The sequence below is a fragment of the Haliotis rubra genome, unplaced genomic scaffold (assembly GCF_003918875.1).
Source record: "Haliotis rubra isolate DU_JTF1 unplaced genomic scaffold, ASM391887v1 Scf195, whole genome shotgun sequence".
Lineage (NCBI taxonomy): Eukaryota > Metazoa > Mollusca > Gastropoda > Lepetellida > Haliotidae > Haliotis > Haliotis rubra.
This window is the reverse complement of record NW_025765947.1, coordinates 717,421-1,005,778: the sequence shown is the minus strand read 5'-3', so window position 1 is coordinate 1,005,778 and position 288,358 is coordinate 717,421. Positions and strand designations below refer to the sequence as shown.

Here is a 288,358-nt window from a genome sequence, read left to right as displayed (position 1 = left end):
GCAACGGGATCTGAAAAGCGGTCCCTGCAGAAAGAACGGCCGTTGAAATCCAATAAAAAATATACAGGTAATACTATATAGAAGCTTTGCGACAATATTGACCCTTAAACATCTGCCGGAATGTTTCCAGTGATCATATCGTCCACAACATCGCTGCTAGACACGTCGCTCACCTGTGATCAGCGGTCACATCAAAGAAGGGGCGGGGACAGGTGTATGTTACCTGTCATGCTTTTGAGGAGTGAAATATAGCTGTTGGATGCTGTCGTTAACCTCAACTGAAGGCATCGTAAAGGGAAAAGGTGCTTACATCTAGCCTCAGCAACAAATCATCTGACAAAGAGAATGATTCCGGCACGCTTTGAACGCCATCCGTTGAAAGAGAAAAAAGAAACATTATGGACTATCCATTTCAAAGTCTGGCGGCAATACCTGGTGAAGTTATTCCCACACTGCAGCCAGCCTGGGCACCATCCTGGACGTACTGTACGTCGTTGTTCGTGAAGATATCGCATTTCTGATTTCTTTATTCATCCCCACGTCATTGCACTCTGTTCGCCAGTGAATGAACAGTGTTATCAAAGACGATAAATCACCTGAGGTTTTACACCTGATATCTGTCTAAAATAATATCATGGATTAGGTCACCGTTCGTATGATTAAGAATGTGATCGTTTGGCAAAGGTCACCAAGACTGTTCTTTTTCCTTTATATAATTAATTTCTATTTATGATTGAATTGCAATCTTATATCACTACATGTATAGTATCTAACTGAACTAGATGCTATTGGGTTTCAGTAGCTTTGTCGACTTATTTGTCGACGATGCACACACAAGCGCTGAAAAAAGATGCGTTTGTTATATTAACTCTCATAAAATAGGTGTTTTGTTACAGCTAAATGTTAAAGGTGTATGTTACCTCTTTAATTATTTCAAGTATACATTATGGCATTGGGGTGTTTTTGTAAATATAACTAGATTAATGCATCAAAGGTCGGATTGATAATGGTCTGTCGTTATATGAAGTTTCACTGAATACGTTGCATTCTGAATGCTTCAAGACCCGTGAAGATCTGGGTTAGAATTGATCTTCAGTAACCTATGCTTGTCATAAGAGGCAACTAACTGGGTCGGGTGGTCAGGCTCATTGATAATGGTCTGTCGTTATATGAAGTTTCACTGAATATGTTGCATTCTGAATGCTTCAAGATCCGTGAAGATCCGGGTTAGAATTGATCTTCAGTAACCCATGCTTGTCGTAAGAGGTGACTAACGGGATCGGGTTGTCAGGCTCTCTGACTTGGTTGACACATGTCATTTGTTCCCAATTGCGCAGATCGATGCTCATGCTGTTGATCACTGGATTGGCTGGTCCAGACGTTATTTACAGACCGCCGCCATATAGCTGGAAAATTTCTGAGTGCGGCGTAAAACTAAACTCACTCACTCACTGAATGCTTCAAGGTGACCTGATTTGATAGCTCAATCGGGATTTTTGTGTCAAGGATTTATAAGCTCCCACGATACCAGCCTTGGCAAACCCCTTCTCGTCCTCTCTAACTTTCAATCCACACACCCATCCATCATCGTTCATCCTCTATCATCCATGTATCATCAATCCATCCTTCCATCCACCATTTATCCATTCATCCATCATCTACACGTGTGTGTATTAAACGTATGTACCTAAATGTAAATGATGGATGGAAGAATGAATAAATGGTGGGTGGCTCGATGGATGGGTAACCTATGGATGTTGTATGGATGGATGGACTGAGGGACGGATGATAGATGTATATGTATATATGTGTGTATGTATATAGACAAGTGAGTCTGGACCAGACAATCCAGTGATCAACAGCATCAGCATCAAGCTACGACAATTGGGATACGATGACATTGTCAACCAAGTCAGCGAGCCTGACCACCCATTCTCCTTAGTCACCTCTTACAAGAACTGGATGCTGAAGACCAATTTTAACCCGGATCTTCACGGGTACATGTATCCCAGCTATAAATTGTTGATTTGTTGTGTATTCTTTAACGTACATTTCTATAACATGTAATTAAACTGTTAGGGGTATGTACAAGTATAAAACACACCCTTTCTCCTTTCTCTCATTTCCTCTCTGTCCACCACTATTTCCTCTCACCTGTAACATATCCGACATACCAACAAGCACTGTAATGGTTTCTAAGGTCAATCGTGTACCGGGCGACCATGAAACACATAGCTTCAAGAGCAGTGATCGCAAATTATCACTTGGATTGTACTACACATAAATAGCCAAGACCCATGGCATTCACTACAGGCATCATCCGCCCAATTTAACATTGCAGTCTAGTAAATTCACCACTCGAAAGAAATCAGCATTAACTACTCAACCAGTCCTTCCTGAGAAACAACAGTGGACAAATCCCGCACCTAGCGATCTGAGGCAGATCAGTGTCGTGTAGTTCAATGCAATACATGCATGCTCCCTGATCTAATTATACAGGTAATTAAGTCACATTAGACTTGTTGCTATGTGATCCGTGAGTGATTTGTAATGGGTCAGGTATTGAACAATTGAAACAGGTCTACAACAGGTGCGTCCGTCGTGTTGTCCAAGTAGGAGTTCGCCCGAAGGTATATCCCCTAAGGAGCGTTATGTTGGGGATTGGGGATGGGGAGGGATGAAGACTGGGATGAGTAAATTCTAAAGAGAGACTGTACAGCACCTATTTTCAGTCTAGGAAACTAGGTCCGTAAAAAGTGCCATGTTTCAAATCGAGGCAATATTTTGGATTATTAGGTCAAATACTAGATATTCATGATTACACCATGCCATTTAGAAAGTGGTCAAATGCAACATATGTTATATTTGGGATTACACTTTCTTAGTAAAGTACAGATTCTTGTACTTTTGTTGGAAATGAAACGTACAACTTTATGGATGACAACTTCTTATTTATTGTCATCCATGTATGTTTCATTTTTGAGTCACCAACTTCTAGAATGCCCATCAAACAATTACTTTTGTTGGGTTGAGTCCCATCCGGGATTCGAACCCACACCCTCAGAGTCAGGCACCTAATCGCGGTGGCTGAGCGGGTTAGGCGGTTGACTTTGCTTTGCTGGCGATTAGGTACCTGACTCTGAGGGTGTGGGTTCGAATCCCCGATGATACTCAACCCAACAAAAGTACAAGAATCTGTACTTTAGTAAGAAAGTGTAATCCCAAAATATAACATATGTTAGGTATTCATAAAACCATGTGAGTTGGTTGTGTAAATTATTGTTTTTGGCCTCTGTATTTCTGGCAGTGTATTCCCACAAGTGTCAGTAAGCTTTCTATCGGGCACCTGCATTTACACATTTCAAGCTTACTAAATAGTTTGTTATGAAAGATTACTATTGCTGAACGTGGTCGATGAATAGAACCCTTGTTATGACTTATTATATTTCATAGCTGCACTCGAGGTATTTTTATCTAAAAGACAGCTGTTTGTATACAATCGAGTCTTGACCAGACAATCCGGTGATTGTGATAATGAGCATCGAACACGATGACATACATCAGCCAAGTCACCGAGCATTATAACCCGATGAATTTAATGGCCGCTTACGATAACCCTGAGTACATACAATTCTACATGCTTTCCAACCACAAAAATCCTGCTTTATACAAGTATTGCAGAAGAAGGAAACTTGTTTATTTTATGGGTTTTTAAAAAATATTTTAAAGTAACTTTTTATCTAATCCATCATAGATTAAGCAGACGGGCAACCACAAAAATATAAACTTATTTATCACATTTTCTGATTGTTTTTAGACTTCAGCCGTTCGGTTCCGTAAACCCGAGTCGATTTACACATGTACCCCCAGCCCGCGTGGCTCCTGTCAACACGCTCCAGGCTATGTGGTTACTGTTTCTTCACGATGACAAATACTGCACTATCCTTTGATCTGCGAAACAGCGTACCCCACTGACAATTCCCTCAAGGCATTGTCTTTCCATCTATAATATAGATAACACACACATACACAAGCCTACATTCTACAGTAGGACACTAACAGTCTTACGCCACTGCCTCTGGTAGCCTGGTGAATAAGGTCTTCAGGCGGATTACAGACAATGCCATGCCCAACTCGGCACCGTCGTGGATCCACGTTACTTCTAATCCAGTCCACAAACGCTCGGATCAGAAAAGAAATACTACACAAGTCAAGAGGGTATAAATATTTTGATTTTTACTTCCCAATACGTTTGTTCGCGAGCGCTCATTGCGTTTGACCGTGTCTGTTGACCCGCAAGGAAACCACTCGGGTTAAAGATACGAGGATTGGCTTTAATGTCAAATCGGTTTAGTAGAGGGCAGTTATGTATGTGGGGACACTCGGGATTGACTTGGGGCAATTGCATCATGCTTGTAATAACTATTATAACACAATCGTGGTGCTGATCTGTGCATGATGTGGACAGTAAACACTTGCAAGGACACGAGGAAGTACATGTTGTATACTCCTGAAAACTGATTTTGACAAAGACATTAAACCTTTAGACCTTAAAGAACGACATTTTAGCTCAGATTTCGTTTTTCACTAGATTCGACCTTTAGACCTGTTTATAAGAACAACATTTTAGCTCAGATTTCGTTTTTCACTAGATTCGACCTTTTGTAGACACCCAACTGTTTATAGTATGTCAGAATGTACAGAAGAAAACATATCAAAGTAATCTTATTTCTTCAAGGTTAGGTAGGGATCAACAGGGGTCACGGGGTACGTTAATTCTTGTAACCTTCAGTAGTATAACAAACATCCTCCTCCCAGTCTCGGTTTGAAATGAAAACGTCATACTGAAAAAATGTTTCACTGGCTATACCATACAATACGATACACAACTGGACACAAGCGAGTTTAGTTTTTCGCCGCTTTTAGAAATGTTTCAACAACATCACGGTGGGGGGACACCAGAAATGTGTTTCACACATTGCACACATATGGAGATTCGAACCTGGGTCTTCGGCCTGACGAGCGAACGCTTTAACCACTAGGCTACCCCACCGCCGTATATAAACTAGACGCAAATAGACTACTAACAACGTAAGCCAAGAGAATGGAGACGTAATAATCTTTCAAGTCATATATTATACCGCACTTTGATGTACAGGTCCCCTAAGCACTGTTCTTTATGGAATCCTGGAAGGGACATTGTCGCGTTGTCGCATTGTCGCGTTGTCGCCCTCTCAAATACAAGCAAAATGAGGCAAAATTAACCAAAACGCGACACGCGACATCGCGACAATGCGACAAATGGGCGAAATGTCGCGTTGTCGCGATGTCGCGTGTCGCGGTTTGGTTTATTTTGCCCCATTTTACTTGTTTTTGAGAGGGCGACAATGCGACAACGCGACAATGTCCCTTCTCGGATTCCATAGTTCTTAGTTTAATATGTGACGATCCAATATAACAAACTCTACTAGGATGTTCTCAACGAACATTTAACGTATTTACACAAAGCACAGATATTCGACGGAGTCATCCAATCCGAAACAGCCGTCGTTACGTATCTGACGAGTTGTGTAAAGACGTGAAAGTTGGCCTCTATAATACCATGTATGTCAGTTTATGTTCAGATATATTGACACACTCAAAGCCTCTGATTTCTTGCTGCTGAGATTTACGATGTACCGCTCGTGGCGGAGGAGAGCTATGGCGTAAATCTCTCTCTTGATGTTGAAGAACATCGTTCATCTCAAGGCGCCATGTTTTAAGATATGACAAATTTCAATGATCAATAAAAAGACGCTGCACAAAAGATGTCTTTGTGTGTATGTTTTGAAGTGAAACACGCTGTGAAAGTGTGTCATAACCACTTGTAAATCCAATTCATCCCCACGGCGTATTAGAAAGGTAAGAATCGTAACAATTATGCCCAGGCATTGTTTCAGACGCCAGGCAATGTCGACTCCAGATCTTACTGAAAGAATTTACATCGGTTTAAATTGAGTGTAAAATCCTTCTGAAATATTTTACACCAGATAGCAATTCATAACAGATGTAACATATGTTACATTTGGGATTAAACTTTCTTAGTAAAGTACAAATTCTAGTACATTTGTTGGGTTGAGTCCCCTCCGGGATTCGAACCTACACCCTCAGAGTCTAATCGCCAGCACATTGTGTAATCATTGATAATAGAGTGTAAAATTATGCTTTTCCAAATCTACAAACGAGTCTGGCGTCGTCTTGTTATGGAAGGGAGCGGTGAGGTAGCCTAGTGGTTAAAGCCTTCTCTCGTCACGCCGAAGACCCGGGTTCGATTCCGCACGAGGGTACTATGCGTGGTGCCCATTTCTGGTGTCACCCGCCGTGATATTGCTGGAATATTGCTAAAATCGGTGTAAAACAGTACTCACTCACCCATTGCTCCGGAACATGTATGAAAGGTAGAAGGCAGGATGCGTCCGGGAGGAAGCAGCTAGGAGTGGGGGATGCTGGTTGAGGGGGGTGGGTGGATGGGCGTTGGGTTATAAAAAGAGCCACCCCACAAGGTATCTTAGAGGGTGTCCAATTTTATTGGTAGGCGAGGGTCGTGTAAATCCTAATGTTGTCCTGTTATGAATCATGTATTATGAGGTAGTCTTGTTTGAAACATCGTCACGCGTTAGTTCAACACAGACGAGAGTCGGAAGGTACAGGAGACGCCATTCATGTCTTGGTGACGCCAAGAGCAGATGCCATGTGGCTCTTCTCCACAGGTTCCGGTTTTAACATAGCTATGACAATACGGAGATGGGCAGACAGTCCGACCAAGCTATGAAAATACCTATGTATAGTGCGCCATAGGTGCAGTCATAACAGGGTGTCTGACAGTGCGTCTCTTCATTCCTTGACCTGGGGTTGCCTATTACATGTGTTCTTTAAAATGCACACACGCCACACCCCAATTAAGGTAATCTACGAATATGTATGCAAAGAAGTTGTTTAACTTCAAAAGATTGTGGATTTTATCATGCTTACAACTCGGCAGGATAGTTGAGAGTTTGTGACGCTTCACCAACTCCGAAAGAAAGTAATGGTCAATTATACGAGATGGGCGGGACCACGGAATGAATGAGATTCACAATTGAAAGAACTTTAATTGCGAATGTGGGTGTATAATAACCCCAGCTGACATTTACCTCCCTTGATTGGCAATAGAACTTCAATCAAAGAACTTATTAAAGAATAATTCATTTGAAAAAAATTCCGATTTCTATTGAATTTGGAGTCCGTAGTGTGGAAATCTGTATGGATTGTTTCTGTTTAACCGATGGCGACGGATGACGTCTGCTGGGCACGCGAGCGTTAATCACCGCGAGCTTTTGAAGTCTCCGCCCAGTGATGGTCATCAAGAGATGGACAGGTCAACAAATCGCCGTGTTTGATCTCACGGACACATGAGGGTGTGTAATTGGATTCACTTACATTAATAGCTTATCAGCAACACGACCCAACCATTTGGTTTGTCCAGTAGCCATGATGAGACATGCATATCACAATGACCCCTCTCCTCTGCTGTGATGGTTACCCCGACGAGGCTGCTGGCAACGGCGACCCCCTGACAACATCTTCTCCATCCTTTGTCATCAATGATCATATTTGTTTTGTTATAATTTTATCCCCTCTTCCCAAATCCAATCGCCGTTGGCGTGGATAAAAATTGGCTGTGACAACCATGAATATAAATTTCAATGGAATAACCACGCTTGTGTTATAGGCGCATGTCCTTTGACCTTGAGGTCATGACTCGTTGTAAATCCAGCGTTAATCCTAAAGTCACTTAGAGCATGTTCTGCAGGATAATCATATAATAAAGAGATTAAACACCCCGTCTCTCCAGTGATGCTATGCCCCCGAAAACTTTATGGTCATAATAACTTCACTGTTCTATATGGTTGTCGGTAATGGCGGCGGGCAAATACAAAGGCTCCATTAGTATCCTGGGATTAAGGGTCAACTCTCGTCACCTTGACTTCATTGTTAGATAGCCACGCAAATATTTTCTGTTTGGTTATGATGGTTTGCAATTAAAATTGTCTCCAGAGACAATTTATGGATCTGGGCAAGATTGAGAAAGTCAAGCCAACCATGCGATGTTCGACATTATCAGAAACAGAGAGGTGAACGAGGTGGCGCTGCGAGCGCTGATACACGGAGAATTATCATAACGGAATGTAGCATCACAACGCAACTTCAAACAGAAAATTAAGCAGTAGAAGATGAAATAAAAATGAGTTAATAATAAAGGTAAAATACAAAATTCCTTTGTGTGTCTCCCAACCCCAAGATAATAAATAAAACAGGAGTCAAGTCTAAAATAATTTAGCAAATCTAGATTGTCTCAGCTCTGGCCAGACATTACGAATCGTTCTAGGCTCCATTTGGATTTGTTTTGCAGATAACTACGTTTTTATTCTTGGATAGGATAATTGGATTTATGGGAAAGATGGCAGTCTAAGAACTCTTCAAACTGGATGTATATGACAGTGTGTCCTACTGATACTCTAAGGCGATTCTGGGGTAGTATATTTATATTGTATTAATAATAGATATTAAACTATATGTTATATCTCGTGTCCCATGGCCATACCAGCAGTCTGGGTTCGAATCCTAGATCCGTTTGAATTATGTTTCAACGTTCATCAGCACCCTAACTGGAATAATGTGAAGGCGGCATAAGTCACGATTCAGTCGCTCATGGTGAAACACAGATTGTAGCCTCCCGCCTGGCAGTTGCAACCAACAGGAAAATGAGTGAGTGAGTTTGGTTTTACGCTGCACCCATGAGCATGACGGCGGTCTGGAAATAATCGAGTCTGGGACAGATAATTCAGTGATCAATAGCATGAGCACCGATCTACGCAATTGGGATACGATGACATGTGTCAACCAAGTCAGCGAGTCTGACCACCCGATCCCGTCAGTCGCCTCTTACGACAATTATGGGTTACTGAAGTCTGAAGATCAATTCTAACCCGGATCTTCACGGGTACAGGAGCATGAACATATTACTAATGCCATGTATAATAACGATACATTAATTTTGAACATTGAAGAAGAATCAAGCATTATTTTATAACTGAGGATCTCAGCACGCCGACAGTTATCGCCGCGCCGTTCGAGTCTTGCTAAAACTTTGATCACTGTCAGATAATTCAAGATCTAAGAAGAGCCTCAAAACAGACATGCGGAATGCATTTGTAAATCTGACATATTAGTGACAAAAATGACGTCAGGTGCATTTTACTTTGACATGTGTCGTATGTTTGCGTACTTTTAGGTGAGTAATTGACTTGCCTTTGAATGTGTTTGTGACAGGTGCCACCAGTGGGGCAGGAAACGTTTACTTTTCGCGAACACTTTATATCATCACTATTTGACAGTACGTCACAAACATATGCTCATGGTGTTGATCACCCGTGAAGATCCGTGAAGTTAGAATTGATCTTCAGTAACCCATGCTTGTTGTAAGAGGCGACTGACGGGATCGGGTGGTCAGGGTCGCTGACTTGTTTGACACATGTCATCGTATCCCATTTGCGTAGATTGCTGCTCATGCTGTTGATCCCTGGACTGTCTGGTCCAGACTCGATTATTTACAGACCGCCGCCATATAGCTGAGTATTGCTGAGTAGCAGCGTTACACAAAAAACAACAACCAACCAACCATGGTTTTAATCACTGGATTGTCTGGTCCAGACTCGATTATTTACAGACTGCCGCCATATAGCTGAGTATTGCTGAGTAGCAGCGTTAAACAAAAAACAACAACCAACCAACCATGGTTTTAATCACTGGATTGTCTGGTCCAGACTCGATTATTTACAGACTGCAGCAATATAGCTGAGTATTGCTGAGGAGCAGCGTTAAACAAAAAACAACAACCAACCAACCATGGTTTTGATCACTGGATTGTCTGGTCCAGACTCGATTATTTCCAGACTGCAGCCATATAGCTGAGTATTGCTGAGTAGCAGCGTTAAACAAAAAACAACAACCAACCAACCATGGTTTTGATCATTGGATGGTCTGGTCCAGACTCGATTATTTCCAGACTGCAGCCATATAGCTGGAATATTGCCGAGAGTGGAGATCATCAATAAACCAAACAACTAAGTAAACATAAATGTATGCATTCGGCTTTTAGCAGATATTTCTCATAATTATTGAAAGGGTTTATTGGAGTCGCGTGTCAGTCAAATAATTAGAGTTACGAATTTGATTTGTTTATGGATTACATGTCAGTACACCTATGTTCTCTACATAATTGTTGAATGTGGTGTCACAAATATGTATGTCCATATTGACATTTTTAAACGAACATATTTGTCTCTGTACCAGGTGCGTCCAAATCCTCTGTCATAACCACATCGGCTCGAATAATGTAAACCCTAACACCGCTAGATCAACCTAAACCCTTGTATTTATCAACTTAGTCAACTGAGCGCTCCGACCCAGCCCACCCAGTGAAAAGTAGTTGAGTGCATTCAGTACTTCAAAGGCTCCAGGAGGTCGTAGTGCGCATGACCGCCCAGCAATTTACGGGTCACGTGGTATTTGTGTGGTTGAAAAAACACTTAATAAGATTTGGTTCTTATGAAAATATCCCTTTAAATTACAAATGTTGAAAGCTGTAATTTTCTATACCATAGACTAGAAAATTAAAACGTGCTCTTTTTTGCTCATTTCGAAAATTTGCAATTTCATGTGTATTTGTTACGCCCGTAAACAATTGTTACATATTCATGAACAAAATTTGAATGGCGGTATCTACTTAAGGTGATGTGTCAATACACACTTTTACGTTTCTATAAATCGTTTGTTTGATAATCCCTTTACAGTTTCGAAGGTTCATCTTTTGGGGTAAATATGTGCGTCATGTTTCGAATTATTTGAAAAATATCTCTATGTAAATACATACATTACTGTTATTTTATTTGCAAAAGATCAAAAACACTTTACGTTCTATCCGCCACATCTACGACAGACGCCAATACAGACTTAATATAACAGTTAATCTGCGTATGGATAAATACCATGACTCAAAACAGTCTCTCAGGGCGTTGCGTATTTAAGCATAAACTTGCAAATAAAACATTTTGTCTGTGTATGTACACGAAGTCTTCCGACATGGAAGACGGCTCTGCTTGTAAGACTTGTTTCTAAAATTATAAAAAGAAAAGGTAAAACCGCTGATGAAACAAGTACCTGAGTGACCGCTAAAGAAAACAGTAAACAGAATATCTCAGTAGACTAACGCTTAGTCTCTGAATATATATAATTATGATAGAAACAAACATTTCCTTTTAAATGAAAAGGAGTCCTAGATATCTTGTTGATAGATTCACCTGAATTTGAGGAAATCTAGACTTGCTTCATTTCGGGCTTTAGCATTGCAGAAAGGGCTGGGCGGATGGGGAAATAATGTGGTTCAGGGACTGTGTGACAGACCAGAGTGTATCAAGAGAGCAACTTGCTCAGTACATTCTACTTCTCTTTTGATTATAAACTGCCGGGCGAACGAAAGAATACACATGAAAAAACCTTATAAAAACGTTACTGTTCTGAAAACTGTCGGCGAAACGCGGTAAACTAACTACAGTACTCGTATCAAGTATGTAACCATCAAACAACTATTTCTTGTGTCTATTATATCTAGCCTTCATCGAACAAAGGGGGCGGTGGGGGTAGTCTAGTGGTTAAAGCGTTGGCTCGTCACGCCGAAGACCCGGGTTCGAATCCCCACATGGGTACAATGAGTGAAGCCCATATCTGGTGTCCCCCGCCGTGATATTGCTGGAATATTGCTAAAAGCGGCGTAAAACCAAACTCAGTCAGTCAGTCAGTCATCGAACAAAGGTGTACTTTCTTTTGCTTGGTAGTGTATTTTCAGAACTCTTACGCGATGGCGGCCTTGTTTTGTTCTATTTCTGAGTCCAACTTTGTTTCCAGTACGGGAGAGAGTAAGGTAGGGAGAGAGTAAGGTAGGGAGAGAGTAAGGTAGGGAGAGAGGTAGTCAGTCTCGCATTACCCAAGTCACAATATTCTCCCTTCCTCCCTGCCAATGCATCTCAATGGGACTCTTAAAATGGAAATATTTGTTCCTAAGCGTTGGTCTGCGAGAAATGGTAAAACCGCTCACATGAATCTCGTTATAACACAAATAGTATATATAATCATGTTGCTATATTTTGAATGCGTGCGTGCGTGCGTGCGTGAAAACAGTGTCAAGTCTAGACCGTAAAGAGGGTAAAATTACTGAAAACGCTACATTATCACCCCGGTCCATGAATCATCGTACACTCTATTTTCTTTACTCTGCCCTGCGGGAAGAAACACAAGACCGTTTTCAAATTTAATCCCATTCCAATGTGAAACTTTGGGCCGACTGATCCGTATCCCAAATAATTAAAACATGATGGATGACTCCCCAGGCTGTCTAATCACAGGTGTGTTGATCAACGTGCAGCTGAACATGAGTGTATACCGCCGCCAGACAAAACATATGTCAGTATTCCTCGTGTTTATATGTCAAAGGTCAAGTGGAAGATCATCAAATATTCAATGAAATAACCATCCTCCATCCTCGGGGCAAATTGGGGATAATTAATTAATATCTGACTAATCAATATCTGTACTGTCCAGTTTATAAAAGCTGTCAACTATCGCCAGCAATTGACCCTCCAATGCCAGCTCTTGACCACTTCGACACGTACCTCTCAATCTCGAATTTCCCCTTCACCCTCCCCCTCCATATACCGCCCATCTCTTCTACTTCAACCAAATAGAGTTTATAAAACGCCGATTACAATATACGATGTGACGAGATGGTTTTGTGGTTGGAGCATTAACTCGTCACACCTCATACTCAGGTTTGATTCTTCTTCATCGGGGTGGTGTGGTAGCCTAGTGGCTAAAGCGTTCGTTCGTCACGCCGAAGACAAGGGTTCGATTCCCCACACAGGTACAATGTGTGAAGCCCATTTCTGGTGTCCCCCGTCGTGATATTGTTGCTGTAATATTGCTAAAAGCGGCGTAAAATTAAACTCAGTCACCCACTTTTCATCCTCATCCCTTCTACATTCCCCTGCTTTTTAGACAAACATCTACTCTCTGAAATGAACATATTTTACAGAAGAACACATGGTTTAAATTATATTCATAAAATAAAAAGGAGCCAAGAGAATTTGTTCCTCTCCAGACCTGAAACTGTGGTAATTTAGACTTGCCACATACATTCTAGCCTTCCATGGGCTTCATTGGGTATATATTTTTCAGGGTCTGTCTGTATGACAGACTCACAGGCTATCGATGCCTGGGATATGTCCCTATACTACTATAGGAACTATAGTAGTATAGCAGCATATCCTGTGCATCGATAGCCTGTGGACAGACTACCAGTCCTCATCTCTACATCTGTCCCTTTTTCCTGCACCCCATCAGTTGGGTAGTCTTGCAGTGAAATCATCTCGTCGAAAACCCGAGTTCAAATCCCCGCATTCAACAGCAGGTGATAGTGTTTAATGTCTCAAAAACTGAGATACAACACCAGCGATTAATAATATTCCCGCAACGTAATAATTCATAAAAGGAAGCAAGAAGTGTCAAGCTAAAACTACAATAGGGCCTTTTCTATTCACAATGTTCAACGTGTGAAGTCCGGTAACCCCCCGCCGTGTTATTGTTGGAATACCACTAAAACAGCAGCGTAAAGCCATCCTCACACGTTCAAGCTGATGAAGTTACTTTGCAATAATTGTCCAAACCAACATACATGTAATAGTTTATGATAACTTTAAAGCATAAGAAATGAAATATTTATGCAACGAACCACATTGCAGAATAGTGACGTAATATCATAGATATATAAAAATAGAGGTCGTTCAGTTTGAGAAGGAGGATAACTGGGCGGTGGAGCCTCAACACGAGTTATCTCCCCTTGTGAATAAATACCTTTCCCCTTAATCACGTAAGGAATCAGCGACACAAAACTGGAACTGTTTATGTGGAACGTCTAGGTGCCCGTACCATGTTAAATAGAATGCAAAGGCAAGGGGGTAATCCTTAAACGCTGCCCCCCTCGATTCGTTTGATTCCCCTGCAAAGGTAAAGCGTTCAGGGTCACAGATGCAAAGAGTATTTGAGAAATTCTGTCGTCGTACACTGACATAATCAGCTGTGACGTTGTTGACCCCAGGGTGGCATTTGTTATGTTTAGATGAAAAAATGATCCAGCGTTCCATATTAACAATGTACAGATGATACTAGTAATGATGCTCATTTCCAATGGAGGTGGGGTATTCGTTGTCGTAACTGCTAACTTTAACCAGGAATGGTGCCCTCGGATTAAGTTAGGTTGCATTCGGAATCTCGAATCATTATTTAGCCAGTTGCGGTTGCTATCTATGTCCGTGTCAACATCTTCACGCAGAGAGGATGTTAATACCTTTTACCTGCGTTTACCGTGGTTCATTATAATATCTGCTCCACCGTTGATGCAGTGAAGACATATCTATTGGCTGATGTCATTATAAAGTGTCGGACCCCCAACCAGATATCTCAACCTCAGGGTGTACGGTGTTCTGAGTGGGTGGTTAGACTCTCCTCGGGGACTGAAGCAATCTTGTTGAGGACAAAGGACGAGGATCTATAATACGTTGACTTTTAATACACGATCTCCTAGGTGGAGACGTCTGATTTGAATAACAGAAGCTACCTGCCTCCGATGTTGTGAAGACGAGGCGGTAATTGTCGTCGCTGCTGTTCCCATGGGACGACAGGGAACGGAACAGACTAAGTCTGGAAACTAATTCCCAAATTGCATGGAACTCCATTGTGCATTCATTGATTGCCCATTCAGTTTGACCGACATGTAATATGGCCACATTTTGATCCAAAATTTATTTCCATGTTTAAAGAGTGCCCCCTGTGGGTTTCGTAGGTTTAGATCAATCAACCATACGTGCGTCCTTTGTGTTCGATACACCTACGTTATGTTATTTATGAGTTTGATGAAATATTCCCTTAATAGTCCAGCTTTGATGTGAAACCTGCTTCAATAATTGCTCCTAGCAATCAATCATCTAGATCTGAATCTTGCGTTTTTCCTCAATTACATATTAATTACAAGGCTGTAGATTGATTTTACACGAAGCCGTTTTAATTTACAAGTGATGCTTCATACTCATCTATGGACGATTTAACTTTAAGGAGAGTCGTTAAGGAGGCCACAAGGTCACGTAACGCTACAACTGCAAGTCTCGATTGCATCTTTGATACAGTGAGCATGACGGAAGTGGATATGTCAGGGTGGCTGCGGACCTCGTATTGGGGTCAAAGGTGACAGATCATCGCGTGCTAATTGAGAGTAGGGTGGAGCGTATGCCCACATTTCGTAATGCTATCTGGTCGGAGTCATACAGTTGGTTGTTCTTAAAACTGCTTTAAATAAGATTGCTTTCTCATGTCTACTACTGCTGACTTTCGAAAATGAGAAAAAACGACATCGGTTTTGGAAAACAAAGTGGCGTGATAGGTCAACAGCTACCTTCTTTCGATCTTAAACAACTTCCGATGAAATAAAGTATTACCAATTCAATGTACTCGTTAAATTATGTCGATTTCAAATATATATTTTAGGATCAAGTGTGAGTTAATGTAAAAACTCTTCTGACGAGTCTCAGGGCGGTGGGGTAGCCTAGTGGTTAAAGCGTTGGCTCGTCACGCCAAAGACCCGTGTTCGAAGCCCCACATGGGTACAATGTGTGAAGCCCATTTCTGGTGTCCCCCGCCGTGATATTGCTTTGATATTTCTAAAAGCGACGTAAACTAAACTCACTCACTCACTTCTGACGGGTCTCAACTCCAGCTTGTGAAGTAAAGAGTGTTGTTTCGAATGTTCAAGCTATGTGATGGAGGCCTGCGAATAATGGCGTGTCTGCCTGATTAGGCGATTCATTTGGTCGCCTCATTCGAACAGCATAGGATCCTGAAAGTCAGTTCTAACCCAGAATGCCCACAAGGGTTAACAGGTGAAACAACTGTTTGTATGAGACGATATGGTGAAAGGACGTGGTGACTCCCTAGATGATGACCAACCAATCATGATGTTGGTGATGATGATGTTGATGATGAGTGAGTGAGTTTAGGTTTACGCCGCACTCAGCGATGTTCCAGCTATATGGCGGCGGTCTTTAAATTTTCGAGTCTGGATCAGACAATCCTGTGTTCAACAGCATGAGCATCGATCTTCGCAATTGGGAACCGATGACATGTGTCAACCAAGTCAGCGGCCCTGACCACCCGATCCCATTAGTCGCCTCTTACGACAAGCATCAATTCTAACCCGCATCTTCACGGGTTGTGAGAGAGCTTGATGTAATGAGATGGTTAATCTGTAATCATTACTGGCATATGTTCCTGAAACTAACGAATTACTAATTCATTGGTGCAACTTCCATACCGCAATACCACACACAACCTGTGACTGTTCAAGTTCCAGTCCCCACGAGGGGTTTGCACGTGACCACGAGACTCACTGAGCCCGGTCAAGATGCACATCGATCACGTGTCAATGTCTGTCAGCTCTCAGGTACATTTCCTGCAGTAAACCGAACAATCAGTGACTCCAGGAGCCGTCTTCTACTATCACCTCCAGCACACAGCACCCGTAAAGATCCGGTTAAAATTGGTTTTCAGTAACCAATGCCCAACGCAAGATGCGACTGATGGTCATGCTCGATGATCTGGTTGATGCATGTCATCGTTACGTATTTCGATGCTCATAATGTCAATCACTGGATTATTGGTCCAGTCTTGATTATTTACAAATAATATTGCTCAGTATTGCGATAAGCGACAAACAAACAATGCACGGTACCTATAGACCGTGACATTCTTCTCAGAGACTGATTCAAATGGTCCCAGCTTCGTTTAACACTTATTTCCACAAGCCTCCACAAACAATCACTCCCGCCACAGACATCATACCATCAAGGGTGAGCGAGTGAGTGAGTTCAGTTTTACGCCTCACTCAGCAATATTCTAGCTATATGGCGGCGGTCTGTAAATAATCGAGCCTGGACCAGACAATCCAGTGATCAACACCATGAGCATCAATCTACGCAACTGGGATACGATGACATGTGTCAACCAAGTCAGCGAGCCTGACCACCCGATCCCGTTAGTCGCCTCTTACGACAAGCATAGTCGCCTTTTGTGGCAAGCATGGGTTGCTGAAGACCTATTCTACCCCGACATACCATCAAGAAACCTTCAACTCTGCCAGTTAAGCTAACAAACGAAGAAGCGAAAAAGTACATCTCAGTGTGGAGGTGACACTCTGACAGTCTGTGTATGTTGTGGGATGCAACTTCCCACATCTCCCTACGACTCCAAGTGGTCATCCACCCATTGGGATTTCAGGGCAGAAAATATCCGCAGTACCATACTCGCCCCTCCCTTGAAATGCCAGGGTAGGATAGGTCCCCATGCACAAGCCATGCTTGTTCCCCCGTGGAAATTCCTAGACAAAACAGGTCCCCAGTACTTATGCATGGTATTCATAAGTACACATGATTGGTAACCTATCTAAATCCATCTGAACTTTGTTCCACTTTTGCTTCGCGGTATTGCCAAGGAAGACAGGGATAGAGTAACGGTAATGGTGTTTCAGTAGAGTTATCTGCCTTTTTTCAGTATTAAAATCAACGTCGGACAGGTGAGTTAAAAATGACGCGAAACACGAAACGAACTACTTCCTTTCCGAAACAACATCAGCGCATGGAACTGTACTGAATGACGTCAAATGAAAGACCCGGATGTGGCCCAAACCAATGTTTTCCCGATGTTGTTTCATCTTGTTCTGAATCCCACACAATTATAGAGATGATCCATGTATCGGACTGACGTCCAATCCATCATGGTTAGCCATGCTATCCGTCTCGCGCTGTCCGGGGAGGACTCGTGGGGCATGTACTTCTCACTTCTGCCATCACCCAACACCAGCTCTGGTCAGTCTTCTCCCACTCGGACCCAGCAGGACAAGACGCCCCATGTTCCAGCTGTTACCTGTGTCATAGGGTTATCATAACTGATAGTAAGCCACTTGTGGATTCTACTGACTGACCCAGGATACTCTGTTCTGTCAGTGAGATGAATGCCATCAAACAGATCCTGAAACAAATCAGAGACCATATACTGGTATATGGTATCTGAACAAATGTGCACAACCCTTGCAAACCCTTCTATAATATTTGGCATTTCTGGCAACCTTCGGGTACACTCGGCATATTCCTCTCCCGATATATTTCCCCTCGGGCAGGAATATTTCAGACATTCAAAACTGGCATTTTGTTCGTAAAACAAGAAAATCGGGTCTGAAGACTCATTCTTGACAGAAACATGAAATTCACTTGTAATCGCAGAGCACTAGGAAACAATTCGAACATATGTTTTTAACACATGCGCATTTAATAAGCACCTGATTAAAAAGTCCAATAAATAATGACAAAGCTTGATCTGAACCAAACTTGACATCTTTGGGATTACCTTTGTCTTATGTCATCCGTGAGAAGGGCGTATGCTCCAGATACACTTGGTTGGCAATAATTACAATTGACGTGGAGTTGTGTCATGTTATCACGTCCACTAAACGTAAGTGCGTTGATGGATTCTTGACAATGTTCCGGATCCACGAGATCTTTTTTGTAGTGAGACGAACGAAACATCACGTTTGGCAGAACTGGCCCAGGAAGCATATGATTCCAAAACGAGACCATATAGAACCAGAAATGGTCGAGGGAGCGCATAAAACCAGAATTGGCGTTTTTCAGTTGATGGTATTTATGTTTTTTTCACGGGCATTACAGTTATTTCGGTTCATCCAAGGAACCGACGCCACTCTGAGCCTTAAGATTCGGGACTTCATGGTTACTGTTGGAGGCCGGATTTAAGGAAGCTGAAAGGTTGGTACATACCGAACAGATTTGGTTATATAATCTTCTTAATCTAGAAGTTGGATTGGGTGAATCTACTCATGAATATTTCTGGAATTTAATCGGAATTTGGTTTGAGATTCGTAACATCCGATTTCAAGAAAACGGAATGCGACCGCACATACATTATCGGAAGAAGTGGTGGCAGTGAATAGTTGGTAAATTAACCATCTTTTGGGCGTCAACTCTAGGGCGTCAGTATTCATGTAGCGTGAAGACTTCAGGTACATGGAAGAATTTTAATGTGTGTGTTTGCCAAAACTGGGAATATATGGCTTTGTAAAAACAGCTCACGTTCTTGGTGACTTTTGAAAGAAATATTCCTAAACCGGAAAGGGTGTTTCGAATAGTTATTTTTAAAATATTTGACTGCCACAGCAAGAAGTCAGTTTTGATTTGAGAGATAAGGAGGTTAACGCGCGTTCTTCGAAATAAGGTTGGATGGATTGCACACATTGTACCCATTACAAATCGCAATTTAGTTCATTCGCCAAATACAGTTCAACCGTGGTTCAGTTTCAGCTAACATAAAGCAATAAATATTTTTTTAAATAATTATTACATAGTTCAATGATGAAATGTACACTCCAAGGCAGCCGTCACAACAGCAAACTCTTAATACTGTGTCAAGGAATTTAAAAACTGAAAGAATTTTTGTCTGTTCATATTTAAGTTGTCTCAAGCAGAAAACTACACATACAGGTTGGAAAAAAACTCCCCTGAAAAACCCATGTTACGTCTGCCTGTGTTGACATCTGCAGGACAAAATGACTAGATGGCAGTACTTCACAACGGCCGCTGTTTGTTTACATCATCTCGCGCTGTGACGTCATCACTCATGTCGTCTGCTCTGGAACTGTTTGTCTTTACTCTTCGTCGAAAATGATACCCTTCCATTTTCCTCTGGATGAAGTCAACCGCCAAATAAACACCTTTTTGTGTGGAGGACAAGGATTTAAATGACACGAGCGTTTAAAACATTGGTAAACAACGGACCTTTCGGTTGCCAACTGCTTTCAAACTTTCAAACACAAAGTCATCTTGACGCTAAGACCAACCATGAGTTGGATCTGAGTTGACACAGCATTGTTCATATGTTTGAACGCTGCTTGATGTCCCGTACTTTCTTTGCATTTGTAAACTACCATTAAACTTTTTAATTGCTTTGATGTCGAACCTCAGAGTAATGTTACGGAGGTTTTGACTAGAGTCGTGTTCGAATCTTGCGAGACAAACCGTTAAAGCGTTAATTGGGTAATTGCGAGAATTTGAGTGAGATTTGGGCGCTTCCTCTGTTAGGTGGGGTTTGCTGATGGGTGTCTGTTTATAAACAATAAAGATGTACCAAAAGTGAAGAAATCGCATCCTCTCCGGGTTTGGGATTCGACGTGCGCAGCTGTAACCGCTGTGCTATCCTTCAGATCGTAAATGTAGTATAATGGTCTCTTTTATCCAACTGATGGCGCAAATAAACAAATAACTTAGCCATGGCTTTAAACTCAACACTATACAATCAAGGTCGAAACAAAATAACCATGTCAGCATTGGGGTAGGCTAGAGGTTAAAGCGTTCGCTCGTCATGGCGAAAACCCGGGTTCGATTCCCTACATAGGTACAATGTGTGAAGCCCATTTCTGGTGTCCCCCGCCGTGATATTGCTGGAATATTGCTAAAAGCAGGGTAAAACTAAACTTATTCACTCACTCACCCACCAAACCATACATTATAATCTGAGACGGAAAAGAAAGTATACACTTGAAACTGGAACTGAACCAAAACTGATAAACATCATCAGTCCGAAAAACAGTCATGGAAACCATCCAAAATACAACCACGACGTCGTGTTAATTCTTCACCTTCAAATAACTATTCCTTGTTTCAATTGTAGCAACCATCAAAAATTGGCGTAAACTTTCTTTTGTTTGCATTTTAGGTGCGCACACGTGTAGGTACTCGAAGCTGACCAGCTGCGTAAGAAGTAAATGTGTCTCCCTGGTCGGGCAGGTGCACTCCGAGTCAGATGATGTAGCTGTGGTGAAATGCACAATAATTCGCTGGAGTTAGACATGTCGGAGGGATTCACGCAGAAGGTGATGCAGTGTTAAACATCACTGTACACCCCAGACTGCATCAACCATGAGAGCCGTTATTAATAGCCAAGAAATAAGCTCATCATGTGGATCTGTTGAAAGCTAAAACAAATGAGTTAATATAACCGCTTAAAATAGTAAATTCTTTCCAGAAATAATATGATGAAATCACTTAATAATTCGTAGTATTTTCTTGAAACATATAAAAGAAAGGGTTTTTAAAACAATTTTAAGTAAATTTTAACAATCTGAGTCGACGGATACCAGGGATTAAAATGTACTCTACTTACAGGAGCAGGGTGGTAGCCTTGTGGGTAGAGTGTTCGCTCGTCACGTTAAACGCCTGTGATCGATATCAAACACGGGTATAGTGAGTGAACTGTATTTCCCGTTTCACCCGCCAATGTATTAGTGGAATGGTGCCAATAGCGGCATAAGATTTTACTCACTCTCGAAACAAGAGGTTTGGGGGGCATGGCGATAGGCCAGTCCAGTGTTAATTTTTCAACGTTTGTTCAAAGATGATTAATCATGGTCAATAATACCATACGGGTTTATCTTTTATCATATTTGCTTGCATTCGATATGTTGAAATCATATACAGCCAATACGTTTATAACAAACACTCTTGCAACAAAATGACCGATATAACGAACTGGGTTTTCTGGCCTGGCCAATAGCTGTATGTCTTTGTCGAAATGCGCCGAAATACAGATATAACGCACTTGAATTACTGTTCCCTTCCCTTCGTTGTAGCGTAGTTAACTTCGATGTATTGGTAACTCTACACTTTTGCAGCATATACTTCGCAAACAATTTTGGAGAACAATTCCCGATGTTGTTTCCCACTATCACGTAAATGTTAAAGAGTGAGTATGGTTTTACGCCGCTTTTAGCAATATTCCAGCAATATCACAGCGGGGGACACCAGAAATGGGCTACACACATTGCACCCATATGGGGAATAGAACCCGGGCCTTCGGTGTGACGAGCGAACGCTCTAACCACTAGGCTACCTCACCGCCCAAGTGTCCGCCCGCTCAGGATCTGAAAAGTGATCTGGATCTAACTTCTGTGAAAGGAATGCTTGCTCGGCAAGTCCTTAACACCAATTGCGTGATAAAGACATGCAAAAATGCACATGTGCACTTTAAGTGGAGACTCGTATCTAATGTGGACGCGGAAACGTGTTCCTTGCGAGATAATGCACATATTTCTGGGAGACCGATCCCAATGTGAAGGTCACGTTACGTCACGTTACGTGTCTCAGGGCATTTAGTCTTACCTAAACCATATTCCTCTGCGTGTACACTGAAATAAGACCATGGTGACCTCGAAAAAGTAGGTAAGCAACTTGACCCAAAGATAATATCAGATAACTTCAGCGCTCTCCTTTAATTTGACTGGTAATTTTCTTTGAAACTTACCCACCATAAACGTCATCCATGAATACTGAAGCCCCGAACGATGCCGTTTGAACTGAAATAATCCGGACTAACAAATTTCCAAATTAATACAATATAAGTTGATAGCATGATAGTCTCTTGAATTAATGGTCAGTATAACAGAAACTGCTCGAAAGAAGGTGTTCCCGAAAAAAAGGGTTCCGGACAACACAGGTTCCACTGTACAAAGGTCCATGTCGATATCGATGTAGACAGTATCAGCCGGATGTAACACTCAGTGTTTAGATCGGGCAGGTCAATAAGATAGAATTTTCCCCTGGCCTGCTGTCAGATCACAGATATAACCTTTAGCAGGTGCCCGGAGTGAGACCAGCATTTGGACTCGTTGCTACACTGCCAGGATGAGTATGCTTAAAACTTGGATTGGGTCGGAAGCGGAATGTGTTAATAGTTTGGTACATATGTATGTAAACATGTGAGACAGTGATATATACAGACAGACGAAGGTGGAGGAAGTATTGACAACCAAGAAGCCACTGAATGAGGTTTTGGGGACGGTTCTTCCAATACATGTTGTATCACTGCGATCACAGCAGACAGACAGACAGACAGACAGTAGCATATCACCTGACCTTCACATTGAAAAGGTATTGCCGTTGTGTATACAACTTCAAAACCAAGAAAAATAATGAACCTGAAATTATGAATGTTTGAACTTTAAAGTCTATTCAAATGGTCTCAACACAAAGTATAGTTCTATCGTAAACACATTGTATGTATATTATTGAAAAAAGTTAAAATACACACGATTCCGTTTTATTCAGGATACTTAAAGGTCTTATTTCTTGCACGATTCTTCCATATAACTACAGTCAATAGTGCCATGGCAAATCATCCATAGCAGACCAGTGAAGATGTTCGATAATTCCCATGGAATTATTTCAAATTCGAAAGTCTTGTTTGTGCTGTGCTATCATATCGAAACCTGCTCCTGGGCATCATGAGGTTTACTGCATCGTTTCGAACATTCTATTGTTAGTAGTCATTCGTGAGAAAACCAACAATCAATGGCACCTTACCGTGATGTAAAGTTCCGTCAATAAAATGCTACCTCAAAAACAGTTAGGGGGTAATTAAGTAAAGAGGTTAGAATTCAAATAGAACCGTGTACATATATTCCAATTAGCGAAGTTCAAAGTTTACAACTATTGCTTTTCAGCAACCAATGCTTGTCGTTGAGGTGACTAATGTGATCGGATTGTAATGTTTGCTCACTTCGCGTCTGTTATTGTAGCCTAATTACATAGGTCGGGACCGCCTCCGTGGTGTAGTGAGCGTCCGCCCGGAGAGCGGAAGGTCGCGGGTTCGATCCCCGACCGCGTCATACCAAAAGACGTTAAAATATGGTACTTGTTGGTCCCTGCCTGGCGCTCGGCATCAATGGGTACAACAAGGACTGGTCGGCTCGGAGTCAGTATAATGTGTCTGAGTGGGGTATTCATGCTTCAATGCGGCATGGTATCTCAGTGGGCTAGCACTATAAAACCAGCTTAAGTCTGGGCTAGTACCAGCAGCCGCACATACACATACACACACATGCACGTCGTCATATGAGCGAAATATTCTCAAGCACGACGTTAAACCCAATTTCACCTCACCTCACCTAGGTCGATGTTCATAACGTCAATCACTGAGTTGAGTGGTCCAGAATCATCATTTACAAACCGTCGTCATACAGCTGGTCTAACGCGAGGTTGAACAAACAAATATATTTGTTTGTTTGTTTGTTTGTTGTTCAACACTGCACTTAACATTATTCCAGCAATATGGTGGCGGTCTGTAAATAATCGAGCCTGCACCAGACAATTCAGTGATCAACAGCATGAGCATCGATCTACGTAATTGGGATATGGTGACATGTGTCAACCAAGTGAGCTAGCCTGACCACCCAATCCCGTTAGTCGCCTCTTACGACAAGCATGGGTTACTGAAGATCAATTCTAACCCGGATCTTCAGGGGTGTAACAAATATAATGTTCCACATGCCAATCATCATCAAATCGTAGACTGGTATTTTTACATTAAGGAGCACAAACCTTTTCGGGTCAATTCCAGTGACAGACCTTTGTTTGAAATGAAGCAAGCATGCACGCCCAGCATGTGCTTCCTGACCAATCATTCATTACTGTAGATAAGACTGACAGTGGTGATATACTACACCACTCTCTACATGCATCCTCACATCCACCCTGTCTCTGTGTGTCTCGAACTATGCATAACATAGTTAGCCTCTGACCTCCTTTACGTTAATACTTAATGACTACATGTCTTCTTTAGTTGGATACATGAAGGGAAATACCAACATGCCTAAAACATGGAGGACGGGAGTTAACGCTATTAGCAGGATCTCTGCAACATCACGGCGTGCGACAGAGGGACCCACACGTTGTACCCATGTTGGGAACTGAACCTTGGACTTGGATCGAATGAGGGGACGCTTTAACCACTAGGCCACCACGCTATCAATGAAGAGGCGCACAATATTTTGTGGAAGAGGTTGTCGCTTATTTATTGAGAATTAAAACGTTTTAATTAATTTAATTTTGTTAATGAATATACACGAAATAAACTATTGGACAAAAGAGAGTTGGTTGTGTGGTTTGTTTGTTTGTTTGTTTGTTGTTTAACGCAGCACTCCAGCTATATGGCGGTGGTCTGTAAATAATCGAATCTGGACCAGACAATCCAGTGATCAACAGCATGAGCATCGATCTACGCAATTCGAATATACAGATGATAAAGATTAGCTAAGGTGTTTTTTATTTGGTATGCTATATTTTGACAAACTTAACACTAATAATCATAGGCCCGATTATCACTGACACGTGAGATTATTGTCACACTTTAACAAAACCATAGTGACCAAACGGATGCCTGTGTCAGTTGTATTATTGTCGCCTTTCGAAAATCACTTTTGTCAAACTTTCTACATGGTACTTATCAATAAACACGATTAAGTAGTGTCAGAGGCCTAAAGATATACCCTAAAGAAGAGTCGACCGCAGACACCGTAAGCCTGTGTTTATGAGGAACAGAATCGAGTAGTGATTATACCAGGTGTCCGCGAAAAGGTGTTTGTATCCTCGTCGACCGGTGTCGAACATCATAAACACATGCAGAGGCAACTCATTTGTTCAGCTGGACAAAGTTAAGATTAAGACCTCAAGTTTAAAGTGAGTGAGTGAGTTTGGTTTTACGCCGCTTTTAGCAATATTCCAGCAATATCACGGCGGGGGACACCAGAAATGGGCTTAACACATTGTACCCATGTGGGGAATCGAACCCGTTTCTTCGGCGTGACGAGCGAACGCCTTAACCACTAGGCTACCCCACCGCCCCTTAAGTTTAAAGTAGACATAGAGAACTGCATCACTTTTGTCACTGATATGTCATATCTGGATGTCATAGTATCCCAATTGCGCAGATGGATGCTCATGCTGATGATCACTGGATTGTCTGGTCTAGACTCGATTACTTACAGACCGTCGCTATATAGCTGGAATATTGCTGAGTGCGGCGTAAAGCTAAACTCACTCACTCAAATCTGGAAATGTCCTCCACATGTATTCACGAAGAGAGGAAAGTTCAAATAATTCCCGAGCTTTAATTCCTACTTTACAACGTTCTTCAACCAACCGGATTGCAGCTTAACCATGCTCCCGTTCATTACCCATGACCTGGTTACAACTACAGCGCCAAGTCAGCTGTAAAGCATGCCACGAATCGCTCCATATTTCCATGTTCAGGACAAATAACATCACTCAATCAATGGGACATCTTCGCGAGCAGGGATCATAAGGAAACGATACCTCAGCATGCTAACGAAAGCTCAGTATCTATCGCCTTTCATTGAAAGTATGAAAGTCCATCACCTCCACTGTGTCGTGGTTCAAGATGTGACGTTTTCATGGCCCCATACAAAGAAAAATCCTTATGTCCATATTTCGATATTTTTATACCGTCCTGTCCTTTCTTAAAGTTTCACTCTCTTTATTTGAATATTTACTCTTTTCATTTTAAAGCTTGATAGTAAATAACCTTCTTGTTACCTTACACTTTCTTAAACTAAGATTTATTGAAGCCACCGTGATGGAATTATATTATTCAAACACACGCGTTTACAATGGCGTCTAGTGATGCTGTTTCACCTCAGATTGACCCCATCGAGGAGGCCCCTCCCCTCATCCTCCTCCCCCTCCCGCCCACCTGTCCCTACCTGGATCTACCTGACACTCTCACCTGTAATTGTCAATGAAGTCTCATCATGTCTTGTCATAACGCCGCCCCTATCAGCTTCCAGGTCGTGGCGATTCACAAATTGACCACGTTTTTGCACACCTGTTAATTGGATGATATCTTTCAGAGCGCTGCGGGCGGATTGAAACGCCAGTCCGATATTTGACGCATCAAAAATTCTATGGACGTCAATGAATGTCCATAAGATTGGATGTTATTTACGATACACTGAATATAAAATGATATACAAAAGGGCTTTTGGACACTGCAGAAATGTTAGATTAGGACCTCTTTCCGTGCATAAAGTTTATCCGCTCGCAAAACCACATTTGCACGTGAATTGATTTATTTTTTGTTGTTGCAATAATACATGTATTTACAATAAGCATCAGATATTATTGACGATACACTGAACATTAACATGATTTCTAAGAAAACCTTTCGGACACTGCAGGATGGTTAGGTGAAGACCTCTTACACCATGCATAAAGGTGTCCCCGCTCGCAATACATCTTTGCACACGCAAATGTATTTTTGGTTTTTGCAATAATACGTTTATTTACAATAAGGATCACTCAACCTGCGCCTTCTGGGTACTTTCAAAAACAAAATGGTCACATGGTTCTTTAACAATCCAGGATGCTGCAATCGAGGATGCTCTATTTATGAATTTCGAAATGAGGAATGAAAATTATGGTTTTCTTAATATGCATGGAAAAGATTCCTTGTTCGTGGACAAATGGAGTTATAATTCACTCAAATTACTTTTGCTTCAGTTATTTCCATTTCGTATAATCATCATAATTATTGGTGTCATTATTTCGCTCCCAGCACATTTTGAAGAATTTAATCACGATATCCTGGTTCTTTCCTCACTGTCGTTACCAATCACTGAGGCAACGATGCGTTAAGAAACTGAAAAATGATTGTGCGGCATGACTGTTAACAATGAGGAAACATTCCCTTTGGATTGTGTCATTTCGCTAGACCACTGAAAGGTAATAAACTGGACTTTATAGTATATAAAAACTGGACTTTATAGTATATAACAACTGGACTTTAAAGTTTATAAAATCTGGACAATATAGTTAATATTGGCACCATCAAACATATCGCGTTTTTAGGGTCAACCCCACGTTTGAAAAAAGCATACCGATGTTTTTTTGTTTCTTTTTTGTAAAAGCAAATTTATTTATTCCTGGACCAAACATTCATGGTTCGACATAACCAAGCATTCGTTATACCTATGGGTTCGTTATAACGGATTATTTGCTATATCAACGAGTAACAATTCAGTCCTTCACTGACCGCATCCATGAAGCTATTTACCCGTGAAGATTCGGTTAGAATTGGTCTTCAGCAACCCATGCTTGCTTTACGGGTGGACAGGCTAGTTTACTTGATTGACACATCTTATCGTATCCCAGCTGCGTAGATCGGTGTTCATGCTGTTGACCACTGGATTGTACAGACACAATTGTTTACAAATCGCCGCCATATAGCTGGACTAGACCTGAGTGCAGCATTAAACAACAAAGGTAAAGACCGAGAAAGCTTTCTCGATCATATACTCCGTCGTAATACATACATAACATTGACTTAAGAATGTCGTAACGTTACAAAAGTTATCGGGGCGGTGGAGTAGCCTAATGGTTAAAGCGTCGCGCTGAAGACCCGGCTTCGATTCCCCCCATGGGTACAATGTGTGAAGCCCATTCAGGTGTCCCCCGCCGTGATATTGATGGAATATTGCTAAAAGCGGCTTAAAACCATACTCACTCACTCACTCACTCACAAAGTTATCATAAATTGGGCCCAAGGAGTTCCTTTTATTTTGTGCTTTTACGTTTTGCTCTTCGTTTTAATACAACGATCTGGTCATGAGTTACGTTTGAACCGGTTAGAGTGTAAACATTACCCAAGGAAGTGTGATGAATGCTTGTTTTAACAAAACGTAACCAACAACAGTTGCGTACATCTCGAACATTGAGGCGAGTTCAGACTGATGGACATGACCAGCAAGGCATGAACCACAAACAATGGTCAACAAGACAAATGACCACGACTGACCACTCAAGAACGGATGGTGGTGATTATTTGACACAGCAGACACCTTTGTTGGTATTTACATGTTTACCAAACATAAAAGTCCATGTCAGAAGTTGGGAATGTCCAGTTGGTATGCGTGAGGTCAGGTTTCTACATGCTGACAATTGTGTCCATCGTAACTTGGGCCTGGGACAGCCCTGGGACAGCCCTGAGACAATATGAGCCGGTCATGGTCGGGCAAAGGAGTATCTGAGCCACGAGACAATGAGGAAAGGCCATGGTGGCCTTGGAAGTGGTAAACCAATCTCAAGCGGATAGAAGCCTTGAAACAACACCAGCACGTTATGGTGGAAACCTATGTCAAGAGGACATGAGCCTTGACTGGTTGGTTGGTTGGTTCTTTAACTCCACACTCAGCAATATTCCAGCTATATGCGGTCTGTAAATAATCGAGTCTGGTCCAGACAGCATGAACATCGATCTACGCAATTGGGATGACATGTGTCAACCAGCCAGCGAGCCTGACCACCAGATCCCGTTAGCAGCCTCGTACAGCAAGCATGGGTTGCTGAAGACCAACATGAGCCTTGAGACAACGTCAGAACGTCATGGTGAACTTGGAGGTGTGACACATGTTTCAAGCGGACATGGGATCTAAGACGTCAGTAAGTGATGGTAGACTTAGAGAGGTGGCAGCTGTTTCAAGCTGACAAACACAACAGGCCCTGGCCAGGCCACGAGGACAAGGACAATTTGGACCCAGTGCTTAACCACACCATGGAGATGTCGCTGGCGACATACATCAAGAACCATGAAACAACGTCAACACCAACTCCCTCAGACGCGGTTGCGTTTTGTGATACCGTCAACACGATTGACTTGTGTGGGCTAATGCCTTGAAACACCGTCAACACGATTGACTTGTGTGGGCTAATGCCTTGAAACACCGTCAACACGATTGACTTGTATGGGCTAATGCCTTGAAACACCGTCAACACGATTGACTTGTGTGGGCTAATGCCTTGAAACACCGTCAACACGATTGACTTGTGTGGGTTAATGCCTTGAAACACCGTCAACACGATTGACTTGTGTGGGCTAATGCCTTGAAACACCGTCAACACGATTGACTTGTTGGGTCTAATGCCTTGAAACACCGTCAACACGACTGACTTGTGTGGGCTAATGCCTTGAAACACCGTCAACATGAACGAGTTAGTGTGAGTCATCACAACACCAACTGGGTCTAGAGCCTTGGGAAACACGATGAGGACATTGTCGCGGCTTGAAATTTACCTGTAGGTGAGTTCGCGACTTCGTGGACAACAACAACGATCTCAGGTAGATCAGAGTCGCGAGTTTTCTTTGTCAATTAAAGACCACGGTCGTGGAAGTTAAGAACGACTCAGATCAACCCTCTCAGGCCCTCCTGTTTTAATCCCCAAGTGTTCGTCAAGCAACATACCTGGGAACATTAATCTGGGAATACGTTTCTACCTGCGACAATCAAATGCATGAGCGACACGGTCCGTGCACCGGGCGACCTACAGCGGACATTCTTCAACATGGTGGCAGGTTGTGACGACGGACAGAGAATATTATGAGAACCATCGAAAGGATGTTTAGACAGCCAACAGAGACAATGAAAGTGTATCTGGCTTCGTGAAAGATGCCTGGTGATTTACGAGACCATTGTGGGTCACTCTTGTCCACTCGACGAGGACACTTCAGGCACTCGCTGAGCCGGACAATTGCCATGTCCAAATACCCCGCTAATTGATAGACACACGATGTATAGAGGCAAAGAACGATCTCCTAAATCTCCGGCGTTCACCCCTGGCCGGTCCGTGTCCGCTGACAACTAAATCTTCCGGTTTGTTTACAGTTTGAGATTTGAATAGTAAATTACATTGGCAACAATGTCCGGTGATATGCACCTGGATATATAGCGGCCGTAGAACTTATAAACGGACGTCATGTGGAATAACGTATGTTCCTATAGGCATTAGTTGAAAACGTAGGTCCCAATGTATGTGTCACCATTCTGCTTTCAGCCATATAACTGACGCACCGCCATATTATTAAGATGACACTTTATACACATGCTCACTCCCTCATTAGCAGAGATTTTGTGGTGATATATCCTCTTCAAATAATTTTCCATGAGCGATGGTCATCGAATGATATATCCCCTATAAATAGTTTTATTACCAGGAACCGTCAAGTGGTAAACATGTATGCATTTTGAATATATTCATTCGCAGAGACTATCATATGATATATCACCTTCATATGCAGTCGTTAACAAATGCCAATGAAATTTGCCCCGATCCCACCACGTACCCCTTAAAACTGTAAGCAAATAAATAAATAGATATATAGATAAATACATAAATACGTAAATAAATAAATACATACATACATACATACATACATACATACATACATACAAGCATACATACATACATACATACATACATACAGACATACATACATACATACATACATACATACATACATAATCAGATTCGTTTGCAGGTGTTTAGGACAATTGCCAAGGCTCCTACAGTTTCTAGGGCTTCGGTCTTTGCTCCTATCAGCGAATGGGTACCCGGTAGAATGAGATGACAATGTGGATGTGTATTCACTGACCCAATGACGCACGTAATTTTGTTATCACCGTGAGCATTCCTTTTGTGAATGTATTCTAAGGCAATGCTCGAACACAGATCTCATTTTCGTACTGAATTCTTCGAATACTATGCTTGATTCATTATTAATGTAATCCAGAAGTTCAAATGTGTAGACAAGGATATGACAAAGCGCGGATTAACGCTATTTCAGCGTTGATTCATTTTACCAGAGCAAATGGTATACGTCAATATATTAGCAAAGGTGAATGTTTTATTTTCCCTTTAAGACCTGTTAAATCTTTAGTCTTTTGCCATTTGTATCCTCAGTTTCGCCCGCATTTACATAGAGAGACAACTTTGAAATTGAAAATGTATATTTGGGATTAAGCGATGAACGTTTCATGTTGTTATTTCTGACAAGCCATTATTATCGAGTGTTCCAAAACATATGAAATATAACAAACCGCTGGCGACACTATCAGTCTTTAACTTCGGGGGGTTTCTGGATACTTCATTCACGCATAAATAACAAGGAAATATCCATTTAATGGTTAAACATAAAATATTTTAACTCATAAAATGTCTCAGTGTCAGTTTATTCATGTCAACACTTGTTGATGAATTATTTACACTCTTTAAAACCGGACAGTGTCCTTTTCAAGATGGCGGCACCCCCTGGCACGAGCGATGGGGGTAATTATTGAAGCGAGGTAGAAATTTGATCATGGCTTAAAAGATATCAATCATGTGACTAGGGCTCACATTCGAGATAATCAGGCGTTCGTGAGAATTAGGGGATTTTCTTGGGCGTATAATATTTTTATTTACATCCACCAGAAGAAGGTTCCCTACAGACTTGGTATGATCCGAATGCAATAGCCAGTATTTGCTCCACTGCGCAGGACAGGAAATAACAGGGTGTCAAATGGACAACGTTTACACTATTTCTTTGGTCGAAAACGGAATATGAACATGTTATTAACATACTATCTGATGGATGCGTGTATACGTTTCTTAAATTAATGAACTGATAGTAATACGGTCGTATCATATCGTGATACATTAGACTTATGACAGAATGGAGTTGAGCTTATGTTGACAGCCGTTAAATATTTGCGGAGATATGAAAAGCTGATATCGGTGGTAAGACATATCAAAGCCAAATGCGTTGATAGAGATATATTTATAATTTACAGACTCCGGTAAACTTTGATTGTGTCTGAGAGCGAGAGAATTATTCGGAGACATTCGTCACTACTCGCTCCTTTCCGTAAACTGCATGTGCCCCAGAATAACACGAGTTGGTCATGAATGACGTGACAGTAGTGAACAGTAGACAAGGGAGGAATCATTAAACTTGCCGGTGGAAGCTATGGAGCCAAGCTATGGAGCCAAGCTATGGAGCCAAGCTATCGAGCCAAGCTATGGAGCCAAGCTATGCAGCCAAGCTATCGAGCCAAGCTATGGAGCCAAGCTATCGGGCCAAGCTATGCAAGCCAAGCTATCGAGCCAAGCTATGGAACCTGCCCAACCGATCCCGTTAGTCGCCTTTCACGACTAACATGGGTTGCTGAAAACCAATTCTAACACGGTCTTTCATGGGCCAATGAAGAAACTAAGAAATGTGAGTGAGTGAGTTTTCTAAAAGCATTTGTTACATCACTGCGAGTAAGCCTCACGTTGGATGAGAACCCCGAGTTATACAAACTGTTTAGACGTCTACCACTGTGTCCTTTGTCACCATTGTATTGATTCCGAATTTTCACGAGGAGTAAGTCAGAAGGCAAACCTGGTAAACATATTATTTAATATTACACGGTGTAAATAGAACACTATTTATAGTCGAAATTCGGTTTTCAGCAAATACTCATGTTGGCCGGTTGATGTAGGGTTAGAGCGAAGTTCTCCTTGTGAAAATGTCTTGATAAAATGATGAAATGAGCTTGGCTAGAGGGAAGTCTGACTCACAGTCCCTGAACCACATTATTTTCCCTACTGCCAAGTCCTCTCTGCAGTGCTAAAGCCCTAAATGAAGCAAGACTAGATTTCCTCAGGTTCAATCTCTGGTCTCCCTAGGGCTCCTTTTCAATGTAAATGGACTTGTTTGTTACTATCAAAATTATATATATTCAGAGACTAAGCGTTAGTCTACTTAGAGGGATTCGGTTTCTAAATATTCATTTTCACACACAAAAAGAAAGAAATACACCGATCATGATTATGTGATCTGTGAATGCCTTTGTGCAACGTCGCGTGCCGTTACTGACATCCCTGTAACAGATCTGCAACAGGATCTGGCCTGGAATGCTGAAAATCCCTCCTTTTTTCAACACTAAGCATGCTGTCAAAGTGACCTTGACCTAACGGTTCCGTATTTGATCTCCCAAAGATCTGAAGAGATTGGAACGTCATTTCCGTCAACTCCGTTATAATAAGAATGGCATTAAAAGATGCTGTCAGTGATAACATCATCCCTGAACCCAGTCACCGAGGAGGCGGCCTGCAAGTTCCAATTTATCAAAACGTTTTCTAATTTAAAGGCATTCAACATTCTATATTTTTAAACTTAAAAACATAATTTAAAGGTTCAACTAACAGACTGACTGAACGTGGTTTTACGCCGCTTTTTAGGAATATTCCAGCAATATCACGGCGGGGGACACCAGAAATGGGCTTCACACATTGTACCCAAGTGAGGAATCGAACCCGGGCCTTCGGTGTGACGATCGAACGCTTTAACCACTAGGCTACCCCACCGCCCTAAAGGTTCAACCATCCAAGGGACGTTTCATCCAAGTGTGCCATATATAACGTTATGTTTCGTATCCTACAAGAACGGCGACCACTTCAAAACAATAGTCTGTCTCACAGTCCCTGAACCACATTATTTTCCCTACTGCCTAGCCCTCCTAAATGCTAAAGCCCCAAATGAAGCAAGTCTAGATTTCCTCACGTTCTGAATTTCCCATCTCACTTGGGCTCCTATTCATTTCAAATGGGTTTATGTGTTACTATCAAAATTATATATATTCAGAGACTACGTTAGCCTACAAAACCATTTGCCTTTCTGGAAACATTCCAACATTGTAGTGAGTGAGTGAGTGAGTTTAGTTTTACGCCACACTCAGCAATATTCCAGCTATATGGCGGCGGTCTGTAAATAATCGAGTCTGGACCAGACAATCCAGTGATCAACAGCATGAGCATCGATCTGCGCAATTGGGAACCGATGACAGCCGATGTCAACCAAGTCGGCGAGCCTGACCACCCGATCCCGTTAGTCGCCTCTTACGACAAGCATAGTCGCTTTTTGTGGCAGGCATGGGTTGCTGAAGACCTATTCTGCCATTGTAGGACACGATAGTGCCGTGATGCCAGAGGACTCCTTTAATCTGATACAAATTCAGTGAATTAACTGCTGTATTCACAAGCCCTAGTCAGACTCTCATTCAAAATATCAAAATGGTTCCTCTGATTTGACGCGATATGGTGAACATTGAAGCAAGTCGGAGTGTGTCCGGTTAAGTCAGTCTGAATGGTCACGCATGCGTAGAACGCAGGAAGCTGCGAGGTCGGTGGTAAGAGATCTTGTAAGAAGTATAATTGACCGAGGAGGATTGTAATGATTTCATGGATCTCTAGCCAATTATGTTATCTGCAGTGCGCGTCTCACTTCGCATCTGTCCGGACTTGTCTGTGAATTCAAGCCGATCATCTGGCAGGTCCATTTGCGAGGCTGGCCATCTTCTGTCAGTATACCAGACTGTGCACGAGGCAAAACGCCATCGTGCGATTCAACGTGGAGGTCTTACATTGTATTATCAGAGGGAATGAGATAGCTGGACGAAAATTTAATGATTTGTCAGAAACATCTTTTACTGTTGTTACTGAGCGGTATATTTGAATTGCATTTATTATATTTACTGAGTTACAAAAATATAACGGGACACATTGCCGAAGTATAAAGGTATTTTGTCTTTGGTATTGATGCATATATACTAGCCACATAAAGAAACTGTGCATTGTCAAAATATTATCCCAGTTGATAAGTACGATAACAATGTCAAAGGTACATATAAACTTTAATGGAGGGATCATGAGACCATAACAAGTCGTTAGAATTTCAATTGAAAAGTCAATCACAATGACGTCACGAGTCCACAAGCGGGACAGGGGTCAAACGACCATGTCACAAGCTCAAAAACGGCACCATCGGCATTGAGAACAGCAGTGCATCGACGACGCATAGAGCCTATCAAACGTGCAAGGAAGGCTTGTGGGATGTCACGCCAGATTCTCTCAAGTTCTGTTGCAAGGTCAAGGACGTTATCTGGCGGATGAGGAAGACGGCGTAGACGTCGATCCATCCCGTCCCAAACATGCTCTATCGGGGAGAGATCCGGTGAATTTGCAGGCCAAGGCAGTAAGTCAACGTTGTGGTGTTGCAAGAAATCCATAGCAACCCTTGCCGTATGAAGGCGGGCATTGTCCTGTTGGAATGTTAACCCAGGGCCATGACGTTGCAGAATAGGAATTGCCACAGGTCGAAGAATCTGATCCCTGTAGCCCACACCAGTTAAGTTGCCCTGAACACTCACCAAAGGAGTTCTTTGGCGTGCTGTTATTCCACCCCAAATCATCACGGAACCACCACCAAAGCGATTCCTCTCCAAGACACAGGCCTGTGCATAACGTTCTCCCACGCGTCTATAGGAACGTTGACGTCCATCACTACGGGAAATGTTAAACCTGGACTCATCTGTAAAAACAACATTTCTCCACCAAAACAAGGGTCTGCGGACATGATTTCGGCACCACATTCGGCGAGCTTGTCGATGACGTTGTGTCAGGATAGGCCGTATGGCGGGACGTCGTGGTCTGATCCCGTGATGACGTAAACGTTGTCGAACTGTGTTGAGATGGAAACGGCGAAGTCCTGGGATGGTTCGGGCAGTCATCACTGCAGTCTGAAACCTGTGTCGAAGATGGGTCACCCTTATCCATATGTCCTGTCTTGGCGTTGTTACACGTGGACGTCCAGAACGTGGCCGATCGATGACGTCATTTGTGTTCTGGTAGCGGCTCACAAGTGCAGAAATGGTGTTCCGGTGGCAGTGGAAATGTGCAGCCACTTGTCGTTGAGACATCCCCCCACGGACCATCCCAATGGCCTCATGACGTTGTGCAGACGTGAGCCTTGGCATGCTATGCGTTTCACATAGCCGTTTCATTTTTTGAACGATCGCAAGGGCAGGGGTTGAGCTTTCCAAAGTGACAGTATTGTGTTGCATTCATTTGCTCTGTTTCTCTTTCCCGGAATGCACGTGCAACAACGTATTGCACGTCTCAAGGACGAACCCACTGACGTCACGGAACGTGGCACGTGCATGCATGTTGGATACATGTCACTAATCTCTGAGTTTGAATCCTTATGTGTCTACACAGGTTTGATAAATTTAGATTTTAAATTTTTGTATGCGCAGTTTCTTTATGTGCCTTGTATAGATACATGTCGGTTTGTTGGCAGCAGGGTTTTCCTCAAGAATCTCTGGGATGCGTGATTTCTTGTCAAACACGTGTGACATGTTGATTTCCTAACTAAATCAGGTTAAAATGGAATCAGTCTAAACGAACTGGAACCAACAAACAAAGGAATGTATTGTAATTAAACAACTGTTTTGTGAATACGATAATTTTATGGACGAACAGCAGATCGTGGGACTTTAAAGGGACGCAACTGGACATTGCCAGTCATACCCACCCACCCCTTGACCTCACTCCTCCACCATCCGTGAAGATCCGGGTTAGAACCGATCTTCAGTAACCTATACATGCTTGTCGTAAGAGGTGTCTGGTCCAGACTCGATTATTTACAGACCGCCGCCATATAGCTGGAATATTGCTGAGTGCGGCGTTAAACTAAACTCACTCACCCACCCACCCCGCCCGTCCCCACCCTCACCTCACTCCACCCAATTCAATTCCTCTATAAACGATTTTAAATGCACGTTTTGGGGATATCGAGATACGCATACTGGATATTGAGACAAATATGATAGCATGCTATTAAAGTTAGGTCAGTTTTATGTCATGTAATAAAGGGTCAATAGCAAATACAAAGTCACCGGTTAAACTCGTGTGAAACACTCTTTACGACCAAGGTACGACAATAAATCAGAAGGAGATTGTTTCCAATACTCTACAGATAGTAAGCGATACGACAAACATCGATCCCCCACAACGTTATATATATGTCTCCATACCTTCCATTGGTAAGGCAGCGGTGGGGTAGCCTAGTGGTTAAAGCGTTGGCTCGTCACGCCGAAGACCCGGGTTCGAATCCCCACATGGGTACAATGTGTGAAGCCCATTTCTGGTGTCCCCCGCCGTGATGTTGCTGGAATATTGCTAAAAGCGGCGTAAAACCAAACTCAGTCAGTCAGTCAGTCCATTGGTAAGGGGGCGCTGGGATAGCCTTGTGGCCAAAGACGTGGGTGTAATGTGTGAAGCCCATTTCTGGTGTCCCCCGCCGTGATATTACTGGAATATTGCTAAAAGCAACGTAAAACCATACTCACTCACTCACTCCATCAAATCATTTGCTCGTGCGTGAGTATTGTTTTATGCCGCTGTTAGCAATATTCCAGCAATATCTTGGTGGGGACACCAGAAATGGGCTTCACACATTGCACCCATGTGGGGAATCGAACCCGGGTTTATGGCGTGACGATCGAACGCTTTAACCACTAGGCTACCCCACCGCCCCGTTTGAGTTGAGAGCACGCAATTATATTGACACTGGGTGATTCCTATAGAACAATATCTTATATCATCTCAGTTCTCGCTGTTTTCGTCAATATAGCTGAAATATTGCTGAGTGTGTCTTTAAACAACAAACAAGGAACAAAGTGGGTATGCCATAACGTAATTGATTACGTGTGTATATTTACACTGCAGCGTAAAATACCCGAAGGGCCCACATACCCAGTAAATATGTCATCAATAAATCCAGTTGTCTACTGTAATGTGGGGAGGTGGGGTAGGCTAGTGGTTAAAGCGTTCGTTCGTCACGCCGAAGACCCGGTTTCGATTCCCCACATGGGTACAATGTGTGAGCCCATTTCTGGTGTCCCCAGCCGTGATATTTCTGGAATATTGCTAGAAGCGGCGTAAAACCATACTCACTGGAATATTGCTAAAGCAACGTAAAACCATACTCACTCACTCACTCCATCAAATCATTTGCTCGTGCGTGAGTATTGTTTTATGCCGCTGTTAGCAATATTCAACAATATCTCAGTGGGGACACCAGAAATGGAGCTTCACATTACACCCATGTGGGGAATCGAACCCGGGTTTATGGCGTGACGATCGAACGCTTTAACCACTAGGGCTACCCACCGCCCCGTTTGAGTTGAGAGCACGCAATTATATTGACACTGGGTGATTCCTATAGAACAATATCTTATATCATCTCAGTTCTCGCTGTTTGCGTCAATATAGCTGAAATATTGCTGAGTGTGTCTTTAAACAACAAACAAGGAACAAAGTGGGTATGCCATAACGTAATTGATTACGTGTGTATATTTACACTGCAGCGTAAAATACCCGAAGGGCCCACATACCCAGTAAATATGTCATCAATAAATCCAGTTGTCTACTGTAATGTGGGGAGGTGGGGTAGGCTAGTGGTTAAAGCGTTCGTTCGTCACGCCGAAGACCCGGTTTCGATTCCCCACATGGGTACAATGTGTGAGCCCATTTCTGGTGTCCCCAGCCGTGATATTTCTGGAATATTGCTAAAAGCGGCGTAAAACCATACTCACTCACTCGCTCACCACTGTTAATGGACCGTTATATTGTGCTTCATGATTTCTTCAGTGTAACTGTTAAAACCCGACACTGTAACGAATGATGTACGCTTTGTATCGGGCAACTCAATACATTATGTTAACAGGCGATCTTCGAGTATAATCTGATTCTACATGTAATGATCGTAAGTTCAATACCGTTCTTCTCAGATCCATTACAATAAGCACCGTTAATATTTACCACCAGTAAGTTGAGTTTAAAGAATCGTTCTAGCTTCAAATACCGAACTTTTATCCTTCTCAGAGTTCATATTTGGTTTCAAATAAAATCGATGGTCATAAAATCATGACATTTCTCACTAATCAATCATGATTCCACAGAATCGAACCCGATCCGGCGTTGTTTCAGTAAATACGATTAATTAGTGATTTGCAATAAGAAATACCATCGCTAACACGGTTCGGTCAGAAGAGGTTGACGCCCGAAGAAATCCCATATGATCCCATGGGATTTCTAGACAGCTTGTATTCCCGTTTTACGATCAAATTATCCCATTCCAAATATTCTCGGTAAATCAACTAGTCAGGAGTTAGTCCACGTTGAGCCCGACTGTGTGTTGGTATGTCTTCGAGTATTAAGTTTCATAACATAGGGATATATGGTAAGTCGTACACACGGTCTCTCATGGGTTGTGGATGATTGTTTGTGTAGAAACACGGTATGTGGTATGTTCAAGCTCAGATACATATCATGGAGAGCCGTGACATGGTGGACATCGTAGCTGAGTTTAGTTTCAGAATAGTGTCACCTTTAACAGTTGATTATAAAAGTTATTGATAATTTGTATTTTTATATGTATATATTATATTCGGTTTAAATTTGCAGTTGGTTTTGGAAGATATACAAATGTTCGATACGGAACGACTTTGTACATACATATGCTTATTACACAGAAAGTAGAAAATCTTTAATTAAAGATGAATTTCATGTATTGCTTTGCTTGAATGTGAGTGTTACTCAACTCTAAGAAGTATGAATCTAAAACAGTATATCAAGTCTCAAACTGTTATAGCTTTGACCGAAAATATGTCATCTGAAACCTTTGATGTTGTATTTAAGGTAGACCTATATCTATATGATGTCCAGCAGCTGTGAGAACCCTACATGATTAGTTTACTGGTATGTGTGGTTGATGTAACCAAACATTGTACCAGTATTATGGGCCTATGGCTTTTACACGTCTCACTATTAACCCGAAAGTACGTTTCTGGAATTGTTTAATTTCTTGTTTTAACCGTGTCTTGTTTCTTTTCTTTTCCTTACTTTGCTTTGCTTGGGTTTCTTATGTATGTGTGAGGGGCGGTGGGGTAGCCTAATGGTTAAAGCGTTCGCTCATCACGCCGAAGACCCGGGTTTGATTCCCCACATGGGTGCAATGTGTGAAGCCCATTTCTGGTGTCCCCCGCCGTGATATTGCTGGAATATTACTAAAAGAGGCGTAAAACCTCACTCACTATGTATGGGGTAATTAGGAACAGTTTGCTTTCTTTGTTTTTCCAAAGCATCTGAGTATGTCGTATTGAGCAACGTGTAAGGAGCTAAAAAGACCCCTCTGCTGAAACCAACCCAATTCCATCGGAGTTACACGTATCTGAATAGCTGATGTGTCATCCCAGATACTATCATCAATTGAAAAATACATCAAAATCTTTCAATCCCCGAAAAACACTTCTATCACCGACCAAAAACTCTTCAATCTCGTCACATTCGGTAAAAACTTCGGTAATCTGAATGTTAAAAAATGAGAATAATTTGAGCCGGCCAACATCTTCTCTGGGCCTTCCTCTGCGTTGAGATCCTTATCTTAATTTGGATTTCGATTCCCGACAGGCATTTGACAAAATGATGAATGTTCCCGGAATCCAAATAAAATGAAGGCTTGCAGCTTGATTCTTGATATTGATTTCATGAGATGCTCGTATTTGAAACTAAGCAACAAACCTATGCTTCTATTTATTTGGACGAACTTTCTTGTTTCAATTTGGGTGAATGACTGAGCGGGCGAGCGAGTGAGTGAGTGAGTGTATACTGAGCAACATTCAAGCCAGTATAAACCCCGTTCACCCCTTGTTTGTTCAATATGTGCACTCAGCAATATTCTTGCTATATGGTGGCGGTCTGTTAATAATCGAGTCTGGACTAGACAATCCAGTGATCAACAACATGAGCAGCGATCTACGCAATTGGGATACCATGACATGTGTCAAGCAAGTCAGCGAGCCTGACCACCCGATCCCGTTAGTCGCCTTTCACGACACGTATGGGTTACTGAAGATCAATTCTAACCCGGACCAAATTCTAACTCACCCACCCACCTACCCACCCACAACTCACTCATCCAAACTCCCAGTCACTCATTCACTCAAGCAGTCTTTCTCACTCAACCACTCACTCGCTCAGTCAATCACTTACTTATCCACCCCTTCACTCACCTACCAACGCAGTCAATCACTTACTTATCCACCTCTTCACTCACCTACCAACGCAGTCACTCACGCACTCAGCCCCAACCCGTGAAGATCCGGATTACAATTGATCTTCAGCGATCCATGCTTGACGTAAGAGGCGACTAACGGGATCGGGTGGTCAGGCTCGCTGACTTGGTTGACATATGTCATCGTATCACAATTGCGTAGATCGATGCTCATGCTGTTGATCACTGGAAAGTCTGGTCCAGACTCTATCACTTACAGGCCGCCGCCACATAGCTGGAATATTGCTGAGTGCGGCGTTAAACAAGAAACGAACAAACACCCCCACACCAACTACATACAGCACACCAAACTGGGCCCCGTTTCACGAAGCTATCGTAGCGCTACGAGTGTTGTAAGTCAGTACAGGTGGTACGACAGTCGTAGCGCTACGATAGCTTTGTAAAACGGGCCCCTGACCCTCTTCGAAACACTGGACTTGCATAAATCTCAGATATTACAGCAACAACAGTGCCTGCTGCTAGGCTGTGCTTTTTGTATCCACACCTGTTTGAAAAATGGATATTAAATTAATAATTTCAACCTGAGGCCGTATATGTAACCTATCACCACAAACGTAAATTCCGTAACTCTTACAGAACGAATGATAACCATGATAGCAGGACGTTCACTATCAAACATGTAAACATTCAACGTTATCGCACTTTCAAACTTTATTGTAATTTATGTTGCGGCTTTCTTTGATGTCCAGAACGCCAGGTAAATATACCTGCGTTGCACAACTCGTAATGATACGCGCACTTCAGGCACGTATTTATCACGTATAAACTTGACGTTAGGATCTATAACGCGGGTATTGACTCCGTCCAGCCTCTGATTACAGGTAATGACTTCATATACCTGAGACGCCGTGGGCATATATGATGCGGCTCATTAATTACAGGTATCGTATGTGGGAATATTATAAACGAACGTTGATTACAGGTAAAGGTGTTGATAATAAACGATGGTGCAAGTAAGTTGTAGGCTTCTGCAAGAACATGTAATTTTGTCAACTCGGGCGTCATATATTGACGAATACATATAATTATTAGTAATATGGTCTGATTCAGTCGCCTTCAGACATGGTCTGCTTACACTGTACATGAGCTTACAGTGTGCTATCGTTTGTGTGCTAAAGATTGTGTGGTAAACAAAATGAGATGTGTATGGATTGACTTCAATAATTGTTTTTACTCGCGACGGATTTATGCAAAGTTTGTAAACTGGTTGTTTGTGTTTATTCCGTACAAATTGAATATGATACACACTAGGGATTAAGACAGGGTTGGATGTTGGGGTGGTGCTGATTTGTGGGTGTGGCAATGTCGGGTTTTAGGGGCCTTTGGGATTTAGTGAGTTTGATGTCAACAATGGAGGTAGGATTGGGTTTGTGGATGACGATGGTGATGAGTTTGATGTCAACAATGGAGATAGGATTGGGTTTGTGGGTGGGGATGGTGGTGAGTTTGATGTCAACAATATGGAGGTAGGACTGGGTTTGTGGGTGGCGATGGTGGTGAGTTTGATGTCAACAATGGAGGTAGGATTGGGTTTGTGGGTGGCGATGGTGGTGAGTTTGATGTCAACAATGGAGGTAGGATTGGGTTTGTGGGTGGCGATGGTGGTGAGTTTGATGTCAACAATAGAAGAAGGGTTGGGTTTGATGGGTGGGGATGGTGGTGAGTTTGATGTCAACAATGGAGAAGAAGGATTGGGTTTGTGGGTGGTGATGGTGGTGAGTTTGATGTCAACAATGGAGGTAGGATTGGGTTTGTGGGTGGGGATGGTGGTGAGTTTGATGTCAACAATAGAAGAAGGTGGGTGGCGATTGGGTTTGTGGGTGGGGATGGTGGTGAGTTTGATGTCAACAATGGAGGTAGGATTGGGTTTGTGGGTGGGGATGGTGGTGAGTTTGATGTTAACAATGGAAAAAGGGTTGGGTTTGTGGGTGGTGATGGTGGTGAGTTTGATGTCAACAATGGAGTTAGGATTGGTTTGTGGGTGGGGATGGTGATGAGTTTGATGTCAACAATATGGAAGTAGGATTGGGTTTGTGGGTGGGGATGGTGGTGAGTTTGATGTCAACATTGGAGGTAGAATTGGGTTTGTGGGTGGGGATGGTGGTGAGTTTGATGTCATCGATGGTGGTAGGGCTTTATATGTTCGTTGATGTGGTGATGTGTTCGTTGAGATGGAAGTTCATTGAAAAATAATGCATTCAAAAATATTTACAGCACGTGCTTTGATCATGAAGAATCATGACGACATGTCACCCTAAATACTGTTCAGCACACAAATGTTCCATTTCATGCTTGAGTAGTCACCGATTGCCTTAACTAATGGCAAGTATATTTGATATACACAGGTACTGTAATACCAACAAGTTTCATGCCACATTTACATAAGTATCTACTATATATTCCACATCAGCATGAATAAATGTTTTCAGATAGTTTCTCTGTTTTGTTATGCTATCAGTGCGGCATTCAGAGAGATCACCATTACTTATATTTACAGAACTGGCCATTCGCCCTGTCCATCTGTCGAGCAGATCCATATCACGGTATATCTGTCTCTATGCAATCCATTTTCTTATCTTGCGTGCCATGCATTGCCGTCAGTCTAAACATTGAATAAGAGATTAATTCTCCCTGAAAGGTAAGGGGATTAACTGATGTGTCGAATGATAATAGGCCGATCATCGGAAAATCTGAATTGAATTAAAGAGGATTCCCACTGATCCAAGATATCGCGAGATGACGCGAGATTCGTACATAGCTCCCGGCGTGCTTTGCGGCATCCGGTTGTTCTTGAGAGGCTAGGAGAGACAAGCGGGTGGATTGAATGACTCAATGTGGCGACAGATAGCACGGTTGATTATCGTTAGACGCCAGCATGATGACATTGCGTCATACGACACCGCTTCGTTTCTAACTTCAGAAATATGTCTCGAATAGTGTGTAGTAGGTAGTATTACAAGCGAGTCGGCAGCCCCTGTGTCGTCTGCCTGCCCCTTTCACCATTGTTTTCCGCCATTTGGGCACGGTAACCTTAGTTGGGTTTGTTTTGGTTGGGGGTTAGATGAAAAGCGTTTGGATGATATTAAGTCTGAAAAATAGATGTATAACCCTGATAGGTTTACAAAACATATATTCAAAAGGACCTTCTACTGACGAAGTGTCACATATATGGTCTTTGCAATAAGCCCGTGTATCTGAGACATCGTTGTGGAACATTTGAACTTAAGTATTTCATGTTTGTGGAAGGAAACATGAACTAGGAAGTGTCAATGACGTTAACATACCCAAATGACTCATGAGTTCGAGGTGTACGTTGAAACTGTGTGTATGGACTCCAACAGATCTACCAACATAGTGAGTGACAACAATTCGTGGGAAGAAAGACCTGGAAGAGTTTGTTATCATTCAGTTTTCAGTCTTTGGAAGCATATAAACCATAGAGACAGAACACATTTTTTAGGGGGTGCTTCAAGATCTACTTTACCTGTGTGAGAGAAGCAGGCGAACATCTTTACACATAACATTTTTCTGGGGATAAAAAATCATCAATAGGCGTCTCATGAGGAGAGGGTGGCCATAGAACTATCTGTTGTGTTGTTGGGATATTAAGAGGTGGTAAATGAGTTATTTCCTGTGGAACTGTCGCTCACATTGTGTTACACATTTTATGCTGCAGGGATTTAAGGTTTAATTACCCTTGCTTTTTTATTCCTTCCGTTTGAAAGGGACATGTAACTATGAGTATTGTTAAGCGTTAAATATATTTCGTGGAGGGACCAGCAAAGCAGGAAGCCATATATTTAGGGGCGGTAGCCTAGTGCTTAAAACTTTGTCTCGTCACGCCGAAGACCCGGGTTCGATTCCCCACATGGGTACAATGTGTGAAGCCCGTTTATGGTGTCCCCCGCCGTGATATTGCTGGAATATTGCTAAAAGCGGCGTAAAACCACACTCACTCACTCATATATTTGAATTGCCCAGTAAATTTCGTTAACTTGCAACACCTTTAAATCGATATATCGTTTAAGACTAGTTTTCAGAGGATTCTTAGCTATCCTTCGATCAAATATATACTATGTTGTGATGACGATGTGTTCCAAAAACACTAACATGGTCTAATAACGACACTATTGTCTTTTAATGACGCTTTGGTCTGATATTGGTACTGTGATCTGATATCGAGACTTTTTAGTCTAATATCGGCAATATGTACAGTCGCAATCGTCAGCATGAACGTCATCGTAAAACATCAACACTAATAGTCTAATATCGCCACTGTAATCTATGTCCTAATATCGCCACTATGTAATCTTGCCGATGTCCTAAACTCATTATGTCCTAAAGGATTATTATTTGTCTTCAGCACCCAATGCTTGTCGAAACCCTGGTCTAACATCAACGTTAATATCAGTACTATAGTCTAAATTAATATCGGTCTGATATCGACGCGATAGTTTAATACCGATGCCATAGTGCGTTGTCTAATTTCAAAACTACCGTCATATATATATCAGCATTTACATTGTAAAATATAGACTCTAGGTCAAAAATCAGCATTAGATCCTTATAACGGAACTGAGGCCTAATGTCGGAGCCTATGTGGGATACGCCAGACTCCGATTACCCAATGAACCTCATTGTCTTTCAATGATACGTTATTTATAAGGCCTGTTTAATCATATCGGGTTATGCGATCGCTGATGACGTTGCTACATTTAGTACAGCTCACATACATCTTCAAGAACTTCCTTGTTCCCAAAATACAGTGATGTTAAACACAGACTGAGAGTCAATAAACCTTTCCTAATATATTGATTAAATAATTAATGACGAGTATGATCTCCTTTTAAGAGCATTGTATTTCGGGACAGTTTCAGATTTCCATTGATCAACTTGAAATGATGTCTAGACTTGAGAATATTACCTACCAGCGTACAGTAACCTTACACTTAATTGGCAATCAGGATACTTCAAGTGACTTAACAACTGTAATGGGTGAGTGAGGTAATACCTGGTGCAATCCTTTCATAAAATTTTCAGGTTTCTTTTGCCTTACGCTTAAAATCGGCGGATGTTTGTTGTTTTACGCCGCACTTAGCAATATTCCAGCTACATGGCGGCGGTCTGTATATAATCGAGTCTGGACCAGACAATCCAGTGATGAACAGCATTAGCATCGATCTACGCAACTGGGATACGATGACATGTGTCAACCAAGTCAACGATCCTGAACATCGGATCTTGTCAGTCGCCACTTACGACAAGCATGGGTTGCTGAAGACCAATTCTAACGGACTGATGAACACATCGACGTTATATATATAGTATACGCCGCTTATAGCAGCATTCCACCAATACCTGACCATGAATCGTTTACCTTTAGTGGGGATTCGAACCCGGACCTTAAACAGATGTGCTAATGACATGGAGCTGAAACAGCTGTCTATCATAATAGAACATTTTCGAAAATGTCTTAACTTCAACATTCCTTCTGACGTCATCCGTTACTTTCAAAATGACGTCATCCGTTACTTTCATACAGCATGAAGCAAACGTAACATTAAACAGTCCGCCAGGTGGACACAATCCCACGTAACGACGTGTCGTACTCAACAAAATCCACGTAGACGTTAACACCTTCCTTTACCAACCAAACCCATTCAATAAATCCCCATGTCTTAACCCTGACTACGAGCTCTGTGATGAAGTTTTATCACTGCAATCTGTAACAGTGATGAAGCCTTCTTTGTGGAATCTGTAGTTACCGTTCCGACTGAAGGCACCGGGAGTCGCCGAGATGTAACATGCTCTGACAGCTGTTGGCAATACCGTAAGACTTAGTGGAAATCCTAGAATTCTGAAGTTTGCTTCTTTATATAATTCCTGGAACAGTTCAGAGATTTAATTTCAAGAGTATTTAAAACGGACCCAGGTGTTGCAATTCTAACTGACGGCCACCGTCGATGTCCCGTTTTGCTAATAAAGTGAAACCCTGTTAATCCAGACTGATGTTAGTCAAATAGTCTGGAAAAACAAACATCCAGGTCACAGAATGGAAATATAGACGCTTTCCTATGATTGCCAAGAGATGTCCCACGAAGTAATCGCAATAAAGCGGTGTTCGGATTAACGAGTTGCCATTGTATACAACTGTAGATCAACTGACGGACAAAAGAAAGTATACACCTATGAAACAAACAAGAACTAGTTATTCGATGGTGTGTTTTGTAGGAGTATTATGGCTATATGGAATGATGCTCGTGCTGTTGATCACTGGATTGTCTGGTCCAGACTCGATTATTTACAGATATTTATTGCCGACTACAGAGCCGCCATATAGCTAGAATATGTGTGAGTACGGCGTTGAACAACAAACAAAACAAAATCATGGTTGTAGTTTGATCTTCAGTTTGCAGTTTCGTAAACAACTTTTTCAGGCGTATGTTTCTTTCCCCGGCAAGTAACTACGACCAAGATGCTTTAGCTAACAGAATCTTGGTGATGAGTGGAAGTTGTGTTGTTTTATGCCGCAGTCGCAAATATTGACAGTTGCGGTCAGTCTATTGCTGAGCCGTGACCAGACAAACCAGTGGTTATAGCTGGACCAAACATATATACTTCAGGATCAACAAGCATAGCTTCCTACGGATAAATTCTACCCTAAAACGGTGTTGCAGACCATACTACAGTACGATATGCCCTTGAAAGACGTATAAACTATGGGGTCCTGGAAGCGACATTGTCGCATTGGTCAATTTTCACACATTTTACTTGTTTTTGTAAGAGCGACAACGCGACTATGTCCCTTCTAGGATTCCACAGAAATATTCCCGGCGCCATATCAACAGTTAAAAAAAAGGAGTTAAAATTCAATTCGCACAGTTGACGTGAACCCAGTTTTTATGTAGGACAATTGTGAAGGGCAGCCATAGTGATATGGTTCCTATCTCTAAAAAGTGTGAACAATCAATCTTTCAACTGCTCACCATAAAGGTTATGTTTAACCGTCACGCGTCTGCGGTAATCCGCTCTCGGTCTGGTTCGAGGTTATGACGGTTCGCGCTCCGCCGTCTGATTTTGAAACGCCCCCTGGTGAGCGGTTGTGACGTGTTAGATAGAGCGAGTGAGATAATCGGCCGTGTGCCCCTCCGCGGAACTCAACAAATTAGTCATGTACGCATATGCAGACGTTTTTTCCAACCTGTCATTGCCTCTTTTTAAGGTTATTGTAATCTCGACGATCGAGGAGTAACTTTAACGCGGGTCAGGTATAGAGCAGGGCTGTTTACAGATACCGTCACTGATGATGGCTGCTTGTTGAAGGGATATCGTCCCTTTGAAGAACATGCCGTTTAAGAGCTTATGCATGCTCGTTTTTAAATATAGTTTCATGGAGTTAAGAAACTACTTTTGGAAGGCGTTTTGGCAGGAGTACTGCTGGGCGTCGTCAGGAAGAAAAACCTTTTTATGCAGATATTTGAGTGGTGCTACCTGTTGGCATGACATCCTTATCCTGGTTGTGAACACCTGGTGTCATCGGTGGTTATCAGCGATCAGTTCTGTAAGTTTCACGGATAGTTTGCCTGGTACGCTCAGTGGAATCGGTTTCCATGGTTAATCAAGCCTGGTTATTTTCTGGCGCTGTCGTGTTTTATTGAATTGTTACTTTTGTACAAGAATTTCGATTTTTTTGGTTTGGGGATGTAGAAAAGGTAGAGTTTTGTGTTTACGGACACATGTAAACTAGTTGAGTAGAGGAGGACAATCATTTTGTTAGTTAGTGGGTGAGTTTAGTTTTACGCCGCACTGAGCAATATTCCACCTACATGGCGGCGGTCTGTAAATAACCGAGTATTGACCAGACAATCCAGTGATCAACAGCTTCGATCATCGATCTGCGCAACTGGGAACCGATGACATGTGTCAACCAAGCCAGCGAGTCTGACCACCCGATCCCGTTAGTCGCCTCTTACGACAAGCATGGGTTGCTGAAGATCAATTCTAACCCGGATCTTCACGAGTATCATTTTGTTAACAATGCTGATGCATACTAGTATCCACCCAAGGTACCGGGTGTACGATGGTGGAGCTATGTGTCTCTAAGACGCACATTTGAGTATTTTAGTGACTCCATGTGTTTCTACGAGAATACCCGTGAAGATCCGGATTAGAATTGGTCTCCATCAACTCTAGCTTCGGGATAGGGATGGTCAGGCTCGTTGACTTGATTGACAGTCACACGTCATCATATCCCAAATGCGTAGATCGATGCTCATACTGTTGATCACTGGATTGTCTGATCCAGACTAGATTATCTACCGCCTTCATATAGCCGGGATATTGCTGGGTGCGGTGTTAAACAACACAAAAACACATTTTTACGAGAATCATTGCGTGGTAGTTTCTAGTGGCAACCTAATATATGTTTCCAACAATGCCATTGGTAACGTATGAGGCTATACATGTTTCCAAGGAACATAGCATTATTTTGCAGATAATATCAATATGGGTATCAAACTCTGCTACTGATTTCATCAGGCACAACCTTACCCACTGGGCTCCCAGTCACCTTGAGGTCGTGAGATCAATATCATCCCACAAATATACACACGTCTATTAATGTTCAAGGAAGAAATTCAAGGACATGGGTATAAACAGAGAATGCTGTCATGTGGATTCGAGTTGATTTTTTATGTGCTGCTGAATGTGCGTACAAAATAGCCATTGGTGTCTGAGAATATTTTAAGCTGTATCCATTCATAGTCTGTTATCAGTTATTCCCCATGTATTGGAACTACAAGACCAACCGTTTGAAAAGCGTGTTGGTGTGCGTCGTGGCATTACGGTGCTTTTCTGTATCACCGACTCACCTCTAATAATAATAATTATTTAAAACATGCAGTAGAAAGTCTTCCTTAATTACGGACCTACAAGTACACATTCCTTATTTCATTGAATGTGATCTTAGACAAAATGGCTCCCAGATCTATCAAAATGGTAGCGATTCCATGAGGGCAGCCATCTTGTTTTCCCAAACCCGTACCTGTTTCGATCTAGTATCTTACTGCCAATAACTGATCTGAAACGTTGCCTGCGCGCCTAAATGGTTGAATGTTAACCCGCCATTCTAACATTGTTACTGACAGTGGCTATAGTCTAGCATCGGTGCAAACCCAGGCGTCAATCACCAGCTCCAAGCATGGCGGTGAAAGCTGTTGTCGGAGTATCGGTGGAGGTGAGGTTGATGGTGGTTGCCGTAAGACAGATTTAAATCGTGATGACCTTACCCAAAGGTCATCGCCCCAGCTCGTCAAATTCACACCTGCGTTTTGTTTGATGTTTTTGCCACAGTAGCACACACACACATAAATCTCGTCATATCACCCGCGGTGAGCGCGAGACAACGCGGGAAGTCGTATCATTACATCTCCCGCCAATCTCTTCACCTGGTCCGCGATGATTGCTCACATGGAATACATGTATGGCGCGTCGAACTTGGATAACTCTCTTACTGCAGTGAGCAGAGTAGTAGTAGTAGTAGTAGTAGTAGTGACGTAGTAGTCACAGTAGTAGTAGCAGTAGTAGTAGTAGTAGTGACGTAGTAGTCACAGCAGTAGTAGTAGTAGTAATTCGAGCTGTAGTAATAGTAGAAGTAGTCACAGTAGTAGTAGTAGTAGTAGTAGTCACAGTAGTAGTAGTAGTAGCAATTGGAGCTGTAGTAGTAGTAGAAGTAGTCACAGTAGTAGTAGTAGTCACAGCAGTAGCAGTAGCAGTAGTAGTAGTAGTAGTAGTTGGAGCTGTAGTAGTAGTAGAAGTAGTCACAGCAGTAGCAGTAGTAGTAAACAGTGGTAGTAGTAGTAGCAGCAGTAGTAGTAGTAGTAGTAGTAGTGGAGCTGTAGTAGTAGTAAAATTAGTCACAGTAGTAGTAGTAGTCACAGTAGTAGTAGTAGTAGCAATTGGTTGAGCTGTAGTAGTAGTAGAAGTAGTCACAGTAGTAGTAGTAGTAGTAATTCGAGCTGTAGTAGTAGTAGTAGTAGTCACAGTAGTAGTAGTAGAAGTAGTTGGAGCTTTAGTAGTTGTAGTAGTAGTAGCAGTAGTAGTAGCAGCAACAGTAGTAGTAGTAGTAGTAGCAGCAGTAGTAGTAGTAGTAGTAATTGGAGCTGTAGTAGTAGTCACAGTAGTAGTAGTAGTAGTAGTTGGAGCTGTAGTAGTAGTAGAAGTAGTCACAGCAGTAGTAGTAGTAGTAGTAGTCACAGTAGTAGTAGTAGTTGTAAAAGTAGTTGGAGCTTTAGTAGTAGTAGTAGTAGTAGTAGCAGCAGTAGTAGTAGTAGTAGTAGTAGTAGCAGTAGTAGTAGCAGCAACAGTAGTAGTAGTAGTAGCAGCAGTAGTAGTAGTAGTAGCAGCAGCAGCAGTAGTAGTAGTAGTATCGTCCTGTCTCAAATTTGATGTTCATGTCTAAAGTTCTGGAGAAAGTAGTCAAACAACAACTCTCGGATCATCTTTCTCAGCAGAACTTGACTGATTGTTACCAATCTGCCTACAGGCAGGCTCACAGCACAGAAACTGCTCTAAATTATGTCTTGAACTCTGTCAGATCTGCAGTCGACCATGGTGAATCTGCTTTGCTTGTCCTCCTGGATTTATCTGCGGCTTTCGACACAATTAACCATGAAATTCTTCTTGAGCGTTTGGTGAAAGAATTTGGTTTGACTAATACAGTTCTTGACTGGCTAAGATCCTACCTTTCAGACAGAACCCAGTCCATTCACATCGGAACGTCTTCATCATCCAGTCACACCCTAACCTGTGGAGTTCCCCAGGGATCAGTTCTTGGACCAATTCTTTTCTCCCTGTATACTCAACCGCTCGGAAAACTGATGTCTGCTTATCATGTGCCTCATCATTTCTATGCGGACAACAGCCAATGTTTGACAGTTTTAAGTCGTCAGAACAAAGTCAGTTAGAGTGCAAGTCCAACCTTGAAGCATGCCTCTCGAGCACAAGATCCTGGATGTCTGCTAACAAGCTGAAACTTAACGACTATAAAACAGAAACAATGGTCATTCACCACAATCTCAAGACAACGAAACCTTATCATCAAAGATATCTCCATTGGGCAATCTTCGATTCCTTTTCTCCTCTTATTGAAAAACCCTGGCGTTCTTTTGGACTCAAACCTCAGCATGGACAAGCAAATAAATCATCTAGTAGAGACCTGCCACTACCATCTGAAGAACATCGGCAGCATCCGCAAAGTCCTAACAAAAAGAAGCCACTGCCACCCTTGTGCGGACACTGATTTTATCCCGCCTGGATTACTGCAACAGTTTACTGTTTGGCATCTCTTCCTCTCAACTCCATCGTCTTCAGAAAATCCAGAACAAAGCTGCACGCATCATCACTCTCACCAGTCCTCGCTGTCACATCTCTCCCATCCTAAACTCTCTACACTGGCTCCGTATTCGTGAAAGGATTGATTTCAAGATCCTCTGCCTCACCTACCAGTCCTTCTACAACTCAGGACCTTCCTACCTTCAAGACCTTCTGACACATTACTCTCCAGAAAGAACCCTGCGCTCATCACAACAACTGTTACTTGCTGTCCCGAGCTACAATCTCAAATCATTTGGCTCAAGGACCTTTTCATATGCAGCAGCTTCTCTGTGGAACTCTCTCCCTATCGAGTTAAAATCATCTCCTTCCCTAAGTACATTCAAAACACGACTAAAGACTCATCTGTTTCTTCGCTACAAGTGACTTCCAATCATCCGTACCTGCCAACTGTATATAGTTTTAACTTGAGCTCAGGAAGCGCTTTGAGCATATCCCTGTGACGTGGAAAGGGGCTATATAAATGGCCTATTATTATTATTATTATTATTAGAGCAGCAGCAGCAGTAGTAGTAGTAGTTGGAGCTTTAGTAGTAGTAGTAACTGGAGCGGTAGTAGTAGTAACAGCAACAGTAGTAGTAGTAGTAGTAACAGCAACAGTAGTAGTAGTAGTAACAGCAACAGTAGTAGTAGTAGTAGTATTAGATAGTAGTTGAAGCATTAGTACTAGTAGTAGTAGCAGCAGCAACAGTAGTAGTAGTTGGAGCTTTAGTAGTAGTAGTAGTAGTAGTAGTAGTAGTAGTAGTAGCAGCAACAATAGTAGTATTAGTGGTATGAAGCTTTAGCAGTAGTAGTAGTAGTAGTAGCAGTCAACACCAGTAGTAGTGGTGGTAGCAGCAGTAGTAGTAGTAGCAGTAGTCAGCAGTAGTAGTAGTAACAGCAACAGTAGTAGTAGTAGTAGTAGCTGTGGTAGCAGCAGTAGTAGTAGTAGTAGTAGTTGGAGCGGTAGTAGTAGTAACAGCAACAGTAGTAGTAGTAGTAGTAGTAGTAGTAGTAGTAGTAGTAGTAGTAGTAACTAGAGCGGTAGTAGTAGTAGTAGTAGTAGTAGTAGTAGTAGTAGTAGTAGTAGTAGTAGTAGTAGTAGTAGTAGTAGTAGTAGTGTCCAGACCATCGTTTTCTCTTAGTCTGGCAGCTTTGTTGCTTTAAAGACCACAGGTCGTGCAGTCGGTCTCCCAGAACCCTACCTATATATTTGACAGGGAATCCAACTCAAGAGAACAAATGAATTGCTTAAGTCTGCATTGCCAGAGCTGTGAAATTAAGCGGTTTTTTCCTGAATCAAGCAAAAATGTGATTCGATAGTAATGTGTTTGATATCATAGTTGTTTTAACATGACGCTTGCAATGTTTCTCTCGCTGTTCAAGACTAGTAACATTTTGGTATTTTTTAAGCGTTTACATATTTTTGCAAGGCAGTTTCGCTGTGGCGTTAAACACCATTCACTCAATCACTCGGTAATGTGAACCATATATGTAGCACAGTCAAAATACCTTTCAAAGATTAAAAGAAACGAAAGGGTGAAGGACGTTGTATATATGTATTAATGTATACAAATATTCCGTGAAAGAGGCAGCGATATCCAATAGTAACTGTACGACCAGCTGACGACGTTAGGCCGGGTGCCGTCAGGGTAAACACCGCCCCCAGTGACGGATGGGGCTTGTACCCCGACCCATACACTCTGTGTCCCCGTCAATGCCAGGCATGGGACTGACACATGGAAGTGATTTGTTGGCGGTTGAGTATCCTCCTGTCAGCTAGTCAACACTATGTAGTCTTGCCGATGGTTGTGTATATTTACCTGCTGGTTAGAACCGTAATCGATAGGTCCTATAGACGGAATTGCCTTTCTTCTTGGTATACCCTATCAAAATGCGTTAAGATATACATGGGCATTAGGATCCAGTAGTCGTATTGATAGATAAGTAGAATTTCTTTATCTTTTCGTTGTTATAGTAATTTAAATGCAATTCCGAAAGATATACACGACACTGTAGTTTTACTGTTTGTCAAATGGAAGTGACTACAAAATGATGATGTTGATAGAGATTCTGTAACATTCTCTCACATTTATGGCCATTCAAAAATAGATTTCAATTTAAATGTGTGTTCAAGATATTAAGTACATCCCTACGTAATGTTAACTTAATAAGATGATACGCTGGACCTTCAAGATGCTGAATTTTCTGAAGAGTTGAATAAATGCGGTAGAAAGCAACTTGAAAATTCAGATCATTTTCGTGAAATTACAACTTACCACATTCGCCATTCAGCTTCACAGCTTCGTGGGCGATTTTTTCAAACTATTTCATTTCATATTGACTGACAGCGATAGTTAAGGAATTGATTGTTGAGCGCTTCCGTTAAATCGGATGGTATGATTCTGAAAAACCCTGAAAACATTCAGACCGAAATGGGATTCGAACCTACGGCCATAGGTTTAGGGTTCGTCTAAAGGGAGGCAACTCTGCAATCGAGCAAAAGCTGATTAATAGATTATCGACGCCAACAAGCTGGTATATGTGTAAAGTCAGCAAAGCCAAGAATCCCATTCCCTGGTCACGTATTCCCATCCCCCAGACCTGCCCTCACCCCATACCTGTCCTCACCCACACACCTGCCCTCACCCCATACCTGTCCTCACCCACACACCTGCCCTCACCTGGTTGTAATGAGCTTTAACTAACCGATCCAGCATATTTGGTAACAGGTTAGAAAGATGTTAACACTACGGGGTTCACACTGTGCAGGTGACGGGTGCTAGACGGGGGTGTCCCAGCGCATTAGCCAAACTGTAATTACAACCAAGTGCCTGGTAATTGTCATCATCTGTGCAACAAATAACCTTTGATGTAGGCACGTGCAACACGTGCTGCAGAGCCTAGTAACAAGGGTCTTCTTATGAATAAAGAATTATCTGTAAGGTCGGGAAAAAAGTAACTAAGACCACGAACAAATTATTAGACTGTGACATATATCAGTTTTTACCTGGTTACAAGCCAAATATGGATTCCATCAGAGTTAGAATTGGTCTTCAGCAACACAAGCTTGTCTGAAGAGGCGACTAACGGGATGGGATGGTCAGGCTCGGTGGCGTGCTGGTAGACTAAGGCTTAGTCTCTGAATATATATAATTTTGATAGTAACAAACTCGCCCATGAAAAGCGGGAGCTGGATTCTGAACCTGAAAATCTAGACTTGCTTTATTTAGGGCTTTAGCACTGCAGAGAGGGCTTGGCAGTAGGGAAATTAATGTGGTTCAGGGACTGTGAGACAGACTAGCGTGCTGGATTCAAAACATTGAATCTCAATTGCGTAGTTAGTCACTGGATTGTCTGGTCAGACTCGACTATTTACAGACCGCCGTCACATAGCTGGAGTATTAATGGTTTATACAACATACAAACATACAGATTTCTACATGAGCCTTGGACCTGGAGTTTCACGAAGAGGAGAGAGCCCATAGTCAGCTGTTTTAAATTCCAATACAATGTTATACTTTAACGCGTCTCTTATGTTTTCGTCCATTTTTTCAAATTTAGTTCTCTAGGTAAACAGAAGCCTTGAACCTGGGATGGAGCACCCCCGTATCCCCCCTCTGGATTCGCCCCTGTAACAATTGTAAACATATTACTGATTACACTCTTGCTTGACTACGGTATAAGAAGCTATACCGAAACGTTGCATCATATATAATAAAGAAGTTGTTATCCATAAAGAATCTTACTTTCTTATTAGTCACCAACTTCTAAAATGCCAATCAAACAGAATATTACTAATTGTCACGCAACAAAGTTAATTTACATCCACCATCAAAGCAAACTCTATTTGAAATCCGCAAAAGTGGATGTTTTAGTGTCCCCTCTTTTGGTAATTGAAGTCAGATGTTGAACAAAAACCTAGTCAATAATGTAGGTTGATTTAAAGGTTCGGAGGGTGAGCTTATTGTCTGATACAGCTTTAAACAATATGCGCTCCCTCTGTGGACAACGACTTCAGTGGCATCTCAAAGGTGCATCAGTCTCCTCTCATCAGTTCCCGACGTCTGACACCAGTAACATAACTATATATTATCTGACAGCTCCCTACAAAGAATTGAGAAGCTAAGTGGCGTTACATCACCAGACTTCCGGTCAAACATCACGAAGTCCAGTCCTCAAACAGTTGAACAATCTCAATTCATCTTTGACTGTGGCTGTAATCTGTTCTGTCAATTTCAACAAACGTGGTTAAATATTTGGAGTAGAAGCATATGGCGATTTGTCACGTGATCAGACATGCGCGCTGCCATCAAATGACCTCAACAGGTGTTTGATAGAGACGTCTTGATTGAGGCAGATTTGGAACCCCCTTCTTTCAATACGGTCGTCAACCTAAGCCATAACCTTACTGTCAAGTGGTATTAGGTATTGTCCGAGCAAATGATCGCTGCAAGGAGATGACCATGACTACAGTGGACGCCATTGTCCTCGTGGCTTTGTATGGACAGACACCTGAAACCGATGGCCCTGTCCACGGTTCGGACAGTTGCAGCATTGTCCTTGATCCGGTGGTCATTCATTTGTCATGGGGTGCCATGTGACGTTAGCCACGCTCCGGACAGCACTGGGCCATGTCACGGCCCTGAAACTCGACAACAGCGCGAACATCAATTATACTTTACAATTATAAAAAACAGCAGGTAGTATGGTCCAAATAGCCTGACCAAGAGTGATTACTTCCTAATACCTCTTGAGATCAATCGTCACACCCTTTATAAAGTCAGGTAATATATTGGTATCAAATTATTCACTTCAGTCGATAATCCCTCAGCGGTATCATTGTCGTTTATTGAATATTTTCTTAGTCAACAAACCACTTTCTTGCTGGAGGCGCACGTTGTGTTTGAATGCTGCTGTGAGGAGCTTGCAGGCAAAGTGGTCACATGACACCTAGGTGGCGCTGTGAGGGGCAGGTGACAGGCCAAACAACACAAATGGACATGTCCATCACTCGAAAACATCCAACGTCGAGCTCAGCTCGAGGCTAGCCTCCTTTCTCCCCACCACGCTACAAATGACGTTTATTGTTGACTTGGAAGAGGATTAAATGCCGTGAGATGGGATAAGACCTCAAAGTTAGGGCCTAAACGCTCTACTCCTGTGAGTCCCGCGCTTCATCTAGGGGTCGGGTGACCGTCATGCAAGATTATCCCACCAACAAAGCTCCGATTCTTTAGTCCTAGAGGGACAGGGAGTTCCTGGGATGGGTCGCCCTAATGACGGTCGTGTTAAAGTTAAACGCGGTTGTATACCTAATGTTTGACACCCATCCGGGCGCACGTCCGACTTTTAAAAATATCAGATTTAATCCCAGCCCCGGGTTATCTGGTTCACGGAAAGTCAGTTTCTGGATTACATATTTTCCCAGCTATAACATCAACATACTGAATGTGTTAAGAGACACCTATACCATATGGTGAAGGTTACGGAATTGTCTCTTTTTATGAAGTTGCATAGGTGTGAAGGATCGGGTATCCAAATTTGAAAACATAAAAGTGTCATAACTATCTGTCAAGCAACATTCTTTGGTCAAGTTCTTGGTATATGATTCAGTTGAGAAAGTATGCATATTCCATCTGGTATTTGATCAACTAATTCCGATAAATTATTAAGAATAGAAATGAGATATTCAAATGACAACTTCTTGACGACTGTGCATTACTTTGAACTAGAGTTAACCATGCCGAAACTCCGTGGTAATAATAACCATGAAACCAATGGCTCTTTACAAGCGCCTGTTTCCACGCACCTGTGAATGCTCAAAGCCCTAACGCATTATTACCCATTATAACGATAACTCAAACTGCCTGTGTGGCGCTAGAAAGTTAACAGTCATATGACCTATCCCACCGGGTACCCATTTTTTCGAAACCTTTTGTATCACAACAGGTCAAAACCATTAGTCTCATTCCGCCCATCGAAATACAAGATCAGATATTGACGAATATGAACATAACGAAATCACGTCAACTTTATTTTCTATTTAACGTGAAAACAGTAAATATTCGGCATATAAAACCATCTTTTTTCAGTTTTGCTATGTAGTTTACTACAGACGGGGACCGGCCAAAAGCCCCTCGACCAAAAGCCCCTCTGGAAAAAAGTCCCACTATTCATGTATTTCGTAAAAGAATAAACATTTCTCATGGCTCTTATATATTTTATACTGTACTATGTTTTATAGAGTGTAATGAACTTTTCTCATTGCTCTTATATATACTCATGCCAATAATGGTTGTCACCCTTCAATTTTTTAATTGGAGAGGGGTTTTGGGTGGGGTGTGAGTGTGTGGGGGTTGGGGTGGGGAGGTGGTGACAACCATTATTGGCATGAGTATATTTTATAGTATTTTTAAGTATTTTATCATACCAGTGTAAAGGAAATTGAGCTAATTTGCTCAAGTATGAGCGAGGTGTATTATATACTAGCCACATAAAGAAACTGTGCATTGTCAAAATATTATCCCAGTTGATAAGTACGATAACAATGTCAAAGGTACATATAAACTTTAATGGAGGGATCATGAGACCATAACAAGTCGGGAGAATTTCAATTGAAAAGTCAATCACAATGACGTCACGAGTCCACAAGCGGGACAGGGGTCAAACGACCATGTCACAAGCTCAATAACGGGTATGTCCACCATCAGCATTGAGAACAGCAGTGCATCGACGACGCATAGAGCCTATCAAACGTGCAAGGAAGGCTTGTGGGATGTCACGCCAGATTCTCTCAAGTTCTGTTGCAAGGTCAAGGACGTTATCTGGCGGATGAGGAAGACGGCGTAGACGTCGATCCATCTCGTCCCAAACATGCTTTATCGGGGAGAGATCCGGTGAATTTGCAGGCCAAAGCAGTAAGTCAACGTTGTGGTGTTGCAAGAAATCCATAGCAACCCTTGTCGTATGAGGGCGGGCATTGTCCTGCTGGAATGTTAACCTAGGGCCATGACGTTGCAGAAAAAAGGAATTGTCACAGGTCGAAGAATCTGATCCCTGTAGCCCACACCAGTTAAGTTGCCCTGAACAATCACCAAATGAGTTCTTTGGCGTGCTGTTATTCCACCAAAATCATCACGGAATCACCACCAAAGCGATTCCTCTCCAAGACACAGGCCTGTGCATAACGTTCTCCCACGCGTCTATAGGCACGTTGACGTCCATCACTATGGGAAATGTTAAACCTGGACTCATCTATAAAAACAACATTTCTCCACCAAAACAAGGGTCTGCGGACATGATTTCGGCACCACATTCGGCGAGCTTGTCGATGACGTTGTGTCAGGAAAGGCCGTATGGCGGGACGTCGTGGTCTGATCCCGTGATGACGTAAACGTTGTCGAACTGTGTTGGGGTGGATACGGCGAAGTCCTGGGATGGTTCGGGCAGTCATCACTGCAGTCTGAAACCTGTGGCGAAGATGGGTCACCCTTATCCATCTGTCCTGTCTTGGCGTTGTTACACGTGGACGTCCAGAACGTGGCCGATCGATGACGTCATTTTGTGTTCTGGTAGCGTCTCACCAGTGCAGAAATGGTGTTCCGGTGGCAGTGGAAATGTGCAGCCACTTGTCGTTGAGATATTCTCCCACGGACCATCCCAATGGCCTCATGACGTTGCGCAGACGTGAGCCTTTGTTAGCTATGCGTTTCAATAGCCGTTTAATTTTTTGAACGATCGCAAGGGCAGGGGTTGAGCTTTCCAAAGTGACAGTATTGTGTGGCATTCATTTGCTCTGTTTCTCTTTCCCGGAATGCACGTGCAACAACGTATTGCACGTCTCAAGGACGAACCTACTGACGTCACGGAACGTGGCACGTGCATGCATGTTGGATACATGTCATTAATCTCTGAGTTTAAATCCTTATGTGTTTACAAAGGTTTGATAAATTTGGACTTTAAATTTTTGTATGCACAGATTCTTTAAGTGCCTATAGTATATATCGAGAAACTGAGCGTTAGTCTCGTCGACGGTTGACTGAGCGGTTGAGTGAGTGAGTTTAGCTTCACGCCGCTTTTAGCAATATTCCAGCAATATCACGGCGGGGGACACCAGATATGGGCTTCACACATTGTACCCATGTGGGGAATCGAACCCGGGTCTGCGGCGTGACGAGCGAACGCTTTAACCACTAGGCTACCCACTCACAGCGGTTGAAGTGGACAAGTGGTCAAGCTCGGTTACCTTGTTAATTTGCGTGTCACCGTACCCGACGTCGTGAGACGTTGCTCAGTACTTCAGCGACTAGATTGTCTGATCCAGACTCGATTACATACAGGCCGCTGTCACATACCAGAATATTCTTGAAGGCGGCGTCAGTCAACAAACAAACAAACAAACAAACAAACATCAAACAAACAAACAAGAGGTGATAGTGGTAGCTACTAAAAGGTGTTTTAAGGAATACATCTGAAAGAGCCCTTTTATTAATATAACTGAAAAGTAATTGTTTTGTGTTACTGTTTAAACTATGAGCAGGTATACATGATTTATAGCGAAAGGTTTCAAAGTATTCTGAAGTACGAAAAGAAACTATACACTTTAAAATTTGATTTACCTCCTAAATAATAAACGTTGTCAAACGTTACTTGGTTGGAAACAGTCGCTTAAACACTGCCGTCTTCAGGCCCAAAACACAACCACGATACCCCGTCAAATGCACCACCATCGTACAACCTTATCTCGACTGTTTAAAGCTTAGCAGCCTTTTAACAATGTGTTTATTTTCTTTTGCACGACAATATATACTCATGCCAATAATGGTTGTCACCCCCCTCCCTACTCCAACCCCACACACACCTCACCCCACACCCCCTCTCCAATTAAAAAAATTGAAGGGGGTGACAACCATTATTGGCATGAGTATATATCCAGCATAAACGTATCAACATCTTTAAAAACCAGGTGTAATATTATGTTACATTTCATTATTTCTTAAACATTTCAAATGTCGTATTTGTCATATAAACCTACTTTAAGATACCACCGATACAGGGATAGAAAGCCATACAGCGACACATACATTAGGAACTTTCCTGAGAACTCGAACCCGATAAATATAATATTTCAAAATACACGTATATGATCGGCCGGTCCCCGCGAGCAAGTCGGAACTAAACCCTATACCACCTGTCCATTAAATTCCTCCAATGACTAATGGCCAGGTATTGATATCTATTTTGTACGTGAAGGTGATTTATGGCCGCATAACCCCCTATGTCAGCTGCCTGTACCCCCGGCCGGGTTACTCGAGGGACACGCTGCCCATAACTGTCACACGAGGGCGTTATTTCATAGCCCTCAAGTAACTCACCTATACAGGAAACTATTTAAATTGTTTACCACTGTTTCAACGTTCAGTTTACCACGCATGCCATTTCTTAAGGTCACGGTGTATAGATTTTCATCCATATCTTTTAAAAGTGTTAGGCGGGAGGCGTTAATTTTTGGGGTGTTTTTTTTTAAAGAAAAACTATTCAAACTATTCTTATACCGCTCAGACAAATTTAAGAACCCGCCCGATTTTTATAAACTATTTAATCCGGTATGGTTTAGCATCATAGTCGTCCAGGTGTTGATGTTCTTTAATTGTTTAGAGTAGTATGCATAACTGTCAATGGATGTGAGATAGTAAGGTTTTATGCCGCTTGTAACAATATGCCAGCAATATCACAGCGAGGGACACCAGAATTGGATTTCTCACATTTCACCCATGTGGGAATCGAACCCTGATCATCGGTGTGGTGAGCGAACGCTTGAACCACTATGCTACCTAACCGTCCCGTCAACAGATGATCCACCTTCTCATATTTCGCCCGTTTGAGGAATCGAACCCGGATCATCTGTGTGACGAGAGAATGCTTGAACCACTAGGCTACCTCACCGACCCATCAACGGATGATCCACCTTCTCATATTTCACCCATGTGGGGAATCAAACCCGGATCATCGGCGTGACGAGCGAACGCTTGACCCACTAGGCTACCTAATCGCCCCGTCAACGGATGATCCACCTGAAGCGTGAACGTTGAAAAAGGTGTTTGTTGTGTTTCTTCCGGTTCAGAAGGAAAAGAACTCGACATTCCAACTTGAAGTACTTGAAGACGATGCAATGGTAAGAGGTGGTGTTTTTGGTTGTGAACGATCCAGGGATGAGAATGTGATACTTCATTAGTACTAAAACCAAGACATTTTGTTTATTTACGTTCCTTGCTAATCACTGACCTTGCCACCCAGGGATATAGTATTATGTGATTAAGAATAAGCGATGCCTAGGGTTTGTTTACACCTCTCAATCCCGCATCCCGTTCTACATATGGCAGTGGCTGCAGCATTCGTCACCGCTCGTCCCTTTCCGTAACCTGCAAGAAGACCTTTGGCTTCATTCGTAACTACTCGTCCCTTTCCGTAACCTGAAAGTAGACTTTCAGGTTACGGAAAGGGACGAGTAGTTACGAATGCTTCGGCTTATCTCGGCATAACACGAGTGGGGCACATATGTGGCTTTCGAAGAATCAGTACGATGAATTTGGTGATGGGGCAAATGGCTCAAGTGTTGGCTTGGAACGGATAAGGCGCCGTTCGATTCCCCACTTTGGCTTTTTTTTGTGTAAACTATTTCATGTGTGCCCATTGTTGGAATGTTCCTAAAGACAGTGAACAACTGTACTCACAAACTTATGTTTTGTTCAGGATGAGCCTGTAGACGGAGCCCAGTTAACGTTGATCTGACAGACACCCAACCTCACACACGCACCTTTCATGATTAGACTACGACTCTAATACATAAGTTGGAATCATGTAATTTGCTGATACAATACTCTTTTGGGACCTTTTATATAGATTGTTTAGCTTTCTGTACCGTTTAACAAGCACATTTATGATAATTATAGAAATAGGCTTCACATATTGTGGGGAATCGACCTCTTTAAGCACAGGGCTAAAAGTAGAGGGGCGAAGAAATGTTACATAAATGGGAGGGGGTATGTCAGCAAAGTTTGATACTGTACTAAACTCAAATCCACTACAATATGTGAAGCGTTTTCTTTTTGCTTCCTCCCATCGGCATAAAACAGCACTCACTTATGGGGTTCACACAAGATTCCATACGCCAGTGCTATTGAGATTTCCTGTTAAGGAAGTGAAGCCATTATTCTGTGAAAGCGCACATAAATATATATATAAACACGTTGTTCAAAAGGTGAACAAACAACTCGTTTGAAGAGTCAAACTGTACCAAATGTCAGATCAACATATTGATAGTAAGTCATACGATCGTGAATATAAAAGACGAAGTATTTATTATATATCTTTAAATAAACACAAACCTGACTCTAAATATACTCCGAATTCTGCCTACACACGTGTTGGCATGTAGTAATTAAGGTATACTTTACACAAACTAAGCCCATTTCATCCTGGAAGACATTCTCACAGCACATGTAGTAAATAAATTGATGTATTTGCAGTAAGACCTTCCACACAAATCCAGGTTCTCGAGATCCGACTGTAGTGCCTTCCAACAACAACACCTTCTTGTAACAAACAGCCAACTATCTGCGCCAAACTTGCTTTCTTCTAAACAAACTCCTACATCAAAGGAAGATAGGGCATATTTCCCAAACGCGCATTTTTCATGGAGTGTAATTGCCAGCGCTGAGTAGTCAAGGAACCGGTTGAAGGAGGCAGGAATATAGATCCATCTTCCGAAACAAAGTATTTGTAGAAAACTGTTAATAAAATCAACACTTTGGAACTAGTTTAAGGAGGCAGGAATATAGAATCTCTGATCCTTCTTCGCGAAACAAAGTACAGTAAATACGTGCAGTCCCGGTATTGGTAGAAAAGCAGTTAATAAAATTAACACTTCGGAAGCTGTTGTAAATCAAACTGACGAGAAAGAAATGGAAGTACGGTTGTTCGTGTAGTACAGCTGCAGTTTACAGCCTAAAACATAAGTAACAATTGACAGGGACATGTTCCACCTTGATGTGATTAATCATCACCAAAGCTGTGAATGAAGAACCACTTGGGAGGATGAGGAGGTACTTTATAACACGTGGCGGGACGAGGGCCTGTCAGATTGTGCAGACTCGAGGTCAACATCCACCCCTGGACAATAAACCACGGACTTGAAGTTAAAACGTTACGTGAGCAAACATTTTCGTGGTTTTAGGGGACGTCGCAGGTGGACTAGGCCAGTCGTGGCTGTTGTCGTCGGTCGAGAGTGTACACGTGTTTAGGGACACTTGGTTTAAATCATTCTAAAGTCATCAACGTGTTTAGTAGTCGGTTAAGCGGCCATGATACGGTAACCTTCTTGCGGCAACACATCTTCGCAGACTCATTGCGTTTTGACGATCTGTATTTGCCAGGACATGTTCTGTGTGGAATGTTCTGCTTGCTGTAGTCGGGTATTGTCGCCTCATTCAGTTGGATTAACGTCAGCTTTGTTAATTTGTTGGTTAAGCCGTTCTCAGCAATACCCAGGGGTAATATAGAGGTACATGTATTTTAATGGTGGAGGCTGGACCAACCGGTGATTGATATCATAAACATGTTCAAAATATTGTGATCGTTCAATGAAGAAGCTACCGTTCCTCACCATCCGAGTCATTTACTCACCTCTTACGACCTACTAGCCGCGAATAGCTGCCAAATTGCTGATACGGTGTTAAGCGATATTTACTCACTCACTCACATTCTCTTAAGACCTTGGTTGAAAGCGATCTACTCTAACTTGGAATACCCGCCAGGCACGAGAAGCGACGGGTAAATAGAGAACATAGCAGCTAGTGCCGCGGCAGGACTTACACTTTCACCCTTTCTCAACCAACTTATCTCATCAGCATCTTGATTACCGTTCATAAACACATGTCTATGATGTAGACGAAACCATATGATGCACTCTGCTCTTTAAATTTGTATTCCAAGTTAAGACTGTTCTTTGGTTGTTGACTCGTGAAGATCCGGGTTAGAATATTGATCTTCAGCAACCCATGCTTGTCTTAAGAGGCGACTAACGGGATCGGGTGGTCAGGCTCGCTGACTTGGTTGACACATGTCATCGGTTCCCAATTGCGTAGATCGATGTTCATGCTGATGATCACTGGATTGTCTGGTCCAGACTCGATTATATACAACCGCCGCCATATAGCTGGACTATTGCTAAGTTCAGCGTAAAACTAAACTCACTCACTCACTCAGATTATAAGAAGGGTTCAGACGCTTTAGTATATTAGTATATTACGGTTAGTTTGCACTAGTGACACGGGAGCGGTTTCTACACAGTAGTGAGTGAATAAATATTGGATGTATAAAGTACCATATTCTCCATCTTCATCCATTCCGCATAAAGGCTTCATTTGAACGTTATACACAGGCAGGCAGGATATGTCTGAAGGCATTAAAGTTCATCTCTGTTGGCGAGTGAGTAAGGTTAGTTTTACGACGGTTTTAGCAATATTCCAGCAATATCACGGCTGTTGACATTATGGGCTTCACACATTATACTATGATAGAAATCGAACCCGGATATACAGCGCGACGAGTGGACGCTTTACCCATGGGACACCAGAAATGGGTTTCACACGTTGTTCTATGTGGGGAATCGAACCAGAATATACAGCGCGACGAGTGGACGCTTTACCCATGGGACACCAGAAATGGGTTTCACACGTTGTTCTATGTGGGGAATCGAACCCGGATATACAGCGCGACGAGTGGACGCTTTACCCATGGGACACCAGAAATGGGTTTCACACGTTGTTCTATGTGGGGAATCGAACCCGGATATACAGCGCGACGAGTGGACGCTTTACCCATGGGACACCAGAAATGGGTTTCACACGTTGTTCTATGTGGGGAATCGAACCCGGATATACAGCGCGACGAGTGGACGCTTTACCCATGGGACTCAAGAAATGGGCTTCGCACATTGTTCTATGTGGGGAATCGAACCCGGATATACAGCGCGACGAGTGGACGCTTTACCCATGGGACTCAAGAAATGGGCTTCGCACATTGTTCTATGTGGGGAATCGAACCCGGATTCGGGGTGACGAACGAACGCTTTAACCACGGGGTTATCCCCGCCGCCCCTTCTGTTGATGAAACAAGACAAGCCATCCACGTGGACGTGATGTCAGCTTTAAGGGATGATGATCTTTTCTTTGCCAGAGGGAGGGGAGAGAGCCTCGAGTATGATCTGGAATACATTCAACTGCCACGACTGATGCTTGGTAAAATGCATGACATGAATATGCATGATCGACGACTCAACTCTCGTCATACTGCCACACAGCAGATATCTCTCATGGGAGAGTTGAGAACATTCTGATCAGAACAAAGAACTGACGATTTACATCGTCCTGAAGCAGACTCTGTTGAACGCTGTGTAGATCCACCATCGTATGTGCCGTGTGGTTCACCGCTATCATCCAGAGACTAAACATCAATCATATCAGTGGAAACATCTAAAGTCTCGTCCTCAGAAGAGCCAAAGTCAGATGGATTCGGGTTTCTGGGATTCCAGCGGAATCCTTCTGCTGGACAACCTTCCGAAAGTTCAGGCCGTCAATGTCATCTGCAAATGTAACTGTGTGAGAATATCAAGGATAAACGGCGTGATAAACTCACTAAAGGAAAAATGCTATACCAGAAAGAATGCTCATGTGCACAGATCTGTCACTCTTTGAACATCAACAGGCATGGCACCTTCACATTCCCAACGCTCCTCAAACTTGAAGAGACAACAGTTTGACAAGCATTATGCAAATTGTGGAAGTTATCTACATCAGTGGGATCCATCCATGTCGAACTCTCACGACCATATCTTGAAAAATCCACCCGCGCAGTCCATATGAGTTAACCTCAACTACTCACCATATGTGTGTGTACGCATGCGCGTGCGCGCGAGTGTTTGAGTTTGTGCGCAGTGTACGTATGTGCGTAGTCGCGTTTGTGTGTCTATGTATGTGTACCGGTCAGGACTTATGCCAGTTTTGAAGTACTATCCCACCAACATAACATTACAAAGTTATATAAAGACTACCCCACCCAGACACATACTCAGGGCCGATTAGCCCCTCTCTCTCTCTGTGTGTGTGGCCGTGTCAATGTTAATGTGTGAATGTATGCATCTCATATCCTCATCTTTTGTAACAAAAACTGTACAGAAATAAGTTATCATAGATTTACATTTCAAACAGGAATTTTTAAAACTTATAACTTTTAAACAACGACACTTTAGGGGCGGAGACAGCTTTTTGAGAAGGGGATTGGTGGGTGCACAGTTCATTTTCACCCGTTTTCACAAGATTCTTTTCAATATGGTCATTTAATAAACTTTAAAGACCAAAAAAGGGTGCGCGCGCGCACGCACGCACGCACACACACACACACATACACACACACACACCTCTAGTTCCGCCTATGCATTGTCGCACTGACTTCTGAAACATTCAACAGTTTTGTCCTAACACCCGGGCAACTCCTGCCATTCACAGTAGCGTGTTGGCGGGGCCTGGAAAACTTTACCCAGTATTTATCTAGTCTCCACTAGTTGATACAACCCACTGACTGATGTGTGTCGTGCTTGTCGCTACACCGATACCTACAGACAGAAACATTGTCCACATGATTTCATCTCCTTTGGATTCACTGGAATGGAATTTAACTGGATACACTGTTGTGAACAATGCATTATATCCCTGACGTCATTAGAGCACTGGGCTCTGTGTTCAGACATGTGACTAGTAGGTTACCATCCCGACCGGTGTTTGAATGAATGAGTTTGGTTTTACGCCGCTTATAGCAATATTCACCAGGGACACAAGAAATGGGCTTCACACTTTGTATCCATCGAACCCGGGTTTTTGGCGTGACGAGCGAACGCTCCAACCACTAGGGATAATTGAAATGGTATCTGTCATCTTGATTGAAACCATCTCTGAACGTGTTGTGACATGAAAGTTATCATTATCTGGTGAACGTATAACAGAAGCAATGACAAACACATAAAATTTAAGATTACCCAACCCCAAAACGTTGGTCAACTCTCGACGTTTTCGGTAACCTATCACAGGGCTCGTATCGGAACGACACGAAGAAGTAAACAGAGAACCCATTACCATTGGTATTTGCCATCACTTCTTAACCTGTCCGTTCGTTTCATCGCCTAGTCATTGGCATGTTTCCACAACTGAGACATTACTGTAACCAAAATATATAAACTGTCGAATAAAAGCAAGTATACGCCCAGGGCCATGTTTGACGGTAGCTAAACATTAAACAACCCAGAAATGGTTAATCAATGGTTTTACATTTGATTACAGGCAAACTGTAGCGCAAATAGAGTTGCGCAACAGAGAGAAAATTACCAGTCTTCCTATTTGCGAGCGAAGTTAGCAAAGGTTGGCAACGTACTTTCCTCGCTTCGGTTCGAAAAATATTTAATGTCAAAAGAAAATATCGCCACCATCAAAGGTAAACACCCTTTTACTCACGGGGTTGTGCCCTCAGAGTTCCAACCTCATATTTGATAATTACTTTTCAACATTTTAAGTGCCACTCGTGGCATATCAAATCATTCTTCGCCTCCATTACCCCTGCCAGCTTCCGGTTCAACGGAGTGAAGGAACAGGGGAGTTAACTCTATATATACTTCTTGACTTTTACTTTCTTGTACTTCCCGCAAAAATCACTACTAGCGGGGTTACTTCCCTTGTTTTCATTCACCCGCTAAGTCAGACGTGCTTTTTCAAAATAAATGTTACGAAAATTCTAACAATATCGACGGTAGATAAGATAAATGATCTTCAACAGTTTAATGGTAAAATTAGGCAATATGATATTTCTTTTTGATTACTGTTTATTCTTGTTCCTTCACTCCGTTGAACCGGAATCTGGCAGGGGTAATGGAGGCGAAGAACGATTTGACATTAGGCTAGGCTACCCCATCGCCCCTTCTTCGTTATGACTGCAAGTAGGATCATCATAAGTCTGTCGTACATACCCTGAAGCAAATATATCTAAGAAAGCTCACACAAGTCTAGAAAATGTGGCAAGTCTAGATTTCCTCAGCTTCTGAAAATGAAGAAAGTCTCAGGGCTCCTTTTCATTATATTTTTTTTTTTTTACTATTAACTTTTTTCAGTAAAATATGTTCATTTCAGAGACTAGTTGTCCTCGGCCGGGGTGCAAACTGCAAAATAACCCATGGGTTTCCAATTAGTCTCCCAATGGCTACTCCTCAGCAGTGTAGATGTTACCTGCCCACGAGTGACAGGACTGTAACGGCTATGGGTGCCTGGCAAGAGTCTGGCGATGTCAAAGGTTAACATTGGAATTTACGACTGGAATAAACATGTGCCTTATAGTAAATGTCTAACAACCCTTTCACTACATGTTTTGATGACAAAAGAGATTATTTTGATTAGCATATATGAAATTTCAAATTGTACTTATTTTCTGAAAAACAAATCTTCAGCATTCATGTAGTTCAATTCAAATCTGGATTTAAAAATGAGAAATATATTTTCAAAATGCATGTTTTGTAGATTGTCTTTATCCATACATTTTGCTATGCGTCTTTTTAACATATAGTATGACCAGAAATTATTGAGAATTTTAGGAATATGTTTAATTGGATTTCTAGTATAAACAACCTTGACCAGTATCAAGTGCTTGGTTTCATTCAAGAGAGACAACTCCGTTTATCCTTTCTCATCAGTTTGTGAAGAGTTATCCCCCTTTTTTTACTTGCTAGCAGACGACATTTTCAGTGATCCTCAGTATGGATGATTTAGAGAAGAGGAAGTTGATTTTAAAGTATTATAACAAGGACATCAGATCAGTTAAAGTGATTTCAAGTAGAACAGGCATCCCTTTGTCCACTGTTTATCGTGTTTTAAAAAATATTGCAAATGGATATGGCATTGAGCACCAGGGAGGCGCAGGTAGGCCCAGAAAATTGACTGTCGGTGACAGGAGGCGGCTTGGTATTCTTGTTTCTAAAAACAAACGAAAGAGTTTAGAAAACTTAAGTGTTATGATTGATAGAGGAACTGTGGCTGTCTGTAAGGAGACAATTAGAACTGAGCTGCATGCAATGGGTTGGCAGAAAAGTCGAGGAATTCCATCACCGATCATGAAACCTGAACAAAAAAGGAGCGAAGGTATCAGCGCCCAAAGTACAGTCCGAAATTTAACGTGTGGGGTGGCATATCTGTGTTTGGGACAACGCCCCTCTGTGTATTTGAAGGGAATATGAACAGTGAGCGGTACACAGATATTCTCGAGGGACATTTACTTCTATCTGCTCACGTGTTCTATGGAAATCTTTAGATTTTCCAGCAGGACAAAGACCCAAAACATCGTTCAAAGCATTCACAGGCCTGGTTTCGGACCCAAAATATGACATTATTAGATTGGCCAAGCTATAGCCCTGACCTAAATCCAATAGAAAATGTTTGGGGACTTATAAAGGAAAGTGTCAATAAGACAAATCTGACAAATATTGCTGAAATGAAAGAAGAGGTGGTCCGATATTGGGACAGCATGGGCCACGACTTTCTAACTTCTTTGATCGGTAGTATGCCCCGCCGCATTGAAGCCTGCATTGCTGCCTATGGTGACTTGACAAAATACTAACTGTTCACCTGTTTACAATCTTTAAATTCTCAATAATTTCTGGTTGTACTGTACTTCTTCATACTATTACTTAATATCAGCCTGAAGTCAAGTCATTTTTGTGAGTCACTTTTGTGATATGTCATGGAATGTACTTAGATACTGCTTTGATTTGCATCAAAATACACCTTTGACCAGGCAACGTGACCACACGTCATATGTGTATAGGTTTGAACCCCGGCCTTTTACTGACGCATATACCGTTCACCTAACGCTGGTACAGAAGGTGGTGCCGTCAATCCCTGACGAAGGAGATCGTAATGAAAACAAGTACACATCCAATAAGTCAATGTTCCGACAAAACAAGGCGATTTACAAAGATTTATTACACACAAGCAAGTTATCTCCAAATATCCACATACCCGACAAGAACGAAATAACTAAAGTATTCACTGTACACAAAAGACGTATTTATTAAGCGATAACACGATTGTCTTGATCCCCAGGAGAGATGGGGCGCCTCATTTGCTTCTTGGCGAACACTTCAGGTCAGTGAGATGGACAAACCCACTTGTTACAAGGACGAGCTGATCTTACCACGTCTCCCGGTAACTAGAAACATCTCACAAAGGATAGTAAAGAGATTGGTGTAAGCCTGCTTCAACTTTTCAACCTGCCGCCTCGCAAGCCGTAGTCCGTTGTAGTTAATCCTGCCACCAACTGCTCGTTTGTTTCGCTTAAGAATGTGATTCTCGCTTTGTTTCTTCCCTTCTCTGTCTTTACGGATTTAGTGCAAGGTGTTAATTTCGTGAAGCAGGGTAAAGCTGGGTCCTAATAGCGTGTATGAATACATAGATTGTTGTTTTCCTCTTTGATAAAAGTAGTAAAAACTGTTTCGAAGGTTTCTATCATATTCGCTTTATCTTTATACAGAATGGTTTCTTTCGTTTCAATATGTCATCTTAAATCTTTATTTTAAATATACCAATAATTAGAACAGAAAGTACCATTCCAGTGATGCTTCTATGAATTCTTTGTTTCTGTTTATACTTGCATTTGTGAAATTATATTTCTATATGGAAAGCCTCCTCTGTTGGTACCCAGTGCACTGATGAAAAGCTTGCCTTTTTACTTTCTGTGTAATTTTTCAGAAGTATTGCAGTGTATACCGACAGCACTGCATGTTTTGTCGCAATAGCGGCTGCGAATATGTTAAGCTTTCCTGTAATTGTTATCATAAACTATCAGTTTGCTGAAGCAGAGCGATCTATGTACATGTCATCCTGTTATCTGATATACTAAGACCTTGTAAGACATGCATACAGAAATACAGACATACACTCTTCTCTGTCGGTATAGATTATAGCCCACTGGAAACATTCTTAAAGGTTTCCTTTCTGCCAAACATTATGGTGTGTTTTTTACGAACAATATTGAATCGGTACGCTGTAAGGAGAAGATGGGTACGTTGCCCGCTAAGTAACCTTGGCAACAACAAGGGACTGGGAGGCACAGGCCCTCGTGTCTTTGCGAGGATTAAAGTAAAAAAATAAAACATTTGAGATGTCATCTCAAAATTTATATAATTTTTTTTAATCTTTAATCTTCGCAAAGACACGAGGGCCTGTGCTGGGAGACGGGGCACAGTCCCAGGATTGTTCTTGGGGTTTGTGTGAAGCGCAGCGCAGCAGGCACCGGGAACCAGTAAGGTGTCTTACTCAAGAGAGTAGCAAGATAAGCCGTTAATTACGAATCATTGTTTTTTAAAATATAATTTAGGGTTAAAATAATCGTACTAGATGGAAAATATGAGTGATTTATGTTTTCCACCCCATTAAAGGGATGACGATGCTGTAGGGGAGGTGACCCCTGAGATGGGTGTAAATATATTGTTTAGCACTTGTTCCCTTTTCGACCGTCTCCTTCAGAGATTGACGGCACCACGCTTTATGCCATTGTTAGATAAATGATAAATGTGTAAACCACGTGACCCCAGCGGGCAAAGAAACACAACAAACAACATATTTCACAAAGGAGTAACAAACATTAGAGATCTTACTTGCTTAAAGTAGTAATTATACCACCGACAGTGTTGTCAAAAGAGGGCAAGTTCTTGTGCTTGCGTGGCACTCACTCACTCACTCAAAACGTCGAACGATTCCCTGATTTGTTATCTCCCTTTGCAGTGCACCAACCAAGATGCACCGGTTTGAGGTTTATTCTTTCAAGACGAAAGCGACACGTGTCTGATATCGGTGATTATTAATGGCGCTCATCCATCAGTATCAGGCTGCACCAAAGTTGCCTCTTTAGGAGTCGGTACGTATTACAATCATGCACGGTTACCCCTTTCAGAATGTGCCATAACGAGAAACGTTTTGAAATGAGAGCTATCCACACAAGAGGCTATCCGATCCAGGGTGTCATCGCTTTAACTTTAGGGTGATGCGTACCTAGAAACGCTCTTACATCTCTCCGTCGTTTTGTGAGTGAGTGGAGGAGTGATTGAGTGAGTTTGGTTCCACTCCGCGTTTTGCAATATTCCTGTCAAACAAACCCTTGATGATCCGGGTTAGACGCCCATGCACGCTTGTCGTAAGAGTCGACTAACGGGATCGGGTGGTCAGGCTCTCTGACTTAGTTGACACATGTCATCGTATCCGAATTGCGTAGATTGATGCTCATGCTGATTTACAGTATTTACAGACCGCCGCCATATAGCTGGAATATTGCTAATAGCGGCATAAAACCATACTCGCGTCCCAGGTGTATTTTGGTGGGGTAAAGTGTCAGGTTTCAGTGAGTCTGATCTGTAGAAATCTAGAGTACTGAACCTAAGTATAAGACTAATATTATATTTCGAGACCTGTATGACAAGGTATCCGCCGTGATATATTCAGACATCTGGATATTGCTGGGAATATTGCTGATGGCAGCATGAATCACCCACTCACTCGCTTCCTCTTTCAGGATCTATTCTTAACCTGTCGTAACATTAACCTACTCTGTCCACCCAGCTCAAATGACACACATCTCAGTGTTTCTGTAAGTACATGTGACATCATTTACTGTATGTTGTCGGTTTGACGGATCAGACTAGCATCCCCCTGGCAAGATAAGTACCTCGGCACGCTAAGGTGGCTCACGGTCAAGCTCCGGCTCCTTGTGTTTGTCCGACACTGGACACGTTGTTTCATCTCACCCAGCTGTTAATGTTCTCAACCTCCAACTCCCTTGTGCAAGATGTACCAGATGGTTGAAAAAATAATATTTTGTTTCATGGATGAAAACCTCGTTTTAGACAATAAACAAGGATATTGCACATGTCAAATTCGCAGATTTAATACTGGAATGCTAAATCACAAATCTTTGACCAAAATCAAATTTTAAAAAAAAAAAGGGTAAAATGCAATCAAAGTGTTCATCGGATCCAAAACAAACAAAAAATCGCCTTTCAACATTTCCGAAGGCTGATTTCTTGATTTTGAATGTAGGCCAATATATTGATTTAGAGGGGGTGCTATGTTGTCACGTGGTTTCCAAAACTGTCTCCCACTTAAAACTGACACGCCATGCTATAACTGAAATACTGTATAACACGGTGATGAACCAAACTTGGCAAACACACCAAATTTGAACGGAACATGACGTAACGTCACAGAAGGTGAAGTGCTTATGTTATTTTCTGTGTACAGGGTATCGTAACCTCGTAAGGACACACCATGTCCATGCACAACACCATGTAACCTTGTAATCCATGTGGTACCTAGGAAACAGCTTCCATGACCTGATGAACTACCTAATGTCAAACAAACAGCATTCCTGAGCTGAGAAACCATGCGACGTCAAAGAAACAGCATTCCTGAGCTGAAAAAACATGCGATGTCAAGGAAACAGCATTCCTGACCTGAAAGGCATGCGGCGTCTAAGAAACAGCATTCCTGAGCTGAAAAAACATGCGATGTCAAGGAAACAGCATTCCTTAGCTGAAAAACCATGCGACGTCAAGGAAACAGCATTCCTTAGCTGAAAAACCATGCGACGTCAAGGAAACAGCATACTTGAAATGGTATGTCCAAGAAACAACATCCCAGACCGCGAAAGCCATACCCCATATAGTAGGCAACATCCTCTGACCTAGCTAGTCACCACATAACATCAATGAAACCTTGAAATCGTACGGGACCACTCGACGTCGATAGGACACTGTTGTGTATTGGTCGGCTCCACTATTGTGTCTACTAGTGTCCCAACAACTAACACAACAGGACACAAACAGCACACTTACACCACAAACCGACACACATGAAGCAAGTATTGCCTTGTTTCCTGCACTACGTGTTTGAAGTCAACAATGTCACCTAAACACAACACGATCCTCCCACCAAGGAACCTTGGCATTCCACAAGATCTCCCGGGTCCTTGAGAGAAGAAGGACTCTCAGAACAAACACGACTTACCCACCTCCAACCGACCCTTCGAGTATGTCACAAGTGATTCTTTAAAAGGTTCCGATCGGATCCAAAACAAACAATAAATCGCCTTTCAACATTTCCGAAGGCTGATTTCTTGATCTTGAATGTAGGCCAATATATTGATTTAGACGGGGTGCTATGTTGTCACGTGGTTTCCAAAACTGTCTCCCACTTAAAACTGACACGCCATGCTATAACTGAAATACTGTACAACACCGTGATGAACCAAACTTGCCAAACACACCAACTTTGAACGGAACATGACGTAACGTCACAGAAGGTGAAGTGATTATGTTATTTTCTGTGTACAGGGTATCGTAACCTCGTAAGGACACACCATGTCCATGTACAACACCATGTAACCTTGTAATCCACGTGGTACCTAGGAAACAGCTTCCACGACCTGATGAACTACCTAATGTCAAACAAACAACATTCCTGAGCTGAAAAACCATGCGATGTCAAAGAAACAGCATTCCTGACCTGAAAAAACATGCGATGTCAAAGAAACAGCATTCCTGACCTGAAAAACCATGCGATGTCAAAGAAACAGCATCCTGACCTGAAAGGCATGAGATGTCAAAGAAACAGCATTCCTGACCTGAAAAACCATGCGACGTCAAGGAAACAGCATACTTGAAATGGTATGTCTAAGAAACAACATCCCAGACCGCGAAAGCCATACCCCATATAGTAGGCAACATCCTCTGACCTAGCTAGTCACCACATAACATCAATGAAACCTTGAAATCGTACGGGACCACTCGACGTCGATAGGACACTGTTGTGTATTGGTCGGCTCCAATATTGTGTCTACTAGTGTCCCAACAACTAACACAACAGGACACAAACAGCACACTTACACCACAAACCGACACACATGAAGCAAGTATTGCCTTGTTTCCTGCACTACGTGTTTGAAGTCAACAATGTCACCTAAACACAACACGATCCTCCCGCCAAGGAACCTTGGCATTCCACAAGATCTCCCGGGTCCTTGAGAGAAGAAGGACTCTCAGAACAAACACGACTTACCCACCTCCAACCGACCCTTCGAGTATGTCACAAGTGATTCTTTAAAAGGTTCCGATGGGTGTTTCCGATCCGAGATTCAAGGCTATTAAAATACATGGAGCGGTTCAGATGACGGCGTCTGTTTCGTGGACAAACATCTCGCTGATGAATGAGGTGAAGGGGGTAGGTGATCAGGGCTTGATGAATGCTTGAACCGTTGGGTGATACGTTCCAAGTTAAATAGGTATAGTGGTTAGATCTGTGGAGGTTGGTAATCGCTACTGTGTTGACCTTAGCAGGAAATAACACACGTCCACATGCCGAGCATGGTTCTAGTGTTTTTACAGCAACACGGTACTGTCACCCTTGTATGCTTGGCTTGTGTAAAGTACAGATGAATGAGACTGGGTTCGAACCTAGAAAAAGCCGAACATTTGATCTTTTACTTACGGCTGTTATATTGTTTTTGCTCTTTCGGAAAGGAAATAGGTCACAATTCTGGTTCTAAACCACTCATATAAATTTATTATTAAATCCTGGAGAGTGAGCGAGTATGGTTTTACGCCGCTTTTTGCAATATTTCAGCAATATCACGGCGGGGGGACACCAGAATATGCTTCACACTTTGTACGCATGTGGGGAATAGAACCCGGGCCTTCGGCATGACGAGCAAACGCTTTAACCTCTAGGCTACCCCGGCGCTCCAAATTCTAGAGAAACCAAGAAGTGATTGATTATGTTTCTACGCGGCTTTTAGCAATGTTTTAGCAATATCAATACACCAAATATGGGCCTCACACATTGTTCCCAAGAAAAGAAAGAAATGGGCTTCACATATTGAACCCATGTGGGGAATCGAACCCGGGTCTCCGGTGTGACGAGCGAACACTTTCACCATTTTTACCCTACAGCATCTAGACACCAGGAAGATGAGCAATATCATCTATGCATGTAGCCATATCATACATTTGAAATAAGCAGAGGGTCAAGATAGTGAATACTATTCAAAAAGCCTATTTGTAGCCTACAGAACGGGGCGGTGGGGTAGCCTAGTGGTTAAAGTCTTCGCTCGTCATGCCGATGACCCGGGTTCGGTTTCCCACAAGGTTAAAATGTGTGAAGCCCATTTCTGGTGTTCCCCGCAGTGATATTGCTGTAGTATTGTTAGAAGCGGCGTAAAACTAAACTGACTCACTCATTCATAGACAGAGCAGTGATTTAAATGAATCATAAACATTGAAATTGCTATAGCAACGTATGTGCTGTGCGGCAACCAATGATTGAATCCCTAGGCTACTGTAAACAATCATTGCAGGTTTCATCGTTTAAGAGGTTTCGGAATGAGTCATCTTCCAAATGACTGTATCTATAAAAGAGTGACACTTTGTCTAACCTTACTCCCGTCTTATCTACATACAAAGTGCGGAATGGATGCATGTAATGGAATTCAATATGGAAACGACCCGTGAAGGTCCGGGTTAGAATGTACCTTCGGGGCGGTGGGGTAGCCTAGTGGTTAAAGCGTTGGCTCGTCACGCCGAAGACCCGGGTTCGAATCCCCACATGGGTACAATGTGTGAAGCCCATTTCTGGTGTTCCCCGCCGTGATGTTGCTGGAATATGCTAAAAGCGGCGTAAAATCAAACTCAGTCAGTCAGTCAGTAGAATGTACCTTCAGTAACCCATGCTTGTCGTAAGAGGTAACAAACGTGATCGGGGTGTCAGGCTCCCTGGCTTAGTTGACATATGTCATCGGTTCCCAATTGCGCAGATCGATGCTCATGCTGTTGATCACTTGATTGTCTGGTCCAGACTCGATTATTTACAGACCGCCGCCATATAGCTGGAATATTGCTGAGTGCGGCGTAAAACTAAACTCACTCATTCACCATATGAAAACGAATTCCTGGAGCCACATGCACATACTGAACCGGTTGTATTAAATGGGCGTAAACAAAACATAGGTATTACATTTTATATATATTGATCATTCATTGATCCTGTGTGATTGTTTATTGATTTCAGAATTTAGTTCTGAATATTCCGATTTCTGGGCTAATCTTATTATTTATTTATTTATATTATTTGATAATCAATTCGTAATAGTACCCGGATGTTGCGTTGATCGATGTTCATGCTATCAATCATCTAACCATCGGCCTCGAACACTGACTGGCAGTTTTAATATGTTGAATAGAACAGTATAATAAACCTACCCTTCTCTCGTAATGGATTTCTTTATCGCTCTCTCACAGTCGTTCAGTCGATACATACAACGAGATTTAGCCTTGCTCAAAGGCTGTACACAATGCTAAGCACATGGATACTATGCTTTTAAGAGGCAAGTCTTGATGAGCTGACAGTGCCTGCTAGATAGACTAACGCTTAGTCTCTGAATATATATAATTTTGATTGTAAACAAATAAGCCCATTTAAATTGAACCTAAATCTAGACTAGGGGGAAATCTAGACTTGCTACATTTAGAGATTAAGCATTGCAGGGAGGACTAGGCACTAGGGACAATATTATGGTTCAGGGACTGTACGTGAGACAGACTACCGATGGGAATCTAATGGGAATCTACATGCGTGCTGGCAACTCGAGGCCGTTATATTTTTTCGTCATCTGCTTGTTTTTCGTTTCTTCTCGACCGAATAAAGGGTTGAAACTCCAAGTACCACGTCTTCACAACCCCCTCCTCTCTCACGCAGTCTCTAACCCAATGAACATCTTTATAATCCCCAGTAAGATATTGCTGTTTATGATGGCTTGTCACGCATTCAGGCAATTAACGTCGCCAGCAGCCCCAACTTTACCCCCCAATGTGTCCCCACAACTCTATCTTCCCGTCACCGCAGGACACCGCTAACACACGTCAACACCCACACCCTTCACTCGGACCCTCCCTGCGTCCTCACCCCGATCAGCCCCCTCTTCACCCCCACCGACCCCTCTTCACCCCGACCAACCCTCCTCTTCACCCCTTGTTGGATAAAGCACGCAATCTGAACACCAGTAATTACCGTCATCTCAGCAGTTTAACTAATCTTGACCTGCAATGACCCCCTCCGCCATTGACCAACTTTACTATACACAACACTTCTCTATGGTTTCAATACCAGGCCCATGAAACTGTCAGTCACTATTTATTAACCTGAATATTAGTAATGTCTGCCAGGCAACTGGTCATGCATTAAAGTAAGGGTGGCAGTTGTTTCAAACTGGTGTCATGTATCTAAAAGCGCATACGTGGTAGCGCGTACCACCACTCGAACCAGTTCTCAGGGCCAGTTTGCGTTGCCCTTTAAAGGGTCCTTTCATTTTTTTATTTTGAACGGAGAATGTGAACAAATGCGAAAATGTAATGTTATCAGAAGGAGTCGAGGAGAGTCACCGAAATATGCTATGTCTTTAGTCTTAATACATAATGCACATATTTGGGGAGAGTCATATAAAATGGACATTTGACAAGAAGTATGAATTGATTTTGCATTTAATCTCTCCTGAGAGGTTCATGAGAAATAATTCAAGGACATGGGTTGGGTCATTAAAGAAAATGACAAACATTAGAGGACAACATCAGTACATTGTTGCATCAAAAGCATCAGAAGCACACTCTGAAAATGACCTAAGTGGCCATGAATTATTTGCCAAATGATTTGGTTCAGCAATTTGCCAGCTATATATGGCGGCGGTCTGTAAATAATCGAGTCTTGACCAGACAATCCAGTGATCAACATCATGAGCATCGATCAACACAACTGGGAACCGATGACATGTGTCAACCAAGTCAGCGAGCCTGACCACCCGATTCCGTCGGTCGCCTCTCACGACAAGCATGGGTTGTTGAAGACCAATTCTAACCCAGATCTTCACGAGTCTTTCCAAACGAAGGGAAAATGTGTAGTGACTGCAGAAAAGTCTTCTTCCGTCCTTGCAGTATATAAACATTAAATGATTTGTCACTAGGTTCGTGAACTTTCGGCGAATATTCCAAATTTCCAAAAGATACTGGACAACAACTTTGTTCTGAACACATGTTTCTTGATAGTTGGTGAATGTGTATGTTAAGACAAAGAATACCACAACAGTTCTTGAGATACGCTCGAAAAGTAAATACCGCAGCTTTGGGTGTATTCCTGGGCAGAAACAGAATTGGTTTGACTTTTCGAGAATTTATTCTATATCTGTTGCTACTTACAATGCTGCATCCCATTGTGCACACATGCAGTCCGGTCATACAAGGGCAGCCTGACGGAAGCAGGCATGTTTAGAGGAACGGTGGATGGTGAGAGGTTGTGTTTCCCATGAGTGACTTGGGTGGTGTTTGTTTGTAGTGGAGGGGTTTGAGCGTCGCTGTGAAGATTGATTCTTGTGGGTAATGTGATGGTTGTCAATAATGGGGTATGCTGGCCGGGTTTGTACCGGTGATTGTCACCGGTGATTGTCACAGAGGGTTTGTACCGGTGATTAACACAGAGGGTTTGAACCAATGATTGTGAGGGAAGGGTTTGAATCGATTGTAATGGAAGGGTTTGAACCAATGATTGTAATCTAAGGGTTTGAACCAATGATTGTGAGCGCCTGATCTGAACCAGTGATTGGACTGCCTGATCGATTATTCACAGTCCGGCGTCATTTGGCTCGACTATGTCTGAGCGCGGCGTTAAACAATATACAAAACTAACCCCCTAGAACTGTGAAGACGGCCCCTACGGGATGTGATGTTGTGTTGATCAGTTTGGAGGTTACCGATAACCGATAACGGTGTGACAAATAGGTTAAGTACGACATTACGACATTACCTAGACGCACCTAAATGATATTTGCCTGAAGCAAAACAACACTTCACAGATATGTTCTGGCATAACATTTCTGCTAAACTAATGCTTTCATTCTTTCGAAACTCCAAATGAAGAACGCGACGGCCATGTGTTCTGACCTATCAAAATCATCCTGACTTTTACCGACAACACTGCAGCTACTTGTTGCTAACATTTTAAAATCTTCCAATTTCTACACGCTCAGGCGCGAACGGCTGAGGCCCCTTGAAAAGCTAAGACTAGTCGTAAGGAGAACGCAGATGCTTCTTGCCGACACTAGTTTTCACCTTGCCAAAGGACAAGCTGTTTTTCTAAAATGCTTATGATATTAATAGACTTTTTAAATGTTAATATCGTGTGAGAATGCAATGGTGACATTTGCTGTACCGTAAACTTCAAAATAAATTCATGACACCATTCCTGAAAGCGTCCGAGTGGTGGGTGTGTCACTGTCTCTTAGACATAAGGCGTAAGACGTTACACATTTTTTTTTAAAGTTTGTTTACAAAATATCAGGCTTAAATTTCAATGTAGGCGGACACCGGAGAAGGACAAATTATCAAAGTCGTACGGGCAGTCGGGCTTCTAAACCGGCTAGAAAAGGAAAACTGTAATATTGCGAAAAACAGTGCGAAACCAGTTTAAATTTCTTTTAATTCGTTTATATCCTTCATCAGCCTGATTCGCCGTAGTTGGAGAATTATCCAGGAGCGTCTTCGACTTGCACTGTTAAACCTAGTCACGAAGTGAACAACGACGTGGGGTATGGGTATATTTTGACACGTAAGGTCTCTAAGCCCCATTTCTGGATTCCTCAAGCGAGCGTGTTACAATTTGTTCTTAAAAAGTAGGCAGGGGGCCGATCGGTAGCCAAGTGGTTAAAGCCTCCGCTCGTCACGCTGAAGACTTGGGTTCAATTCCCCACATTGGTACAATATGTGAAGCCCATTTCAGGTGTCTCGCCCTGATTGTGCTGGACTATTGCTAAAAGCGGCTTAAAACTAAACTAACTCACGCATTCACTCACTCAAAAAGGTGGCGTTGTAACGCAAGTCGATATGCATGTATTACCGCTCATGTAAGTGCAGTCGAACTGTGTAAGAACTTGCCAAATGTGCACTCCCGCCGCTGCATCTAACCAGGCCGTCATTGCCCCTGCAGCAGCAACATCGACGATAAATAACACTGTATGACACTGCATGACAACGTCTGAGTCTACGCCTGTTTCTAGTACGACTGACCGAACCGGTCCTGCGCGCACACGTCTCTTAAAGAAAAAGCTGTGTTGACGTTCTGGAAACGAGGTCGAGGGACCAGTTATTCTGCATTGTGAGAATACAACGGGATCCTTAACAGACATAGTTCAAAGAAAGAGACAGTTTAATGTCAGTCTATAAATTATGATCTGAAGGTACAGCGCTGAAGAATTCCTCTTTGTACCTCGCGTGTTATGTCTACACCCAATAAAAACCTTTAACATAATATGCACCTGGAAAAATGGTTTCAGCACTGACGAAAATTATTTTTCATATATCCTGAATGTTCGTGCATGTTTTGGAAACATCTACGTATTATATAGATGATATGATACCTCTTGTTCCTGCTTAATTGCGTAGATAGATGCTCATGATGTCAATCATTGGATTGTCTGGTCCAGACTCGATTATTTACAGACGTAGTAGTTACCAACGACCATTTCAATCACTAGACTATCCAACATCTGCCTAAAGAATGCTGCAGTTCAATAATATATTTCTACGTTACCAGCAAAGAGATTAAGTATTAAGCCGTTTCAGATACATAAAGGTTTCGCATCATAATACTGAAGGCTGAAGAGCGGTGCCTGTTCAAGGCGGAGAATCACCATACTCTTTGTTCGGCTAAAAATCCAGTTTTAATATGTTCAGTAGAGTTGGAATTTGTCTGAAGCGTTCTCGCTTGTGCCACAATGATAAGGGACGGACTCAAAGCTTCAGTCAACCACTCGTTTAAAAAACATCCAGATTGTGCACGCCTTCCATCCATCTAGTTAAATGAAGTGAACTTGTCTTTAACAGTATCGTGATAATACAGTTCACCATTCTGACTGAGGGAAGCACTACCTGTATCGTAGACTAACGCTTAGGGATGTGGACAACCATGGAGTTAAAAATGTAACAACTCTAAAGACTTGAACCCAACCTTCGTGTGATGTGTACGATCTTTCAGATGCTGAACGGCTTCAGATGGTGACGGTGAAACAACGTTATCTTTGTTGTTGATACATGCTATATACGCCCAGAAGATTGATCGTGGGTCAAATATGTCACGTGAGCCGATACGTCCTCAACACTTGTGTGGTCAGTACGTCTTTCAACCCTGGAGGTCCGGTATCGAGGCTACAGGACTGGGTGTGACGCTACTACCCCACCGGCGGTCTCAGTCCACCCGTCACCGACCCCTCCAGGTTGATAATCACACGGCTTTCTCGCACAGCACCCGAGACAGCCCTGGCTAACTCCTCGCTGCTCATTCGTTACTTTCACCCCGGAATTTGACCGTGGGTGATTTATCCCCACATCCAGTGACCCCACATGACGGAAACCATCTGGTCACTCACACCCACCCCCGACCTTCGGGGTCAGCTCCGTGGACCGTAGGTCACGTCAACGTTGAAAACTCACGGGCAGGTGGCAGCGGCGTTGATGAAGACGCCGAGGGGATAAACAACGTCATATGAACGCTAAGCCGGGAGCCCACGTGAGAGAATGCCAGGGAATGGACTATGGCCCTTAATGGCGATCTTACACTACTGTTGTGCGTCAGTTTTGATTAATGAGGAGCTCAGCATTCATTTCACAGTTTAGAACCCCAGTGAGATATTCACTGCCGACATCATTATGACGTCTCGGAGAAAGTGTTACGGTTGTCGTCTTTGTTGCCGGAGCTCGCCCGTCCTCATGAAGCTTTTTTGTAATTTGTCAGATTTAATCACAACAGTGTATATCCAATAACATTGTTAACGTCCCGTCCTAGCATGACATTATGATTTAACGTCGGTGGTCCTAGCGAGTACTTATTGATATACCACTGTGGTATATATGCAAGTCGGTTGAAACAACGCCAGTCTTTATGACCAACGCACTCGAGGCCCTGTTTAACAGACACATCTTACATTGTTACCTGTAACCATTCTGACACCGGGGAATCACGGGAGGGGTAGAACCACAGGTGTGTAACGTGTTACCTGACTGACTGATTGGGTGATGTCGAGCCCTGGCGGCGAGCATCGATCAAACACAGGCTACTGTCATACGGTTTCGACGGTGTAAAACAACATTCATTCACTGACCTCTGCGTGATGTCATCAGCATATGGACCAGAGACGCTATGTGCGGGCATCAGCAAACACATTTTGAAATACGTTTGGGAGATCGACTTAGTTTATTACGGTGTAGGTGCGATGGTGTAGCCTAGTGGTTAAACCCTTCGCTCATCACGCCAAAGATCCAGGTTCGATTCCCTACATGGGTACAATATGGGAACCCATTTCTGGTGTTCTGCTTTAAACCAGGTCTTTTCTTTGGTGAAAGGAACCTGCAACTCTAGATCGACTAACATCTAGTCTCTCTGAAATGAATATAATTTACAGAAAATACGGTTCATTAATAATAATTATAAAATATAATAAAAAGGAGCCGAGATACTTTCTTCATTTTCACTGAAACTGTAGAAATCTAGACTTGCCACATATTCTAGACTTGCACAGGCTTTCTTGGATATATTTGAATGCATGTCATCGTGGATTGACGCTCATGATTTCAATCACTGGTTTGCCCAATGTAGCTGGAATATTGCTTATTTCAAATATTCAAAACAACAAGGGTAAGATGTTGGAGTGACGACTTTGTGAGTGAGTGAGTTTAGTTTTACGCCCTTTTAGTAATATTCCAGCAATATCACGGCGGGAGACACCAGAAATGGGCTTCGCACATTGTACCCATGGGAATCGAACCCAAGTCTTCAGCGTGAACGCTTTAACCAGTAGGCTACACCACCGCCCCTTACGACTTCGCGTCTGGACACTTCACGTCACATTTCGCAACTCACCAAACACACACTTCTTCATGGCTCCCTCGTGTGTCTTGAATACTGCTGAGTGCAGCGTTAAATAACAAACTTTAAAATTAGATAAAACAATCCGAAGGGTAGATCCACATTCGGCAACTGTACAGGTCACTGCAGGGTCTTCGTCCTTCACGTGACCCACGAGACACGTCACGTTCAGGGCTGGTTACGTCTTGAGAATGGCCCCGAACATGATTCATATCATTCCTTGACATTGCAAGTGGTTGAGCAATATGTGGAGATTATTTTGAGGACCACTTGCGTTCCACTTTTCTGATGCAATATCATTCTGTGATATTTCCCAGATTTTCGAAGTTTCCTGGAATCATGATCTTGGAAATCTACGCGGCACCAACCATCTGTCTGCAGTTGTCATGGAAACGGTGGCTATAATAACGTCCAAAATGCTTGTTTGTTGTTTTATGCCTCTATCGGCACTATGTCAACCTAGTTCATATGAATAAACTCATATTCCAGCCAAGGATCGAGCACACCTGGGTATAGTGCAAAGTCGTCTAGTTATATGCTGGACTATATTTCAACCATGTGGTGGCGACCTATAAACAGTCACAACCAGACAAACCAGTGATCAGTATCACCGTCATGGTATGATAACGTACAATCACCTCACTCACCAAGTCTCGTCACATGATCCATTGTGCCACCGCGTACTATGATCTTGGGTTGCAGGGGTTCAGTTCAAACCCGGTTTAGACCCGTGAAGGTTCGGGTTAGAATATTGATCTTCAGCAACCCATGCTTGTCGTAAGAGGCGACTAACGGGTTCGGGTGGTCAGACTCGCTGACTTGGTTGACACATGTCATCGGTTCCCAATTGCGCAGATCGATGCTCATGCTGATGATCACTGGATTGTCAGACTCGATTATTTACAGACCGCCGCCATATAGCTGGAATAGTGCTGAGTGCGGCGTAAAACTAAACTCACTCACTCATTCAAACCCGGTTTGGAGACTTTACTGTTTCAAACTTACCACTTGGGGTTCAGATTTCAAGAATTTGAAACCTACAAGGCAAGAAACGCTTAACCGTGTTCATACACCCGTGCCAACGCCAATGAACCTAGCCCTTCGGAACGTGAAGAAAAACCACTAAGCAACAAAAATGAGGATCGGATGGATATAAATGTGGTTAAGTTCTCACCTTTGAGATAGACGGCTCGGTTAGAATCCTATCTCGCACTGCCTCACGGTTTTGTTATTTTCAAACCCAACCCGAGGTGGTGGGGTAGCATAACGGTTCGCTCGTCACGCCGAAGACCTGGGTTCGATTCCCCAGATGGGTACAATGTGTGAAGCCCATTTCTGGTGTCCTCCGCGGTGCTATTACTGGAATATTGCTAAAAGCGGCGTAAAACTGAACTAAACTCACTCAAACCCATTCTTGTAATAAATGTCTAACTATGCTCTCTAAGACAAAACCCTTTCACAGCTGCTTAAAGACGACCTACATCATGCTTGGTGTCAAGCCTAATATATATGAACTGTACTAGCATTGAACTCATTTATGAACAAACTCACCAATACGCGAATCCAGGTACCCCCACACTAAATCTTTCACTCTCTCACTCATTCTATCCGTGTTAGAACTGGTCTTCAGCAACCCATGCTTGTCGTAAGAGGTGACTAACGGGATCAGGTGGTCAGGCGCGCTGACTTGGTTGGCACATGTCATCGTATCCGAATTGCGTAGATCGACTCTCATGCTGTTGATCACTGGATTGTATGGTCCAAACTCGATTATTTACAAGCCGCCGCCATACAGGTGGAATATTACTGAATGTGGCGTTAAACAACAAACAAACCACTCACTCACTTACATCCACCTGCTCACTCACTCATTCTCTCACCCAAGCCATCCATCCACTCATTCACTTCCTCGAGGAACGGAGGTGTGTTCAGGAAACGGTCGGAAGTCTCTGTGAGCACCACTTTCGGGTATCACGCAGAGGAGCAGAGACTTACTTCCGATCGCCCTAATGGCCAGCCAGCGTAAAGTATATTCTTAGTGTCTCGTCAAGATAAGGCTGACATCTTGCTAAAAGCAGTATAAAAAATATTTTTGCCCGCTAGCGAGATTGAGACCCGTCCCCGGATCGACTGACTGCCTTCTCTGAAGGCGCCCCTATCAAGAAGCTGACACAACGTCATGGTCGACTGACGCAATCTGACGCTTTATCCAACACGATTAGGCTAACGAGGAATTCATACCAGCTAATTTGACCCACACGTCTCCCATCAGAGGTATCATGTTGGCTGGTTATTGCTTTCAATGTAAATAGTAAAGATATGGTTATGTTTTGGAGTGAAAAAGAGCCCTCCCACCATATGGCACTGGGGAGAAGTGTTTAGGAAAGTATATTTTAAGTTGCGCCGATGATCCCAGGCCACTGTCATTTGATTGGAGAACGTGGTACTGACATCTGACGGATATACTACTTGTTACACAACAATTCAGCATCACATATGCACATGAAGTGAGCGGAAATTCGGTTTCAATATTTATTTCTTTATATAGAGACGTGAATGCACACGTGTGCTTGGCTGCCAGTACGGTCTAGACTAATACCAGTTTTAAAAACTGGATAAAATTACATAAACTAGCCAGTTTCACTTACATACTGGTAATCCAATTCAAATTGGTATTTTGATCTTTTGAGTTTGATCTTTTTAGAAATCCTGAAACAATATTTTTTCAAGGTGGATTGTCAGGGGATACTGTGTCGCATAATAGGACATCTATCATTTTACCGTCCAGAAATGACGTTTTCTTCACCAGCGATATGCTAAAAAAAGGAAAAATAAGGATCATCCGATTCTATCCTATTATTATAGTTAATTATATAGATCTGTAATGCCGTAACTATAGGAAATATGAAACAGTCAGGTGGTCTTTAACTCACGTGGCGTCCCACTGACAAGTTACTCTATCATCTAAAAGCTGGAGCAAAGTAACTGTTATACCAGATTGAAAAAAAGAAAAGAATTAGAAACAGCTGGGACGTAGGAACAAGAATACGTCTGTTATTTCAGGAAGTCTGTGGATCTAAATATAAATACACTCATCAGGAACGGAACCTGTCAATACAGTTGTAGTATACGTGAACTACGAACAACGTGGACGTCAAAACATTACCCAGCAGCATTGTCGATAGTGTTAATTTCCCTCTTTACACTAATGGTGATATCTGACGGATGTTTGGTAATGATCTGATACCGCCAATAGACTCAACCTTAACAACGCTCCCGACATGAGTACCGTTAGTTAGGTGTATTGCCTACATACACTTGCTTTGCCAGCTACGTATATCTACGTGTCGCTGTTTACCTCATGCCAGCTACACTAATATTTATTTCAGGATTTGGTTGGGGTGTGGATGATATTATTGGCACTAATACACATAAAACAGATAGAGAAAGGAGACCAGAAACTTTCTTTAACTGATTTTTACAATTATTCATTCCACAGTTTTGTAGTATTTCCTGGGCGCTCCTACAGCGCACGAGTGACGCAAATATTTTATGAATCACATCAACAAAAGGGCTTGATGAATCATCTTTTAATAAGATATTTGTTGTTTTACTTGATTAAAAAATGAACAATAGTTATTTCACTCGCTGATTTCAATTAAACTAAGTTGTACGTAAATCATTACTCATACTTTGGAAACACGCACACGCGCGGTTTTGGTATCATGCGAATTGTGAATACGTTTAGATCCTGCTTTGAAGATAACCACCGATTGCACATTCATGTATGTGTGTGTGTGTATCTGTCTTTATATCACAACAATTTCACATATCGTAATTTTTGTATCATCAAATAGAGATTCACAGGTATGTTTCCCTATTTAAGGTGTTTACGAATGTGTGCAAAAGGGGGATTCAATGATGACGATGTCAGACCACGTGATACTTTAGACCGTCAAGTCTTTACGAACAACTTCTTTGAGAGGCATTCAGAAGTTGGAGCAGTAAGGAAGGATAACAATATATGGATGAACAACTTCTTTATTGCTGTGAGAGCGACGTTTCTGTGTAGGTTCTAACACCGTTATCAAGCAAGTGACAGGTTAGAACCTATACCGGAACGTTGCTCTCACAGAAATAAAGAAGTTGTTCATCCATATATTGTTATACTTCTTTACGAACAGCTCGATGGTTTCCAGATACTTGCCCTGGAGTGAACACTGTGAGTGAGTGAGTTTAGTTTTACGCCGCGCTCAGCAATATTCCAGCAATATGGCGGCGGTCTGTAAATAATCGAGTCTGGACCAGACAATCCAGTGATCAACAGCATGAGCATCGATCTGCGCAATTGGGAACCGATGACGTGTGTAAACCAAGCCTGACCACCCGAACCCGTTAGTCGCCTCTTACGTCGCATGGGTTACTGAATATAAATATTCTAACCCGGACCTTCACGCTGTAAGTGGCGGAGCTGGCGCATCATGTTGTCTGCCTCCGAAGCAAGGCGATCCCCCTCTGATCTGAAGAGCCATTATGATGGCGAGGTGTTGACAGTGGTAGATGCTACGCTCACTATCACTCCATCGTTTATGTAATGGAAACTCCGAGCTTGTTGCTTCTCGTCGTTCCTGTGATTATTCTGCAATACGTTGAGACAAAGATTACAAGGGTTAAAGGACATTCCGTGCGAACCATTAGAATGTCTGACATTGCAGACCTACATGAAAACATTTACAGTCAATATTGCGGCAATGTTTGTGTACACTAAATATACACGGCCGGTATGTAGATCAACCGATATCATCGACCGTTTTTAAGCGCCGTGACAAAGACGGCATTATTCAAGGAACGTTTCGCTGGAAAGAAGTGATAATGGCGGTTCTTGCATGGAATTCGCCAGTGTCCAGATATCCTGGTAACAACAGATTAATGTTTTATTAATCCAGGCGGAGTGTATTTTGGTCTAGAGTTTCAGATTTAGGGTTTCTGCCCTTCATGCCGAGGAAGACGTGTTGGCAGTGATAACGTATCTCTCTGGTACTGAGGAAGGTGATGATTGGAATTTCCTGGAGTATAGTTCAGGTTGAAGGAGCTTCTGTCTATCGATATGGGGGAAACGACCGACCATGACTGACATCAAATGTATCATGAGAAGTGGAGCTTTCAGGAAGCGATCGTAATGTTACGAATGCCGTGGGTCTGTATGTTAAACTTTGGGATGATCATGGGGATACTGGTGTCGGGAGTCTGTTAAACTACGGAGTAGTAGCGTTACGACTATTGTAAGTCTGTCTTAAACGTTTGAGGTATCGTACCGCTACGAGAGTCCAAAGTCTATGTTTAAACGTTATCGTCGGGATACGACTGTCGCAAACCTATGTCTTAAACTTTTGAGTTATGGTAAAGCTATGACTATCGTAAGTGAGTCCAAAACGTTTGCGACATCGTAGAGCTACGACTATCGTAAGTATGTCTTAAACGTTTGCGATATCGTAGCGCTACGACAGTCGTAAGTCGGTCTTAAACAACTGATTCTTCATATCAAGTCCGTGTTAAGCTTGTTGCCGCTGAGTAGCGACACATAAATGTTCAACTTGAGGCAGTTTATTCGTGACTTGTACGTTAAACTCTTGGTTCGCCATGTTGTGTAAAACTATGGAGTGTAGTGCTACAACTGCCGTAGGCCCGTTAAACTATTACGTCAGTGTTACCTTTGAGCATGTGTGTTAGACTATTTAGAGAATCGTAACGAAGTGACTGCCAGGGATTTATGTTCAAGAGTGAGTGAATTTTTACCCTGCTTTTAGCAATATTCTAGCAATATCACGGCGGGGGACACCAGAAATGGGCTTCACACATTGCACCCGTGTGGGACATCGAACCTGGGTCTTCGGCGGGACGAACGAACGCTTTAACCACTAGGCTACCCATCCGCCCAAACTGTCGTAAGTAACAGTTGGACTGACTGACTGACTGAGTTTGGTTTTGCGCCGCTTTTAGCAATATTCCAGCAACATCACGGCGGGGACACCAGAAATGGGCTTCACAGTAACAGTTGGATAGTCATATGGCAACAGTTATTGCAGGTCTGAGTTAAACTATTGGGTGATCGTAACGCTGCTAATATCGCAAGCTAGTCTAAATATTTCTAGGTGTTCGTAGCGCCGCTATTCTCGTAAGTCTGTGTAACTACTGCCCAGCTGTGGTGCTACGACGAATCTGGGTAACGGGGCCAGTTGCTTTTTCCACTTTAATCGGTGACCTCTCACGAAGGTTACCTGGGCCGTGTGAAACGGTTGGTTTTATATAGTGTTTTCTTGGTTTTATGCAAGGTTTATCTCAAACCCAATTACATTTCCCAGACATCTTGGAAAAAGGAATAATACTTGAGCGCAATACACCGCGTTACAATCCCACAATCTCAAGGAAACAATACGAGTGTAGGGAGACATTAAACGTGCTCGGGACCTGAAAGCAGAACCAATTGTACAAACAGATCAAAATGTTTGAGATTTGGAGACGGGTAAACTCGATGACTTTTGATATGACAAGATCGAAACCTTTGCACGAAACTCCCTGAGATTTGTCTTAGTTTTTCACATGGCATACGAGTTGCAACAGCCGTAAAACAATGATTACTTTGTGAAATGGGGCTCTCTTGGAAACATTAATTTTTTTACCAAAAATTTTCAAAACATAGCTGTCGTTGTAGATCGTGGGGTCGGCGTTGACTGCACACTGGCCATGGGCACTCTCGGCATCGTCACAAACTGCTCACACCTCGGAGCGTCATGACTCGTATCCCCGGCAACGCAATCCATGTGGTATGGGCTGGTTCATGCTGTCTTTGCGCTGAGATCTTTTAGGAGATATTTGTCGCAAGGTGGCGTTCGCGTTGTACGGATAAAGTGCTGACAAAGGTAGAAATATAATTTCTGGAACTGGACATGGGTACAATGTGTGAAGCCGATTTCTGGTGTCCCCGCCGTGATATTGCTGGGATATTGCTAAAAGCGGCGTAAAACTGAACTCACTCACTCAGTACCCCTTACCGCAGCCTTGGATTGGGCGCTAGTGTATCACATATGTTATTTTCTCAGTGAGATATATGTTATTTTCCCCCAAGCCCTTACTATAATGATATAGCCTAACCATATGTAACATGAAATCCACAGTTTAATTAATTAACCGTAACGGTTTAATTTTCCTGTTCTTTAACATGTAGCATTAGGTTCCAAACAGTCATTGAAGTGTCGGTGAAAAAACATTATATCTACATTCTACACCCTTTAGTCCAGTTACAAATATACATATATATTCGTGCTTGTTGGGTATTAGATGGTTCCGGGCATTGGTTCCAAGTACCGCACTGATGCTAGTCTGTCTCACAATCCCTGAATCACATTATTTCCCTTCTGCCAGACCCTTCCTGCAATACTAAATCTCTAAATGAAGCGGGGCGGTTGGGTAGCCCAGTGGTTAAAGCGTTCGTTCGTCATGCCGAAGACCGGGTTCGATTCCCCACATGGGTACAATGTGTGAAGCCCATTTCTGGTGTCCCCCGCCGTGATATTGCTGGAATATTGCTAAAAGCGGCGTAAAACCAAACTCACTCACTCACTCATTCTAAATGAAGTCTGGATGTCCCCAGATTCTGAATCTCCCATTCCACTGGGGCTCCTTTTCACTTTAAATGGGATTACTTGTTTCTATCAATATTGGATGTATTTAGAGATTAGGCGTTAGTCTACTCTGATGCGTGTCCTAGTATTGGGACTTAAGCTCATTACATACTGTATACCGATTGTATTATTCGTTGTTTGTATCTTCAGTCACTGGTTTGTCTGGTCGATTCTTGAATAGGTACAGGTGGATGTGGTGCAGGTAGAATACTGTCTGATATGCTACACTCACTCACTGACCCGTGAATAATGGAATGATCTTCAGTAACCCATACTTGTCGTAAGAGGCGACTAACGGGATCGGGTGGTCAGGCTTGCTGACTTGGTTGACACATGTCATCGTATCCCAATTGCGTAGATCGATGCTCATGCTGTTGATCACTGGATTGTCTGGTCCAGACTCGATTATTTACAGACCGCCACCATATAGCTGGAATAAAAACTAAACTCACTCACTCACTATTTAGTGTAAAGTTCTTGATCCCGTGGTTCTCCAAGTACGGGTTGCCGTCTGATGGATTTCACGAACGTCCTCTGAGGTGATGGTGTTTTGCATAATGGTAGGTACAGAGTTGGTTCATCGGAAGATCATTGATATTTCCACCTCGTCCACTGTCGCACCTGAGAGTGCTTCTCACACGAACTCATATCATGTTACATCTGCTGATGGTGAGATCCTTGCTTTGATGAGATCAACATGCTGGACTGAGCAGACTTTGATCAAATCAACGAGCTCGTCTGCCCCGTCAACTGCAATACCTCTTAAAGAACCACCCATCTTGCACTACCTGTCGTCTGCGCAGCTTGGTGCAGTGCCAGCCAAAACAAGTTCCGGTTGCGCCCGGTGCGAGATCATTGACCCCCGAAGAACGATCACCACGTTTTCGCGGAACGATGCAACCTGAAGTAGCCATATCCTTGTCCTGGAACATCATATCGACGATGGCAACGTCTTCATTCAAGAACACAACAACCAGAGCAGACGCGGCTTGGAATACCAATCACTGAACATCATCAAAAGGTCAGCGAGTGTTTCAGGCAGATAATTCATTAGAAGAATGAACTTCTCCAGTACATGCAGGAGTACTGTGACAGATTAGGTTATCCAAGATTTCCGGGAATACTTAATTAGCTTGACAGGTGTGATTTACGTACCCGATTCGACAAAACCAGAACCTCACCACCGCGCTGTTGGCGTCCTTATTAAACGCTAAGGGTGTGGACACGGGGATGTCGTCTGCCACGCCTTATCGTGTCATTATTACTATCATGGCTAGCAGACGATTACAAAAAGACCCTTAAACTCTAAATTACGTTAAGGAGTAATATGTATAAGTGGTAAACTTCTATCACCTGCCCCTGACTTATCCCCTAAATCACGTAAAAAGCAAGGATAACTGGAATACAGTTTAACTCAAAGCGTCTTTTGACAGAGATTTATTTCTCCAAGGCGTTGTAATGAAGTCACTTTCGGATCAGACTTTGTGATTTATATGTCCATATTAAAGAGCAATTATGCATCCATTAATAATTTCATTATCTTTATGGAATTGGTGGGTAATGCAGCACTTAACATTATTCCAGCTTTATGAGGTATGGAAGTTGCCAGGTCCGGATCATGCAACCAAGTTACTGATATCATGAGTAACGATAGGGATCGGGAAATCCTATCTCGGGATAGGACGCGGAAACAACCGAGCCTGACCACCCGCCTCTTACAACCAACATACTCTCGGGACCTCTCCTAACCTCGAAGCCCATTAGGTGTCCTTATACCACAGTGGACGATGATGAGACGGTTTCCATTGAAAGTCGACAATGGCGGCAACAGGTGATGAGGTAGTGGAAGGGGGAGGACCCTCACACCTGTACCTCCCCCACCCCCTCCTGATCCCCGAGACCTCAAAGCTGTCTGCGTGTATTTAGAAACATTTCGAAATAACGAAGCAAAGCCGTTAACACGCCAGTCCATCCCAAGCCATACCTACCATTCACAAGACACGCATTACCCCGAATGACACACAGGGTTTGCCTGAAACTGTGAAACAACATTCACGTACATATGCAAAGCTGACAATACGATAAAGGGGGACAACGCATGCGATATTTATATATTTGGATGCAAGCAAATGCTTGCCCTTTAAAATTCTAGTAAGGGTTTGACATGCTTCCCACAAAGCGAACAGAAACACGCCAAGTGCATGGGCAGATACACGGAATGCTGCAAGAAATAAACTACAGTGTTACCTGCATCTCTGTAATTGTTCGCTAAATATGTTGCCCTGTGTCTAACATAGGGAGGCTGCTGCAGGTATTGTTGCATGCACGGCCCTGGTGTCGGAGGTACTGGGGAGGGTGGGTGGTGTTTGCGGAGAGGGCGACACCGCCATGTAGGTAAGAGAACAGTAGGGATTATACCACCTTCATGGCGGGATCACACTCGATGGTAAAGCAGTTTCACTTTGTCAGGCAGAAACACAAAGTGCGAACACCCCCATACAATAGGTTATGTAAAAGTATGTATAACAGGACACGTACAAAGCGATCACAGGGCTAAGGTGACCGAAACTCCCATCCCTTGACATAGACTTAAGGTAGTCTTAGTGAGTGAGTGAGTTTAGTTTTACGCCGCTTTTAGCAATATTCCAGCAATATCACGGCGGGGGACACCAGAAATGGGCTTCACACATTGTACCCATGTGGGGAATCGAACCCGGGTCTCGCGGCGTGACAAACGAACACGTTAAAGGCTACTCCAAGGCTACTGGTTTGTACAACTTCACCCTGGTATCTTTCTTCTTTTACAGATTATCAATGTCAATAATGGAAGAAGCGAACGAAACCATTTAATTAAAGATAATTGTCTCCTTAGTTTATTAATGTATCTAACTTAGATAAAAGATCCTTCAGAAAAGACCACATTAACATAACCATGAGATAGTACTCTGGAAAATTACAATATTAGTGAGTGAGGTTTAGTTTAGTTTGCTTTCAGCAATATTCCAGCAATATCACGACGGGGGACACCAGAAATGGGCTTCACACATTGTACCCATGTGGGGAATCGAACCCGGGTCTTCGGCGTGGCGAGCGAACGCTTTAACCACTAGGCTACGCCACTGCCCCTACAAGATTACGATCTACACATATTTGGCAATATTCAATAGAACTTTTATGTGTATTTTAGATACCGCTATTCGTCAAGGCGGTAATGAAAAGGAAGATGGCGTTAATGCAATTATGTCTAACACCCCTGGTTCGACCATAAGTTAACCCTCACAGAAAATACGTGCATTTCGTCCACCTGTTTACCCACAGAGAAAATACGTGTGCAGCTGTCTCTAGTCGAATATTGTTACAGAGGGCTGTGTTCCGGTAAGTAGACTGCCCTGGCCTTACTCTCTCTTACTCTGTTTTACATAGTTTCATTTTATGAGTGAGTGAGTATGGTTTTACGCCGCTTTTAGCAATATTTCAGCAATATCACGGCGGGGGACACCAGAAATGGGCTTCACACATTGTACCCATGTGGGGAATCGAACCATGGTCTTCGCGTGACGATCGAACGCTTTAACCACTAGGCTACCCCACCGCCCCTCTCATTTTATGAAGTAAATCAACGTAACAGTATAATAGACTAATTTCTTAATGAAACAGAGAGTGTACTGTCTAACACAGGGCACTCATTTCAATATCTCTACTGCTACTGAAAGCGGACAGAATACATTGTGTGTGTGTGTCTTATCCACTCTGGGGCGGTTGGGTGGCCTAGTGGTTCGTAAAATACTGTGGAATATTGTTAAAAGCGACGCGAAAGCTTACTCACTCACTTTCCTAACCAAAACACGAAATATAATTTTAGAATTATATCATATTTTACATTGTAATGCCGAGATGCATTTTAAACATATTTTGAGAGTAATCTCCCCAATAATAAAAGCATAACCCCTTTTACAAGTGAGACACGATAACAAAAACAATCTCCAATCAAAGAAGTCCATTATACAATTAAACTTTCATCATAAGCATGTACTTATGAATCACCATCAAAACAGGTGTTCGCGCAAATAGTGAGAGCAGCTTTCTGTAACCTTTCCAAGGTCCAAAGTAGTCGTGTGGGTGATGTTTTACGCCGATTTGGACATTTTGGGACATAACATGGAGGACTAAAGACATGAATTTAGACGTGTTAGGGTGAGTGAGTTTAGTTTTATGATTTAACACTTTAACCATTAGGCGGGGAATCAGAAATGGGCTTCCCCATGTGGACCGCCCGTGACGAGCTAACACTTTAACAGTGTTAGAGGAATCAAACCCGGCGTGACGCTTGACTACTCACGCTATGCTACTCACATCCCCCTATGTTACGACCATCCTGACCGAGAGAACAGTAATGTACAGGTGTTCTCCCTGACCATATTATTTTCTCTCACCGACAGAATTTTCTCTCAGTCGAACATATGTTTTCTCTCAGTCGAATATTATTTTCTCTCAGTCCCTCTCAGTCCCTGAACCATATTATTTTCTCTCAGTCCCTGAACCATATTATTTTCTCTCAGTCCCTGAACCATATTATTTTCCCTCCCTGCACTGCTAAAGCCCCAAATGAAGCAAGTCTAGATTTCCTCAGGTTTTGAATCTCTGGTCTCCCTGGGGCTCCTTTTCAAGTTACATGGGTTTATTTGTTACAATCAAAATAATATATATTCAGAGACTAAGCGTTAGTCTATGTGTCGAAAGTTACCTTCATGTGTCGCCGACAGTGAATAAACAGCTACCATACGACGTCTGACCGTTATCGTAAACAGAAAAGCGAGTACAGATCCTCGCGTGCTCAGCGTCAGCCAGACGTGAAGTCGACGTCGTTGCGAGCAGGAGAGTCGAAACTGTGGTGTTGTTTTGAATAAACTCTCTTCCACACTCATTCGCGCATCTTAGAGGCGAAGACGGCTTTAAACAAAGCTCCAGTGTATCGAAGCCTTCATCGCAGAATAATTTGATCTCTTAAATGAGAGAAGAGGGTGAATGTTATTTTTTCCGCAGTTCGCAAAATTTCAGCCACAGTACTCCAGTAATTATTCGAGTCTGGACCACATTACCTTGTGTCGTTGTTGATTTAAATATTTCCGAATCAAATTAATATTACGAATGTCAGAAATATACTATTCTGACATTCGAAATATTACGTGATCTGGAAATATTTGAGCAACGACACAAGGGTCTGTGCTCAGGACGAGGTGGACCAGTTGCTCATGTCGTCGAAATTCCCCGTAACACATGTCATCGTATCCCAATTGCGTAGATCGATCCTCATGCTGTTGATCACTGGGTTGTGTGGTCCAGACTCGATTATTTACAGACTGCCGCTATATAGCTGGAATATTGCTGAGTGCGGCATTAAACAACAGAGCCAACCAACCAACCTACCAAGCATAATATATAGAAATCATCAATACGGGAAGTCCTCCGACTACTCACTGACACGACGTGAAATAACTGAAATACAGTTAAAATAACGTTATTCTACACTCATTCAAACACAGAGCTTCATTAACACTTAAATGTTTTTACCAATACGTTATCCGCTACATCTTTGTTACGAGTGAAAAGCTATTACATGTGTAAGCAGGAGCAATATTAATGTCGGAAGTTTATTTTGTTTACAACCAGTTCATGTCAGAAAGGAGTGTTTTTTTCACTTCGTGCCTCTTGCAATTTAGTTTTTGTCAAAGGATGGAGTAACAGACGATGCTGGTTCTTGGATACAAACACAGCATGCTAGTAACTTTTTTTTTGAACAAGTGCTCCTCACAAATATTGTAGCCTACTTTATGGTTCTCGATGTTGAAATACCATTGCAATAATTTCCCAGCATGCACCTGGTGTCAAGTGCATCTCCCACATCTTGTTAATGTTTTCATTTAATTCAGTTCGGAATAAATTAAAAAAACGCTGAGACTTATTCCTGAAACACAATATATAAGCACTCAAGTTACACTTAATAATCAAATTACGAACATATGCAGCCTACATGTTAAAAGCGCCATGATAAAATCTTTATGACGTTCATTCCTATTGCAATCACGGATGATGGTAGGGGAATATTGGTGATTTTATCATTGCAGTCAACGTAAAATTACGGTTGATGAGAACCTCATAAGAGAGCAGAACTAGTTACGTTCTTGAAGGCCTGTCTGCTCGTCCCGAGATATAGTTTCTGACCGGTTTTTGTAAACATTGTGTAATGTATAGAATAGACTGATGGCGATTATGTTAGTGTTTTTAATGCTTTGATATCCGAGAAGCTGCTTAATGGTTTTGTTCCATTATGACCTGCATAAATTACTTGATATTCACGGTGTAAATGAGGTGGCGGATCTTTCTTTCGTATTTGGCCGCTATGATGTCGCTGAGCACGCTAAACTGGCACCATGGGTTGGTTGCGCTTGCGTGTGTTGCTGATTAATGACATCAGGGGAGAATTCATTACAAAGCGGATTCGTTTTTGGTCGAACTATTTCCGAAAACAATTAAGAATAACCGACAATACCGTTGCTTCTTTCAAAATATACCCTCAAAGAAGAGCGCACAATGATCCATCAAAATATACCCTCAAAGAAGAGCGCACAATGATCCATCAAAGTGCCAGAATGGACACACTTGTGTAACGGAGAGAATTCTTCACGAGTTAATTGGTTGTATAATTGAAGACATTCTTTGCATATCGTACTTATAACTACACGTTGACCTGAACTTGTACAGTAAAAGGTTTATTTATTGGGGCGTAAGGTATTGCAAGAAGGGCAACTTGGAGTGACGGTTTTCTGGGAGCATTGATGAATTTGTAGTCATTGACACCTCAGATTATTACAGACAAGACGGCGTTAGGAATTGTAAAATAAATCAAGTGTTTTAGGTTTTACGCAGCGTTTAGCAATATTCCAGCAATGTTACGGCGGGGTACACCAGAAATTGGTCTCACACATTGTACCCATCGAACCCAGATCTTCGGCGTGACGAGCGAACGCTTTAACCACAAGGCTACCCCTAATCTAAAAGGAGTGAGTGATTGACTGAGTTTAGTTTTACGCAGCACTCAGCAATAGTCCAGCTATATGGCGGCGGTCTGTAAATAATCGAGTCTGGACCAGACAGCATGAGCATCGATCTGCGCAATTGGGAACCGATGACATGTGTCAACCAAGCCAGCGAGCCTGACCACCCGATCCCGTAATTTAATGGTTCGTCACGACGTACTGAGTGGGCGAATTTGGTTTTACGCCGATTTGAACAGTGTTCCAGTTAGGCGTAATTTTGGAGGATACGAACGAGCAAGAGTGGCGCTGAATGAAGATATTCTCAACAGAAGCGCCAATATTCTTCTCAGTTTACGATCCCATGATACCAGTGAAGATCCGGGTATGAATTGATCTTCAGCAACCAATCTTGCCGGATGGTGAGGCTCGCTCACCCGGCTGACACGTCATCGTATCCCAATTGCATAGATGCTCATTATGTTGATCACTGGATTGTCTGGTCCAGACTCGAATATTTACAAACCGTCGCCATATTGCTGGAATATTGCCGAACGCGGCGTAAACAACAAAAACAACCCCATGAAGCCAGAAGAGGAGTTACAAGGATGGCCCACTCCCTTGCTACAACATATTTAAGACGACTACAAAACGTTGAACCTGTACATTGCGTTGTTCCGTCCGTGAGGAGCTATGCAATGGTATTTGAATTTAAAGACCTCCAATCTTCTCGGGATAATGTATAACTGTTCAAATCGTTTAATGAGTGCAGTGCGGTATAAATCATCACGCTCCACACGCAACTGTCCTCGCGTGTCTAACTCTGTAATTGCTTTTCTCAGTTATCTTCCACCGATCTATTATCATCTCAGTTCAACCCAATCATTAAGTAAACCAAATAATATAATCCCGAATTCCATAACATGTTTTCGCCGACGTCTCGAGACGTGTTTGTTTTTTTAACTATCATATACACATTTCTCAATCAAAATATAACAAGAAAACAGTATCAAATTCGTCAAACCCACGAGATCGGGAGTCCGAACACAAGGCAATGTAAAGAACTCTTGGGATAGTAAAGGCTTCACACCAAGACTCTGGATCAGGAAGCCAACTTTTTAGTCCATATTTTGTCTGCAAACTGAAGATGTAGACTTTGTGCCTATCCCTTTTTGGGCAGAGATCGCTTTCATGAATGTCTATCAGAAGACCGATGAAACCCGGCCACAACGTGCGACTCGTGGCCACTCAACAACAAATACCTTTCAGTTGTACTGCATGAACATGTCTTAAGCATTGATATGTACGCCTTGCAAAATGTTAAGCACCGCTTACTATATATTTAAATAACAAATAGCCTTTCTCATTCAATATCTTTTCTTAGGAAAATATATTTGTTAGATGAATATAGGTGTGTTGGGTTTATCATGTTGAATATTTTAAAGGCAGTTGGACTTAAAAATAACCGTAAAGTCTGAAGTCATGGTCCTAGACATTGGACTGTTTTTGATGAACAGGTTGCAGGAGATAAGTGTTCCAAACGTCCGTTACTGAAAACATTCACGTGGTACAAGCATAGATTACATACTTGAAGAACGACCGATTCTGCTCAGACTTCCATGCTACAGTGAAGCCAGTGAGATCACCCTTCTGTAACAATACAGCATCGCCACTGTCAACACCAAGAATCGGTTGACTACATTGAGCCAGTGTTCTGAATCATAGCTCTTCCTTGGGAGGAGGCATGTTTTAAGTGAGTGAGTGACTTAAGTTTTACGCATCACTTGGCAATATTCCAGCTATATGGCGGCGGTCTGTAAATAATTGAGTCTGGACCAGACAATCCAGTGATCAACAGTATGAGCATCGATCTGCGTAATTGGGAACCGATGACAAGTGTCAACCAAGTCAGCAAGCCTGACTACCCGATCCGTTAGTTGCCTCTTACGACAAGCAAGGGTTACTGAAGATCAATATTCTAACCTGGACCTTCACAGATAAGGCATGTTTTAAGAATCCCTGTGGTAAAGTATAGACATTACCATTGTGTTAGTGCTTAGTGGGTCAGAAACGAGAAAGACCTATGACTCGCACCACCAGCAGTTTCACATCACTTGATCTTTGATTCAGGGAGACACCAGTCAAATGTATGTTCACAATGAGTCGGATGTAAGTGAGTGAACCATGTTTACACTGGAGCTGCGATATTCAAGCAGCATCCTGACCATACATCAGATCAACAAGTTTTTGATACTATCAGCAACAATCTATGCCAGCAGTTCCCACAAGGAAACAATCATGCCGCCTCTAGTATCTACAGATAGCATTAGCTGCTCTCTCAAGAAACAGTTTTCAAGACCCTCTCATTCAGATCTTGAACACAAGAAAACATTCTCCATCAAAACATACCTCTCAAAGAGCACAAATTCACTTTTTACTTTAATTTTTTATTCAAATACAAGATGAATAAAGATACACATAGGTGGTCCATGTAAATTTGGATGTAAAGATAATATTGGTGCATAACCTACTTTACTTAATAGAAAGGGTGATTTAGTGCAAAACACAGGACCAACTGTGCAGTGATGGCTCAATCCATTGCCACAACCATCTAGGTCATATGTAGGTAATAGATATTTAACTTGGGATTAATATTAACAATAACGTGCACATTACAAATCATTCAAATTTCAGCATAAAAAAAACACTCAACAAACTATCATTTGGAAATTTGTTACAATTTCCATAATATTGAAATAAGTAATTTCATTTTTAACATGTTCTCTTTCTGACTGTACTCATCATATAGATGTATGTATCCCTCTCAAAAACAACTGTGGTTAAAGCGAATCATGAAAGTGACATTTCATTTACTACTTCCAAAAACATGGTAATAAATACTAAAATCGATACCACCTATATGAACAAGTTACATGCTTGTATTATTAGTTGAGGAGGGATTGAGCCAGACACTGCTTACATTTCATTCATGTAAGCATACTTACAAAACAATGCATTGAAGGCACATCACAAGATGAAACTCACTTCAACCTTTAAAATCTGCAGCCACAAGTTTTAAACTGACAATACTTACTCCATCAGTTACTTTCTTTAAATTTGAAACTTTAAATATTTGAAAATATAATTACCTTATTTTTCCACTGATCATGAATTTGTTAATAAACATTTCACCTTTAGACTTTTAACATATTAAAAGCCTTTAACTTCAATTTTGAATGTCAAGTTGATGTGGGAATGTACCTTTAAGCAATTCAAAGCAGTGAGAACTCAACTATGAACACAATACCTACAAGTTGTTTCTGAATATATAAATGCTGAATTCAAATTTATACATGCTGTATTAATCGTATGAGTTTTCCAAAATGACCACGATCAATTGAGTCTAATTTGAATGGTTTTATTTTAATTCTCTTAAGGATGGCAAGGAGTTTTTACATGAACTTACAGCTACAAAAACAAATTTCACAAAACTATCACAAGAAAAACAAGGCATTGTGTTCTTAGTGCAAAAACACAAAACAACTACTTGAGACTGGTCCAGTGGAACCTAAGGTTTTGGCAGAACCTTTGGTGTTTGGCAACAGTTGCAGGAATCTTTGGTAGAACCAGCAACCGTCATCATCAATGAGCAGCACTTTCACTTGGTCTTCAACACTGTCACTTGCAGAACTAACTAAACATAAGTTCAGATACGGAATCCAAACTTTCAGCTGACATATTGGAACATCCTCATCTTTTGTTTCCTTGACAAGTTGCATATTGTCACAACTTTTATCTGACAATTCTGGATTTCTCAATTTTTCAAAGCACCTTTGCATAATCTTTGAAGACAGGATTTTCATATTGATTCAATTTCAAGTTTTTCAGATCTGTTAGATCCATTGTCATCACTAGTGAGGACCTGTTCTAACTGAAGCTCAATTTCAGAGGTTATTAATGCATGAACAAACAATACGACAACAGAAATATCAGAACATTTTACAGAGATTATAAAACATCAATTATATCTCCAGCAACAACACTTTCTCATGTGATCACAAAATACCAACTGTAGCAAAACAATTTGTCACTATCACAAGAATGGGACTAGATCACTGTCCTCAAACGAGCCATTTCATGGAAACGCCTTAATACAAACAATGACCGTACATGGCCACAACAAATTCATTATATATGTTCCTCAAAATCTTCTCATTAACCTCGAGTTAGTAAAGAAGGCCTTACTATATAGAGATTAACTGATCTAGAAGAAACTGAAGATTATCTTCCCCAGTCTAGGAGGTCCAAAGCATTAGTCAGATACCCCCGGCACTTCAGCAGTCTGAGGCTTTGAACCGATTATTCCAAAATTTATTCATTGTCATTAAAAAGAAAGGAAAAAAAACTTGTTTCAGAGAAGATCTCACTGAGGGCAACCTTTCGTTCAAATTATGTTGTCTTCACCCTGTGACAGTATGTTATTTTTTGTCCTCAACAAGAGTCATTGAAACATCACACTGAAATTTAACAAAAGTCAGTATTGGTACGACTGAGGGCAGGAGACACATGAATTTCCAAATCCTCATTTTACAAATCACATCACAGACGTACCTCAACTTGTTGTGGCCTTTCTACATGAAGAAATATTTAGCCAGTCATGCTATCTCTATAAGCTGGTATGTATGACATGTTGAGAAAGAGCTGCTCCTCATTCATCTGCATCCCCTGGACGGTCTAAACCATCACCAACAAATCACACAAGCCTTGACCATGGAAGAACAAGCTTGCAAACATAAACCAATTGTAAAACTTACTGTTATTCATTTTGGGGAACATTTCAGTTTCATGGAACCAATGAATACCAATAACATATATAATGAAAAATATTTTAACTAAGTACTTCTCCCATGTCAAGGCCTCAAAATACTCACTGCGATACTGTCTCCATAAGAGAGAAGTACAAACGAAGAACTCATGTGTTATGGGTTCGAACTTGTTTGATACTGGCCTCAAGGTCAGTACACTGACATCCAAGTTCAAGGGTGAAAGATCCTGTAGTTCAAACATGGCCGCCTCCTGACTAGGATGGTGATATCGTTGCCACAAATCCAGCAATGTTCAGTCCAATGCTGGTGCAGTGACCTAGAATCTGTTGAACTGTAGCCTGATTTCCTTCCGTCACCTCGAACAGCAGGAACTGTGGGAAAAAAGGAATAACATTTTCTGGAACTGAAACATTAAGGAATCATCAGAAAATACAGTTCAGGTAACACAGCATAACTGACCTGTTCCTCTTGTAACACCATACCTTGTATTTACCATTCCATGGAAGTATTTTAGTATTGCAGTGAGTTATTGTTTTACAACACCGTCAGCAACTTCCACAGACATCATTGTGATCAAATCTAGGTCAAGTAAACCAGTGGTTGACAGAATGAGCATTTCCATCAAGCTGTCAAAATTTTCTCAGGCTTGTATTTTTTAGAGCAAAATTAATAAGAAATGCAACTTTTAATGCATCTGATTGGTGCCAACTAACTACCTTCCAAAAACAATTTCTTCAAGTCTAACGGAACAACTTTCACATCAAACATAGCAGCTTGTTTTCAAATGTAATTGTGCAAGCAATTGTACTGACACTGTCGGATTCTTTTCATTTCAAATATGTTCTGTATAGAGGCTGGAAAAGGATTACTTACTGACTCAACCTCACGAGTTTTTTTTACTTACCGACAGTTTGACATATTACATGACACAAGACAAGCTATCCATAAGAACAGAGAAGTGAGTGAGTTAGAATTTAACGACACCTCGGCAATATTTCAGCCATATAGTGACGATAACAGAGAAGTAGTGGTAGGGAATACATTACATCTTTCCACATAGTCACTGCCATTGGCAGAGCTCGCACCGCCTTCACATACAGCTTCTCCATCTGAAACCAAACAAATGTCAAGTCTGGATACAGACAAAAAATCCCCAAAAGATCTGTGAAGTCACATACAAAGAGTGAACTAATATTCAAGCAAGCACTACCTTGTATGTTGATCGAACAAGTGACAGTAGCATCGAACTGAGTCAGAGTGCAACGACCATTAATTCACCTGGTCACCATGCAAAAGCTACCATGCATGACCCCCCAAAGTTATTTTCTGAAGAATTAACCATACCAACAACATCACAGGTGGGACATCAGACTAAGATGGGCTGGTGTGAAAACAGGTATATTTTTAGCAATCCTGAAGCTACATCACTAGGTACCTAAAAAAGAAGTCCACTTGACTTCTTCTAACTTGACTATTACTTCTAATTGCACAACTACAATAATGCTACTACTACTTTTAATTGTAATTTTATTAACAAGACAACAAAATTGAAATCAGAATATAATCTGCTTCCATATATAAATCAACATTGTAGACTATACAGTGTTCATGAAATGTCAGGCTAACCTCTTTCACAGATCCCTGCCTTTGAGCCAGACCAAGTACCCTGGAACAGTACAAAACAAACTGAATATTCACAGACACAGATCCTGCATGCATACAGATCACTATCACTGTGACAACAGCTGAGTGGATCTGTCATTTTGTTGCAATATCAGTCATTTGAAATATCAAGGACATCACTAGGAGTCTTTTGTTTGAATATGTCAAAATGTAGACAACGAAATCTGGAAACATTGACCAAATCCAGGCAATCATACACTACCATTACATCTGTCTGGCTCTGTGGAAGCCGTAGAGCAGGACTGAAATCACTAAAATTCAAATAAACAGGTTTAACAATATCTGTAAAATTCAGAAAGAGAATATCAAGGTCAAGGTCACAAATAGGATTCTCATGAATATAAAAATCGTATGGATCTTTGAGGAAAGGTCTTACAGTATATAAATCTGGGAACCAGTAATATTAACAGGACACATCAGACTGTTTACCAAATATTAGAAAGAAAGACAACAGAGTGTTGTCCCTGCTGCAACTCACATCTTCCACAGATGGACATTGGCCACTCCTTCCCATGGCAGTGTGTTGTAGAGACTGCGGGCACGCTGGTACTCCTTCCCCAACACTGCCTCCTCCACACTCCTACAACATTCAGTCATACTCTTCATCAGTACTCCACAGGGGTATACACTGTGTTCATCCATCACCCATGCTCTTCTGCTGTTTAGTGTAGTCACTATTTATAACTTACAATTACATCTCACAAACATCAAGTATCACTCAAGCAAGCCCACCTACAGTCTTGAGACCATTCATTCTCCATGTTGTAAGGCAATGGAAGGGTTAATTCATATGGAAGGGTTTATTAACAGAGTAGGGTTCGTTTGACTAAAGTCATGTGTCATGAGTCAGACACAGCCTACTTTCATTGTTTAACTTATAATAGTCACATCCATTTTCATATTGCATTTTGAATTCAGTATTCATCTGTGATAAGACATGCATATAGTGTATACATATATAAACCTGTTAAATTTTGACAATGGTCATACTGAGGCAGTTACATTGTACGATACATGACACAGGACTCCACTGGCAAGATGGGCCCTGGTCCACCAAATGGCCCTAGTGCTAGACAGTCACAAGTCTAGGTATGTACCAGGATGGGAGTTAGGAACACCTTAGTGCTGCAATTGCTTTGTGGTGCAAACCCCAGTGGGAGATAGTGTTGGAAGACAATGCCCTGGTTATATACTGGGATGAAAATGGGTATGAGTGAAATGAGCTGGGGTCTTTCTCCTCAAATTTACATGATTCACAAGAATGACCCCAGCTCGATCAAATCCGTGGAACATTATCATCCCTGTACATACTGTAAACAACAATATAAAGTATTTTCATATGTTTTTGTCTGACAATCAGGCCATCTACTTCACATCACATCAGCATTGCAGCTATTCTGGCTGACAGGGATCCTTCAGTTAAAGCAACCAATGAATTGTTGATGAAGGTATGACCACTTTGTAGCAGGCAAGAAGGAGGGCAGACCAATGTAGACATCCATTTATTTCCTACAGTACAATACAGATGGTCTTCCATGCAGTCATCCATCACAGCCAATTGCGAACCTAGTTCCCCTGAACACTTTGAGTGTTATGTGGTGCGGTGGTCTCAAGAGTTCAACTGAACACTTGAGTGTCATCTGGTGGTCTCATGCAAGAATGTACATACAGTATTGAAAAATTCATTTTCATATCAAAAATAATGATCTGTATTTTTCACAACTGTGCAATGAAAATGTAAATAGATATTAGACATCTCTCTACAACTTATGAATCAGAGACAAGGATTTATGGCTACAAGTCTCACCTGACGATGAGGTCAACATTTGATGGCATCATTTCAACAAACTTCTCCAGTGCCACCAGTCTCTCCTCTCTGGTCATCATGGTGAGGTATGTGTGGATCATCTTGTTGACATGGCGGTAGTCCCTCCAGGTGGCCATCATCCGAGAAGGGGACAGGGAACTTGGTGGGAACAGTTGACAGACTCCGTACCATCAAGTCAAACACCTCACGCAGGCGCACATCATTGCTTGCAGCACCCTCTAGTTGCCGCTGATGGAATTCCAGGTAACTAAACCCACATTAACACACTCTTGTCAGAACCAATGGTAACATAGTAAACCTTAAGGGCATAGAACACAAATCTTGCTTTGGTCTTTATCAAATGTAATCCAGGTAACGTTAATGACCTTCATTAAACATCCAGATATGGGAGTTGTTCATTTCACAGCAGTTTTTAAATGTTCCACATTAAATTGATCTTGTCACAGTAATGACCTGTGACTTCAGATCATCTTGGGCCACTTAAAATGACCACCTGACATCTATCATAAGTAACGGTAGGCTGCTGTCATTGGATGTTGAAGACCACGTCACCCTCGAGATTTATCTAGGATTCCAAACTAAATGCTCTTGGTAGACAAATTAGGGAAAACTTATATTTTGTTCATAATTGGATTTCTTTTTCTTATTTTCAGAGGTATGTTAACACCGCATTGTAACATTGACCTTGATACAATAGTGTAAACTTAAGACTCTTTTTCTTGTCATCTATCAGTGGAAAACGTGTCACCTCCATCACTCTGTTTCTGTACTATACCAAAACCAATTCAAACACTCAAGTAATTTTACTAGCAGACTCATTCTCTGTTAGTTCATATAGTACATTTTTTTTTTTTTTTGTTGTGTGTGTGTGTGTGTGTGTGTGTGAGTGTTTGTGTGCATGCTGCATGTGTGTGTGCGTGTGTGCATGTGTGCATGCTAGTGAGCGCAGTGAGAAAACAGAAATACTTCTGTGATGAAACCCTAGAATATTAATGAATCCCAAGTCTCAAAGGAATGAGAAGAACCTGGCATCAATGAAAAGTAGGATAAGTATGCAATGTATGTGATTGTTTAACTGTAATATCTCTCAAGGTTAGACAAGAGACACTACTTAAGTACCAGCAACACAACAAAATGTCCATTCATAAACCTGTTGCCCCCAACACTGCATCATTCTTCAGTAAAAATATTCAATATCAGTTTACAGTGCATGTCTTGAGGTGCTTGACCTCGAGGTAGCCCACAATGTCTAACTGAACAACCCACAACAAGCACCTTGTCAGTAAGACACAGACCCAAGCCTTCAGTGGTGACAATGCTCTTGTAATTCCCTGCACGTTCCTTGCCACCCTCTCTTGGTGTCCTTCCGTTGTTGCACTAATCCTTTTCTGTTTGCGCTAGATAAGATTTGGGGATTACTTAAATTGATCCAAGTGTTTATTTACCAGGGTTTTTTATCCGCCTCCCATCTAAAGTTTCATTTACAAGAGGTTTTTATTATTCCTTGGCCTCACACCTCAGAGTTGACTAGAATCAAGAACCACTAAAGCTGGGTACAACTGTCAGCTCCTCATGGGAGAATCATCCCTCACCTTAAATTAAAGGTGCGAGGATAGAGGCATTATTTGTATAATAAGTGTACACCCCTCAGCACTAGCTTTAATTGACATATTTAGACGGGATGAGGACAAAAGGCTCTACATAAATAAAGACTGGGGTATTGTGTGCCTGCATCTTGGTTAACCCTTTCTGGGGTGGGTACAAATCACAGAGAATGAATGACCAGTCCTCTCTTTATCCCAAGCCTATTAAAAAGCTGAGAGTGAGTGAGTGAGTATGGTTTTACACCGCATTTTGCAATATTCCAGCAATATCACGGCGGGGACACAAGAAATGGGCTTCACACATTGTACCCAAAAAATCTGTGAAGCCATTGAGTTCAGATTTGAATAAATTTATCCTGTTTATTTTTCTCATAAGTCAAAGGGCCTTTTTCATAAATGAAACTTGCGTCATATGAATAACTGTGAAAATACATAGTCATTTTCTTGAAAGCTAAGACACTGCAGTTCTTAAAGACAAACTGATTTGCTGCTAAATATTTGGGGGTAAAAATGTGTATGTCATTCCTCTTGAGCTGTCAGTATCTTAAGCATGTGAACTTAGTGTGGGAGGGAAAACCAAGAGATGGAGTTCCGAGATGTTTACCTTCCCCCTTGGCACACCTGTACATACGTCTACAACATCACAGGTGCTGATCAACAAGTGAATTCCATTTGGAACTTTTTAAAGTATAAAATGGGTATGAAGGAAACAAATAAAAAAATCCTGGGGTTACATTCAAGAGGCATGCAGATGAGATACAAGAACATTGCACAGAACACCAATTGTCACTCAGTAATGTTGGTCTTAAAGAAACACCAATTGTCACTCAGTAATGTCGGTCTTAAAGAAACACCAATTGTCACTCAGTAATGTGGGTCTTAAAGAAACACCAGTTGTCACTCAGTAATGTGGGTCTTAAAGAGACACCAATTGTCATTAAGTATGTTGGTCTTAAAGAAACACCAGTTGTCACTCAGTAATGTGGGTCTTAAAGAAACACCTATTGTCACTCAGTAATGTGGGTCTTAAAGAAACACCAATTGTCACTCAGTAATGTCGGTCTTAAAGAAACACCAATTGTCACTCAGTAATGTGGGTCTTAAAGAAACACCAATTGTCACTCAGTAATGTCGGTCTTAAAGAAACACCAATTGTCACTCAGTAATGTCGGTCTTAAAGAAACACCAATTGTCACTCAGTAATGTGGGTCTTAAAGAAACACCAATTGTCACTAAGTGATGTGGGTCTTAATGAAACACCAGTTGTCACTCAGTAATGTGGGTCTTAAAGAAACACCAATTGTCACTCAGTGATGTGGGTCTTAAAGAAACACCAATTGTCACTCAGTAATGTGGGTCTTAAAGAAACACCTATTGTCACTCAGTAATGTGGGTCTTAAAGAAACACCAAATGTCACTCAGTAATGTGGGTCTTAAAGAAACACCAATTGTCACTCAGTAATGTGGGTCTTAAAGAAACACCAATTGTCACTCAGTAATGTCGGTCTTAAAGAAACACCAATTGTCACTCAGTAATGTCGGTCTTAAAGAAACACCAATTGTCACTCAGTAATGTCGGTCTTAAAGAAACACCAATAGTCACTAAGTGATGTCGGTCTTAAAGAAACACCAATAGTCACTCAGTAATGTGGGTCTTAAAGAGACACCAATTGTCACTAAGTGATGTCGGTCTTAAAGAAACACCAATTGTCACTCAGTAATGTGGGTCTTAAAGAAACACCTATTGTCACTCAGTAATGTGGGTCTTAAAGAAACACCAATTGTCACTCAGTAATGTCGGTCTTAAAGAAACACCAATTGTCACTCAGTAATGTGGGTCTTAAAGAAACACCAATTGTCACTCAGTAATGTCGGTCTTAAAGAAACACCAATTGTCACTCAGTAATGTCGGTCTTAAAGAAACACCAATTGTCACTCAGTAATGTGGGTCTTAAAGAAACACCAATTGTCACAAAGTGATGTTGGTCTTACAGGAAAAACCAGTTGTCACTCAGTAATGTGGGTCTTAAAGAACCACCAAATTGTCACTAAGTGATGTTGGTCTTAAAGAAACACCAATTGTCACTCAGTAATGTCGGTCTTAAAGAAACACCAATTGTCACTCAGTAATGTGGGTCTTAAAGAAACACCAAATGTCACTCAGTAATGTGGGTCTTAAAGAAACACCAATTGTCACTCAGTAATGTGGGTCTTAAAGAAACACCAATTGTCACTCAGTAATGTCGGTCTTGAAGAAACACCAAATGTCACTCAGTAATGTCGGGTCTTAAAGAAACACCAATTGTCACTCAGTAATGTCGGTCTTAAAGAAACACCAATTGTCACTCAGTAATGTGGGTCTTAAAGAAACACCAATTGTCACTCAGTAATGTGGGTCTTAAAGAAACACCAATTGTCACTCAGTAATGTGGGTCTTAAAGAGAGTACTTGTATTACCCTTTGTGCATATATTGGTCAAACACATATTTCCAACATCATGTTCTCAGACTGACTCTGACTGAGTTTATGCAATATCTCCCTTAGAGCAATGACCTTAACACCAATAAGCATCCATTAGATCACCTTGATCTATAAGTCAATGCAACTCTGCAAGAGCAGTGGTTCCTTGGTACCATTCTATTAAGTTATTTCAGGGCTATTGTCACTTTTTGGAACTTGGCTAACATCAGAGGCAAGCATCAGGACCAGCATCACAGTACTGACCCTGGAGGCGACAGTTACTTGTTTTATTCCCTTCCTACAAAACAATAGCCAGGATAACAACAAGTACCATCTTTAACACCTTCTGGTAAAACAGCCAGGATCAAACCACCAACTTTCTACTCTCCAGGCAGATGCTGTGTCCACTACACCACAAGTGTGATCAAGTTATAGAGACCGTGACAGTAAAAGGGTTAACACCTAGTGTTATATTTAGGATCAGGTGTAACAAGGCGACAGGTAGAGACAACAGCAAGGGAGTGAGTGGGAGGTGGAAGAAAGGCAAGTATGGACACAGTGCCATGCCTCCTGAATAGCTGAGGCTATGACAAGCACCTGCCATCTCCACCACACATGCTTGCCCTGGATCAAACCCTTATGGAAGTCACACACACTGTTTAATTTGCACAATCTTGTTAAAGAATGACGCTTACTTTACAATGTTTTTGCCCTCTTGTACCCAAACTGTATTAAATATATCATTAATCCAGAAGACATTGCCAAAATATATATGGATGCTAATTAATTAATATAACACAGACATAATCAATGAGATTGAAGTTAGGGTCCCATCACCAATTTTCAAGCTATTTGTGTCGAAACTGTCTGCAAATATGCATGTGATTAAGCTAAAGAAGCTACAGCATTTCTCAAATGAATCCTAGAAATGGCAAACAATATTATGGAAAAGAGATACACATACTTGATCCAGAGAGTCTTCAGATCCTCTGCCTTGTAAGAACATGACAACGCTGTCTCTAACACCTCCACACACTCTCGGCTGTCACCTTGTAGCTCCAGCAGTGCACTGCAACAGCAACATCATTGCAACATCACAACAGTGTAACTTCATCACAGCAACTACATACCCATTATGCAATGAGACATTTTCATCAATAGAAACTAGGTGTATGCAAAATACTCTGAACACCTTGAAGCTGATAAAATGAGATGCGATAGTCAAGGTGTAGACTAGCACTAGCACTTAGTCTCTCAATACATATAATTCTGATTGTAACAAATATACCCATATAAACTGAAAAGGAGCTCCAGAGATTCTGAACCTGGAGAAATCTAGACTTGCTTCATTTAGGGCTTTAGCATTGCAATGGAGGGCTAGGCTGTAGGGAAAATAATATGGTTTGGGGACTGTGAGACAGACTAGTCAAGGTGTAATGGTTGTTGGAAGACAAAATATGGTAAAGTGAGTATGGGTTTATGCCACTTCAGAAAGTATTTCAGTTGCATGGCAGTTCCATGGGGGAGGAAAGCCTGGAGTGATACAGGGCTTACATATTGGGTGGATGGCGGGCAGGCAGATGGCGGATGGTGGTTAGGCAGGTGAGCGAGCGAGTCCACATTTAGCAATATTCCAACAATATCATGGCGGGGGACACCAGAAATGGGCTTCACACATAGTACCATGTGGGGAATTGAATCTGGATCTTTGGCGTGCTGAGCAAACGCTTTAACCACTAGGCTACCCCACCGCCACTAGACAGTCACCTTGGCCCTCAACTGATAATGTTGTGATGAAACCCACAGTCCCACATTGAAGGTTGTAAGGAGTTATTGTACAAGGAATATGACCATGATAAGAACAACAGGATATTGTAAATGGGGATCACAACACCATGACAATGTTAAGGCCATGACATGATACACAGTAGATGCATTAATGTCAGTGATATTGTGAAGTGAATGAGAGATTGCATGAGATGGGTTATAACACTAGTTTCATAGTGTTTCCGTTACATCTCCGGATGAGGGAAGAGGGAGTGGGCGGTTTGTTGGCTTTAACCCCACTTTGCACAGTATTCTAGTTCTATCCTGCATGTCAGTTTAATGTGGGAGCAAAGCAGACATTTACAACTGCTGAAACCAATGAGCAGGGGTATAGTGCTGACAAACCGAAAAAACAGATAGGGGCAAACCAGGAATCAAACAAAAAAATCACAGATTCCTGACATGATCAAGGGACACAACTCTGCACTGTGAATTGCATCACCTTAAACGACTAGACTACCCATGGCCCTGCATGGAGAACAAACAGTAAATGACTTGGATTTGAACAGAATTGAACAGCTCCAATGAATAGAACTTTAGTACAGCATGTCAGCCTAACGTTGGTTGAAAGACCAAACATGGTAAAAGAAGTCTAGCTATTGTAATCAGCTGATTACATTATAGGTGATGCAACATCCATAATGCCTCAACAATCAATGATAAAGTGGAGGGGCTCAAAACAACCATGCAGCATGCCAGGTCTTTGACCAGTAGATACATGACACTGGTCAAGTCCATGCATAGCTGAACCAGGTTCAGCAACAGGTATTGCTCGGTTTCCCAGACAAAAACAATGACCCTCTCAATATAATTATTATTATCTTTAAAACCTAATTTTTGGAAGCAGATTAAAAAATAGTGTGCCACCTTTCCATGTTTTCCAGAATGAAATTAGACAGTATTATATGATAACAAAGTGCTCTTCTTTAATGGAGTGTAATATCAGCCTTTTATAAGTTCTGGTCTTCATGTCATGAACTGTTCACATGATTTGTACATCATATGCTTGTATTGCATTGTAACCTGAATGTCCTTTGTTGAGTTTTCGGAATAGACTGTAAAACATCTTTAAAAACAATAAAGTTTAAACAAGAGTCATCAGAAGATGACATATCCCCTGCCCCCACATCTTTGAAAGAACAAATCATCTGACAGTTTGATTTTTAGACTAAGTGCAAATCGTTTCCATGGAAATCATGAAAAAATAAATGACAAAAATCTGCAAATAGCAAAGGCACCACTTTGGGATCTGCCTCACATATCTGGCAAGTTTTGCTGAAAGATATTAAGAAGTTTTTTGAGTTGTGCTCCGAAACAAAACCTACCCCTCACTTTTTTGAGACTAAGTCTAAATTGTTTCCATGGAAACTGAGAAAATAATAAATCACAAAATATCTGCAAATAGCAAAAGGCACCACTTTAGGATCTATTTGATATATCTACCAAGTTTTGTTGAAAAATATTATAACGGTTTTGAGTTGTGCTCGAGAAACGAAAAGCAATGATTACTTTTTTGAGACTAAGTCCAAAATGTTTCCATGGAAACCAGGAAAAATAAAAATACCAAAAATCGGCAAATAGCAAAAGGCATGACTTAAGGTTCTGTTTCATACATCTACCAAATTTTGTTGAAAAATATTGAACGGTTCTTGAGTTATGCTCGAAACGCAAGCCAACCCCTCACTTTTGGGACTAAGTCCCAATCGTTTCCATGGAAACCGGGAAAAATAAAATGCCAAAAATCGGCAAATAACAAAAGGCACCACTTTAGGATCTGATTGATATATCTACCAAGTCTTGTTGAAAAATATTGAACGGTTCTTGAGTTATGCTCCGGAAACGAAACCCACCCCTTCCTTTTGAGACTAAGTCTGAATCATTTCCATGGAAACAGAGAAAATAATAAATCACAAATATCTGCAAATAGCAAAAGGCACCACTTTGGGATCTGCCTCACATATCTGCCAAGTTTTGCTGAAAGATATAGAGAAGTTTTCGAGTTGTGCTCCGGAAACGAAGCCCACCCCTCACTTTTGGGACTAAGTCTGAATCGTTTCCATGGAAACCAGGAAAAATAAAAATGCCAAAAATCTGCAAATAGCAAAAGGCACCACTTTAGGATCTGTTTGATATATCTACCAAGTTTTGTTGAAAAATATTGAACGGTTCTTGAGTTATGCTCCGGAAACGAAGCCCACCCCTCACTTTTGGGACTAAGTCTGAATCGTTTCCATGGAAACCGGGAAAAATAAAAATGCCAAAAATCTGTAAATAGCAAAAGGCACCACTTAAGGATCTGTTTGATATATCTACCAAGTTTTGTTGAAAAATACTGAACGGTTCTTGAGTTATGCTCCGGAAACGAAGCCCACCCTTCTTTAAGACTAAGTCCAAAACGTTTCCATGGAAACCGAGAAAAATAAAAATGACAATAATCTGTAAATAGCAAAAGGCACCACTTTAGGTTATGTTTGACATATCTACCAATTTTGGATGAAAAATATCGAACGGTCTTTGAGTTATGCTCCGGAAACAAAATGATTACGGACGGACGGACGGACGGACAGACGGACAGACGGATAAGAGGCGACGACTTATATCCCACCGCATTACATGCCGGTGGGATAATAAAAATAAAAAGGGCCAACAACTTGGCAAGAGTTGACCAAAACACACAAGCGTCTGAAAGCCGTACAGGACCTATACCTGTAAGTATAGACCAGACCCACACAGCACACAATCAGGAGGATTAGTCTTGTTGGTTCCATCAACATGGGGAAATTGGTGTATTCTGTGTGGTGTCAGTGTCAAATGTAGACCATTGTTGGAGGTCTGGCCAGCATTTCCTGGCTCCGAAGGCTTTGTGTGGTGAGGATGAGCAGGTTTCTCATCCTGTGTAAACATGTCCAGTGGGATTATATACACTGTCTGACATTTGACAGTCAATACTCACTATGTAGAGTTTGCAGGTATTGTTAGCGGGACTGTCAGGGTGTTAGAGTGGACACAGTCCACAAAGCAGCTATTTGTTGAAGCTTAAGTGTTATTGAAAGAGGGCAAGAGATTGGGGGTCGTCAAGTCATTAACTGTAATCCTTACATCACAAACTAATGTAGTCCTTACATGATATACTGAACCGAGAGTAGATTCGGGGATAGAAATGGTCCCCAACAACCTGTGTTTGTTGCACAAAGTGATTAAGTCGATAGGGCAGTCGATCAGTGTAATAAAAAGGGGGTAAATTTATGGATGTAACTTCTGTTTTACAAAGAACCTGATTTTTAGGAGAATGCACTCTGAAATGTGTTCATGATACAGAAGTAGCCATCCATGAATTGTCCCTTTCTTACTTAATCTAAATACCATTGAAATTACTTCTAAATACCACTGAAATTTTTTTTTTCAATCGAAATAAGTCAGACTTAAGAAGCTAAAATTTGCTCAGTTCTTATGTTACTTCTTCCAAAATGAGAATCATTGCAAATGTTTGCTGTAGACTGGGAATCAAACCTGTTACTCTGGCATGACAAGTGAGTGTTTTAACAAACTAAGCTACCCTACTTGCTGTCATGAGAAATGATGTACAGTATCCAACCTTTGAACCAGTGTCATTTCTGATTGTCACCAATTTTGTCAGACAATGTTTATTCCCTCTTATCACCACCCAACCTGACCAACAATCACATGACGTAACATGATCGATCCATGACGATATGATCCACCACTCAAAGAATACAAAGATGATGCATGACACAAGGTTAATCCCCGTCAAGATTAAGGTGCTCTGATGTAATAGGTGACAGACGTGAACGTCCCGACATCAAGTCCAGTTCCTGTCTGATACTCCTGAATGAGTGGACGCATCAGGACATTTTCCCATCCCAACAGGTCTCCCCAGCCACACCTCTCTAGCAGCAAGCTCTTCTGGATAAGGAGATTGCAATTAGCAGCATCCAGTACCCTTGACTGTCTCAGGTCAAGTCATCAGGTCAACAGGAGGATGGCCCCCTATGGAGTCAGACAATCTCAAGCACCTACAGTAATCTCATTGCTTGAGACACTGATTATCCTAATCTTTGAACAAACTTACAAAACAACAGGAACAATTGGTTTGATAACACAGTTCTTTGACATTATGGTTTTGAATTTTGTGAATTTGTGACTGACATGGTTGCCTGACATAAGATTTATTTCAATACAAAATACAAATGTGAAGATTTCATGCAAAGTAAAAGTTATGAATTAGTTATGCCCCAATGCATCTTTCTGGTGTCATGAGAGAGTAAAATGCCAATGAGTGAGTAAAATGCCAGCGAAAGTTTTGGTGTATCTTGCCTATGCCACCCCTGTCACCTGTAACATTTCTTCCTGACTGACTGACTGACTGACTGACTGACTGACTGAGTGAGTTTAGTTTTACGCCGCTTTTAGCAATATTCCAGCAATATCACGGCGGGGGACACCAGAAATGGGCTTAACACAATGTTCCCATGTGGAGAATTGAACCCGGTCTTCGGGCGACGAGCCAACGCTTTAACCACTAGGCTACCCCAACGCCTCTTCCTGACAATCCAGTTACATGTAACATTATCTCATGAACCTTCTCCCTATAACAAACCATCAGTCACCCTATAATGATTAAATTAAAAAAACATTTTTAAACAAGAGTCATCAGAAGATGACATATCCCCCGCCCCCACATCTTTGAAAGAACAAATCATCTGACAGTTACTTAAAGTCCAGCTTGATTTTAGACTAAGTGCAAATCGTTTCCATGGAAATCATGAAAAAATAAATGACAAAAATCTGCAAATAGCAAAGGCACCACTTCAAGATCTGACTCACATATCTGGCAAGTTTTGCTGAAAGATATTAAGAAGTTTTTTGAGTTGTGCCCGGAAACAAAACCTACCCTCCCTTTTGAGACTAAGTCCAAATTGTTTCCATGGAAACTGAGAAAATAATAAATCACAAATATCTGCAAAATAGCAAAAGGCACCACTTTAGGATCTATTTGATATATCTACCAAGTTTTGTTGAAAAATATTATACGGTTTTGAGTTGTGCTCCGGAACGAAAAGCAATGATTACTTTTTGAGACTAAGTCCAAAATGTTTCCATGGAAACCGGAAAAATAAAAATGTCAAAAATCGGCAAATAGCAAAGGCACCACTTAAGGTTCTGTTTCATACATCTACTAAGTTCTGTTGAAAAAATATTGAACGGTTCTTGAGTTATGTCTCGAAACGAAGCCCACCCTCACTTTAGAGACTAAGTCCTAATCGTTTCCATGGAAACCGGGAAAAGTAAAATGCTAAAATCTGTAAATAGCAAAAGGCACCACTTTAGGATCTGATTGATATATCTACCAAGTCTTGTTGAAAAATATTAAACGGTTCTTGAGTTATGCTCCGGAAACGAAACCCACCCCCTTCCTTTTGAGAATAAGTCTGAATCATTTCCATGGAAACAGAGAAAATAATACATCACAAATATCTGCAAATAGCAAAAGGCACCACTTTAGGATCTGCCTCACATATCTGCCAAGTTTTGCTGAAAGATATAGAGAATTTTTCGAGTTATGCTCGAAAAAGCGACAGCAATCCTTACTTTTGAGACTAAGTCCAAAATGTTTCCATGGAAACCAGGAAAAAATAAAATGCCAAAAATCTGTAAATAGCAAAAGGCACCACTTAAGGATCTGTTTGATATATCTACCAAGTTTTGTTGAAAAATATTAAACGGTTCTTGAGTTATGCTCGAAACGAAGCCCACCCTTCTTTAAGACTAAGTCCAAAACGCTTCCATGGAAACCGAGAAAAATAAAATGACAATAATCTGTAAATAGCAAAAGGCACCACTTTAGGTTATGTTTGACATATCTACCAATTTTGGATGAAAAAATATCTAACGGTCTTTGAGTTATGCTCGAAACAAAATGATTACGGACGGACGGACGGACGGATGGGTGCGGATCGGACGGACGGACGGACAGACGGACGAGGCGGCGACGATTATATCCCACCGCATTACATGCCGGTGGGATAAAACCTTCCATGTTTTTCATGCCATGCAATACAATGTGTATGGCAAATCGAATTTGCAAACTAAAATACACTTAAGTCCAAGTACTAGTAGCAAATTCTGAAACCAATTGTTGAAAAGGTGTCAACAAAATAACTATCCTGACACATCTGATCCCAGATCTGAGAGGGGGTGTCACATCAATCCACTGAAATCAGACTGTTCCACCAGGTGCCACCGACTGACATAACAAGAGTGTGTGTAACATTACACACTTAACATACAGTTGCCATGTTAATTGCAATACTGTGTCTAGGTTCACGGCCACACCTTCCAAGGACCAATCTGACTGTCACCCTATCTCCACCACTGCAACCTGTCTGACTATTGACATTTCTTTTATCTCCATGTCCACATCCTCACATTTGTCCACTTGTGGGATCATAATTGGGTCTACATTCCTACACTACAATTAGCACTGGGCTGAAAATGGCTGACATATTTCCGCTGTTATTTGAACTACCTTTTAGTAAAAGGGTGTGTGAAACATTTAGGGAGTACTAGCAGGAGCATTTCTCTCAGCAACATTTTTGTGACTGATCACGCTTTTATTTCATAAACTGAACTTAGTGGGAGAACAAACAGAATGTTACCAGACATGATCTCTGGATGAGTAGCTAAAGTCAGTTATTTCTAAAAATGTAATCACACTATACATGGCAGATATCTTCAAAATCCTTTTTCTGAATTACTGGCACAGGTAGGTATGAGTTATGCTCAACTTGTCTACATAAGCAATGACTGAAAAATCAAATATTACAACTTAATGAAACCAAAGTAAACATTTCAATTTCACCCTAACCTGAATATTCATATTTTATGACTTAATATAGAGGGTGTTCAATGCATGACACACAATTCATTATACTCATGTCAAAGGTTCAGAAGTATATCTCTCACAGTCCCTGAACCATACTATTTACCCTTCCACCCTGCCCTATCAGCTATGCAAAAGTCCAAATGAAGTAAGTCCAGATTTTATTCTGGGTGTAAATCTCCCATTTAACTGGGGCTCCTTTTCAATTGAGTTTTGTACTTTCATCAAAATTACATATTATCAGAGACAAAGTGTTAGGTTAAGATGCAGTCAACTTAACATTACTCAACATGAGAAGCAAGTAGTTCCTCCAGATCTTTACTCGTCACTGTAAGGACAGTGCTGTATAGCCTCTACAAGCTCCCTTCAAACCAAAAACAATTTCAACAGGACTTGAACTACAATCTTCCAAACCCTAAAAACCACCTTATTGTTTTAAGCAGATTAAACATACACACACAACCCTGTTAACAGGTATACTTAGAATTATATGACCTCTCATGACCCTGGTTTAAGATAACACACTTCATCACTTGGCAGATCATTTCTTTTCTATGGATCCCCTGTCACATCCCTGGACAGCCCACTCCCTCTTCCAGATACAGACTATCTTTGTGCCAGTGTGATGTCAGAGCAGCCTCCCTCAATAGGGTGGACAAGGCAACACTGCACAACAAACCCTGTCACATCCCTGGACAGCCACTCCCTCTTCCTGATACAGACTATCTTTGTGCCAGTGTGATGTCAGAGCAGCCTCCCTCAATAGGGTGGACAAGGCAACACTGCACAACAAACCCTGTCACATCCCTGGACAGCCACTCCCTCTTCCTGATACAGACTATCTTTTGTGCCAGTGTGATGTCAGAGCAGCCACCCTCAATAGGGTGGACACAGCAACACTGCACAACAAACCCTGTCACATCCCTGGACAGCCAGCTCCCTCTTCCAGATACAGACTATCTTTGTGCCAGTGTGATGTCAGAGCAGCCACCCTCAATAGGGTGGACACGGCAACACTGCACAACAAACCCTGTCACATCCCTGGACAGCCACTCCCTCTTCCAGATACAGACTATCTTTGTGCCAGTGTGATGTCAGAGCAGCCACCCTCAATAGGGTGGACACAGCAACACTGCACAACAAACCCTGTCACATCCCTGGACAGCCACTCCCTCTTCCTGATACAGACTATCTTTGTGCCAGTGTGATGTCAGAGCAGCCACCCTCAATAGGGTGGACACAGCAACACTGCACAACAAACCCTGTCACATCCCTGGACAGCCACTCCCTCTTCCTGATACAGACTATCTTTGTGCCAGTGTGATGTCAGAGCAGCCACCCTCAATAGGGTGGACACAGCAACACTGCACAACAAACCCTGTCACATCCCTGGACAGCCACTCCCTCTTCCTGATACAGACTATCTTTGTGCCAGTGTGATGTCAGAGCAGCCTCCCTCAATAGGGTGGACAAGGCAACACTGCACAACAAACCCTGTCACATCCCTGGACAGCCACTCCCTCTTCCTGATACAGACTATCTTTGTGCCAGTGTGATGTCAGAGCAGCCACCCTCAATAGGGTGGACAAGGCAACACTGCACAACAAACCCTGTCACATCCCTGGACAGCCACTCCCTCTTCCTGATACAGACTATCTTTGTGCCAGTGTGATGTCAGAGCAGCCTCCCTCAATAGGGTGGACAAGGCAACACTGCACAACAAACCCTGTCACATCCCTGGACAGCCACTCCCTCTTCCTGATACAGACTATCTTTGTGCCAGTGTGATGTCAGAGCAGCCTCCCTCAATAGGGTGGACAAGGCAACACTGCACAACAAACCCTGTCACATCCCTGGACAGCCACTCCCTCTTCCTGATACAGACTATCTTTGTGCCAGTGTGATGTCAGAGCAGCCTCCCTCAATAGGGTGGACAAGGCAACACTGCACAACAAACCCTGTCACATCCCTGGACAGCCACTCCCTCTTCCTGATACAGACTATCTTTGTGCCAGTGTGATGTCAGAGCAGCCTCCCTCAATAGGGTGGACAAGGCAACACTGCACAACAAACCCTGTCACATCCCTGGACAGCCACTCCCTCTTCCTGATACAGACTATCTTTGTGCCAGTGTGATGTCAGAGCAGCCTCCCTCAATAGGGTGGACAAGGCAACACTGCACAACAAACCCTGTCACATCCCTGGACAGCCACTCCCTCTTCCTGATACAGACTATCTTTGTGCCAGTGTGATGTCAGAGCAGCCTCCCTCAATAGGGTGGACAAGGCAACACTGCACAACAAACCCTGACAGATGTCATAACATCTCAAGCACCCATTACAACCTCAAAGATGAAAAAAGTCATTGATTTTGTTTCCCTTAAATGAGGAGTGCTTATTGTGAAAATATTTACATGTTTGAGAATTCAATAAACCTCTTCTAATTGACATGCCAGTGATGTACGCAGCTTTGTAGTGTAATATTTACAGATATGTTCATGCTGTTTTGATGGTAATTGCAATACATGTTAGAAAGGAATGTCAAAACATTCCATTAATCATCTGTGATTACATGCCAACATTGCACAATTATTTTGGTTCCGACTCTCTAATTCGACAATCACAACCCTATCTGTTCCTCTGATGCATGGTACCTTGTACATCAATATATCAAACAACCCATTTTGTTGTTTCAACAAATGTCAACATCATTTCATGCAAGTAATTGTTTCCGTACTACGTTTTAAACATAAAATTGAAAATGTGGAAGTTGAGATTTGCAACTCAACACAGCCACATGGGAAACTCATTCTTATGGAAAAAAACTATTCAAATAAAAATATTCAGTGCAGTTTGGACAACCTAAAGCAAACAATGCCATTCAAGCGTAACCCTCCTGACATGCAAACTCAATCTGCACTACACATTCAACTCAAAGAAAGTAAAGCAAGTTCTATTTTTTCATATAACTATACTGCAGAAGGCAAATAGGAACAGACCTCCTGCAAGGAATGCTGTCAGTCTCCCAGGGTGAGTGAGGGAATGAGCATGTGGAAAACTTGATACAAAACAACATCTTTCAGGTGAATATGTGAGGTTGCTAAATTCCTGCAAGAAGCTACATCATAACAGCCTGTATGTTTTAGTCTGGACCTGGCAAACCAATGACTGATAGCACGAGCACTAATCGATGCAAATGAGGTAAGATGAGACACTACCAGCAGTCACAGATTCTGATCACTGATCCAATTTCAGGTAACTTACAGTGAGTGAGTGAGTGAGTGAGTGAGTGAGTGAGTGAGTGAGTGAGTGAGTGAGTGAGTGAGTGAGTGAGTGAGTGAGTGAGTGAGTGAGTGAGTGAGTGAGGGACAGGTGTAACCTGCTGTATCACATCCAAGAGTGTTCCCAGGGCTTACCCACCTGTACGTCAGCCAGTAGTACAACTTGTCTGCTTCTACATATCCATTAACTTCTTTCTTCAACACCGGTTGTTTACTCTTGAAAGGTGCTGGCAGGCCCAACAGGGTGCTGGAAATATCAGAATGACCAGACCATCTTTCAGTGTTAAATGTGGAACAGTCTTAATGTTGTTTCTGCTAGTATCCTATCTGCTGCATCTGTCATTGTATTGTAAGTGTTGACAACAAATCACTTGTTTGTGATTCAGCAATCATAGAGTGATCAAACAAGTACAGAACTAACAGACACTTCTGTAGGTCTTTCCTTGAGGTTAATTTATACCCTATATTCTTGTCTCCCCCACTCTGAACAAAATCGTTGGCTACAATGTTTTTTTATTAAACAGTTTTCAACATAAGTGCAGTTGAGTTATGATCCTCATGTATTTGGACTTCAAAACCTCTTGATATTTTTACTACGAACATAAGGATTATGATAAGGACCCCGTGACTTTCATACCCAAATTTCAAACAAGGATAAACATCCTGTTAAAAATAAGTACTTCAGTATAAAATTCTTTAAGAAAATTCTGATTTGTTTGTACTCGATTAATACCACATCTAATCCACATTAAATCTCATACTGATAATAATGATAAAGTTTTCACACATCCTCTAACCCACACCCATTAAAAATCTAATCCATTAAACATTGTCATGAGAAAATATTTCAAGTTACACCCCCTAACTCGCCTCTGATGAAGTGTAACATCGTGCCATGATCAGTTTTACAAGTTTCAATGGGCACCTTTCCCCACACGTGTCTCCACGTTCCTGACTGATCTCCCCACAGCTGTGTGTAATCTACCTACAGTATCACAGTGGCCACCCCTACTACAGCCGCACCTGACAAATATATTTACTGCAGAATAATCTCAACATACAACAGCTGACATTAATCGCACATTGTTTACACTGCATAAATCTTCATCATTCTAAACATGGGCAATGTCAGCAATAACATTTGGAATTTTTTAAAATTACATAAAATTCTAAGAAATACAATGTATGCCTTACTTTAAATTTGTAACATTCAATGATTATACCTATGCCTTTTCATCTAATCTACCTACCTAACTATGTAATTACATTTTGTTTAAAAATGAGAACAGACATTCAATGTTTTAAAACATTCCATACTTTCACAACATTGAACACAACAAACAAATAATTCAATGAACCAAAAAAATGACATTTCCACAAATAACAGATCAACATTTTCTTTAACACATTTCCAGATGATTGCAAATCTCCACATAGTTTTTGACTGATAAGTCGATTAATTCAAGCTGTTTGCGATTCTGTTATCAGGGTGACTGTCGAGGTTGAGAAGCAGGTATACCAGAAGAGCTTGTTGGGATCACAGGAGCCAGGATCAGTCACGTCCACATCAAAGTGGCGGATGACAAATTGTTCAAGAGACTCCAGGGCCCGGTCGACACTCCCCTGAAGCAGATCACAGAAAGAAGGAGTTTAACCACAAGTACCCATCCATCTCCTATATGGATTACCTGTAGAGGTCCTTACATCTTCCCGAATCAGATTATGCGTCCCAGATATCGCTTATATTCAGATTATAAGCTCCTCCCATCACCATTATTTCCCCCTTATGTCTGAGGAGGAGGGTGAGACAAAAAGGGCCTCACACAACATGGCTATTGTTCTATAATCAGACAATTAGCATATCGACTGACAGATACACAGGCAACAATTGACATGCCTCCTCACATCAAAGGTGATACTGTGAACCTGGAACTGTACAATGATATATGATACTAGCATGAAAAGAAACATGAACAGCACATTAAGTGGACAAGAATCACAGACAAATATTATTGAAGATATTTTTTCAGTTAACTCATGTTTTTAATGTATCAATTTAATCTAGCTAAAATATACACTGACTGAAATTATAGAAGCTGGACTATCAATAAAGATAGGGCTGACATAGGAATTTCAATGTCTTTCCTTCAATTCAACATATTGATGCAGGTGCTGTTATATACTACCCATCAAAAGTTTAGACTCACTTAAAGCACTCACTATATATATATATATATATATATAATGTATGGTTACATCGAAGATGAATTTCGCCACTAACTTGGGGGAACCAACCCCAACCTTTATGCAGATGAATTGCACGAGGATCATGCATCAAATTGCTGGAAAGCATGTGCAAATATCGTGCACGTGAACAGCTGCGTTTTGGTGTAAAAATTTTTTAAGAATTCGCCAATTTTCACTGAGTTTCATCATTTATTGAACTCATGACAATAATTTTTTCAACATTACAAATTTGTTTTACAATACATCAGTTCATGTGCAAACAGTACCTTTAAACAGTAAGGAATATTTTGCAAAATCTAGTTTAGAACAGTTGACTGAAGTAAGTGGCTATATTTACACTAGTGAGTCTAAACTAAAGATGGGTAGTATATTTATCAAGAAATTGCTTCAAATTTATTCCAATTCTTAAATGTTAATTTCATGGGTATGAATAAATAATTTCATATTTATATTATTCTAGCTGTGTTACAGTGGGTGGACAAACAAAGGAACATTAAAACCCATGTAAGAACACTGGGTGTAGTCCTGCTACAACCACCGAACTACCCCAAAACCCCTGCAGAAATTATCAGGAAACATTTACATGCTACCATCGTTGTCATACTGCATTCATACACCTTGACCATGAAGACTGATTAGGATCTAAATCATTAAGTAAACTGTCACTAAACTATGGCGGAATGTGATAAATTGAGTCCGTGTGTAACATTCAAGGCCATAGTGACAAGAAAACTGTCACAGAACTGCCTCCCGATGATTTCCTTTCCATCATCTTAACACATACTAAAGTCATTTAATCTTCACAGGTACAAACAAGCGTGCCAATAGCTGTATATAAACCTCGAACCACCCACAGTCGTCAGCTACGGCGTCACATGGTCTCAGAATAATGTATTCCCAGTCATGACTAGCTCCTCCCGACTGACAAAACATGAAGCCTTCCAGAGTATAATTTCACCAATCCTTCACACTTTTATGACTACAGGGATTAATAGTGAAATAACAGCTCAATATACCCATCATTACCGGCAATGTCTTCTGAGGTGGATGAATGTCCGATTACAAAGTACAGACATCAAGAGATTAGGCCACATCAAAACAAATACCCTATACTTTGTATCAAATTCCAGATTATACAACACTTCATCCCTAACATTGACACTCCAAGGTGAAGACTCCAACACTATCCATGTAACAGTGCTATTAACCCTTTAACTGATTAACCAATCTCAATGGTATAGGTGTAGACCTCACAACCACAAACATAGAGAGACACAATGTGCTATTAGCTCGACAACATGACAAGCACTGCTGTGTTAACCCTTTAAGTGACAAATCATTTATTATCATATTGGTGGCTTAGAATTTTTTTTCATGACAAGATATTTCTTCACCCATTGTTTTTTTTCACTTACTATTGCTTTCACTGAGCTTTTAACAGAATAATTTGTTACATATTCATCACAAAATATTTTTTATGGATTCATTCACCATGTCCAGTGAACCTTTTATTGTAAAACCTGAAAACAAAACAACATTTTTCCTGTTTCACCGTGAACAAATCAAATCCAAGATGCCATCTCCCCCCAGCCAGAATATCAAATGGATGATTCCAAGTTATGAGTGTAAAAGGGTTAAGGTGACAGACACAGAAAAATATAAAGGAGAGCGTGTTGAATGTCAGCCTACCTGAGACAGCTCAAAGTTGGCCATATAGAAGTGCAGCTTGGCACTGAAGGGTGTGCTGACGTTGCTTCGTTGAAGATCTGAAAACATCAAACATTTTACGCAGGAGTAAATCAAGATGCCAACTTGAAGAAAAATACTTCACAACTATTTTTCACCTGCTTATGTTACAAGGCATTCATTTTTATATGCTTTATTGCATGAACTTTCTGTAAATGTCAAGAAAGAGAAATAGGATGTCTTGTTTCACAGATTTTTTAGGCCTTTCTAAACCAAGATGTATAAGAAACAACACCTCAAGCTTGTCATAAAAGACAAGTGAAATGGAGAGAATGTGTGACCAGATTAACTGTGTGTCACCATTGCTGCAGCTTGAAGTACTGGTCTGTCTGGTCCTGATCTCCAGGACAGGATGACACAGTTGCTTAGTGCCAACAATCAAGTAATACTGCTCCGGGAATACCGAGTAATGTGGTATTCCCCATGTTGTCGGAATCAAACCTGGGTCTTCAGTATGACAAGCAAACACTTTAACCACTGGACTACCCTACTACCACCCATTCACAAGAAAATCCATAACTGGACTCACTAAGAAGCTGGGCCCAAGGCACACAAAAGCACGAAAAAGAAACAAGGCATGAAAGAAAGAGGTACAAAAAGAAAGAAAGATTATGGTGAAAAGTCAAAAACATTTGCCAGTTACAATAACATCTGATAGTGTGCCTCGCCGGGAATCAAACCCAGGTCTTAGGCATGATGAGCGAATGCTTTAACCACTAGGCTACCCCACCGCCCCTCAGTGTTTGTGATTTGAGTCATGTACAGGACCCTGGAAGAGAGTGTGTGGCCCTGACTAGCATGTACAACATACATGAGGCTGTCGACTCACAGCCTAAAACCGAAACATTTGTGCCCACATTCACAGCACACAAAAAACACAACCGTCAACAAACAAATCTGACAAATATGAGAAGTATGATTCCGACCATGTTCACGTGTGTGCAAAACACTTGTCACAAATCTATCCCAGACGTTTCTCAGAGGGACGTCTCTGGTGTCAACTTAAAGCCAATGTCAACGTTTGGTGACATACGATTTAGTCTACTTCCTGCCAATGTACTGCTTCCTGTCTGTGTTGACAGTGGAAACCAGCGCCATCTGGTGTCTGGTCACGTGACCAGACCTGCACTTGTTTCTTATCACAAGTAATCATCATCACCTGCATGGTTTCCATGTCAACCAACACTGCAAGAGTGGGGCAATAGTGACTTGCATGCTGGGAGTGGAAAGTGTCAGCTGAGTCGTAATTGAGAATACATACTGGAGGATAACAAAACACACAGGAAAAGTAAGTTCAACAATATATATTTCCTTCTTGTTTCATTCTTTACATCCTTCTTATTGAAGAAACAACAAACTTTTTACAAAACAAAGATTCAACAAGAAAACAAGAATTCATGTTCGAAAAATAAGATATTCAATTTTTCAAGGTTTGAGAAATTCAGTGGGAATACAAGTAAACTTCATGTGCAAATATCCTTGAATATGCAATGCATAAGAAAATAACCTCCAAGGTCTCGCCGACACTGACAATGATAAATTGATTGATGAATGAGATGTTATCTAAAGCATTCCTTCACAATCAAACAGCAATAAATCTAGGATGAATTTATTATTCCAGGTTTTCATCTTAGAATGCTCTAGGACATCCTTTCCGTCAAGTCTATTCATAAAAATAACAGTGGTGTGTGGTCCTGTGGTAACAAGAACATTGGTCACAAATCAGTTGAAGTTAGGCAAGGTTGACCATCAAGTTCTTGGATGGGTGACCATGTTTGGCAACTTCACCCCTGAGAGCTTCTAGGACTTCATTCCTGCCCCACAACAAACCACCTGTACCACATGTGATCTCACATAGGCAAGTGACTTTGTTTAAAATTGCCTCTGTTCACCTAGCAGTGAATGGGTACCCAGTAGGATGAGATTGTTACGTGACTGTTAACCTTCTAGCACCTCACAGGCAGCTTTGGTTGTAGAGCACACTAATCTATTGACCAGTGCAATAATGTTAGTGCTTTGGGCATACATCTTGTGAATGATTGTTACACAGTATCGAGTAAGCAGGTTTAGTGCTGCTTTAAACAGCAATTTAGTATCATGCAGGATGTGTATCTGTGTGCTTTTTTTTATATTGAGCAATACTACATTACAGCACCCTGTAAATAAGAATCTGAGCTATACATGACTGATATTAGAGGCAACAGTCCATGCCGTCGGGGTAAGAGTGAGTGAGTGAGTTTATTTTTATGCTGCACTCAGTGAGTGAGTTTAGTCTTACTAAGCACTCAGCAATATTCCAGCTATATGACGGCGGTCTGTAAATAATCAAGTTTGGTGACGCAGTGATTGTCTAACATGTCAACCAAGTCAGCAAGCATGACCATCTGATCCCATTAGTCGCCTCATAAGACAAGCATGGGTTGCTGAGGATGAATTCTAACCCGGATCTTCACGGGTCTCGGGGTAAGATGACAAAACAGAAGCCATCTTACCGAAGTCTGACCACCTGATCCAACAAGACATGACCCCATCAGTTACTGGGGATGAGTTCTAACACGAATCCCTGTGGTGATCATGTGGGACGAAGGTGGAATGGATGGCTAAGGAATCATGGTGTCTGGGACTTAATTGACATTATGTATGACAACTTACATGTCTAGTTCCTTCCACTTCCTTGCACGCAGCGTACAGGTCACCTGCCACCAGCCAGATGTCAACCAGGTCTGGGTTCAACTCCAAGATTTTACGACAAGTAGAGCAGGCATCCTCCCATCTACAATCACAAGAAAACTCTTGAACACACTTGAACATTCCAGTTGTGATGATTCAGCAACTTTGTCAGACAAAGGAATTAGCTCTATTTCACAACAACAGGTGAAGGAATGGATAGCTCTAACTGTTCTGCCATAATGCAAAGTTACAATGATCAAATATGAATGGGTATGATTACCAAGATATTAGAAATACACAAGGGCCCCGTCCACAAAGCAATCTTAGTTACGATTACCTTAGCGATAAGATTGATATCACTCCCTGGAAGCAAGACTTGGCTTTTCAAATTGTTACACAGATTGTGAAGTATCACAAAACATTAAAGAAAGTTGACAACAGCAAGGATTTGGCTGTCAACATGAAACTAGAAAACAACCACAGATTTACAGGAACTACTTCCTCCACAACACATGCATTTACCAATGTGAGAGAGTTGGCCTTCAAAGTTGCTTTGAACACTATTCTAGTTCATTGAAAGACTGCATGAGCGGAAAGTCCCTTAAGTCAGCATTTATGCCAACAGGAACATTATTTCAACATTTCACAGTTTTATGTGACAGGAAGCCAAAAGTGAAGCAGGTCTTGTATGTTTACAACTTTGATGAAACTGATGATCACAGTTATTGTGCTGAGACAGAGACAGTGATCATAATCTATATGTCTCAAACATACAATCAGCAGATCCTATCATGATAAAAGGGCTACAACTCTGCAGTGCCTTACAAAGATAAGCCCTTGATGCAAGTGGAAATCGTAAAATTTGTAAGTATTAGTTTCATATTTGCAAAAGTTCTCATGAATCATGTGAAAACATTGAACATATTTTGTAAAAACAGCCAAATTTGACAAGAGACATAACAAGTGTACATGATGTCAAACTTGGGATGAATTGGTGGACAACTTGGTGTTTGGGATACAACTTTGTCACTTGTTGCAAAGTGGATGTCAAATAATGCTACAAATTGGAATCTTTCTTCCCAGAAGATCAGACGAGGAATGTCCCAGTGTTCCAACATGTGGTTTGCTGCATACAATAATACACTCTGGATGTAGAATAACAGTCATGTTCATCCATCTTAGATGTCTTCACTGACCACAGCATGGTCAAGACAGAGATGAAACATGAACACTTGGTCACTCATTGCTGAGGAATTGACATAAAAGGCCTGGCTAAACATGAACCAGTCAACATATTCAATAATCTTTGTGTTCTTCTGGTCAAGAAATTCTTGCTACATTCCAGATTTGGTGTAGTGTATTGAAGCAGGGATGCTGAGCAGATGATGCTGAGCAGATCAGGTACTTCACTTACCATGTTGGAATATCATCATCGCCAGGTTATGTTTCATTTTTCAAATCAGCATCAATATGATGCCTGTTTCAACATCAATATGATCTGACTTTATATCTAAAATGAATTTGGAGTTCAACAGTATTTGTATATCATGGCTTATCTTTGATTTTGGAGTGAAAATGGTTTTACAACTAAACAACAACTTTGAAACAATGCATTTGTTATGGAAGGCAATCTAATTGTTTCAATGTTTGAAAGCTTAATTTTCTTCAAGCATTTTCTGGAACAACTAAATTTTCATGATAAAATTTGAAGTTGGTGATTCACCAACCCCAAGAATATGAAACGATTGAATCTTTGGATGTACAACACTTTGGTGTAACCCATAATTATGGGTAGAGTGCTGAAACTGAATCAGTGTGAATCTGGGATTCAGTCCCATGATCACAGGATAAAGGGATACAACTCTGCCAACTGAATTGTGTTGACTTGGCCACCTATAGCCACATTAGGATAATTTCTAAATTTTAATTTTTTTTTAAAGTTTTAACACAGGACATGAGTGCTGATTCAGTTATGTGATGGGACAAAGTAAAAATCACAAAATTTAAAACTCAAGTTCAAACAAATTTGAAAAGTGAAGCAAAACAAATATTTGTGTTTTCAAAATCAGATTACAATCATCTTGTGAGATCCAAATCTACAAAATACACATAACCACGGGTGAAATAACCTTACAATATTTGTACACATTCCACATACCTTGAGAAACAGTTGTATTCTGGTAATGTGATTGCCTCATGGTTAACAAATAATTCCATGATTCAATTTTGCGTAATGTGAATTTCTTGAATTACATTTGGATTGAATGCACTGGGTGTTGCGTATGAGGCCAGGCTCTGGCTATAAAAGATGGAATTATCCCCCCTGGCAGCCATGCAAATTTGAATTTCACAGAATGGCTACCATGGAGAGTTATGACAACCATAAAACCTCCACCAAATGATATCGGAACTCAAAAAGCAATTTATGGCTTTTTAACACCAAGCACAAATTCCACAACATTTACACAATACTTCAATTTTCAGTCTCATTGTATCAAAGCATTAACACATATTTTTCCTTTGAATATAAAAATAACACTCAGATATTCAACCACTCGGGTCTTTACTAGCACCATAACATCACATGACGCACTGTAAAGAATTTGCAGGAAATTATAAGCTCAAAATTGACGACTTGACATTCCAATTCTGTAACAAGATGTCCACATAGCATTCACAAACGGTTCTATATCAGTGTACTGTTATCAAAACACCTATACGCACCCAGATTGGCTCATGACCTCAAATGTCCTCCATAACCCCGAGGTACAATGTTGGGATGTATGTCCTAATAATGAGGTAACAACTGGTGATTTTTGTTGGGACCATACCCCCAGCCGTCGAGATCTGACCAGGCAACTAGGTGCATGTATTGACATCAACTCAACCAAACAATGCCCCTAATAATTACACGCTGTCATGACAAAAGACCTTTTTATGCTGCAATAAACCCTACCCCCTGAAAATAAGCAGCATGATTTCAGCCACCCAGTAAATTCAATTTCATGGGTAATGGTAGGTGGGAATATGTTTTGTGTGCCCTACAGAAGCTTTTCATATCAATAATGCCTGCCCTTGTTACCTGTGAAACCAATCATATTACCATATCATCCTATGATGAGTATTATGATTGGTATTGATAGTATTTAATCTACAAGAATGATAAATACCATAACCCATCTGCCATTTCTAAATTCACCTCTGACTTACTATATTTAATGCAGACACAAGAAAATATAAACCCATGCAGTCTGCGACTTCAGCCAACAGCCAAAATCCAATGCGAGATGTTATGCTCCTTTTAGCACTATTCCATCAACACCACAGAGGGAAACATACACTGCAGGAAATGCACAGGTCTTCAGTGTATGGCTGAAGTCTTGAATCATGCTAGCCTGCTGTCCCATGGCTTCAGTCCATGATTTAACAAGTCAGTTTTCTCACTTCAAAGAGTCCAAAGCAATCTTGTGCTTGTATTGCCCATACCTTAACACACTTACTGCCAAGGTTGCTTTGTACAACTGCATCCAAATGTATAAGTGAGGTTACATGCTGCTTTAGCAATATTCCTGTATCATGGCAGGGACACCAGAAACTGGAGAACTGAACCAGGACCTTAGGTGAACACTTAAACCACCCCACCATCCTAGTCCATGTATCAAGTCACAAGTCTACTCATGATTCCAAGAGCTAGTAGCTTCAAAATTGTTTGGCACAGGCAGCAGGTTTAAAGTTCTATCTTTCCAGAAATACTGAAGAAATTGTCTCTTGATTCACATGCACGAATTCTATGTTATATTAGCTTGACAGCTCAAAAGCTGGGAAAAAATTTCATTTTATCGTTTTTAAAGTTCTATTCAATTCTCGTGAAAGATAAGAGTGAGTGAATGTAGTTTCCTGTCACAACTGGCCACATCACAGCTTTAACCAGGGCCACTGGCAGATGCATTCATCTTCATTTACTGGGTAGTACAACTTGAATAGTTCTTCAAGTTCAACAAGGTTATCGAGTCAGTGGTGCCAGTGTGTTTGTGTTAAAGTTAAACTGACATACATCTCCAACAAACTGCACATGTCTACATTTAGAACATATTCCTCTGGCAGGAGGTGGAACAAGGACAAAAACATTGTTTTGACAGTGATTAAAAAGAACAGTTTCTAGTTGTGAACTTGTTGTCAAGTCCTATCGCAATGTGCTGGCAAGGTCCAAATACACTGCAATCTCTGCACACTTAGGAGAGTGAATGTTGTTTTAAGTTACATTTACCATTATTCCACCTGTTACCCTCCCTAGATGACCCAGTGGTTGACAGAAAGAGCTGTGATCCATTCCCATGGTCACCATGACACAATGAACCAAGTTACATTTTGTGAGTGAGTGAGTGAGTTGAGTTTTACGCCACACTCAGCAATATTCCAGCTATATGGCGGCGGTCTGTAAATAATCGGATCTGGACCAGATAACCCAGGGATCAACAGCATGAACATCGATCTATGCAATTGGGATGCGATGACATGTGTCAACCCTGGTCAGTGAGCCTGACCACCCGATCCCGTTAGTTGCCTCTTATGACAAGCATGGGTTACTGAAGGTTCATTCTAACCCAGACCTTCACGGGTAGTTACATTTTGTAACCATGGGTGTTTTCAGCGATGACAGTTGCTTCAGCTATTCTGTGAGCTGTGTTCACAACCAAACAATTTCCATAGTTCGCCACATCATTTTGACATCTCACAAGGGGATAAGAAGATGCAGTATTCTGAAGAAGCATGACCTTGGTTCCCTCAGATGTAGATGTGACGAGGAAGTGATTTGGTTTGTGCCTATATTACACCTACATCAAGTTATCTTGTTATCGTGTGTATGAATGTGTGCTAGTTAGGTCTGCTAAATCTTGTTTTACTGTGCTAGTCCTGAGACAACATGCTAAAGTTTAACATGGGTACTCTTCACACATAGTATACGGACTCAAAATCAACCAGACCTTGTTTTATCCCCTTAATAACATGCACCAGGCAAGGTAACAAAAAGCACCATCTTTTCACATTTTTTTATATGATGTGGCAGAGCCTCCTGCTCCCTGGGCAGATGCTCTGTCCACTGGTAGCGAGTATGGTTTTATGCAATATTCCAGCAATAGCACAGCAGGGGACACCAGAAACAGGCTTCACTCATTGTACCCATGTGGGGAATTGAACCTGGGCATTTGGTGTGACGAGCGAATGCTTTTACCACTAGGCTACCCCACTGCTCCCTCAGTCGACTGGGCCACAGGTGCAGTCTCATGAACAGTGCTATACACCAACACAATATGATTACAATTTAGCAGGTGGCACACTGCAACCACCAAAACCACATCAGTCAACTCCTACACCAGGCAGGTGATACTGTGGAAAACTCTGCCCCAGAACAGTACAACTGTACAGAAGAAAACCAATATATCTCTTTCATTTTTTATCTTCACATCTGAATGAGGTGTTTTACCCTCTCCTAAACAACTCGTACAGTATAATGAGAAATGCCACTTTCATATCAACATGATCTTCTAAAGATGTCATTTTTGCATTGAAAACAGATAATTCAAATGGCTGGTAAACTGCAGTGCAAAGCCCACAATGATTCAAGTTTTTATCATTCCCTAACAAAGTGCAAACAAACAAAATGTTCAACTTCAACAGAGAACACAGTGCCATCGTAAACAATGTGCAGAAACTTGCAAGACGTATTTGAAACAAGAATATATAACAAATGTTAGAGATTTCAGGAAAACATCAACAGACCCTGCTCCAAAGATACATATAACCTGAAGCATGTGCTCACTGATTCCCCACCATGACAATAAACACAAGATCAGATGTCCAAACAAAGCAAACATGGACGGTCTCACTGCAAGTCCTTTAACAAGACCATCTTATACAAATCATAGGTGTCCTAATTTCATGCTCAATCTTACTCTTGTTCTATTCATTGTTCTCTGATGAACATGGGGAAAATGTCTTTTTCCAAAAATAACTTAAAATAATTTCAAAATTACATTTAATATTCATTAATCTCTTATAATTTTGAATTATTGATGACAAGTTCCATCCTTGAATACACCCTGGGCCCCATTAGCTTCTTTCCTTAAATGGTATCTCTCCCCCATCTCTATTGATGTTTCAACACAAAAAGTCTCTCTCATAACCTTGAAATCAACAACCAATCATAATTCCTAAAATGTACTGGGCATATAGTTTATTCAATAGAGGCTTTCACAAGAGTGAGTGAGTATGGTGATATGCCGCTTTTAGCAATATTCCAGCTATTATGGCAGGAGACACCAGAAATGGGCTTCAGACACTGTATCCATGTGGGGAATCAAACCTGGGTCTTCGGCGTGACGAGCAAAGGCTTTAACCACTGGACTACCCTACCACCACCCTTTCACAAGAAAGTCCATAACTGGACTCTCTAAGAAGCTGGGCCCAAGGCACACGAAAGCACGAAAAAGATACAAGGCATGAAAGAGAGAAGGTACAAAAGAAAGAAAGAAAGATTATGGTGAAAAGTACAAAAGCCAGTTACAATAACATCTGATAACGTGCTTTGCAGTACCAATTGTACATGAACAAACATCTCACCTTGCCTTATCTCTGTCATAAGAAAATGAAACAGAATCAAACTTAAGAAATAACTAAAATATAACAATGTACATGACACTAACGGTATACCCAGAGGCTCTGTAGCTCACTTTAATTCCTCATATCTGTACACATGTCAATACAATATGTAATAGCATCACATAACACATCCAAAAATATATTGCACAAAATGGTGAGAAGTTACACAGTCCATCTTGCTCTTGTACATGCCTTTTTAACTTTGGATTTTGTGAGTGAGTGAGTGAGCATGGTTTTACCCTGCTTTTAGCAATATTCCAGCAACATCACAGCAGAAATGGGCTTCACACATTGTACCCATGTGGGAAACAAACCCAGGTCTTCAGCGTGATGTGCGAATGCTTTAACCACAAGGCTACCCCACTGCCCCTTGGCTTTTGTGACCACATTATATAGTTTCAACAACAATTCATGCTAATATTAGTAGCTGCTGAAAATAAATAAACAAACATGAGATGAGGCAGGTGTTTTGATTGTGACATGCTTCCAACTAAAGGGGTTAATAACAAAGTTGTACCTAAGTTCCCACTGCTTGGCATGAACATGACTGGACATGTTTACACATATATTTTTTGTATATTGATAAACACCACACTCAATGTTCCAGTTACATTATGGCAGGCTGTCAATAAACAAGTTGGGACAGGACAAACCAGTGATGGATATTATGAACAAAAATCAAGGTAGTTGGGGTATATGGGGATCTCAATGGGATGGGAACCTTTTATACAGTGCATGAACCCAGTTTGTTTCCTTTGCAAGTGACAAATGGCATGGCAAACTGAAGAATTACTTGTTCAAACCACGGCAGCTTTTGTATAAACACAAAACTGACTTTCTTGAGACATTTCATTTCCAACTAAACAAACCCAGCTGTGACTGATTTTCCACCAGTCTGGCATACAGAACATATGTCGTTTTGTGGAGACTCGGCAAGTGGCCTCAGTGTTATGAGTGAGTGAGTGAGTGAGTTCAGTTTTACGCCGCTTTTAGCAATATTCCAGCAATATCACGGTGGGGGACACCAGAAATGGGCTTCACACACTGTACCCATGTGGGGAATGGAACCCAGGTCTTCAGCGTGACGATCGAACGCTTTAACCACTAGGCTTCCCCACCGCCCCCTCAGTGTTATGAAGGGTCCAGATAGGATACATTTCTGTAAGGTGTCACAATACACCCTCCTCACTTATCAATGTGATATCATAACATGATAGCTATACAGACACTCAGTGTATGCCATTCTGGTTGGAATTCTCCATGTTCCATATGGCCTGACCAGCAGCAGCTCATTGCATTCGACTTAAAAACTGGTTAATTCAGGATTCCTCTTGTAGGATTTTACAATCAGATGTGACATTTTCTTGTGCTATAGGCAGTAAGAAATCCTATCCTGATTAGTTTGACATCAAAACTATGATTTTTTAAATGTCAATACTGCCTTAGTGCACAAATCATTCTACTGGCAGGACTATAGTGTATCAGTTTTCAAGTATAATATATCAGTGGAATGTATCAGTGAATCCCATCACTGGTGCATATTTCTTTAAAAATATTTTTCATCTATCTATCATCTATAGATCCATATATTATATTGAAAAAATATCAGATCATGCTTTTTGCTGACAACTGTATCTTGATTGGATGAGATTAGAACGGACAGGAACGGTGTTGCATGTCAACAATGTGTTGATTATTAATAAGCAGTCATTGAAGTTATATGATTATATTTATCTTCAAGAAATAACTGCTATATGTTTTGAAGCATTTATACAGTATGCACACCAGTTTTACATTTAAACCTTCATTAAAAGCAAACAAAAGTCAATTCTCCAGTAAGCAGAAAAAATACCTCAAGTATATTTCTGTATTACTGTATATGACAACCAATCCTTCAGCATGAGAGTGAGTGAATAAGCTATCTATATCATCCCCATGAGTACAGATAAACCTGTGGTGATCCTGTGAGCTCACATGACCATCTGAACACACTACAGCAAGGCCCAAGTTGAGGTCTTCCCTCAGCCCCAATCAACTCAACAATCTCAGAACATGCCTTTAATGACCCCTTCACAAAGACATATCTGGTCATTAGTCTAGTGGAACAAAGCCCCGGTGTTTGGCCATGTCAGTATTAATGATATATGTTTCCTGACATGGCCATCTAATCCCCATTTTAGACACAGAGGAACCTGATGACTGATTTAGCACTTGATGTCTATAGAGGGAGAGGTAGTTGTGATATAGGAATTAGGGTGAGATAGGTGTCGCGGATAGGTCTGTAATGATACACTTTGTTGCGATATGATACTCATCTTGTTGGTACAGTTGCTATACAACGATTGATAGGAAACACTTTAACATGACACTTTGCATGTCACATTTCAATATTTAAGAACTTATTGGCAACCAAACAAAACACATCTTGTAGATTTAGATCATGTGATAAAACACTGGTTTGAAACATTTTGAACAAACAAGCAGAAAATAGTATTTCCCACTTTAGGTTCATAACATTTTCTTGTCACCATCAATTATGATAGTGCTGTTTTGTTGATATAGGACCAATTGCTGACATACTCATATTGTGACACAGAATATTGTGTTGCACAGTGGGTGATTCATTACTCCCCTCAACAGCCATGAACCTATGGTGATAAGCAAAATAAGCTGACTATTCATCAGGTAAGTTACACTTACAGAGGACGTAACTTCATTACACTGAAATACGAGTTACATTTCAAACGACTGACTGACTGAGTTTGGTTTTACGCCGCTTTTAGCAATATTCCAGCAACATCACGGCAGGGGACACCAGAAATGGGCTTCACACATTGTACCCATGTGGGGATTCAACCTCGGGTCTTCAGCAGATGATACGGTATGGACATGCGAAACAAATGATCAAAATGCAAATTCAACTTATAAATTTAACCATTAGGCTACCCCACTGCCCACATTTCAAATGAAGACTTTGATAAAAATGTTTTTGTGTACCATCTGAATGGTGTGACAGACTTTCAGAGTGACTATCAACAGGCTTACGTTGGGATAGTTTTAAGGAGTTACTGGCCTGGCCCTTGAAAGCTTGATTTCATTGCCCATAGCCATCTCCATCAAATTGAGATAAAACAGTAAGCACCAGGACCCATCAACCCAAACCCAGTATACACCAGGATCATCAGGACCCATCATATCCAGATAATACCATCAACAATCATGATCCATCATATCCAGATTCTACCATGACCAACAGGATCCAACTGGGACCCATCATACCCAACTTATACCATGACCATCAGAACCGATTTTGGACCCACCATATCAAGATTACACCATGACCATAAGCACCCATCTACACTCACCCTTACTAGTTTACACCATGAACAGAAGGATCCATCTGGACCCAACTATACCAGTCTACACTATGAGCATCTGGACCCAAGTGGATCCACCCTACACAGTGTGCACCTTTACTATAAGCAATCTGCACTGTACCCGGGGCACACAGTGTTGGTTTTGCACACGCATGAAATCACACCTTGTCTACCCAGTCTACACCCCACCATTTGCAGCACCCACCTTGACTGAGACTTAAGTAGGTGCACCAGATTCTGCAGGAGGGGCACACAGTGTTGGTTCTGCACACCCCCACATGCCTCCACGCCCTCCCAGAAGTGGCCCACCAGAGACTGCAGCGGTGTAATCAGCTCATCCTTCAACTCCCACGAGATCCATAAGGCAGTCTGCAAAACAATACAAACCAATAAGCAAATATTTACACAATTTCAGCAACTGAAGCCTGAATCTAATAAAATTTGTTCCAATATTGTTATCGTAGCTTAAAGTCATTAATATTCAGACTGAAAGCTACAGAATCACTGAACAGGCTAGTGGACTCAAAAATTGAATGCAGCACTCCAAGACATCTTGAAATCCATGCTTCTTTATGGTTTATGCTACAGCAAAGTGTATGAACTCAACTAATGCTAAATAACTGTGGTTAATGATCTCCCTTAGTCCTTGTTTATTAAACAGCTCCAAACATAACTAGAATCCAGTTACAAAAAAACTGTCCCTGCACATCTGCATTCAACCACTTCAAGCTGGAAATTCAAATTTGTTTTATTCCCTGAATGCATGCATGCAGTTCTCATTATCCTGTCAAATGCAGGTGTAATGCATTCTGTGAGAGTGTGTACAATGCACAACATGTATGTAGGCTGTGTGCATGAGACAGATGATCATACTTCTGCAGGAAATATTACAATGTCATACCCATGTCACGTTTAGTCATACAGGCTGTCTTCATACTAACCTGAGATGAAACAAGCAAATGTAATTACAAGTTTTGCAGATCTGCCTGTCATCTAACAGACATTTAAACGAAAGGGATTCTCTTTTTTCAAAATTAGAATCTCAAACGAGTGTTTTCCAAGATCAAACAGATCAAGAAGTATTGATAAGGCAGTTGGAGGATATTCTTACTTCTATCATCAAGACTTGACATATTTGAGCAAGAAAGATATGATGGTGAGATTTTATTCATCTGAAATCAGTCTCCCAACATTTTCAATCGGTAAGCCATAATAACCAGTGTCGTGATTCTAAAAGTTCAGTAACCAGCTTCAGGGATAAAGACTGACTGACTGAGTTTGGTTTTATGCCACTTTTAGCAATATTCCAGCAACATCACGGCAGGGGACACCAGAAATGGGCTTCACACATTGTACCCATGTGGGGATTCGAACCCGGGTCTTCAGCGTGACAAGCCAACGCTGTAACCATTAGGATAAAGAGCATAGTGATGTCAATTGATTGTGATGGCGATAGAGGGAGTTATACAGATATGGCAAAATAAATGTAGTCAATGGTATTTTCGTCATTTCTAAGTGAGTTTTATTGTTACTTTGTTCACTGACCAAGTTTTGAGCATGGATGGATTGTTCAATGTCCCCCGCAGCTAAAGAAGAATGAAATATTTACAACATATTTACTACTTTTTATTTTTTGGTCACATACAAGAAATGACTAGTGTCTGCATAATCACCCAATGTAGGTTGTATTGAATAATTGAAGACATTGGGTGCAATGTTTTATGAGAGATTGCGTTTACATAAGTTTGAAAAGTAGCCAAAGTGTCATGATGACCTTGAAGATAAGGTCAAGGTCACCAAAATCACCAACTTTGAAGACATTGGGTACAACAGTTCATGAGATATCATTTTAACAAGAATCGGGATGTACGTACGCATATGGACGCTGCTGAATACAATCAGGAGGGAGCGAGTGAATATGGTTTTACACCACTTTTAGCAGTAATGTGGCGGGGGACACTGGAAACAGTAATCGAATCCAGGTCTTCGGCGTGACGAGCAAATGCTTTAACCACTAGGCTACCCCACCACCCCTGTTCAATGTTAAAAAGTCATGGGTGTTAACAGTTTGTTTAACGATCCAGAGTCACAGGTATGAATAGTCTGTTGAACATCTCCAAACCATGTATGAAAAATAGTATATTCAACATTCAGAATTCAGGTGTATGAATAGCTTGTTGAACAAGCCAAAGCCATTGATATAAACAGTTAAATGATCTGAAGCCATGGGTATGAATGGTCTGTTGAAGTCCAAGCAATGGCTATAAACTGTTCATCCACACACGCCAGTTGAACAATCACAATTCATGGCTATAAGCAGACAGTTCCACTACAAGTAATGGACATATAGAGATAGTTCATGGATATCAACAGTTCAACAGCCCCAACAACCACAGTGATGTAAGGATGTGTTCTGGACATGTGCTGGCAATCCTGCTGCCATGTCAGGGTTTGGCAACTGTAGTAATGTGCAACAGTGAGCGGTATGGTTGTGTTCCAACTCTGTAAATTGGCAGCATAGCATAGAGGTGGATCTATAGCCTGTTTGACAGATGCTTAACACAGCCAGTCAAAATAGCAACTCGCTTACAGCAACTTCCTCCCTCGATTCTCACACATCTTCACAGCCTCAAACATGCAGAGCGCAGGCTTTCCTAGTCTCACATCATAAACACAAACAAATATGGTACTTAATAGACCAAGTCAACAAAATTAAGTTAAAAAACCTGCTTCAGTGCTTGTTCTGGAAATATTTATCACCTGCAAGTCAAAACAAATTTGCAAAGGTGTAATTTATGATCTTCCAAAACAACTCAAACTGTACGATGACGTTTCTTGTAACAAGTCTTTGATCCACAGTGTATCAAATTCAACAACAGAATCTGATGCGAACAAACAGATGGAAGCAGTAAGCTATTGGCATTGGATACAAATTGTTTTTAAGGGCAAGGCCAACGATGGGCAGTACATTACTTACTGGAATAAATTAGGGATGGCAATAAAACGTAAACAGTACCAGATCAAAGGGTCAGAGTTGACATAAATTTTCTTAAAATATTCTTTTAACACACTAAAAGTTTATGTGATTATTGACTTTGTAAAAAATGTATCAATATTCACTTCAACTAATGGTAAATCTCTTGCATGAAACTGTATTAAAGGAATTTTTTGGGTAACATATATTTTAACATATAACAGTAGCTCTAGGAATCTCTTAATTTTCAGAAACTGAAATTCAGACTTGCAAATGTATTGGCTACTTGCTTGTGTGTTCTAAGATTTGTTTCAGGATCTGAAGGAAATAACAATATTGGTAACTTTTTGTTTGTATCAACAGCATTTATCTCAGCCTAAGAGTGAGTGAGTTTGGATTTATCGCCACTTTGAACAGTACTCCCAATATATCATGGCACAGGGGAAAAGTCCAAAGTTGCAAAAGTTGACAATATTTTCTATATCATAAGCAGGGATGGGCGATAATACCGGTTAACCGGTATATTGCAATTCGAACTTCACAATACGATATATTGCAGTACACTTTTCGCGAACCGGTTCACCCGATACAATCGGCAATTTCCGTGACCATGATCGGTAATTTTCGTGATGTAGTCAAAAATACTAATAACATTTCTATATCCTTTATATTATGATACACAAATAGTTTTGAGAATGTTTAATGGTCATATAATTGCATTTGCGTGATTTTTAAACCATATAAATCCTGACAGTGGCCAGTGGCATTGTTTCAAAAGAAAGGAATCAGTAATTTCATTACCTTAAACCATGTGTTACACTTTCACAACATATTGCAACATACCAACACATATCACAATATAACGCAATATGAAAATTATGGCAATACCTAACCCTAATAAGTGAATCATAAACTATGAAAATGGGGCAGTTATATGGGATACAGAGTTTGGGTACCATTGCTCAGGGATTGAGAGTTAGCCTTTTTCTTAAATATGTATGTGAGTGTTACATTGTGTGCTTGGGCACATGATGACAAGTTGTCAGTCAGGTCATACACTTACGACCACCTGGTTCTCAAGTCGACTCTTCCCTTCACACCCCTGTACACCCTGCACATCCTTTCATTCCCCCTCAGCAGCCTGGTGTAACAGTATCTTGCTTTACAATTTTACCACTGTACAGGGCAGAAACATGCATTGTCTGAGACAAAATGAGCACTCATCACTCAAACCATCTCAGAATAACAGTGTTCAAAATAGAGTCCATCTGCCAGCATCTAAAACTGGAACTTCTTATAAGAACAGGCAACCTGAAAATTTGACTTTTCACATCAATAACAGGAAGCAAAAGGGGCTGGGACCAATCTTCTGCCCAGAATAAACCCCAAACCTGGTTGGCTGACTGAAGTAGCATACTGTGTTTGCTGGAATATGTGCACTGCTCCAAAAGTTCTGCAGCTATCTCAGTATCTGTAATTAATCTTTATGTGCCCCTTACTAAGCTTGAAAATTTATGGAACAGTCCATATTTTTGTGTGTCATACTTTTTCACAGAAGACACTAGTGGAGAAGGGGAACGCTATTGCCTTAAAGCTGTATGAAATGTCTCAGTTTCTGCAAAATGTAAACCAAGTTTTCTTTCAACAACTTGATCTCTGAAAACAAATTTTATTTATTGTCTATGGTTTCACAAGTCAGCCCGTCTTTGTCAATTTTCTAAGCATCCAATGTGCTTATTCAGCAAATACAGTAAATAATGTTAGTTACAGAGGCAGGGCAAGGCAGGGTATTCTTCTGCTACCAGGCACCAACTGTAACTCTAGAGCATGACAAGTCTGAGGGGTCAGCACCTATCGGTCAGGTCAGGGTGTAAGCAATGGTCAGTGTATCAGTGCTTGGAACTGACCATGAGGAAAGGTTCACCTCAAACACCCCCCATCCCCCAATAATAAAACAAATCGAGGTAATGTACTTACTTTGGTTTGAAACTTTCAACAAAAATTTAAAAAATTGGCTAAAAGGTTAATGTGCTTCAATTACTACTTGCAATCTATCTCTTTTGCTTTTTTCAAGATCAGTTCATATTCTTCTTACAAGTTTCATGCTAATTTAACTCAACATTCATAAGGAGCCCTCTGGAAACAATGTACCTGTAAGGTACAGTTAAGAAAAACTATTACTATCCTCCTTAATAATCAACTGATGGAGAGAGCACTTTTATTAAGCCAAATTCATCAAGTGGTATCAACATCTAAAAAAATTATTTCATATTATCAACAGAGTCATACAGAACAATACAGTTGGTATTTTTATGTAAGAAGAATGTCAGTGTGTAATAATTTGTAGTGAGACAAAAGATAAGTAATAGCGTTCAGAACCACCGACATTTTAGTGTGCAAAAAACACATTTCAATCTGAATATCATTAATGTATTCAGTGCCATATCAAGGAAGCAATATGTGTTTTTAGTGTGCTTGTTTACACAGACACTGCAAGATAGGGCAAACATACTGTGACAGACAGATGTTCCCAACACCAAGCTGTCAAAATCATGTTGATTATTGCAATGATATACAACCTATCCAAGTGCTTCCTGACTGATTTATATGCCAAAACTGCAGGGAATGCTCCCTATTAACACTTGATCGGCACTCTGCTGCTAACACTCATGAAGCCAGAGTGCAGGGCAGTTAGCTCCAAGCCAATGAAGCAGACGTCACTTCTGATGAATGGCTAGTGGCTACAAGCAGACGTGGACAAATTGGGGTATTTACCAATGCTTCTTGTACTGCCCATTATGTTGGTGTGAAAACTTCATTTTTTCATTATCACGTCTGTAGTTGAACAATGAAATTTCTGATAAATGGACAGAGCAATAAAGGTTAATCTTCTTCTGGCTCATGTAATGAGCCGACGGAGTCAACAAACTTGCACCCATCTGATCTTCAGGAGTAGGTCAAACATTCAAATGAAATACACTGTCAGTTCTAAATGGCAGAAAATATTTTCCAATGTTAAATGACTAAAAGCATTCATTTAAAACAAAGATTGACAAGATAAGAGGATGACAAATGGCTGCCTGAGTGTGAAAGAAGTCAGCACTTTGACATCTTCAAATGAGCACAGAATAATGTTCTTAAAAACAATTTAACAGCTATGACAAATGACTGCTGTGGTGAAGACAGTATTTATGAGTAAGGCTGCCTCTGCAGGCCACAGACACCACCTCCAGGGTCACCATGCAATCATTACTGCATATGAAGGTGTTCATATAACATTCAGCAGTATTGCAACAAACATCACTGGGCCTTAACAACATAACCAGTGGTTAATATTGAGTAGGTGGGTCTTGTTTAAGGTTGCAGTCAGGAATAGCTGAACATGTTAGTAATCAGGAAGGCCTATCCACCCTCTGACTGAAAACATGACCAAGGATATGGGTCAGGGAGCTACAATTAGAATGCTCTAAATGAAACCATGGGAGCTGTCTCGTATTGCCACACCAGCACTTTGGCATTCTTCAGCCAATGATAACCTATACAGTTACACAGGTCCTAACACTACAAACACATTGTGGATCTTACAAAGTGATCACAGAAATACAACTTCCATAGGACTGTTAAACAAAGGCAGTTATGATCATCATTGATGATGTTGATTTGAAACAAGGTTAAAACGTGAGTTGTACAAATGAACTGTTTTCCCTTTAGGTTCCCATGAGGGTGAGCGAGTGAGTTTAGTTTTATGCCACTTTTAGCAACATTCCAACAATATAACAGCAGGGGGACACCAGAAATGGGCTTCACACATAGTACCCATGTGTTCCCAAGGGGAAGTCAGGTGAGTTTCTCCATGTGTTGAAATCGCCTAAACGCAAGGTCAGGCTACCATCAGTCAAAGACATCATAATGTCCTGGGTGCCTATATTGTCCATCCAGCCCTCATTACTGTGGGTAATAGCCACTTGGAATGTAAACCTGCAGCCGCCTTAGGGGCCACTGGGTCAAACAGTGCAGGGACATAGATTATCAGGATAACAGATGTGTATAAAAATAGGTAGTAGTACCCTAGAGCTTAGCCATGGCCCCTAGGGATGACAAGGAACCATTTATTCCACAGTTATGTAAGGAACATCAGACGATGGGTCAAAGAGTGCATGTCTCAAGCATGTCATGATAATCAAAGTAAAATGTAAAAGAAAGGAATCTAAGCATAACGCTTGCATTGATTTTTGTTAACTTATGAAGAAGGTGACAATTTTAGAGCTATATCATGGTGGCCAGTGAATAATCAAGTCTTCTTGGCCAAACATTTGTTTAGTTGTTTGCCATTTGCAGCAATATTCCAGCTACAATATGGTTGTGTGTAAATAATAGAGTTTGGAACAGACAATCAACAGCATGAGCACCGGCCTATGGGATACGATGACATGTGTCAACCAAGTCTGACCATCTGATGCCATCAGTCACCTCTTACGACAAGCATGGGTTGCTGACGACGAATTCAAACCCTGATCTTCATGGGTATCTAGGCCAAACAAACCACTGGTTGACCTTAAAAACAAAACCATAAGGCTACAACACCCAATCAACCAAGTCTTACCATCCAGTCAAATTCTGTCACCTATTTTAAGTTTTCATGTCCTTATCAATTGGTCCATATTGTCCTTTACTAAGTTCTATTACCAACAACTGATGCAACATACCACACTTTCAAAGTAGCCAACATTCATCATATCTTTCTTAGTGAAACAAATACTTTAAACCCAAAGAAGCCAATTTGTAAAACAGAATTTTCATTTTGAAGAGAACAAGTACATTACAAATACACAACAGCTCCCAGAAAGACACTATCTTGGACATGTATCTGAACAAAGATATGAACACAGAACCACATGAACCAAACTTTTTTCAGAATGAATCCTGCATCGCTGGTCAAGGTCCTACTGGATTGAGTGAGATGAGCCAAATGATTCATTAACCTGACAGTGTTGCACCAGAGTACCACAAGTATCAGCCATACCATCAATTCCCTCAATCAGCCCAGTCATCACAATGTTGATAGGGAATGTAAGTACACATTACCTCAACAGGCTACACAGATATATGCCGATACACACCAATAGGAGATGTCTTCAGACTGGTTGTGGTGAAAGCTTTGTAGATAGCAATGACCCGTATTTGATTATGTCTACCAACATCATGTCCTACATATCATGGAATCGGTACAGCTTGGACCAGTCTGCACTGATGGACATTCACTGGACACTCGTTGGATCAGAAATTATCTCATGATGTCAGCAAGGACAGGTGTGATGTGGTTCTCCATAGCCACAATTTATCATGTCTTTCACTGGAGATGATCATATTTGATAGGTCTGGCAAAAAAACCTTAAAACCTCTACAACTTCCTGGGACACATATTCAGTGAGACAGTTTGCGTGTGAGCTAGTATTTCAGTCATATCACACCATGTCACATTGTTGGTAATTTTCCAGCTGTTTGACATCAGTCTGTAAATAATTGTGTCTGTGCTAGACAATAATTCAGTGATTGACATCAATCTATCAACCAAGTCATTGAGCCCCACCACCCATCCTGTTAGCTGCCAAAAACAAGCATGGCTAAGGGAAGCTACACAGACTTGGTACATTTTAGACCACAGAACCACCAGGTAGTCTGTCATACAGACCCTGAAACAAATATATCCAAGAAAGCCCATGCAAGTCTAGAATATGTGGCAAGTCTGGATTTCCAGTTTCATGAAACCAAGAAAGTCTCAGGGCTCCTTTTCTGTATATTTTTTATTTTATTTTTAGGAACAGTTTTTTCTGAACAAGATGTTCATTTCAGAGACTGGATATTAGTCTAGGCCACTAGTCTGTCATGCAGTCCCTTAAGCATATCCTCCCTTCTACCTCACCCTTTCGGCAATGCAATATCACCAGATGAAGCAAGTCTAGTTCTCAGGTTCAGGCCCTCTGAATCTTCCTTTTCCATTTAAAAAGAATTGTTTATTTCAAGCAAAGATATTATATATATTGTATATATATATTCAGAAACTAAGCGTTAGTCTACAGGGCCACCTTTACTGCCTGATAGCTTGGATATTTTCTCATACAAATCATCCTCATGGCTGTCACTGACACATTTCCAGCTTCACTCGATGCTAAACTCAATACATATTGAAATCAATGGTCGTCCTGGAGTTTTGTAACAGTGTGAAATATCACTGTATCCTTATCAAGCATTAAGTTGCACAGATTAGAAGATGTTTCAATTTGGGCTCATCACTATCAAATGGAAAGATAAAATATCAGCTGATGACTGTCATATCTCACCCACTGGCATTTACAGGGAAAATGCCTTACCAATCACTCCCACAATAATCTTCCTGATAAGTTCCAATAGGTTATTTCAATGATAATGACAAATGATGAATATTGATAAATATGATATTTGAGTGCTCATAATAATCGAGTTTTAGACCGGTTTGCCACATTTGTCATCTAAAATATCTTTTCATATTTGCTAATGATGTAGAATCCCATTAAAATTTCTTGATGTAACATTACACAAAAAGCAATGATGGTTTCATAAAACAAGCATATCTTCTGAGCATTCAAATATTTCAGTTTCCCTTTTAAAGCTTACTATGTCACCCAGAAATAGTTTTAAGCACACAATCAATGCAAACTATTTTGTTTCTTATACAAAGAAAAATATCCATTCTAACACTAGAAAATCATTTGTTCAATTTGCTTACTTTAGAGGCCAAAGCTATGTCCTGAACACAAATTTTCCACGAATGTGGCAGGGTGGCAATTGTTGACAAACATCAACCAGCTTTTGAAAAAATATGTTGCAACTTTCCCACTCTAATTGATGAACAAATCTGCCAGTTGCAACACAACCTCCATTAATTAGTTCCAATCAATTGACACTAATTTAAACGCATGTCCTGTCAAATGACATCAATACTGAAGGAGAAATTGCATGTCTATCGGTTTTCTGATGATAGCAAGTAATTTGTTGGGAGAGTTGTTATCAATAACACTTCTTGCTGTAACAATTACTGCCTGTGATAAGACTCCATTAAGTCAGATTCAGATAAACATGGACATGTGTTTGGCAATCAACTGGATCGAAGAATGGCAGTATGTCAGTTTATTCTCTCTCTCGCTCTCTCGAGCCAACCAGAACCCAGGCAAAATCCTGTCCGAGAGAGTGAGTTTAGTTTAACGCCGCACTCAGCAATATTCCAGCTATATGGCAGTGGTCTGTAAATAATCGAAGTCTGAACCAGATAATAAAGTGATCAACAGCATGAGCATCGATCTACGCAATAGGGATGACGTGTCAACCAAGTCAGCAAGTCTGACCATCCACTCATGTTAGTCGTCTCTTACGACAAGCATGGGTTACTGAAGATCAATTGTAACCCTAACCTGGATCTTCACGGGTAATACATTCTCATTAAGGGTTGTTGGGATAGCTTAGCAGTTAACAGGTTTACTTATCACATCCCAGGTCCCGGTTTTATTTCCCAGATGGTAAAAATGAAGCCCATTTCTAGAATCGATGTTTTAAGCTGGAATATTGCTCAAAGCATCTTAAACCATCCTCACTCACTAATAATGATTAAGATCTGATGTGCAAAGAATGTTTCAAGCAACAAATGTATGTTTGATGAAACATGGCCATGCCTGTTGCACAACAAAATCATTAGCTCATTTCCAAGTGCAACTGGCTTGATGAATGTTGAAAGAAAACAGTTACGAAGAAGTTGTCTGTATTAAACAAACTTCAAAGTGAAATTTCTGCCATTACTTGGATCCTGTTTGTTTACACACATGGAACAGGTGGCAGGGACATACGTAAGTTTGTTTAAAGGTGGTCTACCTAAAGTTTGGCTTAAATATATTTGTGGAAAATGAGAAAGACTTAGGCTCCAATCCACCTTGGAATCAGATACCAATTATTTGTTAGGTTTTGAATTCAATATTTTCTCAAGGGAAAACAAGATTTTAGGAAGATCTTCATGAATGGTCCTTTCAGCAATATTCCAACAATTCCATGTTACCAAATATGACATTCACACAGCAGTGGTGAATATAAAGGTCAGTCCTGGGAGTCTTGTGATTTTCTTCTATTGGTATTTATATCTAGGGTCCCTTGAATCTTCATATCTTCACATCAGGGTCATTGTGAAGACCTCTTGACTTTTATGCTTAATTTCCCATTTAAATATACAAAATTCACCAGTATTTCATGCCAGCTGATGACATGCTGAAAACTGTTAATGACTGCCTACCTTGGACAGGACTTTGCCTGGGTTCTGGTTGGCTGGGTCAAAGAGCTGTTGGGGCAGCTGGTGGAACTCCAGGAGATGGATGTAGGAGATCCACAGGATGCACCGATCTTCTGGCTCCAGCAGCAGCAACAGACTGCCATCGCCTGACTTTCTCAGCACAGTCTGCAAATACAACAGGAAGGGTAGAGCTGAGGTTGTAGGAATCTGACAAATGCATGGCAATCTTATACTTAATTTCAATTTTCTCACAGTATTTCAGCTACTTAAAACAAAAGGGTCAGGTTTTGTGATTGCACAATAGATTTTTGTTTGTTGTTAAACGCCACACTGAGCAATAATCCACCTATATGGCAGCAGTCTGAAAACAATTGAGTCTGGACCAGACAATCCAGTGATCAACACCATGAGCATCGTTATATGCAAATGGGATATAATGACATGTGTCAACCATGTCAGCGAGCCTGACCACCCAATCCCAATAATCGTCTCTTACGACAAGCATGGGTTGCTGAAGACCAATTCTAACCCACAACTTCACAGGTTATAGTCGCGTAGCAAGTACATTTTTTTTTCGATGGAGCAAGCTTTATACAGTACAACATTGTCAGAAACTGAGAATTTAAGATTGTAATTTTTTTTTTTTTCACTCATTACTCACGTATTAAATGTGAATAAACTCCTTCGTTTGTTTTTAGAAACAAGAATACCAAAGCCGCCTCCTGTCACCGACAGTCAATTTTCTGGGCCTACATGCGCCTCCCTGGTGCTCAATGCCATATCCATTTGCAATATTTTTTAAAACACGATAAACAGTGGACAAAGGGATGCCTGTTCTACTTGAAATCACTTTAGCTGATCTGATGTCCTTGTTATAATACTCTAAAATCAACTTCCTCTTCTCTAAATCATCCACACTGAGGATCACTGAAAATGTCGTCTGCTAGCAAGTAAACAAAGGGGGATAACTCTTCACAAACTAATGAAAAGGATTAACTGAGTTGTCTCTCTTGAATGAAACCAAGCACTTGATAGCTGGTCAAGGTTGTTTATACTAGAAATCCAATTAAACATATTCCTAAAATTCTCAATAATTTCTGGTCATACTATATTTAGATAGTATTGACAGCTTGTCCAACTTTGATGGTGATCTTTAGCAAAAATCATGTGTAAGCCTTGGCTTTTTTGCATAATGGTAGCTACGCCCCTGAATAGAGCATGGGTAAAGTGCTGACAAACCAAGCACTATAATCAGGGTCAATGCCAACTGATTCTTGCAGCAGACAAGGGCCATAATTTTGTATTGCAAAAGATAGCATGGTGACCCAAGACAACTATGCCTCCTGTGCCTTACTGCACCAAGAACCATTAAATAACCAGGGAGCTGGATTTAGGGGTTGAAGAGGTCAGGATGTCTTCCGCTGATTCTTCATTATGATCATCATGCTTACGGTTATCATGATTATCATGCATATCTTGTACTGTATTGATGTTTCAGCATATCTCCCTGAACACTTTCTGAACTTCTCTCATAAAAATGACTTAGTTTCTAGCCTATAATTTCACCAAAATCAGGTATATACTGGCACTTGGGAATCAGATACCTGTTAATGCTCTGTGTGGGATTCAATATTTTCTCAAAAAGGAAAGTAAGATTTTAGGAAGATCTTCATGAATGGTCCAAAACAATGTCATGATCTCACTTTACATTTCCTCATCATGCACCATTATCATTCTTATATGCAACTTATGACTCACTGGACTTTTTTTCAAAATATATTTAACATGTTCACTCAGAAAATTTTACATTTAGATTTTGTTCCTCACAAGACAGCAACTGACGTTCTAGAATACATACACAAAGCTCTGAATTATTAAACCATGTTTCAGAATACAGAAAAATCGGTCACCTTTAACATTGTTAACCTAATTACTACCAAGTAAACACACCTCTCGCTATTCAAACATGTTTGACTTTATCCAGAAATTGAGTAAACCACACCAAAAAGAATCTATTTGCAAATGAGGGTAATTACTCCCAAAATACACCTCCACTAATTGGACCAGTAGATCTGCACAGAAAACAGGTGAAGCAAGATGTAGAGTCTGGTAACGACCAACAATAGACACTGTGGCCTGCAGGCTACATCACATATTGGTGTTGCACGGGACTAAGTTTTGTTATCGTCTTGTCTCAAGGATTAACCAAATCAACAAAGCAGGATCTTTGATTGTCTACCGAGACACATGGCCAGGTCTCATGACAATAGTACCTGGCACCAACAAGGGGAGGTCACTCCCATTGAAGCCAAATTCAGCCCTCAAAGGCAATGCGACAGTTGTACACAATGAAGAGGTATGGTGTTTGACCATGTAAAGAGACACCTCACAACAAAGGGAGGGAATAGAGGTGTTTAACTATGCCGTGGCGTAATGATTCGGCATGTGCTCAGCCGAAGTGTCACCTGATCGTGGGGGTGGCAAACAGTGGGTTATTCAGTAAACTTGAGTCTGAATCAGTATTCATCACATACAGCAAAGAGGAAAAGAGATGTGATCATTTGTCACTGTGACATAAAAGTTTATTGGAAGTACAAACTTACATCATATGCTAACAAACCTAAATTGTTTTGGATAATAGTTATTAGGCTATGATATACCCCTTCTGTGGTGCTGGTCTTTATGAAAAGCACAAAGGTCCATACAAACTAAGGTTCCTAATCCAGGGTTTTACCTTGACCAACAAAATTATGGGTCCACGTGACCCCTACTCTCAAATTTCAAGAGTCCGTACATAAATACGAGGGTCCAATAAAGCGATGAAATGATGTCAGTAGTCTGTACTGTAAGGTTTAATGATTACTTTAATTACAAGAACTTCTTGTCACAAGTTTTGAACAGTGAATGTTATTGTGAGTCCCAGGGGACACAGTATATGTAATTTTCTGCGTCCATTCCATACATTTGTGCATGTCTGCGTCACGTAAAACCCTGCTAATCAGTATCTAGGATTCACGTCCACAATCAGCAGATCCTGCCACAGCTATGGAATATGACTTTTCATTCTTCAGGGTGCATCGACCAAGACCACCTATGCCCCTAGCACCATATTTAAGAGTTATTTCATTTGGTCATATACTGTCCAAACATCAACTGTTTCTTTGGCACATCTTAATCAAAAGTGATGAAGGCAGTAACATTTCATCAACGTTTGGTAATAAAAACAAAAATGATGCATGATGAAAAACACTTCAAATTTACATGCTTAAAACATTTGACCCCTACCATATCACTGTAATATTGGTAAAAGCAACATAAAACTACACTCACTTAAAATACATCTTCCCATTCCAAAATGGTTGTCTCTATTTTAATCATTACTCCAGGTATACAAAATAATGCACCCAATGTGTTTACAAGGTGTGCAACAAATGGCCACTTTTTCCAAATGGCTACATTCATGAAGAGTCATCTTAACACAAAACACTGGGGCTGGGGGCACAAACACACTGACAGTCACCAGGCAAATGAAAACAGATGTGTGAGAATGTCAAGAAACAATTGGCTGGGCTTCAGAATATTTAAATAATGTGCTATTAATCTAATCAGTATCATACTGTTTCCACAAAGGAATTACATATGTTTTATGGATGGCCAGGTTCAAATGACTTTCATTACATGATTTCAAACACATGGTTTGCAAAAACGGATATTAAATGTCAATTGACATCAGTAGGAAAGAGAACCTACTCAAGACAAGGTCAAATTCTCAAATGCCCAAATAAAAATATAAGAACCTGCGTTAGAATAGTCATGAGACAACAGAAGTCAAGCTCTGGTTAGGATCTTGATATTTCATCCCATCAGTATGTCATGTTTCTCATATTAGCAACCACTGGTTTGTCTGGCCAAGTCTAGATTAGTTAGGGATGGTTATGATATTGCTGGAATTCACTCTTAAACTGTACGAGCAGACTGTTAAGTTGTAAACAAGCAGATGACATGTTTATTAATCTACAATGCCCAGTAAACAAGCTATAAAAGGTAGTCAATAATGCAGTACTTCCTCAAACAACTAAATCTAACCTTTAATGAGTTTAATAATGAATCCTAATCATGTTAATGGACGGATCCGGACGAACACAACTGTGGGGGCAGAGGCAAATTAAAATGAAAAGAGTATTAAAAAGTTAACCTATTACTACTTTTTGTAACATGGGAAAATTATATTTCCATTATCTGAATAAAAAAGTCAAAACTCCACATGGCAGAAGCATACCACAGAATGATGAGTGACTTTGTCTAAGTGACATGAACATCAGCCCATCAAACCTCCCATCACAACTGATTTGCTGGTTAATTTTCTACTTGAGTCCCATGCACAGCACACATTATCTGAGCTAACTGGAGATGACATGCTCCTTTCAACATTGGATACATTTGATAACTTTGGCACTTCCGAAGGAGGTCTATTAGTGGGAGGAAAAGATTCCTAATGATGAGTTACATAGACTCATTATTTCAAAGCGAGGTAAAAAGCTAATCCCTGATTCTTAAATGCATGTCATTCTTGGATGAAATGGGCTTATTTGGTTTGGATTGATGTCCTATTACTTCATCAGCAACAGAATGGCATTCTTCCTTAGTTCTAAGTTTGACATCATATTATGTGGCAGAGCATTGTTGGTTGTCTGAGAGCAGCCCTAAAAGTAACAATATTGCTTGACACTTGGGGTGACATCCCCAGTAACATAACCCTTACTTAGTGGGGCCAGCATAGGCCAAAGGTGGATGAGGACAAAGATCCACAGGCCCTCAAACAGCAGAGGTGGACATTACACTCATCAACTCTCATGACACCAACAGCAAATAATATCACATTGCCCTTGCAAATACTAGCCATACCCAGCACTAATTATTTCAAAGCGTCAACCAGGACATTTAATGAGGGAAGAGCCATTGTGGTGGAGATGTAGATCTCCAGGTCTTGTTGAAGGAATCAGGGCTCTGCACTGCCACTGTGGGCTTACTGCCATGCCACACTCAAGTGTTTAGCAAGCCTTGTACAAGCCTGGTTCAACAGCACTGCTGGTAAATGTGGGGAACCTCAACTGGTAAGAGAGTTGGGAGTGAGTCCATGATGAGTGGGAGAGTGATCGAGTGGGTGATGGGCAGGCCTTTTCTTTAGTGATGTTTTGGGTGATTGACAATCTGGATCATTTAAACTGGAATCGGTACCATCCGGATTTATAATGTTCTTATTTGTTGTTTAATGCCACAATAATCTTGACTACCCAATCCTTAAATGCACCTCTTACAACCAACACAGGTTGTTTGGACTATTCTAATCCAGAATCACATGGGGTTCCAATTTACTCTAACATTTTGTTTTCATCAAATATTGGTGGACTAGGAGTGTCAGCCTTTCACAACTAACTCAATCAGGGCAACAGTTGCCAAATCTATAGGACACAAAGCATTAAACAATTTAATTTGTGTAACAGCATAGCCTTTTTGTTTAATTTTGTTTTTATAAAAATACATCATTTTCAGAATTCCCTTTTTGGCAGCACATTTTGTTTGGTTGACAAGTCCATCAACATCTTTGTAGTCTAATGCATATATAAATCATGAACATGAAACAAAAACAGTTTACTGCAGCCTGAAGCAAACAATCTAACCTGCCAGACTTAAATACCCTATGATTATGGAGATCATATACACATCCACACATTTTAGTCATCACCGGGGAAAGCCTACCAATTTTTTTTTTCAGATCACAGGTTAAAAACGTAAATATTTTACAACATTTTTCAAACATTTGTGTTTTTGGCCACACATGTTCCACATAAAGAGTGAGCATGTTTTAACACATGCATGTGGCGACAACAGAACCTGCTGTAGAGGGCGCCCTCTGTACTCAAGACACACCGAGGGGCGCCCTGCCATAGGAAGTCGCAGCGTAACAATAACACCCACAGGGGGTGGGAACAGTAGTGCTGGTTGTGTTTGAAGAACATGCAGGCTGTGGGGGGTGACACCATGAAATCTGATGCACATCAAATACAGGCAGATACAGAAATGAGACCCCGATATGCCGATCATGTGTGGCAGGCGTTCACAAACTGCCCAATGTAATGGAGGTCTATGTTGAGAGTGCTTTGATGAGAGTCCTAGGCAGATCATGTTTAACATTTCCACACAAGTTAATTCATCTATTCTCCATCTTCAAAAAACATCCCAGACGGACTTAATCCAGGATTTGCATTTATGAAAGTCGAAAATGGTTGTGGGAATGAGGGATGGGGCCTTTTGGAAGGTCAGTGCACGACTTTGGCTACTGTTTCTCTTCCCTTTCTCCTGATCTTACGTAAAGTGTCGGCCACGTTGACTTGTGCATGACATTAGACAAACTTGTGAAGCATACAGGGATCTCGTTTCTGGCCTCAGTGTCAAACACAAATCCCCAAGCACAGTTTACAATGCATGCCTGCCCCACCCCACGTATTGTTTCCATTCAGACTGAATGCAGTGGTGCAAGTTAGCGACAATAACAATCTAAGCGCATTTGAAGCTGTTCTGCAATATGTTCACGGCTGCATGCTTATAGAGGTCCAGACCAAGTGGCAGACAGACATGAAAGAAACCGTTTCAAAGAACATGCATCGTGAGTTGTCTCATTACTGACAGAAAGTTTACATCTGTTTCATGAGGAGCACTTTTATTGCAGCATTTTACCACTGTTGTAAATATCTTCAAGGTCTTGATATTATACCTACTTAAGGTGTTCGGTGGATTTTTTTACATACATTATTATGAATTAGGAAAACCATCCCTTACATTTCAGATGAGTATGTACATGGATGGGCTTGTTGATAGCTTTTGAGCAAATGAGCAAGTGCCATACATAACCAGTGGTTGACAGCATGAGCACTGATCTATACTGGTGATGTAAAATGAGCATGCACATCAGCCCAATCACATGTTGTCAACATAATCCACCTTTTCTGCCTCAAACTGGTAATTCTCAATCTCCACATTCTCCATACAGAATCAAACAAGAGCCAACAGCTTCATACTTACTCTTTGAAAAACAGAAAGTGTGTATAGTTTGATGCTTTTCTGAAGGTGTTTTTTTCCTCAGCTTTCAACGTACATCCCAGGCTGTCAGTTTGATGAAGGAGCAAAGGAATGCAGGCCTAATTTTAGTGAAACTCACATTGAGGGGCATGGTGTTCACAACCAAGGATCATAATCAGGGCAGAAACTTGACTAAAATACATGATCATACGTTTCTTGCACACAAGTGCAATAAATTTGTATAGCAAATTGAGGGACATAAACAAAAACTCAAGTTGTGGGTGGCAGTTACCTGTAAGAATGTGAGTCCTGTCTTGTATCTCCCTGATTGCACAACAAGAGTTGTCTTATACAACAGAGTTTCCAGGATCTGGTGTGACCGTCTGCTCACATAGACATCTGCTGACCTGGTCCTCAGGAACTCCAAAGTCTTCTCACAAATTTCATCCCTCCTCTGGAAGTTGCTCACAGTCTCAGCATACTGCAAAGGAAACAAATTTGAGTAACACGTAGTCACAGGACAGAATGAACTGTCTTTAGGACATTTTGTTTCTACCCTGCTTTCAGCTGTATTCCAGCCTTATCATGGTGGACTATACAGAGAATGTGCTTCACAAACAGCAAAGGAGCGTGTAATGCAAAAAAGGTATATACCGTCACTGACAGGGTCTTAAGTGACAATATATACCTTAGTGATAGTATTTTGTGTCACAAACCTCTGACACACAGTACCTACTTGCCGATTCAAACCAATGGTTTGGTTGCGAGGTACCCTCGACTACTAGGTCTGCGCAATATAACCGGTTTACCGGTATTTACCGGTTCAGATATGAAAACGATACGAATTGCGATACGCTGATCGAAAACCGGTATTTTGACATGCATTCGGAAAACTTCGTAACACTCGGAATTCTTCGGGTATTTCCGCTTTTTAAATTGTTCTTTTCCTCGTTTCATTAGTGCCAAATATTACTTACATTCTTATTTTGTTATGATTAAAAGTTTTTATTAAAGGTTAATCAATCATAGTGAATTTGTTGTGTTTTTGCTTTATTATCAAGCATTAACTCGATTATAAGTAATTTTTGTTTAAAAAATAATTCTTGCAATATATCGCAATATGAAATTTCTCTGCAATACCCACCTCTATCGACTACCCTACACCACTTGCAAAACAGTTTCTGCAACAACACATCAGTTAAATATCTTCCAAGAATATAATGAATGCACATTTTAATTCAATTTCAATTTCTCTGAATCCACAGGCTAATTTCATTAACCTTACTGAGCATCAAACATTTACAAATGTCATAATGTTCCATATATTTGTCCAGTCTATTCACCCAAATGTACACTTATCGGGCTTAAAAATCTAAACATTGTCTAAAAAGTATGATTTCCTAGTGTGTCCAAGAACAAGAAACTTGAACAATGCTATTTTAACGGAGCCAGTGACACTCTAATACAAGGACTCTATTATAAGAAAACCCTGTTATCTTTTATGTCAGTGTAACCCACAGGGGAGCAAGTATACCCTGGATTATCAAAATTGTTTGGTCTGTTGACGACAAATCACCAACAATAACAAATATCAAAGGAAGAGCTAGAACACCTTCAAGTTATGTTGCAATTACTTACAACCAGTTACACATCTATGAAAGTCTTCACTGCAGGTATATAAAATAATCCAAGCAAAACATTTAACATCACACCGGTGCCAATAAAGAAAATATTTCCGCACCACAAATGAGGTCATTTTACTGTAACAATGTCCGTAGCTGACATCAATAACTGTTTTTATTCATTTTTTTCAGACAAGGTAGAATAAACATACAAAACAGTTCATATCTCTAACAAACGACTAGTGCCCTATATTTAATGCTTTTTATTATCGGCATAAATTTCAAACAAGCTGTTAATGTGGCATTTTTTTTAAACTTAACCTCTTGACATCTTTTTCACTTGCAGGTGTGTGGAATCTTGTCAAGGGTTGTACAAAGCAAACACATTAACGACATGTAAAGGCAAACAAACACCAAGCCTTTGACAACTGTTCTGCCCACAACAATCCACTCATCAAAACAGTCCCTCAACACAACATAGCGACCAGCTGATATTTGAACTTTAATCTTGACTGATTGATTCAAAATAAATATCAAATTACATGCAAACCCCTCAAATATGAAGGCCCACTTTGATGTGAAAAGCTACCTATGTAAATCAAATTTCCAACAATACACACGACATGAGAGTAATACTGAAATTGAAGGAACAGAATTTCGAAAGAGAAAAATCAATTATACAAGAGGCAGTGCAAACATAAGATATGCAACTCATCTTTCGCAGCTACAAAACATACATATTAGTTGACAGAGATCAAACGGCTGGTTTCAATGCCTCTGCTCATTTACAAAGGTTTAGATGTCTGAGTCGAAAAGACGAAGAAGGGTGGAAGGCTGGCATACCCATATGTAAGCTGAACCTGATGTATGCGTAGTGTTGGGTCATATAACACTGATAGGACAAGTCATACAAAACCAATTACTTCACTTATGAATACTTGCCATGAATTAACATCATGCCTCTAATACTATGTTAACATCAGACTGAAAATACAGGGCAAAACTGATAAGATGAAATCTTCCCTGTCGATAAACACATCGAGGATCTACTCTCCCACTGGGATTAAACACATTTAACATTTCAAATACATAGGGCAGACGCCTTATTGTGTGAGATACCTGTAAACTAAAACCAATATTGACAGAACATCTTATCCCCTAAGGTCCTCATATGAGACAGACGGAAACTTAAATCTCAATATTTCAAACGTATCAGGTTCCAATATGAATACTAATGCGATAATGTGCATCCCATTTCACAAAAAGAATCCCAAAATAGAACTTTTCATCTCAGGTGTGTCTCATACTTCAACAATTTCATCAAAGGAATATATTTTCAAGGGACACTTATCATGCCTATTGCAGAGCGAACCATCTGAAGCACCAGTATCAACCAGCTACACCTTCACATTCTTAATCTTAATCAGATTCCATTTTAAGACTCCACAATCAAAAATAACGTTTGACAAAATATTACCAAAAAGAACTATTTACTCTGAGTTGAGGAACAAACTCATCTTTTTCACATCAATAGCGAAACTATTTTCAGCGACAGATTATCGAGTACACTGGCACATCATGAATTCCAGATCCTTCGAGATGCACGTGCAACGGGAACTCCTAACAGCTTGATTATCATACATAACAGTGACTACCTGTGTTCACAGGTGTAACCCTTCTTATTACACCACGACAAACTGTTTGGGACATACAATGTATTACATTCATCCGGATACCTGAAAAAGCCACACACCAACGTGGCTTGACTGTTCAAATTCGTCCTGCATTGATAAAAATATTGAATAGACAAATGTGAAGATAAATGTGCAAACAGGCAAATACACTTATCGTATGGTGAACAAGACGGTGGGCAAATATACAGGCTTTGCCTTAAAGCCACGGAGGCAGGCAGTGTGCTTGTTGATTCATTGCAACATAAATACTTTATGATTTCTTAACAATCCTGTTATTGAAGCAATTGTATAAGATCATTAAAGAAGTCTGCTAAATGGAATTTCTCAAGATGAAACAGTCTGAATATTTCAAGAATGTACTTTCCGAGTAACACCCAATACTTCATCATGATGACATGTAAGTTTCAGATTTTAGGACGCAAAATGGTTGGATTCGATTCAGAGAGATATTTGTGTGTGTGTGTGCGTTAGCTCGTGCATGCTTAAGTGCACGTGTGAGGGAGTATTGGAGTTATTTGATAATGAGAATTAAACCTCCAGCACCTTCTGGATGAAAGCTTAATATATTGTAGCGCAAAATAATTAAATTAAAAAACATATTTCTTTTTAAAAATGATCTTAACTCCTAACCATGAAGAAATGTTATTTTACAACAATATATAAATCTTCCAACTATCCCTTTTGAGCTTCAAATCATCCTAGACCTAATACTCATACACTATAACGCTGAAAACAGTAACTTAATTCTTAATACATTTCACCACATGCATGAGCTTGTCCACAGATTGTATCCATCTCAGATGCGTTAAGCATTTGTTACACGAATGAGAGACATTAAAGGGGTTCCTGCAACACTTCATGGTCTTGATTTTTGTATTTGAACCAAAATACCCCTGAAGCTATTGAACTCTAAGGACCAAGACCTCTGGTCTCCCTCAATTAAACCACTGAAATGCAACATGATTTTTCATAAGAGATTTTCCATGAAATCTTCTACCACTCTTATAACGGACTAGTAAAAGAAACAAGTTTTTAAAACCAAGGGCCGCACCATGCAGGAATCCACAGAAGCATCTGATGATAGCCGGAGGGAAAACATAGATGGAGAATGATGACATTCCTGAGGAGACATGGAGCTGGCGTTAACGCAACATCAACAAAGGTGATGTCTCAGTCCCGGAACATAAGCCCAACTCAGACCCAAGCAAAAATTGCCAAAACAAAATAGACTTATGACATGCTTGAGTAGGGGTGTCCACGGCATGAATGAACTAATTTAGCTAATCATTGTGATCTCTGGAGGATACATGATGGGTTGTGAAATAGTTTTGCTTACCTGAAGAAATCTCATTAGTCCAACATAATTCCAACACTGTGAGATGGTATTAGGATGATACTCTCTGATGTAAGGTAAATATTGACACTGTATGCTAAATTAACCTTCTTGCTTGTAGATGTATGGGTTCATCCACAACAAAACATATAGATGAACTTCCATAGTGAGAATACACAATTCACATTTTTCCCCAAAATTCACATTCTTGTACTCGAATATTCACAAATCTGCTTGTTTTGAAGAGTTTTCCAGACAATATTCACTTTTTTCTTATATTGCATATATCGGAGTGTCTTTGAGGCTTCCATGCATTTTTTCCCAATCCATAAGATCCAAAGACCCTATAAATTTATTGGTGGTGTAATCTTGCAGGGTTGGTTTCAGCATATTAACTTCAGTGAAAGTGCAAGTGTCAAGTTACTTCAAGCAAAGGATGAGGAAAATGACGGAAAATGGAATAGCAGTTTGAAACTTATTAGGCATCCTTTGATACCTTATCCTTGCTAATTTTCCATATTTAATATGGCAAACTACCTAAAGCAAAAACATTTTATCAACATCCTCTTGAAAATCAGCTAGGATCAAAGACTTGGTAATGTTCAAATATTTCTTTTTAGAATTCTACCTGAAACCAGCATTAATTCCTTTAGCCAAATCTTTGTTTGGATATTGCTATGATCATTCACACACACATTTGATGATTTTCCAGACTTTCTGCAAGATTTTGCTTAGTTCTTAAACTTGCCTGATAATGTGAGTAATAACATCATCATACCTTGCTGTAATTAAAGATTTTGTAGCAAGAACATCAAACCAGTAACACAACATGCCACTGGCCCCTAAGTTCACAGTCTATTTATGGCTTTAATCACATTATTGTATAGATGGAAAATAACCAGAGAATGATAGTGCTATGTCCTGCATTACAGGTTTTGTTAAGCAGGTCCAAGTGAGATTAAATGAGTGTTCAAATGTCATGTTACGGGTTATTTAACAAACACAGCAATGTATATGCATGTATCTGCCAGTACTCAGTTATATGGTGCAGCCCTCTGAGATACCAACCTTAAAAATATGTGAGTGAGTGAATTTAGTTTTACGCCGCTTTCAGCAATATCATGGCAGGGGACACCAGAAATGGGCTTCACACATTGTACCCATGTGGGGAATTGAACCCGGGGCCAAACAATAAGAATACACCATTCAGATACTGCACAGACTAAGAGCTAGACCATTTTTGTTTGTTGTCTTTTTAAACTGAATGAAACCACCAACCTATCCACTAGGATATGGAGGCAGATTTGGACAAAGAAGACTAAGTGACCATCTGAAAACAATACTGCAACACGTACGTCATGATTCACAATTGCACAACTGTTCCATATACAAACTGCTCATAGTCCAGATTACAAATGATTGATTCAACACACACAGATGTATTATTAGACACGAAGGAGTTCGTGAAACTAAAACACTCCAAATACAAATATTGACCTACACTTAGCTGGTCTGGCAGGGAAACTGTACACCCACATGGCAACATGCAGCCAGAGATCAAATAAACCAAACAGGCACAAAAACACTTCCACCTTCCTTCCTGACTCAACACATTTTGACAATGTCGAAAACAATTATTTATCAGTCTGTTAACAAACATGTAGGTATAGGTAATTATTGCAGACAGAGGCCAGGCTAAGAAAACAGCACATCATTCACTCTACAGTTTCCTCTGAGGGTGGAATACATCTGCAGTTGAAGGTGATACGGGATCGTATGCACTGGGACACAAGGTGTGGAAGTGTAGTCTGGAAGTGTAGTCAGGACAGTATTAACAGACAAAGCCTGGAATCTCCTTGATGCTTCTTACCCGGAACTCTTCTGTTTATTTTGGCAACTGTGGTGTACGGTGGAGACATGGGTCAACTATATTATTTGGTAATGAGGAAACGAGTGAGTGAGTGTCAGGTTTTACACGCCTTTACCAATATTCCAGTTAAATCATGGCAGGGGAACAAGAAATGGGCTTCACACATTGTACCCATGTTGCGATCAATGAACCCGGGTACACAGCTGGATCAGCCAATGCTGAAACAACAAAGTTCACGTAACCACCTGTGAGGGAAAGAAGTCTGCAGGGCAAACTGTAGCATTGTCTGATGAGGATGAAGTGTTGTATTCTACTTCTGTACCACTGAGAAAAGGGATGGCTAGGATATGAGAACAAGATGGTGGCAGTGAGAACAAGATGGTGGCAGTGGGAACATTTGGTTTAATGCTGCCTTCAACAGTATTTCAGTTAAATGACGATGTAGCTTCATCAGTGGGTATAGTAATTCAAGTGTGAGACATGTACCACTTTAGGAAAACAAACAAGTACAGCTATGGAAACATACATGCGATTGAAATTGATGCATTAATGTTTCAGACTAAAAATTAATGCCCCCAAGATAAGTAAAACTATGGAAAGCAGTGTCAGTCACTTGTCCAACACTAGGAAACATTACATAGTAAAAGCTGTCATCTGCTAAAATCTAATAATATTACATAAAGACCACTGGACCTGCAATGCCAGAATGGGCAACAACTGCATAATTCAGCCTGACGATGTATGTGGATTCAAGAGCATGACATTGGTTGATGAGTCCTTCAGTTTCATCAGGAAAAGAAGCTTCAAGATGTAGAAGATGTAGCCAACCTCAGTGACAGATAACAGATGTCCACCACTGACAACATTCATCATTGGCCAGTGGTGCTGAGTGACTGAGTGAGTTTAGTTTTTACGCTGGTTTTAGCACTGAGGAATGGGCTACACACATTGTACCCATGTGGAGAATCAAACCCAGGTCTTCAGTGTGACAGCAATTGACCACTAGGCTACCCCACCACCACCACCCCCTAGCCAATAGTGCTGACAGACCAATTACAATAATCTGGAATTCAGAACTATGACCAAAACCAAGCAGTCTGTGACAGCCTGTGTACATAGTTCTGTTCCTAGTCAGTGCCACCAGTCACAGTTTACTATAACAACAGTGTTGAACTCACAAACCCAGAGATGCCAACCCTATTTTAGCCCAATTAGTATTTTGGCCAAAAACTGATGCAAAAATTAGTACTTTTTGGCCAAAATTAGTATTAACTTTTCAAAAGGGTTTTCATATTTAATAGAAAATATATAGATATTCTAAGAACTTGTTATTAACATTGTACTCGCCTAAATCAGTATAGACATATAGCTTGATACTGAATAAAATGTGGTTGAAATTATTGTGTATGGTAAGTATGCTATTTGATAATTTAATTTAATGTATCTTATTAAAAAATCATATATTTTTACTGCTATCATACTAGCATATTTTGTGTTGTTTTTTTGTAACGAATACGATAAAATCGGATGGGTTGGCATCTCTGACAAACTTCTGACAGTTGAGTTCACAAACAAGGGATGACAGTCATAATGCCAAATACTTTTCTGTTGAGTAAACAGTTTGTCAATCTGTAATTCTATGTTTGAAGAAATATTTTCAAGATTCTTGTAATGGCCGCACCCACCTATTCGAACACGGCTTTCATGTATTCAAGACGTGCACTGAAAAACATGGATCGTATTTCAAATACAGACTATCTCATCATTACGTGCCAGCAATGAATTCAAACTTCTTACATCATCAACATGATCGAAGATAACACTACAGAGATCAAAGTACATTAAGTTTAAAAACAAATTTCAACAAGAGATTCTACTACATGACATGAACATGTTAAAAAACCATTAGGATCAGGAAACAAACATTGCATCTAGTCTCCATAAATTACACAGCATTCTGCGTTTGATGTTGGTCCTTGTTTCTTGAAATGAATGTCATAAAAGCCATACTTGATGACTGCACTTGAACATGTGCAGTGATAATGAGATTAGACTGAGGTTCTCGTTTAGAACAAGCTTAGACCTGTCTGATTGGATCTCTAACCACATTTAAGCACCTCTCGAATTTATTTGATACACGGAAATACCCACTTCATACTTACAGAATCTCAAAACATTTAATACCTTGAAATCACATCCTTTTTACCTTGTGATAAATCTTCAAGCAGCCCAAAATTGCATCTGGCATTTCCGGTTATTTGCATGTTTTTAAACATGGCAGGCTCTAAGTGGACGCATACTCAGTACACCCTTAGAAATATGTCACAGCAAAAATAATTATGAGTAATATTTTTCTTCACCTACTTATTTCAAACACAATGACAGCTCAAGCAAACTGTTGTGCCTAATTCTGCATATAAACACCAAAAAATGTTGAAGTGAAGAAATTATGAGAACTGGAGCCACTGGATGGAGTCACCAGTTAAAAAAGACTCACAAAGACATATTACAACAGTTTCTTCCTTTGATATGCAAACATTTCCTTCATAGATATTGATGAAAACTAAGACTGAAAATATGTACAAAATATGTCATGAAAAGGGGCGACTTACATGCAAAGTACAATTCAAGTGTTAAGCACTTTTCAAGTAGACCAACAATTAACTAAAAAAGTAATATTATATCAAAATAACGCAAAAACATCAATACAATTGTTGCTGAATAGGCAGCCTAGTCACTTTGAAATTGACACAAGGAGCATTTTAAAACCTTAAAAAAAATTCTTATTAGAGATTATGTGGTACAGAAGACAGTTCAAACTTCAATTAAACTAAAACTTTTGTCAAAACACATTTGGCAATTATACACTACAGCATTTTCTGTAAAATGTGTAAAATACACAAGAAAGTATGTCCTGTTATGCAAATTTTCAGGCTAAAGGAAAGGGACACTCAAAGATTACTTACTCAATGGGCTGGATGTCATTCAGGAGGTGCTTTTGGGAGCTCCAGTGAATGTTTGCTACACTAAAATGTCTGAGTGAGTGAGTGAGTGAGTGAGTGATGGCTTTACGCCTCTTTTAGCAATATTCCGGCAATATCACAGCGTGTGACACCAGAAATGGGCTTCACACATTGTACCCATGTGGGGAATCGAACCCAGGTCTTCGGCATGACAAGCGAACACTTGAACCACTAGGCTACCCCACCACCCTGTCTGAATGGGATAACAAAAGGTCGATGTAAAAGCTCTGCCCATTGCATGGAACAACCTAATGCACCGGTGCTCAGACAGTGAGTTTTGGTTTTACGCCGCTTTTAGCATTATTTCAGCAATATCATGGCAAGGGACACCAGAAATGGGCTTCACACATTGTACCCATATGGGAAATCGAACCCAGGTCTTCAGCGTGACAAGCTGATGCTTAACCACTAGGCTACACCACCGCCCCTGTTCAGACAGTGATTGGTTGATTGTGTGTCAGAGTTGCTCTTGATATTAACCCCAGGACTGTCTTCACCAGACTGCTGGAATATCAGTGGGTGCTGACGTAACAGGAAACAACCACTCCCAACCCATGTTGCACGACACAGCACAGCAAGGTCCAAGTCCAACCACAAAGGAACAGCTCACTTTCCAGTCATCACTGTCAGCATATGGCTGACATATTGCCCGACTGCATGCTGCTGCAGATTATTTTCAAATACCGGCTGTGGGGTCCAGGGACAACGCTCAATGAAAACTTTATACTCTGGATTGAACTTTTTTTCATGGCTGGACATGTGTGGAGTTGGGGGCGGTCTTCACAAACTGTTGATGCACGGATGAGGGGATGTCAGCATGGGGAGGCAAGTCGTAGGTGTCCACAACAGACAGCTCTTTATTTACAGTTCCATTACAAAGCACCAGGAGACTGTCATTGTTTGACATGGAGTGAACGAGCAGGGATTTACCTAGGTCTTGCTATTGAAGGGGCCTGGGGACTCTCTGGAATAACTTTGGGAATCTCGGGCACTGAGTCTGCAGGGTAATCACTGCAAGTTTCTTCATGTCTTCTGGCTGGCCACATGTGGTACACAATATACAACTTCCAAGAATTTTAATGACATCAATGCATTATCTGATCAAGTCATATACTTTGAGGATTCCCTACTTTGTCACAACACTTGGAATCAAACTGAATTCATTTTTTTTAATGTCAGAATAGAATAGTGCTATTAAATTTAACCGTCATGTTTCAAAATACGTTCCTATGATACAAATGGACAGGCTTTTATGATTCAGATACGACAGTGGACAGTTTACATGGCCATTGAAGGAAGAATACCTAACATTACATAAAACTCTGATGAGAGATGGTTCATGCCAAAGTAGAAAAGCAGAATTAACAGAAATAATTACACAGACCACTACAAAACAAAAGAAGCATGAAGAAAATGTTGCTTTCAGTAATACTTCAGCCATATATTATACACAAGTTGCATTTCAAATTGCACCAATATTGAGAATCAAACTCATCCTTTTGTCTGAAAAGCAAGTGCTCTAACCACTGGGCTAGCTCCTGTAAACTCAGACACGTCACTTGTTTCCAGAAACTACTTGAAGCCATGACTTAGAAATCATGAACAATTCCGGATACACTTCTTCCATGTCAAGTTTTTTCCCTTTCATTTTTTCAATTCATTGAAAAGGTTTTTTGGGTGTGAGCTTTCAAATAAACTGACATAAGAGGATAAACATTGGCTTAATATGTCTGAAAAGAACTTCAATTAGGACAACACACTTCTTCTGTTTGCAGATAAAATTTCAAGATTTGAGATAATGTTACTGTTGGCAGTTTACGTAGGGCCCTTATCTCCAAAAGGAATAAAAAAACTCAATTTACCACTATCTTTTGGGCATCAGTTTAACATGAGTAAAGGAAAGATTAATCATATTAATTGGTGCGATATGACAGTCTATGGCAGCACCAGTGTATTGAATGTCATATTAATCAGGGAAACTTCCTTGCTTCATCAACAAAGACAACCCATATAAACACACACAAGGATATGATGAAACAAAATAAACCCAGCATCACAAATCAAATCAAATGTTACAAAAAACACCCGACAAGGTAAAGATTGCTGGAAATAAAACGGAAGGAAATAGGACCTCTAGCCCCAGGGGTACAATATGACAAATTATCATCTTTAAATGTGTTGCCAGTTCTTAACAATCTCAGTTTATTGCCGATTTATTTATGTATGGTGTCAGATGATTGTATCTGTTAAAGAATTACAACTGCTGAAGGCCTCAGGCAGAAAAACAAACATTAATTTAACGATCATGCTATTTGAACCAAGATGGTCAGTGCAGATAGTGGACAAAGGGAGACAACTCCAATCTGACCGAACAGCAGATGTCACGTCGGCTACATCACTAAACTGTTCAAAACCAACACATCATTTCTTCGCTCATGTAAACACTCAAAACAGGTAGAACATTGTACAGTCAAGTTGTTTAACAGCTTTATAATTTAGACACAACTGGTTGCAAATCTGCCCAAATATGTCATTTCAGGTTGTTTTCAGTACATAAGATCTATGATAGAGGCGATAAAGTGTGAGTGAGTGAGTTTAGTTTTACGCCACACTCAGCAATATTCCAGCCATATTGTGGCGGTCTGTAAATAATCGAGTCTGGACCAGTGATCAACAGCATGAGCATCGATCTGCGCAATTGGGAACCGATGACATGTGTCAACCAAGTCAGTGAGCCTGACCACCCAATCCCGTTCGTCGCCTCTTATGACAAGCATGGGTTACTGAAGATCAATATTCTAACCCGAGGTTCATCATATATCCATAACCTTGCAAAGAAAATCTCTGTGTTCAGATGGTATTTCGAATATGACAACACATTCCTCTTCAGATCCAGTTCTGTCAAGTATGACTCCGCAGTTTCTGCCTCATATTTATCAAGCAATAATTCCACTTAGCAAACTAGATTAGCAGCATATCACTGCTTTTATTACCCTTTGTTTGAAGCCTGGAAATATTAATCAAGTAAGGCCCCAGCAGAATGCTGTAAATACATTATAATTTCAACATAAAATTATCTTTTTCACAGAAAAAGAACTAAACTATAAAAATTAGTTAGTATTGAATCAAGCATGATTATCCATCAAAATGTGAAATCTAACAGATTTCCAGTGACAACATAATCTTTATTTCTGTTTTTTCCAAAGCAACTGGAAGAAGATAGAACACAGGAAGTACCGCAAAAATATGATTAATGTTGTAACCTGATTTATTACATCTCAGTGATGACAAGCTAAATAAATATGAACCTGATCCATCCTATCTGAGCAAGAGATCCAAAGTCAGTACTGTCATCACCAAATGTAGATCAAAGATTCAAGAATAATCAATGACTTATCTCCCCATGTGGACGTGTGGGAGAAATGAAGCACCCTTGGCATGTTGTTTTAGCGTGGAGGCCTACGTAACAGCACAAGACAGTTTATCAGAACACTAGAATCTGACACTCCTGATGATAACCATGGCTGAAGTTCCAAGTGCTTCCTTGTAAATTCTCATCCACTATTTACACACCAATTAGTTTTCATGGCATGGCCATGTGTTCTGTCTGTCACCATTGGATTTACATTCACACTGCTGACTTTCTTCAAGACTCTTTGAAGAGGTGAAAGTTATTTCAAGGTGTTCCTCTTTACCACAAATGATATATGTGCTTGAAATTGTTATCTGATTGGACAAGAAATAAAGCATTAATTCTGGGGTCCGTTGGTTCCAAATAAATCCTGACATTTTGCAACAGCAATGCCACACCTGAAGCTATAACTAGGAACATAACAGTTACACTTTTGTGAAAAAGATTGTGTTCCTTAAACAGCCAACTGTGCAATAATTAATGTAATAAATTAATGGCAAATGCTTACAAAATAAACAACAAAATAAACAGCAAAACAAAGCGTGTCCATTAGCAATGTTTATCAATGACAAGTCTCCCTGTACAAGATTACAATACAACAGATCGGTTCTTTAAAAAGGCTTTTTAGTATGTTTGGTTTATTTATGTTGAACAGGCCAGCTGTCAAGTTAAAACAAAGTGGGACCATGGCATCTCATCAGTGGAGTAAATTAGCAGTGTAGTAAGGCAGTGTTGGGTCGGCAAATCATCCTGACTGGGAGCTGATGGCAACAACTGACACGTGACTTGATATATCCCACAGAGTATGTGTGAGTGGGAGAGTGGGTCAGTGAGTAAGTGAGTGGGTCAGTGGGTGAGGGAATGAGTTTAGTTTTATGCTCCCTTTGGGCAACATTCCAACAATATCACAGCAGGGGACACCAGAAATGGGCTTCACGCCTTGTACCCATGTGGGGAATAGAACCCGAGTCTTCGACATTCAGAAAGAACACTTTAACCACTCGGCTACACCATGCCTTGGTGAATGAGTGAGCAGTTGAGTGAATTAGTGAGTGCATGAAAATTCAGTTTGAAAGCCCTAAGTGATGCTGTTCTTAACATTTCCCAATTAGCTGAAACTCATAACAGTTGGTGGTCACAAACCTGGAAACAAAATGTACAAACTGGGGATCTAAACGCATGATCAAGGGTTCTGGCCCAACTCCTGACATAGTGCTGTGACTAATATGAATCTGTTGCTATATGCTGTCACAGTCTTCGATAGTTTTGGAACAGGACAATGTCACACAATGCAGCGTGGCAGTGAGCTCTCATGTAACTTAGGATTTACTGGGATCAATGGGATTCAGGGCAAGTCCATCTGCTATTGCTTGCCATCCGAACACCTCATACAGTTTTAGAAGACCCAAGATGGCTAGCAGCAAGGAAGGACAACTGCAAGTGGATTCAGAAATATTCCATCATTTTCAAGACACACTGTCCTGAGATGATCCAACCCTTCAGCCACTTCTCCATCCTACCAGCCCAGTGGGAACCAATGCCCTCCCAGGACACAACAGTATTATTGAAGAGGTTAAATAAAACAAATGACTAAAAAAAATTCAAATTACTTACCAACTGCCATATTTGGTATGAGGGAGCATGCTGAAGAGCCATCTGGCAGAGATGAGGGAGATCTCCAGCATCCCGATGGTACTGATACAGAGACAGGTATCGGTGCCACAACACATCACTGTCCTTGTTCGACTCCAGACCACGTGCCAGAACGTTCAGGGCCTGGTCCAAGTTGGCTTCTGACGAGCTGCAACAGAAAACAAAATTGTTTTATAAATATTTAATATTTTAAATATTTTGTCATTTATTTTATAATGATGCTCACTCTGAGACAATGATAGCAGTCTATAGATAATCAAGTGTTTACCAGACGAACTAGCTTCTGAAATGAGCAACAATGATAGCTTTTGAGACACCCACAATGAACTAGGGAGTTCATTCAGTACAAGATCCACAGTGTCATTACTACCCAAGTCTAACAGTTGAGTGAGTGAGTAAATGGTGCTTCACAATACATGTATTGTCAGTGGTGAGCAACATCCACACTGTTGGGGTAACATGAAATACAATAACCACACATTGTTCTCACCAAATCATTATTTCACAACTCTTACAACAAGCCCTTTCCTGGAGTGAGGGCGTGAGTATTGCGTTCTGCTACTTTTAGCATAATTCCATCAATATCATGGCTGGAGACACCAGAGTGAGTGAGTTTGGTTTTCCACCGCTTTTAGCAAGCAATATTCCAGCAATATCACGGCAGGACACCACAAATGGGACTGACACATTGTAGCCATGTGGCGAATCAAACCCAGGTCTTCGGAGTGACGAGCAGAAGCTTTAACCACTAGGCTACCCCCCAGCCCCTGGAGACACCAGAAATGTGATGTGTGATGTGAAATTGGGTTTAAAGTCACACTTGAGAATATTTCGCTCATATGACGACGTGCATGCGTGTGTATGTGTATGTGCGGCTGCTTGTACTGGCCCAGACTGAAGCTTGTTTTATAGTGCTAGCCCACTGAGATACCATGCCGCAGTGAAGCATGAATACCCCACTCAGACACATACTGACTCCAAGCCGACCAGTCCTTGTTGTACCAATTAATGCCGAGCGCGAGAGCGCGAGACTGGGACCAACAAGTACCATATTTTAACGTCTTTTACACCAGAAATGAGATTCATATATTGTTGAACTAGGCAATAAAACCCAAGATCTTCTGTGTGATGAGTGAACGCCTAACCACTAAGCTACCCGTGAGCACCAAGAAGTCATGGTTCTATTCTTTATGTTTATTTATTTTCTTTGGTTCATATTTTAATGGTCAATATCCCAAATCCAGTAAAGAAAAGGAGTAAACATGTAAGATGCAAATGTCGACTTATGGTTGACTGCCTCAAGAAAGAGCACAAAAAATTATAATCAACACTAATTATCTAATTTCCGTTAAGTCTAGGATTGGCTAGCTCATCTATACAAGAAAAAAATGTCCAGCTTGACATGCCTGATGATTAATATATATTAAAATATGAACAGAGGTGATCTAATAATATGAAGACCAACTTGGCAAATACCAATTATTAGAGCAATAATTCCTTAAAATAAATAAATACAGTATCTGGCAGCTCATCTTTCCTGATGAGGATGCTAATGAACCACTAGATTGAGAGCAACAGTCAAGGAATGGCAAAAAGTTTGCATATCATTAATAGATTCACAAGTTATAACATTTTCATTAGGGGAAAAAGCAGAACCAAGATTTAATTTCAACAAGATATATTTCCAAGGAAAAAAGCTTTTAAATGCCTTAGCTGAAGTGACAAAAATAATTCAGCAGGTTTACAGGGAAACTGATTTACTGCATGTGTGGACCATGTCAATCTTTGACAAGAATGATGCGTTTCGGCAGCTTTTTGTTTTAATTGACAGACAAGGCATACAACTGAAATTATCTTAGAAATTAGATTCTTTCCAAAATAACTTGAGACGTCTTTCTAGCGTGTGTTTCGTGAGCATCAAGGAAGGCTAAATGGAGTGAACTGAAAAACAACTTTTTAAACAACCTAGCTGTATCTGACAATTCTAAAGTAAACATGAAATATTTACATTCGGCTTCTTTTAACACAACACTTCTGCATTTCCTCTGAAAAATGTACATTGGATAGGAAAGAATATCAATAAGAATTTTTTTTATTGGGATTGTCTGAATAAAAAGAAAGATACACATATATAGTTTCTCTACAGCTGCAGACCATTAATTCCAAATCATTGCCAAATGAAATCTTTGTCAACAAGAGTTGTTCCCCTTGAAATGGCTTCCATGCCATTTGCCATTGTTAACTCGACAGAATTTTTTTCAATTCAAGATGATCTTAGTCCACTGTTTTGACAACAGCAACAAAAACTCCACTGCAGAATGGTCTCTGTGAACGGTAAACATTTCAAGAAGTAAAACAGGATTCCCAGACGACAAGGAATTCAACAACAACAATTTCTGGAGCCTTTCGATAGTCTTCATGGAGTCTGTCAAGGAACAGGGTAAGGGTGAATCACCGCAAGCAATGTTTTCTGTACACCACTTCCCACGTTAGGTGATGGAGCACAAGGTATCGGATGTATTATATACACAGAGACAACACTGACACCAGTTTCATCAGCAAATTTCATTGTTTTTGTTGAATTACCCTCCACCTCAACATAAGAAAAGACAGTGCACTATTATCAAACTCCAATTCAGAGGCACTGCCTTCACAAGCCAAACTGGCTATAGCACAACCTTAAGATTAGCAGGCAAATGAAAACCAAAAAGCCTGATTTAGTTTTCGCTCCCAAGCAGAAAAAATAGTTGCAGAGAGCGAAACAAGAAATCTTTTGTGAGCAGCAGAATGATAATGATTGTAAAATGTTTCAGTGATACAGTTCTACCTAAGGTGGTGATATTTAACAAATATATTCATGGAAACGAATAAGGGAACACATGAAAGTACAAGTGTTCCTGTATTTTATTCCCAAAATTTCACACACAGTTGAATACATACCTTGTGAAGAAACCTGGAAAAGAATAAAGGAACACTTGTACTTTCATGTGTTCCCTTATTCGTTTCCATGAGTATATTAATAAGTCATGGCTCCACTTCAAATACCTTTAAGAAGTTTGATGTTTTCATAAATTTTTATCAGTGTGAGAAATTACGGGGATCCTGGGGTTCATGAGTTTTGTTTAGACTCGAGTTCTGCTGTAAAAGTACTGGAATAGAATAAAGCTCAACTTATAACAGTGTATGAAATAAGGCCCGTCCGACCGCCCGAGATGGGCTAGATTTCTGACGGACGGTCTAAATTTACAGCTAGCCAGCCCGATGGTCTGGTAACAATTTTAGATGTTCCATACATCTGAGTAAATTCACCATATTTGGTCTGGTTAAATCCATTTTGGGCGGGTAACATTTTGAAGTTACCAGCCCTGACGTCTGACTGGATTTTTGGCTTATTTCATACACTGCTTATAACCATTAAGATGTTGGAGTGATAGCCAAGCATTTGCTGGTCCTTGAAGACCCAGTTCTATTCCCTACATGAGTACAATGTTAAAGCCCATTTCTGGTGTCCCACAGCATGACACTTCTGGAGGCAACAAAACCTCCCTCCTTCACAGTTCTAATGTAATGACTCCTTAACAATAATTCTTTCAAACACTGGTCACGTTTTCCAAATTTATAACCTTATTTCCACTATGCAGACGAAACAATGTAATCCTATGCGCACTGCATATAATGAAGACAAACATTCGCTTCCCATTAAAACAGGAAAGCCACCTTCAACACAATAGCATTGAAGACATATCTTCTTGTGATCAGGAAAACATACCATCCAACAATGTCTAACAACAATGCGTTATACAATAGGCATTTATCTATGCTGTCACTGCATCTGATAACTTCCCACATCAACAAATCTTTTTCAGCTGCTTACATAGTCAGGAAACCCAGAGAGACAACATTCTGGTCTCGGATCAAACACAATTTCTGCTGTGATCCTATTGGGTAAAAATACCATACAAATGATGGTGGATCCACACACATCACACGACTAGCTGTCACCGACCTTACACATCCTGGGTGTTTTATTTAGACACAAGTCCCTGACCTTGCCACTTTTCGGTGTTTAGGTAAGGATATGAATGATAACAGATCAGTACAAAAACAGGAAGAACCCACAAGCTGGAGATTTTTTCCTGATGTTAAAATCTCAAAACTGGCAGATGAATCTTAGGTTGCATTTCTCAGCTTTTACAAAATGAAGCAGCTATGCTGCTTATGTGTTGGGGATTAATACAATTAACTTGAAGACAGGAATAAGTCAATTGTTGCATTGTTTGCTGAGCCGAGGGAGATGGAGCAGACGTAGAGAATTCTAGTTGTGTTTTTATGCACATGTTAAATGATAGGGCAATGAGGCACAGCCACCAGGATCAGCAACCAGGGAGCAATAATGATGACAACAATGTTTTCAAAGCAGGCTTTCTCTGTCTACATGAGTGAAATGGAGTAGACTGGATTATACAAAGCAGGTGTGGGTTGGAAAGAAGTATTTCAAAACAGTGTTCCACATGACTTCTCAACACAGAGAAATTCAGAACCAAATGTCTTTTTCCAGACTTAAAAAACCCTTAGTTTCACAACTCGCACAATTTTAATTGCAGGAATAGACATTTTATCCTTATGTCCCTATGGTGAAAATGCTCAATGACTGACACGCATGCATGCACACACACGCACACGATATACCAGTATATCAAATATAAACCAAATGAAATGTGGAAGCCTTGGTGGGTGAATGGTTTAGATGGATGACTTGTGGAAGCCACAGTGGGGAGTGTTAGCGAGTATGGTTTTAAGCTGCTTTTAGCAATATTCCATCAAAATCACAGGAGAGGCACACAAGAAATGGGCTTCACACATTGTACCCATGTGGGGAATCGAACCCGATTCTTCAGTGTGACGAGCGGAAGCTTAACCATTAGGCTACCCCCATGGTCCCACTGATTGGGTTAGATGGCTGACTGTGTGTGTTTGCAATTAGGTGCCTGACTGAGAGCGTGGGTTTGAATCCCGGATGGGACTCAAGCAACTAAAGTACTAGCATCTGTACTTTATTGAGAAAGTCATCCCAAACATAAGGTGTTGATAATACAATCAGCAAGTGGCAACAAAGTTGGTAGTAATAGAGTTGGTAGTAATAGATGGAGGGTAATTGATTCTTTGGCATATAGTTACAAACTACAGTCATCATAGTTTTAAGATCAATTGTTATGGTTTCCAGATCAATTGGTTTGTAAAAGTAACTGATGATGAATTAATAATCATAAATGAATACAGAAAGATCATAAATTTTCCTATTCTACATCTATCATGTTAATAAATATAAATATTTTATAAAAAATCTTAACTTGTATTTTACTTTAACCTGTACACCAAATACATCAACTACTGGTAAACAAGGATAAGTTGGACCGGTGCAGAGAACACGTTTATGGGAATTAGGCAGTGCATGGCAGTGAGCAAACCCATTTGGTTTGTGAAAGGTAAAGCAGATGTAGGCTGGTGCACGTGCAGTACATGATGATGAAATTGATTCCGCGCGTAGCTGCACACGCCTTGCTCATAAGACTCTCACTTGGTCAGTGTAGCACTACACTTGATCACAGACAACCTGAGGCAAGCGCCAGTGGGCGGCTCTCATACATGCTAATACAGGTCAATTGTCAGGTCGGTGCTCAACTTATCCTTGTTTGCCAGTAGGTATTAACTGCTCCCTCAGACTGAAGTGTTTATATACCTGTTGTACTCAATTTGTTTATCACCCACAACTTAAATACAATGAACAAACATTTTTGAAGAGTTTTTAGTTTGGAAAAGTTAACCACAATAACTCATGGGCCTGTATATTTAATATCATGTGTTTATGTCATTGATTGAGGCAGTTTCAACTGGAAACATGAATACGATTCTGTGGGCTGAATCCATGTTAAGTTGGTTCACTGCAGACTGGAACAGTTAAGTCTGGGTATGTCCTGAACCAAGCCTGGTGACAGTAGTCACGGAACTGCCAAAATCACTCATGCACAGCATGGTAGCCACTAATTATCTGTCGTAATCATAGATCTAATTTATCGGAAAAATCTTGCTTCTTTACAAACATGTATGTGATGCGAGTGATGTATGTCAAGGTAACAAACAAATACGAAAATGAAGAAAATCACTGTTGCAGTGACAACCTTCTGCTTCCTGATAGGCAGATTTGTGAGCTGTATTTAGAATTTTCTGACAGAAATTTATTGACAATATATACTACGCCAGTTATTTAAACGGAGTGATTTTTAAAAAGAAATTTCCAACGGACACAAGAGCTGTCAACTCTTGTATTGCATTTTAGATGCACCCAAAGAGCTTTTTGCATTCTTCATGGGCAGTATTTGACAAGGTTTGTAACACTGCTCAATGACACACTATGTATCAAGTCAGTGAGTCTGCCATGTACATTGCTACTCACAGTATCAAGCACTGGATTGTCTGGTCCAGATTCAATTATTTACACAGAGGTACACGTAAGTTGCGTATCTGTGTAAATTACGCAAATATTTATCATGAAAACTCAATTCCTATTAAGTCTATTGCGTACAAATACGCTTGAAGTTTTGTAAATACTCAATAAATGTGGTCTTACATGCATACACACAAAAATGTCATATTGTAGCTTGTGTACCGGTAGATAGATAAAATAACTGAGGTATATCGAGAGGTTCTATTTCAGGACATGAACTTGACAAACTTGCAGTCTTTCTTATCTTTTCTCATGTTACAGATCAAATGTAAATCACAAACACTAACATAAAAACTTTATATTTTAAAAATAAATTGAAAATGGCAAAATACCCACTTGAGTTTGAGTGAGGTGAGTACAATTTATTTGGTTACTCAAAGGAAAATTAAGATACCCAGTTGACATGAAGACTGACTGAGTTTAGTATTACGCCGCTTTTAGCAATATTCCAGCAATATCACAGCGGGGGACACCAGAAATGGGCTTAATTGACATGAAGACAAGCAAGTACATACTCAATGACCCAAAAAGTTATCTGTAGCTCTGTTAACATGCTGTCTCTAGGTAGATGGAATACTGTTGAGTGCACTGTTAAACAACAATCAAACTACAAACAAGAACCAAGCTGAATCCATCAATACATATGCCCTATGTGGATTGCTGTTCTACTTTTAATCAATTTATCAATCCTGCTTCAAGGGAGAGTGATGCCAACAAGTGTTTGGGTGCCATTGTACAAAGTGATCTTAGCGCCTACTTCCATACCTTAAAAGACTTACAACTGCTGTAGCGTTAAGGTTGTTTTGAACAACGGCGCGGTCAACAGTGATATTCATTACATCCCACAAACAGCGATGTTCCAAGCTAAAAGACATTTCAACTGACATTAGCCTTGCAACAATCTTTCTAGAAACAAATGAGTGAGTGAATTTAGTCTTACACCACACTCAGCAATATTCCAGCTATATGGCGGTGGTCTGTAAATAATCGAGTCTGGATCAGACAATCCAGTGATCAACCTGTAGAAACAAAGCAAATGGTAGGTTCACCAAAGGTGTATGTACAGAGTAGAGCTCATTTCAGTTCTATTATTTTTATTACCCCTATTCATTTGCAGATTTAAAAAAAGACACACATGATTTATTTTGGAAGAACAAACAAGCATCAGTATGATGCCAACAAACCTATCACTAGTATCAGAATTAAGATCTCAGCCCTATGACCACTGATTTCTACCATGACTAAGGATGAGTGCAACTCTCCACAGCAAATTACTATGTCTTAGGTGAATGGGTTCACAGGGACCTCCACATGTTTTAATTGGTTTTTAAATCTTGGCTTCACTACTTAATTTACTATGACAGATACATAATAACACTCAGACTCTGGGGTGGCAGTAAAGTACTCACTTCAAGTATATTGCTCAAATTCTGAGAGCGAAATCCTACATCCTTACTGAATACAAATGGTTGTGAATAAGACATCTGGGTCACTGTCCTCCCCGATACTAGTTTGACAATCTAATAAATAATGTATTCCTTACACCAATTATGTAAGTTTTCAAGTAAAATTGATATTTTATACTTATCCTGACTCATGATCTTTTGCTTATCTCCCTTTCCTTTGCGAATGGTAGTGGAACACTTGAATCCCTTGAAGTTCCCGAAGCGGACGTAAAAATACACTCACCCACGAGTTACCTCCCTTTTCCTGCGTAAACAGTCATGTGACCAGCCTTACTTGTCACTCTCTCCTGATTTTTCTGCCCAAGCACTTGGATCTGCTGTGAAATCCTAAGTGTTTCCAGCGGGGAGGTTGGGAGGGCTTGACCTCATGAGTCAGCATAAGCATAAAATATCAATTTTACTTGAAAAATTACATATTCTTTCTTATCCTGACTCATGATCTTTTGCTTATTCTAACCCGGATCTTCAAGGGTCTGTGGATCAGTAATAGTGTCATACAAAGTCGCACTCAGCGACATGATCGATGAATCAATTCTTTTTGTGATGATGATTTGGAGATTTTACGTGTGCTTTCCAACATGAAGCATATTTTACACATGGGTCTGCCAGGCCATTTAGTATTTGATCGAAAGAGGGGTGATTATGACCTGAAAGAGAGGACAACCTGATGGGGCTTTAGGGTTGCATATTTAATTTTTAAATGAATTTTTAATTTGGAATTTTGCCAGAAGTGATGGAGGCAGCAGAGGTACAGGGTAGTTTGGATTGGTTGTGGTTGTTTTTATTTTCCTTCTTTTGTTTTAGGTTATGGGTTGGTTTTTTTATTTTCTTAAGTTGGTACTGGTGGGATATGTTGGATTATATGTGGCCTAAATTGTCAGGACAATATTTCAGACTGTGATCATTAAGGTGGAACATTGCTGAGTACAGCATTAAACAAACAAAACCATGTGCCATAAAAGAGCACCATGGTTGAATAGGTACATGTGACATTCAAGAATACTATCTGTACTCACTTGTCTGATGCCAACTTCCTCTGAGCCAGTTTCAACCACAACGTAACATCCTGAGGGTTCTCCAAAACAGCTGTCTCCATTGTTTGGATTTCAGTGTTATTGCCCCCATAGTAACGTACATCCTCATCACACAAGATGTTGTCTCGGTCAGGTGGAATTGGGTTGTTCAGAAATTCTGAAAATGAAAACATTATGTTCGTAAAATTGAAACAAGGATTGATAGCAGTGAGTTATCGGTTACTCCAAAAACATCAATGTGTTCAAGGCATACACTTACCTAATGACCTTGACCCTTTGCCCTTGAACTCTGACACTGTTTCCTGTCCGTCTGGATGGTCTTGGACAGGTTTCCATGTCCGAGGATCATAGAACATGGTATGTGGACGGTCTGTAAGGGAAACAAACACTATAAGACTGTAACTGATCAAACAAGTAACCATTGGTAAAGTGTTAGTCCCATCATGTGGAAGCTAAGAGTTTAATACTGTTCTGCAGTAACAGTGTAGCATTTATTATATTTTATTGTCGCAGTGAATTAGTTGGATGGCACGAGTGAGTGAGTGAGTTTAGTTTTACGCCGCACTCAGCAATATTCCAGCTATATGGCGTCGGTCTGTAAATAATCAAGTCTGGACCAGACAATCCAGTGATCAACAGCATGAGCATTGATCTGCGCAATTGGGAACCGATGACATGTGTCAACCAAGTCAAAGAACCTGACCACCCGATCCCGTTAGTCGCCTCTTACGACAAGCATAGTCGCCTTTTGTGGCAAGCATGGGTTGCTGAAGACCTATTCTACCCCGGATCTTCACGGGTCCGTTGGATGGCATGAAGTTTTGAACATACATTTGGTTTGTTTTATCACAACAAACCAACATTATATAGGGTTGAAGCAGTTTCTACTTTGGTGAAACATCAGAGAATAACATAGGAACCTACTCCACAAAGCTTTCAATCCACTATGGCAGTCATAAGTCTATGTTGAAGTATGGGAGTTAAGATCAAATCAGTGCAAATCTTTTTGTGGAACAGGGCCCTGGAATTGCATTCAGGATCAGTAAAGGTTTAGGTCCAACAATTTTCCTTCTCACAGAAAGATGCATGGTTATTTACACACTTCGACTTCATAAAACAAGATGTCTAACAACAAGTACGGAACACAGGCAAAAGACTGTCAAAGAAGGACTAATTAGAGAGTTGAGAGATAAGGTTGTAGGAGACACCTACTTTTGCTGGCTTCTTCTGTGACTTTGGATGCAAGTAGGAGACACAACTGATCAGACCTCATCTGACCCTCGTGTTGACGGACTAGATTATCTATGTAAGTACCTGTGGAAACAGAACAGGCAGTGAAACAGTCTCAGACTCCATCCTGTTCAAAAAGCATCATGTCTCACAGAGAAACAGGGTATATGGGGAAAGTAGTGATAATAGTGAGACTGAATGTTGCTGTGTTATGGAGTCCTGTAAATCAAGTCTTGACACAATCTAAAGGTAAATATCTTTACCTCACCAGTCAGCTCTGGTGGGGTGGGGTGAGGTGTGGTGGGGTGGTGTGGTTGGGTGTGGGAGTGGGGGTGGGGGTGGATGAAATGAAGGGAGGGGGGAGTGTGGTATGACAGCATGGTGTGGTGGCATAGAATTGTAGCATGGTGCATCTTTTCCCATGACATAGACAAGGATCAAACTACAAAGTATATGCACTCAAACATTCTACACACTATACCACAGAAGTCTTAACATGTCAAAACTACAAAGTCATTGACAGAGAAAGCACTAAACTAGAACCAGATTCAAATAAGTGAACTCACCTATAGACTTGCCACAGTCTTGTGAAGAGGTGTCCTTCACCCCTGCCAGTTTGGGACAGTAGGACACCAAGTCCTGGAGCACCTCTCGTTCTGACAACCTGAAGTCTCGCTCATGTTGGCTGATGAAAGAACCAGACAATGATAATATACAGATCATTTCACCATGTTTGTAGTATCAAGTCTGGCTACCTGCAACACACGGGACCATGGACTACCTTGGATGTGAAACTTCACATACTGACACTGACAGCTCATACTCTTCATTCATGACATCTACCATTCATAATACCATATATATAAAACATCCAATACCCAGTATAGATGACACCTAAGTTAGTAACACCTAACGACATTTACATCCAACACACATTGCACTCAGTGTGCGAAAAAGTTTCCAAATTTTGCTAGCCAGTCGGGCTAGCTATGCTTGAAAGTTACTATCCCACAAAATAATTCACTAGCCCAAAATTTGAACGTAGACACGCGTTTCATCATTAAGCTGCTATAGCTAATATGATGAACATTTTTATCAGGCCTTAATCATGCATGACTTAAAAGTGTATTATAACATAACAAGTCAGAGAGAGTGATGTATTTACAAAATTGACCCCATAAAAATTCACTAGCCAGTCAGGCTTTTTTTACTAGCCACAGGTTAGCAGGCCAGTGTCTATTTCACACACTGATTGCACTGTACATTGTTTGAAATTAAGAAGAGAAGTCAAGATGTCTTGTCATAGCACTAATGTTATAAGGTAAAGACTCAGGGGTTCCAAGATCCTAAATCCACCTTGTATAAACATTGTCACAAGCATGATGTTCAATATGCATAGAGGATATTTAATAATTATCCTTCATGGCGACCAATACTACATACTTGAAATGATATGAACTAATAACCATTCATGACATCCAACACTCATGTTCCCATGGCATTAATGACACCTAATACCGATAATATATACATGACATCCAATTTTTAAATTGCATTAATGACATCCACGACCACTTTTGTATCCATAGTACCTATACACATAATGTATCCTCACATCCAATATGTATAATCATGATCATGTACTCATGACACCTAATGCTCATATTGTATCCATGACAACCAATACACATACTGTATCCATTAACATACAATCATAACATTGGATTCATGACATTCAAAGCTCATTGTGACACCCAATACACATAAGGTAATCACAACATCCAACATGAATGTATATGAACTAGTGGTGTTCCGATTAATTGAAATAATCGAAGATTGGTCGCAGTGACCAAACGACCAAGCAATCGATCACATTTTCTCATAATCGAACATAAACGATTTTTGAACTACTGTTTTAGTCTTTGAAATACTTAACAACGGAACAACGGAACATATCAGTTAGTTGTTAGTGCCTGAAAACGTGTTTAATTCTTAGAAAACTCACTTCACTAACTGAAAAGCCATGACTGAATATTTCTTGAAGACTCCAGGAAGTTTATGTTCATGATATATTAGTCATCACTTTAAAGTAGCAAGTTGCATCATGTTATACATATCTGCAATAACAACCTGGATAGGAAAATCTGAAAAATTACGCTAACCAATTGTGAGATTTCAACCAATTCCCAACACTAATATGATACTCATGGCATCCAATATGCATACTGTATTCATGACATCCAATAAATACAAATACCACACCATCAGGCAAAGAAAGCAGTACGTCCAGACATACAACACTTACCCAGTACACTTTTCATCATTGCACCGGCCATGGAGGTCGTAAGTACATAAGATTTTCTTTGGGTTGATTTTGTTGGAATAGGTGATGGATGATATGGTTTTGTTGGATTTGGTTCTGTAATATGGACTGAACCTGTGGAGAAAACAACAAGGAATCAAGCTGAGAGTAGGAGGATATGGTTTTGTCGGATTGTTCGGAGAATGAAAACCACTACATGCGTTGAAATGGCACTCTACTTTAATTAATACACGATATTCAGTGTTGACAAGCATCAAGCTTCTTTGTGAATCATATCCTGTCTGTTATAGAACGCAAACACCTGGAACTGTTGGTTTAAAAATATAAGAGAAAATGCCTCCCACCTCAACCCATCTAATGATCACTTTCTTGTGGTGCTTCACATCTTACAGAATTATGACTGACAAGCATCAGTGCTGGGGACCAAATTATTCCACTGGAGACCTAGTCATCTGACATCTGAGGATTGGGAACTGGGGACCAACGCCTTCCACAAGAGACCAAATCAAGGAATCCTACATTTGTGACTTTTGAGGATACTGAACTTAGTACCAACTTCATCTACCTAATCGAGGAACCCAACATTTTGACATTTGAGGACCTGAACTGGGGGATCAACTTCAGCTTGAGACCTACAGAAGAACCCTATATTACAGTGACTGCCTCTCACCTATATGCTTTGAAAGACAGGAGGGGACTCTTGTAGGTGAGATCAATCTGCCTATTCTTGTTGTCACCATTTGATTTGGCATTTCCCTTCTTAGAAATCTTCAGCTTTGGTATCTGCAAAGAAGATGATGCAACAACCACATCAAAATGGACAAGCAGATAAAACAGAAGCATCAAGCAATGTAAACAGCAGAATACAGGAAACAAGTCAAGATATGTTTAAGAGACACTTATTTCTTAAAAATGTACAAGCCTTCAACCAACTGGTAGTTTCAGAGATCATCAGTTTGGTAATAGCAAGTTTCATCCAATGCAAATAATCATATACAAAAATAACTTTCCTGTGCCAACACCTAGCTGTAAACTTTGGCCTTCAAAGTGACAAATGACATCTTCCATTTAAAAGTGCACATGTCAGTGATTGTTCATGACAATTTTAAAATACCAAAAATCCGAATATTTGTGGTATGTTTGAATGGTCTGTGGTTACTTAATGCCACAAATATGAAAAATAAAACACTGCCTCCTATTTTTATGTTATAAGAGAACAATCAATGAAAGCATACAAAGTTACAATGTTTTTGTTTCATTTTATTTGAAAACATCAAGTCGGACAAACAATGTGCACTTTTTGTTTCTCCAATTTCATTTTTTTATGTTGGTTGATATATTAATCTATTCAAAATATAAAACCTTTTTACAACTGTCACTTTCATCAACACAATACCACAGTAATCCTGAAACCTACCTCCTTCAGCTGTGCCATCAGTGATGTGTATGCTCCAACACGTCGGCACCAACTGGTTGTTGTGGATTTCTGGATTTTCAGGATCCTCTCCATCTTCTCATTCTGACAATCAAACAGGATACTCATCCATTTTATAAGATACACTAAATCTGATAATACTTGTCCCAAACAATATTTCACTGGTTAGTTATTTAACGCCACACTCAACAATATTCCAGCTATATGGTGGCAGTATGTAAATAATCATGTCTGGTCCAGACAATCAAGTGATCCCATGTCTTTTGTGTAACAATCAGACCACTAGGTTACCCTGAATCATTCCAAGAGATACATGAAACATCAGCATTATCAGTTCAGTGTTTCAAGAAATAGTATTCCTAGAAACCATCACATTTACAGCAGAGTAAGGATTAAACATTCAAGTTTTCACCAGTAAATCATCCTTAGAAGAGACTGAACAATACTCAAACGTAACCACAGGATAAGACAACTTAAATCAACGGATTATTTCATTTTTGGATGAAATCCAATTTGTTCCCCTGACAATAATAAGTGATCAATCCTAAAGAATCAGCACTACACCATCTGCACAAGAGAGTTGCCAAACAAACAATTTAGCTTAAAATGGGTTGAACCCAAACTGATGCAGATCTTCCACAGTTAACAATGTATTGAATATCACAAGTACTGTTGCAGCATAAAGAATCATGGTCAATGGGATTCCAATAATGTAATTTTCTGACTAAAATTGATATTTTATACTTATCCTGACTCATGAGGTCAGCCCTCCCAACCTCCCCTCTTATGGCACTCTGGATTTCCCTGTAAATCCGGGTGTTGGGCATACATACGGAGAGAGTGACAAAACATGGCTGGTCATGTGACCAAAAGGGCGCCAAAGGGGCATGGGAGGTAACTCCTGGGTGAGTAGTGATTTTACGTCCGCTTTTTAGAAGGGAACTTCAATGGATTTCAAGTGTTCCACTATCATTCGCAAGGAGAAGGAGACAAGCATTTAGCATGAGTCAGGATAAGTATAAAATATCAATTTTAGTCAGAAAATTACATATTTTTCCTTATCCTGACTCATGCTAAATGCTTACAGAATCAGTCAGAATCGGTGGTGGGTCAGGCCACGTTCTGGATTCACTGGCTGTTGATTTACTTCCTGTATTAGCCCCCAAGGGGAACTTATGACGGCACTGCTGAGGATTCTGTTCTTTCAACTTCCTCTGATGAGTCTGGGGGAAACCACAACTTGTCAGATTTCTTCCAAAACTTCTGATATTTTCGTGTGGATTTAGATACACTAATGTTCCATTAGTTATCCGTTGTAACTCCATCTCTTGATGCGTGTATCAAGTGGAGATGCGACCCTTCTTCATGTACAAGAATGTCCTATACAAGTACAGGGTCTATCACTCATGCTAGCCTGTCCTAGACGTGTGCATGGACTTCAACCATTTGCTCTCCAGAGCGTTGGTTTTCACAAGTCACATGATAAAAGGGTGAGATTGTCCTCAGCGCCTTTGTGGAACTGTTAGTTGTTGTGCTACAACAAGTGGCCAAAACTGGTGAATGCCTGAGACGTCTTCGGGTGGCAATGTCTCTGAGGTAGTGGTTGGCAAACACCGTCTCCGATCTCCAAAAGCAGCCCTCCATTATTGTTGTAATCGAGCAGTTTCCATGAAGAGCAAGGGTAGACGCCAGGGCTCTGACTTCGTGGGGATTGGAGGCTCGTGGAGGCTCAAGTCCTGCTGCTTTGTAGGCCCTTAGTATAACAGCTCTCATCCATATCGATATCTTTGTCCGTGAGACTTCCGTGGGCGTCTCAGTGGATAAGGGGATGAATAGGCGCTTGAATTTTCGTCTCCTTGTTTTTGTCCTTTGTAGGTACACTTTTAGTGCTCTGACAGGGCATAAGGATATATCCTGTGTATCCTGTGGCCCAAGGACTGTAGAGAGTGCTGGGATGTGGAACTGTCTGTCAGGCTGGCCGGGCAGTTGGTTCTTGGCAATAAAATCCCATCTCAGTCCTAGATGTACGATGTCACGATGTCTTGATTCAAATCGTGTTCGTTCAAAGTCCAGAGCATGTATTTCTGACATCCGTGCTGCTGTTGCTAGGGCGATCAGGAACAATGTTTTCTGAGTCAGTAGTTCAAAGGATGTCCGTTCTAGAGGCTTGTAGGCATCACTGGTGAGATGTTGTAGAACTATGTTGAGATCCCAGGCAGGAGCCTTGAATTTCTTTTTGTTGGTCTTCAACTTAATTGAGCGTAGTAGTGCCAGTATCTCTGGTACTTTGGTCAGCTTGACACCCGTCTTCATGGTGATAGCTTGTTGACAGTGTTGAACCTTTTAAGTGTCTCGTCTGTCGCAGATGACACAGGTATTCCGCCACTTGAGGATGGGTTGCTTTTTTTTGTTGCATACTGTTCAAATCTCTGCCACTTGTCATCGTACAAGTTGCGAGTTGATCTGCGCAGAGGTAGTGTTACTGCTTTTGCTGCTCTGGCGGAGTACCCTCTAGTCTTCAGGCAAGCTTTGATATGCTCCATGCGTGTAGCTGGAACAATGCCGGATTCCTGTGAGCTTGCTTGGTGTGTGGATGGATGAGCAGGTTAGACCACTGTGGTAATTTCAGGGTTGGACTTCCGAGTTCTTGTATGAGGACAGGAAACCATATCCTCGCTGGCCAATAGGGCGCGACCAAAATCAGAGCAGCGTTGTCGTCTGCTTGATTTTCTGTATTACTTGTGGTAGTAGTGCTGGAGGTGGAAACGCATAAGCGTTTAGTCCTTCCCATGAGATGCTTAAAGCGTCTGTTGCCCATCCCTGTGAGACAAATGTTGGTAGTTGCTTGTTGAACTTTGTTGCAAACAGGTCTATCAGTGGAGATCCTATTGTCTGTATGACGAACCGGAACGCTTCTGGGTGTAACATCCACTCCGTCGGGGATGGTTGTAGTGGACGAGAAAGGGCATCTGCTATGACATTCTTTGCTCCTGGAATGTGCATGCCTTCATGTAGATGTTCAGGGTCATCGGCGATGCTGAACAGGAGAAAGCTGAGTTGTAGCAGACGTGTTGATCCTGTTTGTTGATGTAGAACGCTACTGTGGAGTTGTCCGTGTGAACCATGAGCCTTGCGTTCTTTAGTATGCTGGACCAGTGTTGTAAAGCGTTGATCACTGCTTTCATCTCCAACAGGTTGATGTAAAGACTCTGATCCTGACTCGACCACTTCCCTGCTGCCACTTCGTTGTCGAGGTGGGCACCCCATCCTTGTAGCGATGCATCTACATAGAGATGAGTGTTGCAAACAGGCTCTGGCGAATGGTTCCTCCGCAAACATTCGACTTCCGAGTCCACCATAAGAGGTATAGTTTCAGGCTGTCCGGTAGAATCAGCGGATCCAGACTGTCGAGATGGGCGATCACAAATATTTGTAGTGGGCGCAGTTGTAGTCTCCCTCTGCGAGTCATGTCTTGAGCTGAGGTGAGTAGACCGAGCATGCTTTCCCAAGCAAGTAGTGTCAACGGAGAGAGCATTGCTTGAGACATCATATGTTGTATCTTGACCCAACAATCCTCTAGGACGACTATGCGATTCACCGGCGTGATGAGTCGTATTCCTAGAAATTGAAGATCCTGTTTCGGCTTCAGTTCCGACTTGAGCAGATGTACCAGCCATCCTAACTGAGAGAGAAGCCTGATGGTGAAGTCTAGTTGCAGTCTGAGTTGACTGGGATCTTGATGAACTTGAATTCCGTCGTCCGGGTAAAAAGCACTGCGTAGACCTCGACGATGTAGATATGTGACGATGGGCTTGGTCACTCGAGTAAACAACCAGGGGGCTGACGATATTCCAAATGGTACAACCTTCCACTGGAAGTGATGTCCGTTGAAAAGGAATCTTAGGTATTTCCTTGAGTCTGGATGTATCGGGATGTGGAGGTACGCATCTTGTAGATCTATGCTGGCGAGGTAGTCTGATGGACGAACGAGATGTCGGAGTTGAGGAAGATGTATCATGTAGAATTTTGCTGGTCTGCGAAGTTACTCCTGGTTGAACTTTCTTATGTTGTAGATGAGCCGAAACTTCTCCTTGGAATTCTTCTTCGGTACCAGGAAAACCGGGCGTGATGAGATCTTAATTTATCTCTTCTACTGCATCTTTGTCGAGTAGAGTCTCTGCTTCGCGTCGTCCAGGTTGGCTGCAGCGCTTATAAGCGGGGGTGGCTTCCATGTATCTTGTAGGTATCTGGGATACGCCCTGTAGTATTCCCCAATTCTTCCAGTACCGCTGAAGACGCCCATCCACTGTCAAAGGTTGTACGGAACACTGCAATAGTTCTTGGGGGTTACTTCTGGGGACTCAGTTGGCCTATCGATGCTGCTGTCTCTGGAACCTGATGTCTGCGATTGATAGGTCTTCTGGCAATGTCTGCTAGCTCCGATAAAGGTGTCCTGTCAATAGTGCATAAAGTCATCTTTGTCGGTGGAGTTCTTGAACGATGTAGATGTAGTCCGAAGAAGCCGGCTTTGTCTTCTTGCTGGTAATTCGACTGTGACTTCAGGTATGAGGATGGGGGAACGTCAGGATATGCTGGTTCTGGAACTCATCATGAGCTGAGGCTGTCGGTACTTGGGAGATCTGCTTCTTCCGAGGTACAATCTCGCATGACAGAGAAAGGATCTCGTCTTCTGTGTAGAGCTGTGTAAAGACTTTGGCTGACAAAGTCTTAGGGGTAGTAGCCTTCTTCTTCTTCACACAGGCTTGTAGCGTTGAAGATCTAGTCTGCAGCGATCTTCTGACATCTTCGTCTGCTGCGCTTGAAAGAGGTCAGCTCCGTTGAGGTACAATCTCTCGCAGAGAAGGATCGATGATCTCTTATTAGCTCCAGGGTATATCACATCACTGGAACAGCGAACTGCCCCCGTAAAATGCTCAGCAATTCACTGGAATTATGAACATCGGCAGCAGTAGTTAACACACTGTTATCAGCGCAATCACTCGATTTAGACATGACTTGTGAATACCTTCTTACCCAGTCCTTTGCACATCTATGAATGGAAAAAAGGTAGTTATTAAATTCAAAAGTGGTTAAATCCAGACAATGTTTACAGCGAGAGCTGAAAGAACATGAAGTAGTGCACTCAGGACATAATAAATGTGGGTCAGCCGCAGACAGACGGTACCTACAACGAATACAAGTTTTAATCAAATGTAAACACGATGAAAAAACATGTCAAACAACGTATAATTTAGATCAAATTTCAAACCATATAGTAGAATCCAATCCTAAAAGCCGTATACAGCAATAATTTTGATGTAAGGTTCAAAATAGAAAAGGATATGTGCCGTATAGGGACCCAGGTGCTCTCACAACCGTCCTCAAGGGCGAAGGAGAGAGTGACAAAACATGGTCGGTCATGTGACCAAAAGGGCGCCAAAGGGGCAAGGGAGGTAACTCCTGGGTGAGTAGTGATTTTACGTCCGCTTTTTAGAAGGGAACTTCAAGTGTTCCACTATCATTCGCAAGGAGAAGGAGACAAGAATTTAGCATGAGTCAGGATAAGGAAAAATATAACCCTTTTATGTACAATCTTCACAGCACTAGACAAGATAGGACCTACCTGAAGCTTTCGTAGGTTGGCTAATTGTTGCCCGGTTGGCATAACAAACGCTGGCCTTTGTGGGTCATCTTTGCATTTGTCACCATTCAGTGTTTTAGCATCTTTCTCAGTGGAAGACAAAGGTATGTTCGGTTTATTGCTGGGGTTCAGTTCAACCAGAGAACGTCTCCTGGGTTTGCTGTCAACAATGTCAGGTATGTCTTCTGTATCCAGCCGTATTTTTTCAAGATCTTCTGTCAAATGTTCAGTTTTTTTCTTCTTTAACACAGGAGATTTGATTTTCGGTTCCTGGTCCTTGGCTACAGATATACCCTGAGCTTCCTTCAGGCGACGGATCTTTTCTGCATACTCCTTTTCCAGTTTCTTCAACCTCTCTTTCTCTTTGGCAATAAACTCAGCTGGTTTCTTCTGAGGTAGTTTTGTCGGAGGTGGTTTTGTTGGGGGTGCGTTTTCTTTTGTTGCTGTAGTCATCTTTTTCTTCTTAACAGACATCTACAAACACAATCAGTTATTTCTATAAATCTACACAAGTCATACACCTTTGAACAGAATTAACAGCATAAGACAGGACTCAGCCCTCTTAAAAAAACTTCAAACTTGTCATAACCCTTTTTAAGAAAATAAAGATATAAAAAACGACCAACATTTCTTTGTTTCATACAGAGTTATACTAAGATGGATATATTCTCTACCTAAACCATAAATACGTCAGTGTACTGAGGGGTTTAAACTACTTGACCTTAGCACAAACAGCAGTGTCTATCAAGAAACTCACCTCATTGAAAACAGTTACAGATAGGTTATCTCCCTTTTTCTTGTCGCCCATTTCCATGGTGACCACTCTTGGTTTATAGTTGGGTCCATAAAATGCCTTTCCAAGGTTAACTGCATTCTGTTCAGCTTCCTTGAACTTCTGTTTTTTATCCAACAGTCGATCCTTAACACTTTTAGCCTATTCAAGTAGAAACACACACAATCTCCATGAGCAAAGACATGGGTGAAAACAGGATCTAGAAGTTTCAAAAGAAATGTTCAACTGCAAGCTGTCAAATCCAATTTGTTAGACTGTTAAATTTTTACATAGGTCATGTGGCACGTAGTGATTCTTGGAGGTGAGGTGAAATTGGGTTTAACGTCGTGCTTGAGAATATTTTGCCCATATGACAACGTGCATGCATGTGTATGTGCGGCTGCTTGTACTAGCCCAGACTTAAGCTGGTTTTATAGTGCTAGCTCACTGAGATACCATGCCCCAGTGAAGCATGAATACCCCACTCAGACACATTATACTGACTCCGAGCCAACCAGTCCTTGTTGTACTCATAAATGCCGAGCGCCAGGCAGGGACCAACAAGTACCACATTTTAACGTCTTTTGGTATGACGCGGCCGGGGATTGAACCCGCGACCTTCCGCACTCCAAGTGATTCTTGGAAAAGTTATACTTTGCACTGTAATGAGTAAATTGCATTTGCTGCTTTCACTTTTCAAAACAGTACAAGTAACAGAATATATAGGTTACGAAAATTGCACTTAATAATAACTTCATCTTCAAGGTAAACACCACTCTGTGCTGTGAACTTTTGTGGCTGTTGTTTTCCACTTGAGTTTAGAGTTACGGACAAATATTTCTTGGACTGAAAAGATTGTCAATTGGTTTGTTGTTTAATGCAGCATTCAGCAATATTCCCGCTGTATGGCGGCAGTCTGTAAATACTCGAGTCTGCACCAGACAATCCAGTGAAAAAACATCATGAGCATTGTTCTATGCAGTTGTAATACGAAGACATGAGTCAACCAAGTCAGCGAGCCTGACCACCCGATCCCATTAGTTACCTCTTACAAGCATGGGTTACTGAAGACCAATTCTAACACGGATCATGGGTACTGACTGAAAAGAATTTTCAAGATTCAGCCTTTAGACTAGGGTCTGTTGTCGGACTGAAATGCTTTAACTATGAGGCGACACCACTGTCTAATCATGAACACTGAAAAAAAGCCATAGCATACCCAGTGCTCCCATCTGACAAGTGTTACTCTTACGACTGACCATGTAATCCATGAGTTATATTTAGTGTTTTTCAAACATGCACCAACCTGTGACTTTGTCTTCTCCAGCTGTTGTTTATTTGCCACAACAATCTTCTCTGCAGCTGTCAGTTGCTCCTTCAGCTGTACAACTTTGACCTCAGCTAGTCGTGCACTCCGCAGATACTTGGAAGCCCTTGTGATCAGCATCTTGAGGTTGGTCTGATCCTTTACTATGGCTTGTCTGAAAGAGAACAGAAGCGCTTGAAAAAAATCTCTCGCACAATGACTGATCATATAAGCATAGAATGAACCGTCCGCGACAGAAACCAAAAACATCATGGACTTCAAGAAAAGGACTCTCATTAATCATTTCTGGACAAGGCAAACTTTTCACAAAATGCACGATCACAAATAAAATCCACTTTGGCAATATAACACTCTGCAAAGACTTCAGTTTCCTCTCACAAGAGTAGTCGTGTGACCAAATCCTATGTTGGCGTTAAAAGTGACCGGTATCGCTTTTGTCAGTCTTAGCTGTGTGTATTTGTCATGTCGTGAGCAGATGTCATGTCCCAATACAGACAAGTCAAATACATTGTAGTTTTCAAGACGTTTTGTACCGTTTTGAAGATAAATTGAACAATTTATTAAGTTGTCAGGGGGAACTGGAAGATAGATTCAAGCCCTAAGGCAAGGGAACAGATGTCAGAATATTTTAAACAGGCATGGCAAACTTGGAACTTATTTTTTCTCGGGAATCAAGAAAGACAGAGAACTTGATATTCATGAGCTGCTCTAACAAAAATCATGGGTATACTAACGATGATATTCAACCGATTACAGATCTTCAATGTGCCAACCTATGAAAAAGTCCTACCCTTCCCAAGACATCCCAGTGACTAAATATTCCTTTTAATTATGATGTAACTAAAGTATAACTATGAATTGAAGCCTCTTATCTTCATTCCCCTCAGCAATGAAATATCCATCACCTATGTACACTCGGGTGAATTATCAGCCTCTGTAAATTCCCTGTGTATCTCCAAGGATCAACTGGGTGAAATATCAGCCTCTGATCGAGTAAAATCCCTGTGTATCTCCAAGGATCAACTGAAGTAGTGTCTGCGACAGTGACATACCTCTGACGGGTGAGACTGGCCTCACACTGCTGGATCTCCTGGATCTTCATCACCTGCTGCATCTTCGTCTCCTGAGGCTTGTCTGTGCTGGCCTTGCCATCATTCTCCTGGAAACAGGCAAGGAGGTAGCTCTGATTCGGAATCATTGGACAATATGTATAATAACTAGTTCCTTCACCATGTCATCCATGAATGAGTCAGAGCCAGGCCAACTAGTTCCTGACAATGAACCAAGCTTTCATGTCATGATGACACACCATCTGACATGTCAACTAGTGTAAGTATCCACTCATCAATTTTAATGAGTGAGTGAGTTCAGTTTGAAGCCCACTCAGCAATATTCCAGCTATATGGAAGCAGTCTGTAAATATAGGAGTCTGGACCAGACAATCCAGTGATCAACATCATGAGCATCAATCTAGGCAATTGGGATATGATGATGTGTCAGCGAAGCCTGACCACCCGATCCCATTAGTCGAAGCCTATTACCGCCAAGCATGGGTTACTGAAGTTAAATTCTAACCAGGATCTTCACTTGACATCAATTTTAGTGCTGAGGAACTGATTTTCCCCAACAGATTCATTGCATATAAAATATTCCTATCAACTAAACAAGTCTGTTATTCTGTACTTGTCTCTTGGTGAATTAATGAGTTAATATTCAGCGGCACATCGGCAATATTTCGAGAACAGAAGCGCTTGAAAAAAATCTCTCGCACAATGACTGATCATATAAGCATAGAATGAACCGTCCGCGACAGAAACCAAAAACATCATGGACTTCAAGAAAAGGACTCTCATTAATCATTTCTGGACAAGGCAAACTTTTCACAAAATGCACGATCACAAATAAAATCCACTTTGGCAATATAACACTCTGCAAAGACTTCAGTTTCCTCTCACAAGAGTAGTCGTGTGACCAAATCCTATGTTGGCGTTAAAAGTGACCGGTATCGCTTTTGTCAGTCTTAGCTGTGTGTATTTGTCATGTCGTGAGCAGATGTCATGTCCAATACAGACAAGTCAAATACATTGTAGTTTTCAAGACGTTTTGTACCGTTTTGAAGATAAATTGAACAATTTATTAAGTTGTCAGGGGGAACTGGAAGATAGATTCAAGCCCTAAGGCAAGGGAACAGATGTCAGAATATTTTAAACAGGCATGGCAAACTTGGAACTTATTTTTTCTCGGGAATCAAGAAAGACAGAGAACTTGATATTCATGAGCTGCTCTAACAAAAATCATGGGTATACTAACGATGATATTCAACCGATTACAGATCTTCAATGTGCCAACCTATGAAAGTCCTACCCTTCAAGACATCCCAGTGACTAAATATTCCTTTTAATTATGATGTAACTAAAGTATAACTATGAATTGAAGCCTCTTATCTTCATTCCCCCTCAGCAATGAAATATCCATCACCTATCTACACTCGGGGTGAATTATCAGCCTCTGATCGAGTAAAATCCCTGTGTATCTCCAAGGATCAACTGAAGTAGTGTCTGCGACAGTGACATACCTCTGACGGGTGAGACTGGCCTCACACTGCTGGATCTCCTGGATCTTCATCACCTGCTGCATCTTCGTCTCCTGAGGCTTGTCTGTGCTGGCCTTGCCATCATTCTCCTGGAAACAGGCAAGGAGGTAGCTCTGATTCGGAATCATTGGACAATATGTATAATAACTAGTTCCTTCACCATGTCATCCATGAATGAGTCAGAGCCAGGCCAACTAGTTCCTGACAATGAACCAAGCTTTCATGTCATGATGACACACCATCTGACACGTCAACTAGTGTAAGTATCCACTCATCAATTTTAATGAGTGAGTGAGTTCAGTTTGAAGCCCACTCAGCAATATTCCAGCTATATGGAAGCAGTCTGTAAATATAGGAGTCTGGACCAGACAATCCAGTGATCAACATCATGAGCATCAATCTAGGCAATTGGGATATGATGATGTGTCAGCGAGCCTGACCACCCGATCCCATTAGTCGCCTATTACGGCAAGCATGGGTTACTGAAGCTAAATTCTAACCAGGATCTTCACTTGACATCAATTTTAGTGCTGAGGATCTGATTTTCCCCAACAGATTCATTGCATATAAAATATTCCTATCAACTAAACAAGTCTGTTATTCTGTTACTTGTCTCTTGGTGAATTAATGAGTTAATATTCAACGGCAAATCGGCAATATTTCAGCCATATCGTGACTGATACTTCATAAGTAAAATAACCAAAGACAAAACACTAACCATAAACTGAGCACCAACTTCAATGACTGGTTAAACAATTCAGCCTGTATATAACAGGCTAAATTAAATCACTAGCTTCTCAAATCATGAACTTGTCTTCAGGTACTGTAGACACTGTTAGCATGACAAATCATAAAACAGCTTAGGAGATGGTCAACCCAAACAATGTCATCCAAATCCAAATACTGTTGATACTGAACACCCATTACAAATTAATCTAAACACATCACATAAAACCTGGCTTACCTTATAAATATTCCTACTCTCTGCTCACTGAATACAAAAGTCTCACCTCCACTGACTTGCGAGCAGCCTTGAGGAAACTGTCCAGATCTCCCAGGAAGGACATGGGGTTTATTCGGACAGGTGATGGAGTCTCGTCTTCATCTGACGAGTTCTCTAGCGGAATCACCACTGGCTTATGTACAGGAAGCTGAAGGAGGAAAACACCAATTAAAGACTGAGTCAGGTTTGATGCTACTTTTCAGGGAAAATTTCAGATATGAAACCAAGTATGATAAATGCAAGCAAGCTATTTTTTATGAAACTTGACATGAATCAGCAACACTTCTGCACCTTAACAGTCAGAGACAACATGTACAAGAGACGGCCTATCGTCTCTTGTGTATGCGAGACGGATGCATTCCACGGTACTAAGTGAAGCTCTTGACACTAATTAATTAAATCACTGTGGAACCAACTCGATCAGGTGCAGACACGGCACGGGGTGATTAAAGCATCCAGTAAAATCCCTAAGCATGGTGGTTAATCAAGGTCGTCAATACACACCAAAGGATTTCAATGAACAGTTTTACCCAACTTCTTGTATGATAATGACTGGGAATGGATGAACAGTATCATGAAAACATGGATAGTATTCTTCTGGAGAAGACAGGTTTACATAGACATACACATCATGTGAGGTGAGGTGAGGTGAGGTGAGGTGAAATTGGGTTTTACGTCGTGCTTGAGAATATTTCGCTCATATGACAACGTACATGCATGTGTATGTGTATGTGCGGCTGCTTGTACTAGCCCAGACTTAAGCTGGTTTTATAGTGCTAGCCCACTGAGATACCATGCCCCAGTGAAGAATGAATACCCCACTCAGACACATTATACTGACTCCGAGCCGACCAGTCCTTGTAGTACCCATTAATGCCGAGCGCCAGGCAGGGACCAACAAGTACCATATTTTAACGTCTTTTGGTATGACGCGGTCGGGGATCGAACCCGCGACTTTCCGCTCTCCGAACGGACGCTCTAACCACTACACCACGGAGGCGGTCCACATCATGTGACATGGGTAACAGTTTACAATAACTTAAGAGTCACAATACATAATATGAGCAAAAACATTAACCACTAGACTACCCCTGCACACTGAGAACCAGGAACTTACAGGAGTGAAAATGGATGGTGCTTGTTTCTTGGCTGGTTTGTTGGTTTTGTGTGTGGTGAGGACATGAAGAGATGGAGACTGACTGCGCGAAGTTGATGGCGATGCTTCGTTACTGGCTGGTTTCACGGAAGGAGTTGGCGCCTGAAACCATCAGAATTTATCTGCACTCTATGATCACAGGTCCAGGCATGTTTCGGTGAACACTTCAGTGAACTCCAAATATGCATGATCAGTTTAATTACACTTTCACCGTCTTTTACAGTCAGATATGAAACTTTTTTAATCACTTTTCTGAATTAAATTTATCAAAAGCAGAAATTTATCAAATTTTAAAAAACTTCAATAAATCACAAAAAATATATGAAAAGTAATGCCATAAATAACAGCTATGCTGAATCTGGTGAACTGAAACATCCCTCATGGTATCATTTACCATGAAGTTTAGTGTCCGCTCATCAAATCTGGGTCTTGATTGTGAGACTGAAAACACTAGGCTACATAGTTCTCGAATGAGTAACAGACTGAAGATATATTACTCAAGATATAGATGACTTTCTAGATAATACCTGACAATAAAAGGTTATTTTCTTGTATAACTGGACAACCAATATCAAAATTGTTATAATTGTTCTTTTAATCTAAAAGGATAACTACTCGAATAATGATGACATATACCTGGGGCTCAACAGGAGCTTGCTTTTTCTTCATCGCCAATGACTTCAACAACTGAGCTCGCAACAACGCTGCTTCATCTCCCTCTTCCTCTGCCTCAGCAACCGGTGAAGGTGGTGGTGGAGGATGAGTTGCTGTCTCATCTTCAGGGGGAGGAGGACCTTCAGGGAGGGAGGGGCTTCTGGAGGTGGGGGCACAGGAGGGGGTGGGTCAGCAGGCAGAGGAGGGGAGGGATGGGGCCCATGGTAAAAGGAGGGGGTGGGGGTGGGCAGACCATGTACGGAACTTCCTGGGTCTGAGGTAGCCACTGCTGGGGAAACTGGCCATAGAATGGAGGAAGTAGGGCAGGATCCGGGAGTTCTAATGTCTGAAACAAGACATGCCTTTGAAAGAAGTTGTGCACTATGTTAACTGGCTTTTATAGTGTTTTTATTGATTGTGACATGTGAAATATTCCACTCAGAAGTAGTAAATGATATTTCTTAAGACAAAGGTATCTTATTATTACTTTTGTCAGTAACATATTTCAGGAATGCTCAATAGATTCTCATCCCAAAACATTCAACAGTTTCTGTAGCACATAACTAGACCCAGGCAAGTACTGGTCAACAATACCTGGACCTCCGAATATGCATGATTATTTCATTTACCAGTGATTACACTTGCAAAATTCTTTGATTTAAAGGGTATCTTAATTACTTTTGTCAGTAACATATTTCAGGAATGCTCAATAGATTCTCATCCCAAAACATTTAACAGTTTCTGTAGCACATAACTAGACCCAGGCAAGTACTGGTCAACAATACCTGGACCTCCGAATATGCATGATTATTTCATTTACCAGTGATTACACTTGCAAAATTCTTTGATTTAAAGCGTATCTTAATTACTTTTGTCAGTAACATATTTCAGGAATGCTCAATAGATTCTCATCCCAAAACATTTAACAGTTTCTGTAGCACATAACTAGACCCAGGCAAGTACTGGTCAACAATACCTGGACCTCCGAATATGCATGATTATTTCATTTACCAGTGATTACACTTGCAATATTCTTTGATTTAAAGGGTATCTTAATTACTTTTGTCAGTAACATATTTCAGGAATGCTCAATAGATTCTCATCCCAAAATATTATACAGTTTCTGTAGCACATAACTAGACCCAGGCAAGTACTGGTCAACAATACCTGGACCTCCGAATATGCATGATTATTTCATTTACCAGTGATTACACTTGCAAAATTCTTTGATTTAAAGGGTATCTTAATTACTTTTGTCAGTAACATATTTCAGGAATGCTCAATAGATTCTCATCCCAAAACATTCAACAGTTTCTGTAGCACATAACTAGACCCAGGCAAGTACTGGTCAACAATACCTGGACCTCCGAATATGCATGATTATTTCATTTACCAGTGATTACACTTGCAAAATTCTTTGATTTAAAGGGTATCTTAATTACTTTTGTCAGTAACATATTTCAGGAATGCTCAATAGATTCTCATCCCAAAACATTTAACAGTTTCTGTAGCACATAACTAGACCCAGGCAAGTACTGGTCAACAATACCTGGACCTCCGAATATGCATGATTATTTCATTTACCAGTGATTACACTTGCAATATTCTTTGATTTAAAGGGTATCTTATAATTACTTTTGTCAGTAACATATTTCAGGAATGCTCAATAGATTCTCATCCCAAAACATTCAACAGTTTCTGTAGCACATAACTAGACCCAGGCAAGTACTGGTCAACAATACCTGGACCTCCGAATATGCATGATTATTTCATTTACCAGTGATTACACTTGCAAAATTCTTTGATTTAAAGGGTATCTTAATTACTTTTGTCAGTAACATATTTCAGGAATGCTCAATAGATTCTCATCCCAAAACATTTAACAGTTTCTGTAGCACATAACTAGACCCAGGCAAGTACTGGTCAACAATACCTGGACCTCCGAATATGCATGATTATTTCATTTACCAGTGATTACACTTGCAATATTCTTTGATTTAAAGCGTATCTTAATTACTTTTGTCAGTAACATATTTCAGGAATGCTCAATAGATTCTCATCCCAAAACATTTAACAGTTTCTGTAGCACATAACTAGACCCAGGCAAGTACTGGTCAACAATACCTGGACCTCCGAATATGCATGATTATTTCATTTACCAGTGATTACACTTGCAATATTCTTTGATTTAAAGGGTATCTTAATTACTTTTGTCAGTAACATATTTCAGGAATGCTCAATAGATTCTCATCCCAAAACATTCAACAGTTTCTGTAGCACATAACTAGACCCAGGCAAGTACTGGTCAACAATACCTGGACCTCCGAATATGCATGATTATTTCATTTACCAGTGATTACACTTGCAAAATTCTTTGATTTAAAGGGTATCTTAATTACTTTTGTCAGTAACATATTTCAGGAATGCTCAATAGATTCTCATCCCAAAACATTCAACAGTTTCTGTAGCACATAACTAGACCCAGGCAAGTACTGGTCAACAATACCTGGACCTCCGAATATGCATGATTATTTCATTTACCAGTGATTACACTTGCAAAATTCTTTGATTTAAAGGGTATCTTAATTACTTTTGTCAGTAACATATTTCAGGAATGCTCAATAGATTCTCATCCCAAAATATTTAACAGTTTCTGTAGCACATAACTAGACCCAGGCAAGTACTGGTCAACAATACCTGGACCTCCGAATATGCATGATTATTTCATTTACCAGTGATTACACTTGCAAAATTCTTTGATTTAAAGGGTATCTTAATTACTTTTTGTCAGTAACATATTTCAGGAATGCTCAATAGATTCTCATCCCAAAACATTTAACAGTTTCTGTAGCACATAACTAGACCCAGGCAAGTACTGGTCAACAATACCTGGACCTCCGAATATGCATGATTATTTCATTTACCAGTGATTACACTTGCAATATTCTTTGATTTAAAGGGTATCTTATAATTACTTTTGTCAGTAACATATTTCAGGAATGCTCAATAGATTCTCATCCCAAAACATTCAACAGTTTCTGTAGCACATAACTAGACCCAGGCAAGTACTGGTCAACAATACCTGGACCTCCGAATATGCATGATTATTTCATTTACCAGTGATTACACTTGCAATATTCTTTGATTTAAAGGGTATCTTAATTACTTTTGTCAGTAACATATTTCAGGAATGCTCAATAGATTCTCATCCCAAAACATTTAACAGTTTCTGTAGCACATAACTAGACCCAGGCAAGTACTGGTCAACAATACCTGGACCTCTTGCAATATGCATGATTATTTCATTTACCAGTGATTACACTTATTTCAATATTCTTTTGCAATATTTAAAGGGTATCTTATAATTACTTTTGTCAGTAACATATTTCAGGAATGCTCAATAGATTCTCATCCCAAAACATTCAACAGTTTCTGTAGCACATAACTAGACCCAGGCAAGTACTGGTCAACAATACCTGGACCTCCGAATATGCATGATTATTTCATTTACCAGTGATTACACTTGCAATATTCTTTGATTTAAAGGGTATCTTAATTACTTTTGTCAGTAACATATTTCAGGAATGCTCAATAGATTCTCATCCCAAAACATTCAACAGTTTCTGTAGCACATAACTAGACCCAGGCAAGTACTGGTCAACAATACCTGGACCTCCGAATATGCATGATTATTTCATTTACCAGTGATTACACTTGCAAAATTCTTTGATTTAAAGGGTATCTTAATTACTTTTGTCAATAACATATTTCAGGATATGGCGGCAGTCTATAAATATGTAATTTTCTGACTAAAATTGATATTTTATACTTATCCTGACTCGTGCTAAATGCTTGTCACCTTCTTCCTGCGAATGATAGTGGAACACTTGAAATCCCTTGAAGTTCCCTTCTAAAAAGCAGACGTTCATCACTCACCCACAAGTAGTTTCCCTTGCCTCCTTTGGCGGACCTTTTTGGGTCACATGACCAGCCATGTTTGTCACTCTCTCCGTATGTACGCCCGACACCCGGATTTACAGGGAAATCCAGAGTGCCCTGAGAGGGTAGGTTGGGAGGGCTGACCTCATGTGTCAGGATAAGTATAAAACATCAATTTTAGTCAGAAAATTGCATATTTTTCTTATCCTGACAGAATCGGTGGTGGGTCAGGCCACTTCCTGGATTCACTGGCTGTTGATTTACTTCCTGTATTACCCCCCATGGGAACTTATGACAGCACTGCCGATGATTCTGTTCTTCCAACTTCCCTCTGATGAGGGGTTGGTTTTTGTGTGTGTTGTGTTTTTGTGTGGAGAGAGAGAGAGAGAGACAACTTGTCAGATTTCTTCCGAAACTTCTCCTGACATATTCGTGTGGATTTTAGATATACTAATGTTCCATTAGTTATCTATTGCAACTCCATCTCTTGATGCGCACATCAAGTGGAGATGCGACCCTTCTTCATGTACGAGTAAGTCCTATACAAGTACAGGGTCTATCACTCATGCTAGCCTGTCCTAGACATGTGCATGGACTTAAACCATTTGCTCTCCAGAGCGTTGGTTTTCACAAGTCACGTGATAAAAGGGTGAGATGTTTTTCTCAGTGCCTTTGTGGAACCATTAGTTGTTGTGCTACAACAAGTGGCCCAAACTGGTGAATGCCTGAGACGTCTTCGGTGGCAATGTCTCTGAGGTAGTGGTTGGCAAACACTGTGTCTGATTTCCAAAAGCAGACCTCCATTATTGTTGTAATCGAGCAGTTTCCATGCAGAGCAAGTGTAGACGCCAAGGCTCTGACTTTGTGGGGATTGGAGGCTCGTGGAGCTCAAGTCCTGTTGCTTTGTAGGTCCTTAGTATGACGGCTCTCATCCAAATCGATATCGATGTCCGTGGGCATCTCAGTGGATAAGGGGATGAATAGGCTCTTGAATTTTCGTCTCCTTGTTTTTGTCTTGATTCAAATTGCGTTCATTCAAAGTCCAGAGCATGTATTTCTGACATCCGTGCTGCTGTTGCTAGGGCGTTCAGAAACAGCGTTTTCTGTGTCAGTAGTTCAAAGGATGTCTGCTCTGGTGGAGTACCCTCTTGTCTTCAGCCAAGCTTTGATACGCTCCACGCGTGTAGCTGAAACAATGCCGGATTCCTGTGAGCTTGCTTGGTGTGTGGATGGACGAGCAGGTTAGACCACTCTGGTAGTTTCAGGGTTGGACTTCCGATTCTTGTATGAGGACGGGAAACCATACCCTCGCTGACCAATAGGGTGCGACCAAAATCAGTTGCAACGTTGTCGTCTGCTGATTTTCTGTATTACTTGTGGTAATAGTGCTGGAGGTGGAAACGCATAAGCATTTAGTCCTTCCCATGATATGTGCCCATGCCTGAGGATCCGGAATCGGTGAGACAAATGTTGGTAGTTGTTTGTTGAACTTTGTTGCAAACAGGTCTATCAGCGGAGATCCTATTGTCTGTATGACGTACCGGAACACTTCTGGATGTAACATCCATTCTGTAAGGGATGGTTGTAGTGGACGAGATAGGGCGTCTGCTATGACATTCTTTGCTCCTGGAATGTGGCATGCCTTCATGTAGATGTTCAGGTCGTTGACGATGCTGAACAGGAGAAAGCTGAGTTGTAGCAGACTTGTTGATCTTGTTGATCCTTGTTTGTTGATGTAGGACGCTACTGTGGAGTTGTCCAAGTGAACCATGAGCCTTGCGTTCCTTAGTACGCTGGACCAGTGTTGTAAAGCGTTGATCACTGCTTTCATCTCCAACAGGTTGATGTAAAGACTCTAATCCTGACTCGACCACTTCCCTGCTGCCACTTCGTTGGCGAGGTGAGCACCCCATCCTTGTAGTGATGCATCCACGTAGAGATGAGTGTTGCAAACCATCTCTGACAAAAAGGTTCCTCCGCAAAACAATTGACTTCTGAGTCCACCATAGGAGGTATGGTTTCAGGCTGTCCGGTAGTATCAGCGGATCCAGACTGTCGAGATGGGCGTTCACAAATATTTGTAGTGGGTGCAGCTGTAATCTCCCTCTGCGAGTCATGTCTTGAGCTGAGGTGAGTAGACCGAGCATGCTTTGCCAAGCACGTAGTGTCAACGGAGAGAGCATTGCTTGAGACATCATATGTCGAATCTTGACCACTTCATAAACCTGATGTCTACCGAAAACATAAAGACTATTAAACAAATCGAAAAATATCTCAGTATTGTCTTAAAGCTACACAATTAACACCGCATTATTAATATTTTTCAATGTAACTGTTATTATGCATGCATAAATCTTTACCCAAACTCTTATGTATGTTGTATGGGCCTGAGGCCTTAAAAATTGAATAAATTCTGTCTGTCTGTCTGAATCTTGACCCAACGATCTTCTGGGACGACTATGCGATCCACCGGCGTGATGAGTCGTATTCCTAGAAATTGAAGATCCTGTTTCGGCTCCAGTTCCGACTTGAGCAGATTTACCAGCCATCCTAACTGAGTGAGAAGCTTGATGGTGAAGTCTAGTTGCAGTCTGAGTTGACTGGGATCTTGATGAACCCGAATTCCGTCGTCAGGTAAAAGCACTGCATAGACCTCGACGATGTAGATATGTGACGATGGGCTTGGTCACTCGAGTAAACAACCAGGGGGCTGATGATATTCCAAACGGTAGAACCTTCCACTGGAAGTGATGTCCATTGAAAAGGAATCTTAGGTATTTCCTTGAGTCTGGATATATCAGGATGTGTAGGTAAGCCTCTTGTAGATCTATGCTGGTGAGGTAGTCTGATGGACGAACACGATGTCGAAGCTGAGGAAGATGTATCATCTTGAATTTTGCTGGTCTGCAGAGATACTCCTGGTTGAACTTTCTCATGTTGTAGATGAGCCAAAACTTCTCCTTGGAATTCTTCTTCGGTACTAAGAGTACCGAAGGAGGTAAAATTGGGGAGTAAAAACCGGGCATGATGAGATCTTGATTTATCTCCTCTACTGCATCTTTGTCGAGTAGAGTCTTGATTGCATCATCCAGTTTTCTTGTCTGGTCGTCTCATTAGGTTAAGACCAGCGGGTTGCTTGTAAGCGGCGGAGTGGCTTCCAACTGTATCTTGTACCCTCTGCGTAGTATCTGGGATACGTAGTCGTCCTGTAGTATTCCCCAATTTTCCCAGTACCGTTGAAGACGTCCACCCACTGTCGAAGGTTGTACAGGAACGGCTGGGGGTGGAAGACCCCAGTCGTTGCAAACCTGTTCTTCAGCGCTTGATTCCCCTGGCACCCTTGGGTGCTTGGCTTCTTCCGGGGTTGCTTCTGGGGGCTCCGGTTTGGCGACGAAAAGAACCTCTTCCTCCTCTTGAGCTGGAATACTTCTTGTCTCTGGCTCTCTGGACTCCTGCAAACTTGGATTTGTTGGAGTAGCGCTGGGACGTCTGGCGAATCACATTTGCCAAGGTATCTATGGACTTTATCATCATGACCTCCCTTGATTCGTGTGTAACCTCTTTGGCGACTTCAATTCCTCCTCCGAAAATGGATGATGCTGACAGACCATGGGCCTCTGAAAAGGACTTGGTGAACCGCTCACTCCAGGTGCACGCTGACAATAATCCCTGTCTCCTCAGTAGAGTCAGGCCTGCTGATGTGGATGCTAGATGCTCCGACATAAACTGGTGGTCCTTTAGAGCCAGAAGAGAAGAATATATCATCCGGTCATCTTCGGCGGTGGAGTTCTTGAACTTCGAGATGAGTGCTTCGTTGATAGCCCTAGACCTGGCTAGTCCGAAAAAGGTACGTCTAGTAGTCGTATCCAGTTGCGCTAGCTTCTTGTCCTCTATCTCGTAAGTTCTATAGCGGGAGTCGTTGATGATTTTGTAGTCCTCATCAATCTCTGGTGCCTTCAGGAAGGGTTCCATGTGATGTAAGGGGAATCTCCTGGCGTTGAACGTCGGGATATGTTGATACTGGAACTTGGTAGCCTTATCAAAGGCTGAGCTGAGACTGTCCAGTACTTGGGAGATCGGGTCGATAGGCGGAAAGGTGAGTGTCGAAATCATCGTTGGACATCTTGTATGTAAACTCTTTGTCTGTGTCCTTGGAAGGTGATGCTAGGTCCAGGCCATTAGCAATCCATGAGGTTACTTCTGCATCGGAGAATATGACTTCACCTTCTTCATCCGATTTAGACATCTCCCAATCTGACGATCCATGATGACGTGAGTGTCTGTATGAAGATCTGTATGTCGAACTCTTAGGCGTAGTTTCCCACTGTGACATGTGGAGTGCCTGCGTGCAGGTTCCTGATGTGCGTCTGAGTACGATGGTGATGACGAACCGTATCTACGACGTCTGTAGGGTTCTGGAGAATGCTTCGATCTGCTTCTGCGTGGAGAATTCTTAGCGGCGCCTTCAGGGACGTCTAAGGCTGAGCTGACCTTGGTAGCATTGTCCAGGCTCCTAGCTTCAAACGGGGAAGATCGTCGGGTGCGTGAGCCTTCGCTCAGGCTTCCCTCTTTTTCCAAGTGCATTGGAGAGGCTGCTGAATCTTCACACAGGCTTGTAGTCATTGTAGTGGTCTTCGTAGCAGCTTTCTCCTGCGTGAAGCGACATTCCATCATCGACATCATCTGGTCTGTAAACTGTTGCATGAACAGCCCCAGGTTGAAGTTCTGCGATGTCTGTTGAGACTGCTGCAGGGATGATGATGCTTCTGACAACGATGAGGCGTCTTCTAAAGCACGCTGCACTTGTGAAGAGTTGACGCTGCTGCTGTCTCTGGTACCCGATGTCTGCGTTGATAGGTCTTCAGTCAATGTCTGCGCTGATAAAGTTGCCGATGTAGCTGTAGAAGACGGCTTCGTCTTCTTGCTGACAACTGTGACTTCAGGTATGAGGATGGGGGGATCATCATACACGTCTGCTTCTTCCGGAGGTACAATCTCGGCAAAGAAGGATCTCGCCTTCTGCGTAGAGCTGTGTAGAGACTTCAACGAAGTCTTAGGGGTTGTAGCCTTCTTCTGCGTTGAAGACAATCTAGTCTTCTTCGTCTGCGAAGAGGACAGCTCCGTTGCCGACGATCTCTTATTGGAGCCAGAGTTCATCACTGGAACAGCGACCTGCCCCCGAAAACGCTGAGCAATTCACTGGAATTATGAACATCGGCAGCAGTAGTATTAGTAGTATACAATCCAAAACCGTATACAGCAATAATTTTGATGTAAAGGTCCAAAAGAGAAAAGGATATGTGCCGTACAGGGACCCAGGTGTTCTCACAACCGTCCTCAAGGGCGAAGAAGGAGAGAGTGACAAACATGGCTGGTCATGTGACCCAAAAGGGCACCAAATTAGGCAACGGAGACTACTCGTGGGTGAGTGATGATTTTACGTCCGCCTTTTAGAAGGGAACTTCAAGGGATTTCAAGAGTTCCACTATCATTCGCAGGAAGAAGGAGACAAGCATTTAGCACGAGTCAGGATAAGGAAAAATAATCAAGTTTGGAGCAGATAATCCAGTGATCAACAGCATGAGCATTGATCTACGCAACTGGGATGCAATGATATTAGTCAACCAAGTCAGCGAGCCTGACCACCTGAGTTGCCTCTTACGACAAGCATGGGTTACAGAAGAACCTGGATCTTCACGGGTAATGAACTCACCACTGGTTTCATTGCAATATGAAAATCTGGGTCAGACTGGAACTCCTCCAACCCCACTCCACCCTCCATGTTGGCCACTGAAACGTATAGAAAGATTTATCAGAGTACGGCAAAAGAGACTACCAGTACTATTCATTTTTTTTCTTAGTTTTTTTTTGGCTTGTTTCATCATCACACAACACTATTCCAGCTATATGACAACTGTCTGTAAATAATCAAGTCTTGACCAGACAATCCAGTGATTGGCATCAAGAGCATCAATCAAAGCGATGGGGTGAAGACTACTAAATGTGATTTAGGTCACAGTATTTCTGTAACACAGAGGTCCATTTGGATGCGAATATGTACAGCTGTTTGAATCATTTAAACCGATCCAAATAGAGCCATGTTACCACACAGACTTATAGTCCCCACAGAATCTTCTTCATTCAATCTCTGTTGTCTTACAAATAAGGAAAATCACATCCACATAGCATAAGTTTCCACAGGTACTTACAGTTTGTCATTGGAAGTTGCCACACAAGGAACCTAATTACCCCCAAAAAGCATGAGTCCCCAGGGCGCTGACCCACAAAATGTTTGTTGCATTACTACCAATCACAACTCAATGGTTTCACATAGGTTTACGAGTGCCAAGTGCTATGAAAGCTTTGTTGGTCAGGACCCAGGAGCCCCATAAACCCCATTAACACAGACAATGCACAGACAGACCAAGAACTATCATCAGGTCAATTTTGGGATCAAAACCCACATCCAACAGACCTTTTAATGGAACACAATCTTCAGTGATTCATTGCATCAAGCGTGAATGAGCGAGTTTAGTTTTACGCCGCACTCAGCAATATTCCAGCTATATGGCGACGATCTGTAAATAATTTGAGTCTTGACCAGACAATCCAGTGATCAACAGCATGAGCATTGATCTACGCAACTGGGATACGATGACATGAGTGAACCAAGTCAGCGAGCCTGACCACCAGATCCTGTTAGTCGCCTCTTACGACAAGCATGGGTTACTGAAGATCAATATTCTAACCCGGATCTTCAAGGGTCTATTGCATCAAGGACATGAAGTCTCTGACATTAGACTGCCATTACTCACTGCTTGACTCCTCACTGCTGTCAATCTCCATCTCCACCTCCTCATAGTTGTCCTGCAGCTGCACACTGTTGGCCTTGGCCTCCACAGACTTACTTCCTGTAGCCTTGCCCTTCACCTGCACAACAATTGCATCACGTAATTACAGGTGGTTGTAACATCATAATTCAATGTCATAGATAATGTGTGAAAATGGTCTCTTCGCATATTTTATGCTCGAATTGTCTCTATGCCTGCTGGTAAGTCTTAGAAGGAGGATATTTATTTAACTATACAAACAAATATTGTTTTGTTGCTAATACATGCACCATCACTGTTTCTCACCCACTTCTTAGGAAACATACAGTTTAAGTAAACTTAGGCTCAGTATTATTCGTTACACTGGTACTGAGTCTAACAAAACCTAGTAGAACTGTAGAAGGTCGAGTCAGCTAACATTTGGGCTGACCAATCAGAACACAGCTTACCAAATCGCGAAATTTAACATTCGCACATACTGTTTGAACCTTTACCTCAAACTCGAACGATTCCAAAATTATTTTCTGCACGATCGCTTCAGAGTGATACACGCAATGAGGTGAGGTGAGGTGAAATGGGGTTTAACGCCATGCTTGAGAATATTTCGCTCATATGACGACGTGCATGCGTGTGTATGTGTATGTGCGGCTGCCTGTACTAGCCCAGACTGAAGCTGCTAGCCCTTTGAGATACTATGCCGCAGTGAAGCATGAATACCCCACTCAGACACATACTTACTCCGAGCCGACCAGTCCTTGATGTACCCTCTAATGCCGAGCACCAGGCAGGGACCAACAAGTACCATATTTTAACGTCTTTTGGTATGGCCGCCGGCGGAACGCTTTTTGGTATGACGCTGCCGGGATCGAACCCGCAACCTTCCGCTCTCCGGGCGGACGCTCTAACCACTACACCACGGAGGCGATACATGCAATGAGTAAACAGTTGCTGAAAATAGCGTTTGTCAATATTCAAGGATGTCATCTTGCGAAAATATAAGCAAATAGTAGCCATGTCATTAGAACCCCATAAGCGTACATACTGCAGGTCAAATATCTGTTTTATGCAGATTTTCGTTTGTTGATAGATCAATGTCAGCAACCAGGGAAAAGAAAATCCAAAAACCGTTTTGTAAGTCCCACCGAACCCTAACAAGTAGTCGTTGTCTGATTGGTTAAATACGTTTAGCCGTCTCACGTTTGATTGGACGGTCAAAGGTCGCTCAAAGGTTAGCTGACCAGACCTTCTCAGGGGTGGAAATAACCCATTGCCCGACATCCGAGTCCAGTGGTTTTTTCTGTCGGGCAAGCAAATTTGTATATCACACTGTACCGGTGTCCAGTTGACTTTCCAATGTTAATTATGTCTATTTTAAAAAATCAACAAGAAAATCGGCCAGTATAGTGGAAAAATTATCAGGGCAAGTGATTTTACTTGTGCCACTGTACCGGAGTACACTTGCAATTATAAAGTTATTTCCAGCCCTGCCTTCTACTAGGTTTTGTTAGACTCAGTAGCAGGGTAACGAATAATACTGAGCCTAAGTTTACTTAGACTGAGGAAACATACCTCTTGATTTGTTTATTACTTTAGTTGGTTGGTTTGTTGTTTAACGCCGCACTCAGCAATATTCCAGCTATATGGCAGTTTGTTACTTTAAATGCAGGTGCTACAAATACATCAAAACTTTTAACATGGGGTTCAACACATTATCTCACCTTGCTTCTGTGGTTAATCAGCTGAAGGAACCGAGCAATCTTCTCATCAGTATCCGAAAGGGACAGTATCCGTTCAATTTCTTGTTTTTCAAACTCATTGTCTTTTTTAGGTAGTGTCTTCTTTCTGTCGTTACTCTTAGATCGCCTTTGTTGAACTTTTCTTGGAGACCTTGATGTCTGACTGTCTTTTCCTGGAGCAAGAAGCGAATGCATGGGTTGGTGATAGGTGTGAAATTTGCTTTAAACAATATTTCAGTTACCTATCACTGAAAGCCTCAATACACAATGCCATTATAGAACGGGGTCCAATGTAACATGTTATATTTGGGATTACACTTTCTAAGTAAAGTGGAGTGAGTGACCGAGTTTAGTTTTATGCCGAACTAAGCATTATTCCAGCTATATGGTGGCGGTCTGTAAATAATCGAGTCTGGACCAGACAATCCAGTGATCAATAGCATGAGCATTAACCTGCGCAATTGGGAACCAATGACATGTGTCAACCAAGCCAGCGAGCCTGACCACCCGATCCCGTTAGTAGCCTCTTACGACAAGCATGGGTTACTGAAGGCTCATACTAACCCGGACCTTCACGGGTAAGTAAAGTAGAGATTCTAGTACTTTTACAAGTTCACACATTGTACCCATGTTAGGAATTCTAAGATGCCTAGCGGTTAGAACAATCGAAAAAAAATACATTATCAGACAATAAAGGTATAGTTTTTTGATGACGTATCAATTGAATGACGTTGTCCCGTCACTGCGCCATTCTAGTCTGCCCCCTCGTAATCGAATTATTTTACATTACGTCACAATGTAAGTGACGTCACGATGCATGTCAGTTGTCATCGCCTCGTACGGCCTCCTACAGTAAACTACTCCGTTGCATCCCGTTCCTTGGTTTGCATTTGCTTCACGCAGCTAACATCACTGGTGGAAACATTACGTTTATGTTTTACTACGGTTAAAATGTGTCAATTCGACTCACAAGTTTTCAGCGACACGGTAACGTTCGCAATGTTTACATACCCACAATGCAATCGTGGAATGTCGCTTGACTACTCAGCTTCATCTGGATGTACTGATCTAAACTTACGTTGGTAGTAGAAATGCGACGCTCATATTGCCCCATATGGTTTACGTTAATGACAGATGTAATTAAAATAATTCAGAGAAGATATTTAATCCGAACGTAAACCGTCATCAAACTGTTATCATTTGTTTTTTTCTGGTAACGTTCGTCTTAACGTAGGGGAGCTGACACATCAATAGAACAGCGCACCAGTTAGCCCTGTGCGAGGATTCTTAATTTAGGTCACCGACACCGTCGTTTGTTTTCTGCCTTAAATTAATCGTAATTATCCTTAGAAAGTATTAAATTTGGCATCTTAGAAAGATAAAGTTAAGCTTACTTTCCCAATGTGTTTTGTAATAAAGAGTATAGTTTTACCCTGAACTATTATAACATCAAAGCACTCGGACTACCGTCCTCGTGCTTTAATTATAATAGTTCAGGGCAAAACTATACTTTATTACAAAACACATTGGGGTAGAGCGAACTTTATTTCCTAATTAAATCCTAGCCTTTGGCATGACGAGCGAACACTCTAGCCACAAGTCTACCCCACCACCATGACAAAGAATTCATAAAACAATGACTGTGGGATTCAAACCCAAACATTTACCTTCAATCATCGAACAACAGGCAATGTTGATACTAGTGATTTACCAGTGCATGTTAGTCAAGTGTACTCTAACAAAGTCTTAACAATGTATCTATGGGGTCCATGGAAAGAACATGGGGAGGACAGATGAAGAAATAATTACCAGACAAGGTTCGTCTTCGATCTGATCTATCACGGGAATGTATCGATCTTCTGGGTGCATCTCTGGATCTCTGACTTTTTGTGTTCCTACTTCCCGATGACTTAGGGCTAACCTTCTTGGCTAGATTCCCATTTGAGAGCAATGTTTTGGTGGGTTCTGATTTAACGGCTGTCTTGTTGGCACGAGCTCCAGTTGAAGCTAGTGCAATCTTCCTCAGCTCATCCAAATCCAACTCCTCCTCTTCTTCATTCTGTAATCACGACAACATATGCATTACTAGTAAATTATATTTAGTCTAGTTATAATTAAGCATATCTTACTTAAGACGAAGAAATCATTAAGTGAGTAATACAAAATGTGAAATGAAGATGGAGGAGTGAGTGAGTTTAATTTTACGCCGGGCTCTGCAATATTCTAGCTATATTATAATCAAGTCTGGACCAGACAATCCAGCGATCAACAGCATGAGCATCGATCTACACAATTGGGATACGGATGACGTGTCAGCGAAGTCAGACCACCCGATCCCTTTAGTCACCTCTTACGACAAACGTGTTGCTGAAGATCAATCCTAACCTGGATCTTTATGGGTTGGAAGATGAAGGTCGTCTGTTAACTATTCATAGATTGTTTTTCAAATCAAAATGTTAAATGAGCATATGTTATGAAACATTTTCAAGAATCTTTCTGAGTCAAAGGAGTTAACAGACCATTCAAGTCCACTTTCCAGCCTTGTCACACTAGGTGTCAGGAAAAGACATTTATGTTCAAGTTCGTAAAACATTACAGTCCGTTTGATTCCATTTAAGACCAATGAATTGCTCACTAACACAAAATCTAATGATTGCAATAAAACCAAAGTTTGCACAGTCACATGAAACCAACAGACAAACTCTGATGATTTGTCTCATAATTTTGGACACTTGAATAAAAAAGTTGCTTAACAAACATTCATTATTTTGTTTCACGTGTTGCTAATTTTTATGAGGGGGGACCACTTGCTGATAGAACAGCCAGGCAATCAACAAGCGTGTAGTGAAATTTCAATTTCACATGTACAACTCACACACCTGGCTGTTCTATCATAAGGAACTGTTCAGATCACCTAAATAACAATGTGTGACAAAGTTTTGCATACAGGGGTCACCATCAGAAAAACGTCTAATTTGCACCCATACATCTATTATTTTAGTGAGTATTAAAACACCAACAAATACATACCTCTTTTTTCACGGTACTTTCAAGGCCATCATTTTTCTTCTCAACCTTGTCTGGAGAGCTATCAATAACGATAACCCCTCCAGACTGGTCACTATTCTTTGCTTGTCCCTCCCCCGTTTTGCCATCCTTGACACACTGCTCCTTCGGTTTCTCGGAGCCTGCAGCAGGAGAACTGGTGCCAGTTGTCTCCCCTTCCTCCTCTTCTAGGTTTTCAAGCTGTTTCTGTATCGTTCGATATTTCTCTAACAGCTCCTCAAAGTTTCCCTCATCAGAATCCTGGTTTCTTCTATTATTTTTTCCCGGTCCTTGGCGAATATTGAATCTCCAGTTTTTCCTGACTGCATTATTCTTAAGGATAGTATGTGACAAAAAGAGCTAAATAACGAAAAGGGACTAGTTTGAAAGTTGTATTTGCAAACGTAAACAACTGTGTTTGGCACATAACCTTGATAAACAAAAAGTAATGCTCGATTTTTTTTAAAAATCAGATTTAAATTGTTCCACAACAGCCCTATTGAGTACTATTATTTACTTGATCACTCCTTTCAACTGTTTCACACAAGGTATTTTTTACCCAACCACTTAAATTTTATTTTAATATGTTTACATCAATATATTTAGACTGAATAATTACCATGCAGATATCTCTATATATTTTTCTATTGTTACTTAAAACAGATATTGAAATTCATTAATTAAATTGAAATAACCTTCATAGCATTCTCCATTGTTCAAAATAAAGTGAGTGGGTTAGTGTGGTTTTATGCTGCTTATAGCAATATTTCAGCAATATCACAGCTGGAGATGCCAAAAATGGGTTTGACACATTGTACCCATTTGGGGAATCAAACCTGCTTGACAAGCGAAAGCCTAAACAAGTAGGCTACCCCACTGCCCCTTCAAAATTTAGCATGAAAGTTACAGGGTCCTTGTCATAACTTTAATGATTAGAATTTTTACACTGAGGGGAGTCGTTATGAAATTATATTTTTTTTAAATGTAACATAGGAGCAGAACTTAACACAATGCTCAAGTGCCAAGAACACCACACAATATTCAACACTAAATATGTATGATTACAATGGCAGATAGCATCACCATTTGTTGGTTTCACATTAATTTTTCAACTCGCTGTACGCATGCGCAGAGCATGTAAAAATATCCACTGGCCAACTTCCAGTTTCGTCATATGCATTACCGAGTGTAAACACATTCTAAAGAAAACAAATATCAAAACAAATGTTAAATGTAGTTTGTCAAATGCAACTGATCCCAATTGATTTATGAAACAAAGACCGGGATTAGTTATATAAATAGCTTCAATGTTCACAAGCTCTTGTATGAAGACATCTCCCCACCACCGTCCTTCCCACACATCCCCTTCTCACAACTAAAAACACCCCACATCTCTGGTGCAATTGCAACCAAAATGGGACATCAATTCAAAAGCATAGGTACTCAGCTATGATCAATTATTCAAATATTCCAGCATAGGCAAATGGAACGTATGTGCTCAGCTATGAACAGTTGTCACAACGCGTAAATATTATTTTCATGAAAAGTTGTCACAACATAATTTTCATAACACCTTTAGTTCAGAGTGTATTTACACTATCGGTAAACATACGGCCAATCCGGAAACAGGCTAGTGGATATATTTCACACACTCTGCGCATTATCATAGCGAGTTGAAAAGTAATGTGAAACCAACGAATAACCATGTTAAAATGGATATTGTAAATAGGTTGACTTGGCTGAGTGCATGTCAATGTACCCTGACGGTATGGCTATGTATGACTGTATTGTATGATCCTCACTTCATTGTCACAGAACTGAGATATAACCATTTTGGCATTAAATATGTTAAACAACAAACAAACCATAAAAATTAAACGTGGAGTCTCAGCCATAGGTACACAGATATGCATGAGCAAGCAGTCCATAATGATGGGTTAAAAAACAAATATGTAACCTATTATGTCAGCATAGCTGTGTTGGATACACTGATATGATGGAGGGTAAGAGTCCCTAAAATCTTCTGAACGATGAACCGGTCTGTCTCTTCCATAATCTAAGGGGTGAATCCTCATAACACGGGGGCTTCCTAGTAATGGAGCATGAGGTCTTAGGGGTAAATTGTCGTAAAAATGAATTGGGGGACGAGGTGGTGGTGGGCACAAACCAACAGGTGGTGCCCAAAACCCCCCTTCTTCTCTGCCTTGTCTGTAACGATAGTCTAACTCGTCGGAGTGTCTAGAGCATCTTGACCAAGATGGTGGACTTCTATGCCTTTCCCTTCTCGGAGGTTCTAAAGGTCTAGTTTTTCTCTCAAAATTTCGGTCACGTCTCGAGTCATCATATTCTTCCTCGTCAGATAATTCTCCCTCTTCCTTCGTAGAACTAGCATCGTCTTTTTCACTCATTGTTCAAAATAGATAATTGCCTAAAACTAAACTTCATAAACTCAAACTCGGGAGTTCCCCTTGCGTTAAATGCGTCGCCATTTTTGTCGATAATGCCCTCTGTCGCATCAAGGGGGGTAACTCCAAATAAATGTGCCCATGACGGTGACGAGTTGTTATGTGCCCTGTGATATATTCTCCTTCTTCCCTAAACTATTTTTGTGAAGCACAGCTTGGTAGATACTTGGGTTCGAGCCAACAGCCTTCTTCTCTTCGACCAGACCCTACAGTCTAGGTTTTCTGATGCCATTAAAAGATTATCTGCGTTCAAAGCGAGTACAAAGAATAGATTTATGTGACAGTACTGATAATGTGATAATGAAACATGCCATGACGTGGTGATGATCATGAGACACGCACATCGACAGGTTTGGTTCATCCAGCTCGTGACTTATCAGCCTCCGACAACATTAACAACTAAATGTGCCGTTTTGACTTTTCGTTTTCACCCGAACCGTGAAGATCCGGGTTAGAACTGATCTTCAGCAACCTGTGCTTATCGTAAGAGGTGATTAACGGGATTGGGTGGTCAAACTCGCTGACTTGGGTCATTGTGTCCCAATTGGGTAGATCGATGCTCATGCTGTTGATCACAGGATTGTATGGTCCAGACTTTACAGACCGCCGCCATATAGCTGGATTATTGCTGAGTGCAAACTAAGGATCATAAATTCATAATCATGACGAATGTGAGATTTGACAGTTCACGGAATCCTGGCTCGACCGAAAGCGTAACGTTACACGTCAAACTGCCTCACCCGAGAGCCTATTAAAGTGTACAGGTATCCCGTTTGTTAATACTCGTCTGAAACAACGATCCAAGGGTTTATGGTGCCAACATATAAACAATCCAAACTCGACTGTGCATGTCACCATATCTCCAGAGAATACTGACGCAAAAGACAAGTCCTTGCTTTTAAAAATATTATTGGTTCGAACCATGATGGGCTTTTGAAATGTTTCCATTCTGAAAACATTCGCCCAAACACTACAACGCTGTCTATGCCCATCATTACTGCGATAAATTTGTGCATTCCGTAGACCCCCACAAACACGGTAAAAGGTGTTTCTCGCACCCTTCACAAAAATGCGCGTGCAAAGTTGTATAACAGAGCTGGTCAACCGTTTGATATGCCAAATATACTCAGTGGCAAAAGTTTGTGTACATTTAATTTTTTCATTGGTAATCTTGTGAATGAATTTTTGGATTTGAACCAGAGAAAGTGTGTGTTGAAATGGTCGAAGAATGAGTGAATTAAACGTTAGTCACATCGGCAGTGGAAATGTGCAGCCACTTGTCGTTGAGACATTCTCCCACGGACCATCCCAATGGCCTCATGACGTTGTGCAGACGTGAGCCTTGGCATGCTATGCGTTTCAATAGCCGTTTAATTTTTTTAACGATCGCAAGGGCAGGGGTTGAGCTTTCCAAAGTGACAGTATTGTGTGGCATTCATTTGCTCTGTTTCTCTTTCCCGGAATGCACGTGCAACAACGTATTGCACGTCTCAAGGACGAACCCACTGACGTCACGGAACGTGGCACGTGCATGCATGTTGGATAAATGTCACTAATCTCTGAGTTTAAATCCTTATGTGTCTACACAGGTTTGATAAAATATAATAGATTTTAAATTTTTGTATGCACAGTTCTTTATGTGCCTGTATATATTGTTCAAATTACCACTCAATGCAGTTTTAAGAAGTATACAGAAGTCAGAGAAATCCCTTCTGTTCGTTCTGGAACAAGTTCGAGATGCCACGCCTCAGGGAAAATGATATGGAGAGCTATAGATGTGCTTCAGTCTGGTACCTCGTCGGTTCAACGTCCACAGAGGCACCACCCGAGAAGGTCCGGGTTAGAATGTACCTTCAGTAACCCATGCTTGTCATAAGAGGCGACTAACGGGATCGGGTGGTCAGGCTCATTGACTTGGTTGACACATGTCATCGGTTCCCAATTGCGCAGATCGATGCTCATGCTGTTGATCACTGGATTGTCTGGTCCAGACTCGATTATTTAGACCGCCGCCATATAGCTGGAATATTGCTGAGTGCGGCGTAAAACTAAACTCACTCACTCACTCCACAGAGGCGACCATTTGGCGACGTTTTCAGCTAAACAGTCAGGTTATAGGCCGTCCCTGTAGTGACCGTCCCGTGGTGGCCGCCTTCCAGTAACGAGGGGCGGTGGGGTAGCCTAATGGTTAAAGCGTTCGCTCGTCACGCTGAAGACCCGGGTTCGATTCCCCTCATGGGTACAATGTGTGAAGCCATTTCTGGTGTCCGCCGCCGTGATGTTGCTGTAATATTGCTAAAGCGGCGTTAAACAATACTCACTCACTCCATTAACGACCTCGCGTCAAGACACGTGGATCCGACGAAGGGTCCAGACAGCAACTGTTACAGCCCGTGTCATTACCTGGCAACAGAGGTGTATCTGCCAGACCATTTGCAAAACATACAAGTCTGCAAGCACACAGGTGAACCCTACATCTGACCACGTGTTTTGGAAGGGGATTGTTTTGGAGGTGGAGGCGTTATGATTCGGGGTGGGATTACAGACCTTTGAACTTGCTTGTTTAACCTGCTCTGTCGTTGTGTCTCATTTGCATATGCCAATTCAGCTGTTCCTTTTGACTGTAGATCGTTACTGTGCCTTGAAACAGGCGTCTTTCCCAGTAATATTTCATTCGCGGCAATAAAACTTAAACACTGATTCTATTTGTTGTTTGTGTGTCACAATAACTTTTGCTTTTGAGAATTAAAAAAACACACAAAAGAAATGCCACGTTTATCTTTGGAAGAGCGCGAGAGAGCCATTGGTGATGAGCATTGGAGCGTCACAGACCCATATCGCAAGAACCTTGGGGTATTCAAGACGCCCGGTGTATGTATACTATTCACACTTTTCTAAGGATCAAATCATGGATTCAACAGAAAACTATGATGTGGGTTCAAATTTGATTTAAATATCTAAGCTTATTATAAGCATGGATCCTAGGTTTCAGTATGTCATTTCATCTTGTGGAACCCATACCTGCTATTGACAGGTGTTGTGTACTTGTCAATGACTCGTTCCATGATTTGCAAAATGGTTTTGATAGTTACTCATGTATCAAGTGCATAAGACTAGATTAAAGTGACTGTTTGCCCAAAGAGGGGTTACCATATTATTATTATTTATCCAGTTTTAATGAATACAATTTGATATTATGAATCTACAATTAAGGAAAGTTGTGAATTTTTGTGATCCTTAGCAAAGTGTGAGTAGTATACTTTTCCAGTGTTACCGGCTGACAGACAGAATTGGTGACAGTCCTAGATTAGGAAGACCGGGGGCGTACCAGCCCATCCCCAGTCACACGACGTCTACGCGCTGTGGGTATATGGGCCTATTGGGGTGAGTGAATTTAGTTTTACGCCGCTTTTTGCAATATTCCAGTAATATCTCAGTGGGGGAACCAGATATGGCCTTCACTTATGTACCCATGTGGGGAATCGAACCCGGGTCTCCGGCGGGACGAGCGAACGCTTTAACTACTAGGTTACCCCACCGCCGTCCACTGCATGGAATTACTTTGACTCTCAGACATAGACAAGCCTGGTTGCTTTGGGCATGGACTGTTTGTCGTTGGCAGCAACGTCATTGGCAGCACCTAATGTTCACAAACGACGTCTATTCTCACTCCACCATGCTGGTTGATTAATAGACAATACATGATTACAGAAGAGGCGAGCAACTACAAATGGGAGGGTTCAATTACACTACCCACATGGATGAGGTGATGTTATGGTATGTGAAGGGATTTCTGTGATCTGAAAATACGCCAAGTTATCACAGATGGTCATCTAAATGCACAAATATTTCTTCGATCGGTGGACAATCTCGGGGAACCATTCCGCAGTGGGACAATGCCAGGCCACATACTGCTCGAGTTGTTCAGCATAACAACTCACACGACATTAGGCACAAGAAAATCCCCCAAAGAACAACATTTGGAGTTCTACAATGAACTTGTTACGTCTGTGTTGTTTTGAAAACTGTCTGGTTTTACCCCTACCTGTGTTCATTCCTTATTTCATAATGGTTCATTACCCGTGAAGATCCGGGTTAGAGCTGATTTTCAGTAACCCATTTGTCGTAAGAGGTGACTAACGGGATAGCGTGGTCATGCTCGCTGACTTGGTTCACACGTGTCATCGTATCCCAGATTGCCGAGATTGATGTTCATGCTGTTGATCACTGGATTGTCTGGTCCAGACTCGGTTATTTACAGACCGCCACCATACAGCTGGAATATTGCTGAGTGCAGCGTAAAACTAAACTCACTCACATTTATTGTGGGTTTGGTTCACTGTTTATATGATGTGATGTTATGGACATTAAACAGCCTAATACTATATTTGTCTTTGATTTTGTTTTCCTCACATTCAAAATGAGTGGGAAGTTTCTTTTATCCGCCATACAGATGGATCATTTACAGAATCCTGCGTTAAACAACAAACGGATAGACAAACAATCAAATTACTGCTCGTTCGATGTTTCTATTTACCACGGAATCTAGCAATACAACAAAATAACAAATTTTGAAATACACCGAATTCTAAATCTTGGATATACAATAGGTGATCTTCTTTAAATCATGTTAAGTTATATATTGTGTTGCGTGCCTCTGTTTCATTTTGTTGGTCTTCTTTGAATGCACATGAGCTGATTAGATTACATAAGGTGGTAACTTTACTTGTCACCGGTTGTTCATCGTCAGAGTTACGTCCCCTGCAAAATGGCTGGGATAAACTTTAAAAGTAAAACATCCATTGACCAAGAAAGGGAATACTTGCAGAAAGCGAGGGACAATGTTCTTGAAAAGGTATTCTGAATTGGGTAATTGTATTGTCCGGCTAGAATGCACTTTACCGGGCGCAGCCCTCGCTGCTCCCTTTACGAGCCTTAGGTTTAGGGTAAGTGTATGCCACCTTTTACGATCCTTAGGGTTAGGGTTAGGCACCCTTTACAATCCTTAGGGTTAGGGAACCCCAGCAGCGCTAATTGATCTGAAAAAGTGCGCCCGGTAAAGTGCAGTACTCCCAATAAGTTTATCTTCTTTTGGCAATGTTGACGGTTATTTTGATATAACCTACACCACCAAGAAATCCCCACTGACAACAACAACCTAACAAACTACACATACCTTAAAAAACATATATTCCTTCAACTGTCATGACAAAATACTGAACAAACTTTATGTATAACAACTTCTTTTATTTTGTGTGGGGCGGTGGGGTAGCCTAGTGGTCAAAGCATTGGCTCGTCACAACGAAGACCCGGGTTCGAATCCCCAATTGGGTACAATGGTGCTAAAAGCAGCGTAAAACCAAACTCAGTCAGTCAGTCAGTCTTTTATTTTGTGAGTGTGACCATTTCGACACAAATTCTTGTACTGTTGTCATGCAGGAATTTTGCACTCACAAAACAAAAGAAGTTATCGATAAAGTCTGTTCAATATTATATTTCCCAACTTCTAAAATGCCACTTAAAGATTTTGTCATTATGGGAGTATTTGTTCTCTCTTTTTTTCCTTCTAACTAAATATTTGTGTATATCAATATGTGTGATGTATATTAGCCTGACAGTTCATCATGTAAAAGTTACCAAACTTTTACAAAAACTAGTGAAAATCTAGAGGAAATTTTTATGTGTTTTATGTGTTATTATTTTATGTAACCCACTCATCCAAAATTAAGCTAATTCTGGAATAGTTGGATTTGAAACCCTGTACACATATTGCTGTGCGGAGAGCGGAAGGTCGGGGGTTCAATCCCTGGCCGCGTCATACCAAAAGACATTAAAATATGGTACTTGTTGGTCCCTGCCTGGCGCTCGGCATTAATGGGTACATCAAGGACTGGTCAGCTCGGAGTCAGTATAATGTGTCTGAGTGGGGTATTCATGCTTCACTGCGGCATGGTATCTCAGTGGGCTAGCACTATGAAACCAGCTTCAGTCTGGGCTAGTACAAGCAGCCGCACATACACATACACACGCATGCACGTCGTCATATGAGCGAAATATTCTCAAGCACGACATTAAACCCAATTTCACCTCACCTCACCTCACATATTGCTGTGTTTGCAGGCAAAGAGCAAATATGACAGAGAGGAAAGGCGCCGACAGGAAGCTGCAGCACGGGGAGAGGACCGGTGGATGCTGCCAGCCATCACAGACAGGATACAATCTGATAGCAAGGTGACACTATTTCTCGTCACTTTATTATGAACTCCAATATCTATATGTGAACAGTTAGCTTAATGGAAATTAGGGATGGGACGGGTTCAAATTTTCTACCCAGGTACCCCACCCCCTATTATCCTACCCTACCCGGATACCCGTTACGTTGATTCCTGACATCAAATTTGTTATAAATGACAATATATTTACATCTTGGAGGCTAATATCTTAACCATGTATTATATTCAAAAGAAGTGACTGTAACTATGTCTAAATCTTCAAAGACAATACAACCGTTTAATCATGAAAGAATAACATATTATCGGTACATTGTTTAATCTATTTGTCACATGATCAAAACGGGTCCATGCACTGAGATGGGTACCCGGGTCCAATTCATTACCCACCAGTCTCGGGTATCCGGGCTACCAGTCCCAGCCCTAATGAAAATATATACTATCATGATTTTATGTCTTCAATACTTTACGGGTTTATATACAATGCCTTCCTCCATCACCTGTGAATAGATTCGTCTGTTTTCTGGTGATGTAGTTATTATAACCAATGAATAAAGACACAGCCAACTTCCAACAAGAGTGAAATGCTTTAGTGCTTAGACAAATGAGCACCTCCACAAGTCTCAGTATTTCTCATGCATGGTGTATACCACTGTAAACCAGCATATTTCGTGTGCATTGATTAGAAATGTTCGTCCGAGCAGCACCACACACATCCATGCATGTTGCTTTAAACATGATATAACCTATTTAACCCCAGTTCGGTTCACCTCCAGGTTGTCAGAGCTTATAGACCTAAAGATGACACTTTTTCTCTGTAACTTTCAGACTGCAGAAAAGGCAAAAAGGAAACAGAAGAAGGAGAAAAAGAAATTAAAGAAAGAAAAGAAGAAAAAGAAGAAAAAACATGTTTCCTCAGACAGTGACTCAGACTCTGTAGGTTAAGCTAAACAACGTTTGTGTACAACCAAACCTTCTTAGTCTGGACAACCCCCATTATGGACAATCACTGTTTAGAAACATGTGATTATGAATATAGGATTGCTAGAATGTACCCATGATTTGTTTATCTTGACATAAATTGTTCATACAGGCAATATACAATCACACACTGTTGTGTTGAAGTTGACAGGACCTATGTAAGTACTTTGAGTTATCCAGAGTTCAGCAAAACCTTCAAATAATGACTCAATAACCAAGTAACCAAGCTTTTACTTCCAGACAAGAATATGTTCAACACATCAAAGTTTAACACAACAGCGTTTGAGTAACTTTGGAAAAAGTAGTATCTCACAAACAAGTTCTTTAACTTTGACTTTTGTTTTTTAAAAAATGGGGAAAAACCCTTAAGATTAGTGATTACATTATAAATGTATGTATTTCGATTATAATCATTAATCGTTCACCGCAAGTCCGCCGATAATTGATAGTTGATTTGGTTTCTGATTCCCAACACTACTGGTCGGCATCGAGTCAGTATAATGTGTCTCAGTGGGGTATTCATGCTTAACTGCGGCATGGTATCTCAGTGGGCTAGCACTATAAAACCAGCTTAAGTCTGGGCTAGTACAAGCAGCCGCACATACACAGGCGTGCATGTCGTCATATGAGCAAAATATTCTTAAGTTTGATGTTAAACCCCATTTCCCTTCATCTGCTACATAACGCATTTATTTTTATATTGTTGATTCAAAACACACGAAAAATCAAGTCTTATTATTTATGGATAAATATCTGTGCTGTCCTGGTTGATATATGTTTATTATGTTCATCTGGTAGATTCATATTATCACCCATCGCATTGACAGAGGATGACCAATCACAGGAACATCGCTAAGTCAGATATGTTTTGTAAACCAGGGTTCTGATTCCGATGACCAGTGGGTTGAGAAGTCCAGTAGTGTGTCAGCCGCTCCCAAGGAATCTGTCCGTCCAGTGATGGGACCCACTCTTCAGGTAATGAGTTGAAATCTATCAGTAAAATACAAGGGGTAACAATATATTACAGAGTGAATGAATTGTGTAATCCATAAGCCCTGGACAAGGCACTCACTTCATGTATTCACAAGGGACAGATCATCCATAAAAGTTTTACTTATAATATTCTGTTTGTTACTCAGTGACATTGTCATAAGCAAATACAATTACTTCTCGTTTGTTTTAACCTTACTGTCCTGTAAATCAAACTATGATGTGGAACCTGTGAAGATCCGGGTTAGAATTATTCTTCAGTAACCCATGTTCCGGATCGGGAGGTCTGGCTTACTGACTTCGTTGACACATGTCATCATGTCCCAATTTGGTAGATCGATGCTTATGTCGTTGATCACTGGATTGTCTGGTCCAAACTCCATCATTTACAGACTGCTGTAATCTGGCTGGAATATGGCTGAGTGGGGTGTTAAACAAGAAACAGTGCATGTGGTGTGTTCCATAGAATCTTATGTGGCATGAAGAAGTTGCTGCAATAGGGAAACTCAGATTCTCAATACCAAACTGTTTAGAGAAATTACTGGTATTCTTCTCAGTGGAAAAATTGAATACTATAGTAGTCATTTCAAAACTTCAAGTGAAAGTATTTTTGTGTCTTTGCATGTGCTGTTTTGTTTCTTCCATCACCAAACATCACAGTGGTCACAATGATTTAGCTGTGATACTGAAACATCTGACTTTTGACACTGCTCACTGGAGGTGTAATGTAAGAGTCTTAAGTATGACAAGACTTGGATCAATCTGATCACGCTGGCTGATCCTGGTTACAAGATCAATGCTCATCATGTCTATTACTGGATTGTCTGCCCCAACCCTAATATGAACATCAACCTATCTTATCTCTGGAATATTGTGTGACATTAAACAACAAATACATAAAAAAGGATTATGAGGCTGGGTTCGAACATAAAATCACAAAGTAAGTTCAAACAATTCAGCTAGCATCAGATTCATATCGGGTTATCTCTGCTTTGCACCATGTAGAGTGCCACTCTGAGATAGTGGTTTCAATAGATTCTGCCAGGTTCATGGGCATAGTTATCTTTTACTTGCCAACTGATATTGGAGTGCACTTCTCTGTACTGCTAAACTCCATTTGCCTGGATGTTTTCAGAGAGACAGCTGGATGGAAGAGGCCGGGTTGTTTGACATACCCTCGACATCCAGGAAGGAGATCCGAGAAAGACAGATGAGAATAAAAGAGGAGAAGAATGCAGAAATATCCAAAGAGAAAGAGGTGTTTGATTTGTAGATGTGTCCATGATGTAAATAACTCATTTCAAACCTACCTCATGATGATGAAATAGACTAAATACCACATCCCTAAAAAGTCCTGAAATCCATCATGCCTTTAGCATGAGACAAACAGTTTGGCCAAGTTGCCAAGCCCCCAAATCTATTCAGAACAGTAGGAATTGGACATAGAGAACAAATAAGCATTAAAATATCAGGCTCTTATATCTGGCTCTTATATCGGGCTCTTAACTTATATCGGGCTCTTATATCGGGCTCTTATGGTCGTTATCCACAAATGTTAAGTTAACTTGAGCAAACCTGATCATGTTAATAGGCTGCACGGATGAAGATAGAGTTGAACCCCTACTGGCAAAATGGAGGAACTGGATTACCAGAGGAAAACCCTTCCAAGTCGAAAGCAAAAAGCAACCATTCAGGGGTAGGAGATGGAGGGTTGTCATGGTTACTAAAATCGTTTGAGAGATGCAAGCAGCAGGCAGCCGAGGAGGGTCGAAGTCTGGAGGAGATGGCAGCAGAAAGATGGGGGGTAAGTTCTACTCTTGTGTGGGAGGGTAGTCTGGAATAGATAAAAGGCAACAGAAAGATGGGGGGTAAGTTCTACTCTTGTGAGGGAGGGTAGTCTGGAATAGATAAAAGGCAACAGAAAGATGGGGGGTAAGTTCTACTCTTGTGAGGGAGGGTAGTCTGGAATAGATAAAAGGCAACAGAAAGATGGGGTAAAGTTCTACTCTTGTGTGGGAGGGTAGTCTGGAATAGATAAAAGGCAACAGAAAGATGGGGGGTAAGTTCTACTCTTGTGAGGGAGGGTAGTCTGGAATAGATAAAAGGCTGCAGAAAGATGGGGGTTAAGTTCTACTCTTGTGAGGGAGGGTAGTCTGGAATAGATAAAAGGCTGCAGAAAGATGGGGTAACATGGGGGGTAAGTTCTACTCTTGTGAGGGAGGGTAGTCTGGAATAGATAAAAGGCAACAGAAAGATGGGGGGTAAGTTCTAGTCTTGTGAGGGAGGGTCTCACAGCCTCACAGGGAGGAGATGGCAGTACAGGTTAAGGTACACATTTCATGTAGCTGAAGTTGATCATTCATGGTAAAAACTACTTGCAGGGAAATGACTACAGAGCAAATCAGTTAACAAACTCCTCATCTTTGAGAAATAAAATATTTTTGTCTTATTAATTGTCACTGTTTGACTTGTTGTTGCTTACAGAGGAAGTATTTCTCAAGTAATGTGTATGATTTTGATTGCATGATCTCTACCTTGTTGATCGCGCTTTGTCTCTTCGGGGCTGGTTGTTGTTTTTTTGTGTTATTTTTTTTTGATAATGATGATGAACAAGGTGATATGTTGGTAGAGCTTTTTTTGACAATGCTTCTGGAACAATTTAAACTTGACTTTGCTGTTTATTATAGTCTTTGAAGAAATTTGAGAAGATGCTTGCTGATGCAGAGAAAAAGGAGAGAAGGCAATCAAAAAGAGGACCTTCACCTCCTAGATGGAAGAAAGAAAGGTCAAGGTCACCTACAAGAAGTAGTCGAAGGTCGTCTCGATCTCCTCGTCGCAGTAGGTCAAGGTCACCGAATAGGGCCAGGAAAAGAAGCTATTCCAGATCTCCTGAGAAACAGAGCTATAGGTCAAGGTCACCAAGTTCAAAACATGGTAGATCTTCTCAAACTGATCACAGCAAAGATGGTAGAAATTTTATGAAACCCGGTGATTCAACAAGAGACAGGCGATCTGATGACTCTGCGCCGAGGAGGACTTTCATGAAACCCGGTGAGTCACGGTCTGATGACTCTAGGTCAAGGTCATTCATGAGACCTGATGACTCTAGATCCAATAGTGATAGTTCAAGATCTAGAACTTTCATGAGGCCTGATGATGGAGGTGATTCACGGTCTAAAGGGGACTCAAAGAGATTTATGCGGCCTTCAGAAAATCAGGATGAGGAACCACGAAACCAACGTCAATTTGTTCAACCTGCAGATGACAACTCACGAAGACATTCACGTGAATCTAACAACCACCAGTCTTCAAGATCAGATCACAGATCAAGTAATGATGTCCCAAGATGGAAGAAGAAAGGCTATGAAAAGCCTAACGACTCTCAATCATCAAGGGAAGAAGAGACAAGGTCAAGGTCACATAGAGACTCCAGAGATTATGGACGTTCCAGGAAAAGGTCTTGGTCATGTGGGTGTCACAATTCTATTATCAAATTTTAGAACATTTTTCACTTTTGTAATGAACATACATGTAGATGAAAACTGTATTTTTAGGCATTTTAAAAGTCAGTGGCCAATTTTTCTTGATATATCATGTGGACATTTTAGACCTGTAAAAGTAGATCATGACTAATATGAGTGGATGCGTGCATGTTGATTTTGTCCACATTCATCAAATTTCCAGATAACCACAGAAGTGTATACCGGTGCAGTGTTTCCGCTGACTAAATTATTTATCGGACACTGTGTCTGGCAACCTAACATTTTACCGGTCATGAATTAAACTTGCTGGTCATATCCTATTACCATACTGTAAGTACTCATTTTAAAGTTGTTTTTAGCCTGGGTATTTCCCAAACATAACAACTTTTGCGACCATGAAAGCACAGGCAAGACTGTGATTTCGCTTACCCATGATTTTTTTATTTTAATACATGATTATTTACTGGACACAGTGTCCGGTTGGCTTTCAATCTACCGGTCCCCAACAAATTTTACCGGCGATTTTCAGGTATATACCGGAGAACGGAAACACTGCCGGTGGTTGACCAATATCTCATGCTGTTGGCTTATGATGACAGTCAGGAAGGCCACCATTTTAACCATTGTCCATTGTTTATTAGGCTCCTATAACACACTTGGGGGCTAGGGATCTTGTCCCAGTATCTGTTGAGGTTTATAAACATTTACTGGCAAACAAGGGTAAGTTAGACCGGCGCAGTGAACGTGTTTACGAGAAGTAGGTGGTGCACGGCAATGAGCAACCCCATTTGGTTTGTGAAAGGTAGAGCAGATGTAGGCTAGTGCATGTGCATTGCATGACGATGAAATTGATTCTGCAGGTAGCTGTACACGCCTTGCTCATAAGACTCTCACGTCGGTGTAGCAAGTCGCACTACACTTAATCAACCTGGGTCCCATTCGCTAACAATGGCAAGCACAAGTGGGCGGCACTCATACATGCTAATACAGGTCAATTGTCAGGTCAGTGCTCAACTTATCCTTGTTTGCCAGTAGACATGTCAGCATGATGAACGTTAACACTTTCATCACTGGAATTTGGCACTATAGTACTGTCGGAAATAGAAAAAAACTGTTTAAGGCTGTTACTCTGTATCCCTAAAATTTAAACAATTGCAAATAGCATGTGTCGAAATAACCCACTTCGGCCTAACTGGGCATTCAGTGGGATGCGTAATACGATATCCAGGAAAGCATGTTTACTCGTAAAATCGGGCAAAACTTAGAAAAAACCCGAATAGCTGCTGAAAACAATAGGTCAGACAATAGATGGCAATTAGGTCGCTCAGCCAGGTATGACGACGGACCGTCGACTCACCTGGCATGAAATGCACGTGCTGCCTACAGGCACAAGGGGTCATCTCAAAGATATTTTGTGCTTTTTCATGTGTGTTGACTATGTCTCATTTATTGATTAACATCTAATGTGTCTTTCTTTCATATAGTTTATGTTGAGATATGTAAAAGAGTATGATACCCGAAAACCATAGAAACGCATCGTAGTATATAGGTGGCATGACCACCCGAAGATCGACAGGACTGGATATTATTTGTAAATTGTTATGACATGCCGTGTACCTCCCCAGTATAATTGCCCTTAAGGATTATCTTATCTTAGCTGATATCTCTATCCCCAAGCCCGACCCCATGTTTTGCTTTTGAGACGAACCCTCCTATCTGTTTCTTTTTATAGTGACAGTGAGACTGCATGGTAGCTACATCCTTAATAGTTTGGCATAAAAGTTATTATTTTTTACGTCAGCTATCGTTTATAATGAATCTACATCTAATTTCAAATTGGGCATTTAAAAAGTGTCCTTTGTAATACAATATCGTCGCACACTAATTTGCATAAAGCCATGGTCTGTTCCAAATAAGTCTTTTTGGACTTAGAAAAAAACCGCATTGCTCATTTCTGCACTAATTTCCCATCAGTAAAGTCCCTTTTCTCCATTTCCTATCTCTCTACCACTGAGACTGTAGTTAGGCCGAACTTAGATTAACAGATATTTCACACTTTCACATATCAACTACATAAATTGTAGAGATAAATGAGAAAATACAGTTTTTTTCTATTTCCGACAGTACTTTAGCTTCAGTGTAACATGCGTAGAACAACACCAACACACCAAAAGGGGCTCAATATTTCTTGTGTTCTTTGTCTCTTTTCACCATCTTCCATCTATTTTATGTCTTTTATGTTCATGAGGGGATAGAATTGTGTTCAAGTCTGAAACTTATGATTATGGTTTAGAATCCTAGTTGATTATATGTCTTGGTGTGTCAGTTTTACACCCATGCTTGTTGGTTTCACAAAGTTGTAGAAACCTGCCTCACTTCTGGTGTTCCTTCCGCATGAAGCTAACATGCTGTGATATAAGTGGAATACTTTTAAAAGCAGGGTTAAAACTCACTCATATATCTCTTTTTACAATCTTCTATTTCAACTCTTGTTAACTGTGGTTGGGAAAACCCCACCCAAAAACTTAAGGAGTTTAGAAATTCTTCTGACATCCGATTTTTCATCATCTCCCTAATGATTTTCCCCGCAGACTCTTCATCAAGTACAGACAGCAGCAGCAGTAGCAGTAGTTCAGAGTCTGAGGCAGATACTGCGCCATCTAGTGAGGAGGTGGAGGCAACTCCTGCTGTTGAGATCCTGTCACCACAAGAGTTAAATGCTCTTGGAGCCAAAATTCTTAAAGCTGAAATAATGGGAAATAATGTAAGGCTTTTTAAGAAATGTGTGTTTAATAAGCATATGGAGTTTTTCAAAATATATTTGTCATTCTTGACGATAGTATGATTTGATGTTTTTGCATACTACAAGGAATTCAATATTTTCAGTATTAAGTTTGGTGTGTGTGTGTTGGGGGGCAATCAAAACTTGAATACAGTGAAATGCCATCGTGTTGAATTTGAAGGGAACTATGTAAATACTTCAAGATACACTGACCAAGCCTTTATTCCAGTATAACTGTGGGTTCGATTCCGCAATGTTCGGCCCAACAGTGTTTGACTGTAATTTATTTTTTTTATCGTACATTAATCTTGTGAACTGGTTCCTTATTTTTTAAGTACTGTGTGAATAGTTCCTAGATTCTGTTGTGTTCTCTTTAGGCCCTGGCTGAAGAACTGAAAGCAAAGCTAGATGCTGCTCGTAAGGTCATTGAGGAAAATCCTCAGCTGGCAGCCAAACATGAGAAGCAGGGTCAAGGTGAACCTGAGGAGGTCGTGCTGACCCGCACAACCCGTGGGGGACTAGTACAGCCTCTGCCTGATGCTAAACATGACCGAGAGACAGGAGGAAAGAGGCGGAGGAAGAAGAATGTAAGACCCTTGCAGTACTTTTGTTGTTTAAGATTCCATAGGATCAGCTGGCAGTGTCATATCAAAATTGGAACTTGTTTTCTGCCTGGCACTTAGCATTAAGGTGGTATAACAAATGCATGATTTTACCACTTAATGGTTAAAATGCATCTTTTTATTCTGTTTCAGGTTCAGACCCATGGAGGTGGAGGCGAGCGAGAGAGGTATTTTGACGATGATGACCAGCACAGCCTGAAGTCTCTGGTATGTAACCAAGATTTGTTGAAACTATCCTATTGGTTACTGAAATCAATGGTTAATGCAAAATAGCCTTAAGCTAGCCCAAGTGGTGATAACTCATACGAACACAACCATAAAGCCTAAAGTTCTACTATCCCACAGTATGTCTTTAACTAATCAGGGCTAGTGAGCGATGTAGCTACTGGTAGTTATGGCTTTCATTACTGTGGTATTATTTTGATGTATTTGTTCCAAGAATGAAAGATGACACATCTTGCTGTTAGCTGTTTTTGATTCCTCTTAGATTGGTCTTGAACTTTTAGTATTTGAACATGTTAAATCCCCAGGGTGCCATTGTACAAAGCAACCTTATCGCTACGCCAGTCATAAGTCTATGTGATGGTATGGGAGTTTCGATCACCTTTACACTAAGATCTCTTTGTACAGCGGCACTCTGATTTCATTTATGTTAATTTTTGTTTGCCATCATGATATTAATGTACTTTGTCTTGGGTAAAACATTTACCCAATCATGAGACAGGTAGATTCCCATTTATAACTATCATGATATTAGATACTCTTGTGTAAAACATTACCCAATCATGAGACAGGGAAACACTTCAGTACCATGTGACAGTCTGATGTATGACTGTATTCTCTGGCAGGTTGAGAGGGAGAAGATGGGAACAGCGGAGGATCAGAACGCCATGTTTGCCCGACTGGCTGGAAGGGTGAGATTCAAACTTCTATAGGCAGTACTGCCTTTTTCAGATTAACATCTTCATTAAGCTGTTGTATGATCATGTGAATAGAAGACTTTATCAGCATCTCTCATTACATCGATGAACAACTATTGACTTGCTGAAGACATGAATCAACACCATATGTATCTTGCATCCAGTAATGACTCCCTTCCCTTGAGGTTTACTTGCATCACTCCTGAATCTGGTCCTATGGACCTTAGCACCACATGCTTGTTGCATGAACAGGAAAGGGGTTGTAACAGTGGCTACTAAGGATGAAAAGATTATTGCCCCTGTTTCAGTAAAATATTGATTGAAAATTGATTGTTGCATTCATCCTGCAGTCTATCTGGTCAATGTTCCATTGCTTATTGAACTGGGGCCAGGGTGGTCTAGTTGCCTGTGGCATTGTAAGATGTGCAGAGTTGCCCCCCTTAGACATGTCAGGATCCTTTGATCATTCATCACATGCCTGATTATGATTTATGGGGTGTGAGATCAGATCAAACCCAATTTCTTAGTTTCACCAAAGTGATAAATGTCCATATCCTGCATCGCCTCAGGCTTTCCTGACACATTAGGCCAACATGTTGTGATAAAACTGAAATAATGTTCAGATGACCTTTTAATTTAACACATACTGAATAAGCTGCCATGATATCGCAATATGATATCTACTACTTTAGTCATACTGTGAAGAATTGTAGCCCTGAACGCTATTGGTCCAAACCTCTACTTCAACTTTGATTCCTATTTGATAGCATCTCTCTAGTGTGAGGGGCGGTGGGATAGCCCAGTGGTTAAAGCATTCGCTCATCATGCTGAAGACTCGGGTTCGATACCCTACATGGGCACAATGTGTGAAGCCCATTTCTGGTGTCATCCACCGTAATATTGCTAAAAGTGGCGTAAAACTAAACTCACTCTCTGGTGTGAGCTGGTTTTACATCAGTGGTATATGTTAATGACCTTCCCACTTTTGGACATTCCACATCAAGAATGACATGTTTATGAACAGACTTGCACACCATGTTGCTCTCTCACGGTCTACAAATCTGTTCTCCACCAGGCTGCTGAGAAGACAGACGAGGACTTCCAAGTGGATGATGTGTTTATAAGTAAAGCTGCACGTAAACAGTCTGAAGCTCAGAATGAGGAGAAAGATCGAGCCAGGTCTATCATGGGTGAGATTTTGACAAACATTAGACTCTGCAGATTATGTTTCCTTGCCTTTTGGTTAAGCACGTCTCATCGTACCCCATTCACACAGCAGGGTACTCACAATATTAATCACTCCAGTCCAGACTTAAATTTTGTTTACAGGCTGTCATCGAAGTGCAGCATTGACCAATAAAGAAAGATTCCAGTGACATGTATTTTGAATGTCTATTGTTAGGAAAGTCGACCCAAAGTAAAACCACTGCATTCATTAAGCCTGTAATTGTGGACTCAAGTAGTGGCACTGATGTCTGTATGTTACTTCAGATAGTGTATTGCATCACCACTGTGTGCTGTTCTCATTTCAGAACATAAGAAGATGGCGACTGCAATGGAGAAATGTAGATTCTGCTTTGACAAGGTGCCGAAACATCTCATTATAGCCATTGGTCTTAAGGTAAGACAAGTTACCTTTCGTTTATTGTAAGGGAGGGGTGGGTTGGGGGGAGATGTTTGTCATGTCATATTGACACTCTGAAAGTGGTGGGTCGATTCGGCAAACTTTATCACAATTATATACGATGGCAATAAAATAACAACAGTTCTGTTGTTCAAATTATAAATGTCTAAGTCTAAATTTGTTTGGACACTGGTCATTTATTGTATGGGAGGTGTGTGTGTGTGAAAAAGTGTTACATGTATTTGGGGGTGGGGTGCAAGAGGAATAAAAACAATGTTACATGAGGTCAACAAAATATGGTACCAGGGTATTCCTAAGACAAATCTCAGCACTCTAATCCTGTTTGTACACCAGGTGTATCTGTGCCTCCCGAACCACCGATCCCTGACCCCGGGTCACTGTCTGATTGTACCAATGCAGCATGTCACAGCCGGGACTGTCGTTGATGAGGATGTGTGGCAGGAAGTACAGGTGGGTGCAGACGGCCTAGTTACAGACGAGGTCTTTAAACAGACTTACGGTACTCAAAATTAACTTAAATTGGTAAAGTTTGAATCCCGAAATAAGTTTCATTAAAGTTTTTGAAATTGAATGTCAATCAATGATCTGAAACATTTTTCATTTAACTGTTCTGAGAGAATTGATGTTATGTTTCAGACATTCCGAAAGTGCCTGGTGCGTATGTTTGAATCCCAGGACCAGGATGTCGTGTTTATGGAGACCAGCATGCACCAGAAGTACCTCCCACACATGAGCATGGAGTGTATTCCTATGGAGAAGGAGACAGGGGACCTGGCACCCATCTACTTCAAGGTAAGACCCCCCAGTCTGACACCCCCACCCCACCCTGACCATCCCCAGTATGGAGTGTGTGCCTATGGAGGGGACAGGAGACCTGGCACCCATCTACTTCAAGGTAGGACCCCAGTCTGACACCCCCACCCCACCCCTGTCCCATCCCCAGTATGGAGTGTATCCCTATGGAGAAAGAGACAGGAGACCTGGCACCCATCTACTTCAAAGTAGGGACCCCCAATCTGACACCCCACCCCACCCTGTCCCTATGGAGTGTAGGGACCCCTATGGAGAAAGAGACAGGAGACCTGGCACCCATCTACTTCAAGGTAGGACCCCCAATCTGACACCCCCACTCCACCCTGTCCCATCCCAGTATGGAGTGTATCCCTATGGAGAAAAGAGAGACAGGAGACCTGGCACCCATCTACTTCAAGGTAGGGACCCCCAGTCTGACACCCCCACCCCACCCTGTCCCATCCCTAGTATGGAGTGTGTGCCCATGGAGGGGAGACAGGAGACCTGGCACCCATCTACTTCAAGGTAGGACCCCCAATCTGACACCCCACCCCCCCACCCCTGTCCCATCCCCAGTATGGAGTGTATCCCTATGGAGGAGAGACAGGAGACCTGGCACCCATCTACTTCAAGGTAGGACCCCCCAATCTGACACTCCCACCCCACCCTGTCCCATCCCCAGTATGGAGTGTATCCCTATGGAGAAAGAGACAGGAGACCTGGCACCCATCTACTTCAAGGTAGGACCCCCAATCTGACACCCCCACCCCACCCTGTCCCATCCCCAGTATGGAGTGTATCCCTATGGAGAGGAGACAGGAGACCTGGCACCATCTACTTCAAGGTAGGACCCCCAGTCTGACACCCCACCCCACCCTGTCCCATCCCCAGTATGGAGTGTGTGTACCCTATGGAGGAGACAGGAGACCTGGCACCCATCTACTTCAAGGTAGGACACCCCAATCTGACACCCCCACCCCACCCCACCCTGTCCCATCCCAGTATGGAGTGCACTCCTATGGAGAAAAGAGACAGGGACCTGGCACACCATCTACTTCAAGGTAGGACACCCCCAATCTGACACCCCCACCCCACCCTGTGTCCCATCCCCAGTATGAAGTGTGTATCCCATGGAGGAGACAGGAGACCTGGCACCCATCTACTTCAAGGTAGGACACCCCAATCTGACACCCCCACCCCACCCTGTCCCATCCCCAGTATGGAGTGTGTGCCTATGGAGGAGACAGGAGACCTGGCACCTATCTACTTCAAGGTAAGACCCCCAATCTGACACCCCCACCCCACCCTGTCCCATCCCTAGTATGGGTGTATCCCTATGGAGGGAGACAGGGGACCTGGCACCCATCTACTTCAAGGTAGGACCCCCAATCTGACACCCCCCACCCCACCCTGTCCCATCCCTCAGTATGATGGAGTGTATCCCTATGGAGGAGGAGACAGGAGACCTGGCACCCATCTACTTCAAGGTAGGACCCCCCAGTCTGACACCCCACCCCCACCCTGTCCCATCCCTAGTATGGAGTGTGTACCTATGGAGGGGACAGGAGACCTGGCACCCATCTACTTCAAGGTAAGACCACCAACCTGACATCCCCCACCCCACCCCCTGACCATGGAGTATGTCCCTCTGGAGGAGATGACAGATCTGGTGTCCGACCCATACATTTCAACGTGAGGCAACCCAACCTTATACATCCACTCCACCCAACCCCAGTTCTTTGTACACCATTTTTATCATGTTATTCCAGACATGTGGCTATTTGCTAGTTCTGACTATGTGAAGATGGACTGGACACTGTTAGCATGTTATGTACAAGGCATAGAAGATTAACTGTTTAATGTTAATTGTTTATCCACAGAAAGCAATACAGGATGCTGGCCCGGAGTGGTCAAACAACAAGAAACTGGTTGATCTCAGCTGCAAGGACATCAGACACTCGGTCAGTCACTGGCATATGCTTTAAGTCGAACATGTATGAGAAACTGTTGCTCATCTCTCTTGTTTAAATGAAAATCATTTCTTGAAGTCAACAGTAAGTTGAACACTTCAGTATTATATGAGAAAGTCCAGACTTGATAGGGTATGTATAATAATAATACCTCTTTTGCTTACAGAACATTGTGATAACTGTAATACTGTTGGGGGGGCATAAAACAACATACATGTAAAGAGTGTAACAGCCCATGTTTGTCCAGAGTGTAAGTGCCAATTTACAGAATCAGGTGGTCAGGCTCACTGATTTTGGTTGATAAAGGTACAGGTCATTATATATATATATATACATGTATATACCTCAGCTGCATAGATTGATGCTTCTGATGTCAATCACGGGATCGTTTGGTCCACACTCAATTATTTACAAATCGCCATCATATAGCTGGAACATTACTAAGTTTGGCATTAACCAACAAACAGCAACAAACTTCCATGTTTAATTTCTAACACTGTTTATATGAGTCACAAGAGACATGACATTGATATCATGGCAATTTTTCCAGATCCCCAAGGGTTTCCCCTACTTCAGCGTGGACTTCGGGCTGCAGGGTGGGTTCGCACACGTCATTGAAGATGAACAGACCTTTCCATCCTACTTTGGTCGAGTAAGTTGTCATGACGATAATCCTCAAATAACCTTTGTACCCTATCCACAATGCGTTCATAGCACTACAACACTTGTACGTCTATGATACAATATAGAATAACGCCGGGTCCTAATGCCACAAACGCTTTGTGGATCGGGACCCTGGGTGTTATGTCTTCAGTCTATAATGACAAATACCCAGGATCTATCACTACCATAGCTTCATTTCCTTTAGAGATTTAAAACAGCTATATCAATAATTATGATGGTCTTACCTTACTTATGTTATTACATGTATATTATTTTAAATAGACAAGAAATTGGTATCCTTTGCAAATGATAAGGTATATTATTCAACCATCTTGTTGTCATGTCTTAGTTGTTCTTAAGTTGGTCTCAAGATTGACCCAGACTAGTGATGCATGCAAAATTACCTGTTACCATGCCATATTGTTCACATCACAGGTATCTCAGAGTGGATGGTTTTCCTCCCCAGTATACTGTAAAATGTTTTATAGTCCTACCACATTTCACTGAAGTGTTCAATTAAAAATAGGGAGATCATTGTCTTGTTCTCATTCTCTACTACTCAAAATAAGTTAAGGACCTACAGAATTTGTCATATTACAATAGTTTATCTGTTCTGCTATGACTATAGTAATATGAAAGAATCATGTGTCCCTTAACATCTTTTGGGTAGTATATTTCCCCATATCACCTTTATTTCTCCTCAACTTTATATACTACCACATTGCAGGAGATTGTGGGTGGCATGGTTGATGCTGAACCAGGACTATGGAGGAAGCCCCACAAGGAGAGCTTCGATGTCCAGCGCAAAAAGGTCCTGGAATTTTCTGCATGGTGGAAACCATTTGACTGGACGCTGGACCTGCAAGCAAATGACTGAATCATTTAACAAGAAAATGCTGTTGTAAATACTGTATTATTTGTACATTGTTCAATAAAACTATCATTCTGTCTCCTCTTAATTCCTCGGGGAACAAAGGGCTGCAACAACACCCCTCCAATGGACGCGGTTCTGGGAGATCCTCTTCAGCCCGGCCCATGTCGTTCCAGCTGCCTTTGCCTCTTGCGTTGATACTTCTGCACCAAGTAGACTATCATTAAGTGGACTATATTCTTATGCCTTGTTTGTTGAGGCTTTCAGATAATCAGATTTCAACACACAAGGAAACACAGAGCTTCAGACAGTGAGTGAGTGATTATGGTGTTATGCCGCTTTTAGCAATATTCCAGCAATATCGCAGCGAGGGACACCAGAAATGGGCTTCACACATTGCACCCATGTGGGGAATCGAACCCGGGTCTTCAGCGTGACAAGCGGACGCTTTAACCATTAGGTTACCCTGTCGCCCCTCTTCCGACAGACAGTGGTGATTTTCACTAAAAGAAATAAAAGTATTTCTGTTCCACTCATCAATGTTCAAGAAATAACAATGTAAATCCAGTGGTCGGATTCATGGACAACAGTCAACCTGATCACACTTTGTAACCATCCAAGCCTCACTTGTCTTTAAACAAGCGTGGGACTTTTTCCGTCTGGAATCAAAACAATGGTTTGAGAAAGGATTGCTCAAAAGGCAACAAGACTTTTTTTTTTTTTGTATTGCAGTAAAATGATGTTAACAGGAATGTCAAGATAGGGGACATCATATGAGGCATGATACCTAGGGGCATGATCAACATCAAGGAATTTGCAGGTTTAGTCCATAAAATATTATTAGACTTTCATTCGTCTATCTAACAAACACACACTCTGCATCATATAAATTGTTTTGTCATTATGTACCTTCAGACAAAACTAATTATTGTCAGCTTTTTCGACAGGATTTACCTCTTCTGTCATGTGGACAAGATGTCCATTCGCAGATCAAGTTGGTGGTTCGAATCCAATTACAGGACTTGGAAAGTTTATGGCCTCTACACCATGAATTACTATGAGGATAGTTTTGTTACATAGAGTTAGCTATGTGGTATTGCTGATAATTCTCAGTCATGATATGTACCAGTGAATAGCATGTTCTCTACACGCAGTCTCATAGTCAATGGATTCATTCATTCTGGAGAGCACACAACTCACACTTACCATACACCACATACCAAACATTATGGTGATACAGTATCAGGTAACAGAAATTCCAAGAAAACAAAAATAGCAGATGTTATATCATCAGATATCTTGCAGTCTATAACATTGGCAAAAGCAAGATATAACTATACAACTCCAAAGATGGTTTTGTGGGATATATTTTAAACCCATAAAAATTGTTTTGTTCTCAAAGGTTGCATTACCTCTTGCCTCAGTTAAGAGAAATAAGGTATAAGTGTGGACCCCTGCTTTGACGCCTGACTCTACCTTACCCACATAAAACCTTAAAGATGGGTCTTGTGTGAAAATTGATTTAAGTTGATGGCCATGAAACTCACTTCTGACCTGTATGAAAAGAACAATGGTGATTTCACTGTAAAAATATTACTAATTAATGCCTGTGTGATCAACGTATTACCATTGTTGTCAAAGGGAGGGTGTTGTTAGAATTAACAAGCTGACAACTGAACCTACCCACATCATTCAGCAAATGGGTTCCCTCCCCATTAATCTTATGCATTTCTCCTCAATACCTGGTTATTATAAAACATTGATATAATACAATTAATATCACTGGCTCCTTTTCTATTTCCCTGCACGTAAATTAATCGACATAGATCATATGTCTTCGATTAATTGCAAAAAGAAAAAAGAAAAATCATCTCTTGAACCTATCACGTCTGCCAACTCTTACTATCATGGGGAGACAACTCTTGGAGGATTAACGCATCAAGGGACATAATTCAGGGGGCGGAAGTATTGAACAGGTGCTTGTTTACATCCTAGAGACATTCACAAGGACAGACGGATGTCTACTTACAGAAGCGTGTTGCAGTTTGGTGATGGGTGACTGGCTGGTGAATGAGGGCCCTAAGTGGTTTATTGTGGTAAGTTTAATTGGTACACGTGTTTAGAGAACAAGTACCTGTTGATCAATAATTACGTGCTACCTGGATGCATTGTACAACATGGGTGTGTCAAAATACTTTAAATAGTTAGAATTCTGATGTTAAATGTCAGGAAAGGATGTGAGTAAATCGAATTCGTGCTGGTGGCTTTGGTAGAGTCCATGGTATTTACAAAGCGCTCGTCCACACAACAGTTACAATAAATGTGTAGATATTTTTTCTCCTTAGAAACGTTTAGGTTAATGGTAACAGTGACATCGGTGACACCATTTAGAGCCTTGATAAATCACCCTTGTTAACTGGGTAAGAGTTCCACCCGTAACCCCGCTTGAAATGTATGCTATTTATTATGATTATTTCTAGGGGTTTAGGTTTAGGGTTTACATTTAGCATATGTTAGGGTTAGGGTGGGGTTTTCTCTCTCTCTCTCTCTCTCTCTCTCTCTCTCTCTCTATCTCTCTCTCTCTCTCTCTCTCTCTCTCTCTCTCTCTCTCTCTCTCTCTCTCTCTCTCTCTCTCTCTCTCTCTCTCTCTCTCTCTATATATATATATATATAAAAAATCTATTCTTAGGCTTAGAATGATATAAAAAAACGGGGGTTACAGGCGGAAATCTTTCCGTTAACTGTTTGAATACTTGAAATAGTCCATTTTTCATTTTCAAAAATAAAATGTGTAAATAGAAGCTTGAGAAATGTTTGGCTGCAGTTATGATATGATATGTTTTAGAAATGGGTTGACTGCTGAAGAAACTGAACAAGAATGATTTTAAAAATACATTTTGTTGTATCTGTTGTAGTCTGTAGAATGAGGGCAGTATTTTGTGACATTAGAAAAACCCTGTGATGATTCTAAGGTAGAATATATACATCCCCAGCAATCAGTGCTGGTTTTGAAAGGCACTGCACTTGACCACCCAATCGATTGGTCTTAACAGTCATAGGTTACAGGAGACCGATACACACACTATATCTGGAATGCCCATAGGTTTTCAAGTTGTATGGTAATAGGACTCACTATATCATCCTTAGCAAAACCCAAGTTCAGTATGCTTATCAGTAACCTCATAGATCATGCTGATACCAAACTATGCAGTTATTCAAGAAGATAAACAGTCCACACAGACAGCGTCCCCATGTTGTACACTGAGATAAAGTTATGTGGAGTTGAACTAGGTCAGTGGCAACAAAGCTCATTATTACAAAAGGTCATGTTGTCAGCTGTGCAAGAGAAACTTGTTTTCTTAACAGGTTTTCAGACTTACAGAAATGATTTTCTTTTCATTTAATGTTGTCATGTGTGTGATTCATGTCAATATTCTGTACTTAAGAAAAGTGATTGAGTGAGTTGGGTTTTACGCTGATTTTAGCAATATTCCAGCAATATCACGGCAGGTGACACCAGAAATGGGCTTCACACATTGTACCCATGTGGGGAATCGAACCCGGGCCTTCGGCGTGACAAGCGAATGCTTTAACCACTAGGCTACCCCACTGCCCCGCTTAAGAAAAGTGGAAACATGTAACATGTTTGTGTTATGTTTGTAGAGTTTGGGTGATAAACATGAGAAATGGTTTGTAAAAAGCTGATAGTTAAGGACATGTATTTTCTAATCTAAACAATATGTGTAGTTTTATTAGAAAGGATCATTATGATATATTCATGTTTGATAACATTGGCTCATGGAACTGTTATTTATCAGGAGAGCTTGTACTATTGTGAGACTGAATGTTTACCGTCTCATGTTTTACATTGTACAGTCGAGCACCGTTGTGTCAAACTCTGATAACTCGATATCTCGGTTGTCTTGATATAACATCTCGGTCCCGGCAAAATTCTTCATAATTTATCATTATTCAAGCTGTTTTAACTCCATACGGTTGTCTCGATATTTCGGATATCTGGATATAATTTCATGGTCCCAACAAGCAAAATTACCCTTTTAACTCGATATTTGCAAAGAAACTCGATATTCACGTACAAGTATCCCTCTGAACTGAGGTTGTTTCCACACGTTTACACACGGTGCGGCATGAATCAAAGGGATGCGGTAATGTAAACTAAATAGGGCTAATTGAGTTGAAGGTGTCACTTGTTTGTTATGTAATTAGGATTAATTAAGAAGGAAATAATTAGGAAGAACTCACTGTTACGACTAAACACGACTGATGATAACGGATTATAGTTTTGAATCAAAAGATACTGAGAAGGGTTTTGTTTTCTTGCATAGTGATATGTGAAGATATGCCCTGGTCGGATGTCTCGAAGTTCGGATAACTCGATATTTTTTCTTGGTCCCATGAATATCGAGACAACGGTGCTCGACTGTATTGTACCTCTCAGTATGAAGATCTGAGGACTGTCCATAGGAAGTCCCTTCCTGTTAACCCAAGTGTACTTTGACCGTCCAGTCTAATTGAAGGATGCGTGGGTCTTGATCCAAACAGATGTCAGCATTGTAAAACAATTCAGGTTTATTTCTGTACCACCTCAATTTATTTATTTTGATTTGTACATATGAAACCCACCCAGAACACAATTACTCCTTCTGTTGTACTCTATTTTTGTGTAGATGTCATTGTTCACTGAAACAACAGGATGTATAACAGAATCACTAGAATTTAATATGCTGTGTTATTTATCATACATCCATGCAGCATATGTTCAGAATATGTCACTTCAGCTTTTGTTCAAAATACAGAAGTTATGTATAATGGTCTGAACGCTTCCCTCACTCATGTTTGAAGCCTTGACAGTGGTGAGTCCTCAGACCTTCATGAATAGTGGTATCATATTTGAGTTAACGATCTGATTTTAATCAGGTTGCTATTAAGGTGATTCAGATTTTCAGCCACTGGTGTAAAGACATATGCCTTATATATATATTCTTTTCAGACCCTAACCATCATAGCAATTTGTCCATTTTCTGCGAGTGGTAGTTTGTCATCATCAAAATCACATAGACTGAAATATTTGTTTCCTGGATCCACTGTAGAATTGGTTTTCACAATCTGAGACAGTCAGATGTTTGCTGGTCTAAACATATCCTTACTGTGATTACTTTGATGGCATGATTATATGCTAAAAAGGGGCGGAGGGGTAGCCTAGTGGTTAAAGAGTTGACTCGTCACGCCGAAGACCCGGGTTCGAATCCCCACATGGGTACAATGTGTGAAGCCCATTTCTGGTGTCCCCTGCCGTGATGTTGCTGGAATATTGCTAAAAGCGGCGTAAAACCAAACTCAGTCAGTCAGTATATGCTAAAAACAGTTTCCTTTTTAATGATGTGCTTACATTAATCTACAACTAAAGTGAGGTTAATATAGGAGAACACCTCATCATTGTTTCAAGACAGTAGGACATCTCAATACTGTTGAGTCTAGACCAGTGTGAAGCAACTGTTAAGCCATGCAAAAAACACACAGACAACAGTATAAATTATAATCCAAACAAAGACAATTTTCAGTCTCAGTTTATAACAGTCTTTTGTGGCAGTCCAGGGACACGATAAATGTGTTAATCATTTCGGACATTGTCTTAGAAAATTTATTAGAAAAATAGTTTAAAGTCTCTTTTATTGCAGGAAATCATGAACTACTCAGTCGTGACACACTGTGAAATGTTCTAGAACAAAAATAAAGTAAACCTATTTAGAAAGAAAGACATTGAAAGTGCAAGATATAAATTGAGAGGAGAATGAATTCAACACATATTGAACATAGAAATGTTTAAAGAAAAACACTTACTTCAAGTATGGTCAGTGAAACACTGGACAACACTGACCAACACATACATGTACATCCCTATGCTCCCTGCTGCAAGTCTTCTACAATCCCTCCTGCCCTGCACTTGTGTTTTCCATGTGACCTCCCTCCTCATTAAGTGTGTACTTCCACTTCCTGCTGACTGGGGAGTTCTGGGTTAAAGAGCTGGCAGCTAGAGCTGTGTTGGCCATCATGTCCTATTAACATGGTTAAAGTAGTTTCAAACTGTATCTTACATAGATTTCTCAAACATCCACAGTGAAATTACTCATGGTTTTGGATTTTTGTATATATTTGTCTTTATTCCAAAACAGTAATATATTATGTTATTTAATGCACCAGAAGTTTGGGTCATACCAATCTAATTTGGTTTGGTTTTTCTTCATTTTCTGACAAAATGCCAGAACCAGAAGGTAAATGACAAAAATATTGTGAGGTAAGCTTTAAAAAAGTGCATTCTTGACTATGTTAAATGCAGAAAAAGAAGATAAATGTTAAGTATTTTATTGTCTATATCTTGAAGAAATTCGAAAGAAAGGACAGATTTGTCATTTTAATGTTACGAAGGTTTGATCATAACACATTTTACTTGAGTATAGTTGGGTTTTTAAAATAATTTGAATCAGTTGTATAAAAAGTCACTTTACACATTTAATCAAATGTGAAAATGAAGACTTATGTGTATGTATACATCAGTATGATACTCAGATGTTGTAGTGCAATAACCTTAAGACCTCTGACACACTCAGTTTATATTGTGGAGTGACCCATTAAGACGTCCGACGCCCTCAGCTGTTGTAATGGAATAACCCTTTAATAAGTCGACCCACTCAGCTTATGTAGTGGAGTATCCCTTTAAGACGTTGACCCACTCAGCTTTTGTAGTGGAGTAACCCTTTAATACGTCAACCCACGCAGCTTTTGTAGTAGAATAACCCTTTAATATGTCAACCCACCCAGCTGTTGTAGTGGAGTGACCCTTAAGACCTCTGACACATTCAGTTTATGTAGTGGAATAACCCTTTAAGACGTCGACCCACCCAGCTGTTTTAGTGGAATAACCCTTTAAGACATCGGCCCACTCAGCTGTTGTAGTGGAATAACCCTATGACCTCTGACACATTCAGTTTATGTAGTAGAATAACCCTTTAAGACGGCGACCCACTCAGCTGTTGTAGCGGAATAACCCTTTAAGACGTTGACCCACTCAGCTGTTGTAGCGGAATAACCCTTTAAGACGTTGACCCACTCAGCTGTTGTAGTGGAATAACCCTTCAAGACGTTGACCCACTCAGCTGTTGTAGTGGAATAACCCTTTAAGACGTTGACCCACTCAGCTGTTGTAGTGGAATAACCCTTTAAGACGCTGACCCACTCAGCTGTTGTAGTGGACCCTTAAGACGTTGACCCACTCAGCTGTTGTAGTGGAGACGTTGACCCACTCAGCTGTTGTAGTGGAGTATCCCTTTAAGACGCTGACCCACTCAGCTGTTGTAGTGGAGTAACCCTTAAGACGCTGGTTGACCCACTCAGCTGTTGTAGTGGAGTAACCCTTTAAGACGCTGACCCACCCAGCTGTTATAGTGGTAACCCTTAAGACGTTGACCCACCAATCTGCTGTAGTGGAGTAACCCTTTAAGACGCTGACCCACTCAGCTGTTGTAGTGGAGTAACCCTTTAAGACGTCCGACCCACTCAGCTGTTATAGTGGAGTAACCCTTTAAGACGTTGACCCACTCAGCTGTTGTAGTGGAATAACCCTTTAAGACGTTGACCCACTCAGCTGTTATAGTGGAGTAACCCTTTAAGACGTTGACCCACTCAGCTGTTATAGTGGAGTAACCCTTTAAGACGTTGACCCACTCAGCTGTTGTAGTGGAGTAACCCTTTAAGACGTCCAACCCACTCAGTAGTTGTGTCAGCATGCTCCAACCGTTCTCCATCATTCAGATCTGTAGTGTTGTTGTGCAGGGGGTGTGGCTGGTCATCAATGTGGGCCTCTTCGCCGGGACATTCGTCAGCTATCAGCAGAGCCTGGACTACTTCTACCTACGTCTGCTGGTCGGGGTAAGATACACGTGTAGTCAGACTTGCACTCACCGACCTTAGTATTGTATGTCAGTATTTGAAACAGAGATGCAAGAATCTCTCTCCTACTGTCACAGAAATCCAAAAATTCTTAAAATATGTAAACTATTCATGACAAGTAAAGTTTGACAGGTCAAATTTTATATTAGTAAATTTAAGTCCCATTGAACCTATTGCTATCCAGTGTGTTCTATATGTATGTGCACCCTGATAAGCACCCTGTGTATATGTACATGTTGTACATACATATCTATGTATGAATGAATACTGTGTGTATATATCTATGGTATTGGTGGACCTCTTATACTGCTTATGATAGTCTGTTTTAGACAATTGCGTATATCCGTTCTCATGCTGTTGATCACTGGATTGTGTGGTCCAGACTCGATTATTTACAGACCACCGCCATATAGCTGTAATATTCCTGAGTGCGACGTAAAACTCAACTCACTCACTTTGTTTTTGGCATGATAAGCAAATGCTTAACCACAGGGCTACCCCACCACCCCATGTTTTAGAATATTGCTAAGTGCAACAATAAATAACAACATACAAACAAGTCAGTATCTTACATAGGGGCGGTGGGGTCGTCTAGTGGTTAAAGCATTGGCTCATCACGCCGAAGACCCGGGTTAGAATCCCCACATGGGTACAATGAGTGAAGCCCATTTCTGGTGTCCCCCGCCGTGATATTGCTGGAATATTGCTAAAAGCGGCGTAAAACCAAACTCAGTCAGTCAGTATCTTACATCTCCTAAATGTCTGTAGGAATGGTAAAGTAACCATACACAAAGAGATACTCAAAGAGGGGACAGATGACAGTGCCTTGTCTGTTATAACCTGTTTCTCTGTTCCCAGGATGCCTTGTGCTGGGCGCGGGCAAGTGCAGCATGCTTGAACTTCAACTGTCTGCTCATCCTTCTGCCTGTCTGCAGGAATCTCATCTCATCCATTCGAGGAGCATGTTCCGTAAGTTTCCTTGGTGTGTTCTTGTTGAGGTGGACTGAGTATGTATCTTAGATGTGTTCATTTTTCACAATTTGATTTTTACTTTCATTTCTTGTTTTACAGTGCTGTCACCGGAATGCTCGGCGACAGCTGGACAAGAATCTCACATATCACCGTTACCTTGGTTACATGATCTGCCTCATGACAGGTGCGTGATTGGGCCGTTATCATCAGTTTATCTTGCAGTTACCTAGGGTCCTGTCTTGGAACGATTGTAATGTTCTTAAAAATAACGTTATTATGTAGACTAAATGTATGTTTAAGTTGTCAGTCATACAAGACTGTGTAAGTCAACAAGGAGTATCAGTAGTAGAATCTCATGGGGATATCAGGTTAGATTTGGTCTTCAATACACTATTTTTGTCTGATGATGTGGCTTAATCTATCAGTGGTTAGGTTCAGTGACTTGGCTGTATGCATGTCATAGTTTATCGTCTTTTCACAGTCAGGGTATGACACCACCAACTTCCCCTCTCTGGCAAATGCTGTCCACTATCCTAGACTGTGGATGTGGTTCTATTGTAATATTTACATCAGACTCAATCGCATCCATAGTTATATATCTATCTTCATCTGTGCAAGAGAAATTCTGTTTGAGATAAAATATATAGTAGGAATAGTGACTTCCAAACTGATGCTGTGGTTGTAAGTGAGTGAGTGAGTTTAGTTTTATGCCGCACTCAGCAATATTCCAGCTATATGGCGGCGGTCTGTAAATAATCGAGTCTGGACCAGACAATCCAGTGATCAACAACATGAGCATCGATCTGCGCACAATTGGGAACCGATGTGCTTTGGTTGTAGAACTGTCAAGGGTTTAAATAGAATGACACTATGATAGAGTGTATAACAAAGACACATAGATGGTGTCTGTAAATGTTCTCCAAATTTACTTTAAATTGGCTCTACATGTATTTTTAAAACAATGGTTATTTACCAATTTGAATCATCTGTTTGCTGCAGCTATCCACATCGTGGCACACTGTTTTGACTTTGAATACCTTGTTGGTGCCTACGAAAGCTCGGATCCGGCCGTACAGGCCATCACTCATCTCTCTGTAACAACAAATGGCAGCTACGTCAACCCAGTCAGGAGTCCTGGCACTGTTAGTATACATTACCAGTCTGCTTCAAGACAAGACATGGAAATTATGGCATCTTTGTAGTAAGCTAAATAAGCTGTTTTAAATATAACATATGTTATATTTGGGATAACACTTTCTTAGTAAAGTACAAATTCTAGTACTTTTTGGGGTTGAGTCCCATCCGGGATTCGAACCCACACCCTCAGAGTCAGGCACCAAATCGTCAGCACACAAAGTCAGCCGCTTAACCCGCTCAGCCACCGCAACTTCCACTAAATAGTTGCCATCTGCATGTTACTGCATATCATTAGCAATATCAGAATGTGAGAATCAGCTGTCTATTTTTGCTTGGTCTTATGTATTGTAATGTTGTAATATACTCAAGGAAACAAATAAGGGAACACATGAATGTACAAGTGGCCCTTTATTTATTTCCAGATTTTCACCAACAGTGCAATACAAAGCATTCAAGGAAACTTTGAAACACCCTCATATGTTCATGTTACATTAGGCTGTAATGGCAATACAATCATTGGAAAGACTTCCACCCCTATCCCCCCTAAATTTCATTATGGTCAAATCATATCACCTGAATACATATTCCTCATCTGATAAGGATGAGTTTTATCATGTTTCCTGAATTGTATCTGAACATACTGAAAGACATATCCAACTTCTAAAAATGCCACTCAAAGACATTTGTCCTCATCGTTAAAATTTAGGGGGGATACAGGCAGAAGTCTTACCCAATCATTTATTGGCAAAGCATGATCCCATACACTAATTATGTTACGCGTTGTGAATGTGCACACGCGGTAGCTGTGGCACTGCTGTAATGGCTACCAGTAACACATGCTTCTACAGTATGTAATAACATGCAGTAATAACTAACTAGACTCTAATGAAACGGGTTTGTTGAAAACACCAAATTCTCAGGCTGTCATATCTTCCCGTAGACGTGCATTTTACATAATACCGGGTATGTGATAATGTATGTTTGTGATAAATATTTGATGATGATAAATCCTTGTGATAATATATCCATGTGATAATATATCCATGTGATAATATACCCATGTGATAATATACCCATGTGATAATATACCCATGTGATAATATACCCATGTGATGTCTGCAGGATCCCACACAAGAGGTGTTCAAGTCTGTGGCGGGCGTGTCAGGCGTGGTGATCACACTGTGTCTCATACTTATAGTCACATCCTCAACGGATGTGGTCAGGTTAGTAACATCTGTCTTATACAGGCATGGTGATCACACTGTGTCTCATACTTATAGTCACATCCTCAACAGATGTGGTCAGGTTGGTAACATCTGTCTTATACAGGCGTGGTGATCACACTGTGTCTCATACTTATCGTCACATCCTCAATGGATGTGGTCAGGTTCTTATAAAGGCGCAGGATAACAGTAACATTTGTCTTATACAGGCGCATGGTGATCACACTGTGCCTCATACTTATCGTCACATCCTCAACGGATGTGGTCAGGTTAGTAACATCTGTTCTTTTCAAGCAGTATGGATTGTCTGGTAGGAAACAATGCCAAACAGCCTAGTCTTGTTAAGTACCATGTATGCTAAACATCTAAAAATAATATAAGTATATCCTTGTCACAGTCTTGGGTGGAATACCATGAAGATCTGGGTTAGAACTGGTCGTCAGCAACCAAAGCTTGTCGTAAGAGGCGACGAACGGGATCGGGTGGTCAGACTCGTTGATTTGGTTGATGTATGTTATCGTGTTCCAATTGCGTAGAAAGATACTTGTGATGTTGATCACTGGGTTGTCTGGTCCAGATTTGATTATTTACAGGCTGCTTCCAAATAGCTGGAATATTGCTGATTGCAGCATTTAACAACAAACTAACCAAACCAGTGGAATGTAACATGTCAACTTTCTCGTTCTATATTTCAGACGTTCGTATTATGAAGTGTTTTGGTTCACACATCATCTGTTTGTAATCTTCTACATCGGCCTCGTTATCCATGGAGTGCAGTAAGTTATTCTCAGTTTTGATCTGTGTGATTTAAATGTCAGGCCCTGTTTTGGTTTACTTGTCACGTAAATATTGTGCTACAGCTGGTTTCAGTTCTAACTAGACTTTAGAAAATGACCAATTCTGATTAGTTAATCAGGGGTTTCAAATTACAGTGACCACCCCTGACTAAAAAATACTATTGGACATCTGCATCAGTATATTTGTAGAACCATACTTTTTCTCAATACTTGTAGATAATGATATATACAATTATTGGTTATAAGCTACAGTATGTGTGAGATATTCAGATTCAAACCAGCTTAACACAGTTAAATCTACAAGTATCCCAGACCCACACTGAAAACAATAAGTAAGGGTTATGCTGAAAGTTGAAGTCCTGTTTCTTCATGCATGTATATCACTATTATTTCGGATTATAATTTCAGAATTTTTAGTTGAAAAAAAAATGTTCAATATGAAAACTAATGAATTATTATTGTCAGAAATAGTGCCCCTTTTTCCTGTCTTCTGTAATGATTCAATATATTGAAGAATGCTTGGCAGAGAGTTTAATTGTAGTGTAGTTGTGTCCTGAACTCTCATTCAGGAGGTATTTGGATTCGGTGTTGATTTCAACCTCATCATGAAGGGATATTTTGTGTAAAGTTAGTGATAAGTGTTTTAAAACCCTTTTAAAATGAAGCCATAATGTTGAATAGGTCCAAGCTATTGATCAAACTAGATCAGAGATATTGTCAATGGAGGACGCACACTGTACTGATCCACCCTAAATGTGTCCTGTATCTCCAGGGGAATAATCCGTGGCCAGACCAACACATCAAAGCATAATCCATCCAAGTGTTACACCAGGTATGACAAGTGGGGAAGCCAGGAGTGCCCTCTACCACAGTTTTCAGGATCACCGCCAAAGGTAGGTTAGATTTTTGTGACGGTATTATTAATAGTATATTTTGAAACTTATCCTGTCTCAGGCTTTTCATTTCACTTTCGTTTTTCAATTCATAGTGAATTTTGCATTTTGATGTTTGAAAGATGGAATGAGTAGTTTACCAGTCTATGATGGTATCAATCACTAGAGAGTTGTTTCCCTTACTTGTACTTGGATCTGCTATATTTTTAACTTATCCTGTCTCAGACTAAGCATTGCACTTTCTCCTTTTAATCCATAGTGGATTTGATGTTTGAAAGGGTTAATGAGTAACTTACCAGTTTCAGATAGTTGTTTACCTTTCCTGTACCAGGATCTGCTAATATGGGTTTGAACTCCAGTGTTGCCATGATTATCATCCTTGACTTTCTCATACTTTCAAAAGCATGATAGTCCATCCTTACACAGCCTCATTCTAAGTTTCTTGTGTCAGTGATCTTAGCATATATAACACTGTGCATCAAAGAGATGCTGAACTCCCTCACTCACCCACTTGCAGACCTGGATATGGGTGCTGGCTCCTGTTGTGCTGTACATCATAGAAAGAATTATACGCTTTTTTCGAAGCTTGAAGACAGCTGTTATAACAAAGGTAAGATGTCATCATGTTTCAATTTATATTTCAATATTACCAACATGGTAATTTTGAAATAACTCAATTTTCCTGGTCTCCCCTCTGATTTTGTTTAAAATGTTTCCGTGGCTTATTAGGTTAAAAAGTTCTTCCAGGAAACAGAAATGAATTATTGATGATCTCCATGTAATTCTCTTTTGTTTGTTGATGGTAATAGGAGGAGGGTTTGTATTTCCAGGTAGTGAAACATCAGTCCAATGTGTTTGAGCTACAGATGATGAAGAAAGGGTTCTCCGCCCTCCCTGGGCAATATGTGTTTCTGCAGTGTTCGTCCATCTCAAGACTGGAGTGGCACCCATTCACCCTTACCTCAGTAGGTGGAATCTTCGTCTGGAATATGATCACATACATTCACTTCAGGTCTTTACCATCACATCGGTTTGTCTTCATTTCAGGGGGCAGTGGGGTAGTCTAGTGGTTAAAGCGTTGGCTTGTCACGCAGAAGACCCGGGTTTGAATCCCCACATGGGTACAATGAGTGAAGCCCATTTCTGGTGTCCCCCGTCGTGATATTGCTGGAATATTGCTAAAAGCGCCGTAAAACCAAACTCAGTCAGTCAGTCAGTCTTCATTTCAGGAGGTAGCAGATCTGTCTGGAATACCATGACATGCATTCTCCATTCTCTTCAGTAGGTCTCCACCATTGCCCCAGACTTTTAAACTTGTATCAACTCCAATTGTCAAAAGAAACTCAGTTGAAATTTTCCATGTATGGAGAATAAAAAGCATTCATGTAAGAGAGTATCACATCAAGTATGATTATGCCTAGGTGTGACCGTCCCTTTTAATATATGTGATTGTGAGTTAGGAATGATTGTTCTCTTGTCTGTTTAGTCTCCTAACGAGGACTTCCTGTCCGTGCATGTCCGGCGTAGGGGACTGGACGGAGAAGCTGGCCAAGGCCTGCCATGTTGATGAGGGGAGTTTCAGGAGGCCTGGAAGATGCCCAGGTAAGCTGACTCAGTGTGTCCCAGGTAGTGATAGATTGTGGAAGATGCCCAGGTAGGCTGATTCAGTGTGTCTTGTAGATTGTGGAAGATGCCCAGGTAGGCTGATTCAGTGTGTCTTGTAGATTGTGGAAGATGCCCAGGTAGGCTGATTCAGTGTGTCTTGTAGATTGTGGAAGATGCCCAGGTAATTCAGTGTGGGAAGATGCCCAGGTAGGCTGACTCAGTGTGTCTTGTAGGGTGTCTTGTGTCTTGTAGATTGTGGAAGATGCCCAGGTAGGCTGACTCAGGGTGTCTTGTAGATTGTGGAAGATGCCAAGGTAGGCTGACTCAGGGTGTCTTGTAGATGTCCAGGTAGGCTGATTCAGTGGAAGATGTCCCAGGTAGGCTGACTCAGGATGTGTCTTGTAGGTGTCTTGTATTGGAAAGATGCCCAGGTAGGCTGATTCAGTGTGTCTTGTAGATTGTGGAAGATGCCCAGGTAGGCTGATTCAGTGTGTCTTGTAGATTGTGGAAGATGCCCAGGTAGGCTGATTCAGTGTGTCTTGTAGATTGTGGAAGATGCCCAGGTAGGCTGATTCAGTGTGTCTTGTAGATTGTGGAAGATGCCCAGGTAGGCTGATTCAGTGTGTCTTGTAGATTGTGGAAGATGCCCAGGTAGGCTGACTCCTTGTAGTGTCTTGTAGATTGAGGAAGATGCCCAGGTAGGTGATTCAGGCTGACTCAGGGCCCAGGTGTCTTGTAGATTGTGGAAGATGCCAAGGTAGGCTGGTACTCAAGGGTGTCTTGTAGATTGTGGGAAGATGCCAGGTAGGTAGGCTGACTCAGGGTGTCTTGTAGATTGTGGAAGATGTCCCAGGTAGGCTGACTCAGGGTGTCTTGTAGATTGTGGAAGATGCCCAGGTAGGGCTGGACTCAGGGTGTCTTGTAGATTGTGGAAGATGCCCAGGTAGATTGCTGACTCAGGGTGTCTGATCCTGTGTCTTGTGGAAGATTCCCAGGTAGGCTGAAGATGCCCAGGTTGTGTGTCTTGTAGATTGTGGAAGATGCCCAGATATGTTCACTCGTAGGCTGTGCTCCAAACAGCCAAATGCTTGCAAGCTATTTACAGCAATTCACCGTAAAACGGAGTACTAACTTTCAGCTAATCTCACCAATCACTGGCTAAGCTTGCTTCATTCTCAAACAAAATGGCAGCTTAGGGAAATTAGAATTTGACAGCTGAACAAGAAAGGTATGACTGGATCAGCTGGAAATGTTGGACAAGGCAAAAAGTCAGCAAGTCTTGGGCAATAGGAAATAGAAAATCTATGAACACATGAATTATTTGCTTAGATGATTCTAATATTTCTTCCTTTTTCCACCAGATTAGCTGTCGATGGCCCCTTTGGTACCGCCACTGAGGTAAGACTTGAGCTCTCAACAAAATCCTACAGTGTATCGGTAACTATTATCAGGGCACAGGTTGCCTCTGTGAGGTGTTGTCTCCCTTTGCTGACCCAGAATACACTGGTTTGGGGTCAAATGAAAGATTTGTTAGTTTCATACCTGTGTTTGTGGGTTTCAGTCATAAACTTTGTCAGTTTGGTTTTCCTGCCACAGCAAGCTGTGATGGATCTGAAATAATGTATATAACAGCATTAACTGGCTCACACATGCTTCTGCACTTTGTATTCATGGTGGAATGGATAGAGCATCTGTGAGAGAGCAGAAGACCAGTGGTCGGGTCGATCAGGTGGCAACACATCATACACAAACACATTAAATGATGATACTTGTTTTCCTGGCGTATGGTATTATAAGTACAAAACGAGGACTTGTTAACCCAGAGTCCGAAAATATGTCAAAGTCGGGTATCCATGTTCTCCTGTGACATGGTGTCTCGGTGGGATACTGGTCATAAGTCTGGACTGGTACAAACAGTCACACACGTTTGTATGTTGCTTTATGAGTGCAGTAATCTTAAATGCATCTCTATATCCCTTTTCCCCTTGGTTCAAGTTTGCCTGCCAATATTAATGTTATTTGACTGCATATTTTCTCAGGGTGATCAGTATTATTTTCATAAATATAATGTTATGGTTATATGATTGTGTATTATTGGTTAGATTTCAGTTTTTATTTGACAGTGCTGCTCTTTAAACAACTACAAGATAACCAATAAGTCAAGAAGCAGAAGTCAGAATAAACAAAGCTTTTATATATTTTTGTTGATAAATTTTTAGTAGACTCTCAACCATTTGATGCACATTTAAAGTCCAGAGTGCCATTGTACAAAGTATTAAGTCTATGTTAAGGTATTGGAGTTTACGATCACCATACGCTGAGGCCACTTTGAAAAACGGCACCCATATGTGTTGATTCTTTTCAGGACTTTTTCCGCTACCAGGTGGCAGTACTGATTGGAGCAGGGATCGGAGTTACTCCATTTGCAGCTGTTTTGAAGAATATATGGTACTGTCACTTGTTTCAACTGACCTCACAGGCAAATAACTCATCACTGTTCTGTTCTTGTTGTTAAAATCAATTAAGGATTGGTCCTGTCAGCATGGTTGGCCCAGTCAACACAGATGCCAAAATGTTCTGTGCAGAGTTGCTTCCCTTGTACACACCAGGAACTGATTATTGTGGGTTTGAATGCTAGTTTTTCCCGACTCTGTGAGTGCTGGTCAGTCTCACCAAAGTGGTAAACATTTGAGACATGCATCACTTTGGCCTTCAACATCAAGCTGTTTGTTGTTTTACGTGTGTTGCCGCACTCAGCAATATTCCAGCTATACAGCGATGGTCTGTAAATAATCCAGTCTGGACCAGACAATTCAGTGATCAACAGCTTGAGCATCGATCTATGCAGCTGGGATACTATGAGCTGTCAACCAAGTCAGCTGTAGCCCAGACAATGACCACCATCGATCCGCATTAGTCACCTCTTATGACAAGCATGGGTTTCTGAAGACCAATTCTAACCCGGATCTTCACAGGTTTCAACATTTAGCTGACATGCCGTGATATAACTGAAATACTGTCCTCTTCACTCAAGAATATCATTTCAAACTCTGTGTATGGTTTGTTTGGATCCAGGTACAAGTACTGTGATGTCAACACCGAGATGTCCCTGAAGAAGGTGCACTTCTTCTGGGTGTGTCCGGACACTCACGCCTTTGAGTGGTTTCAGGATCTCCTCAAATCTCTGGAGCAGCAGACGTACGAACGTGGCAACGCCAGCTTCCTGTCTCACAACATCTACCTGACCAGAGGCTGGGACTCGAACCAGGTGGGTGGCAATAGGGCATTGACTCATCGCATGTAACACACATTTGATTTCCATTATCGGTACAATGTGCAGTAGTGATAGTGGTAGTGCTTTATGATTGCAGCACAAAACCACTTTCATATACTGGTACAGAGTTTCTGGTCAGAACCTGATATCAGTCTTACCTGTGTGTGTCACCATCCCTCTTAAGCCCTTTGACTAGGTGTCTCATGTAAGGACAATAAAACCCCAGTCCCTGTCAAGTCTGCTGTAACTTGTAATTCTGTTCTGTGGATTACGAGTTTATTACCACCTCTGCGGTCTAATGATTAGAGAATGTGCCCAGAGAGTGAGGTTGGCGATTCTGTCCCCTGAACCACAGGCAAATTGTAGCGCAAATAGGGTTGTGCAACAAAGAGAAAAATTACCAGTCTTCCCATATGCAGAGAAGCTTGAGCATAGGTTGGCAATGTGCTTCCCTCGCCTGGTTCATAAAATATTGTTAATATCAAAATAAAAAAGTCATCATCAAAGGTAGACACCAGTTTCCTCACAGAGTTGTGCTCTCAGATTTCAAACCTCATATTTAATAATTACTCACATACAATATATTTAATTCAACAGTTTAAGCACAACTTGTGGCATGTCAAATCGTTCTTAGTCTCCATTACCCTGCCAGCTTCCGGTCAATGGAGTGAAGGAACAAGAATAAGCAGAAATTAAACACAAATATCATCTTGCATAATTTTACTGTTAAACTGTTGGGGATTATTTTTCTTATCTGCCGTCGTTATTGTTAGAATTTTCGTAACGCTTATTCTACAGAAACACTTCTGCATGTAACGGGTAAATGAAAGCATATTTAAATTTAACTCCCCTGTTCCTTCACTCCGTTGAACAGGAAGGTGGCAGGTACTTGTTGTTACCCTGCCTTGTGCTTAGTATTAAGAAACATGGACTGGTTGGCATGGTGTCAGTATACCGTGAGTGAGGTACTGTATGTTAAACTGAGGAATGGTAACTTACCAAGTCCGCAATCTACACAAGTCCAAACTAGTACAGAAGTCTCATGCTATATGACTGAAATAATATTGAATCCTGTGATAAATCCTGTTTTACCTCAACTTCAAGTTTCTACTGATCATGATTCTCCCAAAATGAAAAGGAAAACTATATAAGTGAGGTTGAGTTCTCTGATTCACTATTAAGAAGCCAAGATAACATCAGGGTGTTATTAATGTTATATCTCCAGGCCAAGATAACGTCAGGGTGTTATTAATGTTATATCTCCAGGCCAAGATAACATCAATTAATGTTATATCTCCAGGCCAAGATAATGTTATTAATGTTATATCTCCAGGCCAAGATAACGCAGGGTGTTATTAATGTTATATCTCCAGGCCAAGATAACATCAGGGTGTTATTAATGTTATATCTCCAGGCCAAGATAACATCAGGGTGTTATTAATGTTATATCTCCAGGCCCAGAACATCATGATCCATGATGACAACAACGCCCTTGACCCTGTGACCGGACTGAATCAGAAGACCCATTATGGCCGCCCCCAGTGGGACCGAGTGTTTACCACCCTAGCACAGCAGCACCAGGGGTATGTAAAACTCGCTACCTTCTGGGGTCTTTTAGACCTGCTTTTACAACACTATATGCAGGGTAATATTATAATGGCGATATACAGTACAGTATCTTATGACAGTGACAAATGTATGATTCAGACGTAAGTCTTGCTACTAGCTGTATTTTACATATCCATCCTATCTTTACCAGTTTTATACTGTTTAGCTCAATATCTCTTTATATTATTTTTATAAAGTTGTTTGGGTCAGTTTTGTGAGAAAAAAAGTAATGCTTAATCTGTTAAGAGTTGTTCTCTTATTACAATGTCAGGTATTTTAGTGATAAAAAAATATACATTGAATTGGCAGTGTGCGAAATATGCCTCATGTCAGAAGTGCATGTACAATCTCCAAATTATCATCATCATATTTATAGAAGATATTTGATATTAATTGAAAAGTTGTTACATTTTGTGATTGTTTTCCATAATAATCTATCAATAATAGTGGTTGGGCAAATATGAACTATTTGTTTTGTTTTCTGATTGTGACTCTGGTAAGTCGATAATGAAAACTAATTAAGTGTCTTGTGATATTTGTTAATGCTCACCATGTTTTCCCTTCACTGCAGAGTGAGCGTGGGTGTGTTCTTCTGCGGGCCGAAGGAGTTATCCACACAGCTTCACAAGCTCTGCAATAAATACTCATCTTCTGACAACAGTGGAACAAGATTCTTCTATAACAAGGAAAACTTCTAATGGACAATCACAAATGGCTTCATACCATGTGATTAATCCACAACAAAGAAAACATGAAATGTTAAAAGACTTTTATGACAAGCAACATATATTTTTACACTTTTTATACTTATGCTCAACCTGAAAGTTATTTTATGTTCTCTGTATGTCACAATATGTCTGTACCTTATTTTTAAATTGTTTTTGAATTTTTATCATAAAAATGTTTTTTAATGTACAATGAAACCTTGTAAGTCTGGACACCCCTTATGGACAATTACTGTTGCTATTGTCATAGACCGTGCATTTACAAGAGAATCTGTCTGAACCTGTGTAAGACCAAGAATAATCCCATGGAGTTGAAGGAGTAACTTTTAATTCAGAGAATGTTTATCAATATGGCCCTAGAGCAGATGGACACTTTACACCAACACTTTGCCATCACCGTTGAGGATTGGCTTGACTTCTCATTCAAGTATCAGCGCAGTCGTTCAGTGGTTACTATTATAGGGTATTTATATAGCACACATATCCACGCAACTAGGACTTGCTCAAGGCACTGAAGTGTTCCCTTGATTAATGGATGTCTTTTTTCTGGAGTTCTTTTTTAACCAGCTCAACTCCCTGGGGAGTATTCAACTCACGCAGCCTGTTAGGCGCAGCGAGTTATCACACAGCTTCATCCTCACAAGGTACCCATTTGCAGCTGGGGGGACACATAGTCACAGTATTTTGTCCAATGATACTGCACGTTACTATACCCGTAACTAGGTGTCTGTACGAGCCTGCAAGTGATGTTAGCTCCTTGGTTTTTACACCCAGTCACAGTGGGGATCGATCCAAGCACCTTTCGCTTTCTAGCACTGCCCCTTAGACATTTCGCCCACCATACTACATGTACTATAAGAGCAGTTACTATACTAAGTAATACTCTGTGTTCTGTATATATCCCCCAGTAGGCAGTGAATGTTTGACTGCTGAACCGAGGACATCAGTCTACACTTTGCACATTGTCTGATGCTGAGAATGTTATACCGGACATGCAAGTAGGATGTGTGAAAAGTTACACCTTACACACAATCATGTCACACAATTACAGTCCAGATTTGGAAGTTTGGATTAGACAGGCTCTACTTTATGATAGAGTAATGTCCATATTAATCAGTCTGATATAGACAAATTCCAGGGGAACAATAACAGTACAGATTACAGGGTTTCACTGTATCAGTGTCTTATTTCAACTTTGTTTACGCTTATAATATATGTGTTTATTACTCGCCCGTGTAAGATACTGCAGTTTCATAATTTTACGGCAGTATTACACTAGTGTAATACTGCTATATTACACTAGTGTAATACTGCTAAACGTATGACGTCATAATGGTTACTGTTATGACTTCACAATGCTAATACCTCTGTCACAATGGCATTAGACCTTACTTGACTCGAGGAAAGATGACTCAAGTCATCACACTCTAGAGTTTCTATCAATTTATGTTTGAGAGTAATAAACAATACTAAACTCGCTTCCATGAAATACCATTTTTATTAAACTCATGAATGATTTAGTATCAAACTTGCTTTCGCTCGTTGGATACCAAATCATTAACTCGTTTAATAAATATGGTATTACACGGAAGGTCGTTTAGTATCCTCTATCAACATATCCTTATAAGGTCAGTCATCTCACAAGTTGCCATAGCTGTGCCGGAGTCATAAAGAACTGTGATAAGCTTTGACAGAGATAGTTTGTAGTAGGTATTGGCAATAGGATCCAGTCAATGTAGATCAGGACAACCATTGTTTATATTCTTTACACCGTAACTAAGGCAGCAGCCATTTGATTTTCAGGGTTGGTGGATACTTTTTGATTCATCCCACACACATTGAGACTAACAAAATATCAAATGGTTGGCCCCTGTTTCTACATTATACAAATGAGTTCATACAAATCAGTTGGCAGAAATGCAATATGTAAGATTGAATAAGTCTTTAAAATGCCAAATTAATTGGGCACACATACAGAAAATTTAGGATAATGTCATTTTATAGTAATTTACATAACATTTCCACAGCTGAATAATACAATGTATTTATATATTTATAAACTATATACTCCAGTAAGACAAACAGTGTAGTATTAGATAGATCATGTGTACATGTGTTATTAAAGTTCCCCAGGTGCTGGTCACCCATATTTATTGATGTCATGTGTTGTTGACGTTTATCTCTGTCCAGTCAACTTCTTAATAAATGTTTATCCAAAGGCAATGGATTCTACAAATTGACTAACCTCAGCTGAGATCATTGTAAACTCATGACACCAGGTGTTCATGTATGTGGTAAGTGGTGGGTCAGTTGTTTCACTTCGGGGGATCATTTGGCTTGGTGTCAGATTGTTGGAGGGAAGATAAATATGGTATCTAATAATATGTCTCACAAACCCTTTTCTTCGAAGTTTTTAACAGGTTCAAATTTTACTTCATGTTAATAATATTCAATGTGCCAATTTTACTGACAATTAGTCAATTACAACTCCACTTGGTTTTGGTGTTTGGGGTATTGCTCCTCCGTGAACAAAACTTTCAGGTATACACAGCATAGTGATAGTGGACAAGTGATAGTTGGATGTTTATGTTGGTCTTCAGAGACAATTGTCGAACAAATGATTTCTTGAATGATTTGTATTTTGAGCCAGGTGAACAGGAACTAGTGTTAAAGATTATTAATATTTTTGTTATATAGGTTAATTTTCATTATGGAAATATGGATGTTAAGATTGTGTTGCCATATGTATTACATATAACATGTTAACATAATCTGTGGAGTGAGTGTTTGGTTTAACTCTACTCTTAACAGTATTTCGGTTGATGAGGCCAAACAGTCTAAGGTGATACTTATCTCAGACATCCACTACTGTGGTGAAACTGACATCCAGGAGTTGGTGCTAAGAAACCAAGCATTGCAAACAGTCACATTTTGGGTTTGAACCCTCAAACACAGGATAATGGCATGCCAAATGTTGCATTGCAAACTGTAGTGCCTAAGACAACTGGCCAGTATGTGTCCTCAAGGATGTGTAGATCTGGGGTTTTATGTTCTGTGTAACAAAATTCTTCAAACATATTTGTTCTTACTTGAAAAGTTAATCTCACAAGACTGTTATTTCAAGAAGCATTATTATGAACGTTAATATGTATGTTAATGTTTTTAAAAGCAGCAATAAAATCAGCATTTTCATCAACAGAGCTTTGTTATTTGTGTTGACAAGGCTCCAAGAGAGCTAATGGTCAGTGAAGTTTTGACTTCTCCCTACTGGCTGATAGGAGAGATGGTCCTGCAACAATTTGAAAATGTCTAGCGCAGTGTTTGCAATACTTTAATTTGCCAGTTGGCCATCAGGGCCTGCTGCCGCCTGCAGGCTTTAAAATCTGCAGGCCCACTTTGTTAAAGTCAAACCAAAATAGACAACACTGTACAGTTTCTCACTGTTTCTACAAAATCGATTAGTGAAGCCATGACGCAGACAGAAGTTTTTTGTTGACATTCCTATGTGTAAAGCACTGAAATACCAAGAAGTGAAACTGTAAGTTATTGTAACATGATGGGTCACGGATGATTCCTAACGTTAATAAAGAAAAAAAATATATGGGAAAGATTCCAGTTGAAAAAAAAGAGAGAGACAATTCCCTGACTGCCGCCCAATACACACAAGGGCCTGCAATATTTGAAACTGCCTAGTGCCCGAATAGGTCATACAATAAATTACCTGGTAGCTGGGCCTCCAGGCCGTTGATTATTTCGAACACTGTTCTAGCGCCAGAATAGGTCATGCTTTGAAATATACAATTGGCCTGGTGGTAGTGTCTTATGACTTGATTAACAAGTTTAATTGTGATAAATATTTGAGAATCCTCCCATTAACCACTTGAAGGTTTTATATAGAACCACAAAGGAACGAGGAACAATTTCCCTAACATATTTTATCAAGAATCCAAAAACTACCAAAAGGCACCAGTTCACCACCAGAACTAGCTATGTGGAAAGTCTGGTGAAGAAATAGTAACCGGTTTTAAAGTTCTCCTTCAGAAAAGAGCACAACCACCAATTTCAGTCAAAGTCAAACTTGTTGCCATGGAAACAAAAAAATTATATTATTCAGAATTCCAAAACTACCAAAAGGCACCAGTTCACCACCAGACCAATCTATGTGTCAAGTTTGGTGAAGAAATAGTGAACGGTTTTAAAGTTCTGCTCCAGAAAAGAGCACAACCACCAATTTCAGTCAAAGTCAAACTTGTTGCCATGGAAACAAAAAACTATTTTTATACAGAATTCCAAAACTACCAAAAGGCACTAGTTCACCACCAGACCTATCTATGTGGAAAGTCTGGTGAAGAAATAGTGAATGGTTTAGAAGTTCTGGTCCGGAAAAGTTGAAAGTGCACAGACGGAGCACATTTTAACACACACACACAGACACGGCAAAACACGTTGCGGGGATAATTTTCGGCTTGTGTGTGTGACTGTTTCTTCTCACATCGGTCAGGAAATAGCTGATATTATAGTGATATTCCACTGAAATATCCTACTGCAGTTTCCTAATCCCCAGTCAGCCAAGTCAACGAGCCTGACCACCCGATCCAGTTAGTCGCTTCTTACGACAAGCATAGGTTGTTGAAGACCAATTCTAACCCACATCTTCACGGGTCCCTGCGACGGTAAAGAGGTCATCAGTTGGAAGACTCCACATCCTATTACTGTGAGTGAGTGAGTTTAGTTTTACGCTGCATTCAGCAATATTCTGACCTGGGAGGTCTGGGTTAGAATGAGCCTTCACTCAGTAACCCATGCTTATCATAGAAGAGACTAGGTGGATCAGGTCGGTCAACTAACAGGATTTGACATGTCATCAGTTCCCAATTGCTGCAGATCGATGCTGATGCTGTTGACAAGTGGATTGTCTAGTCCAGACTCGATTATTTACAGACCGCCGCCATATAGCTGGAATATTGCCGAGTGCAACGTAAAACTAAACTCACTCACTCAGCAATAATCAAGCTATATGGTGGCGGTCTATAAATAATCAAGTCTGGACCAGACAATCCAGTGATCAACAGCATGAGCATCAATCTGCGCAATTGGGAACCGATGACATGTGTCAACCAAGTCAATGAGCCTAACCACCCTATCCCGTTAGTCTTAGTCACCTCTTACGACAAGCATGTTCGTCATTGTTTCTAAATACATTCACGCAAAGATTAAAAGATATTTACCAGCAAAAATGGTTGGGAACAATTTCAGTAGCTACAAAATTTGATTATTACTCAATCTTTAAAACACACATTTATACTGAACGTTATTTATCATGTGTTAACGTTAAGAAATATAGAATAGCTTTAGCTCGTTTCCATTGTTCATCACATGATTTATTAATTGAAAAAGGTAGGTTTATGAATATCAAATGAAAAGATAGAATCTGTAGATGTTGTAATAATACTGTTATAGAAGACAAATATAATTTTCTTCTACTATGCCCAGCATATAATACTATACGTAAAAAATATATTAAAGAACTCTATTTTGTCCATCCATCTATAAATTTTCCTCTCTATTAAATTCTTCAAATGAATCTGTAATTAAAAATGTTGCGATTTTCATTTATCAAGCCATGTTGATTAGAAAATTGTATATATGAAATGTACCATAGGCCTGTCCTCCCTCAGTACTGAAATAAAGAATTGATTGATTGACAAGCATAAGTTACTGTGACAGCAAATACTGTTATTCAAAGGATTAGCAGCAACCTCCCCATGTTGGCTGCACTGTATTGCAAAGAGGAATATGACCAATTACCAGCTAGGTGAAACACTGATTTACCACTTATCTTCTGTGTAGCCAAAAGGCAAATGGTTTCTTTACATGGCCATTACTGATCAGCCTATGACAACCATAACATCCATGTCAGTGCTTCAAGGCAAAAAGGAATCGGGGTGGATTAGCCAAGGCCTAAAAAAAATGTTGTGGTTCCGATTACCCGACTGACCCTTGAATTCTGGTGCCGACCCTATTTTTTTAAGCTATGAATAAAATAAGCTTTCAGATCCCATTGTTTTTCTTCTGGCACCGACGCACATCTGTCATTCTGATAGAGAAAGTTGACATGATGGCTGCAAGCTTGATTGAATAAACAATTATACATTGATAAATGTGTTATTAGTTAGTACTTTATTTCTAAAAAAATAGGTGAAAAAAAATCCTACCTATCTAGCCTAAATTTTAAAGAGGTGTTGTCAGAACCACAACACTTTTTTTGTTTGGCCAAAAGAGGGTCTGGACTGCTTTGACCAATGTTGGGACGATGTATATTATTTACATGTTAGACCAAAGCAGGTCTTATCAGCTTAACGTTGCTGTGCTATCTGGTCATATACCATAAAACAAATTGTTCACATAATTCTTAGGTCTTAGTTTTGATTGATTTTATGAACAAAATCAGTGATGGTTAACTGAGGTACTGATTTAGCCTGCACTCTATTATCATGATTATATGATCCAAAGATCCAACTTTCTACAAATAACACTCAATATCACAGCACAACCATTGCATATTAACTAAGAGACTAATGACATTGAACACCTTAGAACAAACAATATTTTTTAATAAAAACTCAACAATGCCTGACATGAGAATGCAGTAGACGTTACTGAATTTCCATTTCACAGCTCCATATCATTTATAGCACTGGTTATAGACAAGGACTGAACATAGTTTCTAAACATCATGATTGCAAAATGCCTTGAAATCAGTTGTATATTTCCTGAACACTCTGAATGGTTACACATCAGGTCTTTTACTGGTTACAGTCTGAATAGATTGATGAGTTTCCCTCGCAGCTCTTTCTTCCCGTTTCTGTCTCTGAATCTCATTCTTCTGAGCAATCTTTTCCTTCAGCTTTTGGCGCTGTTCCTTTGCTTTCGATATATTAGAAAACACTGACTGTCGTGTAAGAAGCATTTTCTCCATCGCTTTTCTGATATCTATATGATCAGGTATATGAACAAAGCGGATATTGTGACCCTGAACAAAGAAATCACTGAACCTTTGCTCAGGTCCTTTGACGGGTGTGAAAATGACATTTTCCATAGTCAAGTGCATCTGTCCGCTAACCATCAAGATTTTGCCATGCACCGAATTTTCATTCCTTAATTCAACAGTCGTCCTCACACCTTCCATGGCTTTTAACAGACACACAAGTGTGTTGGTAATTTTATGCTTTTCTCTTGCGCTTGTCATGTTTATTGGTCTCCGAGTACTTCGAGAAGTTTCGCCAATCTCGTCACAACCAATTCCATGCAAACTTCCCGCTGGAATTACAAAGGCAGTTGTCTCCCGTTGATTGTAATATTTCCCAACATCCACATATTTTATTACTACTAAACAATAAATTTAGTCTTACATTTCTGCTACATGTATTGTTTAAAAATACATATATTAAACCTAATTTATTAATAAATTATTTATAAGTTACTGTATTTGCTCATTAAAATTATAAAACTGTTATACGTTTAGATTCGATGTTCAACACAGAATGTTTTGCATTAGTAGCACTTCAATTGCCCCTTAAGCACTTGCAATATACATATATTTATGTTTCTAGTTTACGTTTGATGAGCCTGTAGTGTACCTTAATAACCCCGTATTAGTAGCGTTAAAGGTTGTATATAACGTGATATATGCCTAACGGAATTTGTCATTTTGAGTGCATTAAGCGGCATGGCGAAGTTCATCATGGCGGCAAAAGTTTATGTTTTGAACGTTGTGATGGAGAGTTTTTATTTTTTGTCCAACAAATCGTAGCTGTCAGGTGACAATGCAATAGGCACCTTTTACAAAGTAATACCATCGTTCATTTATTGTATCATTCATTGTATGACATTTGTCCATAGAAGAATTTCATTGAAAAGAATGGTTTCAAAAAAGACACTGATCAGATGATCTTCCGTCTGTGATCGATCGTTTTAACATACGTAAATCTATTTATTTTACTATCTTTAATGAGCATAATTGGTAAGACTTTCGCCCGTATCCCCCCTTAATTATAACGATGAGGAAATATTTCTTTGAGTTGCATTTTTAGAAGTTGGATATGTCTTTCAGTATGTTCAGATACAATGAAAGAAATATCTTAAACTCATCCTTATCAGATGAGGAATATATATTTAGGTGATATGATTTAACTAGAATGAAATTTAAGGGGGATACGGGCGGAAGTCTTTCCGCATGATTTTGTTTTGTACCACCTTAGTGTATATTTTGTTTATGACTAAATATTTGGCCTTTCTTTTTAATTTGATTGGTATTTCTGTGGTCAGTTTTGACTACTGTCTGGTTTACTGGACATATTAGCCATTATAACCAAACAGGCACGTTTTGTCACTTGTAATATGAACCTAGTGTGTATGCTGTGGCTCTTAATATACATCTAGATACATCATACAATGAGTTAGCAGATTCACTATGTAGGTTTTTGCATGACTTGAACTTGCAAGGACTGCCAATTTGTTTGAGATATATACCTCTTCAGCTGAATAGATATATCACAAACAAATTTGGCTATGTTTTTACTAGTTTGTAGTTAACATGGGTACTTGAACAGTTCTTGAGGATGTGCTTTATATCTTAACCCAGAGACCATGTAATCTATTATATGGTCTCTGCTTAACCACTTTCATTCTTTATTTTCAACATCCTTTGTTTTCTTTCAAAAGTTGTTTCATACCCATTTGCAACTGTATAAGATGTTAGTCCAAACAGAAATTGTTGTACAGAATTCCAGATGTGCTTCCACTGATGCTCCCTTGCCACAGTGAAGTTGATGTTTCAGTCCTAACCAAAATGGTGGATCTACTGGATGACTTTCTGTGTGGGAGATACAGGAAATGTGTTGAGTATCTGGAGGGATGTGAAGATGGCAAGTTCCAGCCAACACAAGTACAAGTACAGTCTAACAAGGCTGTCTGCAAGCTTCTCATGGTAATACATCCGGGTTAAACTAAGAGGAATGCTTTCCAAAAATATTTTAAAATTCCAGAGTAAGTTTCTTTTAGCTCAACAGGAACAAATACTATAATCCAATATCGGGTTAATGCCTGAAAAATTCAGAGACCTTCCAACAGTATCTGTTAAGATGAGCTCAGAATAGCTACATGCTCTCTTGTCAACAAGGCACGTCCCAGGCCATGTGTGTTACTGAGACTTATTTTACTAAATTATATATGAGCAAACTCAGCTCAATATTGGGCACCAATATGTAAAATTTCTGAGTACTGTGAAAGGATTCAAACTATGGACCTGATATAAAATCAGATACCTTGCCCTCGTGACGAAAGAGGTTAACCCTGTCAGCAAGCTGACAAGAAAAGGATATCATCTGTGGGATGACTCCACGCCCTGCTACTAGACCTGTGTATTGTGGCCTAAGTGGCGAGATGATATATCCCGATACCAGTTTAATGAGGCGAGATGATATATCATGAAAGTATTGGCAAGGAACCTGCGAGACGATTATCATCACGATACAATGGTGGCGATATGATACGTATCCCGATACTTTGCAGTTTCTAGTAACAGAACAGATATGGCAGATAAAATGACTGAAACTTTATTTGTTATGCATCAGAACTTGTGTTACATTCACACACACTTAAAATGCTGTACATCTAATAAAGATTCAGCATTTAATGCTTAAGAAAGTACAGTCACACATATTCAGTATACCTTGATCTAATATATAAATCTGAAACTGAAGTTTCCCTTGGGAAGTTGTGTTTCTACACCAATGCTTTCACAAACAACTCACTGTAATTTATATCAGAATTCAGAATCACTGAAAAACTGCTTTCTAAATTTTATCTTCTTTTGTTCTCTTCCTTAACACAGCTAAGACATTGTTCATAGTTGTTAATAAATGGTGTTATTTGTCAAACAACTAAAACATATCTGCATATTTCAATTACTTGAACACAAGTATTCTACAGTTCACAGAGTTTGCAAAATGTTCACACTCTTTGACTTATACACCAACTCCTTTGTTCTCATAACAAAGATAACAGACACAAATTCCTTTAAGGTTCAATTTGTTTTTAAATTCAGAAGAATTTCAAAGAGTCTCCTTTCCTATTCCTAATGCAATACTCCTTACACCTTTAAGTAGTATTTAAGTTGTGTCGGGATATATATCGTCTCTTGTGGAGATACATCGATGTATCATGGACACTCGCGATATAAACATCCTGATATATTGCCTAAATGTGTTTTGTATCGATGCACTCATGTATCACGTAGTTGACGATGTAAACATCGATACTATCGATGAATCGTTACACCACACCCTGCTACATTGGCATGATATTGCTCAACACTGTCAATGTTCAATATGACATTTGTTTACATTGATTCAGACACTGTCATGCTCCCCGGTGGATGCTGTGAAAACTTTGAGGACCTCTCTCAACGAGCTGGAAAAGTACCTCATACAAATACAGAGTTAGTATTTATGGAATTTATTATCATGTTTGAAATAACAGGGATTTATCTGACATTCTAACCAGCTGGTATTCAGCAAACGTAATAGTTTCCCAGTTTACTTTATTGTAATAATCACCTATGTTGTAGCTAGCAAAAAGGACATTTTCACTGAAAAGCTAGCACCAATTGTAAGAAAAAAGGTTTATTGCATATATGGAATGCAATGTCAAAATACATCCTTGTTTTGAGAAAACGAATACTTCCCAAATTCTGATTTTGACAAAAAATCTCGTTTCCCCATTTCACATGTTCTCAGGGCTATTAGATGTGCATGCAGATCAGGTGGAAGGGGAGGCAACTCCATGTGTCAAGGGGGCTGATGGTCATGGTAACTGTCACAGGATGTGGAATTAGATAAGCCGTTAATAAGTTTCCATATGAAATTGTGTTCCCAGGTTTTCCTCCTTCCTGAATATACCTCAGAAGATTGACAAATACACTGGTTCACTTAAAGCCCTGTATTATCTCTGGTGTTTAAGTGCAGATGTAATGACTTTTCATTAACTGTTTTCACAGTTGGTGTCGTTCATCTGCAGGTTTTCCACCCGAGATGTTGAACATGGAGACTGAGATGACTATAGTCTACAACAGTGTTTACCTCAATCTGCTACTTCACACACACTGCGGCGGCGGCGATGACGGCCAGGCGGTGATGTCCCAGTGTGGAGCTGTATTCAGCAAGAGTCTTGCCAGAGGTAGACCTTGACCTTCTGTAGGCCATTAGATAATCCTGGTGGATTCCATCTAACCATGTTTAGTAAAAACTATTAAAGCCTTGACGAAATCAGTCATCTGAAATTAGCGCATCATGTTTCAGTGTTGGCAGCAGTTAAGCACATCCCATGTCCCAGAACTCCTGCTGATTCCCCAGACCAGGCGGTCATGTCACAGTTACATGAGCTTCTTCAGTACTCACAGATTCTGCATGGTGAGAGCCATGATCCACTTATAATTTTGCAGTACAATGAAGCTTAACCTGACTGGTCAGTTGATGTGACGTCACTTTGTTGTATTGTTTCTAAGTGAGTGAGTATGGCTTTCACCGCTTTTAGCAATAGTCCAGCAATATCACGGTGAGGGACACCAGAAAAGGGCTTCTCACCCATGTGGGGAATCAAACCTGGGTCTTTGATGTGACGCGAATGATTTAGCAAATGTTTTAACCACTACGCTTACCACCACCCTGTATTGTTTCTAACAATGTGAGACCCGTGAAGGTCCGGGTTAGAATATTTATCTTCAGTAACCCATGCTTGTCGTAAGAGGCGACGGACAGGATCGGGTGGTCAGGCTCGCTGGCTTGGTTAACACACGTCATCGGTTCCCAATTGCGCAGATCGATGCTCATGCTGTTGATCACTGGATTGCCTGGTCCAGACTTGATTATTTACAGACCGCCACCATATAGCTGGAATATTGCTGAGTGTGGCATAAAACTAAACTCACTCACTCACTCACTCACTAACAATGTGGTATGACATTATCCATTGTTCATGACGTCACAAACTGCCACCGTGGTGTAATGGTTAGAGTGTCCACCCGAGAGCAGACCCTTTGTGGTTGTGCTCTTTTCCGGAAGTTCGCTGGTTCGATCCCTGTCTGGCGCCACATCATACCAAAAGACGCTTGAAATATAACCGCGCATGGTATCTCAGTGAGCAAACACTATAAAACCAGCTTAAATCTGGCACGAGCCGCATTAATGGTAAAACAAGGACTGGTCGGCTCGGCATTAATGTCAGTATATTGTGTCTGAGCGGAGTGGGTATTCATGCTTCACTGCGGCATGGTATCTCAGTGAGCTAGCACTATAAAACCAGCTTCAGTCTGGGCTAGTACAAGCAGCCACACATACACATGCATGCACGTTGTCATATGAGCGAAATATTCTTAAGTAAGAGGTTAAACCCCATTTCACCTCACCTCACCTCATGGTGTCACAAACTGATATATCATCATATAAAATATTCTTAAGTAGAGGTTAGACCCCAATAGATTATCTTAAGTGAAGTTGCTCATTTTGGACATTTCATTTTATTTTCTTTCTTAAACACTCAAGCGCTCACACGTTGTTGTTTCCAGCATATGGGATCACGTCCCCCATCTGTTTTGCTGGATGTGCCTGGTCCTGTCTACAGATGCTGGTGAAGAAAGAGAAAGAAGCCTTGACTTGCCTAGAGTCTCTCACACAGATGCTGGCAGAAACAGGAGATACATCACAGGTACTGGTCTCTCCCTCGTCTTGCTGGTAGTACTTGTGTTTATCTTGTGTCCTGGAAGGATGCCAAGGGTGAATATGTCCTTTTCTCTGTATCAGTGTATGCTGATGGTGAGTGAGTGAGTAAGGTTTTATGATGCTTTAAGCAATATCCCAGCAATATCATGGAAGGGGACACCAGAAAGGGTTGTCACACATTGCACCTGTGTGGGGAATGGAAACTGGGTATGCTGTGTGACGAGTGGACGCTTTAACCACTAGGCTACTCCACCGCCTAGCCCCCACTACACTGATGGATTGTTGCTCATGCTTCCAGTCCCTGATTTGCCTAGTCCAGACACAACTATATAGAAATATATAGAGAATCTCAAGTGTCTTCTGATATCAATTATATCAACACGAGTTGATAAAGGTACAAATATCCGAGGCTTGTCGGGGATATTTTAACATTTATCAACAAGTGTTGATATATTTGATATCAGAAGACACGAGGGTGAGATTCTATTTATCATCCAGAATCACTCTTCATTAGTTTTCAATGAAAACTGTACATCTCTGAACACGGTTCTGTCATTAGATTTGCAGTGCAGCGATGTCATAGCACTGTGACGTCATCAAGTTCATGATGTCATAGCATTGTCAGGGCATTGTACAAAATCTACTGTCAAAACGATATCTCCTTGTGATCTCACACAAGCAATATCTCCTGTGGAACACAGTTTTGGATGATAAATCTGCTCATAGCATAAACTCAGACAAATAAGTTATGTGATAGAATGATTAAGACTTTAAAAATGTATCTACAGTGAAACCTCAGTAGATCTGTTGACCGCCTCTGGTGTATTTGAAAGAGTGTATGTCTGGATAATAGAAGTCTGGGTTCAATCCCAAGTCATATTTAAACATGTTAAAAATGGTACACGTTACCTGGCTTTAGGCATGAGAGCGATGAAACAAGGACTGGTTGGCTGGAGTCAGATTGATGTGTCTGGCGGGTGAGGGTAGCCATGTCTAGCTTTCCAACCTACTCCTTTCCATCCCATTGATCTGGTGTGACTGAACTGTGTTTCTCTAACTATTGATAAGAATTTGGATCATGAACAATGAATGTTTTTGGAATATTGTCAAAATATTTCCATATTTGTGGTGAGTAAAAGACAATCAATAATTATGGAACCAATCATCCCAAATATACCAAACTGCCTCTGTGGAAGCTTGACATCTCTGTATGGTCCTCAGTTCATTCTCTGAATTCATCATAGGGGCGGTGAGGTAGCCTAGTTGTTAAAGCGACTGCTTGTCACGCTGTAGAGCAGGGTCCGATTCCCCACATGAGTACAATGTGTGAAGCCCATTCTGGTTTCCCCCTACATGATATTGCTGGAATATTGCTGAAAGCGGCAGAAACTCACTGAACTCACTCACTCACTCACTCTGTTGTAAGAGGCGACTAATGGGATCAGGTGGTCAGGCTCACTGACTTGGTCAATCCATATTGTGCAGATCAGTGCTCATGCTGTTTATCACTGGATTGTCTGGTCCAGACTCGATTATTTACAGACCGCCGCCATATAGCTGGAATATTGCTGAGTGAGGCGTAAAACTAAACTAAACTCACTCACTCATTCACTCACTCACTCACTCACTCACTCACTCTGTTGTAAGAGGTGACTAATGGGATCAGGTGGTCAGACTCACTGCCTTGGTCAATCCCAATTGCGCAGATCAATGCTCATGCTGTTGATCACTGGATTGTCTGGTCCAGACTCGATTTTTTACAGACTCTGCCATATAGCTGGAATATTGCTGAGTGCGGCGTAAAAAAAATACTCACTCACTCACTCACTCACTCACTCACTCACTCACTCACTCACTCACTCACTCACTCACTCACTCACTCACTCACTCACTCACTCACTCACTCACTCACTCACTCACTCACTCACTCACTCACTCACTCACTCACTCACTCACTCACCTGTTTTCCCAGATGCCAGTGAATTCTGCTGGACTCCGTCTGTGTGTGTCAGTGCCAGGAGACAAAGTCCGGCAGCGAGCCAGCCACACGGAAACCCTGTTTGCCCCGGACCTTGTGGGTCTCCTCAAGGGGCTGTGTCACTACAAGCTGGCATACTGGGGGCTGAGTAGGGAGTGCCTGTCAGGGATACACGGGGACAGTCTGCGGACTCAGGTGAAATATGTAATAGGTGAGTTATAATTTTTGTAATATTCTTTACTTTGCAAATGAAAACCACCTGAATATTTAAGGATTGATTCAAATATTATTAAGAATGAGATAACTTTGTTGTATGTCATATGACAAAGTTGTCTCATGCTTTATAATATTATGAGGAATTAATATTGTGTTTTAAGCAACTGCCTCAATTGCCGATAGGGAGCTAGATGTCAATGATATCATTACTCATTAATGAGTGCAGGTTTTGATTCCAGATAGCTGGCTGGCCTGTATGGATGTCTTGACACCTTGTTTTATGTAATATTTCTCATGTTCACAAATTGAGTTACCAAACTAAGAATCATATGTCAGTCACAATGTAGGTCTAATTTTCAGACAGATATTTTTCCCCAACGACTTCTGGTAATTTTTAACTAATCAAAGTTAATTCTTTATATGTATCAACAGTACAGTATTATATTCGCTTGCTCGCTTTCTCACTCACTCACTAAACCAAATAACCATCCCCCAGCAACAGCTATTTCTCTCTCTCTTAAGATCCGGGTTAGAATTGATCTTCAGTAACCCACGCTTGTCGTAAGAGGCGACTAACGGGATCAGTTGTCATGCTTGCTGACTTGGTTGACACTGTCATCGTATCCCATTTGTGCAGATCAATGCTCATGCTGTTGATTACTGGATTGTCTGGTGCAGACTTGATTAATTACAGAGCCCTGCTGTATAGATGGAATATTGCTGAGTTCTAACCACATGATGTCCCACTAACCACATGTATATCCCACTCTGTAGGACTGTGTTACCTGAAGGAGGGTAAGGCTGATGACTGCGAATATTCTGCATCTCTGTACTGGAGGCTGCCTTACACCGGAGCTCCTCATGTCCGTCACACAGGTCGGGATGCTCCACCTGATGGGACAGTGCTATGCCCACAAGGTGAGAATATATTCTACATCTCTGTACTGGAGGCTGCCTTACACCGGAGCTCCTCATGTCCGTCACACAGATCCAGGACGCTCCACCTGATGGGACAGTGCTATGCCAACAAGGTGAGAATATATTCTACATCTCTGTACTGGAGGCTGCCTTACACCGGAGCTCCTCATGTCCGTCACACAGGTCCGGGATGCTCCACCTGATGGGACAGTGCTATGCCAACAAGGTGAGAATATATTCTACATCTCTACTGGAGGCTGCCTTACACCGGAGCTCCTCATGTCCGTCACACAGATCCAGGACGCTCCACCTGATGGGACAGTGCTATGCCCACAAGGTGAGAATATATTCTACATCTCTACTGGAGGCTGCCTTACACGGAGCTCCTCATGTCCGTCCACACAGATCCAGGGCGCTCCACCTGATGGGACAGTGCTATGCCCACAAGGTGAGAATATATTCTACATCTCTGTACTGGAGGCTGCCTTACACGGAGCTCCTCATGTCCGTCCACACAGATCCAGGACGCTCCACCTGATGGGACAGTGCTATGCCCACAAGGTGAGAATATATTCTACATCTCTACTGGAGGCTGCCTTACACCGGAGCTCCTCATGTCCGTCCACACAGATCCAGGACGCCCACCTGATGGGACAGTGCTATGCCCACAAGGTGAGAATATATTCTACATCTCTGTACTGGAGGCTGCCTTACACCGGAGCTCCTCATGTCCGTCACACAGGTCCGGGATGCTCCACCTGATGGGACAGTGCTATGCCCACAAGGTGAGAATATATTCTACATCTCTGTACTGGAGGCTGCCTTACACCGGAGCTCCTCATGTCCGCTCACACAGATCCAGGATGCTCCACCTGATGGGACAGTGCTATGCCCACAAGGTGAGAATATATTCTACATCTCTGTACTGGAGGCTGCCTTACACGGAGCTCCTCATGTCCGTCACACAGGTCTGGAATGCTCCACCTGATGGGACAGTGCTATGCCCACAAGGTGAGAATATATTCTACATCTCTGTACTGGAGGCTGCCTTACACCGGAGCTCCTCATGTCCGTCACACAGATCCAGGATGCTCCACCTGATGGGACAGTGCTATGCCCACAAGGTGAGAATATATTCTACATCTCTGTACTGGAGGCTGCCTTACACCGGAGCTCCTCTCATGTCCGTCCCACACAGGTCCGGGATGCTCCACCTGATGGGACAGTGCTATGCCCACAAGGTGAGAATATATTCTACATCTCTGTACTGGAGGCTGCCTTACACCGGAGCTCCTCATGTCCGTCACACAGATCCAGGATGCTCCACCTGATGGGACAGTGCTATGCCCACAAGGTGAGAATATATTCTACATCTCTACTGGAGGCTGCCTTACACGGAGCTCTCATGTCCCGATCCACACAGATCCGGGGATGCTCCACCTGATGGGACAGTGCTATGCCCACAAGGTGAGAATATATTCTACATCTCTACTGGAGGCTGCCTTACACCGGAGCTCCTCATGTCCGTCCACACAGATCCAGGATGCACCACCTGATGGGACAGTGCTATGCTCACAAGGTGAGAATATATTCTACATCTCTCTACTGGAGGCTGCCTTACACCGAGCTCCTCATGTCCGTCACACAGGTCCGGGATGCTCCACCTGATGGGACAGTGCTATGCCCACAAGGTGAGAATATATTCTACATCTCTGTACTGGAGGCTGCCTTACACGGAGCTCCTCATGTCCGTCACACAGATCCAGGACGCTCTCCACCTGATGGGACAGTGCTATGCCAACAAGGTGAGAATATATTCTACATCTCTGTACTGGAGGCTGCCTTACACCGGAGCTCCTCATGTCCGTCACACAGGTCCGGGATGCTCCACCTGATGGGACAGTGCTATGCCAACAAGGTGAGAATATATTCTACATCTCTACTGGAGGCTGCCTTACACCGGAGCTCCTCATGTCCGTCACACAGATCCAGGACGCTCCACCTGATGGGACAGTGCTATGCCCACAAGGTGAGAATATATTCTACATCTCTACTGGAGGCTGCCTTACACCGGAGCTCCTCATGTCCGTCACACAGATCCAGGGCCGCCCACCTGATGGGACAGTGCTATGCCCACAAGGTGAGAATATATTCTACATCTCTGTACTGGAGGCTGCCTTACACCGGAGCTCCTCATGTCCGTCACACAGATCCAGGACGCTCCACCTGATGGGACAGTGCTATGCCCACAAGGTGAGAATATATTCTACATCTCTACTGGAGGCTGCCTTTACCTGGAGCTCCTCATGTCCGTCCACACAGATCCAGGACGCTCCACCTGATGGGACAGTGCTATGCCCACAAGGTGAGAATATATTCTACATCTCTGTACTGGAGGCTGCCTTACACCGGAGCTCCTCATGTCCGTCACACAGATCCAGGACGCTCCACCTGATGGGACAGTGCTATGCCCACAAGGTGAGAATATATTCTACATCTCTACTGGAGGCTGCCTTACACCGGAGCTCCTCATGTCCGTCACACAGATCCAGGACGCTCCACCTGATGGGACAGTGCTATGCCCACAAGGTGAGAATATATTCTACATCTCTGTACTGGAGGCTGCCTTACACCGAGCTCCTCATGTCCGGCCACACAGGTCCGGGGCGCTCCACCTGATGGGACAGTGCTATGCCAACAAGGTGAGAATATATTCTACATCTCTGTACTGGAGGCTGCCTTACACCGGAGCTCCTCATGTCCGTCACACAGATCCAGGATGCTCCACCTGATGGGACAGTGCTATGCCCACAAGGTGAGAATATATTCTACATCTCTACTGGAGGCTGCCTTACACCGGAGCTCCTCATGTCCGTCACACAGATCCGGGATGCTCCACCTGATGGGACAGTGCTATGCCCACAAGGTGAGAATATATTCTACATCTCTACTGGAGGCTGCCTTACACCGGAGCTCCTCATGTCCGTCACACAGATCCAGGATGCACCACCTGATGGGACAGTGCTATGCTCACAAGGTGAGAATATATTCTACATCTCTCTACTGGAGGCTGCCTTACACCGGAGCTCCTCATGTCCGTCCACACAGATCCAGGATGCTCCACCTGATGGGACAGTGCTATGCTCACAAGGTGAGAATATATTCTACATCTCTACTGGAGGCTGCCTTACACCGGAGCTCCTCATGTCCGTCACACAGATCCAGGATGCTCCACCTGATGGGACAGTGCTATGCTCACAAGGTGAGAATATATTCTACATCTCTACTGGAGGCTGCCTTACACCGGAGCTCCTCATGTCCGTCACACAGATCCAGGATGCACCACCTGATGGGACAGTGCTATGCCCACAAGGTGAGAATATATTCTACATCTCTGTACTGGAGGCTGCCTTACACCGGAGCTCCTCATGTCCGTCACACAGGTCCGGGATGCTCCACCTGATGGGACAGTGCTATGCTCACAAGGTGAGAATATATTCTACATCTCTGTACTGGAGGCTGCCTTACACCGGAGCTCCTCATGTCCGTCACACAGATCCAGGATGCTCCACCTGATGGGACAGTGCTATGCTCACAAGGTGAGAATATATTCTACATCTCTGTACTGGAGGCTGCCTTACACCGGAGCTCCTCATGTCCGTCACACAGATCCAGGATGCACCACCTGATGGGACAGTGCTATGCCCACAAGGTGAGAATATATTCTACATCTCATACAGCCAAACGAGGATTATGGGTATTGTTTGAATTTGCATATAATATCAGTATGATCCTAAAATAATAGAAGCAGATGTCACCTAGCTTAGCAGTCTTCAGGGGCAGTGGAGTAGCCTAGTGGTTAGAGTGTTGGCTTGACACGCTGAAGACCTGGGTTCGCTTCCCCACAAGGGTATAATGTGTGAAGCCCATTTCTGGTGTTACGCGCCGTGACATTGCCGGAATATTGCAAAAAGCGGCGTAAAACCATACTCACTCCCTCTCGAGTAGTCTTCATAGGAGAACAGGCTTCTCTACTCTATCGTAACCACACCCCAAACCAATCTAAAAGCACATCCTCATGCTTGTGATTATGCCTCTCAACCATACTCTCCATGTGTTTGATCTCGGTGTTAGGCCCTGTAGCAAAATGTTCTACTAATTATAATAATTGTTTATCAATATATCTTATCCTTTCTTACCCAGATTGGTGTAATAACCTCATAATCCCTGGACTGTGATATTGGTGTTTTAAAAGCCATGACATCATTGATATCTATTTCATGTTAATTGTGTAAAATCTGGTTAAGTTGTCTGTCTTTCAGTTTAGTGAACATGTCTCATACAGGTATGTTGGTTGCAGGGTGTGCCCCATTGTGCTGTTCTGATGTTCCGGCAGTCCCTACAGGAGGATTTCACCTTCCCTTTACCCCTGTTCCACATCTCGGAGCAATACAGACAGCTTGGTCTTGACGATGCTGAGCTAGAGGGCCTGAACCTCCTGGTTACAGTAAGTTTCCTCTCCATCCTCTAGTGGTTCACGCTCTAGGCCCCATGTTTGTTGTTTAACACTGGCCACATCAATACAGACAGCTTGGTCTTGACGATGCTGAGCTAGAGGGCCTGAACCTCCTGGTCACAGTAAGTTTCCTCTCCATCCTCTAGTGGTTCACGCTCTAGGCCCCATGTTTGTTGTTTAACACTGGCCACATCAATACAGACAGCTTGGTCTTGACGAGGCTGAGCTAGAGGGCCTGAACCTCCTGGTCACAGTTAGTTTCCTCTCCATCCTCTAGTGGTTCACGCTCTAGGCCCCATGTTTGTTGTTGTTCAACACTGGCCACATCAATACAGACAGCTTGGTCTTGACGAGGCTGAGCTAGAGGGGGCTGAACCTCCTGGTCACAGTAAGTTTCCTCTCCATCCTCTAGTGGTTCACGCTCTAGGCCCCATGTTTGTTGTTTAACACTGGCCACGCCAATACAGACAGCTTGGTCTTGGCGATGCTGAGCTAGAGGGCCTGAACCTCCTGGTCACAGTAAGTTTCCTCTCCATCCTCTAGTGGTTCACGCTCTAGGCCCCATGTTTAACAACTGGCCACGCCAATACAGACAGCTTGGTCTTGACGATGCTGAGCTAGAGGGCCTGAACCTCCTGGTCACAGTAAGTTTCCTCTCCATCCTCTAGTGGTTCACTCTCTAGGCCCCATGTTTGTTGTTTAACACTGGCCACATCAATACAGACAGCTTGGTCTTGACGATGCTGAGCTAGAGGGCCTGAACCTCCTGGTCACAGTAAGTTTCCTCTCCATCCTCTAGTGGTTCACTCTCTAGGCCCCATGTTTGTTGTTTTACACCGGCCACATCAATACAGACAGCTTGGTCTTGACGAGGCTGAGCTAGAGGGCCTGAACCTCCTGGTCACAGTAAGTTTCCTCTCCATCCTCTAGTGGTTCACGCTCTAGGCCCCATGTTTAACACTGGCCACATCAATACAGACAGCTTGGTCTTGACGATGCTGAGCTAGAGGGCCTGAACCTCCTGGTCACAGTAAGTTTCCTCTCCATCCTCTAGTGGTTCACTCTCTAGGCCCCATGTTTAACACTGGCCACGTCAATACAGACAGCTTGGTCTTGACGATGCTGAGCTAGAGGGCCTGAACCTCCTGGTCACAGTAAGTTTCCTCTCCATCCTCTAGTGGTTCACGCTCTAGGCCCCATGTTTAACACTGGCCATGTCAATACAGACAGCTTGGTCTTGACGATGCTGAGCTAGAGGGCCTGAACCTCCTGGTCACAGTAAGTTTCCTCTCCATCCTCTAGTGGTTCACGCTCTAGGCCCCATGTTTGTTGTTCAACACTGGCCACATCAATACAGACAGCTTGGTCTTGACGATGCTGAGCTAGAGGGCCTGAACCTCCTGGTCACAGTAAGTTTCCTCTCCATCCTCTAGTGGTTCACGCTCTAGGCCCCATGTTTAACACTGGCCACATCAATACAGACAGCTTGGTCTTGACGAGGCTGAGCTAGAGGGCCTGAACCTCCTGGTTACAGTAAGTTTCCTCTCCATCCTCTAGTGGTTCACTCTCTAGGCCCCATGTTTGTTGTTTAACACTGGCCACATCAATGCAGACAGCTTGGTCTTGACGATGCTGAGCTAGAGGGCCTGAACCTCCTGGTTACAGTAAGTTTCCTCTCCATCCTCTAGTGGTTCACTCTCTAGGCCCCATGTTTGTTGTTTTACACCGGCCACATCAATACAGACAGCTTGGTCTTGACGAGGCTGAGCTAGAGGGCCTGAACCTCCTGGTCACAGTAAGTTTCCTCTCCATCCTCTAGTGGTTCACGCTCTAGGCCCCATGTTTAACACTGGCCACGCCAATACAGACAGCTTGGTCTTGGCGATGCTGAGCTAGAGGGCCTGAACCTCCTGGTCACAGTAAGTTTCCTCTCCATCCTCTAGTGGTTCACTCTCTAGGCCCCATGTTTAACACTGGCCATGTCAATACAGACAGCTTGGTCTTGACGATGCTGAGCTAGAGGGCCTGAACCTCCTGGTCACAGTAAGTTTCCTCTCCATCCTCTAGTGGTTCACGGCCCAGGCCCCATGTTTAACACTGGCCACATCAATACAGACAGCTTGGTCTTGACGATGCTGAGCTAGAGGGCCTGAACCTCCTGGTCACAGTAAGTTTCCTCTCCATCCTCTAGTGGTTCACTCTCTAGGCCCCATATTGTCGTTTAACACTGACCATGTCAATACAGACAGCTTGGTCTTGACGAGGCTGAGCTAGAGGGCCTGAACCTCCTGGTCACAGTAAGTTTCCTCTCCATCCTCTAGTGGTTCACGCTCTAGGCCCCATGTTTAACACTGGCCACATCAATACAGACAGCTTGGTCTTGACGATGCTGAGCTAGAGGGCCTGAACCTCCTGGTCACAGTAAGTTTCCTCTCCATCCTCTAGTGGTTCACTCTCTAGGCCCCATGTTTAACACTGGCCATGTCAATACAGACAGCTTGGTCTTGACGATGCTGAGCTAGAGGGCCTGAACCTCCTGGTCACAGTAAGTTTCCTCTCCATCCTCTAGTGGTTCACTCTCTAGGCCCCATGTTTAACACTGGCCATGTCAATACAGACAGCTTGGTCTTGGCGATGCTGAGCTAGAGGGCCTGAACCTCCTGGTCACAGTAAGTTTCCTCTCCATCCTCTAGTGGTTCACTCTCTAGGCCCCATATTGTCGCTTAACACTGGCCACGCCAATACAGACAGCTTGGTCTTGACGAGGCTGAGCTAGAGGGCCTGAACCTCCTGGTCACAGTAAGTTTCCTCTCCATCCTCTAGTGGTTCACGCTCTAGGCCCCATGTTTGTTGTTTAACACTGGCCATGTCAATACAGACAGCTTGGTCTTGACGATGCTGAGCTAGAGGGCCTGAACCTCCTGGTCACAGTAAGTTTCCTCTCCATCCTCTAGTGGTTCACGCTCTAGGCCCCATGTTTAACACTGGCCACATCAATACAGACAGTTTGGTCTTGACGATGCTGAGCTAGAGGGCCTGAACCTCCTGGTCACAGTAAGTTTCCTCTCCATCCTCTAGTGGTTCACTCTCTAGGCCCCATATTGTCGTTTTTTAACACTGGCCACATCAATACAGACAGCTTGGTCTTGACGAGGAGGCTGAGCTAGAGGGCCTGAACCTCCTGGTCACAGTAAGTTTCCTCTCCATCCTCTAGTGGTTCACTCTCTAGGCCCCATGTTTAACACTGGCCACATCAATACAGACAGCTTGGTCTTGACGATGCTGAGCTAGAGGGCCTGAACCTCCTGGTCACAGTAAGTTTCCTCTCCATCCTCTAGTGGTTCACTCTCTAGGCCCCATGTTTAACACTGGCCATGTCAATACAGACAGCTTGGTCTTGACGATGCTGAGCTAGAGGGCCTGAACCTCCTGGTCACAGTAAGTTTCCTCTCCATCCTCTAGTGGTTCACTCTCTAGGCCCCATGTTTAACACTGGCCACATCAATACAGACAGCTTGGTCTTGACGATGCTGAGCTAGAGGGCCTGAACCTCCTGGTCACAGTAAGTTTCCTCTCCATCCTCTAGTGGTTCACTCTCTAGGCCCCATATTGTCGTTTAACACTGGCCACGTCAATACAGACAGCTTGGTCTTGACGAGGCTGAGCTAGAGGGCCTGAACCTCCTGGTCACAGTAAGTTTCCTCTCCATCCTCTAGTGGTTCACGCTCTAGGCCCCATGTTTGTTGTTCAACACTGGCCACATCAATACAGACAGCTTGGTCTTGACGAGGCTGAGCTAGAGGGCCTGAACCTCCTGGTCACAGTAAGTTTCCTCTCCATCCTCTAGTGGTTCACGCTCTAGGCCCCATGTTTGTTGTTCAACACTGGCCACATCAATACAGACAGTTTGGTCTTGACGATGCTGAGCTAGAGGGCCTGAACCTCCTGGTCACAGTAAGTTTCCTCTCCATCCTCTAGTGGTTCACGCTCTAGGCCCCATGTTTGTTGTTTAACACTGGCCACATCAATACAGACAGCTTGGTCTTGACGATGCTGAGCTAGAGGGCCTGAACCTCCTGGTCACAGTAAGTTTCCTCTCCATCCTCTAGTGGTTCACGCTCTAGGCCCCATGTTTAACACTGGCCACATCAATACAGACAGCTTGGTCTTGACGATGCTGAGCTAGAGGGCCTGAACCTCCTGGTCACAGTAAGTTTCCTCTCCATCCTCTAGTGGTTCACTCTCTAGGCCCCATGTTTGTCGTTTAACTCTGGCCACATCAATACAGACAGCTTGGTCTTGACGAGGCTGAGCTAGAGGGCCTGAACCTCCTGGTCACAGTAAGTTTCCTCTCCATCCTCTAGTGGTTCACTCTAGGCCCCATGTTTAACACTGGCCACATCAATACAGACAGCTTGGTCTTGGACGATGCTGAGCTAGAGGGCCTGAACCTCCTGGTCACAGTAAGTTTCCTCTCCATCCTCTAGTGGTTCACTCTCTAGGCCCCATATTGTCGTTTAACACTGGCCACGTCAATACAGACAGCTTGGTCTTGACGAGGCTGAGCTAGAGGGCCTGAACCTCCTGGTCACAGTAAGTTTCCTCTCCATCCTCTAGTGGTTCACGCTCTAGGCCCCATGTTTGTTGTTTAACACTGGCCACATCAATACAGACAGCTTGGTCTTGACGATGCTGAGCTAGAGGGCCTGAACCTCCTGGTCACAGTAAGTTTCCTCTCCATCCTCTAGTGGTTCACGCTCTAGGCCCCATGTTTGTTGTTTAACACTGGCCATGTCAATACAGACAGCTTGGTCTTGACGATGCTGAGCTAGAGGGCCTGAACCTCCTGGTCACAGTAAGTTTCCTCTCCATCCTCTAGTGGTTCACGCTCTAGGCCCCATGTTTAACACTGGCCACATCAATACAGACAGCTTGGTCTTGACGATGCTGAGCTAGAGGGCCTGAACCTCCTGGTCACAGTAAGTTTCCTCTCCATCCTCTAGTGGTTCACTCTCTAGGCCCCATATTGTCGTTTAACACTGGCCACGTCAATACAGACAGCTTGGTCTTGACGAGGCTGAGCTAGAGGGCCTGAACCTCCTGGTCACAGTAAGTTTCCTCTCCATCCTCTAGTGGTTCACTCTCTAGGCCCCATGTTTAACACTGGCCACATCAATACAGACAGCTTGGTCTTGACGAGGCTGAGCTAGAGGGCCTGAACCTCCTGGTCACAGTAAGTTTCCTCTCCATCCTCTAGTGGTTCACGCTCTAGGCCCCATGTTTAACACTGGCCACATCAATACAGACAGCTTGGTCTTGACGATGCTGAGCTAGAGGGCCTGAACCTCCTGGTCACAGTAAGTTTCCTCTCCATCCTCTAGTGGTTCACTCTCTAGGCCCCATGTTTAACACTGGCCACATCAATACAGACAGCTTGGTCTTGACGAGGCTGAGCTAGAGGGCCTGAACCTCCTGGTCACAGTAAGTTTCCTCTCCATCCTCTAGTGGTT

The 288,358-nt window shown here is 41.3% G+C and overlaps 5 protein-coding genes and 1 long non-coding RNA gene across 6 annotated transcripts; 3 read left to right on the top strand and 3 right to left on the bottom strand.

Moving 5' to 3' along the window:
- Positions 1–103,486: 103,486 nt before the first annotated feature.
- LOC124274871 (zinc finger C3H1 domain-containing protein-like) lies at positions 103,487–202,416 on the bottom strand (the record flags this gene model as incomplete). The annotated part of the gene is given in 31 exon segments (XM_046710243.1): positions 103,487–106,252; positions 106,928–106,990; positions 107,508–107,547; positions 108,043–108,144; positions 109,372–109,499; positions 109,501–109,639; positions 114,421–114,525; positions 125,604–125,711; positions 126,984–127,087; positions 127,236–127,254; positions 129,401–129,477; positions 132,110–132,230; positions 138,749–138,760; positions 142,370–142,533; positions 153,453–153,614; positions 160,822–161,010; positions 175,098–175,284; positions 184,124–184,298; positions 184,401–184,511; positions 185,354–185,455; positions 185,938–186,056; positions 187,677–187,808; positions 188,365–188,477; positions 189,112–189,213; positions 194,753–195,244; positions 195,528–195,704; positions 196,849–197,023; positions 199,445–199,551; positions 200,473–200,613; positions 201,583–201,723; positions 202,258–202,416. Coding segments are annotated over 31 exon segments (4,083 nt in total), but the record flags the coding sequence as incomplete, so codon positions are not given.
- Positions 202,393–220,339, bottom strand: LOC124274846 (luc7-like protein 3). The gene is made up of 7 exons (XM_046710213.1): positions 219,813–220,339; positions 217,811–218,148; positions 216,590–216,839; positions 214,763–214,953; positions 213,030–213,144; positions 211,928–212,004; positions 202,393–202,621 (listed from the first exon to the last, which is right to left on the bottom strand). Exons 1-7 carry the CDS (start codon positions 220,231–220,233, stop codon positions 202,418–202,420), a joined length of 1,596 nt encoding a protein of 531 aa, XP_046566169.1. The 5' UTR covers positions 220,234–220,339; the 3' UTR covers positions 202,393–202,417.
- LOC124274847 lies at positions 205,122–206,005 on the bottom strand. Its single transcript, XR_006898054.1, has 2 exons — positions 205,758–206,005; positions 205,122–205,554 (listed from the first exon to the last, which is right to left on the bottom strand). It is a non-coding gene; the product is annotated as an uncharacterized LOC124274847 (long non-coding RNA).
- Positions 220,340–225,030: 4,691 nt separating the features above from the next.
- On the top strand, positions 225,031–242,316 carry LOC124274843 (CWF19-like protein 2). The gene is made up of 18 exons (XM_046710211.1): positions 225,031–225,145; positions 226,411–226,521; positions 227,349–227,456; positions 228,381–228,476; positions 229,627–229,749; positions 230,083–230,295; positions 231,179–231,959; positions 234,565–234,737; positions 235,133–235,342; positions 235,511–235,585; positions 236,227–236,292; positions 237,374–237,488; positions 237,831–237,919; positions 238,277–238,393; positions 238,580–238,735; positions 240,616–240,696; positions 241,256–241,357; positions 242,096–242,316. Exons 1-18 carry the CDS (start codon positions 225,059–225,061, stop codon positions 242,243–242,245), a joined length of 2,853 nt encoding a protein of 950 aa, XP_046566167.1. The 5' UTR covers positions 225,031–225,058; the 3' UTR covers positions 242,246–242,316.
- A 1,884-nt stretch (positions 242,317–244,200) lies between these two features.
- On the top strand, positions 244,201–263,867 carry LOC124274844 (cytochrome b-245 heavy chain-like). The gene is given in 18 exon segments (XM_046710212.1): positions 244,201–244,335; positions 250,091–250,186; positions 251,066–251,176; positions 251,279–251,363; positions 252,179–252,321; positions 253,439–253,539; positions 254,235–254,315; positions 255,109–255,229; positions 255,747–255,839; positions 256,060–256,194; positions 256,716–256,750; positions 256,752–256,798; positions 256,801–256,831; positions 258,196–258,232; positions 259,200–259,282; positions 259,910–260,102; positions 261,564–261,691; positions 262,288–263,867. Coding segments are annotated over 18 exon segments (1,692 nt in total). The 5' UTR covers positions 244,201–244,290; the 3' UTR covers positions 262,415–263,867.
- Positions 263,868–270,052: 6,185 nt separating this feature from the next.
- LOC124274870 lies at positions 270,053–279,094 on the top strand. Its single transcript, XM_046710242.1, has 9 exons — positions 270,053–270,290; positions 271,282–271,430; positions 272,858–272,942; positions 273,521–273,679; positions 273,802–273,912; positions 275,067–275,206; positions 277,193–277,409; positions 278,189–278,445; positions 278,516–279,094. Exons 2-9 carry the CDS (start codon positions 271,293–271,295, stop codon positions 279,092–279,094), a joined length of 1,686 nt encoding a protein of 561 aa, XP_046566198.1. The 5' UTR covers positions 270,053–270,290; positions 271,282–271,292.
- Positions 279,095–288,358: the final 9,264 nt, after the last annotated feature.

Coding starts and splice junctions, on each gene's coding strand:
- LOC124274870 (XM_046710242.1), top strand. CDS start 271,293: ATGGTGGATCTACTGGATGACTTTCTGTGTGGGAGATACAGGAAATGT. Junction 273,680..273,801: donor CAGCAAGAGTCTTGCCAGAG/GTAGACCTTGAC, acceptor ATCATGTTTCAG/TGTTGGCAGCAGTTAAGCAC. Junction 273,913..275,066: donor GTACTCACAGATTCTGCATG/GTGAGAGCCATG, acceptor TGTTGTTTCCAG/CATATGGGATCACGTCCCCC.
- LOC124274846 (XM_046710213.1), bottom strand. CDS start 220,233: ATGAGTGAAAAAGACGATGCTAGTTCTACGAAGGAAGAGGGAGAATTA. Junction 213,145..214,762: donor TGATTAACCACAGAAGCAAG/GTGAGATAATGT, acceptor ATTGTTGTGCAG/GTGAAGGGCAAGGCTACAGG. Junction 202,622..211,927: donor ATATTGCAATGAAACCAGTG/GTGAGTTCATTA, acceptor GTCTTGTTTCAG/ACATTAGAACTCCCGGATCC.
- LOC124274843 (XM_046710211.1), top strand. CDS start 225,059: ATGGCTGGGATAAACTTTAAAAGTAAAACATCCATTGACCAAGAAAGG. Junction 237,920..238,276: donor TTATAGCCATTGGTCTTAAG/GTAAGACAAGTT, acceptor TTTGTACACCAG/GTGTATCTGTGCCTCCCGAA. Junction 240,697..241,255: donor GCAAGGACATCAGACACTCG/GTCAGTCACTGG, acceptor CAATTTTTCCAG/ATCCCCAAGGGTTTCCCCTA.